The 244,697-nt window shown below is 42.3% G+C and overlaps 9 protein-coding genes, 1 long non-coding RNA gene and 1 other non-coding gene across 31 annotated transcripts; 7 read left to right on the plus strand and 4 right to left on the minus strand.

Moving 5' to 3' along the window:
* The first annotated feature begins 9,121 nt into the window (after positions 1-9,121).
* Positions 9,122-39,836, plus strand: NLRP1 (NLR family pyrin domain containing 1). 8 transcript variants are annotated; one of them, XM_043903489.1, is made up of 17 exons: positions 9,122-9,536; positions 10,399-10,698; positions 11,820-11,990; positions 14,122-14,322; positions 17,922-19,539; positions 21,577-21,747; positions 23,255-23,425; positions 23,998-24,168; positions 26,100-26,189; positions 28,631-28,719; positions 29,279-29,441; positions 30,428-30,651; positions 33,239-33,507; positions 34,262-34,387; positions 35,153-35,294; positions 38,159-38,203; positions 38,608-39,836. In XM_043903489.1, the coding sequence occupies exons 2-17, from the start codon at positions 10,419-10,421 to the stop codon at positions 38,922-38,924; spliced, it is 4,248 nt and encodes a 1,415-aa protein (XP_043759424.1). In that variant the 5' UTR covers positions 9,122-9,536; positions 10,399-10,418; the 3' UTR covers positions 38,925-39,836. The 8 variants fall into 8 exon arrangements, with proteins under 8 accessions (XP_043759424.1, XP_043759426.1, XP_043759427.1 ...); XM_043903491.1 differs by having other exon boundaries at positions 33,239-33,501; XM_043903492.1 differs by lacking the exon at positions 38,159-38,203.
* Positions 39,837-46,632: 6,796 nt separating this feature from the next.
* Positions 46,633-48,509, plus strand: LOC122694586. Of its 3 annotated transcripts, XM_043903501.1 has the most exons (3): positions 47,295-47,554; positions 47,689-47,916; positions 47,995-48,509. In XM_043903501.1, the coding sequence occupies exons 1-3, from the start codon at positions 47,493-47,495 to the stop codon at positions 47,999-48,001; spliced, it is 297 nt and encodes a 98-aa protein (XP_043759436.1). In that variant the 5' UTR covers positions 47,295-47,492; the 3' UTR covers positions 48,002-48,509. The 3 variants fall into 3 exon arrangements, with proteins under 3 accessions (XP_043759434.1, XP_043759435.1, XP_043759436.1); XM_043903499.1 differs by having other exon boundaries at positions 46,633-47,916; XM_043903500.1 differs by having other exon boundaries at positions 46,633-47,554; positions 47,689-48,509.
* A 2,266-nt stretch (positions 48,510-50,775) lies between these two features.
* Positions 50,776-54,387, minus strand: MIS12 (MIS12 kinetochore complex component). 2 transcript variants are annotated; one of them, XM_043903507.1, is made up of 2 exons: positions 54,146-54,387; positions 50,776-51,837 (listed from the first exon to the last, which is right to left on the minus strand). In XM_043903507.1, exon 2 carries the CDS (start codon positions 51,779-51,781, stop codon positions 51,161-51,163), a length of 621 nt encoding a protein of 206 aa, XP_043759442.1. In that variant the 5' UTR covers positions 51,782-51,837; positions 54,146-54,387; the 3' UTR covers positions 50,776-51,160. The 2 variants fall into 2 exon arrangements, with proteins under 2 accessions (XP_043759442.1, XP_043759443.1); XM_043903508.1 differs by lacking the exon at positions 54,146-54,387 and adding an exon at positions 53,908-54,021.
* Positions 54,388-54,607: 220 nt separating this feature from the next.
* Positions 54,608-63,456, plus strand: DERL2 (derlin 2). 5 transcript variants are annotated; one of them, XM_043903504.1, is made up of 7 exons: positions 54,609-54,759; positions 55,825-55,890; positions 57,838-57,911; positions 59,000-59,093; positions 60,043-60,238; positions 60,536-60,626; positions 62,938-63,456. In XM_043903504.1, exons 1-7 carry the CDS (start codon positions 54,667-54,669, stop codon positions 63,041-63,043), a joined length of 720 nt encoding a protein of 239 aa, XP_043759439.1. In that variant the 5' UTR covers positions 54,609-54,666; the 3' UTR covers positions 63,044-63,456. The 5 variants fall into 5 exon arrangements, with proteins under 5 accessions (XP_043759441.1, XP_043759439.1, XP_043759437.1 ...); XM_043903502.1 differs by having other exon boundaries at positions 63,126-63,456; XM_043903503.1 differs by having other exon boundaries at positions 54,624-54,759; positions 55,828-55,890; positions 63,126-63,456.
* Positions 63,457-71,989: 8,533 nt separating this feature from the next.
* On the plus strand, positions 71,990-91,864 carry DHX33 (DEAH-box helicase 33). Its single transcript, XM_043903509.1, has 12 exons — positions 71,990-72,457; positions 75,212-75,372; positions 76,051-76,278; positions 76,435-76,605; positions 78,685-78,870; positions 79,600-79,711; positions 81,050-81,209; positions 81,361-81,449; positions 83,756-83,883; positions 84,412-84,615; positions 86,373-86,459; positions 88,217-91,864. The coding sequence occupies exons 1-12, from the start codon at positions 72,175-72,177 to the stop codon at positions 88,523-88,525; spliced, it is 2,118 nt and encodes a 705-aa protein (XP_043759444.1). The 5' UTR covers positions 71,990-72,174; the 3' UTR covers positions 88,526-91,864.
* A 2,191-nt stretch (positions 91,865-94,055) lies between these two features.
* On the plus strand, positions 94,056-98,832 carry LOC122694595 (complement C1q binding protein). Its single transcript, XM_043903516.1, has 6 exons — positions 94,056-94,404; positions 95,022-95,172; positions 96,621-96,717; positions 97,872-97,967; positions 98,198-98,317; positions 98,436-98,832. Exons 1-6 carry the CDS (start codon positions 94,182-94,184, stop codon positions 98,583-98,585), a joined length of 837 nt encoding a protein of 278 aa, XP_043759451.1. The 5' UTR covers positions 94,056-94,181; the 3' UTR covers positions 98,586-98,832.
* Positions 98,833-98,892: 60 nt separating this feature from the next.
* On the minus strand, positions 98,893-106,137 carry RPAIN (RPA interacting protein). Of its 4 annotated transcripts, none has more exons than XM_043903518.1 (7): positions 105,685-106,137; positions 104,474-104,581; positions 102,634-102,694; positions 100,722-100,833; positions 100,514-100,577; positions 99,312-99,452; positions 98,893-99,045 (listed from the first exon to the last, which is right to left on the minus strand). In XM_043903518.1, exons 1-7 carry the CDS (start codon positions 105,763-105,765, stop codon positions 99,016-99,018), a joined length of 597 nt encoding a protein of 198 aa, XP_043759453.1. In that variant the 5' UTR covers positions 105,766-106,137; the 3' UTR covers positions 98,893-99,015. The 4 variants fall into 4 exon arrangements, 2 of the variants coding, with proteins under 2 accessions (XP_043759453.1, XP_043759452.1); XM_043903517.1 differs by having other exon boundaries at positions 104,411-104,581; positions 105,685-106,121; XR_006341211.1 differs by lacking the exon at positions 98,893-99,045 and having other exon boundaries at positions 99,395-99,452; positions 100,668-100,833; positions 104,411-104,581; positions 105,685-106,121.
* Positions 105,890-127,962, plus strand: NUP88 (nucleoporin 88). 3 transcript variants are annotated; one of them, XM_043903513.1, is made up of 18 exons: positions 105,890-105,984; positions 106,319-106,680; positions 109,603-109,772; positions 110,496-110,621; positions 111,420-111,506; positions 114,484-114,660; positions 117,142-117,328; positions 118,061-118,208; positions 120,823-120,921; positions 122,153-122,243; positions 124,283-124,384; positions 125,350-125,508; positions 126,064-126,189; positions 126,270-126,335; positions 126,461-126,541; positions 126,804-126,930; positions 127,097-127,215; positions 127,674-127,962. In XM_043903513.1, exons 2-18 carry the CDS (start codon positions 106,381-106,383, stop codon positions 127,735-127,737), a joined length of 2,229 nt encoding a protein of 742 aa, XP_043759448.1. In that variant the 5' UTR covers positions 105,890-105,984; positions 106,319-106,380; the 3' UTR covers positions 127,738-127,962. The 3 variants fall into 3 exon arrangements, with proteins under 3 accessions (XP_043759448.1, XP_043759449.1, XP_043759447.1); XM_043903514.1 differs by having other exon boundaries at positions 105,898-105,984; positions 106,191-106,680; positions 114,487-114,660; XM_043903512.1 differs by having other exon boundaries at positions 105,899-105,984; positions 106,191-106,680.
* A 165-nt stretch (positions 127,963-128,127) lies between these two features.
* On the minus strand, positions 128,128-219,070 carry RABEP1 (rabaptin, RAB GTPase binding effector protein 1). Of its 2 annotated transcripts, XM_043903510.1 has the most exons (19): positions 218,818-219,070; positions 190,660-190,788; positions 174,623-174,826; positions 172,694-172,854; positions 169,459-169,578; positions 165,084-165,219; positions 162,542-162,720; positions 160,671-160,718; positions 160,417-160,548; positions 153,572-154,039; positions 152,214-152,318; positions 148,149-148,265; positions 143,134-143,232; positions 139,518-139,658; positions 135,984-136,173; positions 135,306-135,361; positions 132,934-133,032; positions 131,717-131,833; positions 128,128-130,818 (listed from the first exon to the last, which is right to left on the minus strand). In XM_043903510.1, exons 1-19 carry the CDS (start codon positions 218,849-218,851, stop codon positions 130,717-130,719), a joined length of 2,637 nt encoding a protein of 878 aa, XP_043759445.1. In that variant the 5' UTR covers positions 218,852-219,070; the 3' UTR covers positions 128,128-130,716. The 2 variants fall into 2 exon arrangements, with proteins under 2 accessions (XP_043759445.1, XP_043759446.1); XM_043903511.1 differs by lacking the exon at positions 160,671-160,718.
* TRNAE-CUC lies at positions 216,657-216,729 on the plus strand. The gene has a single exon. It is a non-coding gene; the product is annotated as a tRNA-Glu (tRNA).
* A 1,969-nt stretch (positions 219,071-221,039) lies between the features above and the next one.
* Positions 221,040-235,889, minus strand: LOC122694599. Its single transcript, XR_006341213.1, has 3 exons — positions 235,803-235,889; positions 226,917-226,964; positions 221,040-222,694 (listed from the first exon to the last, which is right to left on the minus strand). It is a non-coding gene; the product is annotated as an uncharacterized LOC122694599 (long non-coding RNA).
* Between the last annotated feature and the right edge of the window lie 8,808 nt (positions 235,890-244,697).

The raw sequence follows: 244,697 nt of genomic DNA on the forward strand, positions 1-244,697 counted from the left end.
GGGGTTCTTTGACTGCGCAGGGTCTTTGTTGCTGTGCCTGGGCTTTCTCTAGTTGCAACGAGTGGGGCTACTCCCTGGTTGCAAAGCACGGGCTTCTAATCATGGTGGCTTCTCTTGTTGCAGAGTGCAGGCTGTATAGTTGTGGTGCATGGGCTTAGCTGCTCTGTGGCACGTTGTCTCTTCCCAGACCAGGGATCGAACCCATGTCCTCTGCGTTGGTAGATGGGCTCTTAACTACTGAACCATCAGCAAAGTCCCAGGAAGGGTTTTAGATATCCTATTAACACCAGCTCTTGGCATAGTGAATTCCAGAAGTTTACTACCCTCTGAATGTATTCAAAAAGTTTTCTTCTAAGTGTCAAGACATAGAAGGATATTAGCTTCCTAAAAGTAGGGGCTACTTTGGGGTTGTGATCTTGTACCACCACCCTTATTCTTCTAAGGTCCAAGATCCTCCCCCATAGGAACCAAAAAGCATGGAAAAATTGGTTCAACCAAAGATCAGCTCTCCAAAATCACCCAAAGGGATTCATCAGGCATGACAGCAAGGCACTACTCTGGCTCTTATATGGGCACTAAAGGCTGCCTTGCGGAAACACTGTGGTCAAGACAAGGGACCCTTGTGTGTAGAAGCAAGGACAGAGGCTGGTTCAGGAAACCCAGAGCTGAATCTTCACCTGGTCTAAGCAAGACTTCGGCGGACAGGGTGCAGTCAAGAAAACTGAAACCACTCTAGTATTTCAAACACAGAGAATTTTATACAGAGGATGGGCCACAGTGGGGATGAAAGGCTAAAAAGCCAAACAGGAATGAGGAAGCAACTCCCAAAATTAACAAGAACAGGAAGCCAGCATCCTTCCAGAGCTGCAGGACCCAAGGGGATGATGGTGTCACCAAAAGCCAGAAGCCAAGCCATCTGGCCTGAGCCAGGACCACAGCAGAGTCTGCCCAGCAGGAGATGAGACCACAGAGGGAGGAATGTCCATCCCAGAGGCAAACAGCCATGCAAATGCAGCCGTGGCCAGAAATGCCCTGCTCTGCCCACAGCTGAGAGAAGGGGAAATGCTCTGACTTCTCACTTCCCCTCCAGGCTCCAACCTTCTGCCGAAAATAGAAAGCAGTGCCAAGGGGCCTGAGACACAGCTGCAGGAGAAAAACAGGCGTGGATCTGAAAGCAAGAGACAATGACCAGCCCAGGGACCAAGGGACAGATGCAGCCCAGTAGTTCATGTACCACTCCTTCTGTTCTCCTTAGAGTTTCACTGTTTTCACTTGTGTCCTTTCTCAGCTTCTGTCCTCTTAGACTGAAAAATCTGTCCCCAAAGGGCAGTCTCTTCATCCATCCTATGGGCTCAATTAATTCTCCAAATACTTATCATGCACCAAATATGTGCCAGGCACTCTTCAGAGCAGTGGAAGGAAGGGAATACAAAAAGAAAAAAGATACAATTCTTGTTTTCAAAGAGCTCATGGTCTGCGGGAGGGGATACAGAGAAGCGCACAGCTCTCTATGACAGGAAATGATTTATGTGAGACCTAAGAAGAAACTGTGCCTTCCTGGTAGCTCAACTGGTAAAGAATCCACCCACAATGTGGGAGACCTAGGTTCGATCCCTAGGTTGGGAAGATCCCCTGGAGAAGGGAATGGCTACCCACTCCAGCATTCTTGCCCTGCCCAGAGAATTCCATGGACAGAGAAGCATGACAGGCTACAGTCTACGGGGTCTCAAAGAGTTGGACATGACTGAGTAACTTTCACTTTTAAGAAGAAACTGTGCTTAGGAAAATAGAAGGTTTCCAGGAAGAGGTGACTTCTGACCTGGACCTTAGATGAGAAGGTCACCAAGCAGGAGAAAGGCACAGTCTGACCAAAGGTACCAAGTGGATGACAGGACATGGTGGCTTGAAGGACACCAAGAAGATGAAGTTGGAGTGGAGAGCTCATGCAGGGAGGATGTGGGTAAGAGCAGAAGTGCAAACTGAGGTCAGAAGACCTGGAACACCACCCAGCAATGGGAAGCCATCAGAGGAATTTATCCAGGGGTGTGGCATGATCAGGTTTGTGTTCTATAAGAGTCTCTCTGGGTGCCTACGTGGAGGATGAGTTGGGAGCAGGGAGATCAAAGGTACCGACGAGTTTGAGAGGTGACTATCACAGGAATCCAGATCAAAAGACCTTGATCTGCTGGCTCCAGGCCACGCCTCCTTGAGAAAGTGGACCCCGCTCATCAGCCGCAGACCCGCTGGGCAGCAGGGCCCTGTCCTGAGAGCTGACCAAACATGGTCAGAGTAGGAGCCCAGGAGCTCCCTGAGAGGTGGGTGAGATGTCCCATGAATGGCATCCGCTTCCTCCTCCAAGTTTTTTTAATCACCCAGCATCTCCCTCTAGGACCTGAACTTGAATACCTACCAAATTGCTCGTCAACCAGCGCACTCCCCAGACCCACAGAAAGGTCCATGGGTTTACAGAAAGGTCTCCCTGTCTTGGTTCCAGAGCCTCCCAAACGGCTCTTGGTGCTTCCTCTCATGGCTCAAAGAAGTCCTGTACAGTCTTATTTCTGTCAAACTATCACCACCTGTTGGCCAAGGGAAATTTTGTCAAGGAAAGAGAGCCTTGAGAAATGGAGTTTAATGACCAGTTGACATAGTGGATTTGTAGTTTTCTAAGGAGGCTTAGCAGGGCTGACCCAAGGGGCCTCATTAATTCTCCATGCTTAGCCCCAGATGGCTGAGGATTTGACCTGTTCTTAAAGGCTCCTAGAAGGAAATTCCATGCTTCCCTCCCATAACTTGTTCCTGCACTTAGCACCTCCCACTGGGCAGAAGTCCTACCCCAGAGCTCATCCCAGGTCCTCCTCCCCCAGCTAAAGCCCCTTTGCTTTGATCGACATCAGCTGCATTTCCAGTCAAAACTCCAGGGAGAGGGAGGAAGTGACAGTCTACTTCATGTAATGAACACAGGTGTGTTCTGACAGATTGAGGCTGCCCCAGTGGAGAGGACCAGAATTAGGTCAAGAGGCACAGCCAGGGGGACCTCCTTGGTGGTTCAGTGGTTGAGAACTCGCCTTCCAGTGCAGGGGATGCAGGTTCGATCCCTGATCAGAGAACTAAGATCCTACATGTCTCAGGGTAACTAAACCTATGTGCCTCAAGAAAGATCCAACACAGCCAAAATTTAAATAAATACATAGAAGTAACTTTTTTAAAAATTAAGATATACAGCCAAGCTGTATCCCAATTGGCTTTTAGAAGCAGTCTTGGGACTGCTGAGCACATAAGCTTGTTGGAGATGGATATACTCACCGGTCACCTCTCAGCACATTGGAGGCAGCAAAGGGCATGGAGATGAAGACGCGGGTTTTGGAGTCTCTCGGGCCTGGTCTCATCTGCAAAAAAAGAACAATGATCCTCAATGATCCAGTTTTCATCTTAGAAAACTGCTGGGAAGATGAAGGGAGCTAGCTCCTCGAAGTGCCAGGTGTGAAACAGATCGCATTCAATAGATCCTGTCTCCCCGCTCCCACGACAGTTGTTTAAAAAACCTCTATTCAACCACTTAATGTGCTCACAGCCCATCTTGTCCTGGAAGGACTCATTGTACAAATTTATATTCATATAAAGTAAAATAGAATTGTATGAAGTCACTACATCTATCAAGTGAAGTTACAGTGAGAGCAGGGAGGGGATAAAATGAAATGAAAAGTGAAGGTGGTACAAGAAGCAGGGGCTTTTAATTATATTTTGGTTATGGTTTTGAGGTATGGGTCAAACATTTGACTCAAAAACTTCCCAGAGGACAAACTAAAGAGGCCCTATAGCCAGTTTCTAGAGGAAGTGCTTGAAAGAGAAAACTAAGTGAGTTCCCAAGAAAAGCACATTTCTGAACCAAAATTTTTTAACATATATTCCCTTTGATTCAGAAATTGCTTTTCTAACAATCTATCCCTTAGAGGTTCTCACGTGTACACAAAAACATCCGTGTGTATAAAGCAAAATGCAAATGAAAACAAGCTAAAATTTCCATCAGACTGGACTGATTAAATCAATTGTTCCAAACTATGGAATGCTATACAACTACAAAACAGAAAAAGAATGGTGGATTCATGTATACTAACATGGACGGAACTGTCTTGCTCAAAGTCCCATGTTCCAATCTCCGTCTTGGCTGTGCCAGGGAGAATTGGGGAGGGCCTGTCCCACCTTTCAGGAGTGGCCAGGGAAAGAGCAGTGCCCCTGGCCCCTAACTTACAGGTCAGAGAAGACGCCTGGGCCCAGCATCTCAGATTGTGAAAGCAACAGAAGGTAGTAAGACAGGAGGGCAGGAAGGAAACCAAGGACCAATTTCACAATCCCTATGGGTCATCAGCTGGAACACTTGCAGACATAGCTGGGAGGAGGGAGATTTTAAGGAGGCCAATTTTCAGAAGTTATCTGGCTTTGGGTTCAAGTCATAGTAATTTGAATATGAAAAAGAAAGGTCACTTAACCCTAGTGGAGTGTAAGACATATGATTACCTTCACACATTAAGTTTTAATAGCAACTAGTATTATTTGAATGAAGTGCGGTTTTTAACATGCTCCTAAAACGCCCTGAAGCATCAGGAAGGGAGCAAAGATCCAACGCACTGCAAACAGATAACTTTGAAAAGTCAAACCTCAGAAGGAGTGTGTCGATGGGTTCTCTGTTAACCAAACAGGATGCTGTTTCAATGCACAGAAAGTATTTGAGTGCCATCTAATGGCCAGAGCGAGCAGCTGCTTAGGAAAATAGAGGAGAGTTACACATTCCATGTTTGTTATTGTTTAGTCGCTAAGTCACACCTGACTCTTTTGTAACCCCATGGACTATAGCTCGCCAGGCTTCTCTGTCCAAGGGATTTTCCAGGCAAGAACACTAGGTTGCCATTTTCTTCTCCAAGGGATCTTCCCAACCCAGGGATCGAATCTGCATTTTCTGCATTGGCAGGTGGATTCGTTACCCCTGAGTCCCCAGCTGCTGCTGCTGCTGCTAAGTCGATTCAGTCCTGTCCGACTCTGTGCGATCCCATAGACGGCAGCCCACCAGGCTCTTCCGTCCCTGGGATTCTCCAGGCAAGAACACTTGAGTGGGTTGCCATTTCCTTCTCCAGTGCATGAAAGTGAAAAGTGAAAGTGAAGTCGTTCAGTCGTGTCCGACTCTTCCTGATCCCATGGACTGCAGCCTACCAGGCTCCTCTGTCCATGGGATTTTCCAGGCAAGAGTACTGGAGTGGGGTGCCATTGTCTTCTCCTTGAGCCACCAGAGAAGTCCACTATTTATCTGACTACCAATGCTACTCAATGCATTGAGCTGCTTTTCTAGATACAAAAAAGACAAGACTCAGTTACTTCCTTTCAAGGAACGGATGATCTTAAGGAGAAGAAGGGACAGGGTTCTCTACCCTCTGCTGTCCCAGGTCCTGTGCTCAGCACCTTCACAATTGTTCATTTAACCATCACAGTACATTGAGACTTAGCTGTCCTTCCCTCACTTTTCATACAGGATACAGAGACGGGCACTGCCCAAGGTCACAGTCAGCTAGTGGCTGAGCCAGCCTCAGGACCCAGACCCAGAAGCCATCGGAAGAGGAAAAATCCTTGGGCTGGGTATCCGGACACCTGGCCCCCACCCCAGTTCACCCACCACCTGCTGTGTGATTTGAAGACTTCCTCCACTGGGCCTCCACACCCCCAGTCTGCTGGTCTTGTCAACCTGCTAGACTTTAAGGATGAGTCCAGGATTCTCAGCTTCACATCTGACAGCTTGGGAGCGCTAAAGCTCACAAGCTCACACCCCAGGACACATGACCTGGCAGCCAAGGGGAAGTAGCTGGTGCACCAAGAAAGTACCTAACTCTGTTCTGCTCCATCATCAATCAGCCTCCCTCTGCCTGGCCTTGGCCTCCAAGACCTGGAATCTCCCACGTTACCCAGAATTCTAGTAGCCCTCCCATGATATAATAATAAAAATAAAAGATAACTAGTAGTACTTCCCTGGCAGGCCAGTGGTTAAGAATCTGCCTGCCAATGCAGGGGACACGAGTTCAATCCCTGGTTTGGGAAGATTCCAAATACCTGGGGCAAGTAAGCCCCTGCTCCACAGCTAGGGAGCCTGCCCTCTAGAGCCTGTGCTCTGCAACAAGAGAAGCCACCACAATGAGAGGCCTGCACACCTCAACTAGAGAGTAGCCCCACTTGCCGCAACTAGAGAAAGTCTGCAAGCAGCAACAAGGAACTGGCACAGTCAAAATAAATTAAAACAAATAAATATTTTAAAAGGAAACTAATAAGGACCTACTGTATAGCAAGCACATGGAACTCAACTCAGTATTCCATAATGGCCTATACAGGAAAAGAATCTTAAAAAGAGCAGATATATGTAATAACATTCACTGCTGTTACAGCAGAAATTTATGCAACATTGCCTGCCAACTATACTACAATTAAAAAAAAAAAAACATTTTTTAAGAAACTGAAAAATAAATAAATAAGTATTTGGTGTTTGTATCTAGTTCTCAGCACACAGCTCCTAAAACCCTTGGCACCTCTGTGTGATATGTGTTTTTTATGCTAGTGAGGTGACCGGGCTGGGGGCCCTTTGATCACTTCAGAATGAGGGCTGGTCCCAGAATAGTCCAGGTCTCCAGGGATAAAGGCTGAAGATTAATCTCCAAGGCCAATGACTTAATCAGTTGTGCCTACATAATGAAACCTCTCTAAAAACCTGTCAACCCAGATGAATGGATAAAGAAACTGTGGTACACATTCCATTGTAATGATGGAATATTACTCAGCTATGAAAAGGTATGCATTTGAGTCAGGTGAACTGAGTTGGATGAATCCAGAGCCTGTTATACAAAGTAAGTCAGGAAGAGATAAACAAATATTGTTTATTAATTCATAGGGAGCCGACTATACAGAGTTAAGTAAGTCAGAAAGAGAAATGTTGTTTATTAACAGATATATATGAATTCTAGAAAAGTGGTACTGACAATCCTATTTGCAGGGCAGGAATAGAGATGCAGACACACAGAAGGGACTTGGGGACACTCGGGAAGGAGAGGGTAGGACAAATCGAGAGAGTAGCATTGAAACATATCATTACCATGTGTAAAATAGATTGCGAGTGAGAAATCGCTGTGTAACACAGGGGGATCAATCCAGTGCTCTGTGACAACCTCGAGGGGTGGGGTGGCAAGGAGGTTCAGGAGGGAGGGGATACATGCATACTTATGTCTGATTCATGTAATTGTATGGCAGAAACCCACACAACATTGTAAAGCAATTATACTCCAATTAAAAATAAATTTTAAAAATGTCAACTTTTAAAAATGTCAACTTTAAAAATGTCAATAAGTTTTTTAAAAATGTCAACTTTACCAAGTGTATCACTTCTATTTGGCTATTCCCCACTTGTGTCCTTTACAAGAAACTGGTAACCAAATTGTTTTCCTGAGTTCTGTGAGTTGTTCTTGTTATGCCCAATGTCCGAATCCCCGAGCGGGAAGAGAGAAGGCCTCCAAGACAATGCAACTCGCAGGAAGGGAAGTTTATTACTGACTCGAGCCAGGACTCTCCGCCCGCAACCAACGCAGTGGTGCCAGTCAGAGAGCCCCGAGCCCAAGCTGTTACACAAATTTATAGGGTGAGAAGCGGATTGGTTACACATTTGCAAAGCAATTTCATTGGTCAATACTTTCGCGAGCGCGGGACTTTCCTGGGGGTTTCGGCCCTGTTCCTAATTTCCTAATTGGCAACCAGCGGTCAGTATTAAGTGAAAGCTAATTGGTCCTAATTGGCTAATTGGTTGTATCCAGGTGGCCTGATAATCTTACCAAGTAGGAAGGCCTACTCCTAATCTAAGCTGCGTTACTTCTGCTCACCTCACAGTTCTAACAAATGATCAAACCTGAGAAGGTGTCCTGGGGAATCTCTTCAAACAGAAAGGTAGAGAACCCAGGAAACCCCATTTGCAACTGGTGTCTGAAGCAGGGGTGGTCTTGTGGGACTGAGCCCCATCAACCATAGGGTCTTCACTTACTCTGGGTGATTAGTGTCAGAAGTGAATTGAGGACTTCCCTGGTGGCACAGTGTATAAGAATCCGCCTGCTAATGCACGCAACAGGAGTTCAATCCCTGGCCCCGGAGGATCTCAGATGCCTCAGGGCAACTAAGCCCACATGTGCCACAACCACTAAGCCTGTGCTCCAGAGCCTGGGAGCCACAGCGACTGAAGCTCACGTGGCTAGAGACCAGGCTCGGCAACAAGAGAAGCCACAGCGATGAGAGACCCAGGCACAGTAACGAAGACCCAGGGCTGCCAAAATAAATTTTAAATCTTGGGAAAAAAAAGAAAGGAAGAAGTTAATTGAGTTGGAGGAACCCTAGCTGGTATCCAGAAAGTTGGTGTTGTGGGGGGGGAAAAAGACAACACTTCTCTCTGGCTATACCTCATGCCATACAGTTGTCCACTGTGCTTATTAACCATTAAAAAAAAAACTAACATTCATATATAACATTTTTAAAGGTTACTAAGAGCTTTTGGGAGAAGGCGATGGCAACCCACTCCAGTACTCTTGCCTGGAACATCCCGTGGGCAGAGGAGCCTGGTGGGCTGCAGTCCATGGGGTCGCAAAGGGTCGGACACAACTGAAGCAACTTAGCAGCAGCAGCAAGAGTTTTTGCTTGAGCCACCCTTGTGGCTCAACTGGTAAAGAATCCACCTGCATTGCGGGAGACCTGGGTTCGATACCTGGGTTAGGAAGATCCCCTGGAGAAGGGAAAGCCTACCCACTCCAGTATTTAATTGGAGCCTGTTTGCAAACCTATGCTGTCCCATTTGATAGATGAGCAAGCTGAGGCTCAGAGAAAGGTATCAGTCACACGAGGAGTCAGCGTCCAGGCCAACGGGCAGCTTGAAGCTCCTTAGGTCTGGTCCCCTCCAGCCCGGGTCAAATCAAGGCCAGAAACCATTACACAACAGGAAATGAGTTAGGTAATATCGTGCCTCCACCAGGAGTCTCCAACCCTGAGGATTCTACAAAAAAGGAAGAAAGTCCATACCTACTCCCCAGAGGCTCAGATTTGCTGAGATGCAGCAGGGTTGTTCCGCTTTCAAGCAGGAATATTTACTAGCTGCGTGCCGAGGTGCTCACAAAGCAGGCAGCCCCCTGGGCCTGAAACACACCCTGGTGCCCCTCCTAGCATGACAGGATGTGCGGTGGGGTTCAGGAAGCCCTGAAAACTGAGAGGCTGCAGAAGATGCCTGTCCTGACCCCCCTCTCTCAGGCTACACTCTCAAGTGGGTCTTTTTGGTGACTCCCATGCCTGCTCGGACATGGTGAGGACTGTTCTCCCGGGTCAGTGACCCAGGGCCAGGAGAGATCTGAGGATACTTGAGGGCGGACAGCTCTGAACTCAACCCTTCACTCTGAAAGCCCCTACCTCCTGTCCACATCAAGGCTTGGTCCCAGCTGTCCAAGTCCCAGGAGAAGGAAGACTCCAAGGGACACAGAACAGTAAATACCCAGCGCATCTCACCCACCATCCCAGCCCTGCACCTTCCCTCTCCTGACCGACCTCATGCTCCACCCTGGCACCCAGGAAGCTTCCAGTGTCTCCCAGGCCCCCTCTGGACACCCCCTCTTCCTGTGGCTTTTCCTCCCACTCCTTTTCCCCTCCCTTCTCCCAACACCATCTATCAGCAGATGCCCTGGGATTTTATAAAACTGATTCTAAATGCTGAATAGGAGTTTGCCGGGTGGAGAGCAGTGATCCCCATCGGAGTCCTGCATTGGTAGGGGTCAAGGAAGTGACTATTCTCTGCCTTCCTGACTGTCCTCACCAACCCAACATCCACCCCCTCCCATAAACATCCCTGCTGACTTGGGGAAAAAAAAAAAAAAACACGTGACCTGAGAGCTGCCAGTCGAGTTTTGCTGAAGGCAAAATGAGGACTGCAGCCCAGAAGACGGCATTTCAGATAGGGCTAAGAAACTGCTTCAAAGAGGGAGACAGACGAAGGTCATTATATATGTGATTTTGATAAAGGGGGAGTTCATGCAACCTGTATTTGCAGGTTTGTATATGCTGCTTGTCACGAGGAGCATACCTCCCCATGAAGGATTTTAGTGCTTTTCTAGGTGTGAGGAGATGCAAGAACTGGGCTCATAAAAATAAGCTCCTGAAAAGACCTAGCGCTCTGAGGACCTGTACTGCCAGGTTTTCCTCGAGCACAGAGGGCCCCATTCCTGATCTCCACCCTGAACTCCCTTCATGGGATGTTGAAGGTCAGCAGCTGTAGCAGCACATGATTTAATCCTTGTAGAGGTAGACAGCCAGTGCCCATGGCAAGTGCCAATTTATAGTTGACATCTCCAGGGTCCCCCAGCCCGGCAGCGATGGCTGGTGAAGCCCGGAGGCTGGAGGACTTGGAGGAAAAGAAGAAAGAGAAGCTGAAGGAGCTCCAGATTTGGCTGCCCGATAAGGAGCCCTGCGGGCAGTCTCCTGAAGTGGTCCAGGCTCAACCAGAGAAGCCAAGCAGCGTGAAGATCGCCTCACACCTGTTGCATCAGTACAAGGAGGTACAGCACGGGTGCATGGCCATCCACACCAAGGGACCGCACATGAACAAGCAAGGGGTGTGCACCAAAACCCTCGAAGAGACAGACTTGAATTCAGGTGCTTACAAAGCCTCCTCTGCCCACTGCTGATCTCCTCACCCCCCACCAGAGAACCCCCACACACACACCTTCCTCTGGGTGGTGATTTATTACTGCCCTATCAGGGGGGATCCAGACCTAGGCCAGCCTGCAGCTAAGAGGCTTGCTGGGGCGGGGAGGGGAGGTTCCTGGATTCCTCTTCTAGCCAAGTGGATTCCTAGGATCCCATGTGGTCCTCACAGGGCCTGGAAGGGGTGCTCAGAGGGCCGGAGAGGGAGGAGGCTGGCATTCAGAAGGGCAACTGGAAGGGAGGGCTGGGGGTTTCATGCCCAACTCCTAAGCAGGCACTTGCCTGGCCTTATGTTATAAGCAGACTTGGGAATCGGGCACTGCCAGGCTGGGCGAGTCACTTCACTGCTCTGTGCCTCTGTTTCTACATCTGTAAAATGGAAGAGCAAGAGCCTACCTCCTTGGACTATGTAAGGGTTAGAGAGATAATTCGTATTAAATATTTAGCACAGGGTCTAAGAGTCTAGTGGTGGTTTATTCCGACTCTTTGCGACCCCATGGACTGTAGCCCACCAGGCTCCTCTGTCCATGGGATTTCCTAGGCAAGAATATTGGAGTGGGTTGCATTTCCTTCTCCAGGGGATCTTCCTGACCCAGGAATCGAACTCAGGTCTCCTGCATTGCAGGCAGATTCTTTATTGACTTTGCTATGAGGGAAGCCCCTAAGACATAGTAAGTACTCAAAAAACAAAAAAAAAAAAAAATAGGAGCTCTGTTGCTACTGTTGCTGTCACCGCAGTTATTATTACTAATCAGCAACCCTGGGAGGTGGGACTCTTCACCCCACCGGGGAGAGGTGCACAGAGGGGGCTCAACTTTCATGAGGAGGTAGAAACAGAGCCAGGACACAGATGCAAATCTTCTGGACCCCAAATCAGGGTGAATCATCCAGCAGCATCAGGAAATTGTCCTCCAACAAGAGGCAGGCTGCAATGGTCTCCCTCCTGACCTCCATTGGTTGAGACAAAAGACCTCTCTTGTTCTTCTTGGCTGAAGGACCCAAGGCCTCAGTCCCCTGGCTCCTGCCCCTTCCCCTGGCAATCCTCCAATCTGTTTGTCTGCTCCCCACAGCCCTGTCTTCCTCATTCTTCCACTCACCAAGTGCACCCAACCTGGAGTCCCCCAGCTGGCCCACCTCCACCGAAGTGTTGAAATTCTGCAAGCCTAATCAACCAGTGCTCGAGCCCTCAATGGAACAGAGGTCAAGATCCCTAGTTTTCACATCTGGATATCCCTGGAAAGGTGAGGCTTGCTGAGGGGCCCTGAGGCAGGGTAGGTGGGGGGATGCGGGGTTGGGGGGCAGCTTTGAGGCAGCCAGTGGGCTTGTAACTCCATGCAGACCCAATCAGAAGGAACTACAGAAGGCTGGAGGAGCCAGAAGCAGGGTGGTGGGTACAGTGGGCCTAAAAATGATCTTTCAGGAGCATCCCTCTGCTGAGACTGCACTCCTTCCGATCTGGTAAGATGGGGATGCTGAGACTCATGTTGGTCAGACAGTGAATCTCCCCCAACCTGGTGCAATGTGGTCCTTGCCCAGGCAGAGCTCAACTCACAATCTCAGTGGACTTTGAAGATCCTGGGGGTCAGGGTGGTTTAGAAAGTTCCAAGGAGGACTTAGTTCTCCAGATAAACCCCAAGAGAAGGGTGGGCTCACCCCTCAGCCTAAGCCGGTTCCCTCTCCTGACTTCTCTTATTTTGGCCTCCATCATCCTGAGTCACCCAGGCTTCAAACCCCAGCCACACCCCGGCCTCTTCCTCTTCTCGTCCCAGTATCAAAGTGCAAGTTCACACAGCATCTGGAGACAGAGCCAGGGCTGGAACCTAGAACCACCCATTCCTGGTACAGTCATTTCTCTCTCCATCTGCTGCTGCTTTTTGAAGGTCCCCATCCCCAGCTTGGGCTTCCCAGGAGGCGCTAGTGGTAAAGAATCCACCTGCCAATGCAGGAGATGCTAGAGACATGGATTTGATCCCTGAGTTGGGAAGATCCCCCGGAGGAGGAAATGGCAACCCAATCCAGTATTCTTGGCCACACTGGGTGTTCGCTGCTGCACACTGGATTTCTCTCATTGTGGCAAGCGGGGGCTACTCTTCATTGTGGTGCCCATGCGTCTCATTGCAGTGGCTTCTTTTGTTGCGGACTACATGCTCTAGGCTCACAAGCTCAGTAGTCGTGGCTTCCATGCTTACTTGCTCTGCGGCATGTGGAATCGTTCCAGACCAGGGACCAAATCCGTGTCCCCTGCGTTGGCAGGCAAATTCTTATCCACTGCACCACCAAAGAAGTCCCTTCCCCTTCCTTCTATGCCTACTCTCACCACTCCACTCCCAAGCCTCAACAGTGATGGTCACAAGCTCCAGTACCCTCAGTTTCCACCATGACTTCACCCGCTTGCTCTATGACACCGAACAAACCACTTCATCCACCTGTGTCTCAATTTCCTCGTCTGATCTACTCTGCACACCACCCCAGGCCACAGTACAGAATTTACACATCTTTGAACTCCACACTAAAATAACCCATGTGCACAGAAGTTCAGATATACGATGTAGACTCTACAAGATGTTGCAGAAGAAAAGTGTTAGACTTTTCACATCTCTCTGCCCACAAAGGTCCCCTCTTGTGCCCCCACCAGCTTTCTTCTCTCTTGTCCTTCCCCACACACACTACCCAGTCTCACTGACTCTTCCTTTATTGAAGACGCAGAGCAGTTCCCCTCTGCCCCAAACTTGCATACCCTGAGTTTCATTGTCTGGCAAAACAGTGCCTGAATAAAATGATAAAGCATTTAAAGACTTCCCTGTTGATCTAGCAGCTAAGACTCCACTCCCACTGCAGGAGACCCAGGTTCTTTCCCTGATCAGAGAACTACATCCCACATGCTATAACTAAGAGTTTGTATGTCACAACTAAAAAAACCCACAAGTTGTATTGTAATTATCTTCTATTTTTCGTCTGGGTATTGATTGTGAAACCGATAAACAACTTTTATTGCTAAAAAAAAAAAGAACCCACAAGCTGCAACTAAAACCCAGTGCAGCCAAATAAATAAATAAATATTTAAAAAAAAAAAATAAAACAGTGCCTGGCAATGAAGAGGACCCACTACTTTAGAATGACACTTAGTAACTATTTGTTGTTGCTTGAAATGGGCAGCTTAACTCCCTTCCCCAAGGGGTTTATCAAAATCTTTCTACCTGATAGAGGAAGTTTCAGAGCATTAAGAGAAGTAAATTGTACCTCTATCTTTGTGATTTTAAAAATTGGATTACCAACACCATCTCACAGGATTTTTGTGAGAATTTAAAATGTATGAGCCTGAAATGGATGCTCAATAAATGATCCTTTCTTTCCTGTCTTTCTCCCCTGAAGACCATTCCCTAAGCATTTACCAAGCTTTTCCAAGTTCCCCATATCATGAGTCACCAAGCCAAGAGTTACCCAATGACCCCACCTCCACCGCAGTCCTGAGAGTCTGTGAACCCCCAAGTCATTCCTGTCCAGAGCCCAGAGAGAAGGAGGGTCCTGGGACTGTATGGCCACTGGTTGAAACATCTGGAAACAGCTGCACAGGTAAGGCCCTGCTGAGCTTCTGGAAAGGGGTGGGTGAGGCAAAGACATGGATGGGGGCCCGGTTGATAGACTGTGCAGAAAGGGTCTGGCAAACATCTGAGACCTCTCTCCAGAAATCCTATTGCTGGGACTTCCCTAGTGTCCAATGGTTAAGAATCTGCCTGCCAATGAAGGGGACATGGGTTCGATCCCCGTTCCAGGGAGACCCCACATACTGCAGAACAACTAGGCGAGTGCACCACAACAACTGAAGCCCACACACCCTGGAGCCCATGCTCTACAACAAGAGAAGCCACTGCACTGAGACACCAAAGCACCGCAAAACGAAGAGTCGCCCCTGCTTGCCACAACCAGGAAAAAGCCCACAAAGCCATGAAAACCCAGTGCAGCCAAAAATAAATAAATAAGTAAAACTACTTTAAAAAAAATAAAAAAGAAATCCTACTGCCAGAATCTCTCCACCTGCCTAAGGCACTGTTTCCAGGAAGCCCCTGGAAATTAAAATGCAGGAGTATTATCCATTACAGGAGACACATCACCTGGTGAGTGGACAGTCACTGGCCTAGGGTCGAAAGAGAAAGATTCCATTTCTGATGAGCTTCTCAGGCCCCAAACGGCCTGGAGCACGTCAGGTGGACACTCTCTATGTGTCAGGCTCTGTGCCATGTACTTCGCTTGCACAGTATAAAATCTCACGACCACTCCATGAGATGGATGTTATTATTATTCCACCTTGGAAATAAGAAGACTGAGGCTCGAAAATAGAAACTCTCAGAATGGCAGAGATGGAATTCAGCCTCCGCTCTCTCTAATGCCACTGCTGTTGTTAAGTCGCTCAGTGTTGTCCAACTCTCTGCAGCCCCGTGGACTGCAGCATGCAGGCTTCCCTGTCCATCACCAACTCCCGGAGCTCGCTCAAACTCATATCCATCAAGTCGGTGATGCCATCCAATCATCTCATCCTCTGTCGTCCCCTTCTCCTCCTGCCTTCTATCTTTCCCAGCATCAGGGTCTTTTCCAGTGAGTCAGCTCTTCTAATCAAGTGGCCAAAGTATTGGAGCTTCAGCTTCAGCCTCAGTCCTTCCAATGAATATTCAGGGTTGATTTCCTTTAGGATGGACTGGTTGGATCTCCTTGCTGTCCAACGGACTCTCAACACCACAGTTCAAAAGCATCAATTCTTCAGCACTCAGCTTTCTTTGTGGCCCAGCTCTCACACACATACATGACTACTGGAAAAACCATAGCTTTGACTAGATGGACATTTGTCAGCAATGTCTCTGCTTTTTAATGTGCTATCTAGGATTGTCATAGTTTCTCTTCCAAGGAGCAAGCGTCTTTTAATTTCATGGCTGCAGTCACCATCTGCAGTGATTTTGGAGCCCAAGAAAATAAAGTCTCTCACTGTTTCCATTGTTCCCCATCTATTTGCCATGAAGTGATGGGACCAGATGCCATGATCTTAATTTTGAAGGTTGAGTTTTAAGCCAGCTTTTTCACTCTCCTCTTTCACCTTCATCAAGAGGCTCTTTAGTTCCTCTTCACTTTCTGCCATATGGGTGGTGTCACCTGCATATCTGAGGTTATTGATATTTCTCCTGGCAATCTTGTTTCCAGCTTGTGATTCATCCACCCCAGCATTTTGCATGATGTACTCTGGGTATAAGTTAAATAAGCAGGGCAACAATATACAGCCTTGACACACTCCTTCCACAAACTTGAACCAGTCTGTTGTTCCATGTTTGGTTCTAAATGCCATTATCCACACATTTAATGTTCTGCTTCCTCTGTCATCTAAGGGTTTCCAGGTGGTGCTAGTGGTAAAGAACCTGCTTGCCAATACAGGAGATGTAAGAAAAGCAGGTTTGACACCTGGGTCACGAAGATCCCCTGGAGGAGAGCATGGCAACCCACTCCAGTTTTCATGCCTGGAGAATCCCATGGACAGAGGATCCTGGTGGGCTACACAGTCTTTAGGCTCACAAAGAATCAGACATATCAGAAGTGGCTTAGGACATGCACAAGGCATCTTCTTAACATTGATCTCAATGATGAGAGAAGTCCCTTTTGAAATCTGAGAGATATTTTGTTAAAATGATCCCTTCCACACCCAGGTAGGAGCATACTTGTAGAATTCATGGTCCTAAAATGTGACCCAGGTTGGAGATGAATTAACTGACTTAATTAATCATACTTTTTCCCATTCAGGGAAGGGAGAAAGAAGGAAGGAAGGAAAAAAAGGAGGGAGGGAAGAAGAAAAAGAAGAAAAGAAAGAATTTTTTTTTAAGAAAGAATTTTGTAATATGTAAGAGGCATCTTACCAAAACATACAAAAGTAATAACCTTAAACATGAAGAAGTAAATATGAAAGCCAAGAGGTTAATTAGTTGTTATAAAAAAAACATTCATTGATTCTGAGCATCCTAGCAACCAGAGCAAAAAGGGAAAGACAATGGGTTGGTTACCTAATATCTATTACTCAACAGAATGCATGTGCGCTCAGTCACTCTGTCATGTCCAATTCTTTGCAACTCCATGGCAAGCACAGTCCATGGGATTCTCCTGGCAAAAATACTGGAATAGGTTGCCATTTCCTATCCCAGGGGATCTTCCTGACCCAGGGATCAAACCCGAATCTTCTCCATTGGCAGGTGGATTCTTTACCACTGTACCACCTGGGAAGCCCTGCACAATAGAATAGAAAAGAGCAGTTCAGAAGAAATACAACTTTTCCTAATGCTGAATTCTTTTTCATTGGTTTTTCCAGTCAAGATTGAGGCATGATTGATAAATAAAATTGTACTATGTTAAAAGTGTACAGATTTGATATATGTTGTGAAATAATTACTACAATCAAGTTAACTGACATATCCATCACCTTGCATACCTGTGTGTGTGGTGTGTGTGTGTGTGTGTGTGTGTGTTGGGAATGCTTATAATTTGCTATCTTAGGAAGTTTCAAGCATATAGTATGGTATTATTAGCTATCATCATCATGCTCTACATCAAAGCCTCAAAACTAATTCATTTTAAAATTGAAAGTTTGTATTCTTTGCTCAACATCTCCCAATTTCCCTCACCCCCTCATGCTTGGGAACCATTATTCCTCTCTCTGTTTCTATAAGGTTAATTTTTTGTTTTTAGATTCCACATATAAGTGATACCATACATATTTGTCTTTCTCTGTCTGGCTCATGTCACTTAGGATAATGCCCTCCAGGTTCATCCATGTTATCACAAATGTCAGGATTTCCTTCTTTTTTGTGGCTGAATACTATTCCATTATAGAGAGATAGGTAGATACCTAGATCAATAGACTATATCTCCTTTATCCATCCATTCATCCACTGAAACAGCTTAGGTTGTTTCGTATCACGCTTCCATATCATGAATAGTGCTGTAATGAGTGTGGGAGTGCAGATATCTCACCAGCCTCTCTACTGTTTTTCTAATCTCAATTTCCTTTATTTCTGAATCAGCAGCCAGCACAGCATGTGGCTTGAGCAGGTGCAAAAAACAGTTGTTGAGTATTGGAAGGAGGGACAAGTGAACAAATCTATCCTATACCTTTATGTTTTATCTCTCCCTCCCTTACTTAGGAAGCAGAGAGAGATACCAGGACCAAAGGAGAGAGAGACCTTGCTCCACCTGGTCATGGAAAAATGAAGATTTGCACCAAAAATTCATGCAGTTGCTACTTCTACACACTCCTTACCCCAGAGACTACAAGTCCTTGAACTGGGGAAGCTGGAATCATGGGATGGTTGAGGAGCAAGGGCATTTGATTGAGGTCAGAGACTTATTTGGCTCAGACCTGGGTCCCCAGGAAGGGCCTCACACAGTCATATTGCATGGAGCTGCTGGAATCGGGAAGTCCACACTGGCTAGGCACGTGAGAAGAGCCTGGGAGAAGGGCCAGCTATACAGGAACCACTTCCAGCATGTCTTCTACTTCAACTGCAGAGAGCTTGCTGCGTCCAAGCTGACAAGTCTGGAGGAACTCATCACAAAAGACCAGTCCACCACTGTGGCTCCCACCGGACAGGTCCAGTCTCAGCCGGAGCAGCTGCTTTTCATCCTCGATGGTTTAGATGAACTGGAATGGGTCTCAGAGGAGCAGAGGGTGGAGCTCTGTCTGCATTGGAGCCAGCAGCAGCCTGTGCAGACACTACTGGGCAGTTTGCTGGAGAAAACCATATTTCCGGAGGCATCCTTGCTGATCACAGCTAGGACTGCAGCTCTGCGGAGATTCATTCCTTCTTTGAAGCAGCCATGTTGGGTGGAGGTCCTGGGGTTCTCCGAGTCTTCCAGGAAGGACTATTTCTATGACTATTTCACAGAGGAAAGCCAAGCAACTAGAGCCTTTAGCGTGGTTGAATCAAACCAAGCCCTCTTGACCATGTGTCTCACGCCCTTGGTGTCCTGGCTGGCCTGCACTTGCCTGAAGCAGCAGATGGAGGCAGGGGAAGAACTCTCACTGAGGTCGCAGACCATGACAGCCCTCTATCTGCGCTACCTTTCCCAGGCTATCCAAGCTCAGCCCCTGGGGACTCAGCTAAGGGGCTTCTGTACTCTAGCTGCTGAGGGTATCTGGCAAGGAAAGACTCTGTTCAGTCCAGGGGACCTCAAGAAGCATGGATTAGATGGGGTCATCAACTCCACTCCCTTAAAGATGGATGTTCTTCAAAAGCACCCCATGTCTCTGAACTACAGCTTCATTCACCTGTGTTTCCAGGAGTTCCTTGCAGCAGTGTCCTTTGCCTTATGGGACATGGGGGACAAAAGTGACCATCCTAACAGCAATGGAAGCATGGAAAAGTTGGTAGAAGTATATGGGATCAATAACCCGTTTGGGGCACCGACCATGCGTTTCCTATCCGGCCTTTTGAGTGAGCAAGGAGCGAGAGAGCTGGAGAACATTTTCCAATGCAAGCTGTCTTGGGAGAGAAAGCGGGAGTCACTGCTGCGGTGGGCTGAATTGGAAGTCTGGCGTGAGCATTACTCTCTGCAATTGTTTCACTGTTTGTACGAGATTCAGGACGAGGAGTTCCTGACACAAGCGATGGCCCATTTCCAAGGAACGAGAGTGTGCATCCGAACCAGCATGGAGCTGCTCGTGTTCACTTTCTGCATTAGATTCTGCTGCCACGTGCAGCGGCTTCAATTGAACGAGGGCGGACAACACCAAGGAGCATGCAGGCCCGCCGATGCAGTGCTGTGAGTACTCCACTCTCTCTTCTCTCCGGCTCCTCTGTTGGCTCCTCCGTCCTAGGCGCTGGAGTCACTTTCACTAAACTTAACCCCAGGGGCTCAAGGATGGAGGCCTCCAGCGACCACCATAGCAGACCCGCCCACCATCCCCCATCTGCCTAAGATCCCCTGCAGCAGGGTCCATCCAAGTGATGTGCCCTGCCTGCCTCTGGGTGGGCCCACTGTGTCCTGCCACTCCTCGTCCTATCTCTTTGACGACCACCATATTCTCCACCTCCCGTGCTGACCTGACTTCCCCTCCACGCAGCCCACCGGCCTCCCTTTCTCCCTCATGTTTGTCTCTAAGCAACCGCTCCCTCAGCTGCTTCAGACACTCCCCTTGATGGCTGTTGACCATGGCATTGGTCCAGAGATCTCCTCCATCACAGAATGTGTGTATCTGAAAGGTAGTCTCCATGTTCCCCCACACATCTGACTTCTTTGTGTCAATAATGCACTCCTGTACCCCAGGCACTTAGCCTAAAACCCGCCCCCACCAACCTGAGTGTGACGGCAGAGTTTTCGCTAAACATCCTCCAACCCCATTCACTTCCCCACCCAGGTTCCCCAACCTCAGTTGCAGTATTGGTCATTTAGTCCTTTTATGATTTGTTCTGTGAATATCTATCTGGCACTGCTTTTAGGCCGGCTCCTCCAGATCACAGATGAACAAACAAAACTCCTGCCTCAACTCCTGCATTGGTGGGCAGATTCTTTACCACTAGCAACACCTAGGAAGCCCATAGGAAGGGAGTAATCACACACAAAAACAGGGGGGGAAAAGTGAAAGTGTTAGTCGCATCCGACTCTCTACGACACCATGGACCATAGCCCGTCAGACTCCTCTGTCCATGGGATTCTCCAGGCTAGAATACTGGAGTGGGTTGCTGTTCCCTTCTCCAGGGCATCTTTCCAACCCAAGGATTGAACCTGGGTCTCCTGCATTGCAGGCAGATTCTTTATTGTCTGAGCCACCAGGGAAGCCCAATCACACATAATCACACAATCACACACAAGAGAAGAGTCAGAGGAAGAAATGTTGGATTTGGGTTTTTTCAGACTTTCAAGGGTTTTTTCTCACAGCAAAACCCATGTCCATTATAGGAAAATAACAATATGTAGAGAAGCAAAAAGACAGAAATTAATATCAACCAGAATGCCATCACTCAGAAATGACTGTCATTAAGAATTGAAGTATATGGTGCTATTGTGTGAAAATTGTACACATCTTAATTATGTTGAATTAAGTAGTGCTTTTCAGATCTACTGTATCCTTCTACTTTTCTGTCTACTCATTCTAGTAATTTTTGAGAGTTTGACATTGAAACTCCGACTAGAAATCTTAATTTACCTACTTAAAAATAATTATAGTAAACAGTGGAACTATATGTAACTAGATGTATTTCTTCTGTATTTTCCAAGTCTCCTGTAAATGTGTTATCATGCTTTCATAATTTAAAAATTAAAAAAAATTTTTAAATAAAAACTTTTTTTAAAACATTGAGGTGTTTGGAATTTCCCTAGTGGTCCAGTGATTAACACTCCATGCTGCCAATGCAGGAGATACAGGTTCGAGCCCTGGTCAGGGAACTAAGATCCCACATGCTGTGCAGAGCAGCCAAAAGATTTAAAAAAGAAACAAAAAAAAAAGAATTGAGGTATATCATCTAGTCTTTTTATGCTGATTTTCATGGCAAAACTGAACCACACCGGACATTCTGTTTTATAGCTGGCTGCCCCTCTGCCGCCCCCACCCTGGGCTGGGGGCCTCTCGCCTCTGAGGCTCGTCAGTCTACAGCCCTTGTCGTACTCCTCTGAAGTGTTCATCGTGGATGTCTGCTTCTGCCTCAGTCTGGAAGTTTCTTGAGGGGAGAGGGGGCCATTTTCCATCTTTTCTATCTGCGGTGTTCAGGGGCAGTCAGGGAGGCTGGTCAGCCCTGGGGACAGCACCTCCCAGCCTGCACACACGGCCCGCGGCCCTCCAACCCCTCTCTCCCTCCACAGGTTGAGCTGGGTCCCGGTCACAGAGGCCTGCTGGCGGGTTCTCTTCTCCATCCTCCAGGTCACTGGAAACCTGAAGGAACTGGACCTGAGTGGAAACATCTTGAGCCGCTCTGCAGTACAGAGTCTTGATGAGGCCCTGAGATGCCCTGGGTGCCACCTAGAGACCCTGCGGTGAGTCTGGCCTGGGCTCTGCTCTGAATGGGGAGGGACAGGAGATCTAAGACGGATACTGACTCTGGGAGGGGGAATTGTCCTTGCATTCAATAAATACCCAGTGAGCCCCTCTCTGGCCCACCACTGTGCCAGGTGCCACGGTCACCATGGTAACAAACACAGGCGGGTGTCTATTCTCAGAGGGCTTGCAAAAGACACATTAGTCAAGGAACCATGCCAATAAAGGTGTAACTGCAGGGCCAGATAAGGGTCTCCAGTGGAAAATGTCCTTAAGGAAGGGACACTTGGGGACTTTCCTGGTGGTCCAGTGCTTAGGACTCAGTGCTTCCACTGCTGTAGGTTTGAGCTTGATCTTTCATTGGGGAACTAAGGTCCTGTAAGCCTCATGGCACTGCCAAAAAAAGATATCACTTTATGCCTGATAACATGGCTATTATCAAAAAGGTAGAAATCACAAGTATTGGAGAGGATGTGGAGAAAATGTGTACTTTCTCATACACTGTTGGTGAGAATGGAAATGGACGCAGCCACCGTGGAAAATGGTACAGAAATTTCTAAAAAAAAAAAAAAATAATAAGAACAACACTATCATGTGAGCCAGCTATTCCACTTCTGGACATTTATCTGAAGAAGATTTTACTTGCTTTGGGCGTCTTGATGAGCGACTCATCATTCAAGGCATTCCTCGTACATTTCCACCTCCTTCCCTTGTCAAAACTAATCATTTCTTCTGCCTTCAGCTGCACTTGACTTGTCCCTTGGGGCACCATCTACTTTTTAAGTGCCTACTATGTGCCAGACACTACTGTGGGCACTTGGGTACAGCTCGTAATGAAAATGGGCAAAACTCCTTCTTCATGGAGCCTACATTCCAGAGATGGTGGGGACAAAAAGTCAAAAGAACAAGTAAAGTATATTTCGTGTGGTAAGGACTAGAGAGAAAGGTAAAGCAAAAAGGAATAGAGAGTTGGGGCTGGGTGTGCCATTTTAAATAGGGAGGGTGGTGAGGCAAGGTTCCTGCAAGGAGACTTTTGAGCAAAGACCTGGGAGCAGGTGAGGGAATAAGCCATGAACTATCAGGTAAGATAGCTTGTTCCAGGCAAAAGAAACAGCCAGTGCAGAGAACCTGAGGTGGGACCATGCCTGGAGTGTTTAAGGAACAGTGTGGAGGCCAGTGGAGAAGCAGCTAAAAGGAATATGAGATGAGGACAGAGAGGACAAGGAGTCAGACCGCCACTGTCTCACAGACAAGGTCAAGGACCATGAATTTCTCTCTGATGACCTGGGAAAACGTGGGAGGATTTTGATCCAAAGAGATAGAAAACCTGACTTACTGTTATATGTTTCTATGTCTATCCCCCAGTGCCTGTGCATTTCTGGGGGGCCTGGGGGCTTACTGACCTCCACCTGGCCCACAGGTGTAGATGCTCAACAGGTTGTTCGTGGGTGACTGTGGAATCAACAGATAAGTAAAGGCAAGGCCATCGTCACGTGTCTCCCACAGGTTGGCCAGCTGTGGCCTCACAGCTGAGAGCTGCAAGGACATTGCCTCTGGGCTGAGCGTCAGCCAAACCCTGATGCAACTGGAATTGAGCTTCAACACACTCCTGGACGCAGGAGCTGAGCACCTTTGCCAGGGCCTGAGACAGCCAACCTGCAAGCTGCAGCGACTGTTGTAATTGCTCCTCGTTGGCACTACTTTGTGGGGTGGGCACGGGGAGGCAGAAGGAGCTGCCCTAGCACCACGGGGCAGAGAGAAAGCAAGGGCTCATGGAGGCCATGATAGATTCCCACTGAAGCCCTCATATTCCTCCTTAACTTTTGTTCTTATATTAGAAGCTCGCTCTTTTCTCATCCTGTATTGTAGACACCCTTAATGTTGAAACCCACAAAATGCTGACACCTATGTCAGGTAACTCTGGGCATTTGGGAGGGCCAAGGTAGTTAACAATGAGATCCAGGCATCCCAGTGGAACATCGGTATAAATTAATCATACAACATTGATACAGTGAGTGAGCAGGATTCATGAGAATCACACGGAAGTGAAAAGGGGATGTGGTCTCTATCCTGAGTGGCTCCTTGGCTGCAAGAGGAATATTTAAATCTCCCAGGTTCCTGCAAGCCAGGCAGGTCTTTATCTTCCTTTAATGTCACCCTAGAACCCTCATAGGGCCATAGGTACTAGAAAGGAAAACCAGATGCCAGTTAGGACATTGACTGGAGGCCCACATGTGTCTTCCCTGCAGGCTCGAAGGCTGCGGCCTCACGTCTGGCTGCTGCCAGGACCTGGCCTCCATGCTCAGGGTCAGTCCCAGCCTGATGGAGCTAAACCTGCTGCAGAATGACCTGGACAACCTCGGCGTGAGGAGGCTCTGTGAAGGACTCAGGCACCCTTCCTGCCAGCTCATACTCCTATGGTGAGGCTCTGCGGGCCCCTTCTGGGCAGAGGGCATGGAATGGAGGGAGGGGATGCAAGTGCCGCAGAACTGGACAGAGGAAAGAAAAGGGACAGACAAATGCACTGTCAGCCAGGGTTCCTCACCAGTGACGCCACTTACTTAGGCCATGTGACTCAAATAGCTCTTCACCTGAGAATTGGTTTCTTTATCTGTCTAATGGGGCCATCATATCAATAAAATGCTTGTGAACACTAGGACAGAGTTCAGACAGAAATGGGCTTGGAGCACTGGAGTCCTGTGCAGCCGACAAGCAGTGAGCCCCCAGCCCTCCTTGCTGCCCTGCAGGCCCTGAGGGCGATGTTCTCTGAGCAGCAGCCCCTACCCTGACTCTCAGCCACTTCCTCTTTCCTCCACTTCCTGAGAACAAGTCCACTGGCTGTTTCTGGCTGAGCCCTTGCTTATTGCTCCTGGCTGGGACCCTGTCACACACTCAGAGAGGTGAGGGCTCCAGACCCTCCATCCCCCACCTCCTCAGGTCCTCTGTTGAGCTTCAGCAGCCCTTAGAAACATAGTGGGAATCACAATATTAGTGGCTCAGTCGTGTCTGACTTCACAACCCCAAGGATGGTAGCCCATCGGGCTCCTCTGTCCATGGGATTTTCCAGGCACAAATACTGGAGTGGGTTTCCATTCCCTTCTCAGGGAATCTTCCCAACCCAGGGATTGAACCCGGGTCTTCGAGGGGTCTGCAAAGTCTGGGCCCTGGCCACCTTCAGCCAGGACTCCCTTCTTTAGACTCTCAGGCCTAAAGGCGAAGTCGGGGGCAAGATAATGAGATAAACACTCTGCAAGTGGGTTCCCCCAAGGCTAACCCTGACCGTTTACAATCAGGGGGACTCCAGCTCCCTCCCCACCAAGCATTTCCCGCTACATAGTGCAAGGCCTCTCCAGAGCTTGGCCTCAGCCGGGACATCTGAATTTGTGGCCAGCTCACTGGTCACTGGTCAGACCTGGGTTGCCTCAGAGCAGCCTGTGCCTTGTGGTCCTGTGAAGGTTTCTGCTTCCTTCCTCCCAGAGTCCCGGGACCGGACTGGGAGGGACAACCGTCTACGTGGGGGGCTCCATCTTCTCCCTAGGGCACACTAGCTCTGATCACAGCAATGAGTGCGGTGTGCACTGCCCTCTACAGTGAGTCCTGTCTGGGGCTCACGACAGGTGGAGGAGCCTGTCCGTCTGTGTTACAGAGGAGGGCACGGGGGCCCAGAAAGAGCAACAGCTTTCTGAAATCTGAAGCAGCCCAGAACACAAGCCCAGGAGAACGGAAACAGGGCACTCACCTTCCCAGCAAATATCTAGCCTCTGAGCAGGAAATCCCAGGACTGGCCCCTGGGTGGTCATCTTCAGGCTGTGGGGAATGGGTGTTCTGTGGTGGGCGCTGTGAGCCACTGCCCAGATGCTCTCCAGGAATGAGGATGTAATCCTAAGCCACTGGGAATGCTACTGACAGCCAGCTACTGGGATGACGTTTGCCTACAAGGGCCCCCTCTCCCAAGATCTCATCCCGTTCCTGGAGTGACCTGCATCTAAGGCCTGACCAATGTCAGGGTATAAAGACCCAGTGCCTCCTCCCAATTTGGGACAGCTCTGAGGGATCATCCCAACTTCAGAGCCTCCAGTAGCCTTGGCTGAGGTCTCCATTGAGACAGCATCACAGCCCAGCTTCTTCCTCTCTGCCCAGACCTGTTTCCCTCTCCCCACCACCCTGGTGTTGATCCAAGAACACCCCCTAATAAACCTCACTCCACTTTCCATCTCAGAGCCCAATTCCCAGCAAACCCAACCTGCAACAGTTTCCTCTGGGAGGTGGCAGATTCCACCATCCTGAGCCCCCAAGGACCTCGGGATCACTCAGGGGTCCTGGGAGAACCAGGCTTCCTTTGTGCTTGCAGGCTGGACCAGACTCAGCTGAGCGAGGAGGTGACCGAGATGCTGAGGGCCCTGGAGAGGGAGAAGCCTCAGCTGCTAGTCTCCGGGATATGGTAAGGTGGGGAGACTCAGAACCCACTCTTGCTGTTCCAGGATCAGCTGAGTCCTTGGGGCAGGTCCAGAACCAAGAGATGGGGAAAGACATGGGGTGAAGGCAGACACGGCAGAGCCGGGAAGAAACCAAGAATGCACGGCAGCCAGAGAGAGGTTTGGGCGTTGATTTGTTTAGTGCGAACGGAATTATGCCACTCCTCTGCTTAAACCTTTCCATTAGATGAATGTGTGCGTGCCAAGTCGTTTCAGTTGTGTCCGACACTGTGTGACCCTATGGACTGTAGCCTGCCAGGTTCCTGTCTCCATGGGATTTCCCAGGAAAGAAAACTGGAGTGGGTTGCCATTGCCTTCTCCAATAAGAAAATTTAAAAAAAAAAAAAAAAAAAAGGTGAATGGGTGCGTGGATGAGATTTGGAACTTGGAAAGCAATGACCACTAGGGGGAGACAAAGACAGAGAGAACCTTGGACGTGCCAGACACCTCCCCCCGACCCTCACCGGCAAATATACATACACACACAGCTGGAGAGGCTGGAGGGATGAGCCCCAGAGATGGGAGAGTCCCTCTTCCTCCCCAGGGAATCTGCTGCAGCGCCCATGTTCTCCCAGTTTGGTGCATTTCGGCCTGTGACCACAAAGGGCAACTGTTCCCTGATTCTCAGTAGCTGCGCCTCACCTTAAAAGGAAAGGAAAAGGCTCCTAGCTTTAGAAGGAGGACCCACTTGTCAGAACATGCCCTGTATCCCTCACACGATGTGTGAGGCACACAGCAGTGAACAAGGGCCCAAATTTCAAGAGCTCAGCCCAGCAGGTGCAAATTATTCCCTCCCCACCCCCACCCCAGCCTCCCACCTCCGCCCACAGAACTACATCTGGGTTTCTTAAGGACACTGATGGGCCCACTAGATTCTATGCAGAGCAGCTGAGCTGAGCTCTGAAGGATGGGAGGGGTGTGCTGGGCCCAGAAGGGGTTGATTCCAGGCAGAGGTGGTGTAGCTTGCCAAACAAGAGCCAGATGCCCGAAGTGCATAGAAGCCAAGACTAGGGCACTGGCTTTTGAGAAAAGAAAGAGCTTTATTGCGAGGTCCACTAGCAAGGGCACAGGAGGTAAGGCTCTCAAATCGATCCAGGGTTCAGGGCGACATTTAAGGGGTTTAGAGAAATGTCAATCTTGGAAGCTGATTGGCTAGTTTCAAATAAGCCAAACAAGCTACTCACACTGCTGGAAGCCAGATCTTCCTTTTTTGAAGGACTTCTAGCCCCATAAAGGGCTCCTGGGGCAACATTTCTATCCTTTGAGTTCTGTAGACTGAAGATTGTGGGTTCTGAATACTGGAGACACAGGTTCTGTCTTGCACGTGGGGTTGCTATCTAAATAACTCAAGGCTGCATTAATCAATTAACTTATTTAAAGGTGGCAAAACCAGTTTAAGCTGGTCCATGTTTTACTTGCCGTTTCAGGAGAGGCGCTGAGCTTAGCTTCTTTGAGAAATAGGAGGTCAGGGACCTGGAGCAGAGCTACTCAAATCGTGGTCCTCAGAATCAGCAGCAGAATCAACATTCCCTGGGAGCTCAGAGGGCTTCCCAGGCAGCTCAATAGTAAATAACCCACCTACCGATGCAGAAGACTCTGGTTCGATCCCTGGGTCAGGAAGATACCCTGGAGAAGGAAATGACGACCCACCCACATATTCTTGCCTGGAAAGTCCCATGGACAGAGGGGCCTGGCGGGCTAAAGTCCATAGGGTCGTGAAAGAGTCAGACATGACTTAGCGACTAAACAACAGTAAGGAGCTCGGCAGAAAGGCCCCACTCCAGACCTGCTGAGTCAGAATCTTGGGGTGGGCCCAGGAATCCATGTTCTAACCCAAGGCTTAAGGTGATTTTTAACACTGATCTAGAGCCACGGGAGCAGGGAGACTGGCACAGGTGGGGCTGGGGGTGGGAGGCAGTACCTGACATCTTCTGGGCCGCATTAAGAATTTCGATCTTACTCCCCAAATCAATAGACATTTCAGGGCTTCAGCATCAAAGTTCTGTGCCAGGTTCCCACTTTCAGATCAGCTGCTGAGTGGACAGTGGACCAGAGGGTCAAGAGCAAAAACAGGGAACCCTTTAAGATGAAGCAGTGGTTCCAGCCACAGATGTCAGGGCCTGGGACCAGGGTGGAGGCCATGGAGATGGAGAGAAAAGAGCTGTTTTGGAGGCTGTGTCAAGGTGATAAATCAGCTCTCAGACTGGCCAAGGGAGAAGTCAGGATGATGCCTCAGTTCCTGTATAAACAGCTGGGTGGATGGGGGCCATTCATGGAAGCAGGGACTATAGGAGAAGCCCAATGCGGATCAGGAGTTCAAATTCCAATGAGTTGAACTCAAGGGGGGATATCGTGGAGACAGCCCCCAGAATCCTCCACGATCTTAGGGAGAATGAATTCTATCCAGGAAGCCAAGTCTGAGGATCCTTCACGAGGTCCCATGTGGAGCAGAGATGAGCGATACGTCCTCACTCAAGCGACAGAGACAAGCATCAGGTAGTTTGAAGGGGCCAGGCTGGGAGCATCATGATGTGGGCTTGCAGGGGTGGAGGGGGTTATGGCAGCTGTGAAAGGTCATTCCTCCATCCTCCTGCCTTTGGAGTGGGACAGAGACACCTAGGGGAGACTCCATGAAAGATCTTCCACTCCCTGAACCTTGCAGGATTTCTGCTTCCCTCTCTTCCAGCCTCAGGGGGCTGGACTGTCCCTCTCCTAAATATCTACAGCATGACTCATACTCTGAACCAGAGCCCAGTCTCTTAAGGCCCACTCTGGGATTCTAAGGCCTGGAATCCCCTCTCCATCTCTGCCTGTCTGTCTTTGGAGCCATGTTCCCCTCAAAAGCTGACCACCCAGGGAGTGCTGCGAAGAGCAATAATTCTGGGAAGTGAGAGAGGGAAGGGAGGAGGGTTTGGGCAAGGGGAGGAAGCAGGGTTGAGCCCCCTTGGACAGCAGCAGACTGGCCTTGGGAAGGGTCCCTCTGTGGTCTAGCCTAGCGGGCCGGGGGCAGCCAGGCAGGAGAACCTAAAGCTGGCCACTGCCCCGTCTGTTCTAGAGGGCAGCTCTCCTCAAGCAGCACAGGTGAGACCCTTCTGTCTGTCTTCTCCTGCCCCTCCGGGGGACGGGCACATGGAGTCTCTGGGGACCGAGGATGACCTCTGGGGCCCCACAGGGCCTGTGGCTACTGAGGCGGTTGACAAAGAAAGGAGCCTGTACCGGTAAGTGAGGGGGCCTGTCCTGTCCCACCCCCTCCATCCCCATGCTGGGTCCCCACAGACAGTCTGCACCCCAATCATGGTCCATTGTATCCCCCTTCACCACACCACCATGCAAAGAAAGACAGGACTGAGATGTTGGTTGGTATTTTATTATGAAAAAAGAAGGGGTTTGGATGGGAGAGGAAGAACATTGGTTGGGATTTTTTAAAATATTTATTTGTATTTATTTATTTTTGGTTGTGCCAGGTCTTAATTGCAGCATGTGGGATCTAGTTCCCTGACCAGGGATTGAACCCAGGCCCCCTGCATTGGGAGTTCAGAGTCCTAGCCAATGGACTACCAGGGAAGTCCCTGGAAAAAGAGATTTTGTTATGAAAAATTTTAAATAGACACACAAGTGGAGTCCAGGGAACTTCCATGTACCCACTATTCAGCTTCAACCTTCATTTTACCAACTTTGTTTCAACTATCCACTTTCCGCCCCTTTTTTTGCAGTATTTTTAAGTCCAAAGAAATGGGTGCTTTAAGCCTTAAATATTTTGTGATACCTTTCAAAAAGTTCAAAGACCTTTTCTTCCATAACCACAATGTCATTTTTCACATGTCAAGAAGTTTACAATTAAGCCTTTCATATCGTCCAATACCCAATCCTTATTCAAATATGTTCAATTGTATAAAGTGTGTCTTTGCAGATGATTTGTTCTAATCATGATCCAAAGACAGACCATTTGTTGTATTTGACTTGTTATGCTGCTTTAATCTCACATCTTGCGTCTCCGGCATTGGCAGGCAGGTTCCTTACCACTAGCACCACCCAGGAAGCCCAGGGGAGCCAGGATTCAAATTCAAATCCATCTGACGTCAATGTCTGGGCTTATAGCCACTCTATAGGATCCATAGTGCCCAGCACAGGGCCTGGCACCCAGTAGGTGCTCAGTGAGTCTGCGTACAGTAATCCAGTGTCCACTTCTCCCCATTTTTTGCAGAGTTCACTTGCCCGTGGCTGGCTTCTACCACTGGCCCAACACGGGTCTCCGCTTTGAGGTGAGAGGGCCAGCAACCATTGAAATTGAATTCTGTGCCTGGGACCAGTTCCTGAACAGGAATTTCCCACAGCACAGCTGGCTGATTGCAGGGCCTCTGTTTGACATCAAGGCTGAACCAGGCGCTGTGGCAGTGGTGTTCCTCCCTCACTTTGTGGCCTTCCAAGGTAAGCAGGAGGGAGAGGCGGAAGCAAGGTGACGGTGGTAAGAATGGGCCTGAAAAGGGCTTTAGAGGAGATGTCCTGAGGGGGACTCAGGGCTTCCTTAGAGAGACTGAGAAAGGATTAACAGAAATGGAGACAGCTTTTCTCTCATTCCATGGTGCTCTGGGCATATCTTTTTTGAAGCACTTTCATCCCCAGACTCATAATTATTTTTGCCTGTATTACTTTAAAACTTCCCTAAATAGAAAGTACAGTACAAGCTAACATTGAGCTTCCCTGGTGGTACAGTGGGTAAGAACCCACCTGCCAATATAGGAGACATGGGTTCGATCCCTGGTCCAGGAAGATCCCACTTTCCGCAGAGCAACTAAGCCCGTGAGCCACAACTATTGCTCCTGTGCTCTAGAATCCATGCTCTGCAAGCAGAGAGGCCCCACTTGCTGCAACTAGCCTGTGTGCAGTGATGAAGACCGAGGGAAAGTCATAAATAAATACAATAAGGAATGGATATCAATTATTCTGAAAATAAAACATTATAAAAAAATAATCTCACAGTCAAAAATTACAAACGGTAAACAAGGCATCACAAACGAGAACCAGAAGAAACACAGGTACCAGAACTGGTCCCGTTAAATGAATAAATTAATTAATTAAAATAACTTAAAAATAAGAAAATAATAAGAATCAACCACATAAAGACTCCACACATTTTGTGTAATCAGAAACAAAACACAAAATAAATGCGTTTCATATACTTATGGGGCTTCCCTCATAGCTCAGTCGGTAAAGAATCTGCCTGCAATGCAGAAGTCCCAATTTGATTCCTGGGTTGGAAAGATCCCCTGGAGAAGGAAATGACAACCCACTCCAGTATTCTGGTTGCGTTACAGTCCACGGGGTCCCAAGAATTCAACACGACTTAGTGACTAAACCACCATATACTTATAGAAATCACCCTGGGAAAAAATAAGCAAAAAGCAATAAATCATTAAAAATGATATAAATCAAATTTGGAAACAAACTAATTAAAGAAAATAGGAAAACATTTAAAAAAAAATATTAAGTGACATGGAGGATAGGATACTATGAGAAGGCCTAGAATACACCTAATCAGAATTCCAGCGGATATGGCAGAGAGAATGGAGAAGATGAAATATTCAGAGAGAATTGCCAGGAAATTTCTATGATCACTGAAAGATGTGACTTCTCTGTGCTGTGCTGTACTTAGTCGCTCAGTCGTTCTGACTCTTTGCGACCCCATGGACTGTAGCCTACCAGCCTTTTCTGGGATACTCACCATGACACTAACAGGAAGACACACAATGATGAGAAATTGAAAAAAATCCATGGGCTATGACAGAAACATGAAAAGGTGTTGCTTCAAAGAAAGACTAGTGGAAAAGAGAAAGATGGTAATTATAGTTGTATTTAGTGAATTCTTCAGCATTTTGTCAGATGGTGTATACCACAGTGATATTATTTTCACACCCAAAAAAGCAATGAATGTGCTCTCTGGGGGCCTTTTCTGGGATTAAAATCAGTCAGCAATGTTCTGACTGGTGCCCATCAGCCTAAAGGCCTTGCCTGGCTTTCTGGATGTCCCTCTGCTACCCAGAAACCACTGCATTGCTGCAGTTTCCAAACAACACAGAGATGGAACCAGGACTCCTGATTTCTAAGCCTGTGCCTCTCCTGCTACCAGCCTTCATCTCTCAAGCTGTCTCTTCATCTCAAACTCATCAGTGTCCATACCTTGTCAGATTTCTTGACTGCAAACTAACTCTGGCTGATTTAGGCAGGAAAGGAATATATAAAAAGATTCCTGAGTAACTTGTAGACTTCACAGAAGATTAGGCAATATTTAAAAAAAAAAAAGGCAGTGTGCAAGGATGCTGAGAACCAACAAAACTAGGCAGGGACCTGTGCTGCAGGCATAGCCATTGCAGGACCCTCCTGCCATGGTGGCCACTGGACTCGACCCACTGCTACTGCCAGAAGAATCTTTCTTCATTCTCTCTAGATCCAGGTCCTGGTAAGGAGCATTCACTTACTCAAGTTTTGGTCACATGCCTGCATCATAGCCACCAGGGGATGGCAGCTTCCAGGTTGGGAGGCCCCGCTTGTCTCCTGCTGAGACCCCCCACGCTGGTGGGGAAGGGGTCTTCCCTAAAAGAAGAGTATGAATGGTGGGTGGCCAAACACTGGACAAGTGTATACTACCCTTGGCAGCTCCATTTCCTCACTGTCCCTTCCTCCTCCTCGTCCTCCCTCTGCCTGGAGTCAAACCCGCCCACATCACTCAGTGGCCCTCATGGTTAGAGAATCCACACCAGCCAGTAACCACAGGGTCCATAGCTTTCCCAACTCCTGGGTCAGGGGCTGATCCTCTGTATGGGTTTGGCTAAAGGGAGTTTCCGTGGTGCTCCCACCCTAGAGACAGTATTGCCTGAAGCCCCCAAAGGTGGCAGGCCTATGCATGATGGCTTCCCTAGGAAGACCACCGAGCCTACACTCAAGGACGTCACTCCCTCAGCCAAGTCTGATTCAGTGAGGTACTAAGTGCTTGCCTCTCATATCCGTCCCTTGACAGGGAACGATGTGGACATCTCCCGGTTTCAAGTGGCCCACTTCAAAGAGGAGGGGATGCTCCTGGAGAAGCCAGCCAGGGTGACGCCATGTTACGCCACCCTGGAAAACCCCAGCTTCTCGCCCATGGGAGTTCTACTGAGGATGGTCCACACTGCCCTGCGCTTCATTCCCATCACCTCCACTGTGCTGCTCTACCATTACCTCCAGCCTGAAGAAGTTACCTTCCACCTCTACCTGATCCCCAGCGATTGCTCCATTCAGAAGGTGGCAGTAAGAGCCAGAAAGGTTGGGCCAGGGTGGGCTTGACAACAAACAGGAAACACATCCAAAGAGTCCCCTAGATGGGTCAGCTGGGAATTAGGACGGGCCGCTTATAAACAGGAAACTTGAAGTGGGTAAATAGGCCTGCTCCTGCCCAGCCATGGACTAGTCTGGCCCCCCAAGGTCTCCTCCAGCTGACTTTGCCACAGCATCACTCATCTCAGGACAGGCCTCTTCCCAGGAGTCAAAAGAATGGGTGGTTTCCATGCTTCTTGTTGTTGTTTGGTCACTAAGTCGTGTCCAACTCTTTGTGATGCCCTGGACTACAGCATGGACTGCAGGCTTTCCTGTCCTTCACCATCTCCCAGAGTTTGCTCAAACTCATGTCCACTGCATTGATGATGCCATCCAACCATCTCATGCTCTGTCATCCTCTTCTTCTCCTGTCCTTAATCTTTCCCAGCATCAGGGTCTTTTCCAATAAGTTGGCTCTTCGCATCAGGTAGCCAAAGTATTGGAGCTCAGAACTGTCTCTTTTCCCCTGTTACCATGTCTTCTCCAACATCGCCAATTCCCACCCTGAGCACAGCAGAGGCCAAGCATGGGTAGGGGGGTGGGAAGCCAGCAGGGGGGTACAGCCCCCATCACCCACACACACACACAGAAACATCATCTCACTTTGTTCAGACCAGGTTCTGTAGGCAGAATCTGAGTCAGGGGCCAGACATATCTGCCTCTTTGATCCTTGTTCTGTACTCCTCAGGCCATAGACGATGAAGAAAAGAAGTTTCAGTTTGTACGAATTCACAAGCCACCCCCACTGACCCCGCTCTATGTGGGCTCCCGCTACATTGTGTCTGGTTCAGAGAAGCTGGAAATACTGCCGGAGGTGAGCAGCCCAGGCGGTCAGCCATCACTGCGGTCAGAGGTCTTGCTTGGAAATAGCTGTGAGTGGGTCTCAGAGCTTTCCCAGGGACCCGGGGAACTGCGGTTGGGCAAACAGCAAGTGGGGCTTCCCTGGTAGCTCAGCTGGTAAAGAATTTGCCTGCCATGCAGGAGACCCCAGTTTGATTCCTGGAGAATCCCCATGGACAGAGGAACTGGTGTGCTACAGTTCATGGGGTCACAGAGTTGGACACCACTGAGTGGCTAAGCACAGCACAGAAAACAAGTGAGATTTAGGGTGAGCAGGAATGCTTCAAAGGGTAGGAGACAGGAAGCTGGGGAGGGTCACATTCAGGATGGGGACAACACTGGGAAGAGTTGGGCTATAGAGTGACAATGACCTCCAATTAAAGCCACCAAGGACTTCCCTGGCAGTCTAGTGGTTAAGACTCCATACTCCCCCACTCCCCCCCCACCAAAAAAAGACTCCACACTCCCAGTGCTGGGGGCCCAGGTTCAATCCCTAGTCAGGGAACTAGCCCCGACTCTCCACAACTAGAGAAAGCCTTTGGGCAACAACAAAGACCCAGTGCAGCCAAAAATAAATAAAGATTTAAAAAAGAAAGAAAAAAGCAGGATCTAAAGACAGACTTCAGTCCAGGAGATGGTCAGAGTTGAGCAGGGCCAAGTGAGGTTAAGTCAGGTGGGGAAAGACCTTACTGGCAGGCTGCAACATGGCTTCTCATGCAGTGATTCTCTCTCTCTACAGGAATTGGAGCTCTGCTATCGGAGCCCTCAAGAATCTCAGCTGTTCTCTGAGTTCTACGTTCGCCATTTGAGGTCAGGGATCAGGTTGCAAATAAGAAGCAAGAAAGATGAGACTGTGGTGTGGGAAGCCTTGGTGAAGCCAGGTAAAGTCAAGTCCAGGGAGCACAGAAGTGGAACGAGAGAAAGTCAAAGAATGTATGTGTGTGTGTGTGTGTGAAAGAGTTTGTATTATCACAACTTGCTGATGAAAAGAAATAGTCCAGGGGAGTTCTGTGCCTTTTCCTAGTGACAACAACTGATAAGAGGAGAATTGGAACTCAGGTTCAGTCCAGTTCAGTTCAGTCACTCAGTCGTGCCCAACTCTTTGCGATCCCATGGATTGCAGCACGCCAGGCTTCCCTATCCATCACCAACTCCCGGAGCTTGCTCATACTCATGTCCATCGAATCGGTGATGCCATCCAACCATCTCATCCTCTGTTGTCCCCTCCTCCTGCCTTCAATCTTTCCCAGCGTCAGGGTCTTTTCCAATGAGTCAGTACTTCACATCAGGTGGCTGAAGTATTGGAGCTTCTGCTTCAGCATCAGTCCTTCCAATGAATATTCAGGACCAATTTCCTTTTGGATTGACTGTTAGATCTTGCAGTCCAAGGGACTCTCAAGAGTCCTCCAACACTCCAGTCCAAAAGCATCAATTCTTCGGAGCTCAGGTTAACCTGACTGTAAGCCCTGTGCTTGCCTTCTCTTGCGCCATGTGTGTCCACTCTGCCCTTGAATAGACTTTGATACCCACAAGGTTGTTGGCAGTTTCTCACGAAAGCTTGGAAGGTAGATGAAAGAGGAAGAACTAAGGGATTCCCTAGTGGTCCAGTGGTTAAGACTCCAAACTTCCACTGCAGGGGGTACAAGTTCAATCCCTGGTTTGGGAACTAAGATCCCACATGCCATGTGGTCAAAAAAAAAAAAAAAAGAGTAAGAACTAGATGCCAGATGGTTGTATGGTTGTGTGGATTAGGCCAGTTCTGGCAATATCAGATACTCTAACCCGGATCATTCAGTTATTGTCAAGGCAGGCAAAAGGAAATCCAAATATTGAACTCTCAGGAATGGAAGAAATTTTACAATCTCTTAATCCAACACCAGCACCCCCAAGAAACAAAATCTCCTGGACAGTCCTTCCTAGGACAACCAGCCTTTGTTGGTTCTTGGTCACATTCCATCCTGAGCTGCACAGGCATCACAGTGTGGTAGAAAGAGAATGGACTTTACTTGGTCCCAGCTTGGGTGCAGACACAGGTGGAGAACTCACCAGCCCCAGCTAGGACCCTTACTTGCTGGATCATCTTAAGAACATTACCTAATTCATTTGAACTTGGGTCCCTCATCTGTAAAGTGAGGATCACAATGCCTAATGTGTGGAATTGTTGAAAAGATTAAATAAAATGAGATATGTTCATATCTCGTGCTGTGGTTCCTAGTAAAAAGTGAAAGTGTTGGTCAGTCAGTCGTGTCCAACTCTTTGCGACTCCATGGACTGTAGCCCGCCAGACTCCTCTGTTCATGGAATTCTTCAGGCAAGAATACTGGAGTGGGTATCCATTCCCTTCTCCAGGGGATCTTCCCAACCCTGAGGTCGAACCTGGGTCTCCTGCATTTGCAGGTGGATTCTTTACCATCTGAGCTGGAAATAGTAAAGCCCAGTGGTCCCTAGTAAATAGTAGCAATATTATTCTTCTTCCTTGTATTAAGCCAACTTCCTTGCCTATCTTGATTCTGTCCCTTGGAGCTGACAGATCTATTTCTATTTCTAATCTGTTTCTCCTGGGAGAGGCCAGGAGAAAGTATCAAGAAGAGTATCTCTTCAAGAAGAGATACTTGAAGACTGGGATCAAGGCCTCCCCTAAGTCTCCTCTTATGCAAGTTAAATATCTCTACTTCCATCATTCCTCTTGTATTTTGGTTTTTAAATTCTTTGCCATTCAGACACCTTCCTGGTAGATGTTGCCATTTACAGATGAGCCAGTATGGACTCCCTGAATTTCCAGTCTTTGGGGGGATGTGGAATACCCTCCTCCACCCTCCAAATGAACCCAATGCTCCTGAAGCCACAGCTGGAGCTCCCCTATCTTGTGCCCACCTCCACACACCATCAGGTCACAGTGAACCTGAGTCTGCTCAGACTCTCAGGTCTTGTCCACATGAGCTGTTGTAAACAGCCCCTTTCTCGCCTTATGCAAGTAACTGTCTAAGCCCCTTGAGTCATTTCTGTTGTTTTGCTATTGAAATTATCATACTACTCCCAAGTGCTAAGGTTTTCTTGATTCCCTTTTTTTTTTTTTTTTAAGTTATTTATTTGGCTGGGCCAGTCTTAGTTGCAGCATTGCAAATTTTTAGTTGTGGCACATGAACTCTTAGTTGCGGCAGGTGGGATCTAGTTCCCCAACCAGGGATTGAACCCAGGCCCTCTGTATTGGGAGCACACAGTCCTAGCCACTGGACCACCAGGGAAATCCCTTGATCTTCTGACATCAAAATTCAGAACAGATTTGATCTGTGTGAATCTAGAAGGCCAAACATGGGCAAGGAGGTAGATGTCTGTTCAGAAGTTTAAGACGTCCTTAAACTATTTAAGGACATCTTAGATAGTTTAAGCTATCTAAACCCTGGTTAGTTCTCTACCAGGGTTCCCTTCAGGACAACACTGGATAAACCATGTCTGGGATGCTGAGAGAAACTGCTATTGTTCACTTGGATGCCTCCTATCTCTCTCCCACCCTCTGTCTAATCATGGCTTCTGGGCCTCAGTTTCCCCATATGCATAAGGAAGGGATTCACCTGGATAATCTCTAAAGGCCCTTCCAGCCCTTACTCCAGATTCTATCAGAATTTATCCGTAGCTTGTTCTCAGAATGAGAGAATCTCAGAAGTAGGTAGGAGTTTAGAGGAGTATCGCGTGTGTAAATAACCAGCACTGTTACAGATGCTTCTTCATCTCTGTTTCCCTCCAGGAGATCTCAGACGGGCAGTTACTCTGGCCCCTCCAGGCCTCAGAGGTCAGTAACAGGTGTTAGAGACCACATGAGCCAGTGGCAATTCTGGGGTGTACTTTCAGGTCCTGGAGATTTGGGAAGAGGGGAAGGAAAGACTCTCATTGCAAATCTCACAAGCAGTCAGGCCCTGGAGAGTGCTGTGTGCCCCATGCCCCTTCCTCCTGCCCATGGGAGCCCTGGCACCTCCCACCAAACCACCTCAGATGCCTCCACCAAGAGCCCCACTCCAAGCTCAAGCAGAATGGGCAGGTGCTGATGAGAGGGAGGGCAAAAGTAGCTTTCTGGTGGTCAAATGCCTTTACAGGGCAGAAGGAAGCCAGGGATGCAGATGAGCTGAGCGAAGAGAAGTAGAGATGGAGGGTCAGAGGAAGGGGCGGTGGTACGAGCCCTTCTTTGTTCGTTTCCAGCCTCACCTGGCTCCCCAGCTGCCCTGAGGTTGAGGCACTTTGTGGACCGATATCGGGAGCAGCTGGTGGCTCGAGTGACATCCGTGGACCCTGTCCTGGACAAGCTGCATGGACAGGTGCTGAGCGAAGAACAGTATGAGGGGGTGCGGGCAGAGGCCACCGCACCAGGCCAGATGCGGAAGCTGTTTGGCTTCAGCCGATCCTGGGACTGGGCCTGCAAAGATCGTCTCTACCAAGCCCTGAAGGAGACCCATCCTCACCTAATCATGGAACTCTGGGAGAAGTGGGGCAGTGAAGAGACCAGGCCGGGCTCCTGACAAGCTGGGCTGCTGTCTGAACACCTGCTGTGAGTCCCCGCTCTGCCTGAGAGCACCTGGGCCTGTTGTTCACCGGGAAACAAGTTACCATCTGAGTTGCCTTCTAGGCCTAAAGAAAACTTTGATGATGATGCCTTTGCTGGGCATTACCTTGCCCTGCCCAGGAAAGCCACACAGGAACCCAGACGGCCTCCCTTGGCTTTCACGGGCCAGCTGTCCAGGTGAAACGACAGCATCTCAGAAAATGTCCACCTGGAGCCGGCAGGAGTTCTGCAGACCTTGTAGCAGCCTCGCCCAAGAGCCTGGTCCGTTGGCCACAGCAGCCAAACCCAGAGTCCTCCCTGTGCTATGCAGACGCAAAGAGGAGCAGAGAGAACGTGGGACTGGGGGCTCTGGCTGGAGATAGACAATGGAAATGGACACCTTGGGGGTTTTGAATGGCTCGTGAACAGGAACAAAAACAGACTGGTTTTTCACTTGTCCAGCCAGGGCTGGGGCACCCACGTTCCCCTCAGGGCCCTCCTCGGGTTCATTCCCAGGGGAACTCGAGCCCACCCACCAACCTGTAGACAGGCCAAGAACAAAAAGGGACGCAGAGGCTCCTACATGCAGAAGGCGCGACCAAGGGTGTCTCTACTTTCCAGGCTCTCCCAAACCCACAACCCCAGGCCCAACCATCAAAGGGGACATGAAGAGGGAGGTTTACCCCCAGGGTTCCAAGGCAACCCCTCCTCAAATACAGCGGCTGGAGGGCTGCGGTCCCACTCCCGGGACATCCTGTTCCACACAGATGAGCAAACTCCTGGGATAATGCAGAGATGTTTCCCAAATCACAAAATAGTTGAGCGCATAAAGTGACTCGGTAACAACTCCCAAATAAAGTCAGGGGAAATGTCGCGGTGCAAACCAAAATTTCTGGTTGATAGCAGCAGTCATGGATTGTTCCTTTCTACAGGGAGAACAGATAACAAAGGTCAGACAGGCGGGTGCACACACATATCTACACACACCGTTCCCCCAAACCACGAGATGACAGAGTATCAAACACCCCAAAACACAAACCCTCTATTTTCACTCACACCCATCTGCCCTTTCTTTCCTCTCCCAACTGGCCCCAATGCCTCGGAAAGCTGAAGTGTGCATGAGTTCCAGAATGATCGAGAGGAAGCAGAGACCACAGCTGGGGATAGGGTGGCCCTCGGATACCCAAAGGTGCCCAGGCTGCCCGGTCTTCCCACAAGCTCTTTGAGAAGCTCAGGCCTCTGGCGAGAGGCCTCCTGAGGGTGCATCCAGCTGAGTTTTCTCCCTAGCTAGGAGGGTGGCAACCCCGAGACCTCTGCAGACTAAGTGAGGGAAAAGCCTAGGTGCACTCCGGGCCAAGACCCGGGACCGCAGAGAGAGGAGGTGGAGGTCAGGGTAAGGGTGCGCGAGGAAGGGTCTGCCTGCTCTGCCCTCTCCCGCGGGGTTCCCCTACTCACTTCCCTCCCTTCCAGTCCATTGCAGTCTCGTTTCCGGAGGCCCAGTAATCTATTCCCAAATCGGGAGCCATCTTCATGGCAGCCAACTGAAAAGTGGGGCGGGTCTTGGGGGAGGAGAATGGCCAGAAACAAAGGTAGGTCCAGAACTGGGGGAAAAGATGCTTGACTACTTTGGATCCGAATCCTAATTGCCAACAGTTGGGGTACTGAGGGAAAGGCAGTGAGCTGGGAACCAAATCCTGCCTTCACCCACTAGATGTGGTCCTGGAAAAGTCGAAACCGCTGTGAACTTCAGTTGTTGGGTCTGTTAAAGGGGGATAATGATACTTGCCTGAAATGGTTGAAGATGGCATGGACTGATGCGTAAGGTGAGTCCACAGCTACTGATTCAGTGAACAACTGTCAGTCAACAAACCTTAGCTTCATTGTGCCTGAGGATGTTCTAGGTGAGCAGTTTATATTCCAGTGGTAAGGAAATATTAATAGAAATCATAAATCCATTTTGGACTTCCCTGGTGGTAGAGTGGATAAGAGTCCGCCTGCTAATACAGGGGTTCCAGGTTCAGTCATTGTTTGCAGAAGATTCCACATGCCTCGGAGCAACTAAGCCTGCAGGCCCCAGCTCCTGAAGCCCCTATGCCTAGAACCTGTTCTCCACAACAAGAGAAGCCACCTCGGTGGAAAGCCAGTGCACTGCAGCTAGAGAGTAGCCCCTGCTTGCTGTAACTACAGAAAGCCTGAGAATAGCAAGGAAGACCCAGCACAGCCAAAAATGAGATAAATAAATTCATTTAGAAGATAATTTCACATACTGTGAGGTACTTTTAAGAAAACAAAAATTGGAGAGGGTGATAGCTGGGGGTGAGGGAACAGCATACAACTTTGGAATGCTCAGGGAGAAAGGACTTTTCTGAGGAAGTGACATTCATGAAGGACTTTCCTGAGGAGGTGACATCTGAGTCAGACCTTTGCCCACAGACATCCTTGCTGTTGGTAGTACTGCTACTGCTTTGTGCCCTAGAAATGCAGAAATTCTGATAACAGTCTTCCGTATCTCCTTTCGCACCTTTTTTCTTTCTCTGCTGTTTGTCGTTTAGTCGCAGAGTTGTGTCCAACCCTTTTGGACCCCATGGGGACACAGACCCCATGGACTGTAGCCCACCTAGCTCCTCTGTCCACGGGATTTCCCAGGCCAGAATACTGGAGTGGGTTGTCATTTCCTGCTCCAGGGGATCTTCCCAACCCAGGGGATGAACCCACACATCCTGCATCTCCTGCATCGGCAGGCGGATTCTTTACCACTGAGCCACCTGGGAAGCCCTATCTCTGTAATCATATATATGTTTGTGTACCCACTGACAAAATCTCTCCTGGACCAAACTTTACTGAGGCTCTTCTGAATCCTCTTCCCAACTGGGCCTTGACTCTTGGAATTCCGTGTCGTTTTTTGCATTGTTTGGTTTTAGTTAGAACCCTACTAATTTAGTTTATCCAGAATCGCCCACCCTTGATACCTGATTAAATTCCTCATCCTCCACATGATACCTGATCACTCTGGCCTGCCTTCAGCAACAATCCTGTTAGCAAAGAATTACCCAGCTCTCCCAGTAGTTTTCCACTGACAAACACAGCACCAGCGCCACTACCACTGCCCCATCTCCCAGCCAGCCCACTCTGCCCTTGGCTATAGACCCCCACCTCTCCCTTGTATTCAGAGTTGAGCCCAGTCTCTCCCCTCTGCTGCCAAATGCTGTCACAAAAGTTCCTCTACCTATCACAGTGTTGTCGTTGTTTTGTCACTAAGTCGAGTTCAACACTTTTGCAACCTCATGGACTGTAGCCAGCCAGGCTCCTCTGTCCGTGGGATTTTCCAGGCAAGAATATTGGAGTGGATTGCCATTTCCTTCTCCAGGGGCTCTCCCTGAGCCAGGGATCAAACCCGCATCTCCTGCTTGGCAGGCAGATTCTTTACCACTGAGCCACCTGGGAAGCCCATCTATCACAGTAGTTCTCAATAAATTCTGCCTTACTATTTGAACAACTGTCATAAATAATCTTTAAGAATCCTTCAGGATCCTTCAGGACAAGATGGGCCTGATAATCTATGTGAGCCTACTTCTGCTGACTCCAAAAATCCTGAGTCTGCCATTTGATCCTCAAGACAATGCCTTCCTGTCCTGGGCTCACTCCTATGCTGCATTCCACAATCTGTCTAACTGCTGGGTCTGCGGAGCACTCCCCACTTCATCGGTGGAAGGCTTCCCGTGGTGGACATCTCCACTTCAAGGAAAAGACTTTCTCCAAGTCTGTGAATACCTTTGACAACATCTTCTTAAACTGATGACATCTAACAACCTTAAGATGGACTGATGTAACTATGGACATAATGTGACTTTTCATTTTGATTTTAACTTGGTTTAATGACTATTTTGCCTTACATCTGTAACTGTATAATGGGGTTTTCTAACCGTCTAAAAGCTTTTAATTTACAAATAGTTGTCCAAGCTCCTATGAGTGCCACAGCCTCCTACAACTATTACTTGGAGCCCCTGAATCAGACATCCTCACTATGAGGATTAGGAGAATATGTTGCCTCACCAATTTAGGGACAACACCCCTTGTCCCGCTCGGAAGCAGTTATGGAATGAGAATGACGCCCCTTTTCCCTAGGCAACATAATTCTCCTAAAAGAAAAGGGGGGAATGAGAGAGTCATTTCCTAGGCAAGTTGATAAGAAGTCTAGGGGTCCCCAAGGAGAGAGAGGTCTGGGATATTCAAGGAGGAAGAAAGGACAAACTTTTTTACTTTTTTTCCTCTACATTCCTTAGGATTATATAACAATAATGTATCCTGCCTGAGGACAGTCTTTGGATTAAACCCTCTGGCTAATTCTGTTATCTTAAAACATAAATTATGGGAGTAGGTCTGGTCTTTACAAGGATGTATCCTGCCTGAGGACAATCTTTGGATTAAACCTTCTGGCCAACTCTGTTATCTTAAAATGTAAATTATGGGAGTGGGTCTGGTGAGGTCTTTACAACCTCCAGATATTCTTTGGATTCATTGGAGAGTATATAACTCCATTGCTAACACTAGCAAAGGGGGTACTCTTTTGCCCCCTTCTGATGCCTATGTCAGAAGCTTTCTCTATCTCCTTTATACTCTAATAAAACTTTATTACACACACACACACAAAAAAAGAATGCATGCACACTCACACACACACACACACACACACACACAGGGTTTGTGACTGTCTTATGAAACCCCTCGTCAAATCCTCCTAGATAGGGACACACAGTATTTAGAGGCAGAAGCCTGATGTGTCCTCATTTGCCTGGCAAAGCAATAAAGCTGTCCTTTTCTACATCACCCAAAATTCAGTCTCTGAGATTTGATTTGGCACTGGTGTACAGAGAGGCCAAGCTTTCAGTAACAAGGGGAAAAGGCTTGCAGCGCGATGGGCACTGGATATTAGTCAGGAGTCCTGTCTCTGTCCCTGGTTTCCTAGCAACCACTGTTGAGCATGTGGTTGCTAGGCAATGTGGGGCCATCCAGACACTTGGGTACTGTCCTTAGTCTGCGTGGGCACCAATCAGAACATTGCAGGATATTGTTAATCTGACAAGTGGCCACTGGGCCCATTTTTAGATTTTCTCATCTATTAATTGCTTTTGTTGCACAAAAAAATAGTATAACAATGGTAAACAAAGTCTGGAAAAATTAGAAATTGCCCCATGATCTCACCATCCAAACAATTCAAAAATAACCATCTTTACTCTTCCTGTTCTAACCTTTCTCTGCAGGAATACATTTTCATCTTGTCATCCTAGCACATGTGGTTTTAAATCTTGCTTTTCTGACTTTGATTTACAGTATGATAAGCACCCCTCAAGCTACTTGAGAGTTTTGAGAATAAGCTCTCTGATGCCTCTGTGTGATACCATGCAGTGGACTGTTGTTGTTCAGTTATTAATTCATGTCCAACTCTTTGCAACCCAATAGACTGCAGCACGCCAGGCTTCCCTGTCCTTCACTGTCTCCCGGAGTTTGCTCAAACTCATGTCCATTGTGTCAATGGTACCATCCAACCATATCATCCTCTATCGTCTCTTTCTCTTGCTGCCCTCAATCTTTCCCAGCATCAGGGTCTTTTCTAATGAGTAGAATCTTCACATCAGGTGGCCAAAGTAACAGGGCTTTATCCTCAGTCCTTCCAATGAATATTCACAGTTGATTTCCTTTAGGATTGACTGGTTTGATCTCATTGCTGTCCAGGGGACTCTCAAGAGTCTTCTCCAGCATCACAACTCAAAAGCATCAATTTTTCCACACTCAGCCTTCTTTATGGTCCAACTCTCACATCCATACATGGCTACTAGAAAAACCATAGCTTTGACTATACAGACCTTCGTCAGCAAAATGATGTCTCTGCTTTTTTAATACACTGTCTAGGTTTGTCATAGCTTTTCTTCCAAGGAGCAAGTGTCTTTTAATTTTATGGCTGCAGTATACACACCATCATTTAATTAAGCATTCTCCTCTTGTTCCAACATTGAGTTTGCTCCAGTTTCTTTGCCATGATAAACAGTATGAATCTTTCTGCTGAAAGCTTTTCTTTACTCTTTACACTGTTGACTTGAAAACAATATTAAGGGGTGAAATGACTGTATCAAAGCACATGAATATCCTCATGACTTTCTGTCTTGCTAAACTGCTACTAGAGTTCCCTTTTTTCTACATCCTGGCCAACATTTGTTATGTGTGGGGGTTTGGATGACAGCCATTCTGACAGGTGTGAGGTGATATCTCATTTTTGTTTTCTGGACATTTCATTTAAATGTATCATACAATCTGTGTCCATGTTCATCTGGTTTTTTTCACTTATTATAATGCTTTTGAGGTTCATCCACATTGTAGCATGTTTCAGTAGTTCACTCCTTTTTATTGCTGAATATTACCCGATTGCATAGATAGTCAACATTTTGCCTATCTATTCACCATTTGATTGACATTTGGATTGTTCCCAGTTTGGGGCTATTACCAATAACACTGCTATGGACATTCGTGTAGTCTGAACACAGACATATGTTTTCATTTCTGTTGGATAGAAACCTTGGGGTGGAATTAATTCCCGGGGTTGTATGGTAAGTGAATGGTTTAACTTTTCATGCAGTTTACCAGAATGTTTTCCAAAGTTGCTGCACCATTTTACATTCCCAACAACGGTTCCATATACTCCACCTCTAGGAAACTAAATGCTCTTTCAGCTAAACTTGCTAAACTGTGAGACTGTGATCCTGCTGCTGCCAACAACCATTCATTCACTTCGATTCATTCATTCATTCAACAAATTTTATCTGAATACCTACCACTAGGCACTATGTGGTAAACTCTGGCCCCACAAGAAGTCCCCGACAGCTCTGTGAGATGGAGAGAGATGGCAGCCTGGTGACATTGTTTCCGCATGCTAGTTCTGGTCCCCTCTGGCCTTTCAGTTGCAAGAGGGAATGAGTTCCTGAATGGCAGGGTTGGGTCTGCAGCAACTGGCAGGGCCTGCCATGTATTCCTCCCAACCACTGGGACCCAAGTAACTCCTAGTGGCTGCTTTCCCCAATTCCACAAGGCAACACCAACCAGCTTTGGAAACGTAGGTGCGACAGACATGCCAGAAGAGGGTACTCAGCCATCTGTGGTAGACCAGTGGAACCCGTGGAAGAGTCTTGCAGCTGCCAAGAGGACCCTGGGTAGGGGTGGCAGTGGGGGAGCGGGCTGCTCAGTTCAGGCCATCTTTGAAAGTATTTGTTCCTAATCTTCTAATCACATGTGATACGCCCAAAAGGCTGGGATACTGCCTTCCTGGGTGAGGAGCAGGAAGAAAAGCACCACCACAGCTGATTGTACTATCTCTGGGCTTGAGACTGTGGGAGACTTTATTTTGTTACTCTTTTTGCAATAGTGTTTTCGAACTTCAGCGTTTTCTACAAAGATTATGGATTAGTTTCTTTATGTATTAAATTTTTTAATTAAAAAAGATCACATAATATTTCTTTTGAAAGGAGAAATAAACCCCCAGGGAGCTCCGCGTGGAACTGGGATCCTGCCCGTCTGCATTTCAGCCTCTTCGGCCCCAAGTCCCCTTTTTGCCCTCCCGGGTCCCAGTTAGCAGCTCGCACCCCCACCCGCTTCCTGCATCACCCCCCACCCCCCAGCCCCCGGGTCAGTTTGCCATGGAAACAAGCCAGGTTACACAGAGACTCCTGAGGCGCCAGCCCTGGAGCATCCTAGAGGTTGAACCCGGACAGCCAACCTCTGCAACAGGCTGGGAGCTGAAGCGCAAGCCAGAAATAAGAGGTTCCAAGACTAAGACAGACGTGGCGCAGACCCTGCAGAGGCCCCCGGCTCCGCCCCCACCCGGGTAGTTGAAAAACAGCCGCAGCCCCGCCGTCGCCGCCCACTGCGCCTAGACCTTGCCAGGACCGGACCACTTGGAACCCACATACCCGTCTCCCCGCATTCCTCGCCTATGGCTGACCAACTCTTTCAGCGCAAACCCTGGGACCCCGAGCAGCTTCGCCCGGACCCCGACTCTGACTCCGAAGGCCTGTTTGACAAGGCTCCTCCGGAAGAGCCCCCCGCTGTCCGTGGGCCCAAGTCGGCGTGGGCCGGGGGCAGGAAGGCGGGTCGGCGCACTGGCGGGAAGGCGCAAGGGGCCCGCCCCGGGCAGCCGCCTAAGGGCGCGATGCGCCCCCAGCCCCAGGAAGAGGCCCCTCCATTGGACGAAGGCTGCTATCTCGACCATTTTCCGCACCTCTCCATCTTTATCTACGCGGCCATCGCCTTCTCCATCACCTCCTGCATCTTTACCTATATCCATTTGCAGCTTGCCTGATTGGCGGGGGCGGGACGGGATGCGCGCAGGGCCGAGGCGGGCGGGAAGGGAAAGGAAGTGCTCAGCATTTTGTGCCTGGAGACGCGCCGCACCCCCTTCGTCTAGCTTTTGACGCTTGTGTCTTTTCTTCTCCGCTTGTCGCCGCCTTTGTCTAACTGTCCATCAGTATAAACATCCAAAGCAGCTGTCGCTAATGAAATGAGCACCTGGGGACGAGGGGACGGGAACACAGTCAGACTTCAACGTTTAGAGTCTTCGCGGTGAGATGGATCCCCATTTATCATGAGGATAATGTCTCTGGACCCTACCGCTTTGTGAGGTGGGGGGACGCAGAGGGAGCCTGTCGTTTTGTGTCTGGGGCGTGTACAGCGAGTCCAACCTTCTGTTTTTTAAGGGATGAGCCGACCCGGGCCGCGGACTTCCAGAGAGGGCCCCGCGGGGAGGGTCGGCGCCCTAGCCTGGGCTGGGGCCGCAGTCCTGTGGTGCTGCATCGCCCGACCACCCCCTCCCAGGAGCCAGCTGTGCCCCTCACCCCACCCCGAGCTGGCGCAGACAGCCCGGCGCGTGGGAGGGAGCTGGCGGACCTGAGCGCGCAGCGGACGTCACAAGAGCGCAGCACACAGTGAGTGGCGTTTGTCGGGGTAGCGCACCACCTCCCCAGAGACTTGAGCTCACCCGGACTGCGTTTTCCCTGCCTTAGGCTTTGATGACGCTATCGATATCGGAACCGAGCGGAAACATGGCCAAAGGAGCTATTCTGCCAGGAAGTCACGCTCTCGTCGTGTCCTGGACGCTTGGGACCAGCGGCTGCAGACCTCCAGGGACGCGCCGGCCCATAGCTTGCACGCTGCGCTGCGCGGGATGAGGCTTGGGGCCCAAGAGAGGGTTGCCGTTGCGTCTTTAGGAATTGAGGGAGTGGGTGGGGGTTGCTTATCCTGGCCCGGAGCCCTTCTAGAGCCTCGCAAAAGGGAGTGAGATTTCTGATTGACGAGAATTCGCTCTAGGAAATCACCCAACCCCTGGGGGTTTGTCATCTCATACCCAAAAGGCGCAATACCAAAACCCACCTTGGCAGGTTATTTACCCACATGCCATCTCTGTTTTCTCATGAATGTTTAATGTCAAAACATAGCTCTCTACTACAGTGTATACTTGGAAATGTCTGCAATTGTGGTACCTCTGATGAAATAAATTCTTCCTTTTCCGTCTCCTCTATTTCTGTCCTTTATTTCCAACTATGCAGTGAGCCCACCAAACTTCCTATTCCGCTTCAAAATTCACCCCATAATCTTCACGTCCCTACTGTCCCTCCAAAACCAATTTCATCCCATTACCCAGCATTCCAAGATACAGCATTTCTCTCCACTAAATAGCTATAAAAAGAAAGTGAAAGTTGCTCAGTCTTATCCAACTCTTTGCAACTCCATGGACTGAATTCCCCAGGCCAGAATAATGGAGTGGGTAGCCTTTCCCTTCTCCAGGGGATCTTCCCAACCCAGGGATCGAACCCAGGTTTCTCTCACTGCAGGAGGATTCTTTACCAGCTGAGCCACAAGGGAAGCCCAAGAAGACTGGAGTGGGTTAGCCTATCCCTTCTCCAGGGGATCTTCCCAATCCAGGAATTGAACCCAGGTCTGCCATATTGCAAGAGGATTCTTCACCAACTGAGCCACAAGGGAAGCAGATAGTTAAATAGCTATATAGACCTCTAATTTGTATCTTCTCCATCTCATGTCCTGACAGCATACCAGAGTCCAGTTCTCCTGTCTGACAGCAGGCCTCTGTCCCCTAGTGACTCACTGCCCTCAGTATCCAGTCCCCATTTGCCTCTTATCAAGACACTTCCACCCCCCGACAGTCCCCCCACTGAGCTCTAGAATTTGTCCCAATTCACCAGCTTGTACCTTTATAAGTTTAGTGTTTGCTGACAGCAGGATCTTGTCATTTCCCAGTTCTGTTTTCCCAGAATCCCATATCACTACCTGCCTTGATATCTGGACCCTTTATTTCAGTACCAAAAGTTTAACACCTACCATTTCCCAACATCAGCCTGAGCTGTGCAGCCAGTTTACTACAATAATTTACCCCCAATAAAAGGCACTGGTCTCCAAAATTAAGTCTCCAAGGTACAATATGTACCGTTCTTTTCCAGTTTACAATCTTGGATACTGGATCTTTACTGTCCTTTGATACTGACTAAGCACTGAATCCCAATACATGGCCTGCTGCTACTGCTAAGTCACTTCAGTCGTGTCTGACTCTGTGCAACCCCATCCCTGGGATTCTCCAGGCAAGAAGACTGGAGTGGGTTGCCATTTCCTTCTCCAATGCAAGAAAGTGAAAAGTGAAAGTGAAGTCGCTCAGTCATGTCCAACTCTTCCCGACCCCATGGACTGCAGCCTACCAGGCTCCTCCGTCCATGGGATTTTCCAGACAAGAGTACTGGAGTGGGGTGCCATTGCCTTCTCCAATACATGGCCTAGTGTTCTCCAAACATGTGATCCCATTGTTTCCCATTCACACAACCCCATCCCTTATTTTTTTGGCCACACCTTGGGGCATGTGGGATCTTAGTTCCCTGAGCAGGGACTGAAACTGCACCCCCCTTGGAGTCTTACCCAGTGGACCAGGAAAGTCCCAGGACATTTTAAATAAGCTCCAAATGTAAAAAATAATAATGATTATGACTTTAAAGGATCATTTGGCTACAAAGTCATACTGAGACACACACCATGACATTAAATACAGCAGAATATCATAAATCAAAGCTTTTAAAAGACATATTTAATGTACAGGATTGTATTCCAGGTAAACACAGGCTTCTTATACTGATGAATATTTAATTGCAAATATGAATACCCTAAATTACACTTCTATATAAAGGAGAAACTTCAAATTCTGTTCTTTAGGAAGACATGGAAGGCAAGTAATAACTTAAGAGAAGTTATTGCCATTTCTCCCCTTTCCATGGCTGATCTAACATTTTACATGGATTAGTTACAAAAGGAAATATTAGGTTCCAATGAATTTAAGTACAAGATACAGCTAAAATTTATCACTGAGAGTTTCTATGAGTGTGAATAAATAATTAAATATTAGGTTCAAGGCAGATTCCAAAACTAACTGAAGTATGACCAAAAAAATGGTATATATACCTAATAGTCAGTTAATATAATCTTTGCAATTCAGTATGTTCCAGGCTTCCTTTTCTATGCCAGTGAGATGCTTCCTTTTTGTCCAATGTCTTCCATTGCTGGGCTCCAAGACATTAAACTCTTTAACATCATCAAGGATTTATCTTAGAAACAAACAACTTCTTTCTTCTTTCTAAAGGTCATGGTTGTTTTTTCTGCTACTTGCTTCTTTCAGCTAGTCATTAACTTCCTCGTGTGAGAAAAAAGTTACTGGGCAAGAACAAGCAGTCTGTGTTGGCTGTCCCACAGTGTGGTGACTGGTTAATAAAGAAGACACCCACTTAACCTTTGTGTCATTTCATTTTATCCAAAGAGTAAGACAAAAAGGTCAAGGTTACAAAGGACTCACGACCAAGGTACAACTTTTACAAATATCTTTGAATGGCCAAGGAAAGCTTTACTTCTTCAGTCATGCCCCCAAATGAGTTCTTAATGAACCAAGAATCCCTTCCCACCCATTACAGACCTCTAATCACAGATGCTTCAAAGATTAGTTCAATATAAAGCACAGATGCTTCAGGAGAGTGGACTAAAAAAGAGGAGGATGTGGAATATAAGAAAGTGTGAACAAACAAACCCTCCCAAAAATATAGTGTTCACTAGGATTAAGGATATCATCGATATAAATCCCGTACCAGTCCACCTTGAGAAACTCCTTTTTCTATTGAGAAATCAAGATATTTTCAATCGTTTGCTTTCCTTTTCCACATTCTCTCTGATACTCTGGAGTTTTCTGGAGTTCTGGATCAGGAACACCAAGCCCTCCCTAAAATCACTAGCCCCATGGTCTCTGCCAACGTTTTCAAGTTCATCAAACAAAGACAATGTCTGTTTGAGTTTGGCCTGAACGTTTTTTTGCTCTTCTAATTCTGCAAGAAGGGCCTGCTTAGTGCACAATTCAGTCTTATACTTCTCCTGTAACTGTTCAATTTCTTTTTGGAGAAGGTGGAATTCTTCCTCACTGTAAGAATGTGTCTCCTGAGATTTATCTTCTGGAAGCAAGACGTTTGGGGGAATCCGCAAAATCAACTGTAAGAAGAGCTGCTCCATTTTGCCAAAAAGGTTATCAAAACGTCCTTTCATGAAGCAAAGAAACTCTTCTGTGCACTTGCGAATCTGGACTGCACTAATCGCACAGTCTGGGATGCCATCCAGCTTCTTTAGAATAACCTGTTCAACAGCCTGCATCACCTCAAACAGGTAGTCTTGAAAGGCAATGTAAATCCTAAGCATGCAAGTCTGCGGTGTGAAGCCAAAGAACTGGGCCTCATAGGCCATTGGATCAACAGACATCTTGGTGGGGTTTTTTTTTTTTTTTTTTTGCTTTGTTAATTTTGATTGTGAACAACCTGCAAATGTAATAAGAAAAATTTTCATTTGTTTAAAAAAAAGTAACAAATTTTTAGACATTATAGACAGCAAAACAAACAAAACAAAGTGGCAAACAAAAACCATGAAGTTTAATAAAATATTTTAATGCTCAAAAAAAAAAACCATGAAGTTTATGTTCCTTGATACTTGATGCTACTTCCAGCCTCACACATGCACAACAGGATACAAATCCTGCCTCTCTGACACTCTCATCAGCCTATCACCTCCCTTCTTCCTCCTCTTTGTCCATTTCCCTCACCTCTCAATTACTGAGGCTCTGGCCCATGGCTCAGCCTTCTAAATTCTGTTATCACCCCAGACAACATTCAGATTTACATGGATGATCTAACCAATGCCCTAGAAACTCAGCTCTTCATCTCCACTTTTTCAGACCTTCATCTCCACTCTTTCAGCGACCTGGGTATTGACATTTCTAACTTCTCTCCCCAACTCTCCTACTTTTTGACCACAACCTCATATGCTAGTCTTCCAACACTCATGCCTATATTCATATTATATCTTAATCTTCAAGACTTTCAGCCCTCCGAGCCTCTCTTTTTAGTCTCTCCCACTTCACTTCCCCACTATACTTTAGGCTCCATGATCCATCACGTCAACCACTCCTTTACCAATGTCAACTCCCTGTCCTTCCAATCTTGCTATCTGAAAAAATACCACTAGAAGGTGAGTAAGCCTCCAGTAAGCTTTACAACCCTGGCATTTTCTTAAGGGTCTGGGAGTCATTTCTTTCAAATGTAAACATCTAGGAAAATAGCATTCCTATCTCCCTGTCACTGTGGGTGTTTAACCTAGGGACCTTTTTGGGGCTGTAACCAGATACTTGTCATGGAAATAAAAGAAGTTTCATTATTCCTGCAAATTAGCTGAAACAAATGGCTACCTCAATTACCAGGCAAATTTAGGATGAACCTTATCAAAGAATCTGAAGCAAGTGGTGCTGTCAAATCTTTTTATAAGACTGTGCTGTTAATCTTGAGAATTTATGTAATGACTAAAAATAGAATGGTTCTAATAGCTTAGCAGTATAAATAGGGTAGAATTTCTGTCTCTGTAATCTCATTTACAGATTATCTCTAATGCATAATCTGGATATGCTTATTCAGTAATAGAACTGCTTTCTCTTCTTTGTCTTGTGGAGAGGATTCTGTGGATTACCAGGATTTTAACTTCTCAACACTTCCCTATGCCTTCAAGATCAGTTTTAAACTTTTTCACATGGCTTACAAGGACCTTTACTAACCACTGCCCTCCTTTTTAAGTACCTTATATAAGCATAATTGAAGTGATAATGCTTCTAATCTTTGCCAACCTGGTAAAATGGTTTTACAGCGTTGTTTCTTGAAAACCAAAAACATCTAACCCCCCACCCATACACACACACAGGTTGAACACTGAGAACTGAAACTAACAAAGAGTCTCCTTGCCCCACCCCCCAACAACTTACTGTTTACATTAGCATGACTCTGCTATTCTAGACCAGAATAACATTTTCATTGTCCAAATGGTTGGATTATGAAACCCCCAAAGACTGATGAACTCTTTAATGGGAATGCGTGGCGTGCGTGCGAACCAGCTCTCCCCGTGTCTGACTCTCTATATCCCATAGACTGCAGGCCGCCAGGCGCCTCTGTCCATGGAATTTTCCAGGCAACAATACTGGAGTGTGCTGCCATTTCCAGGATATCTCGCCAACAATTTGTTACAGCAAGATTCTCTGAAACTCTTGATTCAGCAGTTTCTACCAAAACTGGACTGCTTTTCATGAGCTCTACCCAATCCTAATCAAGCCTCCAAACTAAAAACTCGACCTTAAACCAACAGCCTCTCTTCGGGCACTGATCAAGTCCTGCTTTCAGTTCACTTCAAGTCGCTCAGTCGTGACCGACTCTTTGGGACCCCAAGTCCTGCTTTAGGATACTATTATCACAAGCCTATCTTCTCTGCAAGCCTTAGATTTCCTGAGGGCAGGAAACCGATACGGCTTTAACCGATATTTGCAGGTGATACGCAGGAAGTACACAGGGTACCTCGGCGAGTTGAGGAGCCGAAGCTCCAGAAACCTCCTGGCAGGAACTACTTCCGGCTTGAGAAGTGGCTCCCGACAGGCCCCGCGCCCCCGCTGCATGCCGGGACCTTCAGGGTGGAGGTTCGCGGCCCGCCGGCGACGCTGCTCCTTCAGGCTGCTCTAGCGCCCGGGATGGCGCCCCACCGAGTGCCACCTGTTCCCGCTCCTCTTCAGAGAAAATGCAGCCCCGTGGCACTTACCCAAGCGACTATGAGAGTGATGAATTCGACCAAACACCAGCTTCCCGCCACCTCCTTTAAACCACCGCAGGCTGCCAGAGATAGGCGGCGGTTGACTCCCCCAGATTCTGACCGCTATCTGCTTTAGCGAACGACAGCTAGGGCAGGATGCCACCGCGCTCCTGATTGGCCGACTGTCCGGGGAGGGGGCCACCTAGATTGGTGACAGAAAGAGGCCGGGCGGGAAAGCTAGCTGTGGCCGGCGGGGATTGGCAGAAGGAATCGGTACTCACTCCCTTCCCCGAGACGTTGGTGGGTGGAGAAGCTAGGTTGGGCCGCCGCGGAAACGCAACTCGTGATTGGCGAATGTGCTTTTCTTCGGGCTCTAGCGGTTGGTGGCTGGACGGTTGGTCAGCGCTGATTGGATAGCAGTGTAACGGGGAGGGGCTCCGCTCTGGTTCCGCCCTGATCCCGCCCCGCCGCTGGGATGGACTGGCGGAAGGGGAAGTGGGGGAGTGGGGGGGCCGGCGGCGGTGGGGAAGATGGCGTACCAGAGCCTCCGACTGGAGTACCTGCAGATCCCACCGGTCAGCCGCGCCTACACCACCGCCTGCGTCCTCACCACCGCCGCTGTGGTGAGCAGCTGCAGCGCCAGCTTCTCATGAGTTGTACTGGATATCCCCGCGTCCTTGGGAAACTGGGGTTTGGGCCTCGGGGAAGCTCAGAGGGGTTGGTCTCAAGGGTGGGTGGAGGCGTACAGGGCTCACTCTGGGGTTCAGAATCGCCCCGTAAGTGCTATCCAGTGATCCAGAAAAAGGGGTGCTGTTTCATGAGGGGTGGAGGATCAGGACTGCGGGTCAGTTTGGGAGATATAAAGGCAGGCAGGATCTGTACCAAGTCAGGGCTTCGGGAGCCGCCCACCCAGGAAACGTGTCTGAGAACTCTGAGGGTGTTCTCAGATCCACAAAATGATACTTTGTGACCACTGGGAGGAAGGTCCGCTTAGTGGAGAAACGTAGACGTGGAAGATAGAAAGATGGAAGTTGTTCGATGCATGGGACAGGGTGCTCGGAGCTGGTGCACTGGTATGACCCAGAGGGATGGGATGGGGAGGGACGTGGGAGGGAGGGTCAGGAGGGGGAACACATGTACACCCGTGGCTGATTCATGGCAGTGTATGGCAAAACCACTACAATATTGTAAAGTAATTAGCCTCCAATTAAAATGAATTTTAAAAAGAGATGGAAGTTGTTGAGCGGGAAGTCTTGAAAGAAAGAGTCTGATATAGAGGTTGGCTGGAAGTACGCAGCCTTCCCAGTGGCAGGGTACTGAGTCTTGGTTCGAGTGAATTGTGTTGCTTCACACAGCTGTTTTAGGTGGTGCCCACGTGTTGGGCGTAATCCTAGCAGCTGCTCTTGCCCTGAATCTAAGACATTACCATCTGCCTTCCATACCTTCACATCAGCCTCAGCTATTGAAACAACAGACTTTTATTTTGTGTTTGGTATTGGGGAACTCAAAGAATTGTGCCAGTTCTAGAGAATTCTACCAACCTTCCTCCAGCTTAAGAAGTAAACCTTAAATAATTCAGTCTAAGTGACTAAGAGTGGGAAATTGCCAGAACTACTAGTCTTTTGTAGTAAATGATGATATTTTGTTTCTTGATTGACTTGCTTGAAGAAGCTGTTTTTCCATTTCAGCAGTTGGAACTGATCACACCTTTTCAGTTGTACTTCAATCCTGAATTAATCTTTAAACACTTTCAAGTAAGTGGCCCATCACAACCGCCATTTAATGTTGCAGTTTTTAAACTTATTTTTCTTACTTTTTAGTAGCTAATCCTGCTACATCTCAAATAACTCAGTGGGAATATTTGATTATAAGTGTTGGGGGGGTCGGGAAGTACAAAGCAGTGATTCTGCAGCCTGGAACTTTTAAAGAGATTCTCAAGATCCTCCGCATGTACCAAATCAGAATCACCAAGGGTATGTTATAAAGTTCCCTGCATGGTTTTGATTTGATGCGTCCAGTTCCTATATTTAGGAATCACTGGTTCAGATTTAGTATTATAGATTGAGAGGAGACTGGATTGGCTAGTTGTTCGGGGAGAGTCAGAGAGGATGTCCATATTTAGTCCATTCAGCACCATGTGGCATAGTCACCACCTTGGTGTTATCCCTGTGGTCCAGTTCAGAAACTCAGTGAGTGCTCTAATCCATCTCCCAGGGATCACATAATCCTCACAAAGACTGACGTCTAAAACAACGCCAGTTCATTAGATTACAGTGAGAGACGGTCCTTTCCAGTAATTAGAATGCTAAAGAGAGATGAGTTTTTCTGTCCTAGGATCATATTGGCCATAGTCGAAGTAAGAGAGACCCAAAAGCCAGTAATTCTGTTTCTACACCTGTTGTTCCCTCTGTCTCAGAGGTGTTTCATTCGCTTTATACCCATTGAGCTCCAGCTTGTCTTTCAGTAATGCGTTTTTGTGTAGCCTTCTCAGATTCATCCTCCTTTGTGTCCCTAGAGTATCTATAAATAATTTTTCTTATGTCTCTCATCTCATACTTGCACTTGTTTATATGCCTGTCTCCTCACAAGGTTGAGGACTCTACAATCCTGGATGCAATTAGTATGCAGTAAACAATTCTGAGTTGTTTCAACTTTAATAGTTAGCAATTCTTAAGAATTTAATGATCATAAAGGAGTCCCGTGAACCCTATCCCTGCCTTCTTCCTTCTCCACTCACAAGCCCTTCACTGGGAGCTTTAGCTCCATCCAAACAAACAAAGCTTGATTTTGCCTGAGGTTAAACTCTTCACACCATGTGTGAAATTAGGAGTTCTAGGTTTGAGTTCAGAGTCTCCCTATACAAGCTGTGTGATGTTAGGCAGGCCGAATCATCCAAGTTTCTTAAGTTACATTGTGTGTGAAATGGGGATGGTATTGCCAGCCTGCTCATCTCACAGGATAATTAAAATCACATGAGATAATATTTTAAAACACTTTAAATGTTAAGTGTTCTATCATTGTGAGTAGTTGTTCTTATTGCAGGCGTGGATGGTTTGGGTGGGGAAGTGTATATCAGGGTTTGAAAATAAGTGCATATCTACCAGTTAAACTAATTATTACAGTATTAGATCTTTACTTGTAGTGAGTTGGCTCTCTGTTCAGGCTAGTACTCAAGTATTTGCTTTAGAATTACTCTTTACTCTGGATGTTTCTGATGGCTAATATAGAAACAATTGCTGTTAGATCCTGTAATTTTCCTTTGGTATCTTGAGATTGTTCATTAGATTGTGATACTACATATATGAAAGCTCTGTTTCCTAGTCTACAGATTAGGAAACAGTGTAGTCTTGCCGTCACACTTTTCCCATCATTTGCCTGACCATATGGTATGGATTTTTGTGTTTTTCTTTTTTTTTTTTTTTAAATACAATCACAATTGCAAGTTTTCTGTCCTGTCAGGCTTAGAATTTTCCAGGGGCGAGTGATATCTTCTAGACTTTCACTGAAGCGACACAAGAATTCAGTGTCCGATTGTGTGTCTCACTTTTGAGTTTAGAAAATAGAATCACCTATTTGTGGCCTTTCCATTGTAGCCTACAACCATTGTGGTCATAGGCTATCTCTTGTCTTAATATGAAAATGTTTCCTGATATATTTTACTTAATCTGTCTTTCTCTTGATTTTTTTTTTTCTTTTAACAGATATGGAGGCTAATCACCAATTTCTTATTTTTTGGGCCAGTTGGATTCAATTTTTTATTTAACATGATTTTTCTGTATCCTTTACTAAGTGGGGTTAGCATAGAAACTTTAGTTTTATTTAGGAAATACAGTATTAAGTTTGAAACTATTAACTTTGCTGTTTTTGTTACCATCTCAGCTGTAACTTCTGGCTACTGGCTCGGTGATACACAGAATAGTTGGTCAGTTAGTAATGTTTTGAGGGTGTTTGTAGGTCACTGTTTATTCAAATGGGAAGTATTTAATTATAAAATGCTTACATTTCTGCCCATGCGCCACTTACAGGTCTGATTAAGGGAGACCAGAGTGATTTAATTGAGGTGTTCGTACAAAATAACACCAATGGGCCCCAAGTGATAAAGCCCAACCTAAAAGTGGGTTCATGGGGGATGGAGAAGTTGAGATCTACTTGGATCTCAGTTGCTGGTTCTGCCGGCTGGAAAGACAGTGTTTTGTCTGCCAGGCTCCCCATATTCCAGTCTGTTGAAAAAGAGGAAGGGTTTTGCTGTAGTCAGATGGTAATTGGGGCCACTGGGCAGGGCATTTCTCCTGCGCCCCAACCCCCTGGGTGAAGTGGGGAATTTGCAGCTCAGCTCATTTGCAGTAGCCAGAGAGCCTTGTCGAGGTAACAGGCTTCCTGCCCTGAGATGGATTCCTGTGTCTCTATGTTACATCATTCTGGTAAGTTTCTAATAATTAAGTTTTTCATTGAAATGCCTCCTTATTGACTGAAGTATAGAAATACTTAACTTCCTGGCCTTAAAAAAAGCAGATTATCACATGAGGCTTCTTGATGGGGATTTCCACCAAGTTAGGTTGTGAAAAAGCAAGGATGGTGTAGATTGTGGTGTGGCTGAACGTGGGAAGACAGTACAGATTTGAAGCATGTTTATGTGGCGTCTGGCTTCGTTCCCCAATCAGGAACGGTTTTTGTAAAACACAGAGCCATTGCCTAGAATGCCTGGAAAAAGAAGTAACAATAATACCACTCATAAACACTCTTACAGAAACAAAGTCTTGACTTCTCACAAGTAACAGGGAGTCCAAGTGTACTTAGGTGATACATTCAATTTCACTTTCTTCATATTTGTGTACTTAATATTTTCTTAACTTGGAACTTAAGATATCGTTACTGTCGAATGCTAGAAGAAGGCTCTTTCCGAGGTCGGACAGCAGACTTTGTATTTATGTTCCTTTTTGGTGGATTCTTAATGACCGTATCCTTCGACGAATAGAACAAATACAGGAAAATACTAAAGAACTCCCTCTCTCTCCCTAAAGTTTTTCGTCTGTCTCCCGAAGTGCACTAGAGGCTAGAGACTCGGAATGAACATATAAAAGTATCAACTCTCTGCGCCCGCGCCACCCCTCTCCCTCTCCATTTTACCTTCAGGCTCCTGTTTATTTTACAGCCCAGTTTATGTAACAGCTTGTCTAAGCCTAGAGGTTGCACAGGGTGTTTTTCCACTGTGAGCAAGTCTGAGAAACTTTAACCCAGTTGGGTTACTATTAGAAATCTTGGGTGTGTTCTGGTTGGTGGGTGTACTTCATTTTTCTTTTTTTCCGGCTGTGCCACTGGGCTTGTGGAATCCCAGGTCCCTGACCAGGGAATGAACCCAGGCCATCGTCAGTGAAAGCATGGAGTCAAAACCACTAGACTGCCAGGGACTCCCCAGGTATACTTCACTTTTAAACTAAGCTGGTAGGACATTTATTTGGTCACCATCAAAACTGATAGTTTTTGTGTTTTTTTGTTTGTTTGTTTGTTTTTTAAATAATAATTGTCAATAAATAAATAAATAATAAGTGTCACCAAACTTAAAGGGAGCCCTGTCTGACAAGATGGTTTTGCCCCAGCTGGCTTGATTCACCTCTAAGAGTCCTCATGGTGAATGAGCCTTCATGTAATAACTGACCAAAGAGGCAAGAACTTCATGAAAGCAGAATATCAATTTGAAGTAGCAACAATCCAGGTGCCTAAGGTTTTTGCCTCATCACTCTGGGTAATTATTTTCAGCCCCACCCCCACCCCGCCCCACTCCAAACTTGTAACAACTGCTTGCCTTTCCTAATGCAAACTTGTGTTAGAGTACAATCCTTAGTTCTCTTGCCCAGTCTTCTCTGTTAACACTTAATGTTGCTATTTTCCTTAATTCCAACCACTAGCTTTTTGGTTTATTTGTGAGCTTAGTTTTCTTGGGCCAGGCCTTTACAATAATGCTTGTCTACGTGTGGAGCCGAAGGAACCCATACGTCCGCATGAACTTCTTCGGCCTTCTGAATTTCCAGGCCCCCTTTCTACCCTGGGTGCTCATGGGCTTTTCCTTGTTGTTGGGGAACTCAATCATTGTGGACCTCTTGGGTAAGATTCTTGGCAGTACTTTTTCCGTTATTTTACTTACAAACTTATTCTGTCATACTTGTCATGTTAATTCTGTCTGGCCTTCATATAAGTTATTGTAGGATTGTTTGATAGTGATATGCTCAAGGACTATAATGTTCATTTTCAACTTTTTCATAAATAAATTACCAGCTGAGCTGCCAGGGAATCCCAGTATATTGACACTTCTTCCTAAGTAGAAAGATTTTCCATTGGTACAGACACCTGCAATCAAAATTCTAATCCTCTCCCTCATCCTTTATTTCTGGTTGACTCTAGGTATTGCAGTTGGACACATATATTTTTTCTTGGAAGATGTATTTCCCAATCAACCCGGCGGAATAAGAATTTTGAAAACACCATCTATTTTGTGAGTATTTAACACCAGGTTATGTGTTTCTTGCAGAAAAACCAGGGCAGGGTCCAGGATCTTGTTTTCTTGGGGATCCCAAAGCTCCCAGCACACATAGTTCAGGCCAGTAAATATTTACAGATTGAGCAATCCAGCTGCCGTTGGGGAACATTCAGATTGGGTGGGAAGCGCCAGAGTTGTGGCCAGAGGCTCAGGGTGTCCCGAGGGTAACGTGGTAATTGTCTCACATGACCACCAGCACCTCCTGGCCCCAGGAGGAAGGAGCCTGCTGGTTCCATGTAGACTGCTGTCTTAGTTTAGAGATGTGAAGTAGCAAGATGGCAAGAAGCTGACCAAACGAGGGTTTCTAAAGGTGGAATGTCTGGTCTTCCAAACAGGTGGTAGAGAGAAGCAGTGAAATAGAGTAGAAACAGCTCTCAGCTCGAAACCAGACATGGGCTGTTTGTGCTGCCAGCCAGCTGTGTGATTTTAAGCAAGCGCCTCTCCTTTTTCCATACCTTGGTGTCCTGAGGGTAGAGCTTTGGTTCATAGCACCTCCTTCTATGCCAGAATTTTGTGTCCTTGGGGTGTACTGCATTACAAAGAGTTCTCTTAAGGAATAAAATGTGCGTTCTTCTTATAAAATGTTGGTTGTAGAATAACTGAAAGAAGAAAGTAAAATCTGCCATAACCCCACCACTTAGATATAACAGTGGTGGGATTTGATGCACTTTTTGATATGTATTCATCAGTCTTTTACTGTCTGTAAACTTTTTAAAAAGTGCTATCTCATAGCTTTCTAATGTAATATAATCATTTTTCTATCATAAATTTCTGACAGAAATTATAACAGCCTCATGATACCCCCAGTATGAATGGAACACAATTTACGAATCCCTCATCAATGGACATTGACATCCTTCTTGTTCTTCCCTCCATGATTGGAGTGGTGAACGTCCTTGTAGCTACACATTCGTGTAGCACATGTAGCAGCACATCCTTTGCACACTTCCATGATTGTTTTCAAAGGATGAATTCCTACAAGTAGAATAGCTGTTTGGTTTATCACCAAACTGCCATCTGGAATGGATACTCAGGTTTACATTTCCGCCAGCACCATATGTGTCCATTTCCCCACAATCTCCTAAAATGTGGGAGAAGTTGTATTTACCTTTTCCTAGTTTGATAGCTGTAAAGTGGTGTCTTGTTGTTTTCTATTACTCTTTTTCTAAAATTTCAAAACAGTTTCAGACTTGCAGAAACTTGTAGAACAGTACAAAGGACTTTTTTCCTTTAAGTGTTTGAAAGTGAATTGTTAACCTACTGCCCCATGATCCCCTCTAATGTGTATTTTCTTCTACATAGTCAAAATCTGGAAAGAAACATTAATCCTCAGACCCAATTCCACTTTGGGAAATTGTCCTGATTTTTTATAGCAGAAGAATGCATTTCAGATTCAGGCGTTGCACTTCGTTGTCATGTCTGTTTAGTATCCTTCCGTTTGGAGCAGCTTCTCAGTTTTGCTCTGACTCTCATGACATTCACATTTTTGAAAACTGTAAGCCCATTTTTGTAGAACATCTCTCAATTTGGGTTTGTCTGATGTTCCCTCACATTGAGGTTCAGGTTTTTCGTCTGTTGCAGGAACATCAGAGAAGTGATACTGCATTCTTATTGCAGCCTGCTGGCACAGGGTTTCTGGTTGTTGAATTTGCCAGAGTGGTGTTAATCACTTTGATTACTTGATTAAGGTATCTGCAGGGCTTCTCCACGGCAAAGTTACTTTTTTTTCTCCTTTGTGATTAAATATTTTGTGAAGAGGTACTTTGAGACTATGGAAAACATCCTTATTCTTATAAAATTTGAGTTCCTTTATATCTGCAAGAATCCATGATTTCTTGTTTTATTCATGGCTTATAATCCCTTAACATTGTTATTTTGATGCTTATATTGTCCCACTGGCTCTGAAGTACTTCTCAACATGTGTGATCTAACTTTTGTAAAATTTCACATGTAAACGTTTTGGAAGAATATTGAAAACACCAACATAATTATCTCTGGGGATTGAAGATGTCTTGCTCGTATATGTTTCCTGTTTTCTCTACGATTCCATATGTTGCTTTGTAGTAAAAATTAGTAAAGGAGGTAAAAGTTAATGTAAATGTGCAATAATTATAAATACCTTCAAAATAGGAGAACTGTTTCATTGGTAGGCAGACAACATACTTATCCATTGGCAGACACCCTATGGGATCTTTTGGATCTCAGAGTAGCATTTAGGACCTAAGATGACCCTGGGACTAAATTATATCTGTTGCCTGTCTTTTAGGAAGGCTATTTTTGATACACCAGATGAAGATCCAAATTATAATCCACTACCTGAAGAGCGGCCAGGAGGTTTTGCCTGGGGTGAGGGCCAGCGCCTGGGCGGCTAAAGCGGCAATGCCAAGAACATGACCCAGCTGGGACGGACTCAGTGACACACCCATTGGGATTCTTTTATCCTCTGTGTTGCAGAAGCGTGGACACTTTTGACAGCTCAACAAGAATTTTAACTCCAGAAGCACTTTATGAAATGGCCACTGATTCACCCAGAGGACATTTCCAGCAGTTCGCCAGTGGCTCCTCACTACGCTGGTACTGAATGTGTGATCTCTCAGAGCCAAAAAACTGGAGCAACAAATACCCTGCCACCTCTTAGGAACGAGTACCTGATACTTGAGTTCTGTGGTGACGGGCAGAGTGTTTTCCTCCTCTTCCTCCTCCTCTTTGATAGACGAGGCCGTGGTGTAAATGGAAGTTTCAGAGAGGACGAAATAAAACTGAATTCCATCTCTCTCTCACTGAATTAAAGCTTTTGTGTGTGATCTTTTAAATTACCACCGTGTCTCCTAGCTCTCCTGCACAGGTCTGCGCTCAGAGCAGTCTCCATGCCCGCTCTCCCTGTGTCTTCGTGGCCTTTGACTGGATTTCATTTCAAGATTGGAAATACATGGCCGAGATGCCATGGCTGTGCACACCTCTTACTAACCCAGAATGCCAGCTCCAGTGGGAAGAAGATTTGTTTCTGTTGCCCAGATAGTTTGTTCTCCATTTGGGTTTTCTGATACTGCAAGGATCAGACAATGTGGGGCAAGGGGTGGAAGGGGAAGGATAGGATGGATCTAGGTGTTCTAGATCCTGGAATTCTGCTGTGGGAGAGTCAGGTAGGCTTGATGCTAATGTGGTGTCCCGTTTATTTACTCTATTACTCCATCTGGAAATATCCAGGGAAAGACACGTCACAGCAACCATTTTGGAAAACAACATTTAAAGTTGGAAATGAGTTAGAATGTTGATTCTGGAGCCAGATAAGTGAATACAAGGATACATAGCTCCTGGGTCTTTGGCTAGTGAATATTTATCACTTGCTTCATGAAAAGCCAAGAAGCCTTCAGAGCCAAGTACCTGGTTTACCTTCCTAACCAGGTAGAAACAGAACAGGTTCACAGAAGTCAGCAGCGGTTCAGTAAGTACTTATCCCAGATGTTCACTTCCTGGGGGTTCAACAAGTTTATTATCAGACTGTGTAAGTAATTCAGAAAACTCAGAAGGATAGAATGAATACCCCAGAAAAGAGATTAGTTCAAACTGTTTTAATAAACAGCATGTAGGTCTGGAAACATTTCCCCCATAGTTCCAGCTTGGTTAAGTGGTTGCTTTCTAGAGTGGGAGAGTTCTCTTAGAAAGATGGACATGAGGTTTAGGTTAAACATAATAAACATCTTAAATGGGAATTTTCAGATCATTTGTGAAGTGAAAAGTATTTTTCATACCTTTCAATGGAATACACATCAGTAGTGGAACCCAATATAAGTACATGCTGCTAGTAGTAACTGAATATGGTTGTTGCAATTTTATGGAATGTGGGTTAATGGGACTGCTTTTTTTTTTTCCTAAGTGACTTTAAAAAACAATGTTTAAATGCCAATCTTAGAATATATAGTCCTTATGGGAGTCTTAACTTTTGTCTGTTCAAGAAAGCTTGAATTTAATTAGAAGGTTGGGTTTTTGTTTGGGGGCTAGAAATAGATTTCTCTAGTTAAATTTATTCTCCTTTAGTTAACTTTGGAGTTAGGTTCTTCCAGAACACACGTCTTCTTCTTAATTCAAGTCAACCAAAAAGTGAGATTTGATGCATGGAATTGCGTGACTAATTTACCTGACATACATAGAATTTAAAGGATTCCTGGATTCCACCTGTAATACTGAAAGGTGCACCTGACTAAGGCATAGCTTTTTTGTTGTAGAAATACAGTATATGTTTATTAAAAAAAAAAAAGAAAAAAAACATGGACATGCAAATTGCATCTCCATAGGAGATACACTTTATACATTTTGGTGTGTTTTTTCCACTATGGATTTCTCTTTGTTTCTCCCTTCCACTTGTTCTTTTCCTTGTGTGTCCTAGTATCTTTCACACCTCTTGTTTAGTCTCTAAGCAGAGAGCACCCAAGTCTTAGATCTTGGTAACGAAACCCTCACTCTGTCTCTGGGGCCTTTGAAAGTTAGGAAATGTTGGTGTTACTGACTTGTTGGGTAAAGGACCTCCTAGAATTGTCATCTGTCCTTGATAGCAGGCATTTTATGTTGTGACTGTGTTTTCCTTTAACAGGTAAGTGCCATCCATGTTGCTAGTCATGATATTGCCATTGTTTTCAGTGTTCTGTAGTCTGTCTACCCCCAAACTACTTACTGTTTTACAAGTCTGCATAAAATTTGTTGCACTTTGTATAATCAAGTCACTTCTCTGCTCAGAAATCCACAGTAACTTCTTAGTAAGCTCCCATAGCAAATGCATACTTTTTGTCTTTCCTCTGAACCTCAACTCCTACTTCTAGCTAACAGGGACCTCAATTTAATCCTCTTCAGTCCTTCAAGGCCTGGCCCAATTCCTGGCTCCTCTGCAAACCTTGACTGTAGGGCCTATTTCATTGTCTATCTTCTCTGAATTCTTAGGACCCTTCCAGGCTGTACAACATACTCTTAGACCAAACTGTCTTGTATTGTTCTTAGCTGGTATCTGTATATTAGTCTTGTCTCCTTCCTGAGAATGTAAGCTCCTTAAGAGCAGGGACCAAGTCTTACATTTTTGTATCTACCACAGTGCCTAGCACAATGCTTGGCACATGGGTGCTGAATAAATACTTCATTGATCAGCAAACTATTATCTGGTATTTTTAATTATAGAGGGATTAATGTATGTGCATGCAAGCTTGTACCTATTTGCTGTGGCTTGTGACTGTCAAAGTGGGATGGCGCACAACTGAACGTGATCAAGGGCAGGGTTTGGTGGTCTGACAAGCCAGCCGACAATGACCACCAGCTGGTGGGTCATGGTCATGCTCTGCTGGTGTGGACCATTGCAGAGCAGTTAAGAATGACGTGTCTGACAATTCACCTTTTAGAAGAGCAGCCCAGATACTCCTTGAAGAGCTATTAGTTTATAACCATCTGTATGTGAAAGCCGCCTACTTTGAGAGAGAGAGCCTCTTTCAGACTACTAACCTGAGGGATTGGTGGAGGGGGTAATGTATGTAACACCACTTAATGCCAATAGAGGATTTTATTTTCCAACACTTCTTAGCTCTGAGGCTTCAGAATAGCTGGGTCATTAGGCTAGGGATTATGAATGAATTACCTGTGCATATGACTTGTTTTGCCTGCATCATGTTTTGTTTTCTTTCAATTTGAGCCAATATTAAATTCACAGATTTCACATGGAAACCTTCATTTGGGGCTTTTCTTGGAAAAAAAAACTCAAAGGTCTGGAAAAACCAGGCCTGCATGGCAGGTATGGCCTAGAGATGACTAGTGGCTGTTTCTATAGACAGGATCTGTGCTCTGTTAAGAGGCTATTTCACTTGTTGATATCTCCTGCCAGGTACTCTTGTAACCATGTGCAACCTGTCTCCTCCCTTAGGTTACTTTGGAAAGCACAGCACGGTTACTCCAAGTCCGTAATTTGAGACTTAACATTTAGATATCACTCAGTTCAGTTCAGTCACTCAGTTGTGTCTGACTCTGCGACCCCATGGACTGCAGCACGCCAGGCCTCCCTGTCTATCACCAACCCCCCAGAGTTTACTCACTCATGTCCATTGAGTCAGTGATGCCATCCAACCATCTCATCCTCTGTCATCCCTTTCTCCTGCCTTCAATCTTCCCCAGCATCAGGGTCTTTTCAAATGAGTCAGCTCTTCACATCAGGTGGCCAAAGTATTGGAGTTTTCAGCTTCAACATCAGTCCTTCCAATGAACATTCGGGACTGATTTCCTTTAGGATTGACTGGTTGGATCTCCTTGCAGTCTAAAGGACTCTCAAGAGTCTTCTCCAACACCACAGTTCAAAAGCATCAATTCTTCAGTGCTCAGCTTTCTTTACAGTCCAACTCCACATCCATACTTGACCACTGGAAAAACCATAGCCTTGACTAGATGGACCTATGTTGGCAAAGTAATGTCTCTGCTTTTTAATATGCTGTCTAGGTTGGTCATAACTATCCTTCCAAGGATTAAGTGTCTTTTTATTTCATGGCTGCAATCACCATCTGCAGTGATTTTGGAGCCCAGAAATATTAAGTCTCACTGTTGCCACTGTTTCTCCATCTATTTGCCATGAAGTGATGAGACCAGATGCCATAATCTTTTTCTGAATGTTGAGCTTTAAGCCAACTTTTTCCACTCTCCTCTTTCACTTTCATCAAGAGGCTCTTTAGTTCTTCTTCACTTTCTGCCATAAGGGTGGTGTCATCTGCATATCTGAGGTTATTGATATTTCTCCCAGCAATCCTGATTCCAGTTTGTGCTTCATCCATCCCAGTGTTTTGCATGATGTACTCTGCATATAAGTTAAATAAGCAGGGTGATAATATACAGCCTTGATGTACTCCTATTCCTATTTGGAACCAGTCTGTTGTTGCATGTCCAGTTCTAACTGTTGCTTCCTGACCAGCATACAGATATCTCAAGAGGCACATCAGGTGGTCTGGTATTCCCATCTCTTTCAGAATTTTCCACAGTTTGTTGTGATCCACACAGTCAAAGGCTTTGGCATAGTCAATAAAGCAGAAATAGATGTTTTTCTGGAACTCTCTTGCTTTTTCAATGATCCAACGAATGTGGGCAATTTGATCTCTGGTTCCTCTGCCTTTTCTAAAACCAGCTTGAACATCTGAAAGTTCATGGTTCATGTATTGTTGAAGCCTGGCTTGGAGAATTTTGAGCATTACTTTGCTAGCGTGTGAGATGAGTGCAATTATGCAGTAGTTTGAGCATTCTTTGGCATTGCCTTTCTTAGGAATTGAAATGAAAACTGACCTTTCCAGTACTGTGGCCACTGCCGAGTTTTCCAGATTTGCTGGCGTATTGAGTGCAGCACTTTTCACACCATCATTTTTCAGGATTTGAAATAGCTCAACTGGAATTGCATCACCTCCACTAGCTTTGTTCATAGTGATGCTTTCTAAGGCCCCCTTGACTTCACATTCCAGGATGCCTGGCTCTAGGTGAGTGATCACACCATTGTGATTATCTGGGTCGTGAAGATCTTTTTTGTACAGTTCTGTGTATTCTTGCCACCTCTTCTTAATATATTCTGCTTCTCTTAGGTTCATACCATTTCTGTCCTTTATTGAGCCCATCTTTGCATGAAATGTTCCCTTGGTATCTCTAATTTTCTTGAAGAGATCTCTAGTCTTTCCCATTCTATTGTTTTCTTCTATGTCTTTGCATTGATCACTGAGGAAGGCTTTCTTATCTCTCCTTGCTATTCTTTGGAACTCTGCACTCAAATGGGTATGTCTTTCCTTTTCTCCTTTGCTTTTTGCTTCTCTTCTTTTCACAGCTATTTGTAAGGCCTCCTCAGACAGCCATTTTGCTTTTTTACATTTCTTTTTCTTGGGGATGATCTTGCTCCCTGTCTCCTGTACAATGTCATGAACCTCCATCCATAGTTCATCAGGCACTCTATCAGATCTAGTCCCTTAAATCTATTTCTCACTTCCACTGTATAATCGTTGGGGATTTGAGGTCATACATGAATGGTCTAGTGGTTTCCCTACTTTCTTCAATTTAAGTCTGAATTTGGCAATAAGGAGTTCATGATCTGAGCCACAGTCAGCTCCTGGTCTTGTTTCTGCTGACCGTATAGAGCTTCTCTATCTTTGCCTGCAAAGAATATAATCAATCTGATTTCGGTGTTGACCATCTGGTGATGTCCAAGTGTAGAGTCTTCTCTTGTGTTTTTGGAAGAGGGTGTTTGCTGTGACCAGTGCATTCGCTTGGCAGAACTCTATTAGCCTTTGCCCTGCTTCATTCTGTGTACTCCAAGACCAAATTTGCCAGTTACTCCAGGTGTTTCTGGACTTCCTACTTTTTTTTTTTTTTGGACTTCCTACTTTTGCATTCCAATTCCCTATAATGAAAAGGACATCTTTTGGGGGTGTTAATTCTAGAACGTCTTGTAGGTCTTCACAGAACTGTTCAACTTCAGCTTCTTCAGCATTACTGGTTGGGGCATAGACTTGGATTACCTTGATATTGAATGGTTTGCCTTGGAAGCGAACAGAGATCATTCTGTCATTTTTGGGACTGCATCCAAGTACTGCATTTGGACTCTTTTGTTGACTATGATGGCTAACCAATCTAATCACATGGGCCACAGCCTTGTCTAACTCAATGAAACTATGAGCCATGCCATGTAGGGCCACCCAAGATGGACAGACAGGTCATGGTGGGGAGTTCTGTCAAAATGTGGTCCACTGGAGAAGGGAATGGCAAACCACTTCAGTATTCCTGCCTTGAGAACCCCATGAACAGTATGAAAAGGCAAAAGGATAGGACACTGAAAGATGAACTCCCCAGGTCAATAGGTGCCCAATATGCTACTGGAGCTCAGTGGAGAATAACTCCAGAAAGAATGAAGAGATGGAGCCAAAGCAAAAACAACACCCAGTTGGGGATGTGACTGGTGATGGAAGCAAGGTCTGACGCTGTAAAGAGCAATATTGCATAGGAACCTGGAATGTTAGGTCCATGAATCAAGGCACATTGGAAGTGATCAAACAGGAGATGGCAAGAGTAAACGTGGACATTTTAGGAATCAGCGAACTAAAATGGACTGGAATGGGTGAATTGAACTCAGATGACCATTTAGATATCACTATGGTCTGAATATTTATGTCCCTGTAAAAGTCATGCTGCAATCCTCATGATTGATGTGATGGTATTAGGAAGTGGGGCCTTTGGGAGGTAATTCAGTCACAAAGTGGAAGCCTCATGAGTGAGATTAATTCCTTACAAAATAGCTCCAGAGAGATTCCAAGCCCCTTCCATCAAGTAAGGACACAGCAGAGGGGTGTCAGCAGGACTTCCCTGGTGGTCCAGTGGTTAAGACTCTGAGGGTTGGATCCCCAGTGGGGGAATTAAAGATCCTACATGCCACAGAGCAACTTAGCCCACGCACCACAACTATTGATACATGCCACAACTACAGAGTCCACGCACAGAAACAAAAGATCCCACATGCTACAACTAAGACCCGAGGCAGCCATATATTATATATAAAGTAGCAGCAATGAACCAGGAAGATGGCCCTCACCAGAAGGCAACCAGGCTGGTACCTGCAGAGCTGTGAGCAATAAATTTCTGTTATTTATAAGCCACCAGTCTGTGGTATTCTGTAAGAGCAACCTGGAAAGACTAAGACAGTTATTTCCCTTTTAGTTTGGGGTTGACTTTCTAAATTAATATTTAGGGGAAAGGAATTAAGTCAATTCATCCTTAAATATGGGTTTCCCAGGTGGTGCTAGTAATAAAGAATCTGCCTGCCAATGCAGGAGACACAAGAGATGCGTGTTCAATCTCTAGGTCGGAAAGAGCCCCTGGAGAAGGAAATGGCAACCCACTCCAGTGTTCTTGCCTGGAGAATTCCATGGACAGAGGAGACTGGCAGGCTACAGTCCATGGGGTCACAAAGGGTTAGATATGACTGAGCAACTGAACACACACATTCTTAAATACATATCTGCTATTAGTTCAACATGCACATTTTCAGTAGCTCCTGGTCACTATGCCATCAACAACTAGAGGAAAATTACCTCTGATCTGGAGGAAAGGGGAAGGAGAATTTTTAACAGGTTCACAAACAGGGAAAGTCTCATGGAAATGAACTTTAGAAGGTGCCTGATGTCTTTAACGTGAGTTGAAGCTTACCATGAATTCTCCGGAAACCGCTTTTCCTGGACACAGAGCAAAGAGCTACTTGCCAGTTTTTCTGTGGCGAATTAGCAAATCCTCTAAGAGTTTTGAATTTAGGAGGGGAAGGAGGAACTAATTATATCCTATTTCCCGCTGGAGTTCTAAATCTTTTCATTGATTGTCATGTGTATGATGAGACGGGGAGTCCTGTAAAGAACTTGAGAGTCTGGCAGGAATAGTCAGGGAAAGGAAGGGTAAAAGATAATTTTAGTTCCATCAGACTTCCTCTTCCCCTGTTTATGTTAGAGGAGCAGATCACCTCCATTGGGATAGCTACTTTCTGAGCAGAATGTATGATTGTCCCAGAATATATCATGCATTTCCTTCTTTTTCTGTAACAAGATGATCACAAGTATCCTTTTCAACCTTAGGTTACTGTGACATCTGAGTCATCTCAGAGTCTCAGTTTCTTCATCTGTAAAATGGGGATGACATTAGTATCTAGTATATAACATCAGTTGTTTGGAGGACTAAATAATGCAAATGTTTGTGTGTTCCTCACAGGGCTTCTCCGATAGCTCAGTTGGAAAGAAGCCGCCTGCAATGCAGAAGACCCTTGTTGGATTCCTGGGTTGGGACGATCCGCTGGAGAGGGGATAGAGTACCCACTCCAGTCTTCTTGGACTTCCCTTGTGGCTCAGCTGATAAAGAATCCGCCTGCGATGAGGGAGACTTGGGTTCGATCCCTGGGATGGGAAGATCTGGAGAAGGGAAAGGCTACCCGATCCAGTATTCTGGCCTAGAGAATTCCATGAACAGTAGTATAGTCCATGGGATCGCAAAGAGTCAGACACAACTGAACGAGTTTCACTTGTGTATTCCTCATTAATTTTACAAAATTCAACACTTTCTTGAAGAGCGAGTATTATTGTGGCAGAGAAAGGGAAACTTGTGTTTACTGGAAAGAAATAGTGTTAGCAGGACAACAAAACAGACTAGGAACCGTGGTTGCTATGCAGTTAGGTTCCGTGGAACCGTACACACCGTCTTTCACTGTTGTCGCTCCGGATCTTTTTCCCATTGTACCTCAGACTCTGATCTCCCCGCCCTCAGGAAGTGAAAGCCTCGCCACGCTGTCAAGTGCATGCTGGGAGCTGGAGTCCCCCTAAAGGTTGCCGGTGGCCGTGAGGTGAGCCGCGTCGCTGGGAGCCTCTAGCACGTGGCGAGAAGGGGTGGTGCGCACTAGCTGTCTGTTCCCGAGAGCCGCGGGAGCTGCCTGCCCTCGCGTCTCGCGTCGCGGCGCCTCCAGTCGCTGTGCCCTCCCGACATGCCCGAGGAGGCGGGCTTCCCGCCCGCCAAGAAATTCCGGGCGAGCGCCGGGCCTCCGAGCCGCACCGGGTCCTGCCCTCCCGGGCGGCGTGTGGTGATGCTGCTGGCCGCGGGCGGCGGCGGAGGAGGTGGAGGCCGGAGGCAGCAGCCGCCCCTGGCCCAGCCCTCGGCCAGCCCCTACCCCGAGGCCGTGGAGCAGCAGCGCCGGAATCTGCCCATCTTCCAGGCGCGAGGCCAGCTGTTGGCCCAGCTCCGAAACCTGGACAGCGCCGTCCTTATCGGTGAGTAACCGTGTCGGCGGGTCCTTTTTCGCTCCCCGTTCGTTCTCTTGAGAGAACAGCTTTTCTTAGGTGGCTCCTCACCGTCTTTCATCCGTTTCTGCAACAAACCTGACCGCCTATTTCTGTTCGGAGCCAGGAGAGGGGCCTCGGAAGAGAGTCGGACAGTCCCCCTTTCTGGAGGTGCTCACAGTCCGGGCGAGTGACCACACGTTAGGCAAAAACTCGCCTTCTGGGCCGGAAGGGTAGAGGGATGCACCGAAGACTTGGGGGAGTTTAAAAAAGTGGATCTGAGCCGGTCTGGAGGGGACGGCAAGGGGGTGGACCTAGAAAGGCGTTGGACACAGGAGAGAGCCTGCGGTATAAGAGACGAAGTGGAGACGAGACAGTCCAGTCTGAGGGAAGAAGCAGTTTCTGGTGCATTAATTGAGGCAGAGTTGAGGGCCGGGAACTGATTGCAAGGGGCTTTGATCCCCAACGTTTTAAGTAAGAGGAGCCCCTGAAGGACGGAGAGGATGAGCCTCCAAAGAGGAGATCCAGGAGAGCTGATAGTCTAAGGAACAGAGTTGTTAAGAAGAAGGCAGAGATCAAATGCAAAAATGAAGTCCAGTAAGTAGGGACCCAAAAAATGCCCGCTGGATTGGGTGGGAGTTTTTGACTAGGGATGGAGGTGAGCGCTGTTTTGGCAGAGCTGTGGGATGGGAACTGATTTGTCATTGGGCTGGAAGTGAGGAGGTCATGAAGGCAGTGGGAACAGACTTCTGTTTCGAGAAGAAGCAGGGGGACCTAGCGGAACTTGCAGGTCTTCATAGGTTAAGGGGAAGAACTCAGTAGAGAGGGAGGCTGAAGATGGAAAGTGGGCACTAATAGCAGAGATAGAGAGGGAGGCTGAAGATGGAAAGTGGGCACTAACAGCAGAGATGGAGGGTGTGGGGAAAGGGGGCCTTTGGCAACAAGGATTAGAGCTGGCACTGGCCTGGAATAGAAGGAAGGCGGTGCAAGAGGTTAGGGGACTGGAGGAAGGTGGTAAGAATGGGGTAACTGCTGAAGAGCTTGTAGGAGGAGATGAAGGGAGACTGTCTTTGAGGATTTCACTTTTTCTATGAAGTAGGTGCAGGAGCTCTTCTGAGAATGGGACTTACGGGGTCCTTGGGGAGGATGGGAACAGAGGAAAGGGGCTACAAAAACAAGAACAAGGATCAGCCGTGGTGCTGGCACCCAGGTGCATTTGGCCCCATGGCAAACTAAGGTCATTGTCAGCCCAACTGGATTATTTTATTATAGTGATGCTCAGTTTCTTTATTATTATTATTATTATTTTTTTTTTTAGCTGCACAGCGTTTTTGGTTGTGGTGCTCTGGCTTCTCTGGTTGCAGAGCACGGACTCTAGAGCTCCGGTTTAGTAGCTGCGGCCCTTGGGCTTAGTTACTTCACAGCATGTAGGATCCTACTTCCACCAGGGATCGAACTTGCATTCCCTGCCTTGGAAGGCAGATTCTTAACCACCGGACCACCAGGGAAGTCCCCAATGCTCAGTTTCTTGGTGTAGGAGCAGAAGAGATGGGCAGGGAGACTTTGATCGAAGTTTGGGTTTTGCCTGATGAACTCAGTAGGAGAAGTGCAAGATAATCAAGTTCTTCATCCATGATTCGTGTCCAGATCAGGAAGGATGAGCCATAGGGGAGAAAATGGAAGGACGATGGGCCTGTAGGACTCGGTGGGGGGTGGGGGGAGGTAGTGGTAGTCGTGGAGGGAGGGATGCCCAGGCTTACAGTTCTTTGTTCTGGTCAGGTGCTGGGAAGGAAACACAGGAGGGTAGTAATAAGGTTGGGTGCTTACTGTATGTAGTGCTCAGGTACATGAGAGAGACAGGCTTCTGTCCTCCCGGTACTTCTGATGCTGGGCAAACAGAAACGTTTCAACACTCAAACAGTGTAGAGTGATCAGTGATGGAGGAGAGATGAATGAGGCACTAAGGAACACAGAGGCGGGTGCAGCCCTTGGGGAGAAAGTTTGAGGTCTAATTCATCTTGTGGGGTTTGTCACGCGGGCAGTGTGGGAGCAGATACTTCATAATCGAGTGGGCAAAGGCAGAGGGTTTGAAAGGAAGCGGCAGGCTGGGTGAGGAGTCAGCTATGGCTGCAGTGTTGGAACAGATGTCTCTTCATGTCAGTACATTTATATCTCATTTATCCCTTCGAAAAGTAGGACTTTTTATATAACAGCTGTATTTCACTGTATGGCTTTACCAGTTACTATTGCTAACCATTTACATTGTTTCCAAATTTAACTGCCATGAGCAAAGGTGAATAAAACTTTTGAAACTGATTCTTTATGCACATCGTTATTTCCTTAGAGTCAGTTCCTGCAAGTGGAATTGTGGGTCAAGAGTATAAACATTTTAAAGATTTTCCTACTATAGTTTGACCTTCTGAGAAGCAATTCCAGTTAACACTCCACTAGCAGTATTCATGGGTGCACATTTTCCCATGACTTTATCAACTTATTTTCTTTCTTTTCTTTCATATTTATTTATTTTATTTTCCTGTGCCAGCTCTTAGTTGCAGCCTCGGGATCTGTAGTTGGGGCATGCAGGATCTAGTTCCCTGACCAGGGATTGAACCCAAGCCCCCTGCATTGGGAGTGCTAGGGAAGTCCCTCGAGTATTTTTCTTATGTCTTTTCCTTCTGACTTTGATCTGTTGGGTTTTTTTGTTGTTGTTGTTCAGGTTTAAATGAGACTTTTCTTCTTTCCTAGGGGAGACAGGCTCGGGGAAGACAACACAGATTCCTCAGTACCTGTACGAAGGGGGGATTGGCCGCCAGGCCATCATTGCTGTGACCCAGCCTCGCCGAGTGGCTGCCATCTCTCTGGCTGCCAGAGTCTCTGATGAGAAGAGAACAGAACTTGGGAAGCTGGTACCTAACTTCTTTTTCACTAACAGTTCTTGGTCCCCAACACCTCACTCCCCTCCTCCCCTGCCACCTCCCTGACTTTTTTATTTTTCTAAACAAGACTACTTATACATCTCAAGCTTCTTTCTTTCTTTTTTTTTTTTCCAAGTTTCTTTCTTGCCACAGTTGTTTCAGGCTCAGAGTTCTTTATTAGTTCCTTAGACATCAGAGGGTCTATCAGTCCCATTTGCTTTGCTTTCAAAGTCTGTTGGCAAGTAGAATAAATTAGTTGTTTTCCTTGAGCACTTTTAAGGCTTCAGTAACACTTGCTAGGTCTATTTGTCCATATACCTTTCTACAAACTTGTAAGCATTTTCCTAGCATATAGGTGGTTATTGAGAATGAGTTCCAGAAGCATATGTAAGTCAGATTTATTTTTGTTCATGCATCTGACTTCAAAACATCTTGGGCATCTTTTCACTTGTGTATGTAGCTTTGCTTGAAGTGGCTGAGGGGAGGGGACTAGTGTTACATTCTTTGCAGAGTTTCTCATCATTGCAGTTGAGGGTGTGTGTCCATGGGAGCAGGGTAGGGTTGGAGTGGGTCATGTTCACTACACTAGCACCAGCGCCTGGCGCCCCTCTGGGTACCCTGGGTGCAGCAGACATGTTGGCTGGATGAATGAGTGGTACCTCTGCACAGGTCGGCTACACGGTGCGCTTCGACGATGTCACCTCTGACGACACCAAGATCAAGTTCCTGACCGATGGCATGCTCTTGCGCGAGGCCATTTTAGACTCCCTGCTCCGGAAGTACAGCTGCATCATTTTGGATGAAGCCCACGAGCGGACTATCCACACAGATGTGCTCTTCGGGGTGGTGAAAGCTGCACAGAAGAGGCGAAAGGAGCTGGGGAAGCTGCCTCTCAAAGTGGGTGCAGCCGTTCTGCTGTGGGACTCGGGGCAAAGGTGCTGGGAGGCTGGGGGGAGAGGAGCACAGCCTCCCAAGCAGCCTTCAGGGTTTGGCAGGGCACAGAAAGCCTGGCCCAAACCTTTCTGCCATCCTCCGCGCCCTTCTCGCCGGCAGGTGATCGTGATGTCAGCCACGATGGACGTGGACCTGTTCTCCCAGTATTTCAACGGAGCCCCTGTCCTCTACCTGGAGGGCCGGCAGCACCCGATCCAGATTTTCTACACCAAGCAGCCCCAGCACGATTACCTGCATGCCGCCCTGGTCTCCGTCTTCCAGATCCACCAGGTAGGCAGTAGGGAGCGGATTCCTGGAAAGGCCTGTTTGACCTTGAAGTCAGCTGTGAGAAGAAAAGCTGCTGGACCAAACTGCTTTGTAAGCTATGTTCTTTAGGTGAATAAGGAATTTCCTTGCCATGTCCCCGTTTTTATACTTTTTTATAGTATCTCTCTTTTCCTCTAAAAAAAAAATTAAACCCCAACCAGCATGTTTCTTCAGCTGAGCTGGAAAACCTCCATGTGTTAGAGCAGTGGCCCGTGTGCATAATGTGATCAGAACCCCCAGTAAGAAGCACATTTTGTGTTGCAACCAGGACACCACATGTAGAACTGAGTAGAAAGGAGTCTTAGGAAATACTGCCTCCTTTTACTCCATGTGATATTCTGTCTCATTGAAAAATAAAAAGTTGGTGTATTAGCCAATAATGGTGTGCAATTTAGAGTTTGCTTTTTTAAAAATGTATTAGAGAAACATTTCAACAGTTTTTTCATTTTAGTAAACATTTATTTAAAAATTTGAGTGTATAACCTCATTTTTTGGTTTAACTTGTATATAATTGACTGTTTTTACCTTCCCATTAACTTTCTGAAAATATCTAGAAGCCAACTTTTTAAAAAATTTTATTTATTTATGTATTTATTTAATTGGCTGCTTCAGGTCTTAGTTGTGGCACACAGCATCTTTGGTCACAGTGCACAGACTTTCTAGTTGTGGCACACAGGCTGATAGTTGCCACTCGCAGACTCAGTTGCCCCGTAGCACGTGGAATCTTATTTCCCCGACCAGGGATCAAACTCATGTCCCCTACATTGAAAGGTGTATTCTTAACTATAGGACCACCAGGGAAGTCCCAGTCAGCCTTCTTTAGCTGCCAGAAGCAAACTTGAGATAAGGATATTTTATGAATGATACCTGTGGTGCCCTCAAGTTATGTAATAGCTTTGATGAGTCCTCCTAGTGATGAAGCTTTTATTGTTTTAGATTTTATCCTGTCTCTGTGTGTGTACCTCTGAACATTTGTCTTCTTAACACTGAGCTAAAAAAGTATATGCACACACATAAATACATAGATACGTGTATGCAAACATAGCCATAGTATATATACAGAAAGAAAAAAATGTGGTGGTAGTCACTCAGTCATGTCCGAGTCTTAGTAACCCCATGGACTGTAGCCTCCCAGGCTCCTCTGTCCATGGAATTCTCCAGGCAAGAATACTGGAGTGGGTTGCCATTTCCTTCTCCAGGGGATCTTCCTGAACCAGAAATCAAATCCCGGGTCTCCCACATTGCAGGCAGATTCTTTATTGTCTGAGCCATATTTGCCTTCATTATATGTACATGTACATACAGATATAGGTAGTCGGACATGACAGAGCAACTTGCACACCTTCACAAATACAGATAATTATTGAACATTTTTCAGCTATTTTGCCAAACAGGCACTCTACAATTTAATGTATCTAAACAGACTTCAAAGAAGATTGGGTCAATTGGGTATATGTACTTAACACTTAGATGTTCTTCCCTTCTCAAGGTGAAGGACCCAGTTAAACCTGAGATACCAAGCCCTTGCCCAAGTTCTGGGTGCTTTGGGAGTTTATGAAAGTACATTTGATGGCCTCATTCAATAAGGGCTTCTTTTCCAGACTCTGGCTATTTTCATGGATCAGGGTTTCTCTAAGTTGTCTCCTTTGTCAGCTTCATCTTTCAAGATGATTACGAAAGGAAGGCAGCTCCGGGCAGGTTTTATTTGCTTGTGTGGTTGTGCTTTTTCATGGCATTGTTCTTGTTGCAAAAGCAATCTGGTGATTTCCCTTCAAAATCCCCTTAATTTTTTATTATGTCTCTTTTTTTCCCCTCTTAATTCACTTTTAAACATAGCTGGCTAACTTGAATAAGATGCAGCTGTGCATTTGGTGAAGTTGTTTTTTTCTTCCCCAGGGGTGACACCAATATCTAGGCTCAGTTACGGCTCCAAAGTTAAGAATAACTTGGAAACTTCATTAACGATCATTGTTCTGTTCGGTGCCACCTGCGCATCTGTCAAGGCCCAGTGACCCCAGTAGCCCCGCTCTGCCTTCTCTGTAGGAAGCGCCCTCCTCGCATGACATCCTCGTGTTCCTCACGGGGCAGGAAGAGATCGAAGCCATGAGTAAGACCTGCCGGGACATCGCCAAGCACCTCCCCGATGGCTGCCCCTCCATGCTGGTCCTTCCGCTCTACGCCTCCCTGCCCTACGCCCAGCAGCTGCGCGTCTTCCAGGGGGCCCCAAAGGTGAGTGCACCCCGTCTCCTGCCCAGGCCCGTCCCTGGGTACCCAGACGGATGCACCAGTGGGGCCTGTGCCCCTGTCAGCGGGCTCCAGATAAGATGTGTGGACAGGGTGCCCAGGTATCTCTCACGAGCTGGAAAGACGCAAGCATGCAATGCAGGTCTGCAGACATGGTTCTCCCATGGTAGGAACAGGGAGACAGTTGTCTGGGGTTGAGGGAGCGATGCCCGCGGAAGCCGGAAGCTCCCTGAGTGACTCTCCTGGGGTCCACAGTAAATAAGCACGTGTCCACCGTATGTTCCCTGGGTACCCCTGCTGTGCCAGCTACTGCGCCAACACCAGACACACACTGTCCCTCATCCTCTCAAGAACCACAAGGCCGGTCTCCATTCCAGTTCAGAGACCCTGAGGCCCCAAGGGGTGAAGTGATAGGTGCCCATGGGGTACAGTAAGTACCGGGCAGAGCCAGGATCCCAAGTCACATCTACTTCCTCCTGGCTCTAATGCCCATCCCACCACCCCTCATCACCTCAAAATAAGCCTTGAAGGCTGAAACACCCAGCCCCTCAACCCAACACTGACCCGGCCATCAGTGTTAATAACTGTCCAGATAGCGGAGTCATCTTTTCTTGATCATGAGTGAATTGTGACAGTTAGCGATGAGGAATATGTTTTCAAACTTCTGCATCATACATGTGTCATGTGGCTTTTTGGTTTTCTTCCTCCTTTTAGGGTTATCGCAAAGTGATCATTTCAACCAACATCGCTGAAACCTCCATAACCATTACAGGAATAAAATATGTAGTTGACACGGGCATGGTTAAAGCAAAGAAGTATAACCCTGGTGAGAACTTGTAGCCCCTGACGTCTCTTCTCTGTGTAGTGAGCGGCCCGTGGTCCTGCAGTTTCCCCACCTGAGCGTTTCACGTGTATGAGTACCAGGCACCCCATCCAGCAGGCAGGGCCAGAAAGACACGTGAGGCAGGGAAGAAGAGCCCATCCATGGCAAACCTGGGGACAGAGGGTCAAGGACCTGGGCAGAGGGACTGAGATTCCATCAGAAGGTGGGCGAGAATGGTGGCTGTCAGGCCAGGGACAGCCCGATACCACATCAGAGGCTTCCTGGGAAATGATGTCGGAGCACGGCTGGTTCAATCCCCAGTCTCCCAGAAAGAAAGCAGGACCCCACCCCCAGCTGGGCCAAGGCACTAGCTGTTTCCCTACTGTGTGCAGTGCGCAGCTTGCTTGAAGTCGTTTTTATTTAGGTCTGTTTTCTACCTTGCTTTATTCCATGGAGGATTTGAGGCAGCTGACATGGTAGCTCCCAGGTGTTCACTTCAAATGAACTGCTACGCATTCAAGGATGCTGACTTTCACGTGTGTTTCTTGGGGACCATGTTTGTGAAAGGGCTTGGTTCTCCATACTGTCTGGCACCGCGTACACCTTTATCAAGAAAATCAGTCTCGTTTACTCCTAGGTGTAGTGACATGACATCGTCTCTCTTTTATAATAGAGCAGAGCGGGGCTGTAGCCCACAAGGGACTGGAGGCGTTTCGTTTTGGGGTCATGATCAGTGGGCGACCAGCTATCCTGGTTTGCTGTAAACTGGGTTTTGGCACTGAAAATGCCACCTCTTGGAGGACCCCTGAGTCCCAGGCCATCCCAGGGGTTGTTTTCAATTGTGACCTAAGGCAAGGCCTCTGAAATCTCGCCTTGGCTGCTGCCCCAAGCTCAAGGTCCTTCTGATGCTACAGTCACAGATTTCACATAGTGTTCATGGAGAGGCCTCTTTTTACCACAAACCAGTCTGGTTACGTGCTTTCTGACATATTGTTGATTAGTCACTAAATGGTGGCCAGCTCTTTGTAATACCATGGACTGTACGCTGCCAGGCACCTCATGGAATTCTCCAGGCAAGAATACTGGAGTGGGTTGCCATTTCCTCCTCCAGGGCATCTTCCTGACCCAAGGATTGAACCCACATCTCCTGCATTAGCAGGCAGATTCTTTACCACCGAGCCACGAGGGAAGCCCTCTTTCCAATGTAGCCTTGAGTTTTTCTGGACTCATGTATTGCGGAAAGAATCCTGAGTATCCCCAGGAATGCTCCTCATTGTCTACGTTGTAGAAGGAGTTTGTTCACATGATGAGCAGAGTCTGACTTGGCCATTCTCCCACCAGACAGTGGCCTGGAGGTGTTGGCCGTGCAGCGGGTATCAAAGACCCAGGCCTGGCAGCGCACAGGCCGGGCCGGCAGAGAGGACAGCGGCATCTGTTACCGACTCTACACGGAGGATGAGTTTGAGAAGTTTGAGAAGATGACGGTGCCAGAGATCCAAAGGTAGCCAGTGGGGCTCGCCCCCTGCCATGCGTCCTGAGGTCCCGTCGTGCAGCCTGTGTCTCCTCCAACTGCCACCCCTTGGTGGGTGGCTCTGCCTTGCTGGCTGGGGGGTCAGGCGCCCTTGTGAACCATCTGTGTCTCTGTCTTGCAGGTGTAACCTGGCGAGCGTGATGCTGCAGCTCCTTGCCATGAAAGTCCCAAACGTGCTCACCTTTGACTTCATGTCCAAGCCGTCTCCAGGTGAGTGGAGTCTTCAGGGAGGTGGGTGCACAGAAAGGGACCTCCATGGGCTCCACACAGCAGGCCTTCTGGCACCCTCCTTTTTTTATTATTATATATTTATTATTTTTCACTGTGCTGGATCTTTGTTGCTGCGCAGATTTTTCTCTTGTTGTGGCGAGGAAGGGCTACCCTCTAGCTGCAGTGACTGGTTTTCTCATTGCAGTGGCTTCTTTTGTTGCAGAGCACAGTCTGTAGTCTGTAGGGCGCGGGGCTCAGTTGTTGCAGCTCCTAGGCCATTGAGCGCAGGCTCAATAGTTGTGGCGCATGGACTTAGTTGCTGCATGGCGTGTGGGATCATCCTGGAGCAGGGATTGAACCCATGTCTCCTGCATTGGCAGGTGGGTTCTTAACCACTGAGCAATCAGGGAAGCCCCTGGTGACCTGTTGTTTAGTGTACTTGGGGGGAATAATAACCTTAACTCTTAGAGAAGAGTCTCAGAATCATGGAAGAGACCCGGTGCTGTTCACACCATGTTGGTGCAGAATCAGGGACTTCGTGTTGGCACCATCTCCGGTGGGTTCCGTGGTCACAGGAACCAGGGAAGGTAGTCGAGGGGGGTCCACAGGTTACTGCAGCCCCAACGAACTTTGACTTTTGCAAAGGGACTGAATAGATTGTGTTTCTTTGCTTTCAGCTGGAATTTGATGGGTCTCTGCCCTTCACTGGGAATCTCCATGGAGGAAGAAAAAGTAGTTGGGATTCTTTGTCATGGTAGCTTAGCCGTTGGCATCCCTTCAACACATACCATTTTCTTTTTCTTTAAAGTGAAGAAGTGCAATTGGTTAAAAAAAGTAAACAGTGGATAGGTAGACATGGACTGCCACAATATTCAGCTTCTTAGTTTCCCTCCCCACAGCCACCCCTGGGGCCATTTCCTAGTGTCTCCTAGAGAAAATCTATGTGGATAAGTATATACAGTCTCCTTTTCAAAACATAAATAGCAACACCCATTCAGTCTGTTCTATACTTTTTTTTCTATCAGTTACTAAATTCCTACATATAAAGGAGGAACAGGGACTTCCCTGGTGGTCCAGTGCTTAAGACTCTGAGCTCCCAGTGCCGGGGTCACAGGTTTAATCCCTGGTCAGGAAACTAAGATCCTGCATTGCCACACAACACCCCCAACCCACCACCACCAAATAAAAGGAGGAACATACATGTCAGGTAGAAGTAGTGAAGCCACACCTGTGTGCCCATTACTGGGGCCACCAAGCCCTGGGACCGCCCATTCCCACCCCCCTGCCCCTCACCTCCTTCCCACTCCTCCCTCAAGGTCACCGCCCCCCAGGTTTGATCTGTGATTCCCTTGCTTTTCTTGAATATCTATTCCATTCACAAGCATGGTTTTGGTTGGTGTGTTTATGTCTCAATTTTCTGGTGACCTTCGTTTTCATCTGTTATGTTTTGTAAAGTTTACGTTTCATGTATTTTTATCACGTAAATACTGTTCCATTCTATGAATAAGCCAAGATGCATTTTTCCTCCTCCTGGTAGACATTGGCACATTGCTTTTTTCACTTAATATATTTTATAGATCAGTTTTTCTCTGTACATATATATTTATTGCATCCTTAGACATGCATCGTTACGCTTAATAGGTAATATATTTACATAGTTCAAATTAAAAAGGAATTAAAGAGTAAATAGTAAATAGTGTCCTTCTCTCCAGGGGCTCCCAAGGCCCCTGGTGTTTCCATTGTTGTGTGTGTCCATCTGGAGACACAGGTCCCTGTACGAGGTTCAGGTATATCTGAGTGTGAAATTCAGAAGTGTAACTTTGCTGGGCTTCAGATTTGCATACATATCGCCAAATTGCAGGCCACTATTTAGAAAGGGAATTGAGGGTTTCCCTGGTGGCTCGGTAAAGAATCTGCCTGCCAGTGCAGGAGACACAGGTTGGATCCCTGGTCCAGGAAGATCTGACACGCCACAGAGCAGTTTGGCCTGTGCACCACATCTATTGAGCCTGTGCTCCACAACAAGAGAAGCCACCGCAGTAGAGAAAAGCCCCAAGCAGCAACAAAGACCCAACACAGCCAAAAAATAAACACGTAAAATTATTTTTGGAAAATTAAAAAAGTGAAAAGAGATGAGCTGAAGACAGTGATGTCATGAATAGCTTTGAAAAGTACCTCATGGGGACAGTGTGGTTGCGGTCTTCACTGTGGTTTGACTTAGGCTTGTCACAAATGCGCTGACGTGAAGCAGCTGCAGCTCCATCCCGTTTTGAGTGTTTGACTCCTTTTCATGTCTTTCTCTCTAGATCACATCCAGGCGGCCATCGCCCAGCTGGAGCTGCTCGGTGCCCTTGAACAGAGGGATGGCCAGCTCACCCTAACTCCAATGGGAAGAAAGATGGCAGCTTTCCCGCTCGAACCCAAATTTGCCAAAGTAAGTGACACCCTCTTCTCAGTCCCCTCTCTGTACCTTACAGGTCAGCCATCCCACAGGGTCTCCTCAGCCCAGTGCTTCTAGGTTCATCTTCACCTTTTCTCTTAAACGATCATCAACACCTGCTTTGTGTCGAACCTCAACTTACCTTCTGTGTATTTCAAGCTCATATTAAGTCATGTGTGTGTGCATGCTCAGTCATGACCGACTCTCTGCAACCCCCTGGATTGTAGCCCACAGGTTTCTCTGTCCATGCAATTTTCCAGGCAAGAATACTGGAGTGGGTTGCCATTTCCTCCACCAGTGAACTCATGAGCCCTACCTATATGGATCATATAAGAAAGGCAGCTATCTGTTCTACAGATGATAATATACAAATAAATATATAAAAAAGCATAACATATATTGTTGTGGTTTTACAAACACCTGCCCCTTTACGCCTTACAAGGGAAGTTGCAGAAGCAATATATGGAAATTCAGAAGCCAGGAAAAAACTGGACTCACACAGTGTTTCATTGTGGTTTGCAGACCATCCTCCTGTCCCCCAAATTCCACTGCACGGAGGAGATACTGACCATTGTCTCCCTGCTGTCCATCGACAGCGTTCTCTACAACCCTCCATCCCGGCGGGATGAAGTGCAGAGCGTGCGGAAGAAGTTTGTGTCCAGCGAGGGCGATCACCTCACCCTGCTCAATGTCTACCGGACCTTCAAGAACACCGGCGGGAACAAGGTAGGCCTTGTCCTCTTCCTCTTCTCAAACAGGGCCTTCATTTATCAAGAAAATTTTTTAAATAAATAAATATTTGGGGGAATTCCCTTTTGGCCTAGTGGTTAGGATTCCAGGCCTTCACTTGCCATGGCCTGGGTTCAATCCTTAGTCGGGAAACTAAGATCCCGCCTGCCAAGTGGCTGCCCTTCCCAAAAGAATCAGTAATTGTGCCATACCATACACGCTTTAACTTTGTGTCTTAATGCAGTCAGTTCTTAATAAAAAGAAAAGCCACTACCTAGGTTTAGTAGTTGTAAACATTTTGCTCTGTTTGCCTCAATTTATTTGTTTATTTTCTCTTGTTGGCCACTCTGCATGGCATGTGGAACTTCCCTGACGAGGGATGGAACCCATGCCTCCTGCAGTGGAAGTGCAGAGACCTAGCCAGTGGACCACCAGGGAAGGCCACGTCAGTTTATTTTTAAGGAAATAAATGCTGTGGACACAGCAAGAGCCCCAAGCCGCTCCTCGTGTAGTCCTCCCTGCCTCCTGTAACCACCGTCCTGAAGTGGGTCTGGACCTCCCTCGGCAACACCGTGCTTTCACTTCCTGTCCACAGGCATCATATGCTACACGTGCTTCCTCACACTACCCTTTGGCTGCTTATTTCTGCCTCTGGCCCCGTAGTGCGCATCCCGTCCAGGTCTGCTGTGCACAAGGGGGAGGGTTTCTTGGGAGCCAGTACCCAGGAGTGGACCTGCTGGTCTAGGAGCAGCTGCACCCAGCTTCCCCAGAGTGTCAACACCTCTCTACCCTCCCCAGAGTTGTGCAGAAGAGTTCCCACTTCCACCTGCCTCTCCAAATTTGCTGAAATGACTTTCATTTTTTCCAGGTTGATGAATGTGAAGTAGTTGTTGTTCAATTGCTAAGTCATGTCCAGCTCTGTGACTCCATGGACTGCAGCATTGCAGGCTTCCCTGTCCTTCACCATCTCCCAGAGTTTGCTCAAACTCATGTCCATCAAGTTGGTGATACCATCCAACCATCTCATCCTCTATTGCCCACTTCTCCTGCCTTCAGTCTTTGCCAGCATCAGGGTCTTTTCCAGTGAGTTGGCTCTTTGCATCAGGTGCCAAAGTATTAAGAGTTTCAGCTCCAGCATCAGTCCTTCCAGTGAATATTCAGGGTTGATTTCCTGTAGGATTGACTGGTTTGGTCTTCTTGCAGTCCACGGGATTGTCAAGGGTCTTCTCCAGCACTGCAGTTTGAAAGCATCAAATAGCATCTCAGTTATTTGAAACTGTACTGACTTGATTCCTCGAGAGACCAAGAACCTTTGCTTAAGTTTATTGTCATTTGTAGTTAACCTTCTGTGAGTTGTCTGTCCATATCCTTTGTGGCTCTACTGAATTATTGGTCATTTTCTGACTGATTTATAGGTGGTGTTTTTTTTTTTAAGTATATTCTGAAGGTCATCATTCTTTTTCCACTATGGTTTTCATTATGGTTCACGCTTTTTGATATAAAGATATTTTCTTGTATTTACTTTTGGCAACTGCAGTTTAACCTCCGAATTCAAACTATGTTCTAGAAGTTATGCTGCGACTTCCCTGGTGGTCCAGCGGTTAATTCGTGGTCAGAGAACTAAGACCCCAAATGCTGCATGTTACGACTAAAAATTTTTTTTAAATTAAAGAAAAAATTAAAAGTTGTGCTATATTTTTATATCTCTGAAGAAACAAGAGGACTGTGACATCTCTTTTTTTCTCCCTGTTCAGGAATGGTGCAAAGAGAACTTTGTCAACAGCAAGAATATGACGCTAGTAGCTGAAGTCAGAGGACAACTGAGGGACATCTGCATGAAGGTATTTTTCTTCCTGCTGGTCTTTGGGGGGCGAAGCTGTCACCTTTTTCTAGGTGAAAATTCTCAAATTGCTTGTTACTAGTGATTGCAGAAAAACCTCTCATTTTAGGAAAATTTTTAAATAAAGAAGAAAGTAAAAATTACCCACAACTCCACCTCTCACCAGTTTGGTCCATTTCATCATGGCTCTGCTTTTCAATGTATTTTTACATGGATAGTTATTAATACATTGTATATATGATTTATATCCAGCTTTTATAAACTTTAACAGTGTTTTCCAATGTTATTGGAATTCTTCCTAAGTTTTTTTAGTGGAAATACCTGTCAATTTTATTCAGTTTACAAAATCAGTGCATACTTGTTACATGTTGATAGAGTGCAGAAAATAGTGATATATATACAGCAGAAACTAACACAACATTGTAAAGCAATTATACTCCAATAATAAAAATAAAATAAGAAAATAGTGATATAGCGTGCAGAAAGTATAAAAGTATAATCCTGCCCCTCCAAAGATAAGCAATAGTCCAGTGTAGATCCTTCTAGAATTTTTCTCTATGTATGTATGTTTTTATTTGTGTGTTATGCATATAGTGGATATATACATTTTCTTTTTAAAAAAAGTTTGATGTACCTTTTTTTTTGCAACTTGTTTTTTTCCACTTGGAGTACCTCTTGAATTTCACTTGTGGGCTGTCTCTCAGTGCCTATATATGTCTATCGTTCTTTTTATTGACTTGGTAGCATTTGGCTCCTGTCTTCACTACAGTTATTTAACCAAGTCCCTAGTGGCAGTCATGTAGATTGTGCTAGAGTGATCATCCTGCTGCACAAACATCTGTGCTCTGGTGCAAAGAATGGACTTCCGGATGGGGAGTTTAGATTCTGATAGACATTGCCAGGCCATCCACCAAAAAGTCTCCTACCAGCTCATATTCCCTCTTAGAGGACATGATGGTTCTGTATTCAGTGACTGTGTGACGCACCATGTTTTACGTCAGAGGTGGGGTAGTTTGTGTTCGCAATCTCCTGTGTTGAGCACTGAGTGTCCTCGTTTTGCTGCTGTGAACAACTCTGTGGTGACCAGACGTCTCTGTGTAAGGCCTCTTCTGAGACAGCCCCCAGTGCAGACCATCCACATGACCCTAGGAGACAGTTGTCACCCTTACCCAGGCCCGTGTCCAATGCCAGCAGCCTATTGTTAGCACTGAAGTAACTTCTTACCAGGCTTCCCAGGTGGCTCAGTGCTAAAGAATCTACCTGCCAAAACAGGAGACTTGGGTTCAATCCCTGGGTTGGGAAGATCCCCTGGAGAAGGAAAAGGCAACCCACTCCAGTATTCTTGCCTGGAGAATCCCATGGACAGAGGAGCCTGGGAGGCTACAGTCTGCAGAGTCACAAAGAGTCGGGCACGACCGAGCGACTGAGCACACAGCTCTTTTCACAGTAGCCTGTTGTGTTCTGTGTTGCATACATGTTTTCACCCCTCTTGTCCTTGAATGGCTTTCCTGCTAGACCATCCCTTGGCTTTGTGAGTTTTCTCATCTTTTACTGACAGTAGAAGTGGCGCTCCTCGACCCGCGCTCACCTCAGGCATCTGAGGCAGCTTCCCAGAGGTCAGCGTCCACCCCAGATGTCAGCCTCCTCTGCGGGCCTTGCACCAGGCCGCGCTGTAGGCAGTGTGGCTCCAGGTACCAGGGGTGGCTGCACAGTGCTCACGTCTGGGTCTTTTCCATGTCTCACTTCCTCCCGAACCAGATGTCCATGCCAATCCTGTCCTCCCGGGGGGACACGGAGAGCATCCGCCGATGCCTGGCGCACAGCCTCTTCATGAGCAGCGCTGAGCTGCAGCCAGACGGGTCCTACGCCACCACGGACACCCACCAGCCAGTGGCCATCCATCCCTCGTCCGTGCTCTTCCACTGCAAGCCGGCCTGCGTCGTGTTCACGGAGCTGCTCTTCACCAACAAGTGCTACATGCGTGACCTGTGCGTTGTGGATGCCGAGTGGCTGTACGAGGCCGCCCCCGACTTCTTCAGGAGGAAGCTGCGGACTGCCAGGACCTGAGCCGCCTGGTGCCCGGAGCCGGGCCGCAGCCGGCCTCGCTGCAACTTCTAGACGTTGGCACCTGCGGAGGCCACGGTGGTTAGGGGTGGGTCATGCCTGGCCTCCAGGAGCTTGAGAGCCTCTTTGTCTACACTCCTCAGACTGAACCACACAGACATGTAGAGGCCTGGGAGACTTCAAAATGATGCTTTGGGTTCTTGGTGGACGACTTTGGGTGACTTCCGTTACTTCTGAGCTGCAGTTTCCTGATCTGCCAAGTGGGAGTGATGATACTTACAGGGTTGGAGTCATGAAGCTCAGAGCAAGTGAAAAGTACCCAGAGGTGTGCGTGCCTGTGATAAGCCACGGTGGACTGGGTGCCGAGGTGCTTGGTTGGTGTTACTGCTTATGTACGTGCCATGGATCGGGTACAGCAAAACCCCCAAGTCCTCGAGACTGCAGGGGATGGTCTGGGAGGGGGACCACAAGAGGTCACAGAGCTCTTGACCTTGGATCTTTTTGAACATCTATCTGCATGAAGTTATGTAACAGAAGAGATTAACTTCTATTTCAATAGGGAGGTGCTGAGCACCTAACCTCACTCCCCAGGGCAGGGAGCTTTCACAGCAAAGAAGTGCTAAGCCCTGTCCCCACCCTGCTTTCAGGGAAGTTCCTGAGTGAAGGTATTTGTATCTTCTGAAGTGGGAAAGCTGATCTTGTGTGTTGTCCTTCAGTCATGTCCAATTCCTTGTGACCCCATGGACTGTAGCACGGCAGGCTTCCCTGTCCTTCACCATCTCATGGAGCTTGCTCAAACTCATGTCCATCGAGTCAGTGATGCCATCCAACCATCTCATCCTCTGTCGTCCCCTTCTCCTCCTGCCTTCAATCTTTCCCTGCATCAGGGTCTTTTTCCAGTGAGTCAGTTCTTCATATCAGCTGGCCAAAGTATTGGAGCTTCTGCTTCAGCATCAGCCCTTCCAGTAAACATCAGGGTTGATTTCAGGTTGTAGTGTGATGGCCTCCAGTATAACCTTCTCTCTCTTTCTGTCTCTGGGCCATAAACCCATGAGCTAAGGGTTGACTGAGCTGAACTTAAGCCATTTCCCTTCTGGCCAGGCCTCTGGGGGTGGGCGGAGGTCAAGCCAGGCAGTCTTGGCTCATCTCCTCCCCTCATCTAATGTTTATATTCTTTTATCTTATTTCCTATTATCTTTTTTCCTTCTTCTTAGGGAGCAGGGAACATCCTGGCTTTGCTGCTGGCACCTCTCTCTCACACTCATTTTCATCATTTGTCTGAGGGGATTAAAGGGTCTCCACAGACTTCCTGTTCTCATATTTTGAGAAGGGAAAAGACACCAAAAGTCCTTCTTAGCTATTTAGTTTGAAAATCGTTGTTGTTTAATAGCTAAGTTGTGTCTGACTCTTTGCAGCTTTGTGGGCTGTGGCTCTCCAGGTTCCTCTGTCCATAGGATTTCCCAGGCAAAAATCCTGGAGTGGGTTGCCATTTCCTCCTCCAGGGCATCTTCCCAACCCAGGAATCAAACCTGAGACTTTCCCCAGAGAATGCTTTGGCCTGGAAAATGCCAAAATTAGCCCTTTTATTGTGCTTAATTGTCTAAACACAATATACAGTATTCTGGTCATTACATACAGTGAATCATACAGCTTTTAAGCAGAGGCCCAAATGGCCTGAGAGACCCTTCAGAGATAACGGATGGTGTCTTCATTTTGGTTCAGTGAGAGCCTGGCGGATAGGAACACCCCCTCCCAGGCCTCATACAGTGGTGTGTGTCAAGTTTGCCTCAGCACCAGCTGTGGGTCTGAGCAGTCAGACTTTTAGCCAGCGTTCCCAGCTATCTGGGCATATGTGAATTCTTCCTGTTAAAAATAGTTACATTAAGGCCAAAGAAGAGTCAACAGATCCTAAATACCCTGTCTTACTAAATTCTTAGATTTTTCTTGTTCTTACCAGTGCTGACTTTCTGAGAAGTTTTTCAGAAAACTTAACTGTATTTTTCTCACTTATTTAAGAGTCCTAGGAGGTGTAGCCTGACTTGGTAAAAGAAATTACTGTATTTTTAATAAAACATTCATCACACTGATAAAACAATATTGGGAGTGGAGAGATGTATTATGTTTCTCGTAATGTTGCATATTATGGTGGCTCAGACAGTAAAGAATCTTCCTGCCATGTGGGAGACCTGGGTTCAATCCCTGGGTTGAGAAGATCCCCTGGAGAAGGGCAAGGCAACCCACTCCAGTATTCTGGCCTAGAGAATCCCCATGGACCGAGGAGCCTGGCAGGCTACAATCCATGGGATCACAAAGACTCAGACACAGCTAACCAACTAAGCACATTCTCTAGGGCAAGTAAAATTTAGCTTTTAATCATTTTTGTGCACCTCAAAGTTCCTGAACTGTTTCAGGAAATGTATTTTTTCTGAGCAGGAGTAAGGGGTAAATAGCTTCTAAATAAATGTAAGTAGTTTCTGTGTTTCTGTACAAAGATATATTTATCACTGTAACATTCTGGTAGAGTTTTGATACAGTAGTTTTTTATCAGGCTTTTTAAAAAGTTAACTTTTCACATAGCTGCTCAGGGATTAAATCAGATTGGAAAAGCCTATCCCTACTCCATGTTACTACAAAGAGATACAAAGTTGTTTATACCTAGCTGCAGGGCACAGATAAGTACACTTTAAACTTTCTAATAAAGTTAAATGTTTCACAGTGATGTTGCAATCTCATCTTGAGCTACTCCTTTCAATCCCTAAAATCTCTGATGGTGTGCCACCTTTTTTTTTTTCCAACCTATGAAATCCATATCTGGGTGAATCACTAGTTCCCTTGAGCACCTTTATGTATTAATAAATAGATGCACTCCAAGCAGATTGCATGCCTCAGATGTTTGTCTTCTGCTTCTAGTAATCATGGAGGGCAGCACAGATCCCATTTACAAGGGGAAGAACTGCCCAACACCCAGTTCTTGGTAGAAACCCTTCCTTAATGTTGCGTCTCTGCTAGGAATAAAGAGATGCCAGAAGGGAGACAAGTTTGTGCTCTGTGAAAGAACTGATTATGTACTGTGATGCATAAATCCATTTAATCCAACTCTCAAGAAAACCTGTGGCCAGACATTTAAGATACCATTCCTTGTGAATATAAAGAAACACAGCACCTGTGGGGAAGGAAGAGTTTTCTTATATTTTATTTGATCAGAATATTATAACTTGCAGGGAAAAGCTCAGTTCAGATTTATGTTGTGTTTTGAGACTCTTTTCTTATTCAAACAGGAAGGGATCTGTGGAAGTATCAGCATTTGCACATGACTCAAACCCATTAAAGGTGAATCTAGTACATATTGTGTGTGGCTTCTTTCTTGGGTCTCCTTTCCCTTATTCACAGAATGCTGTTTAGAATATATTAATATTAGTCATATCTTTACCACTGATTTGGAAAGATTTATTTTCTTGGTACCTTATAATATTTTATGGTTCCTGGTAAAGTAGCAACATTGGTTCTTAACCTAAATCTAATGTAAGCCGTGGCTTCTTGCCCCCTGAAAAATAACGTTCCATCAGAACCTGGGTGTAAGGTTGGAGGGCTGCAAGAATTAACCAGGCATCTTGCCTTCAGGAGCTCCAGGTCTGATGGGAGTAAGGGGCAGTTGTCAGGTAAACGAGCGATGCCAGGAGGTTTCTGCTGAGAAAAGAATGAAGTACAGGGATCTGGTCACAGAGGCATGAGTTCTGGTTTTTCAGGGAAAAGAGGAGGAAGAGCCAGGAAGGCCTTACATAGGAGATGACCTCAGAGGCTGGTTTTGGGAGTCAAAGGCAGCAAGAGTGCATTCCATGAAGTCACAGAAAGCCTGGTCGTGCTTGAGAACAGTAGATGGAAATTTGGAGAGTAAGCAGGTACTGGATAGAAGCCAATTAAACAGCAGTCCTGGGACACCAGACTCAGAGCCACTCAGCTAAAGAAGTTTCAGTTCAGTCGCTCAGTCGTATCCGACTGTTTGCGACCCCATGGACTGCAGCACGGCAGGCTTCCCTGTCCCTCGCCAGCTCCCGGAGCTTACTCAAACTCATGTCCATCAAATCAGTGATGCCATCCAACCATCTCATCCTCTGTTGTCCCCTTCTCTTCCTGCCTTCAATCTTTCCCAGCATCAGGGTCTTTTCCAATGAGTCAGCTCTTCGCATCAAGTGGCCAGAGTATTGGAGTTTCAGCTTCAGCATCAGTCCTTCCAATGAATATTCAGGACTGATTTCCTTTAGGATTCACTGGTTTGATCTTGCAGTTCAAAGGACTCCCAAGAGTCTTCTCCAACACCACGGTTTAAAAGCATCAATTCTTCGGCGCTCAGCTTTCTTTATAGTCCAACTTTCACATCCATACATGATTACTGGGAAAACCATAGCTTTGACTCTACAGACCTTTGTAGGCAAAGCAATGTCTCTGTTTTTAAATATGCTATCTAGATTGGTAATAGCTTTTCTTCCAAGGAGCAAGCATCTTTTAATTTCATGGCTGCAGTCACCATCTGCAGTGATTTTGGAGCCCAAGAAGATAAAGTCTCACTGTTTCCATTGTTTCTGCAGCTATTTGCCATGAAGTGATGGGACCAGATGCCATGATCATAGTTTTCTGAATGTTGAGTTTTAAAGCAAATTTTTCACTCTCTTCACTTTCTGCCATAAGGGTGGTGTCATCTGCATATCTGAGGTTATTGATATTTCTCCCAGCAATCTTGATTCCAGCTTGTGCTTCATCCAGCCTGCATTTCACATCATGTGCTCTGCATATAAGTTAAATAAGCAGGGTGACAATATACAGCCTTGACCTACTCCTCTCCCGATTTGGAACCAGTCTCTTGTTCCATGTCCAGTTCTAACTTTTGCTTCTTGACCTGCATACACATTTCTCAGGAGGCAGGTAAGGTGGTCTGGTATTCCCATTGTTGTGATCCACACAGTCAAAGGCTTTGGTGTAGTCAATAAAGCATATGTTTTTCTGGAACTCTCTTGCTTTTTCAATGATCCAGTGGATGTTGGCAATTTGATCTCTGGTTCCTCTCCCTTTTCTAAATCCATCTTGAACATCTGGAAGTTCATAGTTCACATACTGTTGAAGCCTGGCTTGGAGAATTTTGAGCATTACTTTGCTAGCATGTGAGATGAGTGCAATTGTGCAGTAGTTTGAACATTCTTTGGGCTTGGAATGAAAACTGAGCTTTTCCAGTCCTGTGGCCACTGCTGAGTTTTCCAAATTTGCTGGCATATTGAGTGCAGCACTTTCACAGCATCATCTTTCAGGATTTGAAATAGCTCAACTGGAATTCCATCACCTCCACTAACTTTGTTTGTAGTGATGCTTCCTAAGGCCCACTTGACTTCGTATTTCAGGATGTCTAGGAATCTTCAGGAACTAAAGAAGTTTAGGAATCAGATTCCAAGCCTCCCTGGGAGGCTACGACGGAGGCCACCAGCAGAGGGCAGGGTCCTATCCACTGTACCTTCTGGTCTGCAAGGCGGAGGCGCGGAAGTACTTCCAGGCTGCGGGGCGGGACTTCCGGCGGCGGTCCTAGATCTAGGGGGCGCAGCGGCAAGTTGTCCTTCTAAACGAGAGTTGTATTTCGCATCTGCACGTGTTCGCCACCTCCTTCGCTGCCAAAATGTTCCAGCTGCTGCGCTGCGTGCCCCGCGTTCTGGGTACTGCCGTCGCTGGTCTCCGCACCGCCGCGCCCTCCCTGCCGCTGTTGCAGCCCGCGTCCCGGCCATGCGCCCGAACCTTCGGGCTGCTCAGCGTGCGCGCGGGATCGGTGCAGCTGCCCGGCCTTCTGAAGCCTCGGGGGCCCTGCGCTTGCGGCTGCGGCTGTAGCGGACTGCACACCGAAGGTGAGACTCATGCACGTGGGCTGGGGGCGTGAGGGGCGGGGGCCTAGGTGGGGCGGGGTGTCAGGGGCTAGGAGGTGTAGACCACCTGAAAGGACAGTCCGGAGCCGCTCCTGAGGTCCGGAACCTTCTCCCACTGATGGGCGACCTGCTAATTAAACCCACGCATAATAACATTTCCCGTCTTGCCCCACCCCTGTTTGACTTTGCGGGGAGAGAGACTGTAAAGTCCTGGAGGCCGGCTTTACCTCAGTCTCTCGAAAATGGAACTTTGCGAAAGCCCAAGGTCGCGGTTAGAAGCAGCGTGGTGATGTTTCTTGGCAAGTGAAAGGGTAGTGGCGAATTTTTTTTTTTTTTCTTTATTTTGAAACGTGGTAAGAAGTTCATTATTGGGGATCACTTTCCCAGAATCCAAGCTCAGCTTCCCACTGATAGCTTACATTTTTATAGATGAAGGAATTGAGGCTTAATGGATATGAGTTGGGCTAAGTTCACAGAGCCACCATTAAGAATAGAAGTATTAGGAAAAAGCAGACCAAGTCCTGGTCTCTGCTTGTAGTAACGGGGTCTTTTTCCATTTTATATTAATTTACTCTTTCTGTAACTTATTTCCATTGTAGGAGACAAAGCTTTCGTTGACTTCCTCAGCGATGAGATCAAGGAGGAAAAGAAGATACAGAAATATAAGTCTCTCCCCAAAATGTCAGGAGGTTGGGAACTGGAAGTGAATGGGACAGAAGCCAAATTAGTGAGGAAAGTTGCTGGAGAAAAGTAAGTACCAGGGGCCTATGGAAGAGAGGTGCTTAACTGACTCCTGGTTTCCCAGAGATGGTAGGATTCATTTGGATAACTTCTTAAGCTCCTTTTCACTCATTAACTGCACAGTAATGTGTTGTGGCAGTTAATAAGGAGACACTAAGCTAGTAGCGGGGTTCCCCAGTGGCTTGGCAGTTCAGAACCCACCTGCCAATGCAGGAGACGTGAGCCTAGTAGTGTAGTGTCTGTCCTCCTCATAGGTCGATTGTGTAGTCTGTAAGGTGACCCATACCACTCTCCAGGTGAGTCACAGGCGCTTTGGGACCACATAATGTGCTGCTGAACGTAACTGCCTTTCTGTGTCCTGGGGTCACTTTGGGCCACACTGTCACAGCTTAGCCAGGTTTTGTGCCTGAACATCAAACCTCTGCCTGGTGAGGAGAGGGCAGCATTATCTGCAACCCAGCAGTGCTCATTCCAAGTGTCACTCAATTTTCGATTCAAATTTTGGAATATGATAAGTCAGGTGAAGATTCTTGCAAGTTAAAATTGTCATTAAGTGGTGTTTGTGGCCTGCTTTGTCATTTATTAAACGTCTCACATCTGCTCTGAAGAATAAACCTATCCAGCAGCATATTCTTTTTTTTTTGCCATGCTGCTTGTGGGAATCTTAGTTCCCCGACCAGGTATCAAACCCAGGCCATGGCAGTGAACACACCGAGTCCTTACCGCTGGCCCACCAGAGAACTCCGCTGTGTGGTGTCCTTTGTGAGGCCTCCCCTCCCTGGGGCCAGGGCTACTCTCCATTCTCAGCTCATGCCACAGCTCTGCAGTGCTCCTTCTCTTCCTCTCAGGCAGATTTTCTTCTAATGGAGGAAGATTTTTAAAGGAGGCTTCTGGGACTTCATGGTGGTCCAGTGGTTAAGACTCTCTGCTCCCAGTGCAGGAGACCTGGGTTCAATTCCTGGTCAGGAACTAAGATCCCGCATGCGGTAACTGAGCGATCCCACACATAGCAATGAAGGTCATGCGCACCTCGCAACCAAGACCCTGTGCAGCCAAGTACATTTATTTTTTTAGAGGTGGCTTCTATCCCATGCCCCCAGCTTCTCAGCTGCTCACCACCACTGGAAGGTGCCCTGGAAAGACAGGGGTGGCAGTGTCAGCTGACTGTGGCCGGAAGGTTGACAGAGAGCCCGGATGGTGGCCTGATGGCAGAAGCAGCCCACACACAACTGTGTTTGGCTGAGGAAATAGTGCCTAATTGACTTCCAGCAGCCAGCACATAGTAGGCCCACTTCAGACCTGCTGAATGTGGGTGGGATGCAGGCAAATTAGAGGTAAAGCTGGCTGAGATACATTGTTTCAACAGCATTTGTAACTGTAGCAAGCCTCAGTACTTACTCAGCTACTCAGTTAAAAAGACATCTTCTCCATTGTGCTTACTTTGGTTGCCTTTCTAGGATCACTGTCACTTTCAACATTAACAATAGCATCCCACCCGCTTTTGGTGGTGAGGAGGAGGAACCCTCCCAAGGGCAGAAGGCTGAGGAGCAGGAGGTAAGTTTCTAACACTGTAACCAGCCTGTACCCACCTAGTTCTGACAGGCTTAGGGAAGGAGCATTGGTTTTTGTTTTGTTTAAATTCTAACGCCAGGAGAGAAGGCAAAGGCAGCCATCTTTGGGCCTTTACTTGTAGAGCACCAGAACTGTGTGGCCACTTTTCTTTCCCAAGGGCCAAGTATTAATGAATTGTTTTCTGTGGGCTTAAACATTATAGTTTGGCCTGTGTTCACCTAACAGGAACAGTTGAACAGGAAGTTAAACTGAAACTGCCTTAACCCTTCTCATGATCAGGAGATAAATCATTTGGAGTGTTCCGCGTGAGGAGTACACGTCCCGGGCTGGTAGTAAACACCAGCCAGGGGCACCAGAGACTTTGGCAAGGCCTCTCCTTAAGTTGCTGCCCTTCTTGGTTGGACGTGGATGGTGCTTAGTCCTCGAACATTTTAGGAAGCTTTGTGCCTGGCCCATAAGCCAGCCAGTATGAGGGCCACAGGTCCCCAGACTTTCTGGCTGGGTGGGCATGGTATTGTCTTATGACCCAGCTCAGCTCCCTGGAGTGCTGGCCCAGCCCCCCTGACAAAGACCACCCCCAGCCCGACCCTCCTCCTCCCTGAGGTTGGCTGGCTCACCCTCAAAGGGAGGGCCTCTGGGATTTAGTCAGAGGCACCAGCCTTTGGTCCTGGGCTGTAATGAAGATCCCGAAACAGCTGGAAAGGGGTTTAGGAGCTTTGAGCCAGCTTTGTAGTGTCTAGATGTAGAAACTGACCCAGGAAAATTAACTGTACCCTAGGTGGGGCTAGAGCTGAGTTCCTAATTCTGAACCTTGTATGTTCTTTAAACAAGCAGGGTGCTAATAGAAGTGAAAGGCTGTACTAAACTGTGATACTCTTCCTCCAAAACACAGTCCATAACTCTAGAAAGGAATGACAGGATGTGTTCTGCCCAGTCTCTGAACAAGTGGGTTATGTGGCTGTAATACTGTGTTAAAGATCCTAGGTTTCTTATTTGGGAATCTCTTAGCATAGTGTAAGACTTGCAAGTGGCTAAGTAATATCTTAATAGCAGTGGCCATCAGATCCCTGAATTGAGACCTTTAGTCCAGACCCCTGCCAACAAATACATTTACTGACTTGTTCTTGTTTCCCTAGCCTGAATTGACATCCACTCCCAATTTCGTGGTCGAAGTTACAAAGGATGGCAGCAGCAAGGCCCTTGTGCTGGACTGTCACTATCCAGAAGACGAGGTGTGTAGAGTGGAGAGCTGGTGGCCTTGGAGACAAGGAGAGCCTCCCTGGTTCCATCTAGCTGATATTAACATTTTCTGGCTTGGAGCAGCAAAGCTGGGAAGATTAGTGGGAGGGGAGAGAGCAAGGTTAAAATCTGAGTTTCAAGCTGTAAGTAATCCCTTTTCTTCGCCTGAGTCTCGCTTGTCCTGGAAAACCTTTCCGTTTCCCCAAATACTGTCTCTCTTCAGATTGGACAAGAGGATGACCAGAGTGACATTTTCTCCATCAAGGAAGTGAGTTTTCAGGCCACCGGCGAGTCTGACTGGAAGGACACAAATTACACACTCAACACAGATTCCCTGGATTGGGTGAGTGTTAGATAAGGTGGGGAGGGGCCTACCTAATCCAAGGAGAGACAAAGAAGCATCATAGTAAGTGTCTCAGGTGTCTTTTTTTTTTTTAACTAGTAAATGATTCTCCTTCTAGGGTTTATACGACCACCTAATGGATTTCCTTGCAGACCGAGGGGTGGACAACACTTTTGCCGATGAATTGGTGGAGCTCAGCACAGCCCTAGAGCACCAGGAGTATATTTCTTTCCTCGAAGATCTCAAAGGTTTTGTCAAAAGCCAGTAGAGCAGGCAACAAGGTGCTGAACACCTTAATTTTATGGCAGGCTTTGGCCAGTGAACAAAACCTAACTCTGAAGTCAGACCCACATGCTTTGAAATGGTTTTTTTTTTTAAATCCCAATATCATGGAAAATAATTCACTTTTAACTTATTTCTGTTGTCTCTTATTTACCATTCATTTATTCTCTACAAACCCATTATTTCTGGATTTTTGTATAACATAATGATGGACAATAAAATCTCCAAGGTGATTTGTCTTTTCTATTTCTATACCCTCCCTTTCAACCTGCATTACAAAACATGAAACAGAGGAAAGTCTGAAATGTTTTAATATTAAATAAGTTATAAATAAAAGGTATGTATTTACAAGGCCACTTTTCAAGATGGGACTTTCTTCCAACCCAGTAGATTGTGCATCAAGACTGGGACTGACTCTAGAGGATCACAGCCCAAGTATCACAAGCCTGGATTTAAATAGAAAAAAGTTAGAGTTATTCCAGTCACGAAGATACTCTCAGCATATGGTTAAAAGTCATCGATAGCAATGACACTTAAGCTGCTCCTTCCACGACCTGGGTGGCCTCTTTCCTTCCCCCCTTCAGGAGATGGTTGGCCTTTTAACTGAAATGACATCACTTTTCTATGCACCTAAGTTCCTCTCTTCTACCAGGGTGGGAATAAAACCAACCGCTGACCCACTCCCAACTACTGGCTCCCGTGGGAGGCTTACCAGACAGCTCATGAGAAGACTCGACCTCTCCTCTGTCCCCTCAGTGACTGAAAATTCTGGCGTGTGGGGACAATGTGCACTGTGCTCGTTCACACTGTCTTCTAAACAGGCGCGAAGCTTTTGCTCTGTCACCTCCGGAGACTAAAAAATAGACAAGTTACACTACAACCTAATCTTACTAGCCTCACAGTCAACAGGCTGAAAACCTGCGGCTCCTCACACCAATCCACAGCTGGCTCCCCATGATGGCTTGATTCCTTGGACCCTTAAAAACGCTATAACTGTGCTAAGAGGTTCTCTTTAAATGTCCATCTAGCCGCCTCTCCAAATGAACCAGTGCTCTTCCGCTCCTGCTGGAAAACACTTAACTGCTGCTCTTCGCACCAGGAGCACTCAGCTGGAAGGTTGGAACCTCCCTGTGTTTCTGCCTCTACCAGCCAAGTGTGTGCTTACCCAGAACCAGCAAGGTCTGCTACTGAACTTGCTACTGTAACTGAGTGATTTAATTACATACTCTGTAAACCAATGAAATAAGAAAACAAAGTTTTGTTTTTGTGATAGTAAATGGAATGTTTAGGAAACAAAAAAGATGCTTTAAAAAAAAAAAAAAAAAGCTGTTGAATTAGGTAAAAGTAAAAGATGGGGAGGAAAAATCCTGAAGTGTATACAGCTTCTTGATGCACTTTATAGAAACAACTGGAAACACAAGACTTTAAGAGAATTTTATGAAAAACCACCTCAGCTCTCCAGTCAACAGTCTCGCTCAAGGACTGGCAAGTAAACATGTATGTTTGAAACTTACAAAGTATAAAGTATGTCATTTGTATAATTCACTTCAATCAACTGGCAAACTTCTGGTCAACAACATGTCAAATAAGAGGCCTCCTATACTTGAAGATTACTGACACTTAAATTCTGAATGCAGCTTTGTCTTCAGATGTGGACAGTTTTTATGGTAGATCAGATCCAAGAGTTTCCAGTTCTAAACCGGGCTGTCTTCACAGAGGCAAGTGCCTCACAAATGGCTTGGGAGGAGCCTGCCAATTCCATGGTGTCTCGTATTGCCACTGTGACCAATTTCAAGCTACCAGTGGGTGAACTGGACGTGAGGCTGGGACAAGCTGTGCATACCATTGCAGTTACTTAAGAAAGTAGGTACACGTGGGAAGAGGTAATGCAAGACCTGTGTGAGGAACACTCACATGAGAAGGGATGTACAGGCCACACTGACACACGACCAGTCCACTTGCTATCCTCAGGTTGTACCTGGAAGCAGAAGGGAGACCAGAGCGTTACAGCTGGCAGACCCGTATCCCCCCACCTTCTCAGAGCAGATTTGGGGGGAGTTCCACTCACCTTGGAGTGGGGGGTGGGAACGAACAGTGCTGAAAAGGTTGTGAAAACTCTTACTTTGTACACACGGGACAGATGAGGGAGTTTGCTTCCCACTCAGCGAGCATGACACTGAGACACTCTTCATCAAACTGCAAGCTCTTCTCGTACTCGCTGATGATGCCCTGTTCTGCAAGGCAAAGCAGAGCTGGAGTGTCACTGCGTCACCTGGGGCGCCCTGTCCCGCGTGCTCTAGATTCATTTCCAAAGGCTCCATCCACACGAGAGAAAAATGAGGGTAAAACCACACTACAATCGCTAGATATTCACTGCTCTGTCAGGCCTCATCTTATTGGATCCTTCCCCTCCTGTCTGCCCTCTTCCTTTTGAAGTGATGAGGCCACAGGAGTGGAACTGAAAAAGTGTCAGGCAGCTGAAGAAAGCTGACAAAGACACGTATTTCTGATGCCAGGCCCACCTGGATAAGTCTAAGGTGATCTGTTCACCAGTGTCCCCAGACTCAGTCTATGTTGTTCAGAATGTGTGTGTTCATCCACTCAGCAGATATGTAAAAAGGCCTAGTACTTGGGAGGCCTAGGGTAAATAAAAAGATGAAAAAGGCTGGTCCCTGCTTTTGATGAGCTCACCATCTAGACTTCAGAGTAGGGCTCAGCAGACCACAGGCCATATCCTGCCCACCTTCCATTTTTAAAGTAAAGTTGTAATGGAACAGCCATTCTCATTTGGTTGATGAATGGGCTGTGATGGTTCTCCCACTACAACAGCAGAACTGAGTAGTAGCAACAGACTAAACATTCACAATCTGGCTCCTAAGGGAGAGTCTGCCAACCCCAATTCCAGAGGGTTGCTCATGACTGAGGATGGCAGAACATAGCAAATTCTTATCACTTCAGATTTTTCAATTAAATACACCCCAAAAGAAACATTTAGTGAGTCCTTTCACCACCGAGATAGGTTTTGCAGGTGAGAGTAAAGAGAAAATGAATAAAAAAAAAAAAAAAGGAATCTACAGTTTTAACTGGAGTCAACACAGCAATCATAACTAACATTCACATAGCACTTATTATGTGTCAAATGCTATGTTAAGTCCTTTACATATATATTAATCTTCACTGTTCGTCTTATTTTAAAGATGAAGAAACTGAGGCACAAGGAGATTAAGTGTTTTGCCCAGCACCACACGAGTTAAAGTGGTAAAGCTGAGAAGTGAATTTTAGCCATCTGGGCCAAGAGTTCATGCTCTTGCATCCTCAAGATAATAGCGATTGTTTATTGAAAGCTTTCTTATATGGCAGGCACTGCTCTAAGTCTTCAACACATGTTATTTAAGCCTACAAATAAACTACAGAGGCAGTCTGTTTATCTCTGTTTAACAGATGACAAAAACTGAGCCTCATCAAGACAGGCCTGTGTGAAATAAATGTCTTAGTTATATGAGGTACTAAATTAGGCACTCTGTGGCTCTCTGATGCTACAGGAATGGAAGGCTCACAAGACCCTGGAGAGTCAGTAAAGAACAGATGGGATAGAAGGTACTGAAACTAGGTAGCACAAGAGATCTGATCATGCACTGTCCTGTAAGGGGACAAGGTTACTATTAATCTACTAACAGAGAAGTACTGTTGGGTTGAACAGACACAGGAACTGGATTCACAAAATTGATTTTACTTTCCAACTCCACCACCAGCTATGCAGCCTGTAAGACACCACTGTCTCCTCATACTACCTCATATGGGCATCATAAGGACAGAACAGTAGAAGGAGAGGTCTGAGCACAAGGCCTGGCAACTGAAGACTCTTTTGTTACTGGGACAGCCAAGTACAGCCAAGACTTTAGAGTAAGAACATGAGACCCCTGAACACTCGACTGAAGGTGGAAACAAAGGAGTTAAAAACATTCTGTTTAGAAATGAGGTCAGCATTAGAGCAGTTAGAGGTACAGGCAGGAAGAACTATTCCTAGACATCACCTTGATCAATCAGCTCCTGTTGGATTTCCTCCAGCACAGCCAGGTCCATCGGCTCCTCCAACTGCAAGAGAAAGTGGGTTCATCAGAGGTTTGAAGTTACAATCAACTGACAAGACCCACATGATTCACACTTGGAGACTGGCTGGAAGAACCCAGACTCAACTGAAGAAAACCCAATCCTGTAGAATGTGCTGACAATGCAGTAACATGGCCATGCTGAGAAAGCATCCACAAATGATTCACCCAGCCAGTGACAAAACAATGGCGCCAAAGCTGAGGGAGGCAGTGTAGGGTAGCAGCTAAGTGTATGGTTCTGCCAGAAAGCTGTGTGACCACTAGAAAGTTTCTAATCACCATCAGCCTCATTTTGGGCCTCTGTAACATGGACATAAAACCTACCCGAGAGGGTTACTGTAAACACTAACTGTGATTATGTAACTCAGACACACAGCAGGCACCAAATCATGCCTGTTTATTAGAGAGAGCCTTGATGTTTTCAGAGCAGTTTCCCACATGTTTCTTATACTGTCCTCACAGTACTGACAACATTATCAATTTTACAAATGTGAAAACTAAAGCTCAAAGAGGCAGAATTAAGAGGCAATAGCAAAACCAGGTGGAAAAGACAATGGCACCCCACTCCAACACTCTTGCCTGGAAAATCCCATGGATGGAGGAGCCTGGTAGGCTGTGGTCCACGGGGTCGCTAAGAGTCGGACACGACTGAGCAACTTCACTTTCACTTTTCACTTTCACACATTGGAGAAGGAAATGGCAACCCACTCCTGTGTTCTTGCCTGGAGAATCCCAGGGATGGGGGAGCCTGGTGGGCTGCCGTCTATAGGATCACATGGAGTCGGACACGACAGAAGTGACTTAGCAGCAGCACCAAAACCAGGATCAGAATTCCAGAACTACTGAGACTTCCCTGGTGGTCCAGTGTCTAAGACTCTGTGCTCCCAACACAGGGGGCCCAGGTTCCATCCCTGATCAGGGAACTAGATCCCACATGCTGCACCTAAAAGACACCTCATGCTGTAAGAAAGACTGAAGATCCCGTGTGCTGCAGCTAAGACCCAGCACAGCCAAATAAATATTAAAAAAAAAAAAAAAAAAAGGAATTCCAGAACTACTGACTTCCAATCCAGTGCTTTTCTTGATACATGGTAAATGGTTTCCTATCCATACCCAGTTCCCACCCCTGGCTGAGATTAGAATCAGAAAGTTCCTGGAGACCTTTTTTAAAAAGAGAGATCACTAGCTCAGGCCTACTGAATCAAAAGTTCCAAGGGTGAAGCCAAGGAGTGAAATTTCTCTCTGTTGAGTTTTGTAAGTGATTATGATGCAAAGAACTGACTCATTGGAAAAGATCCTGGTGCTGGGAAAGATTGAAGGCAGGAGGAGAAGGGGAAGACAGAGGATGAGATGGTTGGATGGCATCACCGACTCAATGGACATGAGTCTGAGCAAGCTCCAGGTGTTGGTGATGGCCAGGGAAGCCTGGTGTGCTGCAGTCCATGGGGTCGCAAAGAGTCAGACACAACTGAACAACTGAACTGAACTGATAATGCAATGATGCAGCAGGCCGAAAGTCTAGAATTTATGAACCATCAATTGATCTAGAAGAGTCTAACGTTAAAGGTAGAAGAACTTGGGTCAGAGGCCATTAGAGTCCTGATTTGGGGCTGGAGGGTGAGTGGGTTTAGAGAAGTTGGGGAGACAGGAAGAGAGAGGACACTGCCACTCTTGGTGCTAAAGGAACATATCCCAGCCTGACCTGAGCCCAGGCCTGTGGCCAGCTCTCCGCCGACCGCAAAGCATTCCACTCTTCTTCCATCACCTCCTGCACTAGAAGGGTGTTCTGAGCGCCTCCTGACATACTGCCTCCAGCCTGGCGGTATTTGTTCAGGAGCCTGTCCCGGCTGTTTCTCATTCTCTCCAGGCATCCCTTGGAAAGAGGAGAAAGATGAGAGAGGGGAAAAAAAATAACCTTCAGATTAGTTGTTAAAACACTAAAGGAAATTTATAGACATGCAATTTAAACTCTAACTCTAAATATTGTTATTTTGGCACTTTCCTCTCCAGTCCTTACCCACATGTCAATGGGTGCAATTACAATGCTTGGGTCATGTACTTCCAGATCAACACACTTCGCAGTCTATCTTCAATACCAGCTTTCCGAACGGTTGGTGATATTAGCGCAGCATCCACTGTGCTATCAAGACAGTTAGGCTGCTTCCAAATTTTTGCTACTCTAGATATGGCTCTGGTAGTCACCTTCCTAATCAGTTACTCAGCTTCAGGCGATCTTTTCCCCTAGCGGCCACATGGCAATGCCTGGAGACATTTTTGGTTGTCACAGCTCTAGTTATAGGGCCAGGGAAGTTGTTAAACACTGTACAATCCCAGAACTGCCCCCCACTCCACAATGAAGAACTATCTTCTTCAAACTGTGGACAGTCAAGGTTGAGAAATCCTGCTGTCAACAGTCATTTCTAGCATCAGATTATTTTCCTGGGATAGATCCACTACTTTAAATTCCAGGAGACAGGCCACAGTATTTACAGGAACGAGACTGAGTTCAGGATAGGTCAGGGCTGACTGTAAGCTACAATTCTGCTAGATTTAGTAACAGAGGCACAGAAGAAACCGTTTGGAATGGAATGAGAAATCATTTCCGGAATAAAAAATACTATCTAATTATTCTATTCCCCTTTGGAATAGACATAACGCCTCTCTAGATTGCGCTGAGTATACAAGGTGCTTCTCTGGTGCCCACCGACCCAACAACAGCGGGTGTAGAGGTGCAGTCACGGCCACATTTCACACTGAAAGCACACGAGTCCCAAACGAAGGCTTCCTGGGACCGGGCCGGTCCAGGCTAGTCCCACACCCAGGGGTCCAGAAGCTCCAGGAAGTCCGGGAGATCCACCTGCACCGACTCCTACTTCACCCGGCCGGGCGGAGGGAAGTTACGGAGAAGAGCGGTTCCTGGGACGAACTAGGGGAGTGGCAACAACCTGGCCAAGGCTTCCCAAATCTCACACTCACCTGCCTGAAAGCCTCTTTCCAAGGCGGCGAGCCCATCAGTTTATACAGCAAGCGGTGCCGAGACCCCGGCCTCTCTGCCATCTCGTTTTCCCGGGAGTAGTCGCCAGAAAGCCCCGCCTCCAGCGGGGCACAGAATCCTGGGAGTTGTAGTTCTTGGGTTCCGACCGCGCCAGGTCCCGAGGAATTCTGGGAAACGTTTTCTTTTCGGTGGGTCCCACACGGAGACGGATTTGGGCAACCCCAGGATGGGGGGTTGAAGTAGTGACATTTGTGAAGTCTATCCAACCTAGATTGAAGGAGGTAAGTCTTGAAGGAAGATTTTATTTTTTGAGGGAAGTTTTTAGATGTCTAGCTTTATCCAGGCGGAGATGTCCGATAAACAACGAGATACGCAGATCTCAGTTTTCACCCACACCCTTCCCGCCCCGTACTAGACTTCCCGTAACGCCGACGCTTCAATTCAGGTTCTGGCCTGTTGTCTTTCTCCTCCCGCCCCTTTCGTTCAGAATAGGCTTGACTGGTGATTGGCTTTCCTTTGGCGATGACGCTATCTGATGGGCTGCTCTCACCTTTGCCCCGCCCCTTATCCTGTCTCGTGCTTCCGGTCTGCCTGATCGATGATTGGCCGAAGCAGTGGAGGCTGGAAACGGATTGGCTGCGCTCAGCGGCGAGGCCGCAGAGAGCTGTGGGCTCAAGATGGCGGGCGCCGAAGGAGGCCCGGGCGACGGTGAGCTGTGGCAGACCTGGCTGCCCAACCACGCCGTGTTCTTGCGGCTCCGAGAGGGACTGAAAAACCAGAGCTCAGCCGAAACTAAGAAGCCGGCTTCATCATTGCCTTCGTCGCCGCCGCTGCCTCCTCAGTTGTTGACGAGAAACCTGGTCTTAGGCCTAGGCGGAGAACTCTTTCTGTGGGACCCAGAAGACAGCTCCTTCCTAGTCGTGCGCCTTCGGGGCCCCAGCGGCGTTGGTGAGGAGCCTTCCCTCTCCCAGTACCAGGTACGGCCAGGCCGAATTGGGAAACGACCCTTAGCTAGCGTTTTCGTCCCCTTCGCATCCTGGCTATTTTTTGTCCGCTGGGTGGGAGGGGTGCTATGCGAGCATGAGCAGACGTCTTTTTGGGGGGTGCCCAGCAGCGAGTGGAGAAGTCTCTTATTTTCATTCGCTCTACCACGGCCGCGGAGCTTTTGGAAGCCTCTCTTCCCGTATTTCATTCCTTCCACAAATGTTCATTGATTCTGACATCGCGCTGGACACTGTTAAAGGAATTTATGCGCTCAAGGCGCTTAAGTTGTCTGGGTCTGAGAGGAAGGAAAGGAGTGTGGAGTCACAGTGAAGTATCAGTGGTACGAGTGCTCTGAGAAAAACAGCGGGGGATACGGGACTTGAGAGCGTGGGTGCATTCGCTGTTTTTAGGAGGTGGATCCTGAGAAACCGGTGTCACGGCGTCACTGCATAAAATGAGAGGGACAATCCTGACTTTCTCTTGGGGTGGTTGTGAGCCTCAAGTCAGGTCGTCGATTCCAAAGCACCAGATTTCCTGCCTGACATGGAGGCGGAATCCTCTGGAAATTAGGCCATCCCCAAAGTTGAAAGGGATGTTGGCTTGTCTTGGAGAAACCAGCAGCATGTGAAAGTCGGTGTAATCAGAGAGTGTTAGACTTCTTGTGATTAAACGTTGCTTTATGGAAGCAACGTTACAAGCAAGTTTACTTGTAACAACAAGCCAATTCTTGTCATTTAAAGATTACAAAATAAGAAAACTTGGCACCCATTCTAACCTATGGCAGCTGTTGTGTGCTGGTTGAACCTTGTCGATGAGAAATTATTTGAATAGAGTGCTAGCAACGTTTCTGCAGTTTTGAAAACAGGTCACGAGCTTACTGTCTACTCAATTTAAAATTTCAGTTTTTTTTAATAGGCTTTATTTATTTATTTTTATTTTTGGTTGTGCTGGGTTTTCATTGCTGTCTGTGCTTTCTCTAGTTGCAGAGAGTGGGGGCTGCTGCTTATTTCCGTGGCTTCACTTGTTGTGGAGCAGGGGCTCTAGGGCACCTGGGCTTCAGCAGTTCTGGTGCACAGGCTTAGTTTCTACAAGGCGTATGGAATCTTCCCCAGCCAGGGAAGGAATCCGTGTCCCCTGCCTTGGCAGGCGGATTCTTAACCACTGTACCCACTAGGGAAGTCCTAAAAGTTAAGAGTAATTATTAGATGTTCAGCACACAGTACAATAGCGCTCTATATCTCTGTGCAAAATTTAGCACAGTCTTGATTAAATTATTTTTATTTGTTAATTCATTGCCTGAATTCTTTTCTGGATTACAAGCACCAGGGCAGGGCTGTCTGCCTTACTTAGTTTTGTATTCCCAGTACTTCTGTGTGCCTGGAACATATGAACTCTCACTGTCTGAGTGACCTTCAATCCTCAGAAATCTAAAAACTCGAAGGAGGCGGCAGCTTAGCATGAGTCGCAACTTTAAAGGAAATAAAAACATGAATAGTACCTTTAAAAACCAAATTAAAAAAAAAAAAAAACCCTCAAAAAAAAAAAACAGATCAAAGGCATGAATAGTGACTTTAAAAACCAAACCAAATCAAACCAAAAAACCCCCCAAACAAAAAACACCTGAATACTGTGATTATCACAGGTAACCTAAAGTGATGAGATTGTTCTGCCAAAGAAAGGTGGCCTTTGATTTGAGATAGATTTTTAGAATCATGTAGAAGATTGAGAAGATGGTGGAAAGAAGGAACGAACCATTGACGGGAGAAAAAGCAATTTGATTAGAATCAGCAAAGGGCAGCTAAAAGCAAAAGCAATCCCCCCCCCCCAAAAAAAAAACAACTCAAACAAAAAACAAAGCCCAGACTTACATCAGTAACAATTAACTGGAATCACATTATATATAACAGTCTTGTCTAATACGATTTTGGCAGACAGTGATTCTCTGTACACCAGGATAAGGAATACATTGGTAATCTCTTGGTTTATTACTGAAAGTGGATAGAAAAGAAAAAGGGAATTTGAGATACTCATGAGAGAAGAAATAGGAAGAAATGCAATTTTTTTTGGAAGGCGTATAATGCCAAGACAGACAACTTAACAGAACCTTCCTGAAAATGTCTCTGTTCCATAACTAAATCTGCTTAGGCAAAGCAGCATTTTACTTGCTGCAGAAGTTCTTGAAGCTGCTATCTTATTGTACTATTTATAACATAGTAATTATTTACTAATACTTCTGAGTTCTTAACTGGCTAGTCAACTAAAACATATACTGAGAGTTAGCAACACGCCACATACTTTGCCAAGGATAACAAGAAAGACACAGAGCTTAGGTAATTCACAGTTGTGTGGGATGAGCAATTAAAAGGATAATTGGAATGCAGGGTGATAAGGATTACAGTAGAATTATTTAGGGTGTGCTATAGGAGGACAGAAAAGATGCGCTGGTTCCTGGCCAGAAAATCAGAGATATTTTTTGGGAGGAAAGTACATAGAAACTGAGTCTCCAAGAATGTGTCAGCCAGCTAAAAAGAGAAAATGAGGGCATTGCAGGAAGGATAGTTGTACAGAAATACATGGTGATTTCCCAGAAATCAGGTTAATCTGGAGTATAAAGTACAAGTGGGGAATGGTGGAAAATTGAGGCTAAAGTGGTAGTCTGGAGTTTGATCATAAAAAGGCAAATTTTATGTAGTATTTTTACCAAAGTAGGGAAATCTGATGCATTTTATATAATATTCCAAAGTAAGCAGTTAAAAAAATATTTCATCAGTTAATGGCTGAAGTGTTAGTACTTATCTAGAATGCTTCTTTATCCTACATTAATAGAAAACTAAAGCAGTACTACACTTTCGAGTAACTACCATATATATTTACATTCAAGTGAACTATTTTGACCAATTTGCTTTAATTTTCAGAGATTGCTTTGCATAAATCCACCCCTGTTTGAAATCTATCAAGTCTTGTTAAGCCCAACACAACATCATGTAGCACTTATAGGAATAAAAGGTCTTATGATATTAGAATTACCTAAAAGATGGGGAAAGAATTCTGAATTTGAAGGTGGAAAATCAACAGTGAATTGTAGGTAAGTTGCATTTCCATTGAGTGTTTATCTGTATAATTTGTAATACATGCAGAAAATTCCTTAAAATCAGTGGTTCTCAAGGTGTGTTTACTCTGCTACTATTGAAACATCAGTGTACTGTAGGTAGTCTGCACATTGGCCTCTTGTGATAATGACTTTTATAGTATATATGATATATATAGTATATATATTTTGCCTAGATTACCACATTGCTGTCTCATTGGAAGTCAGGCTGTTTTATCAAGTAGGTTGAAATAAGATGCTTTAAAAGCAGTTATTGTCTGTGAGCCAAACAGTTTTCTCATAAGTATAACTTAGTTTTGTATTTTTTTCTTTGTCAACATATCTTGAGAAATGAGAGTGTGAAAAATATGAAAAGAATATAAGGTAGAAACATACCTTTAGCTCCACAACCTTTAGGTTGGGCCTCCTTGAAAATGTTTCTTTTCTAAGTCTGTTTCATATCTACAATAGGAGTGACAATAATTGCCTTTGTATTTTCTTTACAAAGGTACTAAAAGGATAAGTTACTCTGTCTGAAATCACTGGTACTCTATAAAATACAGATTAGAAAATATTTGATTCTTTGATACTGGTGGGCAGATGCTTTGATTGCTGTCTCAGCAAGATGTTTGAAAAAGGAATTTAAAGGAAAGAAGAGCAAAAAGTGTTGAGATAGGTTTTCCTTTAGAAAGTTTTGGAAAATTGCTGTCTTTATTTTAGTACCACTCCCGTTGCTGAGAGATTTTTCACCAGTTCAACCTCTCTAACTCTGAAGCATGCTGCCTGGTATCCGAGCGAGATGCTAGATCCCCACATAGTGCTGTTAACGTCAGATAATGTCATAAGGTAAGTCTGTATCTTACAGTTTTGCGAGTGGGAAGATTCTCTTAATTGCCAGTTAACAGCTTGGAAATCTATCTGATGGCTGCTGTAACCTGTTCTCCATCATGGAAGCAGTGTTCAGCTGCCCTAACTTAATTACTGCTGTTCCCTCTCAGCTAGTCTTTCTGCCTCCAGTCTCTCCATTCCCAATCTAACTATTAAAATAATCTCCCTAAAACTGCTTTTACCATGTCACTCTTTTGGAGGTGATATAGCATAGAGAAAAAGAGAATTTAATTGGGAAGTGAGAGATTTGAATTCTTGTCCCAGTGTCACTTCTGTCTTTGGGATGTTAAAAAACAACTTGGGCATCTGTTTCTAATTTGTCAAATGAGCAGGTTTGATTTGATCATTTCTAAAGCTGCTTTCCAGGTTTGCGTTGTTATGATTAAATGCCCTCGTCCTACAGAGATTGATATTACCAGTTAACTTTCTGGATCTGCCTTATGTAAAAAGTTTGTGAGATGACTAGACAAGGTGTATACGGCTAAGAACTGAGGTGCAGTGGTTGGGGAAGGCTGATATAAGGAATTTTGGTAAGGGCAGAGAATATTTCTTCATGTACCAAGGAAACCTTCCTTTTGGGTTGCTTCAGAACAAATGAGGTAGGCTATTTTTGTCAGTAACAGTCAGGTCTTTGGCAAATGGTTGTAATGACTGGTAGGAAAATTCTCAAAAACTGACTGGGTGGAAAGGAAGGAGCAACTTTAGGAAATAAAAAGAGAATTTTAAGTGCTGGCTTTCTTCTCTTTTGATTGCTAGAATTTACTCTTTGCGTGAACCCCAGACACCAACTAAGGTCATTGTACTTTCAGAAGCAGAAGAGGAAAGCCTAATACTCAACAAAGGGTAAGTTTTTATTTCTGTCATTAAATTTTTAAAAATTGGTTTATTGGGATTGTAAGTGCAATTTTAAGATTATAAGATTTTACAAAGGTGACTTTAGCATGGTTTTTGTTAATATGAGAAATAAGAAAAAATATGCAATATGAGTAGGTAATAAGAAGTTACAAATCTGAAATTTACTCTGCTAGCTTGATCTTTTTTCAAGAAAGTTCAAAACTGTGAGTAGCCAAAACTTAGTCCCTGTTGTATCTTGAATAAGAGAATGAATTATAATATTTCAAAGTCACAGAAAAAGTGGAAGGTGAGAGTGTTGGGCTGGAGGCCTGCCGGCTGTTCACTCATTATGGACGAGCAGATTGCTGGACCCCCAGACCAGCACCTAGTACCCCAGAAGCTGGAGTGGACCACAGACTGCCTCCTGCTTCTCATGTGACCCTGTTTTATCTTACGTTTTCTTGCCCACTGCAGAGCAAGTTCCTGCCTACTTTGACCAGTAACAGAATCACCCTTTGAACTTACAAACTCCCTTCCTCTGGCCTCCTGCTCAGTCTTTCTGGTGATTACCACACCCTATCACCCACAGGGTGTGTATGTGGAGTAAAGCCTGTAGTAGTAATATTTCTGGAAGTTCCAACTAGTGCTTTTTCATGTCTTCATAATGGTCATATCTAATAGTCTATTTTTGTTTTTCTGTTTGTTATTCCTTTGAATATTTTACACACAGCTATTCTGTATGTGACAGTTTCAGTTTCTGAAGTCATGGCGAGGCAGGGATCTAAATCTGTTTGTTCTTTCTCCTGTCCTGTAATCACAGTCACTTCCTCCTGTGGTTGCTGATCTCTCATTGTGAACTTGTGTTTACTTGATCTTAATGTTTGGAAATGTCAAGAGCCCAAGCTGGGAGTATGTTCTTCCAGAGAGGAATTTCTTCTGCTTCTGTTAGGAGTCAGAGGTCGCCACTAGCCTGGGACCACATTAATTCTCATTAATGAATGAATGAATGAATTCATTAGTCCCAGAACTGAAAGTTTTCAGTCAGAGGACTTTAATGTCTTATACAGCATTAGCTTCTTAAAGTCCCATCCATCCATCTTCACAATGGGGAAACATCTGCAAATAGGTCCTCTTTTGGTGTTGGCAGAGCGTTTCCATAGTTTCTCAACCTTTGCCAGACTCACTGTCTAGATGAGAGGCTATAGAACAAACGCAGTTGTTAAGAGCTTTGGCTCTGGTGTCAGCACCTGTGTTCCTCTGCCACTTGTCAGTTGTGGCATCTGGCAAGTTATTCAATTTCACTTGGTCTCATTTCCATGACTATATATTCCATGAATGTAAAAACTGGGGACTCCCCTGGTGGCCCAGTGGTTGGGAATCCAACGCACAGTGTAGGGGCTGCAGGTTCAGTCCTTAGTCAGGGAACTAAGATCCCACATGCCATGGAGCATCCGAGCTGGTGCAGCACAACTGCTGAGCCCATGTGCCACAGCTAGAGAGGCTGTGCATTGCAACGAAGGAGTCCACATGCTACAACTAAGACCTGGCACAGGCAAATAAATAAATAACACTTAAAACAAGAATAGTCACCATGTACTTGGATTACTGTACAGAATGAATGAGATCATGCATAGAAAGTGCTTAACATGGCACAGAATAAGTACTCATTAATTGACACCTTCTATCATTTAGAAATATTACTATATTAAGTTCCAGTTAGGTTTGGATAGCTTTAAGTCTTTTTGAAATAACCGATGTGTCTCTTTGTTTCCAGTCATTGTCCTAATTGTTTAGTTTAACTCTGAGGTTGTTCTTTTATTCTGGATTTGGGGATTCCTCATTTCTTGCCTCCTAATACCATATACCTTTCCACGTGATAAAGGAACTAAGATGTGGTACTTATCACACCTTGGAATGATGTTGACTGTCTCAAAAACTATATGAAATTGTGGTTTTATTTTAACCGTATTCATTACTTTTGTATTAAGCTGAATCTTTTTGAAAAACCAATTATATGAAATTTTTTAAATAATAAAATAGCATGTTTTATCATTTATTTTTCCTGATTATAAAGGTAATGTGTATATTTGTAGAAAATCGGGAAAACTATAGAAAAGTATTAAGAAAATTAAATATTTAAAAATTTCCTATAGTGTGATCTTAATATTGCACCAGAGTGCTACTTTTCGATATAAATCAGCTCATTCTCCTTCCCTGCTCTCTATACTTCATTCATTTCCCAGAGAGGCCATGGCCTGAAGGCCTACGGGTCTGCCCCCTTACTGCACACTTCCACCTCAGTCCTCCCACCACCTTGGCTCTGAGCTCTAGCCACTCAGCCTTCTTGCAGTTCCTCACAGCCTCTGTCTCAACTACTCCTCCTTAACTACTGCTCCTCCGCATAACCACAGACTCACTGCCTTACTTCCTTCAAATCTTTGCTCAAATATCACCTTATCAGAGCCTTTCCCAGGTCACCTGAAGTAGCACCTCCATCAGCACCCCCTTCCCCTGCTTTATTTTTCTTAATAACCATCTTTTTCTGATTTTTGTGTTATCTGATTGTGTCTTCTCTGTTGACATCTTTTTCGTTAGAGGGCAGGGCCTTTGTTTAATTCACTGAGGTTTCCCAGAACCTACAGTGCCTGGCACAAAGGAGATACTTAGTAAATATTTGTGAACTGAATGCATCCTACTGCTTAGAAATAACTATGGATGTCTTTATGTGTTTTCTTCCTGTTTCTTTTCTATATTTATGCATGTCTGTATGTGTGTATTTTTACTATTTGTGTGACTCTATCTTTAAACAGTTTATATAGTTCTATAGTCTGCTGCTTTCATTTAACTTTATGACCCTTTTCCAGTATTGTTTAGCATTCTTCATAATCATAACTTTTTGTCTTCTCACTCCATTGAATACAGATTCCACCCCACCTGCTGTTATTGGAAGTTTTGTTTTCATTTTGGTTTTTAACTCCCTTTTCAGAAGGGCCTACACTGCATCTCTGGGAGAGACAGCAGTTGCATTTGACTTTGGGCCATTGTCAGCAGTCCCGAAGCACATATTTGGACAAAAAGGCAAAGAAGAAGTAGCAGCTTACCCTCTGTACATCTTATATGAGAATGGGGAGACTTTTCTTACATACATTAGTCTGTTGCAAAGGTAAGCTGAGGGGGGAACCCACCTGAAATGAAAGTCGAGCTTGTGCTGCAGTATAGATTGTCATGGTTGGATCCGGGGTCCATGTTTATGAGTTTCTGGAAATATTGCAACCTTTCAATGCTGGCTTGCCCATTTTGGAGAGAAAGTTTGTACAGATCATTTGACCTCTTCATATTATTTGGGTACATTCTATAGACTATTCGGATAATTTCTTAAGGCTGGATTTGTGTTCACAAAGTCTAGTCAATCAAAAAGTATTTACAAATGGTCCCCAACTTAGTCAGACTTATGATTTTATGATGGCACAAACAGTTACATTCAGGAGAAACTGTACTTTAAGTTTTTCCTTTTGATTTTTTTCCCGGGCTAGTGATAGTCAATTGATAGCTTCTTGTGATGCTGGGCAGTGAGCGCAGCCCCCAGTCAGCTGCACGATCGCAAAGGTAAACAGCTGACACACTTAGAGCCATTCTGTGTATCACTCAGTACAGTGCTCAAGAAATAGAGATATTTAGCACTTCATTATAAAATAGGCTTCGTGTTAGACGAGTTTGCCTAATTGTAGACTAATGTGAGTGTTCCAAGCACATTTAAGGTGGGCTCAGCTAAGCTATGATGTTTGGTAGATAAGGTGTATTAAATCCTTTTTTGACTTAAAATATTTTCAACTTAACAATGGATTTATTGAAATGTAACTCCACCTTAAGTCAAGGAAGATCTGTATCGTGGATCTTATGTGAACAAGGTACCATGGGGATGGTGAGACATGGTAATCTGGTCTCTTAATGTCCCAGTTGTGGGGAAGAGACGTACATAACCATGGAAAGGTAATGATTTATAGACTATATTCATAAAAGCCCAGAGGAAGGAGAGATCATTCTGACTGAAGAAGTTAAGGAGATTTTCATAGAGAAGGATTGTGTCATATGGAACTTAAGGCTTTAATGCAGGATTAAATGAAGCATCAGTGACCATTTTAGTCAGAAGTACAGCTTGAAGTCAAGTATGAAAATAGGCAAGTGCAAGTGTCGTTCAAGGTCCCAGTGATTAAACACTCGGGACTGCTGCTGCCGCTGCTGCTAAGTCGCTTCAGTCGTGTCTGATTCTGTGCGACCCCATAGACAGCAGTGCACCAGGCTCTGCCGTCCCTGAGATTCTCCAGGCAAGAACACTGGAGTGGGTTGCCATTTCCTTCTCCAATGCATGAAAGTACATTGGGGTGCTATTGCCTTCTCCACACTTGGGACTAGAGCTGAAGATTCAGGTAGGGAGCATTTAGGGATAAACCTGGAGGTATCTGTCCAGGGAGAACTTGGTGGAGTCAAGTACCTAGTTAAGGGATGTGGAGTCTTTTCTGTAGGAATAGGGTAATAGGAAGACAGTGATGGTTTCTAAACAGGAGGATAAAACAATTGGCTAGAAAGGGACTGGAACAGAGGGACTTCTAAAGAAATTGTTCCAAAATTTAGCTTATGGTCTTCAAGAGTTTAAACTCTGGTGGTAATGTGAGGGAGAAATGAACATAGGAAATACTACAAGTGTTAGTCGCTCAGTCGTGCCCATCTCTGCAACCCCATGGACTGCAGCCCACCAGGTTCCTCTGTCCATGAGATTTTCCAGGCAAGGATACTGGAGTGGGTTGCCATTTCCTTCTCCAGGGGCTCTTCCCAACCCAGGGATCGAACCTGGGTCTCCTGCACTGCAGGCAGATTCTTTACCAACTGAGCTACAGGGGAAGCTGAAGGGAGTGAGGCATTGACACAAATAGTGAGGTCAGGAAAGGCAACTAATTTGAAATAAATAATTCCAATAATTTGGAAGTATTCCATGGACAGTTGGAAATATAGGACTAGAGAGAAAACTGTTCTAATGAGAGTGTCAGTAGAGTATAAGAATTCTGGGAAAGTTCGTAATTAGACATAGGGCCCAAGTCTGAACATCATGATTTATTTATAAATCAGCTCAATAGATATTTATTCAGGGCTCAATATGTGGCAGAATATAGGAGTACAAGATCGAAGGCAGAGTCCCTGCTGTGTGGTTCCTTGTTCACCAGAAAGTCATGCTACGAACCAAAACCGTCCTGCAACTTCAGTAGAGTGGTGAAGGCATAAACCACAGTAAACTGGGGGCTGGCCCCTTTCAGCCTCTGCACTATTGACACGGGCTGCCCTGTGGGGCAGTGTTTAGCAGCATCTCTGGCCTCTCGACACCAGTAACCTGTCCCCCATCCTCCCAGTTGTGGCAACCAAAGATGTCTCCAGACGTTACCAGTGTCCCCTTGGGGACAAAATTATCTCCAGTAGAAAAGCACCAAAGAGGTGGAAATTGAGTGGGAAAGTGAAAAAGTGGAGACATGGAGAATAGACTATATTTTTAATCAGTGTCTGATAGCTGGAGACAGAGTCAAAAAGGGTTTTAAGTGATAGGTATGGTCTTCTGTCAACATTTCCCAAGTATGTTTTCACTCTCTTTTTTTAGCCCTGGGAGTGTGGGCAAGCTTTTGGGCCCGTTGCCCATGCATCCTGCTGCAGAAGATAACTATGGCTATGATGCTTGTGCTGTGCTCTGCTTACCGTGTGTCCCTAACATCCTGGTGATTGCTACCGAGTCAGGAATGCTCTATCACTGTGTTGTGCTGGAGGGGGAAGAAGAAGATGACCAAACAGTAAGTCGGGCGATCGTGGGCATATTTGCATCTCCAACACTGTTCTTAGAATGGTATGAAGGCTTCCTGTAGGAGGAATTTTATAGTGTGTGTGTGTGCGCGCGTGTGCACGCTCAGTTGTGTCTGACTCTTTGCCACTCTGTGGACTGTAGCCCACCAGGCTCCTCTGTCCATGGGATTCTCCAGGTAAGATTACTAGAGTGGGTTGCATTTCCTCCTCTGGGAGATCTTCCTGACCCAGGGATTGAACGCATGTCTCCTGTGTCTCCTGCATTGCAGGCAGATGCTTTACCTGCTGAGCTATGTATCTGGCACTTATTTTGGAATTTTATATCTGGCACTATTTTGGAAACTTAACACTCAAAATTAATTGAAGCCCACTCTAAATACTTAAATTGAAAAAAGTCAGGATGTACCCAGCTTATTTGGTCCAGCAGCCTACATGTTTCTTAACTCTAAGCTGCTGCCTTTGGTGACAGGTAAAAAGAACCTTTGAGTAACTGAAGTGGCTCTTCTCTAAATTTGTGTGTTTACATCTTCCCAAGAGCAGAGAAGCCTTGTATTCTCTTTTAAGAGTAACAGAACACACTGTTGGAATAGAGGGTGGAAATAAGAAAAGTCTGGAAACACTATTTGATACAGCTTTTTGCTTCTGTTTTTAGTTGTGTACATTTTCAGAGGAACATGAAACACTAAAGTTATAATGCATGTTTTTTGTTTGTTTGTTTACAGTCAGAAAAGTCCTGGGATTGCAGGGCTGACCTCGTCCCGTCTCTGTATGTGTTTGAGTGTGTTGAGTTGGAGCTCGCCCTGAGACTGGCATCTGGAGAGGATGAGCCCTTTGATTCTGACTTTTCTTGTCCAATCAAACTTCACAGAGGTAAAGTGTTCACTAAATTTAGTTCTTAAATGAGATTATCACAGACCATTCCTGTGTAATTGTATTTTGTGTGGTTCCAGCCTTTAAAAATTTGACTAGGTTCTTTTGGCCTTTTAGCCACAACATTACACTGTAGATTTAAGAAAAGCAAACTTCCCAAGTTTTCATTCAGATCGTGGTCTTCAGGCTGGATCAACTCAGATTTATAATAGTCATTTTTTTTTCCTGGTCTAATTAAAAGTAGGTTCATTATTCAAATTGTTAAATTTATGCAGACTTTAATAAACTGTAAAAATAATTTTAAAAATTGATAATATGCTTGTATTAAGATATCTCTTTAAAATACCTTTCTTCATTTGAGAACATATTATCTTGTTATACCCAGACCCATTTTACCTTTTTATCTTTTTTTCTTTTGCTTTAACTTACCTGGGTTGGCTCCAGAGCTTTCTGGCAACTTATCTCTGTTCATCTAGGGAGCTCTTGGCTAAACTGCTGTGTGTCATTCAGACTCAGAGTGGTTGAGTGAAAGGAGTTGGTAACTAGGAGTCTGGAGTGTCCTAGGTCTTAGTTACAGCTCTAACATTAATCAGCTCTGTAGTATTGGACATTTATTCAGCCTGATCATTAATTTTCTCACCTAAAAATAATAGGGATAACATCAGATGATCTCTAAAGTCCCTTCTGACATAAAAATCCTATAATCTTATTTGCTCCTCAACTTTTTCTTAGTTTCCTCTAGGATCTAGGTGTCTTCCCTGTGAAGAATGAGGAACAAAAGCTTCCTCAGTCGGGAATAATGGGGTGAACCTTTCATAGTTTTCCTCTCTTCAGTCCAGAGAAAGGGAGTTCAATCCTGAAGCAGCCTGATCTAATCTGCTTACAGTCCTATAAGCCCGTTTGCCCAGGTTTGGTAATACTGGCTTCAACTCTGTACTAAAGTATAGTCTAACATTTAAGAGCATAGTAGTCTTTATGTAATAAACCAGCAAAGAGAACTCATTGGGCATGTCTAATCTCTCTAATTAGAGAGATATAGTCTAAATGTTAAGTCTCAGAACTTTGCTTTATAGATGAGGAAATTGAGACCTAGTGAGGTAAAGTAATGTAAACTAATTGGTTTCGTTATAGATACATATGTCTTTGGGAAATCTTAATTGTAGGCTTTTTTCTTGATTCTTTGAATAAGAGAACATTTTCATATATGAAACTAATAAATTTTCTCATTCATGTTTGTACTAATTAAAGCATATTACAATCACTGAAACATTCCCAGATTTTTAATGACGTAAATGAATGGCTTATGTTACCACATATCTTGTCAGGGGTGTCTAATAAATTTACTACTGCAGTTGCTAGTATTTCCTTTTTTCATAACAGATTCTGTCACATCCCAATATTAGAGTTTTTCTGTTAACTTCAGCACCACAGACACATTTCAAAAAGCCATGTTAAACAATGGGAAACCTAATGAGATGATTTGAGCTTTGGAAGTCCCAAATTAAGTCTTAAGGTGTGAGCAGATGAAAAGAAACTTTTCAGTACTTTATTGTTCAGAGAGATGATTACCATAGAGATTGCCAGAAGCCTTTTTTTTTTTTTTTTTACTGTTCATAACATGATGCTATTTTCAGAGGTGTTATGCAGAACCCCAACATATAAAACAGATAAAAATAATATAACATTTACTTTACAACATTTACTTACTATAAAGTTGGCAGTGAGAAAGTGAGGATGTTAGATAAAAGAAAAATTTGATTTAGGACCTTATGGTTGACAGTTGCCATCTTAAACCAGCTTTAGTATATACATTTTTTAAAAAAATCTTGTTTTCAAAAAAAAAAAAATTAAATTAAAAAAAAATAATCTTGTTTTCATTGTTTAATGTTTTAAAAATCCTGAATCACAGGGATAAATATAAATAATAAATATTCAAGAGTTCATCTATTAGTTTAATGATAGTGTTACTGATAACTAGGGCTTCAAAGAAATAGAGAAATTTTCATTAAAATTATGTAATAACTGCTCATATTTCTTGGTGTAAATATAAATACAAAAATTATATCTAAAATTTCAACAAACAATTCTCTGTAAGTCAACGTTATCAGGACAAGTAAAACTGCACGTTTCACACCTGACTTACCATCTGTGGCAGGACTGTTCACTAAGCTGCTGTGCTGAAGTCTTTTCAGCACCTGTGCTGGCGGAGTGCAGTAGCTTCAACAGTTTCATGTAAGTAGATGTGTGGGAGCACAGGTTTTCTACAGAGCTAGAGCCTTTCTTACCATTTTATTTTGAAAACTGTAAATAAGTGCACAGAGATGGACAGAAAGGCATAAGTCAGTTACTTGATAACAAGTGTTTATGTTCAGTGAACTCTGTGTTAATACTTGGAGAAATAACATACTTGAAATGAGTTTCTTAATTATACTTTTAAAATGTATTTAAAAACTGAAGTCATGTTTTTAAATTCCCAAACCCCTGACATAGTGCCACAGTATGAAGGTCCTGTCAACCTTGCATCACTTCCATCACCAGATGCATTTGTGGCCTACTCAGGTGAATTCTCTTAGTTTTCTAATGGCTTCCTTTATATTGTTGATTCCATTTTCAGATCCCAAGTGTCCTTCAAGATACCACTGTACTCATGAAGCTGGTGTACATAGTGTTGGGCTAACTTGGATTCATAAACTTCACAAGTTTCTTGGGTCAGGTGAGTTTTTGTGCTTTTCAGTATGTTTCATAGAGTCTATCAAAAATTAGTTTGGAACAGAAAAACAATAGAGGAAATAAATGACACCAAAAGATAGTTCTTTGAAAAGATCAGCAAAATTGACAAACCTATAGGTAAACTGACCAAGAAATAAAGACTCAAGTTACTATAATTAGAAATCAAACAGGGGCTATTCCTGCTGACCATACAGAAATATGAGCTTATAAGGATATACCAAGAACAACTATATGCCAATTAGATAACCTAAATGAGATGGACAGATTTCTGGAAAGATACAAATCAACAAAACTGACTAAAAGAGAAATAGAAAATTTGAATAGACCTATTATATAACAATACATAGCATGAGATTAAATCAGTAATCAAAACTGATTTTGATTACTGTGCTTTGCTCAGTCATGTTTGATTCTTTGCAACCCTCTGGGCTGTAACCCACCAGGCTCCTCTATCCACAAAATTTTCCCAGCAGGAATACTGGAGTGGGTTACCATTTCCTTCTCCAGGGGATATTCCTGACCCAGGGATCGAGCCCACATCTCTTATGTCTCCTGCATTAGCAGGAAGATTGTTTACTACTGCACCACCTAGGAACCCTTTTGAAGAATTAATACCAATTCTTCATAAACTCTTGCAAAAAATAGAGGAGAAAACACTTCCCTGATCACTTTATGAGGATAATATTATTGTGATAAAAGCCAGATAACGACATCCAAGAAAAGACTAGAGACTAATATCTCTTATAAGTATAGATGTAAAAAAACAATCTTGAAAAACAGAAACAAAAGTTGGAGGACCCACTTTGCAATTTCAAAACTTACTAGAAAGGTACAGTAATCAAAAACAGTATGATAATTGGTATAAGGATACAGATATAGGTCAATGAATAGAATTGAGAGTCTAGAAACATACTCTTACATTTATAGTAAGTTGGTTTCAGCAGGGGTCCTAGAACAATTACTTGGGGGAAAGAATAGTCTTTTCAACAGATGGTGCTGGGACAAGTGTACATCTACATGCAAGAATGAAATGGGACTATTACCTCACACCAGACACAAAAATGAACTCAAAATTGATCAAAGACTAAAATATGAAAGCAAAAATTATATACCACGTAGAAGAACACACTAAAAACAACCTACAGAACGGGGGTAAATATTTGCTATCTATATATCTGATAATGGATTTGTGTTCGATAATGTGTTCTTTGTAGATGAAGAAGATAAGGACAGTTTACAGGAACTGGCTACAGAACAGAAATGCTTTGTAGAACACATTCTTTGTACAAAGCCACTGCCATGCAGGTAAAGACCTTCTCGCCCTTGTAAACACAGATAGTAGTTGTTTCAGTAATTCAGGTCCATGGGTATATGTGTATATTACACTCACATGTAGACAGGATTCTTCACCCCAAAAGAATCTGTTCTTCAAAAGCTCTCCTCCACCCACGCCCAGTCCACGTTGTATGTCCTCTGTCTCAGAGGTATTTCCCCTATCATAACCCCAGGCTTCACTTGACTAACTCTGATTCTTCTATCTGATCTTAATATCAGTTCATAGAGGGTTCCCTTGATTTCCCAGAACCCCTTCACATTCTTTCATTCTTTATCTTTGAAGGACATAATTTATATTCATGTTTGTGTTTATTTACTGTCACCACTACTAGAATATATATGTTTCATGAAGGCAGAGACCATGTCTGTTTCATACTTTTTTATATACATATATTTTTTTTATTTTTGGCTGTGCTGGGTCTTCCCTGAATCACAGTCTTTTCTAAGGTTGCACCACGTGGGGACTGTTCTTCACTGCACTGTGAGGGCTGGGCTGCTCACTGTGGTGGCTTCTCATTGCGGAGCACAGGCTCAGTAGTTGTGGCACATGGGCTTAGCTGCTCCAAGGCATGTTGGGTCTTCCCAGACCAGGGATGGAACTCATGTCTTCTGCAATGGCAGGTGGATTTTACTGAAGTAAAAGGCTGCCAGAGAGACTGAAAGAGAACCCAGGGAAGGATGCTTGGGAGGAGGATGTTTCAAAGAGGAGGCAGAGGGCAGCAGCTTCAAATAAGCACAGCAGAGCATTGCAGAGAGGTGAAGTGTCCACATGGGGGCTCATCAGGAACCATAGAGAAATGCTTTTGGGGGCAGGAGAGGATAGCACAGGTGAAAAATGAATGGGGAAAACAGGTAATAAAAATTCCATGTATAAACATTTCATAAATAGGTAAAATTAAACAGTATTGAATATGAATGGATACGTACATAGATAGGAAAGCTATAAAACAAAACAAGAACCTGAGTATCATAGAAGTCAAGTGGAAGGTTGTGGTCAGGGAGAGTCACATGGGAGGTCTAAGGCCCCTGCAGTGTTCTAAGTCTTGGCCTGGAGAGTGGTTGCAGAGTGCATGTATGTACTCCGTTGTGTGTATATTTCACACACTAAAAATACAAAAGTAAAAATTATAACTTCCCAGACTGCCCCCCCACTCACCATCACTCCCCTCCCTCTGCAAAATAAGACAACTGAAGGATGTGGCAGGAGAAATAGTGCTGCGGGCTGCTGAGGAGAGACTGCTGGCTTCAAAGGGAGAGGGAGTAGGTTGAGGAGAGTGCTTCAGGTGGGACAGGTGTGAGCTGCTGCTAAGCTGAGGGTGAGTAGACAGTGGGGAGGTTGTGATCAGAGCTGATAGAGCCGTCCTCAGAAGAGGGGAGAGGGGTGGCGTCTACAGTGCGGCGGCAGAAACACCTGTGGGGGTGGGAGGAGCATGAGGGCAGGAAGGCGCGCACTGGCAGGAAAGACAGCTCCTGTCTGAGGTCCCGTCTTCGGTTTCTTCAGTGAAGTAAGAACCGTGACTTGAGAGGAAGCTGCCTGCTGTGCATGGTACAGTGAATCCTCTGGCACAGATGCTGGCCCGCGTTGAATTTTTAATGTCAGAAAGACACTGCTTCAGAGATCTGAGCTCTTAACGGGGTTGGGTGCTCTGCTAGGTATGCACAGGTCCCTGGGGCTTCTGGGCGGGCTGGGAAGAAACGCATGGAGAACTGGCTTCATGGTATCGTGGTAACTTCTGAGATGACAGCAAGTACCAGGGGGCTGTGGGCTCCTGAGTGACCTGCAAGTCAGATGGCCTCAGGCTGCTGAGTGACAGCTTGATTCAGCCCCATTGGAGCTATAAGTGGTATGGGTTTTCCAGTCACCACCTCTGAGGTTACTGCACTGATAGCATGTCCCAGGCACCTGCTAGCCCAGGCCTGAGAAGGCCACAAACCTCAGCCATGTTGTTGCTTTGGATCCGCTGCCTTGGCTGCTCTGCAGTGTGACTGTGCCCTTGTGTTCTTTTCAGGCAGCCGGCTCCAATTCGAGGATTCTGGATTGTCCCTGACATCCTGGGGCCAACAATGATCTGCATCACCAGTACCTACGAATGCCTCGTCAGGCCTTTACTGTAAGTCCCACTCTTGTGTTCCCACACAGCTCTCATTAATTCTGCAGAATCTAAGCTGGGGCGCTGCCCTCAGTAACCAGACTGAAAATACATGGTTTATGCTCTGGCTTCTGACTAGAGGGTTGGAAGTGGGGTATTTCTGTTGCTCCTGTCATCTCTGGAAGAGTTTATTTTAGGCATAATTTCTGGCATCTCCTTTGGCTAGCAGAATCAGGAGCTTTACTTCCAAGTGTGGAAAGAATACTAAAATACTGAACTCCATCATTAATATGAGCTAGCTAGATTTAGTGACTTTAAACTCTGTGTCAGGCTCAGAAGTACCAGCCATTTACCTGCACTGCATCCTGTAATCAGAGCAGCGGGCCCCGTCCATGGGGTCACACAGGGTCGGACACGACTGAGCGACTCAACCACTACCGTGCTGCAAGGACAGCAGTGTTACCCTCATTCCATAGACGAGGAAACAGGAATAGAGAGGCTGAGTAGATTCTGAAATCATAGGGAACACCGAGAATGCGGCTGCAGGTATGGGGCTTTTCTGACTTCAAAGTCCACACCCACTCTTAAATTCTACATCTCTGCCAGCCTCTCAGGCTCATCATACATAGAATGTGTAAACTCTGGAAGAAAGTGAACATGCAGCTGAACTCATAATTCTTGTTCCCCTTAAGGAACCCATAGTAAGCTATTAGTTATCTAGATACCTTCAAATTGTTTTTCTGCCAACTCCCTGAAATGTAAGTTGTCTATATAAAGTAACGTTATTAACAAACTCCCAGGTTTGAATTATTGCAAAGTCAGTCACTTGCCAAGCTGTTAAAAAGTCTTCAATCTTTCAAGCTTTCTGAAGTTATTGAGAGTTTCTGTTACATACTATAGTTTCTTAACCCTCAGAATTCTGGATAAATGCGACAGGTTTCCCTATACTTCAAGTATCTCCATGGTCAATTTTATTTATTTTGCAGAAGCACAGTCCATCCAGCATCTCCTCCCCTGCTTTGTACCCGAGAGGATGTTGAAGTGGCAGAGTCTCCCCTTCGTATTCTGGCTGAAACCCCGGATTCCTTTGAAAAGCATATTAGAAGCATTTTGCAACGTAGTGTTGCAAATCCAGCATTTTTGAAGTATGGGATTTAGGGCGTATCAGTTCTGTTTTGACGGCTGTGTTGGGTCTTCATCGCTACATGTGCGCTTTCTCTAGTTTCAGTCAGTGGGGACTTCTCACTGCGGTGGCTTCTCGTTGCAGAGCACGGTCTCTACTGCACGGGCTTCAGTAGTTGGTGGTGCATGGGCTTAGTTGCGCTGTCGCATGAGGGAATCTTAGTTCCTGGACTAGAGATTGAACCCATGTCCCCTGTACTGGCAGGCAGATTCTTCCCCATTGGACCACCAGGGAAGTCCCAGGGCCTATCGGTTTTGAAAAGTGCCTCCCTTCTCTGTTTTGTAACTATTCTTCATCCTCTTTGTCCTCAGCTGTTTCTTTTCATATACTTTTTACTATGTTGGAGTTGGAAGAAACACAGGGCACCTTTAATCAGCTAGTGAGAACAGAGGAAGGGAACAGATACCAGGAGGCATTTGAGAAGAATAAACAGCAAGTGTAAAAAGCAGTAATGTCATGAGTCTGTTTTCAGTTGTTTTACTCAACTAAGGAAACTAATGATAGAATTTTTTTTAAGATCATCTGAAAAAGATATGGCTCCTCCTCCTGAAGAATGTCTTCAGCTCATCAGCAGAGCCACCCAGGTGTTCAGAGAACAGTACATTCTAAAACAGGACCTGGCGAAGGAGGAGATTCAGCGGAGGTAGGACGGCCTCTGTTCACAGACCAATCAGTCCCTTGCTGGTACCTGGCTTCTGATTAAATTTCTCTTTGTTCTTGAAGGGTCAAATTGTTATGTGACCAAAAAAAGAAACAATTAGAAGATCTCAATTACTGTAGAGAGGAGAGGTGAGTGCCACGACCAGAGAGGAAGCAAACAGTTCAGCTAGACTGGAGCTGGAGCTCTCCCTAAGATAGTGACCAACATTAGTGGCGTCACCATCATGGTGGACTCTTGCTTTTTATGCCATTAGGAAAAGTCTACGGGAAATGGCTGAGCGCTTAGCTGACAAATACGAGGAAGCCAAGGAAAAACAAGAAGACATCATGAACAGGTCAGTGGGCTGTATAAACTGCGTAACGTTCAGTTCCCCACTCAGGTACTACTAGTGTTACAAGTTCTTAGGTGCTGGCCGCTCCCTGTGAGGTGTGTCCTACAGAATACAGTGCGGTGATGCTTTCCCCAAACCCACCCTGGAGGGCCCTCCTTCATAAGCACCAGATTCCTATATTAGAAGCTTTAGTTGGGATTGTGTTCCTCCTAAGGAGCTGAGATCTTAAGCCGCAACGTTTGCTTATTACTTACTTCTTGCCCAGGATGAAAAAAGTACTTCACAGTTTTCACTCTCAGCTCCCAGTTCTCTCTGACAGTGAGAGAGACATGAAGAAAGAATTACAGCTGATACCTGATCAACTTAGACATTTGGGCAATGCCATCAAACAGGTAGGAATGGATACAAGGTTGGCTACATTTGGTTGGTACTTTTTAAAGTGTTCCTTCTACAGAAAATAATTTTGTCAAGTGTAAAAAGAATAGGCTAAAATAAATATTATGAAAATGTGTAGCAAACCACAGCTAAAGTGTCTATGTGTTCTTTTTGATACTTAAGGTTACTATGAAAAAAGACTATCAACAACGAAAGATGGAAAAGGTACTGAGTCCTCAAAAGCCCACCATTACTCTCAGCGCCTACCAGCGAAAATGCATTCAGTCCATCCTGAAGGAGGAGTAAGTAGTACTACTAATCAGCTGTTCCTGCAAGGTAGTTTTTTATTTTACAAAATGCCAAAATCAACCTTTCTTTGCCCAGATAAGAGCATTTGACATTTTGCAAGTGAAGTAATTACCAGGACAGGAGGTCTATGGTAGTGATAAATAAGGACTTAAGAGATGAGTATGGAGGGAGTGTCAAAATGGATGTCTTTCTTTGTAATTCTGTTGGGTGGTCCAGGTGTTCCCCAGTGAATATGTTCAAAAATATTTCCAGCAGTTGCACTACAATATTTGCTGCTGCTAGCCTTAAATGAATTACCATTACCATCCATCTGAAACCTTAAGCCATTAATTTTAGCAAAACACTTCTAAGATATTTCAACATAACTAAATTCTTAAGATTCAATATTAATTATTAATGGCTTATTAATTCATTGTATTCCCCCAAAGTGAGTAACTGTATGATTTTACAGGGGTGAGCACATAAGAGAAATGGTGAAGCAAATTAACGACATCCGAAATCATGTTAACTTCTGAACCACCAAGAACAGACTCGCATCTGAAGTTAACACATGTGAAGGCTTAATCTCATTGCAAAATGAACAAGTAGCACTAATTTATAAAGAAGCAGGTGCCTTGTTAGCATATCAGTCTCATAATTTATAAAGAGGCATTCTGGATGAACTTTGGTGTGATTGTACATCACTTTTTATACTGTTTTATAATTAATTGAATAAATGCTTGTATTTAATTTAAAAAAAAGCCTGAGATTTTGAGCTACACACTGCCAGACCTCCATAAACCCTACTGAGTTTTCTCCATATTTGAGCAAGAATAAAAGCTTTATCTTAAAAGTATAGCAACACCAGAAATGTGACTCTGAAGAGAGACAGAACCCTCAGATTCAAAGAAAAAGGCCACACAGTATACTAGGCAGCAGCTCTTTTAATTTGAACACTTTCTTCTTAAGGACACACCTCCAGTACAGTTAACAAATGGTTATACCTGAAATCTGCTCAGAGCGGAACTCAGGCTCCACGGTTGCAAGGCTACCGCTGGCTCACTTCTGTGACAGGCAGTATTACCTTTCAGAGCTGAGCTGGGCTGTGCTGTGTCCCGGCTCATGTCACTGATGGGTGTGAGGTGCACGTGTAAATGGATCTCAAATGGAGAGACAGAGAGCCTGGTATACAGTATATGATTTTGTCCTTTAGCTTTAGGTAATATTTTTATACCTGCCAAATAGGAGTTCTGAAAGGTAACACTATACCTGCCTAGAAATGGCTAAGTGACTGCCGATGAAAAGCCACATGGTAAGGTAGGTTACAGGTAAGGGGTAAAATCAGGTTAGACATGCATGGGAACATGTGTACATGGACTGAATACAAACACAGGAACACTTATGAAACCCAACCTTTTCATTTGTCTTGGAGGGCTAAACACTGCCTTCCAAATCAGTTTCCCATTTATACAGAAAACCCAGTTTAAAGAGGTGTTTCATACTAGAAAGAGATTGTTAACAAAACCTAGTCTGTTTGTGTTTTTCCAGCACATTTTTTCTCAAAAAAGTGGGTTCCAACAATTTGCATCTGCCACTGTAAAGACTGCTAACACTTTCCTAATCATGATTTTATTGGCCCAGAACCATCTTTTGGAGAAAAACATGAGAAAGGTGCCCAATTTCAGCCTAGCAGTTCCCTGGGAGCTATAGTTCATTCAGGAAGATTATGAATTATCTGCCTTGATTTACTACAGTGCCAGTTTTAATAATCTAAAACAAATGAGCTTGGAGTTTATCCAAGGAACTGATCTTACATAATTTAAAGTGATTGCATTTTTGGAAATAATAAAAATTCCCTGTAATTCAGTGAGGATACATGTTTCCTTTAAAGGAAACCAAGTACCCCTTTATACAAAAGGACTTTAAACCAATTAAGATGTTTCATTCATGCAAACCTATAGCACTATTCACATAATTAGTATTTACTTTCAAATTCATAATCATGAATGTAAGACTACAGCAGTAGCCCAAGGAATGAGGTATGTAGGCCATATCTTGTCTTATGGAAGACAGAAATAAAGATCTTTAGGACTAGTTTGACTTCATTTATAACAAAGACAATTCAAGTTGTAGGTTTACTTGAGCCAGAAAATCTACCTAATCCACTTAATTCCCACATAGTTCCTTTAAGAACTCATCATTACACACCACCAATCACAAAAAGTACTTGAAAACAAGAGTTTTACTTTTGAACCACCTGTATGATGAATTATTGATAAAACAGCATAGCCTTCCACCGGCTAACAGTACTTGCAGGTAAACAGTGAACACACATCCATTCTTGTGCTTTCTGCAACACTTCATAAGGCTACGGCAAAGACAACCTGTCCACTGATGCCTTCTCCACACAGGAACGGAATTTAACCTCATAGAAATGACAAAGCAGATTTCCAAACTGATGAACTAGGTGGGTTTCCCCCAACTTCACCATAAGCATCATCACACTCCAGGTCTAAAATACAAAGGAAAAATACAGAACAGGTATCTGCCAAACCTAGTTATCACCATTTTTGCATCTGACACTTTTGAAACAAACAGTACTCAAATCCACTATTCAAGTTGAAAATAAAATAAGCAGCAGACTTATACATTTATACTAGGTGTTGTCAGACATAGCTTGTTTTATTAATATTTCTTCCACTGATCCAGTAACTAAAACAGTTTTTAAGAGTAGACGGTGTGGGTTCAGCTTGACCCTGATACCTGTGGGTCCACGAAATTTACCAGGTAGCAGAAAAAGTGCTTCCAAACAGTTTCTTGTGCTTTTCCTTTAACCTCAATTTCCAATACATATAGCCCCAGCCAAGTTTTCAAATTCTCATAATTAATTCAGTTCCAACTGAATTGGTTTTGTTTGCCACCGTCTTATGGTTCTCAGGCAAGTTTCAGTAGCATTTAAGGTCCTCCAACGCAAGATAAAATGGTTTAAAAAAAATACACTGAGCTAGGAAATACAGTCACTAGCCAATGGCCTGCTCTCAGACTTCATATTTTAATATAAAATATTCATACCACATACTACACCTGTCTGCTAGCTGAATACTGTTACTGATTAACTCTAGACAACAGGAAAAAAAATTCTCTCTTCCAATATCTATGAACAGGAAATGTCATTTCAAACACTATTAGAAGGGTGCTTTAGGGCAGGGAAATGTCGGATGAAGCAGGCAAGGAAACAGCACTTTCTCCGTCACCAAGTCTGATCCCACACTCACTGGAATCCAGTCTGGAGTCTGGTTAGTGTTCCCGTTTGAAAGGTCTTTTTGCTGCAAATTACCCTGGCTGTTTGCTGTTCCTGTGCTGCACAGTCTCCTCCCACTAGAATTAAACATTTCTCCAGTCTTCCTTTTTGTGTGTGTGACTTCTTCTTCAGTTAAGAGTTAAATAATAATTAATGTTGCTCTAAAGATGAGTTAAAAACCCAAAGTGCAGGCTAGAGTCCTGCCATGAGGGTGTCATGTCTCGGGGAGCTGGTTAATGTCTGTCAGTTTGGTGTCATTCAGAATTGCCCGGATTCTCTCCAAGGAGTCCGCCTGTCGGATCCGCTCTAATTGCACCTAGAGAAATAACGCAGTGATGTAAGTGCAAGTGGCTCTTGCTTGACTTTCTGGTTTACTGTGATTGGTGAGTTAATCTCTATTTCAGCTAAACCAGAGACAAGTCACTTCGAAGAAAGCAGCAAGAACAATTAAATTCAAAAAATTCCCGGGAGGGAGGTTCAAGAGGGAGGGGACATATATATATACCCATGGCTGATTCATGTTGATGTTGGAGGAAACCAACACAATACTGTAAAGCAACTATCCTTCAATTAGTAAGTTTTAAAAAGATTAAAAACAAACTAAAAAATACTTCCCCAAAGCTGCTGTGTAACAGACCCAGTGTAAGGTGCTGGGACTGTGGAGATGAGTGAGACCTGATCCCTGAGAAGCCATGGTTCAGTTGAGGGAACAAACAAGCTTTACAGAATTTCAGCACAATATACTAAACACTATGCCTCAAAGAGGATTCAAAGAGGGTTCCACGGGGAGGAAAAAGCTAATAAGCAGGGCCTTGGAAGAAGGAACAAGGGGGCAATGAGACAAGGATGCTTCCAGAGGGAACACCATGTTGGGTGCAAGGAACCACATATAGTTTTTAAAAATTATAACAGTATAAAATGTAAGGTGTAGAGAGATAGGCCTGGTTGGGAAAAGTCTTACATACCACGTAAGGGCTTTATACACCACCCTTAAGGGCAGCGAGGAGGAAGAAAAGGGGACAAGTGTGAGGAACACTGGAGGGACAGGTTTCCAGCTGAAATGACCAGGCAGGAATATGGGGCAGGGGCAGCCATAGTCTCTAGTCTTCTAGGTTTTGTCAGAGGTTGAGTCAGGGATTAGGAAATTCTCCTAGAAGCCAAGAACCCTGAAAGTGCCTCCTTGGTGTTCCATCTAGGTTTCCCAAATGCCTCACCTGAAGGGTCTGAGAAAGCTTTACGAAATCTCTCTGCACTTGTTCACTGACATCTAGTTCAGTCTGCAACCTCTGAGCTTTGTTCTTCTCTTCAAACATTAGTTGTTCGACAGTAACCTAAAAAATACAAGTTTTGAATGAGGATTAATGCTGAAAGCCACAGGTCAGTCACTGAGGAAACCTGGGCAGCACTTGTTTCCTACTGTGAGAGAGGAAAGATGGTGCCTGTCACATTTCCGTATCCTGTTCGTCTCCCTTTATCTCTGTCTTCACAAGGCAAGGGTGCAAGCTGCTGAAGCTACCTGCTCTAGATTCTAAAATGAATCAAGTATTAGAGCCAAATTAAATGAAAGTGCAGGCCCCACCTCTCACCCCCAGCAGCCCACTAATAATGATTAATCATCAAAAAGCAGCTGCTGTTAAGATCAACAGCTATCATAGCAACAGGGAGAGAAACTTTAGGGCTTTTCTCTGGCAATCACGACAGTTAAGCATCTGCCAGGAAAACCCTCTCTGAGTCAGCCTTAGGCAGCCCGGCTATCTCCAGTCTTCCTGACAGAAACTCCACCAGAGCCTTTCTAAAAACAAAGGACTATCAAAAAACACAAACATTTTTACACTTAAAGATCAGACCACAGCCCCCCTGAAAGCAAACTTTCCCCACAATTAGCCCCCTGCACTTTTATTCTAACAGGACTAATCAGAATTGTGGGCAGCAAATACAATTCAATGCACTATTGGATAAAATCAATCGAATGGAATGGCACTTCCAGAGCAGTGTCTCTGGCTTTAATGGTGCCAAGTCTGGTTCATGGCCTTCAGCCAGCAGGGCCTGTGACAGACCCGCAAAACTGGCAGTGTGCGGAGACCTAACCCAGCTCTGAAGAGAGAAATCCATTTTCTCCCTGAAGCAGAGAGTTGCCAGCTTTCAGAAGGGGGCTCTATCGAAGGAGCAGGGCTTTTTTTTAAACAGGGAAGATGTGATCCTACATCCTTTACATTGTTGTGGTTTTTTTTTAATGTTATTTATTTATTAGGCTGGGCCAGGTCTTAGTTGTGGCATGCAAACAAAGCTGTGGCAGGCCAGATTTAGTCCCCTGACCAGAAATTGAACCTGGACCCCTTGCATTGGGAGTGCAGTCTTATTAGCCACTGAACCACCAGGAAAGTCCCTGTTTTGTTTTGCTTAAATGAAACTACCAACAAAAATGTTTCACCTTAGCAGCAGTTTCTTTCTTCAGCTGTTCTTCCAACGTCATTTTCATCTCCTGAAGACTCTCAAGCTGTTGAGACTTCTCTCTTAATGTGGACTCCAACTGTAAAATTAAGAAGGAGAAAGCTGAAACACAGAAACTCCCTGCAGGTGACGGCACACCTGCCAGGAGCCTGCAGCCTGAAGAGCTGCACCCAAACGCGCATCCTCCAGGGCCCTGGACATTGGCTGTGCTTGGAATCCTCTCCTTGCCCTCTGGTATCTGTGGATTTTCAATTTATTCTTCAAGACCTACTGTTTCTTTTATTAAACATTTATTAGGTACCTCCTACGTGCTGCAGGAGAGACAGACATGTCAGTTAACTGTGGCATATGAACATGGATGAAGAAGCACTTAATTCTGCCAGAAAAGTTGGCAAGGGCTTCCTTGAAGAGATGACATCTGACCCAAAGGGGTTGTAAAGGGGAGAAGGTGGAGAGAGAGACTCCAAAAGGAGGGAGTGGACATATATAAATAATGAGTTAAGGAACTGAGCTGAGTTCTTGCTACCTCACAGCACAGGGTGCTGGCCCTGGAGGCTGAGGCCTGAGAGGCAGGGGAGCCCCGCCGGGCTACGGGAACTACTGAAGGGTCTTAAACCAGACTGGCTCACAGTCAAGTTTATAATCTTTAAAGATCACCTTGGTTTCAATACAAAAATGAATTGGAAAGGGATACATTTTGGAGTCAGGGAAAGAAGTTACACTGTTACAATGAGTCAGGTGAGCACTGAAGTCAACCCAAACAGTGGTAGTGGGAGAGACAGACACACTGGGACACTGGCGTCTCCTGCCAGCACAACCTTGATAGCACAGGGGGCCGCAGCCAGACGGCAGTGGGCGGGGGAATGACTGGGAGGTCAGGCAGTGGAGATGACTCTTTCAAGAACTCTGGGCATAAAAGGAAAAAGAAAGATCAGTAGCTGGAGAAAGAAGTGCAATTCAAAGAGAAACTTCTCCCCTTTACTAGGAGACCTCTGAGCGTGGTTATGCAAAATGGAAAAAACCAATCAACACGTAGAAGTTCAAGGCCCACAGTGAAAGAGGAAGACAGCAAAGATGCCAGGAAAAGACGTGAGTGGTTAAGTCAAAGCACATGTGCAGTGACAGAAGACTGGTCAGAATCAGGTCATCATCCTTTCTTAAGATGCAAGAAGGAGAAGGCTGGGAGGAAAAAAGCAAACATGTTACTGCAGAGGCAAGAGCTGAAGATGGTCCTGCTTACGATAGGGGCACAAGGCCATCAAGAGGTGAGGTGAGTGGGGACTGAACAACCACTGCAGGGAATGGAAGGGAACAACTAAGAACAGATGGAAAGCTACTGAGCAGCATGTGGCAGCAGGAGCAGGCATGTTACTCCTTCCAGTGGTCCAAGAGGCAGAGAAGGTGGACACCAGGATTAGTCTGGGGTTGGGCATACCAATAAGGTCAGCAGAAGGACAAGGGATGAGAGGGCTTGCAGGCACTGGGGGGAGACTAGATAAAGAGACAAGCCCTGTCAGATGCCACTTAGAAGCAAAGAAAGCAAAGTCATGAGGAAGCTGCTAAAACCAGAAAAGGAAAAGTTCAAGGAACTGAAGGTTTGAATGACGTTCTCAGACAGATAAACCTATAGGATAAAGGGCTAGAAAGATGGTAGACTGTCAAGAGATATGAGCCTGGAGTGTGACGTCAGAAGTGGGGCAAGGTGCAAGCAGGAGTGTGGCAAGGTAGGGCTAGATGGAGTAAAAGTTCACTGATTCAAGAAATTATGAGGCCAGTGAGCTGAATGGGTCATTTACTAGAAGGTGTTCATGATGTCTTACGAGACGGAGACTAAGCAAGTGGAAAACATCACCTCCTGTTTGTAACAGACTTCATACGTATTTCCATGGTAGCTTTAAATACGTGTCATGTTAAGACCATGCCTTGGGTGGTCCAGTAGCTAAGACTCCATGCTCCCAATACAGGGGGCCAAGGATCAATCCCTGTTCAGGGAATTAGATCTCACATGCCACAACTAAGACCCAGCGCAGTCACTTAAACCAGCCAAATAAATATCCTTTAAAGAAAAGACCATGCCTTGCCTGTCTTCCCACCACAGTGTAAGTTCCAGACTAAGTCACATCTCAGTCTTCCCTGTATCTCCTCCTGCCAACACAGAGCAGGCTCTCACCAAATGGTCTCTACCATCATCAGCCACTATATTCCGTCATATTCCACTATACTTTTCCCGGGAGTTCCTTGAAGGCAGGGACTATGTTCTAACTATACTTTATTCCTTGAGTCTAGCACAGTAGGATTCAATAAATACCTACTAGCTGCTGACAGAATCAATTTCAAACTCATGAAACTCACCTGTCCTTTTTCTACTTTTATTCTTTCTAATTCAGCTTTTAGGCTAGAGATGGAAGCTAGGAGGAAAAAAGGAGACATGTCAGCATTTATTGATTATTTTGCATTTAAATCTTAAAATGCCCTTTTGTACCATAGCTCAATCTCAGAACGAAAGGAGTCAAATGTACTGAACACAGTGGGTAGGGTGGTGGTGGGGGACCAACATCCCTTCTCACAATTATCCCCAACCAATCAGCATAACATTCAAGCTCATGTCAAGGTCAGAGCGCACACAGATGAACACCATGGCATAAACTATCTGCCTCAAATCCTGACACCTCACTATGTGGTGGGGCGGGGCCAGGGTAACCCTGGCAGAAGTCTGTTAACAATTCTAAGTTCTGGAGGAACTGCCACCCATCTTCTCACAGGCTCCAGTGTCAGGGTTCAAGTCCAGAGTTCCCTGTCTATTTAGTAACTGCCAGGGACCACCAGAGCTCCTAAAAACATGTTTGGGTTTTTTTTTAAACTCCTTATCAGGGGCTATATCAGAACATGTGGGAAAAGGGACTGAGTCCTTACTTAGTTCCTTCCTATACTTTTTGTTTTCTACATTCCAAGACTATTACTACTTCTCATAACCAGATAGAAGTTTTATTTAGTGCCTCCAATTCTAAACTACATCACTTTTATCTTCACCTATTTCTTCTTTGCAGTTTTCTATTTCTAGCTGCAGAGTTTCTTCAAGGTTTTCTTTTAAACACTGTTCTGCTTGAATCTGCTCTTTCAGGAAAAGTATTTCAGCCTTCAGCTTTTCTTCCATGTGATCTGCTGCTGTCCGCACATTAATGATATTCTCACGGTATTTTAATACCAACTCCCGGAGTGCCTGGATCCAAGAAACAAATAGTTATTGGGTTTTTAAGGGTGAAAGAAAATAAACAAAAAAAGCTAAAGATTTTCTGCAACCAGAACTTCAGATATTATTTTAGATAGTTCAAAACTCAGGACTTTGAACCCAACCCATTCTTGGCTTCAAGAGGCAGGTGTCATGCCATGTTAATATTCAGTATGTTACAGAAATAAGATAACATTGCCAACCAAAAACTGTATATTGTGAACTATGTATTTTTCCCTCAAAACTGTTTCATAAATGTAAAAATTTAAATGTTGGATGACTTACAATGTGGGGTTCACTATGAATAGCTTAGACACTTCCGCTATTACCTGCTTAAATTTGAGAGGAGTTAGTGAATGAGGACCAAAAACTGAAACTCAAAAGCAAGTGTGAACTCCAAGATGACAAAATATACTTATTTATTTATCTATTTATTCATTCAAATAAACACTTGTTGAACATCTACCACAAAGGCAAAGTACTGTCAGGTCTGAGGCAAATATGCAATGAGAGGCTTTCCAAGGTGATCAGCTGTTTTTCTGTAATAAATTCAGTTTAAGTCTTTTTTTACTTTTTCCCTAAATTGTAGTTGTCGTCTTCTAAAAACCCTCCCAATTATATCCTAAAGCAACCTTACAGTAAAAACTGGGATTCTTAGATAACTACCAAATGTATATAAATTAAAGAACAGCAGGGGAAAAAAAAGTAATTGAAAATCTGTATCAAGAAAAATTTCATTAAGATTTATTAAAGAATCAAGCTTTACAAGCGAGACTGGTTATAACCTTCAAGGATTCTGGGAACTTCTTAAAAATCTAGGTATTAAAAGTCTCTATAGAACATGGAAGAGAGGAATCTTTCCTGCCAAGAGAAAAGTTTGACAAGGAAAGTGGTATACTGATAGCAAAAGTAGACAGGTCCCCAAAACTTTCTCCCTGATGATATCAGTCACCAGTTCAGAAAGGATAGAGAGCTCTTCAGAGTGTCTGTAACCTGAGCTGAGACCACAGGTTGGGGGAGGGCAGGGAAAGGAGAGGGAGACAGCAAGGAGCTAAAAGGAAGGGCAGGCAATGGAGCCTGTGTAAATAAGTAAATAAGAACAAAAAAAAAGTCATGTTAACATCTATACAGGAAAACAGAATGAGGTCCAAACAGTAGGGGATTAATCTGTAGGGCAGGATTAGGAAACATTGTTACTTACAAAGCTATAAATCTTTGTAATATCTGACTTTTAAAAATTTAACAATTATAAATTTCTTTTTTAAAAAAGACCAAAAGATTTTACAAGAAATATTTTTCTGAGAGTTGCTTTATGAAATCTCATCTTTGCCTATTCAATTTATGTTTACTTGGGTTTAGCCCAAGATGATATTTTTCATATAGTGAAAGATTTTTAAACATGAATATAAAGGCTGGAAAAAGTTGAGATAGTTATAAATGTCTCAAGAAACTTCAGGCTTCGCAGCCCTGATTCACCCAACCACAAAAGAATGGAAGTGACCAAGTGTTATAAAAGTTATCAGAAGACAGAAGGAGTGTGCTGTATCCTAAGTGCTATATAGAAAATCTAACATCACAAGGAGCCAGCATGGAGACCCCCTTCAAATATTTCATTTCTGGTGCCTTCTCAATTATCCTGCAAGAATAGAGACCTTCAATTTGGCAAAGGATTCTTAGATACAGCATTAAAAGCATAAGCCAACAGAAGGAGAGATAAATTGGACTTTATCAAAATTAAAAACTTTTATGTTTCAAAGGACACCATCAAGAAAATGAAAAAGACAATCCATAAAATGGGAGAAAACACCTGTAAATCATTTATTTACCTGAGAAAGTACTTAAATCTAGAATTTATAAAGAACTCTTATAACTCAAAAAAATATTATAAAACTCTTATAACTCGGGTGGAGAGGGAGGTGGGAGGGGGAATCTGGATGGGGAATACGTGTAAATTTATGGCTGATTCATATCAATGTATGACAAAACCCACTGAAATGTTGTGAAGTAATTAGCCTCCAACTAATAAAAAATTAAAAAAATAAAAAAATAAATAAAAAAAAACTCAAAAAAATAAAAAGCAAACAACCCAATTTAAGAGTAAGCAAAGGATCTTAAAACAGGCATTTCTCCAAGGAAGATATAAAAATGTCCAATAAACATATGAAAAGATGCTCAATAGCCATTAGGGAAATGCAAATTAACCTTAGGGAAATGGAAATCAAAACTACAATAAGACACCATTTCACACCCTAGGATAATCACAAAGTGAGATAAACCTAGGATAATCACAAAGTGAGATAACAATGGTTGTCAGTGAGAATGTGGAGAAATGACCCAGCAAATCCACTCCTAGGTTTAAACCCAAAAGAAATGAAAACATATGTCCACACCTAAACCTATACATGAATGTTTATGGCAATATATTCATAGTCCAAAGTGGAAACAACCCAAATATCCATTAGTAGGCAAATGGATAAACAAAATAGCCATATAGTAGAGTATTATTCGGTCATAAAAATGAATGAAATACTGATAACATGCTATATGACATGAATGAACCTTGAAAACAAAAAGATATATGAAAGAAACCAGACACAAAAGACCACAAGTTGTAGGATTCCATTCATATGAAAGAAAGGACAATCTATAGACAGGAAGTAGATTAGTTGTGGCTTAAGGCTTGGGGAGGAAGGGTTGAATAAAAGGTAAGGGGATTCTCTTTGAGGTTATGAAAATATACTAAAAATGACTGTGGTGATGGCTACACATCTGAGAATATATTTTAAAACATTGAATTGTACACTTTAAATGGGTAAGTTATTTGGTAAGTGAATTATATTTCAGTAAAGTCTGTTTTTTTTTTTTTTAATTTTTGGCCACATTTCCAGTTGCATCAAGTGGCTGCAAATGGCACTATTTTGTTCTTTTTTTATGGATGAATATTTTCCATTGTATATTATGTACCACATCATCTTTATCCATTCATCTGTAGATGGACATTTGGGTAGTTCCCACATCTTGGCTATTGTGAATAGCATTGTTGTGAACATAGGAGTGCATGTATCTTTTTAAATCACAGTTTCGTCCAAATATATGCCCAGGAGTGGAATTGCTAGATCATATGAAAACTCAATTCTTAGTTTACTGAGGAACCTGCATACTGTTCTCTATGTGCCTGTACCAACTTACATTCCCACCAACAGTGCAGAAGGGTTTCCTTTTCTCCACACCCTCTCTAGCATTTGTTATTTGTAAACTTTTTTAAAAAGAAGACTTTATAGATATTTCAGAAAATGTACTTGTTTACGTTTTTTATCATATAGAAAACAAGTTACCTCCATAGTGTCTGGGAGAATGAAGTCTTCTGCTTGTTGTAATGACACATGCAAGCTATGCTTTCCCTGAAGACTGTCATTATCTTTCTGTAGCCTCACCAGTTCTTCTGAAACCTGTTCCCGTGACTGCATCAGCACTGCCTAAAATAGAAACAGACACTAATCACAGCCAGAAAGGTAAATCCTGTCTGCTGATAACTGCACCAGTGAAAAACAAAGGTCAAATGAAATAAGGGCTGAGGATGGAGGGTACATGACAAAGCTCTGTAAGACTCACAGAAAGCAGATCAGAGATTGACTGACCTACAGCCATTACGTATATTCAAGGGGACAGGAAATGGAGCAAGTACCTGAGCTCATTCTCCGCTGTTGCCACCAAAAGCTTGAAGGTAATGAATTTCTTCCCTCACATCCCTAGGACCAGCATCTCTAGCTCAGTGGAAGAGGTTTACATAATTGAGACTTGTATCAAACACAGTGTGTATTCCAAGAGAACTCCTATTTCCTCACAGCACGCATCCCACACCAAGTAGGGAGAAACAGAAAGCAGTGACTTCGTCTTTCATCACACACATGTGTGTTCAAGCTCAGGACCACTGTGAGTGGCCCAAGGACCCCAAATATTAGGAAATACAGGGCCTTTGAGGAGTTCATTCTTAAAATGGAGCATGTTCTTACTTTTTCTGCTAGCTGATGTATAAAACAATTTTAGGTATTTCCTGTGAATTTATATCAATATAAAAGTCAGCTAATTTGAGTATAACATACAATTGCAGATACAACTGCAGATACAATTCTGTAAAAATATTTCTGATAATTTTTAATACTAACCATTGAACTTAAACATACACTTAACAAGATTACTCCACCTTCAACATTTGTTTAGCAACTACTATTCTAACCAAGCATTTTACTGCCTACGGGAAACAGGGATAACCAACAGACTGCCCTAGAGAAGCTCATGGAGCAGTGGAGGGAAAGACAAGTAAACCCAGAATCACCCAACCATACTACAGGTGCTGTAACAGACAAGGGTACCACAGTGATAAAAGGACAAAGGGCATCTAATTAGCAGAGAGGGTTCAAGAAGATTCCCATAGAAGGTGCCCACTGCATCCTGAAGGACAAATAGGCTGCTAGTAGGAAGGCAAGGTCATGTAAAAGCTTTGGTTAATTCTACCGACTCTTATTTATTTCAGACCAGAATGGTGGCTTATGCTTAATTTCAACCCACTTACAACAAAATATTAGCACTCTACTACCTCTTGGATATGAAAGAAGGGAAAAGAGAATATGTTTATATTTGTTTATTATTGTAACGAGGAAAACAGAAAGATAAACCAAGAATACTTGTAAAATATCATGTATGGGAGTGTGTGGGAACTGAATGAAAGGATGAGGGAATGGCAGTGAAATTTCTAAGCGATTGCATATGCTTATAGTTCTGATTTATGAACCATGTTGCTTGTTCAAAAAACAAAAAAGTAAATCAAAAAAGAAGAAAATAAAAAATGTAATACATAGCTCCATTTGCTTCTGTTTGTGTTCAAACTGGTAACACAACCACAGAGAGAAAAACCAGTTCAAGTAATCTCTGAACACAGCACCCAGACTGTAAATCCTCACCTGGGATGCAGTCTCAGGGTAAAAAGAACTACAGTTGTTCTTTGGTATCCACAGAGTATTGGTTCCAAGACACGCTCCCATACCAAATTTGAGATACTCAACTCACTTACAGCCAGCCCTCTGCATCCACATATGCGGACCCAATGGAGGGCCAACAAAGAAATGCTGAGCTTCACTTAATAGGTTTGCTGTTGGTAGCAATATTAATGTAGTCATTCTAAAACTATTGTGTTCCCATCTTAACCAGGTGATTGAACTTAACGTCACCAACAATGGAACCACCCATCATAACATGCCTCTTGTTATGAACTTTCCACTGAATCATTTCATCCATGTAGTATTCTTTCCAAAATGTCTGACCATGTGGAAATAATCAGACAAATGCACTCTACAAGGCAAATGGTCTGGACTCTTATTAACAATGTTAATGTCGTAAATGCCAAAGTAAAAAAGAAGTGGGTGACTATTCTAGATTAAAAGAGAATAAAGTGACATGACAACAAAGTAGCAGTATGTGATCTCTGACTGGTTCCTTGATCAAAAAGTAAAACCAGCACTAAATATAATCAAGGGCTTTGGGGGACAGTGGTTACATTTTAAGCACATAATAACCATATTGTGATTACGTAGAACAATTTCTTTGTTCTTTGGAAATATACATACTGAAATATTTAGGAGTGTCATGATGTCTACAACTTACTTTCAAATGGCTCAGAAAAAAAAAAACAAATACACATGTACATTACATAACATCCATATATATGAAAGAAAGAGACTGAGTAACAACTGGAAGCACATAAAATGTGGCAAAATATTAACTGGTAAACCTAAGTGAAGATCTTATGAGTGTTCAGTCCATAAACATAAACATCTCTAAGTTTGAAAATTTTCAAAACAAACAGTGGGAGATATCAAAATTCCAACCATTACCATAGCTACTCTTCTCTGAAGAGAAGAAACTGAATAATGAAACTTTGCCAGCATTTAACTGTTTTTGAGGTCAGATTATTATTTCATAGCCTCTAATTAATGAAATGACATGAAACTCTCTCCAGTCAGTGTTGAGAATGAGATGTTCCACAACAGACCAGGGCTGGTGTTCAGGGGTCAGCTCAAGGCCATTCATATACTGACCCAATGCCCCTCAAAAACAATTACCATACAACCTAGGGTTTGTGTGTTTTCCTGTCATCCCTGGAGGAGATGAACAAGAGGCAACTCTGCAGGATCACTCCAGCAGGACCAACACTGCTGTAATTTACAAGGGCCATCAGATGCAGGGCTCCAACTCTGAGAAAAAGGAAGAACAAGGCAAATGGAGCCTGCCTGGGGAGGAGGAGGCCCAAAGCTGGAGAAAATTCTGCAGAGGTTCCAGGCAGCTCTTCTTTGGGAAGCTATCTGTTTCTATTTCTCTCAAAATTGACAGCCTTCTGGAAGTTCTCCATTACTGTAGCAATTATGATGCACTTTTATCATATCATAATTCCTATGAAATTACTGAGGCTTTTTTTTTTTTAAATAAGTCAGCTGTCCAGGAAAAGTGCAATAGCTGCTCAAAAGCTGTACCTCCTAGGTCTTTGAGAGGTTAACTTTTAGCTTGTATTTATAACTGAAAATTAAATGCTGGTCCATAGTTTATTTTGTTTAGATTTCTCAGATCAAAGAAAAGTAAGTTAAAGGTGATCATTTTTTTAAATCAAGAGGTAAGTTTAAAAAAAGAATAATCTCTTTACATAATCTTGTTCATTACTAATGTTCTGTAGGCTCTGAAGAACATAACAGGAACCACTTTGGCCAGGAAGATAAAGTCACATCAAAGATTATTTCAAGACAGAATGCATTTAATATGTTGTTGTTAAGTCACTAAGTCATGTCCTACTCTTTGAGACCCCATGGACTGCAGCATGCTAGGCTCCTCTGTCCTTTATGATCTCTTAGAATTTACTCAAAATATTTACCATAGTTAATGTTTATTTAACTGTTAACTTACCATCTGTTCCTGAACATCCCTCTTTGCCTGGGAAAACCCCTGCTGTAACTCTTCAAGTAAGATTTCTGATGCTTGGGCTCTTAGGACAAGTGCAGAGATCTTGAAAGAAAAAAAAAAAATCATACACAGAAAATATGGCTATTAGGAATCTGGCTATTCTGAAACTAACTCTACCATCTCCTGCTTAATGTCCAGAATTGATTTTTTTAGTAGTTCATAAAACACCACTCATCCATCATTCAACAAATATGTGTGAACCTACTGTGTACAAAAGTCTCAGCCTTTCAGATGACACAAGGCAGTACCAAAGTCCCCAGGGCTCAGCCACTGCCGAACATGAACAATGAACATGAACATGAACAATATGGTCTCCAGACATAGTAATAATCCATGTGATCCAATTATAAATATTATTCTTAAAAGAGCTAATTAAAAATCAAAAAAATTTTGAAACTGTCCACACACACAAAAACCCACACAGTTTAAAGGATAAACAAATCTCCTCTGAACTAGCTGCAGTCTTCCAAGATGATGTACTTAAGAGAACAGATACATGAGAAACTCCCCTGAATTAGTTTAATGTTCCCAATGAGGGGTTTATGTACAAACTGATGACTTGTATATAAGAGTGGTAAAATAAAAATAAATTTGGTTAGACATTTAAAAAATGATTATTTTCAGAATTCTGTCTCCAGTAGTGGCAAAATAGGTAGTGCAAACCAACATTTCTGCTGAGAATTAAGAAAACCAGACAAAAATAAGGCAAAAAACAATCACAGAGCCAAGGACCAGAATGAGGACACTTGGAGAACCGGATGCAGCCTCTGCAACAACTCTTCTCCAGAAGCAAGTGCCAATTCCAAAGGAAACAGATGTGACACTGAGAAATGGAGCAGCGTCTCAGAGCCTCAGGAAGAGGGGCAAAAGTTAGAGAGTCCGAGACCCACCACCCAGAGGAGTCCCTGGTGACACCCTGCACTTGGATCGGGTCCCCAAAGGGACACACCCAAGAGTATAAGGAAAGAATTTAAAATAATCCAACCTTCACAACTGCATATAGTCTCAATTCCTGTAAACAAATTAAGGTGATCCATGATTGGATTATTGGTGACCCACAACTAGTTGTCTGCCTCTAAGAAAAATTATTTCATTTCAACAATTTTCATATATAATGTCTAGCACTCAAGTAAGAATACACAAGACTATGATAAAAAAAACAAAAGGAAGTGATAGAAAACAAAACAGAAATAGATCTACAATGAATCCACATGTTATTAACAACAGACTTTAAAATAGCTGTATTTGATCTGTTCAGAAATTTAGCCCCACCAGAGACTTAATGGAAACAATAAAAACAACCAAATGGAAATAATAAACTAAAAAAATCAATTATCCAAATTATTAAAAATTCAATGAATAAGTTTAACAGATTAGACCTACTGGAAGAGAAAATCAGTGATCCTACAATAATAAAGACAAAAAGATGGGAAATAAAGAAGATTAAAGAAGCCATGTAGATGCAATGCTAATGTCTAACATATAAAAATATTTGAAGATAGTAACAGTCAATGGAAATAACTGGTAGAGTTAAAATTAACCTATGCAAAAACTCCATAATTTCACCCCTACATATACTCAAGAGAAATAAGTCCACATGTCCACTAAAAGACATGTACAAGAAGAATGTTAGAGAGTGTGTTCACTCACAATAGTCAAAAACAAGAAACAATCCAAATATCTCTCAACTGCAGAATGGATAAATGAATTATGCTATAATCATGTTATAGAATATACATAGCATTAAAAAACCTAACCACTGATACACAGAACAGTATGGATAAGTCTCACAGACATAATGACCAGACTGGATGCTAAAGGCTACATACCATATGATTCCATTCACATGAAGTCCAAGAACAAGCAATACTAAAAACATAGTGTTAAAAGCTAGAATACTGGCTACCTCTAAGTACAGCAGGTGGGGTATTTACTTATTAGTAAAGAACATAAAGGTATTAAAAATGGTCTGTATCTTGATGTAGATAATGATTTATTACCTGGTAAAATTTTACACAAAATAAAGCTCACCAACTTGTACACTTGAGATTTATGCACTTACTGTATCAATAAAAACAGATTTTTAAAGAGACATATGGCTGAGAATATTCCAATTATGATGTAAGACACTGGTTCAGAGATCCAAGATACTCCGTGAACTCCAAACAGCAGAAATATGAAGAAAAATACACTGAGGTATACAGTAGAGTACAATTGCTAATAACAAAAGACAAAAGAACATTTTTAAAAAGAGCTAGGGAAAAAATGACATTTTACCTTCAAAGGAGCAACAATAAGACTGATAGCTGACTTCTCATCAGAAACATGGAAGCCAGAAGCAATGGAATAATAACTTCAAAGTGCTGAAAGAAAACAACATAAGTACTCAGAATTCTACACCTGGCCAGAGTATCCTTCCTGAATGAAGGTGAAAGAGAAAGATATATCTAATAAACAAAAATGTGAGAGAACGGAGACTTCTGGCACTGTCCATGAGGGACTAAGCCCACCAACACCATTCTCTCCCCCGATTACACCTAAAAACTTCTGCATAAAGTACAAAAAGCAACTACCTGAGGGCTCTAAAAACTAAGCAAAAGCAGACAGTTTAGGGAAGGAAATCAAAATGAGGAGAAACAATTCATACAGTGGTTTACTGCTTATTTGGGGTTTTTCCTATTTTCTTGCCAGCATGAATCTGAGAGTGGCTCCAATTGTAAAGCAATAAGAGATGCAGCAAGCAGCACAGGATGAACTGTCTTTCTGATCACAGGGCCAGGACAGGGCCCCTGTGAGCTGAAGCGTAGAGTGGTACTGAGAGAGAAAGCTAGAAAAGGATGCCCTAATTCTGTGCGTGAACCAGCGCAAGTCTCACACTCACCCCTGAGCTATATACACACAGGGACACAGCCAGAGGAGCACGGCAAAGGCTTTCAAAAATGAACTGACATTAGAACTACCTACTACACCAGGCAAGACAGAACTTATGAACTGAACCTAATCTGGGTAACAAAACTCAGTCTCACAAAAAAATATTCATAATCTCCAAGATCAATGTAAAAGTACTTGACATAGAAAGAACCAGGAAAATGTGGCCAATTCTCAAGAGGAAAGGAAATCAACATATGCCAACCCCATGATGACCTAGAATGGAATTATCAAAGATTTTGAAATAGCTATTGTAACTCTGCTGCCTAGAATAAGCATAAATACTCTTGAAATGAATAAAAACAGTTCTCAGTAGAGAAATAAAAACTAAAAAAAAAAATGACTATCACAGAATCTGGCACAAAAACAGGTGAATAGACTAATCAATTAAAACAGAGTCCTGAAACTGACCCACACATGTATGTTCACTTGATAGTTTACAAAGATGATCTTGCAGAGCAATGATAAAAAGGTAATCTTTTCACTAAATGGTACAGGAATGGACTATCCAAATGAAAAAAAAAAGTGTAAAAATTTACCTTTATCTATAGCTTATACATAAAAGTCAGTTCTAGATGGATTTTGGATATTAATGTGGGTAGCTATAAACGCTGAAGCTTCTACAAAATATATGAAAATATCTTCATAACCCCAGGATCACAATAAAAATCACTAAATCATAAAGAGAAGGATCAATAAATTTAACTAAATTAAAATTAATAACTTCTTCAAAAGACATCATTAAAATAACAAAAACATAAGGTACTAGGTAGAAGACATTTGGCACACATCACCAAACGTTCTAACAAGATTACGTAAAGGACCCCTAAGAGATCCTCCAGGGAGGCCTGGCGTGCTGCGATTCATGGGGTTGCAGAGTCAGACACGACTGAGCGACTGAACTGAACTGAAGAGAAAAACAAGTGAAAAAAAAAAAAAAGAGAGAAAGACAACCCAATTTAAAAAAATAAGACTTAAGAAGTAATTTCACACGTACACACATACACACAACAATACCCCAATGGCTAATAGACACGTAAAATGCTACATAACCTCAATGCAAACTAAGCCACAATGAAATACCATTACACACCCACCAAAACAGCTATAATTAAAACAAAACAAAGTCTGCCAAGACTGTGGACCCACAGGAATTCTTCTCATACTTTGCTGGGGAGAGTATAAACTCATACAACCACTTTCTGGCACTATTATCTCCAAAAGTTGACATACATTTTGAACATTTTGACCCAGGCATTCCACTCCAAGGCATATACCCAGCAGCAACATGTACATAAAGTCCTATACAAAAATTTCAAAGTAGATTTATTCATAATATCCCAGAACTGGATACAACCCAAAGGCTCATCAACATTAAGATGGATAAATTATAATACAGCCATATAATGAATTGTACAACTACTACAACAATGAAAATAACAACTGCCACACATTTGTAACCAGGAACGTCACAATGTTGAATGGAGACAGACAGAAAAGAATACAAACTATATAATTCACTTTGTAAAATAAAAAAGCAGACAAAACTGATCTAATGGTGTTAAAAGTTAGGGCTATACTTACTTCTGGAAAGAAAACAGTACGTGGAGGGGGAAGTGAGGGTTTCTGACGTACTAGCTAATTTTCTTGGCTAATTTTCTAGCTAATCAGTCAATCTTGGGGGTTTTTCTATGCATGCTACACTTTTTCAAAAAGTCAGGAAGATAACTAGTATCTTTCTTGTCAGCAGGTTTCTTGTGCAGCAGAAAAACCTAATAAAAATCAAAGGGGAAAAAGGAACCCCAGACCCTCCTGATTATTCACTAATCAGTTATTTCAAAAGTTATTTTCCTTAAATCTATAAAACAGACACCAGAGAAAGATCAGTTTGAGATTATTTTTAACTGAAGGAAAATAACAGAACTGTCAGATCTTCAGGGCAAGAAAAAAACATCACTTTGTTTTCAGAACTGTCTTATTTAAACAACTCAGTCATCTCCCACGGGTCACATTCTAAAACCCTCATTTACCTGGTGACTTGAATCTTCAGTGCTCTGCTTTATGAAGTCTTCCAATTCCTGTTTATCTTTCATTGTCTTCTCTAACTGATCATTTGCTTGCCTTAGCATCACCTGTAGTTTTTTCACCTATGCAATTTTAAATGTCAATTAGAAGGAAGTAACAGAATTTTCATAGAATTTTTTTAAATCCCTAGCTCCAGAAAATTTTACATATAATCTTTTTTCCTGAGAATCGTATTTGTCAATTTGAGAAAAAACTGAGATGAATTACCTTGCTCAACAACTATATTGTGCTTTACAGTTAACAAAACATTTTTCATATCCATTTGAAAATAGACGCTTTTTCTCTCCTATGTCTTCTAGGTTAGGGCCCTGGCCTCCCTAACTCTAATCTATCTTCATCCTCCAGTCTACAATCCACACTAACACAATAAATATTTCTAAAATGAAAGTCGAATCACATTATGTCCCTATTTAGAATCCTTAAATGCCTCCCAAAGTCTTCAGGGTAAAATTTAAACCCCTTCAGTCATCACAACACTACTCCCCTCAGTGATCTTATCATGGCCTTCCCTTCGGAGCTTCCTTTCCCACCATTTTCCCCCACTCTTCCTCTTCTCTCTCCCCTGACCCTCACACGCCCTATGCCTAGCCACATGAACTATTCATGCTCCCTGGAACACACAATTTTCTTTCATGACTGTTCCTTCGTACATCTTTCCTCTCCTTGAACACCCTTTCCCCACTAGCTCTAAAACAAACTTCGCTGCACCCTAACCCTAACCTTCCCTAGTTAAGAGCCCAGAGTTAAGTTAGATGTCTCTACTCCTCATCTAGTTCTATCTGTACAAGAACAAACCACACTGAATGGATGGCTTGGGTTGAAACACTAAAACGTCCCCATGGGCAGTACTGTGTTCTGTCCGTGTCTGAACACTCAGAACCCAGCAAAGTGCCTGCACAGTTGAAGCAAGAGCAAAATGTCTGACATGACTATGGAACCCAAGATGACCCATTCCTGTACCAAACTACCAGAGGTCATCTATTGCTGTATTAGCTTCACAAACGGCTTTAGAAATCTACCTTTGAGACATCGTTAAAAAAAAAAAAAAAAAACCACACACACATATGGAGGAAATTAATGCCAAAGGCATTTGAAAATATTAAGCGTTCATTCTAATCGGCTTAAGCTTAAAGACTAGAGTAGCACTTCCATAATAACCAAAGAACAATCTGGAAATATAAGAGAAAAAGTTATTTTTTCCTTATATATACTTTCACAAGTCTACTCTCATGAAATTCTATATTATTTCCTAAATGTTATCAAGGAACCCACTATTAGGCACTGTATTTGGAAAGTTCAGTTCAGTTGCTCAGTTGTGTCTGACTCTTTGCAACCCCATGGACTGCTGCACCCAGGCTTCCCTGTCCATCATCAACTCCCAGAGCCTACTTAAACTCATGTCCATCAAGTCAGTGATGCCATCCAGACATCTCATCCTCTGTTGTCCCCTTCTCCTCCCGCCTTCAATCTTTCCCAGCATCAGGGTCTTTTCCAATGAGTCGGTTCTTCGCATCAGGTGGCCAAAGTACTGAAGTTTCAGCTTCAGCATCGGTCCTTTCAATGAATATTCAGGACTGATTTCCTTTAGGATGGACTGCTCAGATCTACTTGCAGTCCAAGGGGCCCTTAAGAGTCTTCTCCGAAAATAAAATTAAAAAAAATAATAATAATAAAATAAAATTTAAAAAAAGAGTCTTCTCCAACATCACAGTTCAAAAGCATCAATTCTTCAGAGCTCAGCTTTCTTTATAGTCCAACTCTCACATCCATACATGACCACTGGAAAAATCATTGTTTTGACTAGCTGGATCTTTGTTGGTAAAGTAATGTCTCTGCTTTTTAATATGCTGTCTAGGTTGGTCATAGCTTTCCTTCCAAGGAGCAAGTATCTTTTAATTTCATGGCTGCAGTCACCATCTGCAGTGATTTTGGAGCACAAAAAAATAAAGTCTGTCACTGTTTCCACTGTTTTCCCCTCTATTTGCCATGAAGTGATGGGACGGGATGCCATGATCTTAGTTTTCTGAATGCTGAGTTTTAAGCCAACTTTTTCACTCCCCTCTATCATTTTCATCAAGAGGCCCTTTCGTTCTTCTTCGCTTTCTGCCATGAGGGTGGTGTCATCTGCATATCTGAGGTTATTGATATTTCTCCCGGCAATCTTGATTCCAGCTTGTGCTTCATACAGCCCAACATTTCTCATGATGTACTCTGCATGTAAGTTAAATAAGCATGGTGACAATATACAGCCTTGACTTACTCCTTTCCCAATTTGGAACCAATTTGTAGTTCTATGTCCAGTTCTAACTGTTGCTTCTTGACCTGCACACAGATTTCTCAGGAGGCAGGTCAGGTGGTCTGGTATTCCCATCTCTTTAAGAATTCTCCACAGTTTATTGTGATCTACACAGTCAAAGGCTTTAGCTTAGTCAATAAAGCAGATGTTTTTCTGGAACTCTCTTGCTTTTTCGATAATCCAACGAATGTTGGCAATTTGATCTCTGGTTCCTCTGCCTTTTCTAAATCCAACTTGAACATCTGTAATTTCACAGTTCATGTACTGTTGAAGCCTGGCTTGGAGAATTTTGAGCATTACTTTGCTGGCGTGAGATGAGTGCAATTGTGCGGTAGTTTGAACATTCTTTGGCACTGCCCTTCTTTGGACTGGAATGAAAAGTGACCTTTTCCAGTCCTGTGGCCACTGCTGAGTTTTCCAGATTTGCTGGCATATTGAGTGCAGCACTTTCATAGCATCATCTTTTAGGATTTGAAGTTGCTCAACCAGAATTCCATCACCTCCACTAGCTTTGTTCATAGTGATGCTTCTTAAGGCCCACTTGACTCCACATTCCAAAATGTATGGCTCTAGGTCAGTGATCACACCATTGTGCTTATCTGGGTTGTGAAGAGCTTTTTTGTACAGTTCTTCTGTGTATTCTTGCCACCTTTCCTTAATATCTTTGGCTTCTGTTAGCTCCATACCATTTCTGTCCTTTATTGAGCCCATCTTTGCATGAAATGTTCCCTTGGTATCTCTAATTTTCTTGAAGAGATCTCTAGTCTTTCCCATTCTGTTGTTTTCCTCTGCTTCTTTGCACTGATCACTGAGGAAGGCTTTCTTATCTTTCCTTGCTATTCTTTGGAACTATATCTTTCCTTTTATCCCTTGCCTCTTGCTTCTCTTTTCTCAGCTATTTGTAAGGCCTCCTCAGACAACCATTTTTCCTTTTTGCATTTGTTTTTCTTGGGGATGGTCTTGATCACTGCCTCCTGTACAATGTCACGAACCTCCATCCATAGTTCTTCAGGCAGTCTGTCTATCAGATCTAATCCCTTGAATCTATTTGTCACTTCCACTGTATAATCATAAGGGATTTGATTTAGGTCATACCTGAATGGTCTAGTGGTTTTCCCTACTTTCTTCAATTTAAGTCTGAATTTGGCAATACGGAGTTCATGCTCTGAGCCACAGCCAGCTCCCAGTCTTGTTTTTGTATTGTATTTGGAAAGGTCTTGTCAATCTCAGCATATCTGATCTACCAAATCTTAATTTCTGTGACCCTATAAACTACCCTTAATTCAACAAATTTATGACAAGACGTAGGCAATAAGCAACAAAGAGTCCAAATACTGGTTAATGTAATATTCAATTAAGCTTTTATCCAATAAGCAATAGTCAACCCCTTATTTCCCTAACCCTGCATATCATAAAACACTTTCCCTGTGTATGCATTCATGACAATAACCTGTCTAGGCCTTAAGCAGAAGGAACAGCTGAGCTGACCAGTGTGGTACTGGGCAAGCTAGCCATGCAAAGACACACAAAAGCAAAAATTCTGTCATGTCCTTCCACTGGAAATGTAACTGACATCACATGCAACAGATTATTTCAGACTTCACAAGATGGATAAACTTCATAAAGCAAATTGGGAGGGCTGAAAGGCAATTAATTCAGCACCTCCAATGAAATCAACAGCTGACCAGTTTTGCACACCCCAAAAGAAACTCACCTGGTCTCTTGTTTCAGCCTCCTGAATCTGAATTCCTTGTAATTGTTTTTCATAATTGGAACACATATCACAGCGTCTACCAAGTTTATTTCCAGCATTGTGTATCTGAAGGACACCAAAATAATCTCTTATCAGCGAGAACAAAATAAGCCCACAAAACATACATGAGGAATACTTGTAGTCTTACCTATGCTACTCGAAGTAGAAAACAGAGTGAACAATTTATTCAGGGGCTTATGGCAAGAAGTTATAATACAGAGTTGAATTCTAAAAAATCCTAAGTCCCATACAAGTATGATAGGAAAACAAGGGACACAACTTTATCACCAAGAGGCTCGGGACCCCAAACTACCACATTTGAGGAAAACACAAGGAAAGTAAAAGGTACTATACTGTGGCACACTATTTAAATCAATACTAGCCAACAACAGGAGACAGGAGCTCGGAGTGCCAATTAACCATTTCACCAGCTCCAAGCACAAAGCAGGTATGAAACAATTAAGTAGCACCTTTTCACATGTTTTGCATAAGCCCAAGGAGAATAGTTTCTTTCAGCCTAAATAAGCTGTTCCACTTGCTAACCAAGTTTCTTTAAAGAAAAGTGGCCCTGAGTAAAAGAAAGCACTAGAAGTCATAAAACGTGAATCCCAATCCAGGTTTTGCCTCTAAGTCAAAGGGGAAATTTGAGCAACTCACTTGACCTTTCTGAGCCAGTTTCCTTATCTCTAAAGTTGGAGAAAATCATACCCTGATTGTCTCATTATTATCAAGAAGGTCAAAGAGAAGAGGTATGTGAAAGGGCTTTGTAATCTGTAAAGCACTATGCAACTACATATTTACGCTTTTATCTCCTAATCTTACTTCTTAGTTTGCAAATACTATTAGCAGGAAAATTAACCTCATTAAAGGTTGCCTACTCTTCTCTCCCATATTTTCCAACCCACCTCAAACTCACTCTCAGCATCAACTACTGAAAAGCATCTGTACTTGAGACCTCAAAGAAAGATCAAAGTATGAATCTTAGAATACACTGAGATTATGCAAAACTGGAAAGCAAAACAAATTCAGCTACACAAACTTAGCTATGCTATTCAGGCAGATCACTCCAACTGAAGATGTGTGACGTCAGGTAATGTTTACACTCAACACAATCAGCTAGTAAGTTCCCTTCTCTGTCATAACCACCTGGAACAGCCAAAGCAGAAAAGGTAAGGGTCAGACAACATGGATTAACACCCATTTTTGAGCAACAAGTGTGAGCACTGGCTCCAGGGGCTATCTCTTGAATGGACAATAAATCCAGAGCTATCCAGGATCCCTCAGAGCAAGCAAGAGGCAAAGCCAGGAGGAGAGCTCACCTCTTTCTGCAAGAGATTCCATTCTGTCTCACTGACTAGGCGGTAGCCACTGGGGGACACATAAGCACTTTCCATGCCCTGTGTGACACTCGACAGGAGGGATGCCGTCTCCTCTTGTTCCGGTGTCATCGCCTTGATTGCTCTCTCCTGATCTTTGGTTAACATAAACCCACTTGGCATTTGCAGTGACCCAAGGGAGGCGGTATCAAAGTTCTCAGTTACCGAATCTGCTCCTACCAACGGTCCGAAATCTGATTCGTCCAGGTTCCCAGCAGATTTTGCTTTGTAGTTATAGCCTAAAGCTTTGGATTGCAGTGAGCCTGAAGTTCCCAGGCTATCTGTAGACTGTGCTCTCCTGAGTCCATCTTTAAACACATCATTGTCTGGTTTACTGAAAGGATCCCCAGATGGCAACAGTAAGTCTGCATCCAGAGAATGGACTGAACCATGGGTGCTATCTAAATGTTCCTGAAATGGGAAAATATATTGCCAAGTTAGACAATTCCTGTTATTTTCAAAGAGGAAAAACTACCACATTTTATAAAGTATTTTGCCACATGTTACACATGACAGTCTTTAGTATGCCACCTCTGTATATTCACTGAGCATACATTTACTGATGGTCTTCTATATGCTGGGCACTGAACCAAGCACTCAGGATACAACTGTGAGCAATCTCTGACCCCAAGATGCTTACAGTTTCATCAAGAAAATAAACAAGTGAACCAATGAAACAGGCTATTAGAATATCATACTTGATAAAATGATGACAGGCTTCAGCTACATACTGAATGCTCTGGAAGCTCAACGAGAAGAATTCAGCCCAGACACAGGAAATCAGGAAGGTCTCCTGAAATTCAGTGTTGGGTAAATTGAACATGGGGTCCTGCTGTATATCCAAGTGGAGATTTCCACCCAGCAGAGGGACAAAGAAATCTTTAGATAGAAATTTGGGCGTAACCACCATATAGTAATAATTGTGACAGCAAATCAGAACACCTTGGATGAGTCTGCAGGATGAGAAGAAAACCAAGGGCAAGGCCCTGAGAAACATCACTTTTGTCTATTTGGGAGAATGTTGTACGCTGGAAACCAAGTTTCAAGCAAGATGTAATCAGCACATTAAATAAGGCGTCCATCAAGAGAAAGAAGCCAGACACAAATGGTCACACAGTGTGATTCCATCCAAGTGAAATTTACCCAGAATAGGTAAATCCAGAGACCAAAAACAAATTAGTGGCTGCCAGAGGCTAAAGAGAAAATAAAGTAGGGAGTGACTCCTTAATGCTATATGGGGCTCTCTTCTGGAGGCAATGAAAATGTTCTGAAATGAGACAGGTGATGGCTGCACTACACTGTGAATACACTAAAGGTCACGGAATTGCACATTTTAAATGGTTTCTTTTTATGTGAATTCCATTTCAATTTTTTTAATGTGGTGCAGTTCATTTCAGTCGCTCAGTCGTGTCCGACTCTTTGCGACCCCATGAACCGCAGCACACCAGACCTCCCCGTCCATCACCAACTCCCAGAGTTCACCCAAACCCATGTCCATTGAGTTGGTGATGCCATCCAACCATCTCGTCCTCTGTCGTCCCCTTCTCCTCCTGCCCTCAATCTTTCCCAGCATCAGGGTCTTTTCCAATGAGTCAGCTCTTTGCATCAGGTGGCCAAAGTATTGGAGTTTCAGCTTCCACAGCAGTCCTTCCAATGAAAACCCTGGACTGATCTCCTTTAGGATGGACTGGTTGGATCTCCTTGTAGTCCAAGGGACTCCCAAGAGTCTTCTCCAACACCACAGTTCAAAAGCATCGAGTCTTCTGTGCTCAGCTTTCTTTATAGTCCTACTCTCATATCCATGCATGACCACTGGAAAAACCATAGCCTTGACTAGATGGACCTTTGCTGACAAAGTAATGTCTCTGCTTTTCAATATGCTAAGTTGGTCATAACTTTCCTTCCAAGGAGTAAGCGTCTTTTAATTTCATGGCTGCAATCACCATCTGGAGTGATTTTGGAGCACAAAAAAATTAAGTCAGCCACTGTTTCCCCATCTATTTGCCATGAAGTGATGGGACCAGATGCCATGATCTTTGTTTTCTGAATGTTCAGTTTTAAGCCAACTTTTTCACTCTCCTCTTTTCACTTTCATCAAAAGCCTCTTTAGTTCTTCTTCACTTTCTGCCATGAGGGTGGTGTCATCTGCATATCTGAGGTTACTGATATTTTTCCTGGCAATCTTGATTCCAACTTGTGCTTCCTCCAGCCCAGCATTTCTCATGATGTACTCTGCATATAAGTTAAATAAGCAGGGTGACAATATACAGCCTTGACTTACTCCTTTCCTGTTTTGGAACCACTCTGTTGTTCAATGTTCAGTTCTAACTCGATGTTCAGTTCTAACATCTAACTGATGTTCAGTTCAGTTGCTTCTTGACCTGCATACAGGTTTTTCAAGAGGCAGGTCAGGTGGTCTGGTATTCCCATCTCTTGAAGAGTTTTCCACAGTTTGTTGTGATCCACACAGTCAAAGGCTTTGGCATAGTCAATAAAGCAGAAATAGATGTTTTTCTGGAACTCTCTTGCTTTTTCAATGACCCAACGAATGTTGGCAATTTGATCTCTGGTTCCTCTGCCTTTTCTAAAACCAGCTTGAACATCTGGAAGTTTACGGTTCATGTATTGCTGAAGCCTGGCTTGAATTTTAAGCATTACTTTACTAGCGTGTGAGATGAGTGCAATTGTGCGGTAGTTTGAGCATTCTTTGGCATTGCCTTTCTTTGGGATTGGAATAAAAACTGACCTTTTCCAGTCCTGTGGCCGCTGCTGAGTTTCCAGATTTGCTGGCATATTGAGTGCAGCACTTTCACAGCATCATCTTTCAGGATTTGAAATAGCTCAACTGGAATTCCATCACCTCTGCTAGCTTTGTTCGTAGTGATGCTTCCTAAGGCCCACTTGACTGCACATTCCAGGACATCTGGCTCTAGGTGAGTGATCATACCATTGTGATTATCTCGGTCGTGAAGATCTATTTTGTACAATTCTTGGTATATTCTTGCTACCTCTTCTTAATATCTTCTGCTTCTGTTATGTCCCTACCATTTCTGTCCATTATTGAGCCCATCTTTGCATGAAATGTTCCCTTGGTATCTCTAATTTTCTTGAAGAGATCTCTAGTCTTTCCCATCCTATTGTTTTCCTCTATGTCTTTGCATTGATCGCTGAGGAAGGCTTTCTTATCTCCTTGCTATTCTTTGGAACTCTACATTTAATGTGGTGCAGCACACTCCCAAAGTCAAAAAGCAGAGCAGTACCATTCTAGCACAATTAGTAGGAAAATTAGAAAACAAGGAAAATGTTGCAAGTTTTTCTAAAAATTAAATTTATTCAATTTAAATAACTGGCTTTTCAGATAATATCCTTTCTACTTTTTGCTGTTAATGTCTTTCCTTTTATGAACTATAAAAAACTAAAATACAGATTTCTTTTAATGTTTTAAAAATGCCTTACCTGGCATAATACAAAGTTGACAACTTTTATGTTAATTCCTCAGTTCTTTCTTTCTAAAGTTTTTTTTTTTTAAGGTTTTTTAATCTGTGAAATTCAGATGGCCAAGGAACGCAAATCTAACATATACTGAACGAGCTATGGCAAAGGTCCCAGATAAGCAGCCTCATAGAAACTGGGATGAGAAAGCATTCTGCCAGCTTATAGAAGACCTGACATCTAACATTATCATACACAATGCTACTTTGACTCTGAAGAGTGAAAGGGATCGGGCAAAAAGCTACGAGGGCCTTTTAAGAAACACCAGACCAGGGTGCTCAGAGCAGTACTTACTTATAAGGAATATGGACTTGTAGGGGAGTGTAAACTGTTACAGTGTTGCTGAAAGATGATTCAACAATATGTTTGTTTATGCTCTTAAACTCAGCAGTTCATTTCCCAAGAACTTACATTAAGGAAGTAATCAGATAAACCCATGATTTTTATACAATAAAGAATTATATATAATAGCATTATGGCACTACTCATAGTGAAACATTTTTTTACTAGCAAAAAATGAAACAACTTGTGTTTATTTTCTTTATTTTATGATGGTTTTGACCTTTTGAAGGCCTTGCTGGCTGAGGAGTGACTGCCTTTTCCAATTAAGCTAACTCCCAGAAATAATAAACAACTTGCTTATCACTATGTCTTTCACACCCAAATCAACCAATCCCAAGTCAACACCCCTAACCAACTCCTTTATCTAACTCTTATCCACCAAGCCAGTATTTCCCCTGCCCTAAATCAACCCAGGGCTAGGTACCAGAATACTGAAGACAGATTCTCTGCCCCAAAGCCCACTGGAGTTATTCCAACTAGCCATCTACCAGTCCTATGCCATCTACCCTGCTTTTCCCTTGAAAATCCCGGTAATGGCTGTGGTCCATGCTTTCCCCCTGCTACTGCTCTTGCTTCATGACCAGCTCTGATGGGGCTTCCGTCATGTGGCTCTGCATGGTGTGCCATGATGCTCATGTCTAGGCAGCTGTAACGTTAAAATTTTTGTTCAGTGGCATTTATCTCTCCATGTCATCCCTCAGTTACCTTTATAAATTAAAACCTGGGCACAAACTGATCTGTAGGAGATTAAGGAATTACAGTATACTTACATGCTGAAATACTGTTAGTAATTAAATAACATTTTCAAGGAAAACAATTACTGATGTACCAAAACCTTTATAAATAGATTTAAGTGGGAAATGTACATAAAACATTATGTACTTACAATCTGTATTATGTTTAAAAAGGACAAACAGAAACACATATGTTACCTCTGGAAATGGAAAAAGAGAGAAAGGAGAGGTACATACCAAAATGTTGGCGGTGGTATCTCTGAGCAGTAGAATTATCAGTTATTTTTATAAGGTGTGAAGGTGTGACTCTCTACTTGCCAAATTGTCCATAATGAGTATATATTACTTTTGTAGTGATAAAATCACATTCTAAGCATTAGATCAAAGAAGATATGGATCCTATGCATTCTAAGTGTCTTTAGCAATATATTATTATTTAAGTCTCCAAAGCAGTCCATATTAACTTTAAATCAACAAGCTAAGGTAATCTGTCACTGACTCTCAATACAAAACAAGTATACATTCAACATTCAAACTGCAAAACATCAGATCTGAAAGTCTATAAGAGATTTCAATGTCAGAAAATAATGTTATAAACAACATTTAGTATAAATCTGTTAAGACGGAATTAAAAAATTTTAAGTGCTTCACTGTAAATCACAACAAATTTCCCTTTCCTGTTTTCCTGCTAAAATATTTTTTTTAAAGTCTGAAACTTTCCCAAACATTCCTGGACACAGAACTGCATGATGCAGAAACCACATAATATTTGGCAGTACCCAAAAACTGAGACATTCTCTTGGAAGTCTAACTATTTAAAAAAGCGCAAAGCAAAATCAGGCCAAGGTTCCCAGTGCATGAGCCAACACAGAGAATGTACAAAAACAATTACATAATACTTTTCAGTGTCCATTAGGATTTTTTTAAAGCATTTTTTCAATGTCAAATAATCCATAAACATGGAAATATGAGCCACCAGGAAGTAGACTATACATGGTTCAGCATAAATCTGCAAACTAAACACAAACATGACACCTTTGAAAGTGAGACAAGATCCATATCCAATTTAACTGAAACTGGTTCACCAGGCAGGGAAAGGAGGTGGGGGCGTGAGTATGAAACTCTAGACAGTACAGACAATGCACATGAGCATGGACAGCTAGTAGAAAGCTCTGCTGTGATGAAGCGGAGAGCATGGTAAATAAGGCTCTTATATGGCAAGCTAGGGACCTTAGTTTTTTACCCTAAAGTCAATTAACAGAAGCATTTCCTTTCCTGAAAGGAGGTATTAGCTGGAGTCCTGAAGGATGAATAGAAGGATTCTAGAACTCAGAAAGGCAGAGGGAGGTAAACATTCCAGGTGAAGGAACCAACATGTAAGGCAGAGAGTACAGCACAACAAGATAACCAATGTGGTTAAAACAGAGTGCATTTATGAAGTCTTGACTATCTGAGTAAGGACCTTGTACTTACTTATGTAAGTAATGTGACTGAGTGGTAGTTCTGAGTAGGGGAGTAGCCTGACTATAGCTGCACTCAAGCAAAATAGTAATAGTAATTAATAGTTGACAGTAATGCTGAGGGTACAGTGGAGTGGGACAGGATAAAAACAGGAAACGTAATGAGGAGGCACTTGCCACATGTGGGTGAGAGGTGATGAGGCCACAGGAACACCGCCTTACATTTTCCACCTCCAGGTCTCTCTACTGGACTCATTCCTAACACCGAAAATGTCCTACCCTACCCCCATCAGAGTCTTCCAAACCCAGCTACTGTTCTCAGGGCTTAATACCTAATACTTGTTAACACTCAAATACATGCCATAAAGAATTAAGTGTTTCAATACTTTAGATAATTTCTTTCCCTTTAAACAAAAGCTCAAAGTATCAGAAATATTTATTCACATCAGAAAATATTTTGCAGATATTATTTAAATTTTCTTCTAATGTTTTAATTTTGGAACCACCAGAAAAAAGAACATCTAACTGTTTCACAGACCATGAGAGAACCTGCACGTTTCAAACAGAACTACCTATAATACTAACACACACACACACATGCATAATACTGTAAAAATAATTGAATATAAAAGTCATTTTATCTAATTTTCACCTAGTAGTATATGCACTTCCCATATGAACAATGTAACTGACTGATGTATGGGAAGCTAAAAATGGAAATATTGTGTATATAATGGTTTTAATTACAGAGTCACTGTACCTCCTCATTTGATAACTGAGCTGAAGAGTCTTCATGAGTTAAAGCACACACTACTGGTATTTTTACTTCCTCCTCAACATCTGTTTTTTTGTGATCCTTTCTCTTACTAAGTCTTTGCTGTTCATCTTCCTCCTGAAAGTTAGGAAGAAAAAATATATATTACTCAGGTAATGTATACTGAATGGTTCTTTAACCACTCAAAACAAATATAAAAGTACACTATGTGAAAAGCCAAACAAAAGAAAGCAAATCACCTCCTCTTCTTCAAGTGATCCAAGAAAGAAAATTAACACAGAATGTTCCTTCAGGTTATTATGGAAAACAAACGGGAAAAAGTTATGGCATTACACATCCATTTGAAACATGTACAAATAAATATGAAATACAGATGAATTATTAAAGCTGATACAATAATTCACTAAATAGAGATGAAAAATACCCTCAATGCCCCCCGCCCCCAACAAACACTCTAGTGGTGAGGGACAAACATACAATTAGACTACTATTCAAGTATGTACAAGGTTCTACAGAAGAACAAAATAAAGATTTCATCTAAGGCAGCCAGAAAGGGGACCCAAAGAAGGTAACACTTTAGCTGGATCTTGAAGAATTGGTAAGATGAGTCTGCCAATTTGGAGACAAGCAAGGGTTTCAGGGAAAAAACTACATAAAAGGGGCAGAGGCATGGAAGAGCAGGCATATGAATAGCAAGGTACAGGGAGAAAGGGATGATGATTAAGTGCTTAGACTCTAGAACCAGAGACTGGTCAACCCTCAGATATGCCATTAGTCCCTGTCTCATGTAGAAAGTTTTCTTGTGTGTATCTGTTTTGAAAACCACATGAGATAAAAGTTTACATACAAAGCCTTGGCACAATGCTGACACGCAGGCCTTAAATGACCAGTTCTGGAGTTTAGACTGTTCTAACGGGAAGCACCACCAACTCGATGGACATGACTTTGAGTAAACTCCGGGAGTTGGTGATGGACAGGGAGGCCTGGCGTGCTGCGATTCATGGGGTCTCAAAGAGTCGGACACAACTGAATGACTGAACTGAACTGAACTGAACTGAATGGGAAGTAGAAAAAGCATGATTAGATCTGTACTTTAGAATCTAAATCCTCAAGTTGACTGTGTCTACATACAAGGTGAATGAGTCAGACAAGAGATAGAAAAGAAATTTAAAAAGAAACTTCTGAAAAACAAAATCTAACCTAAACTATACAAGGTAACTTGAAATATTTCTTACAATACCTAGAAAACTTCTGAATAGCTATCCTAAGAAAGTATTTTCCTAAGAAAGCTATCCTAAGGAAGTATTTGTATATACAACATATATACAACATAGTATATTAGCTGTAAAACAATTTGAAAGAAAGAAACGCCCACTACACCTGTCTTTTCACACCACTCAGCCTCTCCATCTCCACCCATTACCTTCTAATAAGACTTTTAGAGCAATATCACAAAAGACATGGCCTGCTGCTGCTGCTGCGAAGTTGCTTCAGTCATGTCCAACTCCATGCGACCCCATAGATGGCAGCCCACCAGGCTCCTCTGTCCCTGGGATTCTCCAGGCAAGAACACTGGAGTGGGTTGCCATTTCCTTCTCCAATGCAGGAATGAAAGTGAAAAGTGAAAGTGAAGTCGCTCAGTCGTGTCCGACTCTCAGAGACCCCAGGGACTGTAGCCTACCAGGCTCCTCCGTCCATGGGATTTTCCAGGCAAGAGTACTGGAGTGGAAGACATGGCCTGTATTAACACAATGAGATCTGTACTTTAGAACCTAAATCCTCAAGTTGAGGATTTAGACTTCTCAGACTTCTGTCTGAGACGCAGACAGAACTGTAGAGAAAGATTTTCTCAGAAATATGCACTACTGCACCGGCAGACTGAAGAGGGTCATTTCTAAACCATTCCTTCCCACCCACCCAGACGAGGCCATTTCTAAAGTTGAAAAACAAAATCCCTCAAATACAACTATAATGTTTTCTGAAACAGCATACATCAACCTTGTTTCAGGCTTAAGTCAATATGTATTATACATAAAGTAATATACGATCTCATGTTGGGGTGGGCTGGTTTACTGACAAAGCAAACAAATTCTACAAAACCACTATTCACCTGATCTTTCTTCTTCAGTTCTTCAACTTGTCGGAGCTGTTCAGAAGTTAGCACAATTTCCATTCGCTGCATGTCCCTCATCAGCAAACGTTGAGACTCCAGGAATTGGTCATTGGCCTTTTGCCACGTGTGTTTCAACTGGTTGTGTTGTTGTCGCTCTTGCTCCAAGAGATGGCAAACTGTTTAGGAATCCCCCAATCAAAAACACTGAATTTTAATGGTAGGCAATTTCTTTAACATAGGCCTACCAAGCCAGGTCTGGCCAAATGTCTTCCAGTCTAGGATTCTGTCTCTGACAAGAACCCAGGGCAAACTGCCATAGATCAAGGCAGCTGTTCCCACACCACCCCTCTAAGCAGAGTCTCTCAGAGTATGTTCCTAGGAAGAGGAACATGTGAAAAAAAGATTTCTGAACTCATTAAGTTTCAGAAACTTAGGTTAAAAGCTTTTTTTTTTTTTAGTGAAAATGTCTTTATTGCAGGACTTTGAACTCAAGGTCTTAAGTATATCTATGTTCCCTTATAAGGTAAAACATAATACAATACGTCCCAAATTTATTTTACCAAAAAGTCCTTTCCACATGCCACTCACATAACATGTTCTAGGGAATACATTTTGGGAAACATTGCTCTTACAGCCAAAGGCACAGTCACCACTCCTAATTTAATACATTCTGAATAAACTTGTTATCCAGGAATCCTTCTTGAGCCCATTTAGTTTGACCTCTCAGGATAAGTCAAAGAATCTTTGTAAATGCTTCTGTTATCAACATTCATCAGCTCAGCCATCTTCAGAAAAAGGAGGAGATGGTATCATCTATCAGCCCATCCACCTAGTCATCCAAGTCAGAAACCTGAAAGACGACTCATACTTCTGACTTCTCCTCACCCAACACATTCAACTGTGACAGAGGCCTCTAATAAGGCTACCTCCTGTTCGATATGACAGCCATCGTCTGCCTTCTGCCTTAGATTTAGGACACAGACAACTACAACAGGGGTCCCTCCGTTACTCTTCCTGCCACTTGTCTGGACCTCTCTATCCTACCCTCCACACTGCTGTAAAACTTAACTCTATAGAAGGTAAAATTTAAAACCCTTCGGAAAAGCCAGACACAAAAGACACAAAACTGCTGCTTAATTTTTAAGTATCTTCTTTTCATGTAAATACTGTTTTTCGGTATGACTGTTTCAGTAGAAATTACTCTATCCCTTTACTCATTTTAGTGAAACTTCTCAGACACTTTCCCAGGCATATTAGGGAGGTTTAGTAGTCTTGCACTATTGCTGGAAGGGGTTGGGACATATAGGTTAAACAGAAATTCCTATTTCTTTTGGACACTCTTTCAGAGTTTGGGTGTCTTTTTGACTGCAGTAGCACTTTTGAAAAGCATCTTCTGAAAGCCAAAGACTCAAATTTTGGATTACTTTAATAACATTTTATAAAATAATTCTGTAAGTTTATATAATTTCACTATCCCCACTATTTTGGGATAAAAAACGCAATTTCCATGAATTTTTTGTGAAAGAACTATATTTTCAATGACCACAGTCCTAAATTTTCACATTAAAACATGTTACTAGTATAAGCTACAACAAGTATAAAATTTCAAGAATTCCATTTACATTTAAATAATAATTTAGATCTTTATTTTCACTCACCTCCAACTGAAATTTAGCATTTCCTTCAATTATAAAATATAGGCAACAAACCACAGTAAGTATAACAATACCCATCAATTGTTCACCAACAAGTCATAGATACTTCTGTATGTTAGTAGAGTTGTTGCAGATATCTCATTATTTATGCTCATCACACTTCAAAGTTACAGTAGTTATTACACCTGGTACTGGACCTTGTTATTTAATGTATTGATGAAACAGTACATTTATTACTATACCGTAAGTTTGCAATTATTTATATTTTCCTGTTTTATAATATAATTAATTTCTTGTATGTATTTTATGTATTAAAAACATGATTTTGAGAGGGTTTCACAAGACTGCCAAAGGAGTCTGTGACACAAAAAGTTTTAGAATCTCAGGTATATAAGATTCATTAGAAGAATTAAAAACAAATGTATATCTTAATGGGAAAAGATAAGTCTATTTCTCCTACCCTGAAAAACAGAATCAATTTCTGCATCACTCTGCTACTAGGTTAGCAAAATAAAAATTATCTCTTATAAACAGGGGTGTTAGTTAAGAACACCAGAATATACCACCTGCCCTCTCTCCCATTTTCACTTTTGCCAATTCATTTCCATCAAAATAGGTCTGGGGCAAAGCAGTTTAAGCAGAAATTCCCTATTCCCTGTCTGCCCAGAGCTTATGACCTGTGAGTTCTTACTAGGGTCCTGGAGAAACAAGAAGCCACCAACAATCCAAATACCTTTTCAAACCAACTGTAAACTAACGTGTCGGACTGGCATTTTGGAATTTGTTATTGTTATTAATCAAAACCAATTTTACTTACATAGTTCTCTTAGAGACTGAGATTAAACATATAAAGTGTGTGTGTGTGTGTGTGTGTGTGTATTTACCTTCATGCAATTCTTTCCGAAGTTTCTCAGCATCTTCCTGTAAAACGGATTTCTGAGTATTCAAAACAGCTACGTACATCTCTAGATCAGTCCTACAAGATTTCTCAGCTTCCAGATAATGATTCAGCTCTTTCACCTGAAAAAGATGCAATTCTATTAAACTAAAACTTCCAACAGTTTCTACCTTAGGCATAATATTCTGGGGTTGTCTTGAAAGAAAATTACATTTATATTTACATAAATTTAAATTTACCACCCAGTTTACAAAACAAACACATACTTACTATAGAAAACTAGGAAAATAATATTTTCCCAGCTCAGTCGTGTCTGACTGTTTGCAGCCCCATGGACTATACAGTCCATGGAGTTCTCCAGGCCAGAACTGGAGTGGGTAGCTATTCCCTTCTCCAGGGGATCTTCCCAATCCAGGGATTGAACCCAGGTGTCCCACATTGCAGGCGGATTCTTTACCAGTTGAGCCACCAGGGAAGCCCAAGAATATTGGAGTGGGTAACCTATCCTTTCTCCATCAGATCTTCCTGACCCAGGAATTGAACCGGGGTCTCCTGCACTGCAGGATTCTTCACCAACTGAGCTACCAGGGAAGCCCGGGAAAATAACATAATTGACAATAATTAATAGTAAGCATTATCCATAATCATCACCAAAGTAAATATGCAATTGAGATTACACACAACATCTTTGTACCTAGCTTTTAAAAAGGTGGTTACAAACTCTACTCCCTGAGCAACACACACATGTGCTCATTTTATCACATACTCAGTGAACCCAGGTTACTGAGGTTTTATTTTTCATTTTTGTTGTTTTTAATCAGTGTATTTCCTAAAGATAAACATGGTGTCATACTCTTTCAAGTTTGCTTTTCTTTGATTTCTGGCGAGATAATTCCAAATGCCTTAAATTTACAAAAAGGAGACATTTTCATAGGCATAGATTCATGGAAAAAAAAAAGGGGAAGTCATGACAGAAAAAATAAACTCATACCATAATGAACAGAAACTTGAAGCAACTGCAGAGTACTTTTAAAAATCACATCATTTTTTAAGTGTCTTATTTCTATTAAATAATTAACTACAATATTCAAGTACTAACAATATAGTCTAATGTCTGAAACAATATCAATAACCAAAATAAACTGTAATCTTGCCCCATGTAAGAATCACTTGCTCTACCTTCCCTTATAAATTGTCCATCCTAAATTTTGGCTATGTAACTTTCACCTTTTTCAAATGGTTATGTCTCATTCTACTTTCAAGGTCATATTTATGCCTTTTATCTTCCCATTTCTCCAACTTGAAATAGCTGGCTGATCTGTTTTCAGTAATCTTCACTCCTAGACCATTAAGTCATGGACCAAAATGATTATTTAAGCTGCCGCTAAAGGCTGTGAGCCAATCAGAAATGCACTAATCAAGCATGACATAGGGCTGATTTGTCATCAGGCACTTTCCCTATCACCTGGAGAGGTGGTAATTCAGTTGAGGGTAAAGGAAATTCAGTATGTCCAATATGTTACTGCTTTCCCATTTTAAAAAAATCAGTTTCACCGCTTTCTTTCCAGTTGCTATGCCTCATTTCTTTACTGTGTCTTACTGTATCATCTAGGACCACAGAAGCAGTCTGAACAAAATCAATGAGCACGAGTTTCCTCATATTGCTCCTGTCATTAACAGTAAGGTTGCTAAACATTCACCATGATTTTGAGGTTTGCTGAAGGTTTGATAAACAGCCCTTTATTTATTATTCAGTTCAGTTCAGTTGCTCAGTCGTGTCCGACTCTTTGCGACCCCGTGAATCGCAGCACACCAGGCCTCCCTGTCCATCACCAACTCCCGGAGTTTACTCAAACTCATGTCCATTGAGTCGATGATGCCATCCAGCCATCTCATCCTCTGTTGTCCCCTTTTCCTCCTGCCCCCAATCCCTCCCAGCATCAGGGTCTTTTCCAATGAGTCAACTCTTCGTATGAGGTGGCCAAAATATTTATTGTTACAGGGTGTTTAAATTTATCAAATGCCTTTCTAAATCTAAGATGAATATATTACGTTTCTCCTATAATCTCTTTATGTGGTAAGCAAAAATAATAGGTTTTCTGGTGATATATCATCCTAAATTACTGGAAAGATCTCCTCCACTTTTTTCCCGACCACACGCTGCACCAAGTGGCATGTGGAATCATAGTTCCCTGACCAGGGATCAAACCTGTGCCCCCATGGAACACAATTTTAACCGCCAGACTACCAGGGAAGCCCCAGGACAATCCCTTTTTGATCGTGGTGTCTTTTTTGCATTTTTTCTTTTAGTTACTCTGCTGAAAAATTGTTTCTGTTTCTTAAATGAGATAGATCTACAATTTTTTTGTTAACACTTTTTAGTGAGTTTGTTTCTAATGAAGTTATATAAGTCTCATAAAATAAGTTGAGAGCTTTCCCTCTTTTTCTATTCTCTAACACAGTTTGTAAAATATAAAGATTCTTTTTCCAAGAGGTTTGAAAAAACTTGCCTGCAAAACTAATTGAGTCTAATATCTCTGGGAGGAAAGGAAACAGGAATAAAGGAATTCCGACTATAAACTCACTTTCTTTAATAGGTATTAACTACATCGGCTTTCCTGTTATATACCTTGAGACAATATTGGCTAATTATTTCTTATTAGAAAATTTTTCATCAATCTTATTTCATTTCAAATTTATTGCTGTGACATTGTTCATAGTATTTATTATTTTTAAGTCTCAACTGATTTGTAGTTATTTCCCTGCTTCATTTCTAATGGTTTAAGTCTTTTTGTTTTTTTTTCCTGATTAGTCTTATCAGGTTGACATTTTTCCATTTTCTTGTTTTTCCATTTTTTTTCCATTATATTTACACTCTCAATTTTCCTTTTGCTTTTCTACTTCACTAATTTCTGTTCTTATCTGCATCACTTCCTTCCATTCATACTGTTTGTACTATTGTTCTTTTAGATTCTTGAGTAAAAAAATAAAATCACCCTAAATATTTTACAATTCCCTTTCCCATATGAGTTAATTTTTTTCATATCCAGACATTTTACCTTAACTATATTTTATTGTAAATAATTAATAACCCATGGTCAGAGATCTGGATTTGCATAACAAATCTTCAAAATAAAATTACTTTTTCTTTGTGACAATGAAAAGTATAATGTACCTAAAAATAACAATACTTTATTCCATGCACTATCCTCTTAACTACTATGCTCTACTACTGTGTAAAATAGTCTTTCTCCTAAGGACAGGATTCTGTGTCTATCACATCTAAATTACTGACCAAGTTGCTCAAAACTCCTATATCCCTACTAATATTTTTTTTCTGATTGCATTATCATATGCTAAAGGACAATTTAAATCATCTACTATGATTGTGAATAATTCTCCTTTTAATTGTCACTTTTTAGTTTACATATTTCAAAGCTGTGTAAATGCGTTCAGGTGTATGACTGTCATAACTAATTGATGGATTATAAATTAAACAAGGTCCCTCTTTATCTCTATTAATTCTTTTTTCCTTTCATCCTGCTTCATAAATGCTGTATCAACTTTCTTTTGATTAGAATTTACGAGGCATAGCTTTAAATATCTCTTTTTATCAATATTACCTTGTAGTTTTATTTTAGGTTTGTCTCTTACAAGCAATATAAATTTATATTACATTATAAATTTAAAATCCAGTCTCTTTTGGTAGGTAATTATCAGCTTACACTTACTAGAATTACTGATACACAATCCATTTCTACACTCCTACATTTTTTTCTACACTCCTCTATAGTCCTTTTGATTACTACCTCTAAATTTTTTTTCTTTCCTACTTTTTAAATTAATTATTAAAATGTTTGACAATTCCTTTCCCATGAGTTAATTTTTTTCATTTTCAAACATTATACCTTCACTACAATTTATTGTAAATAATAACCTGTGGTCAGAGATTTGGATCTGCATAACAGCAAATCTTGTTTTTTTTCTATTGGGTCTTTACAGCCAACAAATCCAGCTGTACTACAGCTACGTAATTTCTAAAAGATCGATTCTAGGGCTGATATCAGGAAACAAAGTCACCTTTGAACAACTTATTTTCCTTCAAAACGAGTGATACTCATTTTGATAAGAAGATAAACACTGACTACGTAAGGAAGCAGCACAAGCAACACTATTGTCATTATTTTAAATATCCATAAAGGCAAAATCATCTCCAAGCATTTTCTTGCATTTTAAAGAAAGCAAGATTCTGACAATACATAGTCTAAATTACAGTTTTTACTCCCTCAGTATTCTAATTTTGCTCAAAGCATAAGGGTAGAACTTTGGCTCCAAGCAAATGGATTACAACTTTTCACAACCTTTGAGGCCTCCAGCTCTTTAATCTTGTCTTCAGCCTCTGTCAGTTTATCTTTCAAAGCTGCAATTTCCTTCTCCATAGGCATCACAACAGACCGAAGTTTTTCAGCATCCTCTTGGGCCTGTTAAAAAGAATTAAATGCCACAACTTACCGATTTATCACTTTTCTAAGAAATAATAAGCTAGCAGACACTGTATGAGCGTTCACAAAACTGAACCATGTCTTACTCTTAAATGCTGCATTACTTTGAATGTCAAGTCATAATCACAGCTTTATCAAATATTTCATTTAGAATTCAGGAATAAGTAGGAAAATGTATTCACTATGACAAACTTGAATTTTTTGTTTGTTTTGGAAAGTGAAAGCAGGTTTATTTAGACAGATTATACATTCCATAGACAGAATGTGGTTGTCTCAGAAAGTGAGAGCAACCACAAGTGTGACTTTTTAACTAGATGAGTAACTGAGATGAAAATATAGATATATATATATGTGTATATATATAAACGCATATAATAAATACTTTAATTTTTGTAATTCTGGTTATGAAATTTTAAAAACCATAATCTCTTACAAATACAGAAAGGACTAATTTTCTAACATAAAAATAGAACATTTATTTCCTAAAATATTAGAAAATTATATTTCTATAAAAGGGCTTCAACCTAAATTTTTAAACAGAATATTATCATTTTACTTTTGACATCTAAATGAAACAAACTCAAAGAATAACCCCTAAAGCCATGGTGTTTACCATCCTTCATTCTCAAAAACAAAGATTAAAAGCAAACATCCATAAACTAATAAATTGGTAAGAAACTTAATTTTCACTTTATACACATACGTATATTTATACAGAAACAAAGACCGACTCAAAAAGTTCACTTTTTCCCTTCTAGTGAAAATTAAAATTAATCTTATTCACTGAATTTAAACCAATCCAAGCTTATCCTAAAGTGCTTGTGACAGGGAAAATATTACCTATGCAGAAATGTGAGTGAAGATTAAAAAAACAATTGATATCTCTCAGAAAAGAGTGACATACTTTGTTTGCCAGTGCTTGCAAAGTCATTTCATCATTTATTTTATTTTGAATTAAGTCCAGTTAGGAAAAGATATGTGAGCTTAAAATATCTTCAGTCAAGGCTAATTTGGGATGTTTATAGAGATCTGCTGGTAAAAATCACCAGGGGAAAAAAAGGAGAAAAGCAACGAAGAATTTAATACAGATTGAGTCATTTATTAATGCAAAGATGACTTCACAATTCTAAGTGACACATATCAAAAAAAGAAACTTTTAAAGATGACTTTTTTAAATGACAGAAAGGTCAATAGAAACAAATCTAAGACACTATCACAGCCAAGAGAAACCTAAGAGTCATGACTGAATGTAATATGGTATCCTGGATGTGATTTTGAAACAGAAAAAAAGAACTTGGGTAAAAACTAACGAAATCTGAATACAAAGAAAGGACTTTTAGTTAAAAATAATCAATACAGATTTATTAACTGTGACAAATCTAAGATACTAATATTAAGATGTTAACAGGGGAAACTGGGAGTGAAGGATATGGGAACTCTTAAGTTTCAGTTTTTTTATAAATCAAAAACTGTTCTAAAAAATAATGTTTATTTTAAAAAATAAAAAATTTTTTAAAAGGATAAAAAGTGGACTGTGGAAATCATGATTATGAATATACTGTTGTTGTTATTGTTTAGTTGCTAAGTCATATCCGACTCTTTCACAACCCCATGGACTGTAGCCCACTAGGCTCCTCTGTCCATGGGATTTTCCAGGCAAGAATACTGGAGTGGGTTGCCATTTCCTTCTCCAGGGGATTTTTTTGACCCAGGGATCAAATCCATATCTCTTGCATTGGCAGGCGGATTGTTTACCACTGAGCCACCAGGGATGTCTCTTATGAATATATTAGAAAAATGAAAAAGAAAATTATCCTCATGTGAATGGTACTGTGGCTCAGAATAAAATATCTAATCATAGCATTAACTATGAATTCATCTCAAAAGCCTTGAGAGAACTGAAGACTGTCTACTGTGGCTAACTATGGTAGATGACTAAGTGACTAGCGATCATGAAGACATTGTTAGATCCTCATGAAGAAGCTGAATTACAATCTTCTCCTGAAATAAGACAATGAAAATAGCTATTCCTCAAGGTTATAGGCTTTTGTTCTAGGTGTTGAGTTCTCATATGATTTTTACATTATAAAAAAAAATTAAATAAACTTCTAAATACATAATAGTAGTCCTTGTATGAACAAAGATTATGGTAATCAAATTCTAATTACTATCTTATATGTGATTTCAAATATACATATGTATATAAATTAAGAAAGCAAAAGTTCCTATAATGGCCTACATGGGAAAAGAATCTTAAATTAAAAAAGTGGATATCTGAATATGCATAACTGATTCACTCTACTGTACACCTGAAACTAACATTGTAAATAACTATACACCAATAAAAAAAATTTTTAATGAAAAATAAAAGTTTACATAATCAAACTGGCCAAAAAGTTTTTTAAATTTTCTCAATGATAAAATGTTCCATCTTCTATTTTAGTTGCTCTATCTTCAGAATCTAAAATGTTCAAGCATAATATGCAGTACATACATGACACTGGAACCACAGTATATTGAGAAAGAAGGAAAACTTAACACCTATTCTCAAGCTTCAGTTGAGACCAAGCAACAACATTCATTCAAGCAATATTTACTAAGCACCTATGAGCGAGACACTACCCTAAGCATTTAGGATACACAATAAACAAAGACTCCCACCCTCATGAAGCTCACATTCTAGTGAGAAGGAAAAGGCAGCAGACAGTCAACATATCAAATAGGAGAACTCTGTGTACATTATAAGGAAATAAGTGCAACAGAAAAAGAAAAATCAGAATAAGATCCGAGCAAGTTGTGGTAGGTGGGGGAGGGAGATGGGCAGGTTGCAATGTCAAATGGGGTGGTCAGGACAGGAATCATGAGGTGGAAGCAACTGGACAAAGATTTGAAGAAGGTGAGAGAGTTAGCCATATATAAATGTAAGGGAAGGTCACCAAATTATTTAGTACTCTATTTAGGTCTGTGTCCAAATAATTTCTCTAACAGAAAACAAAACAATAAAATTTCTATTACTGTAATAATATTAGTTAAAGCATTACCACAAACATATTTGGATTCAAATATTTCTACAAATGAATACATTCCTCCATACCTTTTTCATTTCATTTTCTAAATTTTCCTCCTCTTGACCTTCAGACAGCCTTCTCCTTAAATCAGCTATTTCCCTCTCTGCAGATTCTCGATACTGTGCCCACTGTGTTCGCTCCTGCTCCAGCCTAAGGTGGAACTGGTGCTCATAGTCACGAACTGTTTCTACAAAACATCACCAAATATTTCATGTCTAAGCATTCTGGAAAAAATGAGCTGGCACACTAAAATTTTAAAAGTAGTTATATAAAGAACGTAAGCAAGCCTAGTTTCTGGAAATAATTCACTAAAAACACTAAACTAACATTTCCAGTTCTTACTACACATAGAAGTTTTCCTAAGGACTTTAAATTATCTCTAATCTTCAGAATAAACCTGTGCCACATATTTTATAGATGAGAAAAAGCTTAGGAAAGGTTAAATACTCTGGCCAATGTCTCGTAACTAGAAAGAAACAGAGCTAGAATTCAAACCTAAGACCAATTCTAAAATCTATGTTCTTAGATAAAACTGTATGACTCCCAAGACAAACATAACATGCGTTCCAATACAACTACTATATGAAAGTGTGAGAAAAGGGACATAATGTTTTACTATAGACCAAGATTCTAAAGTGAGACACAAATTCCATAAAATCTTTATAAAACAACTATCTTCAAGACAATCCTAAAACGTGCTAAACACCACTGGTTGTCCATTAATTTCCACTCTTTTTTCTTTCTAATAAAACCCCAAATTTGTTCCAGAAATCAATGGCCCAATTTAAAATCTAAAATTTCTACATGTCTTGGTAGTTATGTGTAACCAGAAACCTCTATAAACTGGGGGTTGAGGGAGGGAGGGCAAAGGGGAAATATGCTGAAGATTTCTAGAAAATCTTTGCTTTACTGAGGTGGACTGGAGGAGCAGTCATTTTTTTCAGCCTCAAGGTAAAATGAAGTTGAAAACTACATGCTAAGGATGAAGAAATAGAAGAACTGAAGGAGCCTAGGACACTGATGATATCAGGAATCACTGTACCCAGCCCTAGATTACCTACCTACGAACTTCTCCTGTGAGAAAATGAACTCTTATTTGGGCAAGCTGCTATGGTGGGTTGTAACATGAGGATCAGAGTAATCCCTAGATGACAGCCAAACACTCAGAAACAGTGCTAGTCTTACTTGCCGCCTTATAAATAGTACTAGGGCAACAATGACACATAACTGCAAAGACAGGGAAAAAAGTAACCACTGTTTCACATTTATATTATTAACTAAACTAATTCCAGAAACTCAAAAGATTCAGGAGGCAGCTTATATCATTATCATATTTTTCAGAAATTTAAGAAGTAATTAAGTATGGGACTTCCCAGCTAACAGCTGATAGAGATTAAACCACCACTCTTCCTTTAGATCTACAGTCACCAGCAAGAAGCTCATTAAGCCTGTTCTAACTCATAGGCCACTCTACCTCACAGACTGAGTGAAAATTTCACATAAAAATCCAAATTTTTCTTTAAAATGTAAAAATACGGCAACACTGGACTTGATGGAACTAACAAGTATAAATAGTAACTTTACTCTTTGCATGGGAGGTCTCTCCAGCACACTTCCTTTGCCCATACAACTTCATTCATTGACATTACTGGCCTGTCTCCTATAAAAGAATCCGTTTTGAAGCCCTGTTTTAAATCTTATAATGAACTACAGTTTTCATTTGTAACACTCTCATCATAATTCTCCATCATTAAATTTGTTAAAGATACAGATGATACACTCCGTTTATGATTTCACTGGCTTCCCTTTTATTTTGAATATGACAGTACATCTTAGAGACAGTAATACATAAAAGCCATAAATGAAACTCAGGATATATTTTAAGACCTTCTGCAAATGTCCTCAGTCATCAGAATCAGTTATCTTAGAAACTCATAAAATAAAATTGTCTTTACCTTTCATAACAGCCTGAAGTGAAGCAACTTCTTCTCTCCACTGTCTCTTCACTTCATCTATAGCTTCTTGCTTGGTATTCTCAGACACCGTGGCAATGGCCTTGATGTTTTCCATCTCTGCTTGGGCTTCCCACAACTGTGTCCGAAGATGTCCCAAATCATCTTGTGCAGCTTGTAGAACTGCATTTTGCCTCTTCAGATCCTCTGGGGCAAAAAAGTAAAAGACTTTCCATTAATGAAAAGTTCACCTTTATCAGGCTGACATTCCAACAAAGAAATAAAGCATGAAGTTTATAATGTTAACATTCCAATGAAGAAATTAAGCATTACATTTTTAAATGTTGACTTAGGAAATGAAATCATTTTAATAATTAAGGTATAAGGTATGCTGGGTTTCACAAATCAATTAATTATTAACTATGTAACCAAAGAGTGATTAAAGCCATACTTTTAGAGCTAAACTGAGGCTCTTCCACTTATTGGCTAAATAAACTTATTTAAACTTTCTGGTCTCAATTTCCACATCTACAAAACTGGAATAAAAATAACCACCCAGAAAGTTGTTTTAATGATAAAACAATTTATTGAAATACAATTCAAGAAATGGTTGAGGACTTCCCTGGTGGAAAAGAGAAATGAAAGCCAGAGTACATGGCAGTTACTAGGTTAAGGCTTTTTTAAAGTTGGGATTAATTTTTCAGCACCCCTTTACTACACTTCCCTTGTGGCTCAGCTGGTAAAGAAACCGCCTGCAACACAGAAGACCTGGGTTTGATCCTTGGGTTGGGAAGATACCCTGGAGAATGGAATGGCTACCCACTCCAGTATTCTGGCCTGGAAAATTCCACGGACTGTATATAGTTCATGGAGTCGTAAAGAGTCAGACACGACTGAGCGACTTTCACTTACAATATCTTTTTTTTTTTCACTTACAATATCTTAAATATAAAGTCGATCTAATGTGCCTACTACACGATTTAAGCCTAAATAGCACAACTGTTTGCCCAAATTGACTTCAAAAAAAAGATAAACAACAGTATATGTGGGTGTTCTGTTTTCTTACACCAAACCACTTTTTCATTTTTTTAAAGTCCTTCTCTGTATCATGGATAGAAAATGGTGAGTTTTCATCTATAGCTCCCTATTAACAGAGAGGTTGAACATCTCTTCATATATTTATTAGTGACCAGTATTTCTCTTTAGTGCTTTTACCTGTGATTTCTGATGAATTTTTCTTCTAATTTGGGATATTTTACATATACTGGATATTAGTCTTATTTTATCTTACAAAACTTTTCCCAGTCTGCTGTTGTTTTGTCTCAACTTTTTTTTTAATGTCTTTTGCCATCTAATGTTATAAAAAATATTTATGCAGAAGAACTTCTCATCTTTGCAAAATCATCAATTGCATTTACAGAGCACAATAACTACCTCAACCAATGGCAAAATAAGATCTAAGACTACCACTAACCTGCTGTGTAACTTTAAAGGAATCACACGGCCCTAAAGCCAGAATAACAGGAACACATGTCTGCATAAATGTCTAAGTACTTGAAAAAATCAAATAGATAAATCAATTATAGAACTTTTAAATGTTGTAAAGATATTCAATATTATCAAACCACCATAAGAATTAACTAACAATTTGGTAGTTCAAGTAACAGGAAAAAAAACTAGTCATACTAATTTTAAGTGAAGTCATTTAAGAAATCTGTACTCTCTCAAGGTCAGTTTCACATCATTTTGTCACCACCATTAAAATATCTTGAAACATTAGCCAGAGGCAGGTATAAGAACATTAGCTACAGAAAGTAACTATCTAAAGTATCTTGAAGGCAAGCTGGATATCTAAGAAACAGTGGTAGGTGTGTGACTGGGAATGACCAAGAAACTTGAGTAAAGACATAAACACGTGAAACCACTGAAGGTGTGTGTATGCGGGTGTGTGTATCAACACTCTAAGTGCTATTTCATAAAATGTGAAATAAAAAGCATTATTTCTGGAATAGCTTATCAATTTCTGAGAAATTAATACAATTCTGTCAAGGCTGCAGTTTATATACTTAACACCTCCTCAGGCTAATTATCCCTGCTACTTCTGACTTACCAAAAATTACATAGGGCTATTCACTACCATGTCGTCACTATGAATAGAAAAACTTCAAATAAATATTAAACCTAAATACAAATTTTGGCTTGCTTTCTCATAGTTAAAAGCAGTGTAGAGATCCTGGAGGAAGAGCGGATCAAATTTAATTCCTGACTTACTTTGTAAATATTTAGATAAGACAAAGGTTATTTATTATATATGATATATAATATATACATTAAATATATATGTATGTATATATTTAAACCAGAAAACAAACAGAACTTAAAAAATTTTTTGTAACAAAGCATTTCAAATATGGTAGCCAACAGCACAAGTTATTAATAAAGGACAATTTCTTTTGCATGTATAATTATGAAGATTTTCAAACAAACTCAAAAGAGTATTGTATTACAACAATCTTCCACATACCTATCACCAATTATCAACATTTTGCCATTTATTTCAACTATCTTTTTTTAAAAGTAAGTCTCAGAAACTGTATTACATCATCTAACACACTACACACGCATCTCTAAAAACATGGGTGCTTTCTTATATAAACAGTGTCACTGTCACAGCTAACAACTGCTTGATATAATCTTATACTCAATCTTAGTGAAATTTCTCCAGCTGCCACAAAAATGTCTTTTTGAAAATTTGTTTGGATTAGGACCTAAATAAGACACTTCATTTGATAATACTAATACTTTATAAAATATTTCATGGAAACAAGTATAAAGAATTCTATAGTGGATACCTATTACTTAGCTTAATAATTTTTTATATTATTGTCCCATCTGCTTCAATTCCTTTTTAACCTTAAGAAATAAAACATTACAAATACACTATTCAGAGGTAATAATGATCAGGAGTTATTATTACCATGCATATTTTACACCTTTATTTTGCAGGTTTTTAAACCTTAATGCTCTTGTAACACAGTATTCTACTACAATTACCTCACATCTCTCAGTTTTTGAGAATGCTAATACATGCAACAAAGGTCTGTCTAGTCAAGGCTATGGTTTTTCCAGGGGTCATGTATGGATGTGAGAGTTGGGACTGTGAAGAAAGCTGAGTGCCAAAAAATTGATGCTTTTGAACTGTGGTGTTGGAAAAGACTCTTGAGAGTCCCTTGGACTGCAAGGAGATCCAACCAGTCCATCCTAAAGGAGATCAGTCCTGGGTGTTCACTGAAAGGACTGATGCTGAAGCTCCAATACTTTGGCCACCTCATGCAAAGAGCTGACTCATTGGAAAAGACCCTGATGCTGGGAGGAATTGGGGGCAGAAGGGGACGACAGAGGATGAGATAGTTGGATGGCATCACCGACTCAATGGACATGAGTTTGGGTAAACTCCGGGAGTTGGTGATGGACAGGGAGACCTGGTGTGCTGCAATTCATGGGGTTGCAAAGAGTCGGACACGACTGAGTGACTGAACTAAACTGAACTGAATACACGCAACTACCTCATTCATTAATTGCAATACCACAGTATGAATAGATCAGCTATTACAGTTCACGGGCATTCAGCTGTGAGCCGGGAATCTACTTTTTCTATACAGATCTTCCCCTTGTTCTAAACCCTTGCCCCAGTCTCCCCAATTTTATAATGCTATGTCATATATCAAATTTCCACATAAATGAGGGTCTGATTATGAAGCCTCTATTCTATAAGTATGGCCTATTTGTCTATTCTCATACCAATAAACTGTTTAATACAGCATTATTTATAACATTTAGCCTACTCTTACATATGCCTAATATTTCCCACAGTAAATAATTTTAAAAGCCCATCAGAGTTTTGAATAAAGTGGAGGGATGGACCTGCCTTCCCAGATATTAAAATGATTATTAAAGCCTCATGTACCAATCATTCAGACCCAGTCACCATACAGCCACAGGCAATCTTGTCCCAACTACCAGTTTGCATTCTACAACTTACTATTTTGAGGTAAGTACCAGATATTTTTTTTAATTAATAAACTTTACTTTTAAGAGCAATGTTGGGTTCATAGCAAAACTGAGCAGAAAAGTACTGAGTTCCCATAAATGCCTTGCCTCCTCAGGTACAACTTCCTGTACTGTTAACATCCCCCACCACAGCAGTACATTAATCACAATCTCTGAACTTACAATGGCACATCCTTACCAGCTGAAGTCCACAGTTTACATTAGGATACTGTATGATGACATGTAGCCACCACTCTTTATCATACAGAAAAGTTTCACTGCCCTAAAAATCCTCTCTGTATTGCTTAGTCATTTCTCCTATCCTCCTAACCTCTGGCAACCACTTAGCTTTTTTTTTTTACTGTCTCCATAGTTTTGCCTTTTCCAGAAACTCACAGACATTGTCATTTCAGGTTGGCTTCTTCCACTTGCTAGTAAACATTCAATTCCTCTATGAATTTTCATAACGTGAGTGCTCATTTCCTTTTCACACTGAATAATATTCCACTGTATCACAGTGTATCAGCTCATCTACTGAAGGACATCTTGGTGGCTTCTACCTTTGGGCAATTATGAAGAAAGTTGCTATAAACATCTCTGTGCAGGTTTTGCATGGACGTACATTTTCAGTTCATTCAGGTAAATACCAAGGAGCAAAACAGCTGAATCATATGCCTAGAGTATGTTCAGTTTTGTAAGAAACTGCCAAACTGCCTTCCAAAGTGGCTGTACCATTCTGCATTCCCATCAGCGACGAATGAAAGTTCCTGTGGCTCTACCTCAGTAGCTTTGGGTGTTGTCAGTGTTTTATATCTGAGCCATTTTAATAGGTTTGCAGTGATTGCTCATTGTTTTAATATATGCATAGATTTCTGCAACCATAACCACAATCAACTTTGGAACATTTTAATCACCCCATAAAGAAATCCAGTACTCTTTATCACTTCCCCAACCCTCTAACTCTAGGCAACCACTAATCTACTTTCTATCCCTCAGTTCAGTTCAGTCCTCAGTCATGTCCAACTCTTTGTGACCCCATGGACTGCAGCACGCCAGGCTTCCCTGTCCATCACCAACTCCCGGAGCTTGCTCAAACTCATGCCCATTGAGCCAGTGATGCCATCCAACCATCTCATCCTCTGTCGTCCCCTTCTCCTCCTGCCTTCAATCTTTCTCAGCATCAGGGTTTTTATGAATGAGTCAGTTCTTCGCATCAGGTGGCCAAAGTATTGGAGTTTCACCTTCAGCATCAGTCCTTCCAATGAATATTCAAGGACTGATTTCCTTTAGGATGGACTGGTTGGATCTCCTTGCAGTCCAAGGGACTCTCAACAGTCTTCTCCAACACCACAGTTCAAAAGCATCCATTCTTCGGCACTCAGCTTTCTTTATAGTCCAACTCTCACGTCCATACATGACTACCGGAAAAACCATAGCTTTGACTAGACGGACCTTTGTTGGTAATGTCATGTCTCTGCTTTTTAACATGTTGTCTAGGTTGGTCATAGTTTTTCTTCCAAGGAGCAAGCATCTTTTAATTTCATGGCTGCAGTCACCATGTGATTTTGGAGTGATTTTGGAGCCCAAGAAAATAAAGTTTGTCACTGTTTCCACTGCTTCCCCACCTATTTGCCATGAATTGATGGGACCGGATGCCATGACCTTTGTTTTTTGAATGCTGAGTTTTAAGAAAGCGTTTTCACTCTCCTCTTTCACTTTCATCAAGAAGCTCTTTAGTTTCTCTTCACTTTCTTTCTATCCCTATCTATCACCTATTCTGAACATTTCATATAAATGGAACCATTCATACTTGTGACTAGCTTCTGTCACTTAGCATCATTCTTTTAAAGTTCATCTATGTTGTAATATAAGTACTTCATTTTTTTTTATGGAGGACAACAAAAACCATTTGTTAATTCACATATTAGTTGGTGGATATTTGGGTTATTTCTCACTTTTTGACTACTATGAATAATGCTGCTACGGAAAATCACATAGAAGTTTATGTATGGACATGTTTTCCCTTCTCGTATAAATCTAGGAGTGGAATTGTTGGGTCAAATGGTAACTCTTAAGTCTAACCATTTGAGAAAATGAAAGGCTATTTTACAGTTACTAGACCATTTAACATTCCCGTGGCTCAGATGGTAAAGAAATCACCTGCAATGCAGGAGACCTGGGTTCGATCCCTGGGTTGGGAAGATCCCCTGTAGAAGGAAATGGCAACCCACTCCAGCATTCTTGCCTGGGAAATCCCACGGACAGAGGGGCCTAGCAGGCTATTGTCCATGGGATCACAAAAGAGTTGGACATGACTTAGTGACTAAACAACAACAAAGATAACTATCTACGGGGTTTTTGTGATGCCCTTTATCAGGTGGAAGATTCCTTCTACTACTAGTCTAGTTTTTATCATAAAAGGGTGTTGAACCATGTCAAATGCTTTAGAGAAGATTCTATTTTGTTTTTTATCCTAATAATGTGGTACATTAACTGATTCTCAGGTGCTGAACCAACTTTATGTTGTTAGGATAAATCCTGTTTAGTCATGCATGCAATTTTTAAAAATTTACTTATTTTTTAATTGAAGGATAATTGCTTTACAGAATCTTTATGTTTTCTGTCAAACCTCAACATGAATCAGCCGTAAGTGTACATGTATCCCCGTTCTCCTGAACCCCCCTTCCATCTCCTGCCCCATCCCACCCCTCTAGGTTGGGATAGAGCCTCTGTTTTGAACTTCCTGAGACATATAGCAAATTCCCATTGGCTATCTGTTTTACATATGGTAATGTAAGTTTCCATGTCACTCTCTCCATACATCTCACCCTCTCCTCCCCTCTCCCCGTGTCCATAAGTCTGTTCTCTATGCCTGTTTCTCCACTGCTGCCCTGTGTAATTCTTTTTATGTGCTGCTGAATTTGGCTTGCCAGTATTTTGCTGAGGATTTATGCAGCTATATTGGGATACTGGTCTGTAATTTCTTGGTTGTGCTTTCTGCTTGTGATGTCCATACTGTTTTGATATCGGGATAATACTAGCCTCATAAAATGAGTATGCAAGTGCTTCTGTCTACTGTGCATGCTCAGTTGCTTCAGTCGTGTCCGACTCTGCAACCACATGAAACTGTAGCCCACAAAGCTCTTCTGTCCACGGGATTTTCCAGCAAGAAAACTGGAGAGGGTTGCCATTTCCTTCTCCAGGGGATCTTCCCAACCCAGGGATCAAACCCGTATGTCTTATGTCTCCTATCTCTCCTGCATTGACAGGCGAGTTCTTTACCTCTAGTGCCACCTGGGAAGCCCCTCTTCTACCATAATATCACTTCATGGTAAATACAGGGGGAAACAATGACAGAATTTATTTTTGGGGGGCTCCAAAATCACTGCAGATGATGGCTGCAGCCATGAAATTAAAAGACGCTTGCTCCTTGAAAGGAAAGATATGACAAACCTAGACAGCATATTAAAAAGCAGAAACATTACTTTGCTGACAAAGGTTTGTATAGTTAAAGCTACGGTTTTTCCAGTAGTCATGTATGGATGTGAGAGTTGGACTATAAAGAAAATTGAATGCCAAAGAATTGATGCTTTTGAATTGTGGTGTTGAGGAAAACTCTTGAGAGTCCTTTAGACTGCAAGGAGATCAAACCCGTCAATCCTGAAGGAAATCAACCCGGAATACTCATTGGAAGGACTGAAGCTGAAGCTCCAATACTTTGGCCACCTGATGCGAAGAACTGACTCATTGGAAAAGACCCTGATGCTGGGAAAGATAGAAAGCAGGAGGAGAAGGGGACAACAGAGGATCAGATGGTTGTATGGCATCACTGACTCAATGGACATGAGTTTGAGCAAGTTCCGGGAGTTGGTGATAGACAGGGAAGCCTGGCGTGCTGCAGTCCATGAGATGGCAAAGAGTCAGACACGACTGAGTGACTGAACTGAATATATATATATATATATATATATATATATATATGTATATATATATATATATAGGCTGCACAGGGTCTTAGCTGCAGCAAGCAGTACCTTTTGGTTGTGGCATGCATGATCTAGTTCCCTCATAAGGGATCAAGCCCAAGCCCCCTGAATTGGAAGCAATGAATCAGGAGGGCAAGTTCCCTTTCTGTCTACTTTTAGGAGAGTTAGAGAAGAATTAGTGTTAATTCTTTGAACATACGGTAAACTTCACTACTTAAGCCATCTGAGCCTCAGCTTTTCTTTTAATTTTGGTGGGGCGGGGGGCAGTTTTTTAATTACAAACTCAACCTCTTTATTTTCTACGTGTCCAATTTAGATTTTCCACTTCTTCAGTCAGTTTTGGTGCTTGTATCTTTCTAGGAATTCACCCACTTCCTCATTCATAGTATTCCCTTATACTTTTTTTAATTTCTGTAAGGTCAATATTCATTTACTGGCCAATCTAGCTAAACATTTATCAACTTGTTGCTCTTTCCACAGAAAGCAGTAATAGTTTCACCAATTTTCTATTCTGTATTTCACTGATTTTTACTCTAATCCTTATTAATTCTTTCTTTCTACTTGCTTTAGGCTTCATTAACACTTCTTCCAGTGTTATAAAGTGAAAGAGTAGATTACTGATTTGAAATATTTAATCTCTAATACAAGCATTTATAGTTATATATGTCTAAGGACTGATGCAGCTGCATCTCATAAGGATTGGCATGGCATGTCTACAATTCCATTTATCTCGAAGTATTTTCTAATTTTCTTCATGATTTCTTCTTTCAGCTATTGATAACTCAGGAGTATATCACCAAATTTCCACATATTTGTGAGTTTCCCAAATTTCATTCCATTGTGATCAGAGAGCAAACACTGTATTATCAATCCTTTTATACTTAATCCTCTATTTCCTTGTTGATCTCATTATTCTACTCATTAATGAAAGTGGAGTACTAAAAAAATATAATCTTACTGTAAAACTGTATTTTTCTCCTTTCATTTCTGTCAGCTTGTTTCCTGTATTGTGGGATTCTGTAGTTAGATGTGTATATAACTATTTTGTCTTCCTGATGGATTGGCCCTTATATGTGGAATCTAAAATATGAAACAAATGAACTTATTTACACAACAGACTCAGTACATAGAAAACAAATGTATAGTTACTAAAGGGGACAGGTGGTGGGGAAGGGATAAATTAGGAGTTTCGGATTAGCAGATGCAAACCACTATACATAAAATAAACAACAAGGTCCTACTGTATAACACTGGGAACTATATTCAATATCCTGTAATAAACCAAAATGGAAAAGATCATGAAAAAGAATATACATGTATAACTGAATCACTTTGTTGTATACCAAAAACACAACACTATAAATCAACTATACTTAACTTTAATTTTTAAAAATATAGTGCTACTATGAACACTCATCTTTTCAAAGTACATCCAAAACATGTGCTTTTGATTTTATTGAGCTTAACTCAACTTCACTTTCCATTTCTATTGTTCTATTTCTTGTATTTTCTTTGAGTTCACTCTTTTTCTAGCTTTTGAAGTTGAACATTTAGATCACTTAGTTTCACTTTCTTACACCCTCACATTTTTTAATGAACTAATTTTAATAAATGTTTTTAAAGTTATAAGCTTACTTGCAAAATACTGTTTTAGCTGCATCCCACAAATATCTTCATTGTATTCTAAGTAGTTTACAGTCTTCATTATGATTTCCTCTTTAACTCATGAACAATAGGAATGCATTCTTAGTTTCCAAAGTTTTTTTAAAAATTTACATTGTTTAAAATCTTTCTAACTGCATTAGGTAAGAAAATATGATAAGTAGCTTGACATTTAAAATATGTAAAGTATTCCTTTGAGATATACATAATATTTTAAGTGCTCCTTATGATCCACACTTATGGCAGAAAGTGAAGAACTAAAGAGCCTCTTGATGAAAGTGAAAGAGGAGAGTGAAAAAGTTGGCTTAAAACTCAACATTCAGAAAACGAAGATCATGACATCTAGTCCCATCATGGCAAATAGATGGGGAAACAGTGGAAACAGGGACAGACTTTATTTTTTGGGCTCCAAAATCACTGCAGATGGTGACTGCAGCCATGAAATTAAAAGACGCTTGCTCCTTGGAAGAAAAACTATGACAATCCTAGATAACATATTAAAAAGCAGAGACATTACTTTGCCAGCAAAAGTCCATCTAGTCAAAGCTATGGTTTTTCCAGTATTCATGTATGGATGTGAGAGTTGGACTATAAAGAAAGCTGAGTGCCGAAGAATGGATGCTTTTGAACTGTGGTGTTGGAGAAGACTCTTAAGAGCCCTGTGGACTACAAGGAGACCCAACCAGTCCATCCTAAAGGAAATCAGTCCTGAATATCCATTGGAAGGACTGATGCTAAAGCTGAAACTCCAATACTTTGGCTATCTGATGCAAAGAACTGATTCATTTGAAAAGACCCTGATGCTGGGAAAGATTGAAGGGGGGAGGAGAAGGGGACGACAGAGGATGAGATAGTTGCACGGCATCACCGACTCAATGGACATAGTTTGAGTAAACCCGGGAACTGGTGATGAACAGGGAGGCCTGGCGTGCGTCAGTCCACGAGGTCGTAGAGTTGGACACAACTAAGCAACTGAACTGATCATTTCAGTTGCTCAGTCGTGTCCGACTCTTTGCGACCCCATGAATCGCAGCACACCAGGCCTCCCTGATGAATATAAAAGACTGTATTTTTTGGTTTCCTGGGTACATCCTTGCTAGCTTTTTAAAATTTCATTGCTCAAAATTGTTATATCTTTAAAGTATAAATTTACTATTATTTACCCTACTTGGTACTCCATACTTAATGTTGAAGATACACTTCTGTTTCTTAATGCTTGAAAAATTCCAGTCATTATCTCCTAAAATATTCTTTACTATTCCCTCCATTCTCTTCTCCTGCAATTCTTTTTACGTATCTTCCTAAACCAAGCTTTTAATTATTGCTCTGGTTAGCTGGCATCAGAGCTTTATATAAGTAATGACCATGTACAAAATCGTTCTGAACACCACTAGAAAATTTCACTGTCTTCTGGTGATTAACATGAGCTCTATTTCTACTATTCTCCTTCAAATTGAGAACTCTATGGCCATTTGTTTGATTCCTTGTGTAACAGGCTCTTACTCATTGCTCAAAACTGAGGATTTCCAAAACACAAACACTGTTGCAGTGCCAAGCTTTGTACTGAAACTGGTTAAAGGGGAAACCTAAATCAAAAACCGCTTTTTGAAAGTTAAATCCCTTTTTCAATCTCAGCAGAAAAGTAACAGAATTTTCAGTATTTATAACATTCCCAGTTGATGTCAGCTGGGAAAAGAATGAGTGTTAAGGCAGGAAAAGGCAGTAAGGGGAGCCAAGAAGTAATACCCCCTGTTAGTACTTCTCATTACTATTTGCACTTCTATTTCAGCCACTCTCCAAATAAATGAAAGCACAGCTATTACAACACCAAAGCAAAAGCTATTCTAATTGGGAAAAATACCAATATTTGGACTTCCGGGGTTATTGTGACCTGATCTGCTGAAAGATAAAACATACAAAGACTACTGAACACAACAAAACCATGACTTACACTGTTACCCCCGGTCAAAATCATAGAAGACTAGATTTATACTTCATGCAACAAGATGAGCTGCTGCTTTAGAGGACATCTTTGAATTTGTATAGGCAAAGACATCCATAAACTAAATCAACCTCTACCTTTTACACATTGTGCAATTTCTTTAGAAATGACACTAAAAACTCTCAAAAAGAATCACAATATTCCTTTTGAAATTCATAAAAATTTAACTCACCTATTTTCTATGGCCAGCTTAAGTTCACTGAGAACTTCAGATAGTAAAGATACAGAAGTACACATACAGATTATTTACTGGGTCTAGATTTATTCAAAGCAATTTTAATATACCAGGTATGTTTTTGAACAAACCCACATTCAAAGCTGCTTAGATATAAAACTGCAATTGATAATGTATTTCAGAAATGAGTTTCTTAGTCATTTTCATTTTTTCAGAATTTTATAGAAAAGGCAATTTTATAACTTCAGAAAAGATAAGGAAAACTATACTTTCTTGAAGATAAAAACCATCTCATTCATCCCAACCTCCACAGTGTCTTGCAGACTACCACCATGTCTAGATAGGAACACTAGCTTTCCCATGTCCTTGTCGGCCTATGAAGGAAAATTAACAGGGAACAGCCAGCCCTCCTGCAACCCATGAGAAAACCATCCAATTCCACACTGCAGTGAGTAAACCTTTCCAAGGCAAGGGCTGAATTCTGTGAGCCCTAGCAACTTTCCATCCTATAGAATAATGACTTTCAAACTGTTTTTACCATGATTCATACCAAAAAATATATTTTATCACACAACTCTATACATACATGTGTATATGTAACTGGAACAGAAAATTTTGTTCAATTATAGTAACTTAACCTTACCAGGTAAATAATGTGCTCTGATATTTTCCATTGTATTTATTTTCAAAAAACTGCTGGTCACAACCCATTCAATTCTACTATCCATCAAAGAGCTACAACCTAGTCTGAATAACACCACTCCAGGACGGTGGTTTTCAAAGTGAGTTACATGTACCTGAGCGGGTACGCAAAGATCTTCCAAGGGATTCAGAGCCACATGGTGTTTTAAAGGAATCAAATTCTAGATCCTCAACTTCCATAAAAATCTTTCCTAAAACAGAGAGGTGTTTATGTGTAGATTCTTCTTGCACCTCCCTTTTCTTAATACCCTTCTACCTACATAGCAAATGAAAGGCTTTCACCTATCCTGAGTTTTACTGTGGTTCACTGCTTTATTGGACTTCCCTGGTGGCTCAGATGGTAAAGCGTCTGCCTACAATGCGGAGACCCGGGTTCAATCCCTGGGTCGGGAAGATCTCCTGGAGAAGGAAATGGCAACCCACTCCAGTATTCTTGCCTGGAAAATCCCATGGACAGAGGAGCCTCGTAGCGCTACAATCCATGGGGTCGCAAAGAGTCGGATACGACTGAGTGACTTCACTTTCCTCACTTTCACTGCCTTATTGTGTAAAAACTCCACTGTCAGTAACAAAGTGAATGACTTGTAACTGGGTAACAAATCTTTTGGCAGGTCACACGGATGATACTAGTGGTAAAGAACCCACCTGCCAATGCAGGAGACATAAGAGACATGGCTTCAGTCCTTGGGATGGGAAGATCCTCGCGAGGAGGGCATGGCAACCCACTCCAGTATTCATGCCTGGGATGGGAAGATCCTCGCAAGGAGGGCATGGCAACCCACTCCAGTATTCATGCCTGGAGAATCCCATAGACAGAGGAGCCTGGTGGTCTATAGTCCATGGGGTCACAGAGTCAGATATGACTGAAGCAACTTAGCACGCACGCACACATGGACTGCAAAGTCTACCTCAACAAAACTGAAAGAAGACCTATTTGAGTTGTCAGTCTATAAAATAAAATTTAAGCTAGGGCACTGGGTGATTGAACACATAATTCAGAAAGAGTTAAGAGAATAAAATAACAATCACTATTTAAAAAAAGAAAAACTTCTATTTCCATCTACTTCTTTATGAGATCAGGGGCTTAACTTACATCTATTTTTGTTTTGTTTTAAGGCCATACTGCTCAGCTTATGGAATCTCAGTTCCCTGTCCAGGAATTGCACACGGGCCACAGCAGTTAAAGCCCAGAATCCTAACCACTAAGCCACTAGGAAATTCCCGACTTATATCTAGTTTTAAAAAAAAAAAAAGAAAGAAAGAAAGAAAAGAAAAAAACTGAAACATTCTTTTTCTAGACATTAATAATATTCACTAGAGGTTAATGACTTAATTGGGTGGGAGAACCAATATATCTCTTAAGACCTGCATTTCCAGTAATTTTTACACCTTATCATACTATTTTTTAAGTGTATACAATATTTATGATGTAATCACTTGTATACTACTGCGATAATGCAATACAAAAGAAATTTATGTGCATATTTTTATTGCAGAACAGTCAGACCAATTTTTCCAATGGCTTTCAAGCACAAAATATTACTGTAGGCCAGTGGTTCTCAAAGTGTCGTCCCTGAACCAACAACATCAACATTACCTTGTTAACTTTCTAGAAATCCAAAGTCTAGGATCCCACAGATCTAGTGAATCAGAAACCCTGGGGGTGGGGCCCAGCAATCTTCCTTTTCATAAACCCTAGAGGTAAAATTCTGATGCACACTCAAATTTGTGTTCTAAAAATCACTTTTTAGAATAAAATTCCAAGGAAGATGTTAAAAATAACAGAAGGGGTGGAAAATGTAAAATTCCTGCTAAAGAATTTATTTAAAAAAAAAAAAAAGAATTTATTCACATTTTTTTTATTCAATGGATCAATTATGAATATTATCATAAATCACTATGACTGACTATACTGGATATGTCTAAAGCATGAATTTTTTATTTAAATTGTCATCATTAACAATACAGTAGAATTGACATACTTCAAATCTTTTTAAATTTAAAATTTTTTTAAGGAATGAGGGGTGTATGTAAACATTTTACAGAGTAGATAAACTTAAATGTTGAAGGATCACCAGTCTAGAGTAATGGTTCTGAAACTGTGGCCCTTGGACTGACAGTAATGCAATCATCTACAAGCTTATTAGAAACACAAATTCTCAGGCTCCAGCCCAACATACTATGTTCCAGCAAGTTTTCTGGGTGATTTTTATCCACTTTAGAGTCTGAAAGTTGCTGGTCTATACTAGAGCATCTATTCCCAAAATTTGATGTGCATCTGAATTACCTGTAGAGCTCCTTAAAACATCAATTGCTATAGACTCTAATTCCAGAGTGTCAGATTCAGTAAGTCCGGGGTAGCTTCCACAATTTTTCATTTCTAACAAGTTCCCCAGGAGATTATTAATTAGATGCTGCTCTTTCACAATCACATTCTGAGAATCACTCACTGGTCTAGAGGGCTCTAGAAACCATATCTATACCTTCCTATGTCAATATCCAAAATGTAAACCCTTCCCGTCATCCTTCAGAGTAGGTTTCCCTCATGATATGCTCTCACACATTTGCCTTATACACTTTGTCCATTTGCCTTATACACTTTGCTTTTTGGGGGGACTCAGCAGAGTCTGGCAGGGACATGGAATCAAAGCCATTGCAAGATGTCATCTCAGAGCACTGTGGGTCAGGAAGATCCCCTGGAGAAGGGAGAAGCTACCCACTCCAGTATTCTTGGGCTTCTCTGGTGGCTCAGATGGTAAGGAATCTGCCTGCGATGCCAGAGACCTGGGTTCAGTCCCTGGGTCGGGAAGATCCACTGGAAGAGGGCATGGCAACCCACTCCAATATTCTTGCCTGGAGAATCCCACAAACAGAGGAGCCTGGCAGGCTACAGTCCATGGGGTCGCAAAGAGTCAGATACGACTGAGCAACTAAGTGCACTATTAATCTTTTTTCTTCAGTAGAATCAAACTTCTATGAATAAAAAAGCCACACAAATCTTGCCCCTTCTGTATACCCAGGACCAAGGCACAATGCCTACCTGATAGTAGGTATTAAACATATTAATGGATAATTAACATTTGTTGAATAAATTACATGAAATGTCAGTTTTAATATAACACAGCTAAGGCTATTATTAGAATGTCAACTGTCCTGATTTACCTGGGGCTATCTCCCAAGTGCTAAGAGGACTGAAAGTCCTGTGTCCTAGGACTATCTAGCCTACCATATTAAATATCATTAAGGTCAAAAGACAAAGAAATATCTAAATAATCCATTATTCAACTTGTTTTACAATTTCATTCTTAACCCTAACCTCTAAATAGGTTTCTATTATACAATGCAACTAGAAATAAAATCAAGATTTATTCAGTGATTAAAATTAACATTGTATATACTACCAAGAAACTTGACATTTTAAGACAGTTTTAGTACGGGGGTTGGGGGAAACTTATAAACTTACCCTCTTTAGCCAAATATAACTCTTTAAATTTTGCTCTCTTTTGATTAAATTCTTGCTCAAGCTGTTGCTTTGCTCGTAAAAATTCTGCATTAATTTTTTCCAATTCTGCCACCCGCTGCTGAAGAGAAACTGAAAAGAAAAATACTAGTTAACAAGTAATAATTTTTATTTATAAATTAAGTTACAAGAATAGATCAGTATTGCAGCTGCATATTTCTATAAAGAAACAAGTGGTCAAGCTTCTCCCAAAGATCCAATATATTCACGGAAATTCTAATTTTTCAAAAAAGACACTTCTACTCGACTTAATATACATGTTGTGAATGAATCCTGTAAGCTGAAAATGTACATATATAGAGAATCACATAAAGCAAATTTCCCAAAAGAAAGCTTCAAAGTTCCTTTGTATAACTGAGTATGTCCATCCACTTATGGATTTGTTAAATATTGGATTATTTGGGCTGTTTATCCCACAAACAAATCCACTGCCAATCTTGCTAGTTCCTGTCTCTCTCATGTGTTCTGAGCAAAATCTAAAGGGCACACTGATTAGGACAGCTATTCCAGACTGAACCACTCTCCCACTTTCAAGATGGCTCATTATACTGAGATCATAATGAAAAAACCTTTCATATAGAAAGGATAATGAACTGTCCATTCTGTACGAACGCTCCATTACTGGGAGATTATCTGGTTTTTAGATTAACTTGATTGTGGTACGGCAGGGGCTGGGACCCGTTTTTAATCGAGGAGCTCTGTACTTTGGCCGCAGCTGATACATAAGCGCGTATCCCTGAGCGTGTCTGGCTCAGGCACAGAGAGGGGAGCCCAGGGACGCCCATGCTCGCGGCGTCCTTACCCCAGCAGCGACCCAGCCACGGAGCTGCGGCCCTCATCGCTCCGGGGGAGGCTTCTCGGTAGTGACTGCTGCTACTACTGCTGAGTCGCTTCAGTCGTGTCCAACTCTGTGCAACCCCATAGATGGCAGCCTACCAGGCTCCTCTGTCCCTGGGATTCTCCAGGCAAGAATACTGGAGTGGGTTGCCATTTCCTTCTCCCAGAAAGGGAGATAATACTACATGTTTCGGTAGTAACACATCTGCCTAACTACCTAGGTCAGCGGATCCCTACAACCAGATAATAACAATTTACTAAAATTTTAACCATGATCTGAGATTATCTCTGAAGGCCCTAATACTCCTCTAAACCTATTACTCAATTACACTGAACTTATAATTTTATAGCACACAGAAAAAAAAGACTGGAAAAAATGCAATGATCTGTCTACAAGATATAGAATTATGGCTAATTAATTTCTTCCATGTGCTTATCAAAGTTCTCTACAACTCCTTCAATACTAAATAATCAGAACCAGTATTTATTTGCTCCCATGACATCTTCAGTCAAGCCTCACTACAGATCTAACAGCATCAAAGCAATCCACGGCATAAAGAGAAAATGATAGCTGCTTTGAGTTCCCTGTCATTAAAGGTAAGGAGATATTTTGAGGAGCAAACATCTAGAATCTTTGGGTCAAACCAAAGAACGACATCTGATCATCTGAACACGTGTTAACCCTCAGAGAAAAAGAGGAATCGAGAATCCACTAGAAGAGGGAAATGTGTAGTTATTTCATATTTACTTTTGAAATCATGAAGAAAGTAAGTTCTCTGTGCTATTTACTTGTCTTGGTATTTTTAATTGTCCAGATTCCAATTGTTAAATAAATTAAGCAAATTTTCCACTTCACGTTTTAGTTACAGGAAGCTACTTATTAAAACATGAGTTAGGGAAAAGCAATGGGAAATAAAGAAAGATGATCCTTCTGTTCTTACTTGTCACTAAAAACTACACTCCCACCCACTACTACCTTCCACTAAAGCATACACACACACAAAATGTCCATACCTTTCGACATTATATTTAGGAACTGAAGCTAATAAATCAATAAAAACTAAAATATAGCCTTTAAAATTATAGCCAAGAAAAATTAAGTGTGTTTCCAATATTCCCCACCCTGTCCTGGCTCTGATCTACAGTTGAGGCGCAGTCCACACCCACAGATCTGGCTGCCTCTCTCCACAACTGAGGACAAATTTCAATTCCCGCAATCGTGATCCCTTTGAGGATATACCAAGTAACTAACTCTCTTATTCTTTTTTTTTTTTAATAAAAAAAATTTTTAATCCTCCCAAAATTTTTTTAAATCCACCTCAACTATTTCCAACATACTGCAGTTCTACAACACATAAAAAGGCCCAAACAACTGCTTTTTATAAGAATGCCTCTACAGCTTTATCTGGAAAAATCAATTCACCTTGCATAAAACAGCAAGAAAGTTTAAAAACAGGCGTCTCTTAAATCATAATGCATGAGCAACCAACCACAAATCAAACTGAAAATAGATCTCATCACACAAAATACTTTTTTTTAACATGGCGAGTAGCAGTTCACAATAACTAGTTAATAGCTCATGTAAAAACCACTTAGCCTGGCATATAAGAAAAACCAGGTAAATGTTACTTATAAACTGGTAAGATTTACTGATATTAAATGAATAAGGGAAAACAGCAGAGTGATGAACCGGCTTTGACAAAAGACCAGAACTCACTTCTAGCCTCATGATTCTGACTCAGTTCCATGCTTAGACTTCCAGCTCATATCATTCCCTACTACCATGCATCATCCTAGCAACATGCCACCATTAACGCCAACTTCAACAACACTAAGCCTGCTGTAACTCACAGCTGAGAGCTATTAGCATATCAGACTCTGCTAAACATTCCACATATTCTGTATACTGCTACCTTCCTCTGAGTAATAAAATAAAGGGAGCACACTATGTTATGCAATGACTTCTTTTAAGGCTTGACATGCAAAGAGAAAAATTATTACATCATTTATTCAAAATGTCTGCATTGGTAGTATAATGATGAGCATAGCTGCCTTCCAAAAGTGTCTGAATTAAGGAACAATACAGAAAGAAAAGAATAATACGGCAAATAAATGAAGGAAAGGTGCAATAACTGTTAGGTATATCTCCTTCCCTAATTTTGACATGAATGTGAGAATATGCAATAATTCAGAAATATTTTAAAGCCTCAAGCTGGGTCCTACTATTACGCTCTAACAGTACACTAAACTTGAGACATTATCAATGGGGGGAAAAACACAATCTAGGTTAAACGTCACTACAATCAGAATTTTTTTTATTTAAAAACATTTAAGATTCAGGAAAACACCTATTTCAAGCAAAAAAAAAAAAAAAACCAACAATGCATAACTCCAGTGGAACAAAAGAATCTGAACAGTTCCTGAAACTCAGAAGTCTTAACTTGTGTGTCACTGACTTTAAAGTGAAACTATAAAGTATTGTCGGTATGTGCATCCATCCAATGGAATAATATTGTCAGAAAAATTATATTAAAAGATTAAGACACAAAATTATATTGATACATAACATAATATGATCTATGGAAATATATATATATATATAAAAGACTGGCAAGAATAGGCCAAATTATATTCAGAGTGGTTGTCTCTCTGAATCAAAGCTAATCAAAAGGATAAATTACACTTGATTGGATTTAAATTAAAAAGTAGTAAGCTGCTTCATTTTTTTTTTTTTTTTAGTTTCAGTGGTTATAATTTTGTCCTATTGCTCCATCTCAATTTCTCTGCTCATAAAAAGTACACATAACTTACTTCAATGGTTTTAAAATATTTTAACACACTCAAGAGTCACTTTTTAAAACTACACGTATATTTTCCCAGGACAAATAATTTGCTAAAATAAAAAAAAATTTGCTAAAAACAAAAATCTTTTGTTTCAGAAGTGGCCTTTCAGCTGGCAAATGACCTGTACTCTGAAAACCCTTCCCTGTACTCTGAAAACCCTGTCCAGCCTTTTGGGGGATTACTAAAAATTATTATTTGCAGTAAATACACCCACTAAATGATGCTTTGTTTAGGAAATATTCAGTAAATCCACAATCACTTGCCTCAATAAGGAAGTGGAAGGAGAAGGTAAAGTAGTCTACAATAACATTACCAGTCACCTGACAGCATTAGAGCAAACAGATACAGCACTGGGGAATAATTTTTCCCATAATACTAAAGATAAACATAAATTCTTTAGTATAATAGAAAGCCTGTCATCTCATTTTATATAATCCTCCAAAATCTGACTCTAACAACTTTAAGATACTGCAGCCTTTCACCCTGTCCATTTACTCAGATGAACCATTTCTAAAACAAAAGAACATCTGGTGATGAAGTTTACACAGAACATCTTCTTAGCCTTCCTTATGTGAAGCAAAATGAAAACCCTTATTTTCTTTAACTCTTTTATTCATTTTATAAAACTCTCTTAAATGATTAGGTGCTACAGCATTTCAGATAAAAGATAACACTTTTTAAATGATGGGTTTCAAATAAGAAAATCAATCATTTCTCATGTAAAAATTGATGTTTATCTAAATGACTTGATAATGTTGTCATAAATCCAGGAAAAATATTAAATGAAAAGAACTGGCACCAAATTTTAATTCAGGTAGATAATGAGATAATGCAAAATTAAGAAGAGAGTCTTCAAAAGGGCAAAAGTTAATTCTATTTTTGGAAAAGACTGATATGGGGAATGGGTGACAGGTGACAAGAACAGCGGTGAGAAGAATCGAAAAACAGAACATTTTCTAATTTTCAACCTCCCTAGAGATGTTAATGATCAAAATTAAGTAATTAACCTCTAGGCATTTGCAGTGTGGACTTTTACGGGTCCAATTTTTAGTTTAAATTATTGAGTGGGAATAATAACTGAATAATAGTGTTGTAAGGATTTTATCGATTATTATAGTCCAATGTATTTCAAACTAAATGTCAATCCATTAGTAAGCTGTTACATCAATTTAGTGATTAGCAATCTGCCATTTAAAGTTAAAAATAAAATATAATAGGAAATACCAGCAACACATTTAATATGGGTATATGTTGTTTCATGATTGGGTTGCACTGGAGAAAGGGCTTCTTACAGTGGAGAGAGGTCAAAATAGTTTTAAACACCAATTCCTAATTCATGCAGGAATCCATTCCTATAAAAGACATGTGATCACATGGCTTACACATAAACATAAAGCTAACAACTCAGTTCACTGCCTTATGGGGCAGCCAATTCCACCATTAAGAGATTTTAGATTATTCTCCCCGCTTTACTTGAACAACTGGTAACCTGTTAGAAATATATATATTTTTACTAAAAGAACTTTAAATCATCTTCCTTAGAAATCTTAAGTTTTGCCCTACAGAATCAGTGAGGAAAATTTCTATTATCTGACATCTCACACTTGCCCTCTCCTGTTTTCTCCAGATGAAACATCTCTTCACCCTTTAGTAATGTCTAAATTCTTCATAATCTCAGTTGCTCTCTCTGCACACTACAGTTAGTCAAAATTCTACATAAAACAGGACACACTAATCCTAACACAACACCAGCTTAGTAGAAACACTGTATCTGGGGGCTATACTTTTACCCTAGCTTTTACTAGCCGTGATCTCACATTGTCATTGCTGGCCCAATAAAGATAACTTCAAAAATAAGCTGACTATACACAATACCTTATATAAAAACGGATAACCAAAAAAAAAAAGATAATCAACAAAAGATGTACTGTATAGCACAGGGAACTATACTTAATATTTTGTAATAACGTATAAGGGAATAGAACCTGAAAAAGAATATGTATACACACAAGCATATATACACAACTGAATCACTGTGCTGAAACTAACACAACATTGTAAATCAATAATACTTCAATTTTTTTAAAAAGCTAACTATATGGTTGAAATAAATTATGGACATTTTTGAATACTGATCAAGATATACAATATAGTTCAACCACCATTACATCCATTTTACCAGATAATTTTTTAATCACCTTAATTTCTGATTACACTTAGCCCAATTACCATAACTGTCAAAAGCTCATGTTCAACAACTGATATAACTATGCATGGATAAAATTGGATAGCTATCTATTCAATTTGTACAAATTGGTATTATTCTACTTCGAGTATTTTGAATACCAAATGCCAAGCCAGATGAAAAAGCATGACTCTCACTGGACTGAAAAGCAAATATATTTTCTAACTATTTGGATATTTAAATATTTTAGAGTCCCACTTACAAAACAAAGAAAGCAATTCAAAACTTATATATCTTAACCTTAAAATTCAAAGAAGGCCAAAAGAATTCAGCTTTCTGCCTATAACTCTACTGGCATTCATAAGTAGAACTACATCATGCCACTTCAGGACCTGGCTTGGAACTCTGAGAATTCACTATCAGTGAAGTTGAATTTAATCCTTATTTTGCGCTTGAATTAACCATGTATCAGTAAGGTTGCTGGTGAGAATGCAAATTAGTACAACCACTTTGGAAAACAGTTCCTTACAAATGCACACCTACCATATGATACAGCAATCCAACAAATGAAAACATATTTCCACACCAAGATTTGCACACAAGTGCTCACCAAAGCTTTGATAATACTTACAAAACTACTTTGGCTTATGATAACCAAAAATTGGAAATAAACCAAAATGCCCACTATAAATGGACAAATAATAGTGTATCCATACAATGAAATATTAGACAGCAACAAAAAGGAATGAATTACTAATTCACACAATCTGCATAAATCTCAAGAGCATCGTTTAAGTGAAAGAAATCAGACACAAAAAGTATGATCCCACTTATATAAAATTCTAGAAAAGGCAAAACCATGATGACAGAAAGTAGAGCAGCACTTGCCCAGAGGAGTTTAACCACAAAGTGTCATGAAAGAACTTTTTGGGTAAAACATTCTATAACACAATTAAAGTGATGGTTACAAACTATGTATATTTGAAAACTCATGAATCTATATACTTAAACCTAGTAAATTTTAGCATAAACTATTTTTTGATCAGCTCTACAGCTGGACTGTGAAGAAAGCTGAGTGCCGAAGAATGGATGCTTTTGAACTGTGGTGTTGGAGAAGACTCGTGAGAGTCCCTTGGACTGCAAGGAGATCCAACCAGTCAGTCCATCCTAAAGATCAGTCCTGGGTGTTCATTGGAAGGACTGATGCTGAAGCTGAAACTCCAATATCTTTGGCTACCTCATGCAAAGAGTTGACTCATTGGAAAAGACCCTGATGCCGGGAGGGATTGGGGGCAGGAGGAGAAGGGGGCGACAGAAGATGAGATGGCTGGATGGCATCACCAACTCGATGGATATGAGTTTGAGTAAACTCCGGGAGTTGGTGATGGGCAGGGAGGCCTGGCATGCTGCGATTCATGGGGTCACAAAGAGTCGGACACAACTGAGCAACTGAACTGAACTGTGATAAGAATTTAAAATTACAAGAATAAATTAGTGCTTGTTAGCATTAAGTGCTATCTTATTAGTGCTTCAAGGCACAAGTGCTATCCTCTTCAGGCCAGTTTTATTATCTTCATAGCACTTATCACTATCTGAAACTATTTCCCTAAATATCTGAATGTTTAAATATTGTTCCATGCTAGAGGAGACCCTCAGTGAAAACTCAGACTGTATGTATCCTGTTCATTGTTACATGTTACATTTTTAACACCCTGAACTGTGGCTAACACATGGAAGGCATTCAATAAACATTTACTAAATAAATAAGTAAACAAAAAAGATAAGCGGGAATAACTAAAACCCATTGATGAAGAGGGGCATAAGTCAGGGTTTTAAAAGACAGCAAGGATTTGAAGAACCAAAGGAGAGAAGAGTCTTCAACTGCAATGGAAATGAGACAGTAAAGTATATCTGTCTAGGAGCCAGCAAGCAAACATCTCTGATGAGGGCAAAACTGCAACTTTCCCAACTTTGCATACAAGTCCCAATGAGTTACTCCTTGGCTTTCCAATATGGTAGCCATGGGGCTTCCCTGGTAGCTCAGTTGGTAAAGAATCTGCCTGCAATGCAGGAAACCCTGGCTCAATTCCTGGGCCAGAAGATCCACTGGAGAAGGGATAGGCTACCCACTCCAGTATTCTTGGGCTTCCCTTGTGCCTCAGCTGGTAAAGAATCTGTCTGCAATGCAGTAGACCTGGGTTTGATCCCTGGGTTGGGAAGATCCCCTGGAGAGGGGAATGACTACCCACTCCAGTATTCTGGCCTGGAGAATTCCATGGACTGTATAGTCCATGGGGTCACAAAGAGTCTTGACATGACTGAGCAACTTTCACTTTCTAGCCACCAAACACATGAAATGTGGCCATCTGAATTATGTGTTAAATATGAAACATATATGGAATTTTGAAGACTTCAGTACAAAAAAATTTTACTATCTCATTAATACTTTCTATCACATGTAGAAATTATAACATCTGGAATATACTGGATAAATAAAATTGAGTATTAAAATTCATTCCACAGAAAGTTATACACACATGTTCAGAGAAGCATTATTCATAACAGCTAAAGAAAGGAAACTCAAATGTTCATCAACTGATGACTAGGTAAACAAAATCTGGTATATTTATACAACAAAATACTATATATCCAAAAAAGGAATGAAGTACTAACAAGTTACAAGACAGACGAGACTTGAAAACATCAAGTAAAAAAAGCCAGCCGCCAAAGGCTACCTATTGTGTGATTCCATTTATATGTAACATCCAGACAAGGAAAATTCATAAAGACTAAAATATTAGTGGTTGTCAGCAGTTGGGGAAGAAGGAACAGGATGGGGAATGACTGTTAACGTCTGGGGTATTCTTCGGAGGATGAGGAACATATTTGGAATCAGTGGTGATGGATGCACAGCTCTGCCAGATACTCTAAAAACCACTGAATTGTATGTTTTAAAGGGGTGAAGTTGATGGTGTATGAACTGAATCTCAATAAAGCTGTTAATAAAATTAATTTCAATCAAATTAATTTCACCTATTTAGTAGTGTTTGTTTTGGTTTGATTTTTTTTAATCTTTTAAAGTGGCTGCCAGAAGCAACTGAAGTGACCTAGCACAGCACAAAGTGGCTGCCAGAACAAATTTACACTCTTTGGCTCACATTCCATCTCTATTGGACAGCATTGTTCTAGAGAGCTTATGTGGGGAGGGGGATACCCTGGATATTTTGAGTTCTCATTTTTACCTCTATTTGCCTTACACTCTCTTCCCCAGTTTGCCAGCCTGCTTCAAGTATCGCCATACTTCATAGCCAGCTGAGACACTAAGGTCAGTCATCCTAAAACCCAAGATACCCTTCTCCCCTGTGCTCTCACAGTAGCACAGTGTTCCTCAGCTACAGCGGGCAGACTACTATGGCCTGATGAGGTAAGGGGTCTGTACAAGAATGTAAGATGAACTGGGACACTGAGCACATTTCCAGGGTTCCTTGAGAAAAAATGACTGATTCTAGGTCTGGGGCAGAAGTATAAATGATAAACCTGGAACACCTTGGCACCTATTGCAGTTTTATCAAAGGATTTCCCTTTGTAACAAAGGAGTCAACTTAGAGGATTCAATGGCCAACGATGAGATAATGTGAACATCAGTGCGGTAGGCTGAACCAACCACTCCCCTCAAATACTAATTTCCTGATCACCTAACAGGTAAATATTACCTGATATAGTAAATGATGTAATTAAGGATCTTGAGAAAAGTAGTTTATCCTGGACTATCCAGCTGAAGAATAATGTACCCATAAAACCATTCCTCCACCATTCCAGATAAAGGGGGCATTATACATACTCATACATACAATTCACAGCAGATAACTATTAACAAAAAATTTAATTACTTTTGGTTAACAATCCCTTTAATATAAAATGCAAATTTACTCAGAATAGTCTAAGATTTTTTTAATTCATTTTAATTGGAGGCTAATTACAATATTGTGGTGGTTTTTGCCATACATTGACATGAATCAACCACAGGTATACATATGTCCCCCATCCTGAACCCCCTTCCCACCTCCCTCCCCACCCCACCCTTCTGAGTTGTCCCACAGCACTGGCTTTGAGTGCCCTGCTTCATGCATCAAACTTGCACTGGTCATCTGTTTTACATATGGTAATCTACATGTTTCATGCTATTCTCTCAAATCATCCCACCCTCACCTTCTCCCACAGAGTCCAAAAGTCTGTTCTTTATATCTGTCTCTTTTGCTGTCTTGCATATAGGGTCATCATTACCGCCTTTCTAAATTCCATATATATGCATTAATATACTGTATTGGTGTTTCTCTGACTTACTTCACTCTGTATAATAGGCTCCAGTTTCATCCACCTCATTAGAACTGACTCAAAAGAGTTTTATAGCTGAATAATATTCCATTGGGTATATGTACCACAACTTCTTTATCCATTCATCTGCCAATGGACATCTAGGTTGCTTCTGGATCCTAGCTATTGTAAACAGTGCTGCAATGAATACTGGGGCACAAATGTCTCTTTCAATTCTGGTTTCCTCAGTGTGTATGCCCAGCAATGGGATTGCTGGGTCATACGGCAGTTCTATTTCCAGTTCTTTAAGGAATCTCCACACTGTTCTCCATAGTGGCTATACTTGTTTGCATTCCCACCAACAGTGTAAGAGGGTTCCCTTTTCTCCACACCCTCTCCAGCATTTGTTTGTAGACTTTTTGATGGCAACCTTTCTGACCAGCATGAGCTTGTACCTCATTGTGGTTTTGATTTGCATTGCTCTGATAAGTGATGTTGAGCATCTTTTCAAGTGTTTGTTAGCCATCTGCATGTCGTCTTTGGAAAAATGTCTGTTCAGTTCTTTGGCCCATTTTTCGACTGGGTTGTATATTTTTCTGGTATTGAGCTGCATGAGATGCTTATACATTTTGGAGATTAATTATTTGTCAGTTGTTTCATTTGCTATTATTTTCCCCCATTCTGAAGGCTGCCTTTTCGCTGTGCTTATAGTTTCCTTCCTTGTGTAAAAGCTTTTACGTTTAATTAGGTCCCATTTGTTAATTTTTATTTCCATTACTCTGGGAGGTGGGTCATAGAGGATCTGGCTGTGATTTATGTCAGAGAGTGTTCTACATGTTTTCCTCTCAGAGTCTTCTAATTTCTGGTCTTACATTTAGATCTTTAATCCATTTTGAGTTTATTTTTGTGTATGGTGTTAGAAAGTGTTCTAGTTTCATTCTTTTACAGGTGGTTGACCAGTTTTCCCAGCACCATTTGTTAAAAAGATTGTCTTCTCTACATTGTATATTTTTGCCTCCTTTGTCAAATATAAGGTGTCCATAGGTGCCTGGCTTTATCTCTGGGCTTTCTATTTTGTTTCATTCATCTATATTTCTGTCTTTGTGCCAGTACCATATTGTCTTAGTTTTTTTTTTTTAATCATTTACAAGGGGAAAAAGGCAAGCCTAACACAACATATGATACCTCTTAGAACCATGTTTGATTATACTATAAAACAAATCAAATCCCCTATGTACACACTGTCCTTCATTATAACACAGAAAACCTAAAATGTAGATGTAATTTCTTAAAGTGTAGATGTAATTTCTTATCTCCCTACACTTGTTTATAGGACTACAATAAAACTACACAGCTGACATCAAGAGTTACTTATCACAAGAAAAGTTCTTCATAAATAAATCATAAAAACACAAGCATTATATTTTATTTATAAGGAAAGTTAAATGCATTATTTATGAGCTTTTCAGAAATACCAAGGTCATACATAGAAAGGGATCAGAATTTTGATAAATAGTTATCCTAAGTGTGGAGAAAGAAGATTAATTATATATCCCTGAGGAGACATGAGAAATCAATAAGCAAAAATATTTCCAGGAGAGAGTGCTGATGTTATTGGGGTTGTTGCAGGGTCTCAAAGTTAGAAAAAATTAAATAATGGAAGCTAACAATTAAGTATCCCTTACCTATCAGGTATCATATAGAAAGCAGTAAAGCATAATAATTGAAAGCACAGGCTCTGGAATTGATTTTTGAATCCCAGCTCTGCCACTTATAAACTGGTTCCTTCTCTTTACCTGTAAAAATGAAGACTAGATTACTACTACATTCCAGGGTTATAGGAAGGATTGAATAATCTATACACAGCTTAAAGAGTATTAGGCCAAGTTATTTTATACATTGGCTCATTAAATTTTCAAAACAAACCATAAAGTAGGCATACCATCCCCAGTTATAGGTGAGGAAACATTCTGAGAAATTAAGTAAAATGTCTACTGTCTCAGAGTTAATAAATGGCAGAGCTGGGTTCAAACACCTATCTGTCAACGCCTAGAAAGATTTCCCTGTGATTGTAAGTATTTAATAGAGATTAATATAGGAGATCCATGCATCACATGAATTATAAACAAGTATAATACCACTTTCTAGGGTGGCTCTTATATTTAGTCACTCTGTTAATTTACATGTTGAAATACATATACTCAATAAGAAGTCATTTCCCTTCACAGTAAGGGCATTATACTGTTAGGGTTTTTGGCTTTTTTAAGTTATTTGTGTAACTTTATATCAGAATTGTAAAGGCACAATCTAAAGCATTTTATTATAAACCAGTGGTTCTCAACTGGAGGTGCTTTTGCTCCCCAGAGGACATTTGGCAATGTCTGGAGACATTCCTAGTTGTCACAACCGAGGGCTAAGGGTACTGGTATTCAGTGGTTAGAGGTCAAAGAGGCTGCTTAACATCCTACAATGTAAAGGACAGTCATATACAACAAAGAATAATCCAGCCTAAAATGTCAATAGTGATAAAGGTGAGAAATCTCTTATAAACTGATAGGGAGGGTTGAGAACTTCAGATACAAGTTGACAGACTAGAAGATAGGTACGAAGTCGCTCTCCAAAGGAAACCATAAACAAAACAAAAAGATAATCTACAGAATGGGAGAAAATATTTGCAAAGGATACAACCGACAAAATATCTGCAAAGGATACAGCCCATACCGCTGCTGCTGCTAAGTCACTTCAGTCGTGTCCGACTCTGTGCGACCCCGTAGATGGCAGCCCACCAGGCTCCCCCGTCCCTGGGATTCTCCAAGCAAGAACACTGGAGTGGGTTGCCATTTCCTTCTCCAACAGCCCATTACTAGTCAACAACAAAAACCCAACCAAAAAAATGGTCTGAAGAACTAAATAGATATTTCTCCAAAGACGACATACAGCTGGCCAAAAAGCACATGAAAAGAAGCTCAAAATCACTAATTATTCAGTTCAGTTCAGTCGCTCAGTCACGTCCGACTCTTTGCAACCCCGGTGAATCACAGCATGCCAGGCCTCCCTGTCCATCACCAACTCCCGGAGTTTACTCAAACCCATATCCATCAAGTCGGTGATGCCATCCAGCCATCTCATCCTCTGTCGTCCCCTTCTCCTCCTGCCCCCAATCCCTCCCACCATCAGGGTCTTTTCCAATGAGTCAGCTCTTCGCATGAGGTGGCCAAAGTATTGGAGCTTCAGCTTTAGCATCAGTCCTTCCAATGAACACCCAGGACTGATCTCCTTTAGGATGGACTGGTTGGATCTCCTTGCAGTCCAAGGGACTCTCAAGAGTCTTCTGCAACACCACAGTTCAAAGGCATCAATTATTAGAGAGATGCAAATCAAAACTACAGTGAGGTACCACCTCACACTGGTCAGATGGTCGTCATTAAAAAGTCTACAAATAACAAAAACTGGGAAGGGTGTGGAGAAAAGGGAACCCTCCTACACTACTGATGGGAATGTAAGTTGGTGCAGCCACTATGGAAAAACAGTATGGAGATTCCTCAAGAAACTAGAGTTGCCATATGATCCAGCAATCCCTCTCTTGGGCATATATCCGAACAAGACTACAAATCAAAAAGATACATGCAACCTGGTGTTCAAAGCAGCACTATTTACAATAGCCAAGACATAGAAATAACCTAAATGTCCACTGACAGATGAATTGATAAAGATGCTGTGGTATATATATCCAATGGAATTCTACTCAGTCATAGAAAAGTATGAAATAATGCCTTTTGCAGCAACATGGATGGCCTAGAGATAACCATGCTAAGTGATGTAAGTCAAAGACATATCATATTATATGTGGAATCTAAAATATGACACAAATGAACTTATCCACAAACAAACAGATTCACAGAGAGCAGACTTGTGGTTGCCAAGGGGGTGGGGGATAGGCGGATCGGGAGTTTGGGGTTAGCAGATGCAAACTATTACATACAGGATTGATCAACAGCATCCTACTGTATAGGGTAAGGAACTATACTCAATATCCTGTTATAAACCAGAATGGGCAAGAATATGAAAAAATATATATATATCTGAATCACTTTGCTATACAGCAGAAATTAACACAATATTATAAATCAACTATACTTCTTTTTTTTAAGTCCATTCTAATCCTAAAATGCTGTCTCCTTACCATACCTGATTAAAGCAAATCCAGGATATATTTCAGGACAGATGACTACGTAATAATCAACAGCAAAAGTCTTAAAATTTTGTTAACTTTTCAACCAAGCAATTTCACTACCAAGTATATATCCTAAGAAGTAATGATGATGAATATACAGATTTCATTATAAGAATGTTACTTCTTTAAAGCATTTATTTCAAAACATTAGAATTTCAAACGTTAGAAATAAGCAAATGCCTAACAAAAGAAAAGTGACCCCCCGAACAAGTTTGAAGATCAAACTTGAAAGAGACCATAACAAATTCTACAGGGAATAAATATGTCCTATGTTATTTAAACTGTCTTCAGCATAGTAAAAGATGGAATGCTTCCCTATTTTACTAGACTAGTATAACCAAGATACCAAAACCCAAGGTAGTACCAAAATGGAAAACTATAGGCCAATCTCAGTTATGAACTTTTTCAAATGAAGAAGACATTAAAATATTATTAAACCCAATCTATATACGTACTAGAACAACCCACCACAACCAAGTTGAGTTTATCTCAACAAAATCTGTCCCAACATTAGGAAACCAATTAATCAATTTTGTTACAGATCAAAAAGACCTGAAATAATCTCAATGAATTACAAAGGAAAAAAGTAAAGCAATGAAAGAGGAAAACAGCTCTGAGAAACAAATAATGTCCAATAAAAAGGATGATCTACATACCTAAAACACAGAACCCAACAAATGGAACTAAGAAAATATTAAAAGAAAAAAGAAAGAAAATACTCAAAGATTTAAAAGAACAAGTATTTCCGAAAGGAAATCAGAACTGAATACGCAACAAAAAATAATAAAGAGGTGAGCAAATAGGTTGACACAGGAAGAAAATAGAAGGAACTTGGATCTTGGACACCCCAACAATTGAACCAGCCTTGGAATGCTTTACTTCTAAACTTGTCATACACAAAAAAATCAACCCTTGAGTCACTTGGGACTGGATTTCCAATTGCTGTGGGGAGAAGTATTCTTGACACAGAAGAATACATCAAAATGTATATGTATCAAAAGTATCAAAATTTACATGCACATAACCTTTGAACCTTTGAACTAATAAGGATTAAGGTAAGTATTTGCACAAATATTTAGAGACATACGTAGCAGGATGTTTACAACAGTGTTAACTATAATAGAAAAAAAATTAACTATTAATAAATATATACCAAGAGACCTAATTAATATTTTGGAATTCATGCAATGGAATACCATGCAGTCATTAAAAATAAAATTTGTCACTTAAGTGGGAACAACATCCTATATAAGTATTAGAATTTTCAATTTTTAAGAGTTTTTTCATACATTATACATATTAAAACTCTGCAAAGATAATAAACCAACAAGTGAATGGGTATTAGCTTTGGCTAATCTTTTTTTCTTTATGCTTCTTTTCTACATTTTCTGAATTGCTTGCAATAGGCAATATTAATTTTATCTCAAATTCCTAACTTGACAAACAGCTCATATAGAAACAATTCAGAAAACGCAAATGATACTGAAAAAAAACGGCCAACAATTTAGGAAAGAAACAAAAATGAAAAAAGTATAAGCGGATATCTGACACTGAGATAAAGCAAGTCTTTGAAATTATCAAAGCATTATCAAGTTTGTTCGAAAGAATCCTTAGGCTTCTTTATATCATACATTAGCAATAAGAGAAAGAATAAACTCTAAAGTATCTGTAACAAATAAATGACAAAGGCCAATGTCCATGAAAAAGATATTTATAAATAATAAGAAAATGACAAAGGACATGAAGAGGCGATGCACAAAGAAAACAAGTAGTCAATACTTGTAGTCAATACTTGTAATGGGTGTGATTAAAGCCTAATCACACCCATCAAAACAGTATCTTATTGCTGTTTTAAGTTGCATTTAGTAACTTAAAACAGCAATAACATTTGACTATGCTATTGGTAATAAAAATTTTAATCTATACTTAATGTTAACAGGAATGAGGTTACACTAAAAGATATCAGTACTAACGGGAGAAATGTAAACTAAAATAAGACAGATGTCCAAGGATGTCTCCTGTAGAGTTATTTACTAATAGCAAGATCTTACAAATAATCAAATAGGCAGAAACAGGAAAATAAATTATGACATACTTATAGACTTCTTTTTAAGACTTTTAAAATCAATTTTTTTGAAAAATAACTTACACAGAAAAATTTTATATCATAATTAAAAATAGAGGGACTTCCCTGGTAGTCTAGTGGTTAACACTCTGAGCTCCCAATGCAGGGGGCCCAGGGTTCAATCCCTGGCCGGGAAACTAGATCCCACATGCCGCAACTAAGAGGTCACATGTGGCAACTAAAGATTCCTCGTGCAGCTGAAGATCGAAGATCCCACGTGCTGCAACTCAGACCTGGCACAGCCAAATAAATAAATAAAAATAACTTTAAAAAAAAAAAAAGAATACAAAACTACAAGTGCAGTATGATCTACTGCTTAAAAATTGTATTTGTTGATATAGAACATGACCAGAAACACACTAAAATGACAAAATATCCCAAAGCATATGATTACGAGTAATAAGTCCAGTTTTGTTTACACTTTCTTTGTACTTTACGGTAGGGGAAAAAAAAAAAAACCTTGGTGTTTTAATTTTGCCCTCTTTTTAATGATGAGAGTTTACTTAACTAAACCTGACCTAAGAGATAGTGGGTAGAATGAAAATAGTCATGAAGCCTGAGCAATTACTAAACTTTCAATTCCTCAATTGTGAAATAGGGAGAATACCAACCTTAAAGAATTCAGAGATTTGAATAACTAATGCATTTAAAGTGCCGTCAGGGAGCATGGTGGCAGACTTAATGTGATCATTCCAACTTTTATCTGAATGAATAGATACCTAGGAAGAGTTCAGGAAAATTCGAGAAGGTTCTTGCCTCTTTAAAACATTAAAACACTAGAAAGTAGGGAAAAAGTCATTGAAACTATGTGGTATAACACCAGAAAAGATAAAGAAAACACAAAACACTATTCAGAAATGGACTCAAGTATTTCTGGATATTTAGCATGTAATAAATAGTGTGACATGTCTAAATCAATGAAGAAAAATCACTATATGTGCTATCCGGCTAGCCATTGAAACAAATTCTAATAAAAGCTGGATTCCTATCTCAGTGCCTACATCAAAATAAATTCCAAAGTGATGAAACATTTAAAAGTAAATACTAGAGACTTCTCTAGTGGTCCAGTGGTTAAGAATCCACCTTGCAAAGAAGGGGACTCAGAGTCTGATCCCTGGTAGGGGAATTAAGGTCCCACATGCTACAGCCCAGGCGCTGCAACTACTGAGCCCACAAGCCACAACTAAAGATCTTACATGACACAATGAAGACCTGGCGCAGCAAATAAAAATATTTTTTTTTAAAAAGTAAATACTAGAAGATAACATAGACAAAGGAAATCTAGAGGCCACTAAGGAAAACACATGATGGACAGGGAAGCCTGGCGTGCTGAGGTCCATGGTGTTGAAGAGTCAGACACAACTGAGTGACTGAACTGAAGGAAAACACTAGTAAGTCACACAAAGTTAAAATATTTCCATACGCCAAAACATCTCAAAATAAATATACAAAATGGGGGAAATTTTTGCTACATTTGCTACACACATGATAATGAAGTTAACTTCCCCATATGTAAAGAACTTAATTTGTTAAATTAAGGAGCTATAAGCTCTCATATGGCTTCCCAGGTGGCTCAACGGTAAAGAATCTGCCTGTGATGCAGGAGACCTGGGTTCACTCTTTGGGTCTGGAAGATCCCCTGGGAAGGAAATGGCAACCCACTCCAGTATTCTTGTCTGGGAAATTCCATGGACAGCGGAGTCTGGCAGGCTACAGTCCACTGGGTCACAGAGTCAGACAGAACTTAGTGACTAAACAACAACAAGCTCTCTTATACCCTGACAGTGAGCCTGTAAACTGTCAAACTGTTTTGAAAGAGAATTTGACATTCACCATTAAATTTTTAAACATGCATTTTTTGACTCAGTAATTTTGGTTCAAGCAATTTGTGACACAAAAATACTCAAGTGAGTGTGTGAAGACAGGTAGGAGGATATTCACTGAAGTTTTATTGTAATTGCATGAATATTTATCAATGAGGACTTACTTTAAAAAAGTATAGTGCATCTATATTGTTGTTCAGTCGCCCAGTCCTGTCCAACTCTTTGGACCCCACGGACTGCAGCAGCTATATTATGCAGCCACAAAAGTGATCTATTTCAAAAATAGTAACATTATCTATATCAAAAACAAAGTAAAGAAAAAGAGGGTTGAGAAAAGCATATACACCGTGACTCCACTTTTAAATCATCAGAATATACATTTCTTTTTAAAAAAAAAGAAAAATATATACCAGATCTTTAACAGTGTTTATCTCTGAGAGGCGAGTTTATGAACTTATATGGGCTTTTCCATTCATATTATACATTTTCAAATTTTTACAAGCATTTTTTTATTTCTGATGCAAAAAAATATTTTTAAGAAATTTAAATTCACATACATGCAAAGATAGGCACAATAAAGGACAGAAACGGTATGGACCTAACAGACGCAGAAGATATTAAGAAGAGGTAGCAAGAATACAGAGAAGAATTACACAAAATAAGATCTTAATGACCCAGATAACCATGATGGTGTGATCACTCTCATAGAGCCAGACATCCTGGAGTGTGAAGTCAAGTAGGCCTTAGGAAGAATCACTATGAACAAAGCTAGTGGAGGTGATGAATTCCAGCTAAGATATTTTAAATCTTAAAAGATGATGCTGTTAAAGTGCTGCCCTCAATATGCCAGCAAACTTGGAAAACTCAGCAGTGGCCACAGGAATGGAAAAGTTCAGTTTTCATTCCAATTCCAAAGAAGGGCAATGCCAAAGATAATGTTCAAACTACCGCACAATTGCACTGATTTCACATGCTAGCAAAGTAATGCTCAAAATCCTTCAAGTTAGGCTTCAACAGTATGTGAACTGAGAACTTCCAGATGTACAAGCTGGATTTACAAAAGGCAGAGGAATCAGAGATCAAATTGCGAATATCCATTGGATCACAGAAAAAGTTAGAGAATTCCAGAAAAACATAAACATCTGCTTCATTGCCTATGCTAAAACCTTTGAATGTGTAGACCACAACAAACTAGAAAATTCTTAGAGAGACGGGAATACCAGACCACCTTAGCTGCCTTCTGCAAAACCTGTATGCGGGTCAAGAGGCAACGGTTAGAACCCGACATGGAACAACAGACTGGTTCAAAATTAGGAAAGGAATATGTCAAGGCTGTATACTGTCACCCTGTTTATTTAACTTATATGCAATAGTACATCATGCAAAATGCCAGGCTGGATGAAGCACAAGCCGGAATCAAGACTACAGGGAGAAATATCAATAACCTCAGATATGCAGATGACACCACCCTTATGGCAGAAGAGGAAATAAAGAGCCTCTTGATAAAGGTGAAAGAGGTGAGTGAAAACCCTAGCTTAAAACAACATTCAAAAAATGAAGGTCACGGCATCCGGTCCCATCACTTCATGGAAAACAGATGGGGAAGCAATGGAAACAGTGACAGATTATTTTCTTGGGCTCCAAAATCACTGTGGACAGCAACTGTAGCCATGAAATTAAAAGACGCTTGCTCCTTGGAAGAAAAGCTATAACAAACCTAGACAGCATATTAAAAAACAGAGACATTACTTTGCCTATAAAGGTCTGTATAGTCAAAGCTATGGCTTTTCCAATAGTCATGTTCAGATGTGAGAGCTGGACAATAAAAAAGGCTGAACACCAAAGAATTGATGCTTTCGAACTATGGTGAGGGAGAAGACTTTTGAGAGTACCTTGGACAGCAAGAAGGTCCAACCAGTCAATCCTAATGGATATCAACCCTGAATATTCATTGGAAGGACTGATGCTGAAGCTGAAGCTCCAATACCCTGGCCACCTGATGTGAAGAACTGACTCCGTGGAAAAGACCCAGATGCTGGGAAAGACAGAAAGCAGGAGGAGAAGAGGACAACAAACGATGAGATGGTTGGATGGCATCACTGACTCAATGGACGTGAGTTTGAGCAAACTTCGGGAGATGATGAAGGACAGGGAAGCCTGGCATGCTACAGTCCATGGAGTCCCAAAGAGTTGGACACAACTGAGTGACTGAACAACAACAACATGAAAGAATAAACAAATACATAAATGGAACAGAAACAGTGAGCCCAGAAGTAGATTCACACAAATATAGATGACTGATCTGCGACAAAAAAGAAAAGGCAATTCAATGAAGAAATGACAGCCTTTTCAACAAATGATGGTGCTGGAACAACTGAATATCCACATGCAAAAATAAAGAAAAAAGAATTTAGATACAGACCTTACACCCTTCACAAAAAATAACTCAAAATGAGTCACAGACCTAAATGTAAAATGCAAAACTATAAAACTCCTGGAGCAAAACATAGGGAAAAATCTAGATGACAATGACTTTTTAGATATAGCACCAAATGTACAATCCATGAAAGAAATAAGTTGGGTTTCATTAAATTTAAAACTTCTGCTTGTGAAAGACATTGCCAAGGGAATAAGACAAGCCCCAGATCTGGAGAAAATACTTGCAAAAGACATATCTGATAAAGTCCTGTGATCCAAAATATACAAAGCCCTCTTAAAGCTAAACAATAAGAAAATTAACAATCTCATTAAAAGTTATGCAAAAATTCTGAACAGACACCTCACAAAAGAAAATATACAAACAGTAAATAAGTTCAACATCATCTGTCTTTCGGTAACTGCAAATTAAAACAATTAAAGATACCACCACACATCTAGAATGGCTTAAATCCAAAACACAGACACTTGCTGAACAAATGCTGGAAAAAGTGGAACAAGAATTCTCATTTATGGCTGGTGGGAGTGCAAAATGGTACACCCACTTCAACATACTCTTCCCATATGATTCTGCAATCACACTCCTTAATATTTAAGTCAAATGAGTGGAAAACTTATATCCGCACAAAAACCTGCTTTACAGAAGTTTTATTGGTAACTGTCAAAACTAGGAAGCAATCATGACGTCCTTCAATACCTGAATAACTGGTACATCCAGAAAATGGAATATTAATCAGTCCTTAAAAAAAAAAAAAAGCTACCAAGCCACAAAAAGACATGAGGAAATTTTAAATGTGTATCACTAAGTGAAAGCAGCACTCTGAAAAGGCCATGTAACTGTATGATTCCAACCATATAACATTCTGGAAAAGGCAGAAACCATGGGAACAGTAAAAAGATCAGTGCTTGCCAAGGAGCTAGAGGAAAAGACAGATGAGTAGGTAGAACATAGGGGATTCCTAGGCAATGAAAGTATTCTGTACAATAATACATGCATTGCATGTTTATCGAAACCCACAGAATGTACAACACTGAGTGAATAATGTAAATGGACTTGGGGTGATAATGATGTGCAAGTTCATCGATTATTTAAAAATTTACTACACTGGTGGAATGTTGTGGAATGCTGATGGTGGGGAAATGGGGAGGGGGTACAAGGAAACTTCTGGCTCCTTGTACTTTCTGTTCAATTCATACGTTCCATTCAGTTTTGCTGTGAAACTAAAACTACTCTAAAAAATAGTGTCTACTGATTTTTTAGAACCTGTAACTATATCTGTATCCCCAGTGTCTAGCATGGTATCTGGTCTATAGTGAACACTGAAAAAGTAGTAATTTAAAAAACACACAGCACAAAGCAAGGAATGTAACAGGTCAATAAACCACAGCTTTTATTTTATTATAAACTAATATGATACAGAGAAACAAAACAAATTTGAGGGAATGTTACCACATATTAAACAGAGTTGAGAGTTTTAATCAAATGAGTATCTTAGATGTTCAATGCATAAGTCATATGGACTCCAGGTCTGGAATATTCTGAAATTTTAGGAACACCATTTCAGGAAGAGCGCTGACAAACTACACGGTACTGGAACATCTGGTTAGCCAAGCAGAGGAAACGACAAAGGATGGAGCAGGTATAGAACCCTCATGTGAGGATCTGCAAGATGGAAGCAAACTCTTTAAATATCTAGACCTTTTCTGTGTGGAAGAGAAAATAAGATCGATTTTGACTCCTTCATTAGTCTCTAATGAGAAAATTGAACAAAGGCACATTCCGTCATAGCTTTCCCTGTTCTTTTACTTGTAGTTAAGTTTCCCCTGTGCTCCAGAGAAGAACAATGTACCAACACTAGGCACCTCCTCATTTCACATTATTGTGCCTAAGGTTCATTCCTCCACTATACCATGAAATTCCTGAAATCGGAACTATGCAGAATGCCAGTTCTGCATTACCTGGCACAACTGTACTACACAAAAGAGAACAACTGTTTACGAGATACTTTTATGAAGACTAAACTCAATTTAATGATTAATTATACAAGAACAACACAACAAATTTCACTAAATAAAAACCAGAGTCCTTAAGAGTCGAAGGCAATTCCATCCACCGGGTGGTCAGGTAAGACATACAATTAAAGGATTATAATACAACCCCAGGCTACTGCATGTAGGCACTCTGAAGTAGTTAAGACTGTGAGAGGTAAGCTCAGGGCTTTTGTGTTTCAGATCAAGTTTAGTGGCTGGGAGCTTTATCAAGTAATAATAAACCAAATATATGTATTATTGAATAAAATGGTGTTAAAACAACTAGCTTTAACACCTTCAGTTCAGTTGCTCAGTCCTGATTCCTTGCGACCCCAAGGACTGCACTGCGCCAGCCCCCCTGTCCATCACCAACACCTTGGAAGAAAAATTAAGTTAGAGCCCTATGTCACATCAAAAATGAATTCCAGATGCAGGCAGGTTCCCCCAGCAAGCCAGAAAGCAGCTTTCCAGGGAGCTCTGCCCTTCAGAGGGCCACAGCTGCACCTCCTCCAACCAAGTCTGGATCTCTGGGAGCAGCCTCTTGAAGATGTGTTTCTTCCTCGGGTGCTCTCCCTTAGCCCTAGAGGCAGTAGCTGATCACTATCTCTACTATCCCTATATTCTTCAGGCTCTTCTTTTCCCTTAGGTAATCTCTTATGTGGGTTCCCTGGAGAAGGAATATCTATTTAGTTAACAATTCTTTATATTAAACTTTATCTGTTAAATTTAAAAAGAAATAAATTTCAGATGATCTATAGTACTAATTACACCTCCCTTGCCTTCCTTAACTCTGTTGCCAATCTAGCAACCAGAGTGATTTGGTGTTTTTTTTTTTTAATGTAAGTCAGACCACACCACTCCTCAGCTCAAAACATTTTCAATGATTCCCCACAGTGAAAGTCAATCTTTACAATGCTCTAGGACCTTATAATACCTGCCACCTTTCACCTCTTATTTTACTGCTCACTTCTCCCTTCCTCTCCCACATCCTTCCACCCACCGCCCCAGTAATTTCATTCTAGCCACAATGATCTCCATGCCATCCCTCAAACGTGACAGACACATTCCTTCACTAAGGTATTCGCAAAAACTGATCCCTCTGTCTGGAATACTCTTCCTTCAGATATCCACACATTAGGTCTTCTATCACCTTCAAGTCTTTGGTCAAATGTCACCTTCTCAACAAGCTTACTCTGACCACCCTATTTAAAACCAGCCTACCCTGCCTCCTTTTACCCTGTTCCATTTTTTTTCTTTTTCCATAGCACTTATCACCTAACAATCCATATGATTTGATATGTTTGTTGTTTAATATCTGTTTCTCCCACGCCAGGGCAGGGTTTTTTACTATCTGTGTTGTCCACTGATATATTCCAAATATCTAGAATTGCGCCTGGCAAGTAGTACACACTCACACGTGTTGAACAGTTTTACACTTGTCTGTGGGATTAACTAACGGCCTTCTGCTTCACTACTTAGGAACAAGGACTGGGTTTTTTTCATCATTTTATTTCTTAGAGCTCTGCCTAGACTAGGCACACAAACATTTATTAACTGGATTTTTTTTTTTTTTCGTCTATCAGAAAATACAATTTTAAAACAACTGGCATTATCCAGGGCTTGTAAGAGTGTAGGGGAAATCTACCCTCTCATATACTATTGGCAGGTATGTAAATTGATACTTTTTGAGAGTAAGCTAGCAATAGCTATTAAAATTTAAATCACTCAGAGCTCATGCCCTTTAATTCAGTAGTCTTACAGAAGTAAAAGTACCTGAAAAGTATGTACAAGAATATCTAGACCAGAACTACTTATAAAATGGAAGAACTGAAAGCAATCTACTTATCTACCAATAAAGATAGAGGCAAATAAATCATATGTGGTACATGTTATGTGACAACATTCTTTAACAAGAATGAGGCACATCTGTAGCAATGAACTGGAAAATAGCCCACAATCTAGTAAACAGATCAGGGGGCTCTGGCATCAGATAACCTGGATTTGAATCCTGGCTCCCCTCACTTCCTAGCTAGGTAATTCTAGGCACTTTTTAACTTCTCTGCGCTTCAGTTTCCTCATCAATAAAACAGGAACAATATTATAATAGTATCCACTTCACTGACCTGAAGATTTCCTGAGATAATGCATGCAGTGTCTATAGCACATTTATGGGCACATAACCATTTACAAGTATATAATAAGTACAGTTATCATTTACAAGTGAAACAGACAAGTTGCAGACCTATGTATGTAAACCATGTCCATTTTAGGGGGAAAAGCCTATGAAATTTATAGAAAAAAGTCAAGTACAGAAAACTTAATACTGGTTTCCTCTCAGAGATGAGAGAAGACATACTTAATAGCCACCTTTTTTTAATGGAAGGATTTTAGAATATGGTGTTTTTAAATAAAAAAGAAATGAAGTAAAATCAGAGCAAATGCTTCTAAGAGTTTAACTTAGATTCAAAAATATTACAGTTTGAAATAGTTTACATCACATATACTCTTTGAATTCTCAAGATAAAATAAATAATCGGCTGAAATTTCTTTGACTATTAAAGTTACCTTTGTTCTAAATGAGTAAACTAAGGTGCACAATCCAAAAAACAGTTTTTAAAAAACTTACAAAATAAGGACTTGGACTGCAAGGAAATCAAGTCAGTCAAACCTAAAGGAAATCAACTGTGAATATTCACTGGAAGGACTGATGCTGAAACTCCAATACTTTGGTCACAGCATTCAAACAGCCAACTCACTGGAAAAGACTCTGATGTTGGGAAAGACTGAGAGTAGGAGGAGAAGAGGACAACAGAGGATGAGATGGTTAGACAGCCTCACTGAGTCAATGGACATGAACTTCAGCAAATTCTGGGAGATAGTGGAGGACAGAGAAGCCTGGCATGATGCAGTCCATGTGGTTACAAAGAGTCGGACATGACTTAGCAACAAAACAAGAAAATTATTACACTTTAACCTACAGATTTTACACACAAATCAGTTCTTTTTTTAACCTACAATATCTCCATGAAAAATAAAAGATATGTCAAAGAAAGAAAAGAAAACAACATCAACGTAAATTAAAACTGCTTCTAAAATGGGATACCTGAGAATTCCCTGGCAGTCCAGTGGTTAGGACTCTGTGCTCTCACTGCCGAGGGCCTGGGTTCAATCCCTGGCCAGGGAACTAAGATCCTATGAGTCGTGCAGCGCAGTCAAAGAAAAAAATAAAAAGGAATAAAAGCTAGATTAAAGTCAAAAAGTAAAAGTTACCTTTTACTGTCAGTTTAACTCAAAAGAATTCTGCAATTTTTTTATAACAGTAGGGCTAGGAAACTCAAGTGTGCTTAAAGCTAAAGTGTTAAGTAGTGATCTATATTAAGTTCAGCAAAAGAGAAAAATTAAATCCCCCAAGATGAATTTCTAAGAAGACACAGACACAAAGCACTCAAAAACACAGAATTCTCTCTCCTTTTGTTAACAGTAGCTGTGGCTGCTCATTTACTACACTAATTGAAAATACTGCAATCTATGCAAACTAAATCTCATCCCATAGTCACAGGATTTGAAAAATAGGGTATAAACCTGTAGTAAGAATACATGACTTCCTAAAGCTAATTTTTCCTAGCCTCTTTCAAGTGCTTAGTCACTTCTGCCTATTTACAACAAAGACCATTTCACATCTAGAAAGAGGGAGGGAATTTTGATTCCGGACTGTCATGTCACCTGAGCCGCCCTAGACCTTTGTTTCCATGCAACTCAAGAGAAGGCAGCCGCCAGCTAAGCATACCTACCACTCCAGATCAGAACCAGAAGCCACTGGGGCTCCCTCTACTCTGCCTCGTCTGCAGTAACAAAGAGGTGTTTGTAGAAAGGCAATGTTTTCTTCCCTGACACCAAATACAAAAGGTGAAGATTAAAAGAAAGAAAACCCGTTTTCCTTAGCCTGAAAACCCGTTTCCTCCAACAGTCCACCAGAGAATGCCTCCCATCTACTGAAGCAGAAACAGCATCCAGATTTTCATACAACTCCAGGTGTGTGGGTGCTAGACAGACATCTCTCCTCAGGCAGCTAACAAAACCCAAAACTAGAGGCAAACAGGCTTTAGAGCACACTCCAAGAAAAGAAGTTAGCATTAAAATCTGGTAACATTGTTTCACGTTCCCCAAAGGCAAGAACAAAGAATCAGGTTTTCATGAAATATTTTCTTGAGGCAACCCTAGGCAAAGGCAAGTTTTTAAGCATCAACTATGTGCCCAGCGCCAAATCCCAACATTCCACTCACACTTAAAGATGCTAAGCACACACGCTGATTATAGAAATACACCTGAAAGAACTCTCACTCCCAGATACAACAGTACCTTGCCAAGGACCAAGCACAAAATAGTAACACCTGGAACCATGTGGTCACTCTCTGAAGCAGGGCTTAGCCAACTTCCCAGAGGACAGGAAAGGCCTGACAACCACCTGGGACTATGTAAGATGGGTCTCTTTCTCCTTCCATGGATGGAAGTGCTATAAAAGAGACACGTTTTTACCTCGACTTCAGCATTCCCAAATACCGCCTTAATACTAATCACTTTATGTAAGTCACTTTACTTCCCTTATAGACAAAAAATAAAGGCACGATTGAATCTCTTTTCATGAGAACACTCAGGCTCCAAGAGGCTAAGAAACCCGCATCGTGCTTGTTACTGAAGGCTCCAGGTGCTTTAGACGCCCAGGCCCCAGCACAACCATTAAGCCACGACGCCTCTCAAGGAACGCTACTAAAACCAGTTACAGATCCGAGCCAGTTAGTTTCAGTCACAGAACTGAGCTCAAAGCGTTCAGTGACAAGGACGGAGGCGGGGCGTGGGGAGGGCACATCACCACTACCTAAGCAATTTCTTTTTCTTTTAAAGAATATAGCACATGTTCCTAATTTCCATCCTCCGCACGGGCAGAACCCACGTGCCGGTCCCACCGCTACCCACAGCAGCTCCCTCTCCACTCTCCCCAGCTCACCCGCACCCCCCTCACCACCCCCCTCACTCCACCCCCACCCCAGCCACGGCCAACGCCGGCACCTCCCGCCCCCTCGCCAAAGACGGCCGTCCAGGCCCTCGCACCGCCCTCGCGTGCAGCCAGTGCCGGACCCCGCGCGCTCCCGCCTCCGTCCGGCGGGGTCACCTCCCGGGCCTATGCTCGCCCTTCCCGCCGCCCGCAGGTCCCCCCGCGACGCCGGCGCCGGGCAGGCCGCGCCCGCCGCGCCTGCCATGGTGGGCGCCTCACCGTCAGGCTGAGGAGCCGGGCCCGGCTGCGCCATGGCCGGGCGGCCGGCCTCGGGGAGCGGGGATGGGCGGGGAAGCGGCGTCCCGGGCTCCCGCGGGCTCAGCTGGCGGAGGAGGCGTCGACCGAGCCGCCGCCGCCGCCGCCCAGGGAGGAACCGCTAAGGCTGGAGCCGCCGGCGCCGCCACAGCCGCGGGCAGAGACGGACCCGAGCGCCGACCTCCGCCTCCTCATCCTGACAGCGGGAAATAAGCCGTGCGCAGGCGCGGGGGGATGGGGCGGCACGTGACGTCGCCCTGAGGGGAGGGGCGGGGCTTCGTGAAGGGAGGGGCGTGCAGCGCGAGGCGGAGGCTGGAGGAGGGGCGGGGGGTGTGGTGGGGGAGGAGGAGGCTGAATACCGGAGGAGGGGGAGAGGGAACAGCAGGAGGGCTGCGGCGGGAGAGGCCAGGCCTTGTTCAGCGGCAGCTCCCCACCCTCCGCCCCAGAACAGAGACGAGGAAAGAATAATTACAAAAAGAAGGGCGAGAGAGGAGGCTAGATGGTGAAATTAGTGCAAATCCAGCCTCTGTTTCTTCTAGCTGTGTGACCTTGGGCGAGTCACTTTACCTCTTTGAACCTCACAGCCTTTGCCTGTATAATGGCTACTAAAAGTTTAAATGAAGTGTGCGGAACTGTTTCTTAGGTACTTTCCATCACGCATCTATGTGCGCTATGACTTTTCAGTGCCACACATCATGAGAGGTGATGGGGATACAGCCAGACAGTTCTTGCACCCACGAGGGGAGAGGGAGAAGATGGTAGGCAGACAATACCGCCCTTACACCTGGGCATAGGTACACACATTAGAGGTGCACCTCTACCCCAGGTCTGACCGCATTCCTTACATAGTGTCCAGGGGCCATGCCCACCTGGCGTCTGTGCCTCTCTTTCAGGACCAAGTTCTTGGAACTTGTGACCCCTGAATTCCCTCCCCAAATGACTGGAGCCTGTGGGCTCTTCTCCAGGCCATGTTCTCTAAGGTAGAGTCTGGGAACCCCTGGAAGTGGCTGAGGGGCAGCTGTGCTTGAGAGAGGGGCACATCACTCAGACATTTGAGCTTCTGTTGTACACAGATGCCTGGAGAAGGCAATGGCAACCCACTCCAGTACTCTTACCTGGAAAATCCCATGGACATGGACGGAGGAGCCTGGTAGGCTGCAGTCCATGGGATCGCTAAGAGTCGGACACAACTGATCGACTTCACTTTCACTTTTCATTTTCATGCATTGGAGAAGGAAATGGCAACCCACTCCAGTGTTCTTGCCTGGAGAATCCCAGGGACAGAGGAGACTAGTGGGCTGCCGTCTATGGGGTCGCACAGAGTCGGACACGACTCACGCGAGACGCAGCAGCAGCAGCAGCAGCGTATAGATGCCTAGTGCAGGACAGAGATGGAAAAAGAGGGCAGTGGGCCGGCACAAGTGCTCCCACCACCACCTCATTTTAGTGCATAAATCTGAGGAGTCTGGGGATCCTAAATTTGGACCTGGTCTTCCCTGGTATTAAAGATGTATATTTGTCAACGTAGAATAGAGTATATGAACAGTTGGCGTGATTTATAATTTTAAATAATTTAGGTAGACATGTTGCATCTGTTTGTACTTTTGCCCCAAATTCCGCTAACATTAGAGAAGGGCCTATATACAGACTTGAGCCTTTTGAGCAGTTAATATCTTCGAATGACTGGTATGCCTTTGAGAGAGCAAGCAGAGTGACTTCCCCAATCCCCCATTAAATAACTCTCCTGCAGATCCATGCTGGACATGAAGACCTTTGTCCAGGATAAGACAGCCCCGTGCACCTTCTCTCTAGTGATGACTAACTCAAGGCAGGGATCATAAAGATAGCAGATGCTGATACCCTCTACAGAAGGAACTCTTCTAGTGAGTAAGAGGTGTGTTTATTGCCATTGATAATCTGGGGCTTGAAGCCAGGACCCAAGGTCAAGGTCACTCAAAAAGGATTAGACTGCTGATATAAACACATAGAGCACCCCATGCAAAAGAGGTGGTTGGAATTTGGAAATCACATTAAGGGCATGCTTGGATTATGTACATTTTCATATTTTTAGGTAAATCCTAACACCCAGCAATTCCACCCCCAGGCATACATTTTAAAGAAAACTAGTGTGTGCTCAAAGCCTTAATTAACTGTAAAGATATGATGTTTATATTTGGAAAGAAATTGGGAGATAAGATTTAAACACATGTAATAATTGCTTGTCAATTACATTGCACATGTGCCACAGTAGATACAGAATATTTAAGGTGACATAGCTTATAATAAAATAAATAAAAGCCCAAGAATTCATCAACAGAATAAATTTTAAAATATTCATACAATGGAATAGTCTACAGCAATAATAATGAACAAACAACAGCTACATAGTCAATATAGATGAATCCCACAAACATAATTCTGAGAGAAAGAAGTTGTAGAATCATACATACAGAGTGAGTCCATTTATGTAAAACCTCAAAACAGGCAAAACTAAACCTCATCCACACAAAGTTGGTAAACTGTAAAGATGGGAAGAGAAGGACTTTCACAGAAGTCATGACAGTGGTTCCTGAACCAGGGAGGGAAGGACAAGGGATGAAGGGTGGTAACTAAAAGCCCACCTTCTACTGGCAATCAGTGGTGCTGGCAATGTGATATTCCTTAAACTGGGTCCACCTAAACTAATTATAAATCTGGGAAGCTGATGTTCAGATGAGAAAGACTTAGGAGTATTTGCCAAATGCAATCTTAAAATGAGCCAACTTGATGCAACTGCTGAAAAGTATTGATTCTGTGCTTTATGAACAGAGTCACAGAGAGTCTTGGTGGAATTCACAATTGGGAAAAAAAAAAATAGAGTCAATGTGTGTAAATCACAGGAGGTGATGCCTGTTCTGCACTTTGTCCTGATGAGGTCACATCAGCAGTGCTGACTATGTTTGCTCTGCACACCATTGTTTGCAAGGGGACGCTAACCAGCTGGAGTGGGTGGAGTCCCAGGGAATGAAGAATCTGAAAATTATTTCCTGATGGAAATAGCAGGCAAAAGTACTCTGGTGGGGGAGGCGGGGAAGATGACTTGAGCTGTGAAGGCTGTCTCCAAATTGTGGAAGTCAATGTGTACAAGCGTGCTGTATGCCCAGAGACTGCAGCAAAACAGGCTTCAGCCCAACCTGAAGAAGCAGTTTTTCTCATAGCTAACTAGAGAGAGAAGGGGCTACGTTTCAGGGACGGAGTCCCTGTCATTTTAAGGGTGCGAGTAGAGCTGGCTAGCAACTGGTTAGAGATGCTTATAGGAGGATTCCTACTACATTTGTGGGGTTAGACTAGACCATCTTTACAGTCCTTTTCAGCCTCAAGGTTCTGCAATACTAATGGCAATAAGTTTGCTGCATTTTAAAGTTTACTAGGTTTCCCTGGTGGCTCAGTGGTAAAGAATTCACCTCCCAGTGCAGGAGATGCAGGTTTGAGCCCTGGATCAGGAAGATCCTCTGGAGAAGGAAATGGCAACCCATTCCAGCGTTCTTGCCTGAAAAATCCCCCTGGAGGGCTGCAGTCCATGGGGTCACAAACAGTCGGACACAACTGAGCATACATGCAGTTTCTCATGTATTACTTCATTTTACTTCTCACAGCATTCCAGAGGTATACAGTAGACACAAAGTAGATAAACCAAACTTTCCTGGATAAATCCCCTGTCAAAATTCTCCGAATTTTCCGTATCAGAATCCTCCAGTTTCTGCAAGTACAGGTACGGCTCTGAGATGAGGTGTCCCAACTTGGCAACCAGCTGACAGTACTCAGAAGTGTTGGGGTTCTCTCTCTCTAGGATCCAGATTCTCTAGGGCAGGAAGGAACCAAAGAGTAGGCTTATAACACCATACTTCTCTGATCTTTAATAAAGACAACTTCTGTGCAGGATGGAAGTGTTTCACATGTATGCTTTCCCCTTGTAAGTTTTTTGTAAACCATCCACATCAATGCTATTTGATCACCATTCACCTGCTTCTCACTTCTCATTGGATTACAGACCATAATTTTAACCATTATTAATAATAACACCACTTAGCTGAGCACCTACTACTACATGCTAGAGATATTACCTGATAGCAGCTCTTAGGAGTAGATTCTATTAGCCCTGAACTCAGAGAGGTTAAACGACTTGTCCATGTCACACAGTAAACGGAAGAACTAGAATTCAAATCCAAGTCTGTCTCACCCCAGAGTATATGTTTTTGCTGTCAGTGCTGACTAACCATGTCTATCGGGTATCAGCAAATACCCCAACACTTCAGTGCCATTATCAACTGAATTCATTTTTAGACATTTAAATGGTATCTCCGAAAGTTACACTCTTCTTAAAATAATTTTATTTATTTATTTTTGACTGTGCTGGGTCTTCCTTACTGTGCAGGCTGCAGGCTTTTCTCTAGTTGCAGTGAGCGGGAGCCAGTCTCTAGCTACGGTGCATGAGCTCTAGGTGTGCGGGCTTCAGTAATTGAAACCCGTGAGGCCAGTAGTTGCAGCTCCCGGGCTCTAGAAATAGTTGTGATGGATGGCCTTATTTGCTCCGAGGCACATGGGATCTTCCTGAATCAGGGATCGAACCCATGTCTCTTGCATTGGCAGGTGGATTCTTTACTACTGAGCCACCAAGGAAGCCCAAGTTACACTTCCTTTAATTACTTGTTTATTTTTTCAGATTATTTGACTAAAATTCTAGTTATAATTTTTTAAATATATAGAGAAAGCAAAAATAGTTCCTCAACCTCTCCTCCCCTCAATACACACACAATCCCACACCTCTCTCCAGGGTAAACTACTGTTGTAACCAGCTTTGTATGAATCCTTTCAGACATTTTTTTATGCATCTATGAACATGCTGAAACACGTGCCTCTGTTTTATCTTCCTCACATAGATATGATCATATTGTACATTTACTCTGAACTTGTGTTTTTCCTCAACGGTATGGTCAATACCTATGGCTTTACTTCATTTTTTTTAACTCTCATGTAGTTTTCCATTTTGGTAAATGGTTAGGTTACTTACAGTTTTTCATTACTTACAAGCAATGCCGCAAGGAACATGTAGACCTATCTAGGCACTTATATGAGTGATTTCTCAGAAGATTTATCTACCCCCTTAGAATTACTAGATCAAAAATCATGAACACTACTTTTTCATTTAATGAATGTTGACAAAAAGTATCACATCAATAATATAACAACAGTATATGCACATATTTGTTTCTGTACCTCCTTGCCAATATTGGCTTTTGTCAATCTTCTTTATGTCTGCTAATCTGATGGACAAAAAATTATTGTATACTTGTAAGTATACAATAAGCATTTCCCTGGATATCAGTGAGAGTAGAAACCTTTTCATGTTTATTTTTATCTGCTGTTTGTATACAGCTACAATGAAATTTATATAAATTAAGCTATTTGTCTTTTATTATTGATTTGTAGGTGTTCCTAGGTATTCTGGATAGTAACTGTTGGTATGTTATATATAGTGTATTTCTTCTAGTTTGTTATTTGTCTTTTCATTTTAATAACACTAATAGTGTTATTTACTTACAGAAGTTTTACATTTTTTTATTTTTTAAAATATTCATTTATTTGGCTGTGTGAGTGCTAAGCTGTGACACTCGGGATCTTCAATCTTCATCGCAGCATGTAGGATCCTTTTTTTTAAATTGCGGCATGTAGGATATAGTTCCCTGACCAGGGATCAAACCTGGGCCCCCTGAATTAGGAGTGCTGAGTCTCAGCCACTGGATCACCAGAGAAATCACAGAAGTTTCACATTTTAATTGTCAACTTATATATCTTTTCATAGCTCCTGGATTATTCATCTTGTCCAAGAAGACCTTTCTTACTTCCAAATTCATACATGTATTCTTAATAGTTTTCCCAGTATTTCCCCAATATTATAATTTTAGTTTGGTTTTTTAATCTACTAGGAATTATTTTTCATATGGAATGAGGCAGGGGTGGAAAAGTACATGGCAACCCACTCCAGTATTCTTGCCTGGAGAAACCCATGGACAGAGGAGCCTGGCCGGCTATGGTCCATAGGATCGCAGAGAGTCTGACACAACTGAATGACTTAGCATGCACTCACACATAAGGTAAGGGATCTAACTTAATTTTTTCAGATAAATAGGCAACTGTCCTCAAATCATTATTTCCCTACTTTAATTGTTGATGTTTCTATAAATATATCAACTAGACTTATTTTTTGTTGCAAGAGGGGAAGAAAAACCTCAAATAGGTTTTTAAAAAAATGGAATTTGGTTGCTTATGTAACTGAAATATCCATAGCACCAACTGGTTTGGGAAGAAGCTTCGAATATAACTAACTAGAGGAATAGAGCATGAGGCTATTTTGGTGGAGACCTGAATGGAGAGATGGAGGCAGCCATAGGAAAACGTGAAAGGGAAGAACATTCATGCAAAAAGAGGAGAAATGTATGAAAGTTTTACAAATACAACTAACTTGAAATGTTCTAGAGATAAAAGAAAGCCACAGTGAGTGGAGCAGGGTGAATGAAGGCCAGAGGGGTGGGACACTCCTAGAGAGGTAAGAAGGGTCAAATCCTGTCAGATACTGAAGACACAAGAACGATTAGATTTTATTCTATTTTATTCCTTCTACTGGGACTTCCCACATGGCACAGTGGTAAAGAATCTGCCTGCCAATGCAGGAGATGCAAGAGACTTGGGGTTGATTCCTGGGTCAGGAAGATCCCCTGGAGTAGGAAATGCAACACACTCCAGTATTCTTGCCTGGAAAATTCCATGGGCAGAGGATCCTGACGGGCTACAGGCCATGGGGCCGTGAGGAGTCGGACATGGCTGAGTGACTGAGCACGCACACATTCCTTCTATTATGGGAGCCACTGGAAAGTTTTAAAGAGAAAAGCTACAGGATTTGATTTACACTTTTTTTTTTTTTTTTTTTGATTTACACTTTAAAAAAAAATTATTTATTTATTTGTGGCTGTGCTGGATCTTCATTTCTGCGAGGGCTTTTCTCTAGTGGCGTGAGTTAGGACTACTCTTCGTTGCAGTGGGCAGGCTTCTCGTTGCAGTGGCTTCTCTTGTTGCTGGGCACAGGCTCTGTGGTGTGTGGCTTCAGTAGCTGCAACATGTCAGCTCAGCACTGTGGCTCCCAGGCTCTAGGCTCTAGGCTCAGTAGCTATGGCACACAGGCTTAATTGCTCCGAGGAATGTGAGATCCTCCTGGATCAGGGATCGAACCTGTGTCTCCTACATTGGCAGGCAGATTCTTTACCACTGAGCCACCAGGGAAGCTCTAATTTACACTTTTAAAAGAGATCATCCTGGCCACTACTTGGGAATGTGGATTATGAGGGAGGAGAGAGGTAAAGATGGAAGTGGGGAGCACAGTTAGGAAATGCTGCCATGTTCACAAGAATAAATGATGGTGGCTTGGTCCAGAATTATATCAGAGGAGATACAGAAAAATAGGTATTGGGGGTTGAGTTATTTATTTACAGAGGAGAGGATTTGCTGAGGGGGGAATATAAGGTTCCGTTTTTGCCATAGTACATGTAAGATGCTTCTTGGGTATCTGAGCGGAAGTGTCAAGTAGATAGTTGAGGGGGGAAAAAAGTAGATGGTTAGATATACAGATTTGGAGCTCAGGCATGGACATATGGTTTAAGAGTCACCAGTTTACATGATATTTATAGTCAGTAGCTAGGATATATAAAGAACTCTGTAAAAATCTAGAAAAACAAGACTGAAAGCCTGATAGAAAAAATGGGCAAAAGGACATGGTGGTTCATTAAAAAAGACTAAGTTCTTTACACATATCAACTTCACTCAAAGTAGAATTCAGAATGAAACTACAGAGATACTGTTTATCACTGACTGACAAAAATTCAAGCGATTGACAACCTACCCTTTTAGTGAAGCTGTGTAATGCAAATAGACATTGTCTTACATTGCTGTTTAAAGAACAAAATGGAACAAATTCTATGGAGGGAAAATTTGACAATATTTAACAAAACTTTATGTTCACAGGCATTTACCTCTTGATTCAGTAATCTCTTTTAAAGGAAGTTACCCTGGAGCTACATCTGCAAAAAATAAAACAACAAATGCACAAGGTTATTAATTGTGACATTATTTTAATATCAAAACATTAAAAACAACCCAATGCTACATAGGAAACTTGCTGAATTAAAGATAGTACAGCTACACAACTGAGTACTACATAGCCATAAAAGAGAATGAAATGGGACTTCCCTGGTGGTTCCGTGGCTAAGATTGCAATGCCATTGTAGGGGGCCTGGGTTTGATCCCTGGTGAGAAAACTAGAGCCCACATGCCACAACTAAGACCCAGTGCATCCAAATAAAATAAATACGTAAATAAAAATATATATTCAAAATAGGCTGTAAAAAGAGAATGAATATTTCTAAGTACTAGTGTGAAAAGAATGCCTATATTGTTAAGTGAATCAAAAGTATATATTGTATGTTATGTAGTGGGAGAGAGGGGGATATATGTATACTGATGGCTGATTCACATTGTTGTATGGTAGAAACTAGCACAACATTGTAAATCAATTATCCTCCAATTAAAAAAAATTTTTTTAAGTATATATAGTATGCTATATTTTGTTAAGAAAAAAAGTGGGGGAAATAAGCCTATACTGTCTATATTTCTTAATTTTTAGTACTGTTCTGTTGAGATATAATTCATAAAACATAAAATTCACCCTTTTAAAGTATACATTTCATGATTTTTAGTATGTTCATGAAGATATGCAGTCATCACCACAATCAATTTTTTTTTTACCACAATCAATTTTAGAACATTTTTATTAACACCAAAATAAAACCTTTACTCATTGTAGTCACTCCCTATCCCCCTTTTCCTGCAGTTATGGACAGCCATTTATCTATTTTCCATGAATATGGACTTATGGACATTTGATATAAAAGGAGTCATACAGCATGCTATCTTTTGTTTCTAGCTTTGTTCGCTAAGCATAACATTTTCAAGATTCATCCATATTATAGCATGTATCAATATTTGGTTTCTTTTTGTGGCCAAATAATATTGCACTGTATGCATATACTACATTTTGTTTATCCATTCATCAGCTGAGGGATATTTCCATACAACACTTCTGTAATATACATATATAAGTTGTGTGGCACATATTTTCATTTCACTTGTCTATCCAACTGTGAGCTGATGGCTCATATGGTCACTCTATCTCTAGAATTTTGAGGAACTACCAAACTGATTTCCAAAATGGTCACACCATTTTACAGTTCTATTAACAATGAAGGTTCCAAATTCCCTACATCATTTGCCAAGACTTGCTGTTGATTGTCTGATTTGTTTTGTTTTGTTTTGTTTTGTTTTAGTCTTAGCTATCCTAGCGAGTATGAAATGATATGTCATTCATGTTTGGAATACATTTCCCTGAAAGCTAATAATGTTGAACATCTTTTCATATGTTTATTGCTATTGTTTATTTTTTTGTGTGAATTTGAGTCTTTCAGCCTGAAGACTCCCATTAGTATTGTTTGTAGAACAAGTCTGCCAGTGATGAACTCTGTTGGTCGTTGTTTATATGGGAATGTCTTAATTTCTCCTTCATTTCTGAAGGATAATTTTGCTGGATATGGAAATGCTTGTTGGCAATCTTTTTCCTTCAGCATTTTAAATATGTCATCCCTCTGCCTTTAGGTCTCTATGGTTTCTGAAGAGAAGTCAACTGTTAATGTTATTACTTTAAGTTATGTGATGAGTCACTTTTCACTTGCTGTTTTCAAGATTTGCTGTTTGGTTTTTGTCTTCAACAGTTTGACTGTGATGGAGCTAAGTATGTATCACTTGAGCTTTTCATACGGAATTAGTTGAGCTTCCTGAATGTGCAAATTAATGTTTTTCATCCAATTTAGGAAGCTTTCTGCTATTATTTCTTTAAATATTCTTTTTGTCTCTCCCCTTCTCCTTCTGGGACTCCCATTATTCATATGTTAGTATGCTTAATAATGTGTGTCCCACAGGTCTTTTGGGCTTCCCCGGTGGCTCAGTTGATAAAGAATCCACCTGCAATGGGAGACCCAGGTTCAATCCCTGGGTTGGGAAGATCCCCTGGAGAAGGGAGACTCTGTTCATTTTTCTTCATTCAAAAGAAATTCTTTCATTTTCTCAGACTGGATGATCTCAAATGACCTATTTTAAAATTTGCTGTTTCTTCCTTCCAGTTCAAATCTTCTGTTTCACCCCTCTAGTGAATTTTTCATTTCAGATATTATACTTTTCGATTCCTAAATTTCTACTTAGTCCCTTTTTATAATTTCCATTTCTTTATTGATAGTCTCTATTTGGTACAGCATTGTTCTCATACTTTAGTGTTTTAGGTATGGTTTCCCTTTTTTTTTTTTTTTTGGCTGAACCATGCAGTATATGGGATCTTAGTTCCCTAACCAGGGATCGAACCCATATCCCCTGCATTGGGAGCATGGAGTCTTAACCATCTGACCACCTGACCACTAGGGAAGTCCCAAATATAGTTTCCTATAGTTATCTGAACACATTTATAATAGCTGATTTAAAGTCTTTGTCTAATAAGTTTAATGTCTAGACTTCCATAGGGACAGCTCCTATTGACTGCTCCTTTCCCCCCCTATATATAGGCCATTCTTTTATGTCCAGACATGAATGATGCCTCATTGTGAATCATAATTTTTTTCTTGAAAATACAATGTAGTGATTCTGGAAATTATACTCCCAGTTCCCCAGGATTTGTTGTTGTTCCAGTTTGTTGTTGACACCATTGCGGTTAGTTTGTTTAATGATTTTCCTGGGCTAATTCTATGAAGTCTGTATTTTGGGTCTACACAGTCACTGAAGTCTCTACCCAATTATTTTAACAATCAGCTAATGATTAGACAAAGAGTCCCCAGCCATTGCCAAGGGGCTCTTTGTGTGTGTTCGGTCATGACTTCAATGCTCCAGTAGGCAGTTTATAACTCTGCCTTATCCTTAACTTCCTGCTTGTGCAAAGCCTCAAGGCTGGCCAGAAGTGAGAGATTGAGGCCTCTCAGATCTTTCTTAGACATGTGCACAGCCCTACACAAGCATATGTCCTTCTAAGGTTCCAAGAATAAGTCAGATATGATCAAAATCCTTTATGGGTGTCTTATGCCCCAGATTTTCCTTTCAAGTTTTTGGTCAGCCTCTTGTTAGTCCCAACTGGTATTACCACTTGTGGCAGCTGTGACGTTATTAAACAATTACAACTGACTTTCCCCTGGGGATAGGGCTGTTTGCAATGAGTGAGCTCTGAGTCAGCTCTAATGAAAACAAGCCCTAAGAGTGGAGATTCTTAGAGAGCTACCAGACAGACCAGATAGAGACAGCTCTCTGAGGTGGGGATTTTGCAGGGAGATTCAAACCTACTCCATCCCCTCTAGGGTCTTCTAGGCCGCTTGTTTTCATAACTGCTAGTTTCATGTCTACCACAAAGCTAAGGAGAAGGGAAGGAGAATAGAGTAAATTGAAATGTCAGAAAGTTTTTTGTTGTTACCGAGTTTTAGCAGTTTTTCTTGAATAAATCCTTGAATTTTAGCAAGCCTGTGGTTAATTTCCAGAGTTCTGAAAAAGTTGGCTTTGACCTTTTTTGCCTGCATTTTTGTTGCTTTTATGGAAGACTAGATTTTCAGAGACCTTTGTTTTGCTATTCTGAAAATGTTTCTATATGTATTCATTTTTTCACAAAAGGAAATGATAAACCACAGACTAACAAAAATCACTATTGAGAGAAGTCCTCAAACTATTTGGATATGTTATAGGACAGAGCAAATGCACAAATGTATTGATTTTATTGAGAACCAGGATTCTGACCATGTAAGAAATAAGATACAAATATAGAAGAACAAAAATCTAGTAGTATTTGTTGAATTGATTTAGTATTAGAATTTTTTAAATGTATATGTTTTTTAAGAGTTCATGATTTTTTCTCAGTCAACTGAAAGATCTTAGAAGCAATGATACTCTTGTAGCAATGAACATATCTAACACCCAGTTCTTGGTTTCTAAACACTATCCCCCGTGGGAATTCCCTGGCAGTCCAGTGGACAAGACTCTGTCTTTCCACTGCAGGGAGCACGGGTTCAATCACTGGAACTAAGCAGCAGGAACGGGGGCGGGGGGGGGGGGGGCATTTGGAGAAATTGGAGAAATGAATGATTCCAGGGCAGGGAAAGTAGAATATGAGCCTGGGATATATTTTGTGCCAGAAAGCAAAGAAGACCAAATAGGCTGAAGAAAGGGTGAGGGGAGGAAAGAAATAGATGAGAAAGATTAAGAGGTACAAACTTCCAGCTGCAAAGTAAATGGGTCATGGGTATGAAATGTACAGTGGGGGGAATGTAGTCAATAACCATGAAAAATAAAAATAATAAGCATCTTTTTAAAAAAATTAAAGAAAGCTCAGAGACTAAGGGGAATGTCAAAAGGACACAGGAGACAGCTTAACTTGACTCCCACTGGCCAAATTAGTAGCAATTTGAGTATCAAAATGTGTAACAATGATAATGGTTTATAATATGTTAAATTAACATTTCTGTTAATCTATAGTATAGTTAAGTGAAAAAGAAAAGTAGAAATGAAGAGCTCTTCTTTACAGAAGAAACCCAGCTAATAATGATAGAAGGAAAAATAGACTAGAAAAAAACAACCATTCTGCAACCCCTGCTGTACTAATTGGTTTCGGCAAGGATTATCAATGGATGGTAAATTATTGGATGAAATATTTGGAGGCAATAGAATATTCGCAGGATCTCCAAGTATCACCTCAGAGATCACTCACTAACTACAAACCAGGAAATGTAGCTTTTCAGTGGAGAGACCCAGCAGTCTCCACTCTAACCAAGTGATCAGACTTAAGAACACCAAGAGGGACAATGTGACAGGAGGATCCTCCTGATGAGATTTACTAAAAAGCCACAATAGCACCTGTTTAGGTTTCTCACCAAAAAAAATGTCAAATCTGAATCTAATCATAAGTAAGCAATCAGATAACTCTAGGGTGGAGTTTCTCAACCTTAACACCACTGATAATTGGGCTGGTTAATTCTTTACTGTGGGTACTGCTGTGTGCACTGAAAGATGTTTAGACACATCCCTGGCCTCTACCCACTACACCCCAGCAGCACCTTGCTATAGATTGAATGTTTGTGTCCCTCCAAAGTTCATATGTTGATATCTTATTCCCCAAGGTGATACTATTAGGAGGTGGGACCCCTGGAAGGTGATTAGATCGTGAGAGCAGAGGCTCATGAATGGGAATAATATCCTTATTAAAGCTATGGTTTTTCCAATAGTCATGTGCAGATGTGAGAGTTGGACCATAAAGAAGGCTGAGCCTCAAAAAATTGATGCTTTCAAATTGTGGTGCTGGAGAAGACTCTTGAGAGTACCTTGGAATGCAAGGAGATTAAACCAATCAATCCTACAGGAAATCAACCTTGAATATTCATTGGAAGGACTGCTGCTGAAGCTGAAGCTCCAATCCTTTGGCCACTTGAAGTGAAGAGCCAACTCATTGGAAAAGATACTGATGCTTGGAAAGAGGGCGTCCCCTGGTGGCTCAGTGGTAAAGAATCCACCTGCCAATGCAGGAGAACAGGAGATGGGGGTTTGATCCCTGTGTCGTGAAGATCCTTGGAGGAGGGCATGGCAACCCACTCCAGTATTCTTGCCTGAAGAATTCCACGGTCAGAGGAGCCCATAGGGTTGCAAAGAGTCAGACATGACTGATGCGACTTAGTAGACATGCACACACTCGAGGAAAGAAGGAAGGCAAAAGGAAAAGGGGGCTGTGGAGGATGAAATGCTTAGATAGCATCACCGACTCAATGGATATGATTTTGAGCAAACTCCAGGAGATAGTGAAGGACAGGGCAGCCTGGCACATTGCAGTCCATGGGGTTGCAAAGAGTCAGACACAGCTTAGCAACTGAACAACAAAAACGACAAAAGAGGTCCAAGAAAGCTCCCTCCCTCCTTTCACCATTTGAGATTATAGCAAAACAAAAAAAAAGTCCACGAAGCAGGAAGTGGGCCTTCACCAGACACTGAACCTTCTGGCATCTTGATCTTGAAATTCCCAGCCTCTAGAACTGTGAGAAATAAAGTTCTATTGTTTACAAATGACTCAGTCTATGTTATTTTGTTATAGCAGTCCAAAGGGATTAAGATACACCTCTCAAGTTGTGACAACCAAAAATGGCTTCAAATATTGTCACATTTACCCTGGAGGTAAAAAATCACCCTAGGTAAGAAATACTGATCTAGAATGCATTCTATAAGAGACAGCTCTTCCAAAAATCAACATTAGTGGGAAGGAGGGGGATGGCAGGGTAGGGGGTCATCTGTTCTACAATAAAAGAGACTAGATATTAATGACCATGTGTAATAGATATATTTTGATTGGATCTTGGATTTAAAGGAAAAAAATGTCCATATAAGTCATATATTAGAAATTTGGAGAAATTTAAATAGGCACAGCTTATTAGGTGACATTAATTTATTCTTAATTGTTTTAGATGTCATAATAGTACTATAGTTACTTAGGAAGATCTTTATTCCAATCTTTGGGTATATACATGCAAAAATACTTAAGCGATAAGTATTACATTGATTGAAACTTGCTTGTAAATGGTTCAGCAAAAAATTAAGTGAGTGGGACGGGGGAGAAAGGAGGGGGAGAGGAAGACAGAGTTCACACACAGATGTTGGGGAAATGTTAGCAACTGGTGGACTTCATGGAAGAGTTCATAGTTACTTTTCTTCTGACTTTTAATTAAGCTTGAAATTTTTCAAAATAACAATATAAGTGGAAAATGATAAAATTCATGGAGGAATAAAAAATAGGTTCAGGCAAAAACTGAAAGGTGTCATCTCATTAGTGTCATTTCATGCTACAGTTTTCATCCATGGATGTCCAGCTGGGTCTTTTTAAACATCTTTGGTTTTTATTTAAAATGTGCAATATTTAGTCCAGCTTCTTAAACTTAGGGAATATAGCTACATTCTGTAAGTTTAAGAAGAATTGTCTACATTCTTGGTTTACTAATTCTATCTTCTGTGTCCCATCTGGATTGGCTTTCATTAACTAATTTTTTTCCTACTTTTTATAGATCATAATATCTTGCTTATTTGCATGTTGATAATTTTTTATTGGACACTATTAATTTTATCTTGTTGGATGCTGTATATGTTTGAATTCCTATAAATATTCTTGAGCTTTAAAAAATGATAGGTAGAGGCTGGAAAAATCGCTGAGGGAAAGAATTAGATGGAGGAGAGGAGACTCTTAAGGAGAGGAATTCTGGCGAAACAAAGTCAGTTGAGAAAGTGGGGAAAAACCAGTGTGAAGTCCTGGAAGCTCAAGAAGAAAGCATTTCAAAAAACATAGTGTTAAACACTATCACGTGCTGCTTTGAATTTCAGTAAAATGACAACAGAAAAATCCAACAAACATGGGCTTTGACCCAAGAAGTAGATCATTGGTGACCTTGATATTAATAAAATAGTGAGGACAAGAGCCTAACTGAAGTTGCTTGTGGAAAAATTGGATTTGAGGAAGAATGAGAGCAAAGATAGACAATTCTGATGCTGAGGTTGGTTTAAGAAAAAGATATAAAGCAAGAGGTGGAAGGGGACATGGGCTTGGAGCAGGTTTTGGTTTTGCTTAGAAAGCATGATTCTGAAGATAGGGGATGTGAACACATATTTCCATGCCAGTACGGGTGATCTTCTAGACTGAAAAGGGGTGAAGGAGGGAAGGAGCTGAGTAGGTGAGAGGGGGTAGGATCCAGAGGACAAGGAAGATGGGTTGGGTTGGTGGGAAGAGACGATGAAAGTGAAAGTGAAAGGCCCTGAGTTGTGTCCGACTCTTTGCGATCCCATGGACTGTACAGTTCACGGAATTCTCCAGGCCAGAATACTGGAGTGGGTAGCCTTTTCCTTCTCCAGGGGATCATCCCAACCCAGGGATCGAACCCAGGTCTCCCACATTGTAGGCTGATTCTTTACCAGCTGACCCACAAGGGAAGCCCAAGAATACTGGAGTGGGTTGCCTATCCCTTCTCCAGGGGATCTTCTCGACCCAGGACTTGAACCAGGGTTTCCTGCATTGCAGGCAGATTCTTTACCAACTGAGCTACCAGGGAAGCCGGATAGAGGTCCTCTAACGTGTCTGTCTTCCCAAGCTATCACTAAAAAGAGACACAATTAGGCTGAGGAGGAGATGCTACAGATTTGAGAGAAACATGAGATAGTTTATCAGAAAGCAGAAAGATGAAGGTGCTAGGAAATTGAAACAGAATAATGTGGCGGTGTTGCAAACTCGCCCGTGGTCACACATCAAAAGTGAGTTCAATCAATATAAGAAGGTGATGTTCTCACAACGTGCAAAGAGTAGAGCTAAAGTTATCCCGTTATGATGACTTTATGTTTTTAAATCACTGCTCAGGGACTTCCTTGGTGGTCCAACGGTAAAAAATCTGCCTGCCAACTCAGGGGACACGGGTTCAGTCCCTGATCCAGGAAGATTCCACATGCCACAGGGCAACTAAGCCCGTGCTCTGCAAGAAGAGAAGCCATCGCAACGAGAAGCCCATGCACCAAAACTCGAGAGCAGCCGCCACTTGCCGCAACTAGAGAAAGCCTGCCGGCAGCGACAAAGACCCAGCACAGCCATAAATAAATAAATAACTTTATTGTTAAAAATAAATAAATAAATGACTGCTCAGAATCTGAGCCCCTTTCCCATATCAGAACCCCATTCCTACATGTGGAAGCCCTCTCCCCCACCTTAACAGTCTTAGTGAGTGATATATGCCTCCTCCCAGCATAGAAGCTGAAATTTTCCAGACACTTACTTTCTTAGTCTCCTTTGAGGATGGGCCTGAGCACATGATCTAGGTACAGCCAACCAGTGCACTGTCCAGAATATCAAATCAGGAGCTAAGGAATAAACAGAGATGGTGGAGCATCATCACTAGCAGTGGTAGAGGGGGTGACAGCAACGTCCGGCTCCTGGCATCACGGTGGCCTCCAGTTCCCAGTGCCGTCAGCAATGTCACCGCAGTTAGCTCTCGGACGGCAGCAGAGGTGTCCTCTCCAGACTGGCTGTGTGCCGTAATTTGGGTTGTGGGTCTCAGCACATAACCTCCAACCTGGTTCTCCAGACCTCCCAGCAACTCTTTGAGCCAATCCATGTGTATGCAACCCAAATTACTTCATTTATAAAGTGGCACATTAATATCATAAAACCACCGAGTTAACTTTTGGATTAAGGAAGCAAATTCAATGTCCTATATCAGGTGTATTTTGTGGCCCAAATGAACAAATACAATCTCTCATGATAAACACAGTTTACAAGTTTTCTGCTTATCCCGAGCCTTACGGTTAAAGGTTAGATTCCTGTGAGATTAAACAAAAACAAAAAGCCTCTTGTCCTCTAATAGATGACTATCTTATGGAACATCTTTAGTTCCTTCTTTCTCAGTCCCAGTAAATACATTGAAAAGAACTGTTATGATGATGACAAGGAAGCAAGCATGTATAGTTTAATCATAAATTAGATCTTTGTTGATGCTTGACTAATCCCCAACAATGCTAACTTTTTCTCTTCCTTCTCTTTCTAAGATGGCAATAACCAGCAAAACATCTGCCTTCTCAAATAATTTTGGCAAAAATATGTTTCCTTTTCAGTCTCCCCCAAACACCCTTGTGACCAATCATTTCTTTTGATTTTATTGGGTTGGCCAAAAAGTTCTTTCTGGTTTTTCCATAACATCTTATGAAAAAATCCAAACAAACATTTTGACCAACTCAACAACTACTAGCAACTGTATCTTTTGTGTCTTTTTTTTTTTTTTGGTCTCATTGCATTGGTTAAAACTCTCAGATCATTATTAAGTAATGAGGTGAGATGACTCTGGTTGTTTTTTCAGTCATGCAGGGGACAAATGTAAATCAGTTCTCCAGTGTAGCTATAACTCTAGACTTTGGGAGGGGGTAACATGGGAATCCGATGTGTATGCCTCGGTCCAGAAACCACCCCCGCCCCAGCCTGCACAGCAGGAAGTGAGCACCCGGCAAAACTGAAACCACCCCCCACCCTACCCCATGGAAAAATTGTCTTCCACAAAACCAGTCCCTGAAGCCAAAATGGTTGGGGACCACTGCATTAATCCATTCACTCATCCATCCATCCAATATGGAAAGAGTGACTGTAAGTAAAAGTGTTAGTTGCTCAGTTGTGTCCAAGCCTTTGTGACCCCACGCGACCCCATATAGCCCAACAGGCTCCTCTGTCCATGGGATTCTCCAGGCAAGAATACTGGAGTGGGTTGCCATTTCCTTCTCCCGGTGATCATTCCGACCCACGGATCAAACCCAGGTCTCTTGCACTGCAGGCAGATTCTTTACCATTTGGGCTACCAAGGAAGCCCCAGAGAGTGACTACCACCCACCAAACTGTTTTAGGTACTGAGAATACCCCAGTGAAAGAGACATCGTTCCTGCTCTCACAAAGCTTACTGTCTAGCAGAGCAGACATAATAGATTACAAACAAATAAACTAAAAGGCAATTTCACCAGTGACGAGTGCTTCTTTAAAAAAACAGCATGAGGGGCTTGCCTGGTGGCCCAGTGATAAAGAATCCATCTCCCAGTGCAGGAGACAGAGGTTCATCCCTGGTGCCAGAAGATCCCACAGGCCATGGAGCAACTAAGCTCCTGCACCCCAGCTACTGAGCCAGCGCTCTAGAGCTTGGGAACCACAACTATTGAGCCCAAGTGCCACAAATACTGGAACCTGTGGGTCCTAGAGCCCCTGCTCCACAACAAGAGAAGCCACTGAGAGGAGAAGCCCGCTCATGGCAACTAGAGAGTAGCCCCTACTCACCACAGCTAGAGACCCAGCATAGCCAAAAATAAATAAACAAGTAGATGAAATAAAAAAACAAAACAAAACAGTATGAGGACACAGTGGCTTCTCTTTCCAGGGATCTGCAAGCTAATCTGAGTGTGACTTTGTATCAAGCCTAAAAAGCTTGAAATACATTACATATGGCTAATACATCATGCAGCTGGGCCCTGGCCTCCTGGTGAGCAGATCAGGTCTCCTAAAGTCCCGCTATCAGGATGCTCCAGGTGTCCTGAGAAAAGAGGGGGAGGCCCACTCGCAGCTGCTCAGGAGCAGGGGGACAGGGGCACAGGGGCACAGTGGCAACTGTGATCTTTGCTTTCAGCCTATTGTGTTGTGCTGCAGCTTAAGTGGGCCCAGTGAAACAGATTTTCTGATGATATTATCCAGTTTGCACTAAACCAACCCTCCAAGACTGGACACACGCCTTGCACAGATACACAGATTGAAGATAAACCAGTAAAATGAGTACACGCCCCAAACAAGGAAACAGCAGACCTGACACCTCTCTTATTTCTGGTAGAAGTCCTTCTACAGCCATGTATGATATGAAAACAATGGTGAACTAGTCAGATTTGATAAAAATCTGGCAAATGAGCAACAGAACAGGAGAGAGAGATTATCAAAAAGAATGTTTGAACTACATGTTTACATCCACACTAATTAACGCTTTTGACCCTGAGCATATAGTCAGTTTTGAGAAAATTATAGCAGCAGTGTGAGTAATTATAAATACAGTAAGTAACTAGAATAATCAGTAGCATGTGCTCAAAAATATGTTGTTTAGCCTCCCCACAGGGAAGTTCTGTTGTCAATGGTAGAATCACCTAAATCTGAAAATCATTTGGTGAGAGCAAATTTCTCAATGGATCCAGGACTACTCTTAATCCATCAGCACAATATCGGACCCAAAGTAGGTGCCCCGCACTCCAGAATGTGTTCAAACATATTTGACGGTGGGCCATCAATCTCCTGCCTATAAAATGGGGGTGATCACACCTGCTCTTCCTCGCGCCCCAGGTCTGGTGGCCAGATCAAGTTCCACCTCCTTCCTGTCTCAGACTCTCTCCTCTTGTTCTCACCACAAGTACCCAGCTCAGGCCTCACACTGCTGACCACCTGGGACACCTGCATCATCTCCTTGTGGATTCCCCCACCTCCCATCTTGCTTACCTCCATTTCACTCTGGCTCTGAATGATCCTTCCAACATGCCTAAAAGCTTGGGTGGCTCTCTGCTGCTGGTTGGACACAACCTACATTTCTCAGCCAGGTACACAGGGCCTTCAAGAACAGGATCCCAGCTTCGCCTCACCTCCTCTAGACACCCCATCCCATCTCATTAAGCACCCAATAGACAAACTACTTATAGTTCTTTGCAAATATCTCCAAGGTCATCAGTTCCACTTGACACATCTCTCTGTTTATTTCTTCTAACTCTTTGGGTTGAGTCTGAATAGAATCTCTTCCACCAAACCTTCCTTGACTCATCCCCTCCCAGATCTGGGCTGAAGACCAGCCCTCTTAGTGACCTTATTACACTGGCTGTTATTTCTGGTTTTGCTCTTTGATCTCCACTCCTCAAAGGGCTTCCCAGGTAGCTCAGTGGGTAAAGAATCCACATGCCAATACAGGAGATGCAAGAGACTAGGGTTCAATCCCTGGGTCGAGAAGATCCCCTGTAGGAGGGCATGGCAACCCACTCCAGTATTCTTGCCTGGAGCATCCCATGGACAGAGGAGTCTGGTGGGCTACAGTTCATGCGATCGCAAAGAGTCGGACACGACTGAAGTGACTAAGCACGCACTCTTTGAAAGCAGGATATAGATCTACAACCAGAGTTTCAGTGAAGAGGCTTCAATGAATATCTGCTGCAAGGATAACTAGATAAAAGAATGAAATACCCAATGTGGGGAGGGTGTTCAGACACTCATTTAAGATCTCAGTCAAAAGCTCCTGCAGATTCCCCACAAGGAAGGATAAACCTTGTAGAAATCCATCCTTCAGGGATGTCAATCACTCTACAAGGTTCCAAACCTTGCCTCTAGCCTTGGGTTTGGCCCCCATCTTTCCCTGGACTGTGCTGTCTTCTACACATACACCTGCCCTTTCTCTCTTTGTCATCAGATTGCAAACCTCTGCCCTGAGGACTCTCTCAGCAGCAAACGTCTGGATCTGCAGGCTTGGGGAAGGCACAATCTTGGTCTTTTGCCCTGAACACATACAGGAAGTGAGCCAGCCAAGCAGGCAGCCACAGCTATATTTAGATTTCTGTCACCTGATGGGGTCACCCATTAATCAGGGGACAGTGACAGCTGTCGCATTTCGGGAGTAAACTGAGGTGGGTCCTTGGGCAGTGAGGAGGGGGCTAGATGTCTGGGCAGCCACCCCAGATTCATTCAAGCAAGACACAGGGCAGAGATGAGAATGCGTGGCTTACATGAAAGCTGGAAAGATGGAGGTCAGACCCAAGGGGGACCGGGACTTGAGGGAGAAATCAGTGCCTGGCTTGGGCACAGGAGGAGCCTGGAAGATCAGTAGGAAGAGTGCCTCAGCTGGTTCAGGCCCCTTCCTGCCGGGTGAGCTGCGGCTGAGTGAGTGGCTCCCTGACAGGCAGTAAGCCCAGCCGTGGTCAGCAGAAAGAGCTGCGGTCACCAGACCCCATCCACAACGGAGAAACAAGAAAGAAGCAGGCATGCAGGATTTTTTTTTTTTTTCAAGCCCTAAAGGCACTCCTTGCCCCAGATTTGGTTTATTAAATGACTCCCCTGGGAGCCAGGGAATAGGTCTTAAGTCATCATTGATCCAGTTGCTTTTCCTTCCTTTATCTCTAGAATACAACCCCACCCCTCTGGTGGAGCCATTACAAGAATCTCCTGGGACTTCCCTGGTGGTCCAGTGGTAAAGACTGCGCTCACAAAGCAGGCGGCCCGGGTTTGATCCCTGGTCAGGGAACAAGAACCCACATGCCGCAACTAAGACCCGGCACAGCCAAATTAATTAGGGGAAAAAAAAGAATCTCTTGCCCTGACTTTGCCCCTCTGGGCTATTTCTGGCCCTGCCCACAAGGGTTGACTCCTCAAGACCAAATTCTTTCTGAAGCAGCCCAGTGCTGTCCATCACTCCAGGGTCACCCACGTCCCTCAGTCTGACTCTCAAAGTCCTCCATGTTCTGACACTCAGCCTTCTCCCCAGACCTTTTTTTCCAACAGCGTTTCAAGGTATTGGTGACATAAAAGAAACAGCACATATCTAAAGTGTACACTTTTGGGAATTCCCTGATGATTCAGTGGTTAGGACTCAGCTCTTTCATTGCCAGAGCCCAGGTCCAATCCCGAGATGAGGAACTGACATTCCACAAGCCAAGCCAAATTCCAAGCATGGCCAAAAAAAAAAAAGTACAGTTTGTTAAGTTTTGATGTGTACAAAAATACATATCCCATACACCAACAACATAGTCAATATAATGAACATATTTATCACCTCCCCCAAATTTTTGCATGTCCTTTTGTCATCCCTTCTTCCCACTTCTCCCCCCATCCCCCACACACAACAAGTCCTGATACATTTTCTGTCACTAAAGATTAGCTTGCAGTTTGGGGTGGGGGAATGGTTATGCATAGATGGACTCATACAGTACACATGCCTTTTTGTCCAGAGTCTTTCACTCAGCACAATTATTCTGAGATTCATCCTTGTTGTAGCATGGATCAACAAGGCACTTCTGTTTATTGCTTAGTTTAATATTTTCCATTGTATGAATGTACTGCAAGTTGTTTATCCATTTGCCTGTGGATGAACATTTGAATTGCTCCCAGTTTTTGATTCCCAAATAAAGCATCTCTGAGTGCTTGTGTACAAATCTTCGCCTGGCCACGTGCTTTCATTTCTCTTGGGTAAACAAATAGGGGATCCGTGGCGGAAGTGGGTCTCATAACTTTTTCAAAAACTACCAAACTATTTTCCGTGGAGTGGTTGCTTCATTTTAAGTTCCTACCAGAATGTAAAAGATCACTCACATGCTCACAGAGACTTGAATGGTGAGTCTCTTTATTGCTATCATTCTAACAAGTGTGTAGATTGAGATTTCAGTTTGCATTCTCCTAACCACTAAATGGACTTCCCTAGTGGCTCAGCAGTAAAGCATCTGCCTGCAAAGCAGGAGATTTGGGTTTGATTCCTGGGTCAGGAAGATCCCCTGAAGTAGGAAATGGCAACCCACTCCAGTATTCTTGCCTGGAAAATTCCATGGACAGAGGACCCTAGTGGGCTACAGTCCATGGAGTCGCAAAAGAGTTGAACATGACTTAGCGACTAAACAACAAAAACAACGTTATGCTGGAGATGCTTTCAATGACTCAGTTGCAATCTGCAAACGCTGGATCATTGAAAAAGCAAGAGAGTTCCAGAAAAACATCTATTTCTTCTTTATTGACTATGCCAAAGCCTTCAACTCTGTGGATCACAATAAACTGTGGAAAATTCTGAAAGAGATGGGAATACCAGACCACCTGACCTGCCTCTTGAGAAACCTGTATGCAGGTCAGGAAGCAACAGTTAGAACTGGACATGGAACAACAGACTGGTTCCAAATAGGAAAAGGAGTACGTCAAGGCTGTATGTTGTCACCCTGCTTATTTAACTTATATGCAGAGTACATCATGAGAAACGCTGGGCTGGAAGAAGCACAAGCTGGAATCAAGATTGCCCGGAGAAATATCAATAACCTAAGATATGCAGATGACACCACCCTTATGGCAGAGAGTGAAGAGGAACTGAAAAGCCTCTTGATGAAAGTGAAAGAGGAGAGTGAAAAAGTTGGCTTAAAGCTTAACACTCAGAAAACTAAGATCATGGCATCTGGTCCTATCACCTCATGGGAAATAGATGGGGAGACAGTAGAAACAGTGTCAGACTTTATTTTTTTGGGCTCTAAAATCACTGCAGATGGTGACTGCAGCCATGAAATTAAAAGACGCTTACTCCTTGGAAGGAAAGTTATGACCAACCTAAATAGCATATTAAAAAGCAGAGACATTACTTTGCCAACAAAGTCCGTCTGGTCAAGGCTATGGTTTTTCCAGTGGTCATGTATGGATGTGAGAGTTGGACTGTCAAGAAAGCTGAGTGCCAAAAAATTGATGCTTTTGAACTGTGGTGTTGCAGAAGACTCTTGAGAGTCCCTTGGACTGCAAGGAGATCCAACCAGTCCATCCTAAAGGATGGGTGTTCAGTCCTGGGTGTTCATTGGAAGGACTGATGCCGAAGCTGAAACTCCAATACTTTGGCCACCTCATGCGAAGAGTTGACTCATTGGAAAAGACCCTGATGGTGGGAGGGATTGGGGGCAGGAGGAGAAGGGGACGACAGAGGATGAGATGGCTGGATGGCATCACCGACTTGATGGGCATGAGTTTGAGTAACTCCGGGAGCTGGTGACGGACAGGGAGGCCTGGCGTGCTGCAATTCATGGGGTCGCAAAGAGTCGGACACGACTGAGTGACTGAACTGACTGACTAACTATATCTTCTTTGGTGAAGTGTCCAAATATTTTCCCCATTTTTTAATTGGATTATTTGTTTTCTTAGTAAGTTTTCAGAGTTCAGGTTTTTAAGAGATATATGATTTTCACATATTTTCCAGTCTCTGGCTTATCTTTTTCTCTTGATGGTGTCCTATCTTCAATGAAGAGTCGTTTCTAATCTTGGCGAAGTTTAATTTATTGATTTTTTTTCTTTTAGGATAGTGCTTTTAATGTGGTATCCCAGAAATCTTGGCTAAATCTAAGGTCAGAGAGATTTTCTCCTGTGGTTTTGTCTAGAAGTTGTATAATACTGAATTTTCTATTTAGTTCCATGGTTCATTTTGAGTGTTCGGTTTTGCTTTGTCTGTTTTGGTTTTCAGTTGTTTCGTTTTGTTTGCCTGTGGATATCCCATGATTTCAGCACTATTTTTTTTTTAAAGACTATTCTTTCTTTCTGCACTGAATTGCCTTTGTACCTTTGTTGAAAATCAATTGACCATATATGTGTACATCTATTTCTGAACACTCTATTCTGTTCCATTGACCTATTTAAGGAATTGAAAAACAAGCCTTTCTTCAGGGAATTGCCTTTGCATCTTTGTTAAAAACCAACTGGCCATATAAATACAAGTCTATTTCTTGACTTTATATTCTGTTCCAAAGATCTATTTGTATGTTTGATATATTTGTACTGATAATACATTTCGTTTAAGTATTTATTTATGTGGCTGCACTGGGTCTTTCTTGCAGCCATGTGGGACCTCTTCAGTTGCTGCATGTGGGATCTAGTTTCCTGACCAGGGATCAAACCCATGTCCCCTGCACTAGGAGTTCAGAGTCTTGGCCACTGGACCATCAGGGAAGCCCAACACATTGCTTTTATTATTTGAGCTTTATAATAAGTCTTGAATCAGGTATTGTTAAGTCCTCCAACTTTGTTCTTCTTCCATGTTACATTGGCCATTATCCATCTTTGCATTTCCATCTCAATTTTAGAATCAACTTGTTCCACCAAAAAAGCCCACTGAGATTTTGATTTGAATCATGTTGATTTTGTAGATTGACTTGTAGAGAATGGACATTTACTAGTATTGAGTCTTTTGACCCACGAATATAATATAGGTCTCTATTTGGGATTTATTTTCATTTCTCTGTAGTCTTCAATGTGCAAGTCCTACATGTCCTTGTCAGATGTCTCCCCAAGTAGTTAATATTTTTATGGTATTTGGAAAATTTTCAACATCTGATTAATCATTGCTGCTACATAATTCAGTTTTCTATTGTATCCTGCAACATTATTAAACTCATTAATTTTAGTA

Source organism: Cervus elaphus, chromosome 5, assembly GCF_910594005.1.
Source record: "Cervus elaphus chromosome 5, mCerEla1.1, whole genome shotgun sequence".
Lineage (NCBI taxonomy): Eukaryota > Metazoa > Chordata > Mammalia > Artiodactyla > Cervidae > Cervus > Cervus elaphus.

Bases quoted from the DNA above. Each gene is read 5' to 3' on its own strand.
- RPAIN (XM_043903517.1), bottom strand. From the start codon at position 105,765: ATGGCAGAGAGGCCGGGGTCTCGGCACCGCTTGCTGTATAAACTGATG. The intron at 104,582-105,684 runs GTGAGTGTGAGA...CCTCTTTCCAAG, and splicing joins GGAAAGAGGCTTTCAGGCAG to GGATGCCTGGAGAGAATGAG. The intron at 99,046-99,311 runs GTAAGCCTCCCA...ATTTAAATCCAG, and splicing joins GTCTTCTCATGAGCTGTCTG to GCTTGTGATACTTGGGCTGT.
- DHX33 (XM_043903509.1), top strand. From the start codon at position 72,175: ATGCCCGAGGAGGCGGGCTTCCCGCCCGCCAAGAAATTCCGGGCGAGC. The intron at 81,210-81,360 runs GTAGCCAGTGGG...TCTGTCTTGCAG, and splicing joins ACGGTGCCAGAGATCCAAAG to GTGTAACCTGGCGAGCGTGA. The intron at 86,460-88,216 runs GTATTTTTCTTC...CTCCCGAACCAG, and splicing joins TGAGGGACATCTGCATGAAG to ATGTCCATGCCAATCCTGTC.
- NLRP1 (XM_043903489.1), top strand. From the start codon at position 10,419: ATGGCTGGTGAAGCCCGGAGGCTGGAGGACTTGGAGGAAAAGAAGAAA. The intron at 14,323-17,921 runs GTAAGGCCCTGC...TCCCTTACTTAG, and splicing joins ATCTGGAAACAGCTGCACAG to GAAGCAGAGAGAGATACCAG. The intron at 24,169-26,099 runs GTGAGGCTCTGC...TTGTGCTTGCAG, and splicing joins TGCCAGCTCATACTCCTATG to GCTGGACCAGACTCAGCTGA.
- DERL2 (XM_043903502.1), top strand. From the start codon at position 54,667: ATGGCGTACCAGAGCCTCCGACTGGAGTACCTGCAGATCCCACCGGTC. The intron at 54,760-55,824 runs GTGAGCAGCTGC...TTTCCATTTCAG, and splicing joins TCCTCACCACCGCCGCTGTG to CAGTTGGAACTGATCACACC. The intron at 57,912-58,999 runs GTATCCTTTACT...TTGGAACTTAAG, and splicing joins TTATTTAACATGATTTTTCT to ATATCGTTACTGTCGAATGC.
- RABEP1 (XM_043903510.1), bottom strand. From the start codon at position 218,851: ATGGCGCAGCCGGGCCCGGCTCCTCAGCCTGACG. The intron at 169,579-172,693 runs GTATGGAGGAAT...TCTTTTTAACAG, and splicing joins TAGAAAATGAAATGAAAAAG to GCCCAAGAGGATGCTGAAAA. The intron at 148,266-152,213 runs GTGAGTTTCTTT...AAAATTGCATAG, and splicing joins AGGCTGAAACAAGAGACCAG to GTGAAAAAACTACAGGTGAT.
- LOC122694586 (XM_043903499.1), top strand. From the start codon at position 46,929: ATGGCTGACCAACTCTTTCAGCGCAAACCCTGGGACCCCGAGCAGCTT.
- LOC122694595 (XM_043903516.1), top strand. From the start codon at position 94,182: ATGTTCCAGCTGCTGCGCTGCGTGCCCCGCGTTCTGGGTACTGCCGTC. The intron at 94,405-95,021 runs GTGAGACTCATG...TTTCCATTGTAG, and splicing joins TAGCGGACTGCACACCGAAG to GAGACAAAGCTTTCGTTGAC. The intron at 96,718-97,871 runs GTAAGTTTCTAA...TTGTTTCCCTAG, and splicing joins AGAAGGCTGAGGAGCAGGAG to CCTGAATTGACATCCACTCC.
- NUP88 (XM_043903513.1), top strand. From the start codon at position 106,381: ATGGCGGGCGCCGAAGGAGGCCCGGGCGACGGTGAGCTGTGGCAGACC. The intron at 110,622-111,419 runs GTAAGTCTGTAT...TTTGATTGCTAG, and splicing joins ACGTCAGATAATGTCATAAG to AATTTACTCTTTGCGTGAAC. The intron at 124,385-125,349 runs GTAAGTCCCACT...TTTATTTTGCAG, and splicing joins TGCCTCGTCAGGCCTTTACT to AAGCACAGTCCATCCAGCAT.
- MIS12 (XM_043903507.1), bottom strand. From the start codon at position 51,781: ATGTCTGTTGATCCAATGGCCTATGAGGCCCAGTTCTTTGGCTTCACA.